Genomic DNA, 288358 nt, shown 5'->3' on the forward strand with positions numbered 1-288358 from the left:
CTGTAATCCCAACACTCTGGGAGGCCAAGGGGGAAGGAGCACTTGAAGCCAGGAGTTAGAGACCAGCTTGGGCAAAATGGTGAAACCTCGTCTTTACCAAAAATACAAAAAAATTAGCTGGGCGGGTGGCATTCCCCAGCTACTAGGGAGGCTGAGGTAGGAGAATTGCTTGAGCCCAGGAGGTCGAGGCTGCAGTGAGCCATGATCATGCCACTGCACTCCAGCCTGGGTGGCAAAGCAAGGCCCTGTCTCAAAATAATAGTAATAATAATAATAAGAAGAAGAACTTTATAACTGATCAGTTTCATTTTATATTTTTGCCTCTGACATCACAATAATCTCATGAGAGAGGCAAGATAATTAGTCCCATTTTAAAGATGTGGAAATGAAGACTTAAGAGGTTAAGCGACTCTGAGACTTAGAATGTCAAACTGGAAGGGCTCTCAGAATTATTTTGGGCACCTGGAGCTCTCTTCTGTGGGTGCTGTCTCTTTTTCCCCTTCTCACTTCTTAAACCTTTGTTCCCCTTCTTTTTGAGAAGTGAAAGTTTTAGGCACTTCTACATCTCTTGGAGCATGGTGTTTAATACAGACATTTTTGGTGTTTGTTGAATGCGTGTTAGGTGACTTTACACAGAATCCTACGTGGGACTGCAGGACCTAAGACAGACAGGAGCAGAGTTGCAGAGGCTGAGGGGGAAGAGAAGCCCAGTGCCCTGCTCCCTCAGCTGCTCTTGGCTCCCACCTTGTCCTGTTGACCAGTCCAAGCAATGCACAGGGTACACCCCTAATAGAGTTCAAGATCTCCTTTTACTAAGGCCTCCTTATTTGCTGAAAGCCAGTAAGTTTCTTTATGGCAGAGGTGGGTCTTAACACTAGGATCTTTATCTACCAGCCCAACACTTTGCTTCTAAGCAGGTCTGTACTTGTACATGAGAGTGGCTGACTGTGGCTTAGAGTTGGAAGAGAACTTAAGAGTTTTTTTAAATTGCCTCTGGACATTGGAATATCCTCTGTTCTATCTCTGAATGGGGTCAATGAACTTCTGCTTGAATTCTTGGATTATAGTCACAGGCTTATGTCCAAAGGACATTAAGGAAAAGTTCAACTGCTAAGAAAGATGTGCTTCCTGAGTGAGTGGATGTATGGGGAAAGATGCCCAGTGGATAGTGTCAACAGTCCTGTGACCTTTATTCTCCTGGGATTCTTTTCCTCTCATCATGGGATAGATTTTTATTATTTTACCTGTGCTTCGTATGTGTGTGTGTGTGTGTGCGCGCGTGCGTGTGTGTGAAGAAAAAAAATGGGTAGAAAGGAAGGAGTTTGTTTTCAGTTTGAGTGATGGCATAATAAACTGAAATTCAGTTGTCCTTAAAGAAAAAATGATTTTGAGTCAACTTAGGTTTTAGTCTTGGGTCTGAGAAACCTCAGATAGATAACTTAATGGTCCTAAGCAGTATTTCTTCATAGATAAAATGAGTATAGTAATATCTTTTTATGGGGTTTTGTGAAGATTGAACTAAATAATGTATATAAATTGCTTTAGCCAATGTCTAACACACAGCAAGTTTTCAGGCCAATAGAGGCTACTCCAATAATAACAACAATAATACAATTATAATCATATTGATAGTTACTCATATATGTGTAATTGTATATACTACCTACATATATTACACGTATGTTGCATATATAATATCTAGTATATATTTATATAGGTACAAACACACATATGTATGTATGCTTAATACTGAGGCCTTAGAAAACAGAAATCTAAGAACTGAAACCCTTTTACAAGCCTGGGTCTCTTTTATACACCGACATAAACCAGAATCTCCTTGAATTGCATTACTGCCCAATCAAGCAAATGTTCAAGTTCTTTGAGCCTTCAGATATGCTATACCTCACTGAACAATTAGGGATTACAGAAGTACACCGTGCTACTCCGAACCCATTTAGTCTTCCAAAAATATTATATCTGGGCCAACCATGGGATATACAGTGGTGCACAACAGACAGACTGTTCCTGCCCTGGTCATGGAGTTACAGATTCAATTAAGTGCTGCGAAGGCTAAGAAAAGTTCTATGAGTCAGAGGAAAACAAAGGCCCCCTAATTTTTTTTTTTTTTTTTTTCCAAGAGGCTTTTTATTGGTTCCATGAAAGTTAACCTCAATCCCGTAACTAACCCCTAATTTAAATTAAGGTTTCGGTGGGGAAAGAGAACAAAGCTTTAGGCCTGAAGTTAGCCAGATGAAAGAACAGCAACAACAAATGGGCTGAGTTAGGAAAGAACTGCTTATGTTGGGGGACTAGCTGGGCTAGCCAAGGCCTTGCACGGGGTCAGATCTTCCCGGCCTGGCAAGTCATGGTGAGGAGCTTGGAATTTATCATGGGAACAGTGGGTGAACGTTGAGAGTATCAAGCAAGGAAGTGATAAGTTTCAGTTTGCATTCTAAAGAGACTTCTTCAGGACCATCCTCCCAGCAGCATTGCTGCTTTCCTCTCTGCAATGGCCAAGTTTATTGCGTGAAACATGTCCACAGAAAAGGATCCAATTTTCTCACTCTTGAAAGGCAAAGTGGCCAATGAAGCTGCGTATGTGGTCTTGAGAGGACATTTATATTTTAACAGAGGTTCAAGTTTTAAGCTAAAGGAATGAATCTCTAAGTGTGGTTTTTCTTGCATCAGCAACCTCAGGAGTTGAAGGGGCTTCTTTTGGAGAGGGATGTGGCCTAATAATATGTGGAAACTCAGAGATAAGCAGACCAGGGATAAAGTTCAAGCCCTGCTTCCTACAAGTGTGACTTGTTTATACTCAATCTTCTTAACCCGCAGTTTCCTTATCTGCAAATTGGGAAGAGTCCCCACCTCATAGGGTTGTTGAACTGAGTAGAATAATGCATGGGAATAAATACACCATTGTGGCACTGTTTATATTAAACCCTACCATGCAGGGTGGGAAAAGGACCTTCCTTCCTTGAATTCTTCTTTTGAAAACATGATCACAAGATTCCAGGGTAATTTCAAATTGACTTTCTCATGATCTGTATCACATCATCTATGTTTAGACATTTTCACACTTTCATCCGAAAACATTTTGGGTGTTCTTCCTTTAAGAAACATATACTTTCTTCCACACATATTTTTGCATGTTACAAACTGTGTCAACGTGCAAATTATTTCCTTGAAATAATTGGCGATTTAGTATCGGTGATGGGCAGGGGTGAGTCAACTGGAAGCTCAGGAAAGAGATTTCAGAAAGACTGCAGGGAAGGAGCATTGGGGAGGGAGTAGTCTTCAGAATCACAGGGTTTAGAATCCTGTGAGACACTGGCAGGATGAAATGAATGTCCAGGATGCTCCAGTGCTCTGAATTCCAGGCCCGAGATGGGCTGGAGGTCCTCATTTTGCCTTCAGAAAGGGGCCTGGGTAGGAAGCAGGTGTCTAATGGTGCTAAGGAGGTTTTTTTAAATTCCTATGGCATATGCCCTCAGAAAGCTTGCTTATCTCCCCAACCCCCGCCCCCACCTTCGAAAGAAAGGGGTGGGGGAGCTGAAAAACACTTGGCACAGGTGCAAGAAAGCTGAAAACGTCTGGCAGAGCTCACAGACGTCGTTTTCCACTCGGCACCAAATGTTTTACAGTCTTCGTGAGCCCATATAGATTCTGGCTTCTGCCCAGTCGTTTGTTTGAAACTGTAGGCTCTGAGAAAAGGCTCCACGCTGCAGCTGGCCTTTAAACTGTGTTTTATGGGGGAGAGTGTTCAGGGTACAATTGGAATTAGGAGAGCTTGCCTTTGACGTTGGACGTAAAAGTAACAGATTGGAGCGGGGTGGAGCTCATGCTAAGGAATTGTTGGTCTGTTCATTTTCCCCCTCCGAAGACGAAGCTTTTGGAAATTTTACCTCAATCTCAATGATTTCACGGGCTAATTTATAGCGAGGCCCCCAAATGTGACTTTAGCCCAATTTGGCTCAATTTGACTCCAACATAAATCTAACAGTTCCAAGTAATGGAGATGGCAGAACCGTTCTTAGTGATGTAAATTTCTTGCTAATTTAGGGCAATTGTGGCTTAGTTCCCACCTGCATGCATGTTCATTATGAATGAACATTTAATAGTTAACTATTTGTCTTTCTCTTTCTTTGTAACCCTTTTTGGTTCCTTATCATGCTTATAGCTCATAATTTCAAAGGACTAATGACTAATTGGATTTTTTTTGTAACTATATTAATGATGCAAATGAAAAAGCTTCAACAAGAGAGTTAACGCTGAAATCTGAGCATTAAAAAGTCTTTCTTACTCTGACAATTTAGGGAAAAGTAGGCATTTGGGTCCTCCTCAGGTCTCTGGATTCAAATAATAACTATTCTTTGTTGAACACTCACTACATGCCAGCTACAAGCTTCCCATGAACTTTCTCATTTTTTCTTCACTGTAACTGTGAAGTATGAAGATGAAATCCACGTTTCAGCAGAGGAAACTGAGGCTTAGAAAATTTAAGTGACTTTCCCAAAGAGATGATTATGAATGTGCATTATGGATTTACTTATTTGATCCTTTTCAGTTTTCAGGAACCATGAAGAACAAAATAGTTCACAGTTCCCAGAGTAAATATTACACCCACTTCTCTGTTCTCAGTGGCTCGTGTGGAATGACTTATCCTGGAATTTAGAGTTGAAGATAATCCTGATGCTTCAAAGAGAAGAGTTGGAACACAGTCCTTTTTCTAAACAGAGGAATTGTTGAATATGCGACTGAACCTCCGACTTAACTAATTAGTTAATTTGGAGCAGAGTTTGAACACAGTCCTTTTTCTAAACAGAGGAATTGTTGAATATGCAACTGGTCCTCTGACTTAACTAATTATTTAATTTGGAAGTTATAGGTTTTTTATTACTTGAGGAGCAGCTTTCTCTGAACAAATACAGTGTCCCCTGGGGTGTCCAAATTGTGACAGAAAAGTAGAGCCAGCTTGAAACTAGCTAGTCATCACATAGTGGCATCATGTGAATGAAGACTCCCCCAAATCTGTGACCCTCTTCTATCCTTATGAACTAATTCAATAAATAAATGAGCACTTTCTCAGTTCCCAAACTGAGAGCATTTTAAAAAAATAATGAGAGCACAGATATCTATTTAGAGAGATGGCGAGATAGAGGAGAGAGCAAGTTGCACACCACGAAACAAAGGGAAAGATAAGAAGAGAGAGTGTGTCACTACTTCCCCGTGGCAGAATCACAATCTTCTTTTGGATGTCATGTTGAAAAGATTCCCAATTCGTAGTTCTGTGAGCTAAAGCAGATGGATGCTCCATGTTGGTACAAATTCCTATTTGAAGCAGTGTGGTTGCAAAGATGGGGTTTGGGTCATTTGATTTTCTCCGAAAAACAATCTTGTGTAACTGTTAAAAGAATTTATAATACCCAATGCAATGTATCATCCATGATGCTTCTTCAAAAATGTTAAATAAATGCTGAAACCAGTGTTTCAAATATATTTGCCCAGATTAATAAACAGGGTTACTTTGGTTAATATATGTTTGGGAAATGCTGAATTTGACATATATAGACAGGTTTGTTTTTCCCCTGCAGGACTTCTCAGAGCCTTTACTATTGCCCTGTGATTCTCTAAGAAGGGATAATACTATACCACTTGATCTTAGAGTGCTTTTTCCATAAAGTATCTGCTTCACACTACTGTGCTTCCAAACAACCTTAGGAAAATGCTGAAATATTATCACTTAGGTAAAGAAGGGTTTAACTTTTTCACCCGATTTTGGATCATTATGGCTAAGCCTCCACTTACATAGAAGTTTATTATGAAAATTTTTGATAGTTAACACATCTCTTTAGTCCTGTTTGGTTTCTTATATGTTTGTTAGCACATAATTCCTAAAGATTGATAACTGATTAGATTTTTAGACAATCAGAAATTAAAGACATACATGAAGAGATTAAAGCAGTAAGGTAAATCAGAACAGAAATTTGGAGTCTCAGTTCCCATTGAATAATTTAGTTGCAAGCCCTTGCTGGACTAACCACATGAGGTCATGTCACCTTTCTGGGGAATCTTTGGGAAGAATCCTGAAACAGAAGGCAAAATACCTCTCAGCACACCACATTTTACCTCTCAGGTTGTCAGGTGAAACTAACGGACTGTGTACTGTTCTTAGCATGCTGGACCAGGTTTGCAGTGACCTTTCCCTGTAAGACAGCGCTATCTCCACCAAGGAGAATGCCAGCATATGCAAAGTCTCTGCTGCAGTCCTTTTTGATTAGGTGTAAACTTAACGTATCCTATTGATGTCTGGGTCTCCATCAGTAGCTTGCAGAGAAACTTACTGTATTGTATCCCAAATAGAAACACTGAGCCCCTTTCAACATATCCATGTGTTTTTGGAAAATTGCAAAATTAAGGTATTTTTTGCAGTCTTGATCTTGGAGAGATTCTCTGAAGTTTTAAGCATCAAACTCCACAGAACACGGATCTACTCCCATCACCAAAGAAAGCCTTAACTGGATTTGCCACAAAAGGAGAAACCATATAAAAATTTCCTCCATGGCATATATCTTATCCCATGGAAATAAGAAAAAGGCTCAGAATAGCCCTTCCACTATGTAATGTGGTTGAAATGTCCACTAAAAGTTTCATACGGGTGCTCAGATGTAGCTGGGAGCTCCTTCTGTCTTTTCTTCCCTATAATTAAGGGGGCATGTCAGCTCTGGGGCCCAGAACTCTCCCATGATTGAAGTTTCCCACCCTCTTGCAGACAGAGGATTGAAAGCCTGGCATAGAATATCTAGCTATTGTATAAGTTTTATAGGACAACAGAGAGCGTGAATAACCCTTGGGTTGTCTTTGGCAGTTGCTTTCTAGAAATTCCCTTTTCACAATAAGTAAAAGAATCAAAATATCACCCCCAAGATTGGCAGATGCAGAAGTATCACCTAAAGTCAGCTTCTACCTTCTAAACTCTTCCATGGATCATTCAAAGAGGTTGTGCCAGCCAGGTGTAGTGGCACATGCCTGTAGTTCCAGCTACCAGAAGGCTAAGGTGGGAGGGTTGCTTGAGCTTGGAAGTTCAAGACCAGCTTGAGCAGCATAGCAAGACCCCGTCTCTACAAAAAAAAAAAAAAAAAATTAGCTGGGCATGATGGTGTGTACCTGTAGTCCCAACTACTTGGGAAGCTGAGGTGGGAGGATCACTTGAGTCTAGGAGATTGAGGCTGCAGTGAACCATGACTGTGCCTCTGCACTCCAGCCTGGGCAACAAAGTGAGACCTTGTCTCAAAAAAACCCAAAAAACAAAAATTTTATGCCATAGTCCTGACCCACTACTGCTATGAGCTTCCACTGTGACCTACAGAGATCTATTTATTCCATGTACACCTCAACATCCCCACTTCAAACACAGAAAGAGATCCTTTCCTCATCACAATGTATGTCACACGAAGCTTTGCGTACTCCAGAAACTGGAGGACTTATTAAGTTTTCTTTACTTCAAATGACCATATATTCATTCATTGTATAAAAAAAAAAAAATCTCAGTAATGTTCTTCTCATTTTCAATAATGGGATTTTTTTTTTTTGAGACAAATTGTGCTCTGTTACCTGGGCTCTAGTGCGGTGGCATGATCTTGGCTCACTGCAGCCTTGATGTCCTGGGCTTAAGGATCCTCCCAGCTCAGCCTGCCAAATAATTGGGACTACAGGTGCATGCCACCAGGCCTGGCTAATTTTTATTTTTTTATTTTTTGGTATTTTTTTTTATGAGATGAGGTCTCACTCTGTTGCCCAAGCTGATCTTAAAATATTGGGCTTAAGTGACCCTCCCGCCTCTGCCCCCTCAAAGTTCTGGGATTACAGGCGTGAGCCAGCACACTCAACCGTAGGAATTTTTATTTTGAAAGGTTACCTAATAGTTGAAAGGGATTTCATTGATGGCACCGAATTGAGGGGTGGTTAGGAAGAGAATGAGAAAAACCTTTCTTAGCTGAAAAAGGAGCCCCCAAGAAGCTTCCACTGTGTGATGGGAAACAAATATCACTAGCATGTTAAATAATCAGTGCTCATAAAGTGTCATTATAAAAGCAACTTTGCATTTGTCTCTTGCCATTCTTTTATATTTATTTGTCAGAGGGAGTCTTTTCCTAGCTCTTGGAAGTAAACTCAGGGAAGCCCCATGACATGTCTGTCAGACAGCCTTTAAGTCATAAACATAGTCTCAATTCATAACCTAGTTTGAGTACTAAGAACCATAGTTCTGAATTTGATTCAGTCAATGTCTTCTCCTGTTCTAGTTGGGGACTACTGTGTGGACTGGCTGCTGGAAGAAAGGTCTGTCATGGGCCTTTCCTCTTTCTCTAGCTACCATGTTTCCTTCTTCAGTGGCACTGTGGCTCCTGAACCCACCAAGGCCGAATGGGGAGTAGGAGGGTAGGAAGAGGATAAAGAGGATAGAAAGCTTCTAATTTGATTGACACTCTTATAACATTGTGGCATATTCTCTGCATCTTGCATATATTTAAGGTGCCAATTTCATTAAAGGGTGCCTTTTATGGTTTCATCAGAGTACCCATGGTGGAGAAGGGTCTCCCACGTGTGTTCCTTTGACCTGTGAATACAAACCCTATTTATCCAGGGCTTGGTGTTGCACACATAATTTCTTTTTGCTGAAGTCTCATAGACATTTTTGGTGGCCTTATGAGACAGAGCATGAGACAGCTCTGGGACCAACTCTTTCTCAGGCACCTCACCCATATGTAGTCCATCAGACCACACAATTCCCAGCCTGTGCTTGCTCTGCAGTGTGGTGCTTTTTTTTCTGGGCAAAGGCAACTCTACCTCACTCTGCTGCCATAGAAGCTCAACCCTCTGGTTTCCTGGGTGGGAGTCAATGCGGTTCACTTTGTCTCCCTATAAAAAGAGGCCATGTAGCAAGCTCTCTGAGTGTTCACTTGGACATACCTCTCACCACATTAAGGAGAAGGGCAGCCACCCCACCTTTCCCCTGGGGAGGCATCACAGAGAAGGATCTCTAAGGAAATCAACACCATAAACTCGTCTCTATCTGTCTGCCACTGTCCTACCTTTTTAAATCCTCAAAATGTTGGGTTGGCCAACCTGGCCTTCAACCATGGCCATCTTACAGCTCTCTTTATTGTCTTTATAGTAAAGTGAGGAAGACATGGGGTTTGAAGTCAGACAAACTCTAGAGTTCAAATATCTACTCTGCCATTGTGTTGTCTTGGTGTTAGAAAGCTATTTCAAGTCTCCAAGACTCACTTTTCCTCATCAATAAAATGGGGGTCATAATACCTTTCTCAGAGATCATTGAGGTAGTTCAGTGAGATAATGCATTAATGGCTGTTCATACAGCACTGACACATAAGTGCTTATTAAAATTACCTACTACAGGAGGTATTATGCTAATCTTGGGAGAAAAGTGTGTGGTATCTAAGAGAAGAAAAAATAAAGAGATATGGGAATTAGAAGTGCTCATTTCCTGGAGGAGTGAACAGGAATAATGAAAGGGATGGTATATGGAATAAGTCTCAAAAAGTTGATATGATGTGGGATAGTGCAGAAATAAAGAATAGACATCTCTCATGTGTTATGGAAACAAATGAACTAGGTAGTGATAAGAATAATTATAGCTGAAATTTAGTGAGTTTACCATATATACTAAGCCTACGCTAAAGACTTGGCTGAATCATCTCTTTTACTCCTCACAATGACCCAATAGGGTAGGTATTATTAACAACACTTTATCATCTAGCAACCTGAGGCTCAGAGAGGTTTAGTTACTAACTCAATGCATTTGCCTGGTAAATGGTGGTGACGACTAGAACCAATGTTTGTCTGTAGTCTGCAACCTTTTTTTCTGCTATTACAAAGCTAACATGAAAACTTTTCATGAACTATACCTGAATTATAACAGGGCATTCTGGAGCAGGAGTCTCCTAATGGTTCAAACACCCCAAAAATCAGAAGACAGGGTGCTTGAGACCATGAATCTTTAGAATGTTTCTCCAATTTTGAGTGCCTAAGTAATATACTGCCCCCAGCACAAAGAAGTATAATCCTTCTAAGATGGTTTTAAACTCAAGGATGACCTCTATTCTCTTACTTTCCTCACCCCCAGGAGGAATCTTGAATTACTAATAATTGCTGTGTTCACAAAGGATAAAGCCAGGAGAATTGACAGGAATTTTTTTTTGCATAGATGGTATTAGTTATAAAATTTATGCTAGTTCTAGAGTTTCATAGGGCATCCTGGTAACTCTCTCCCTCATGCAGAAAGCCCCAGTGAGGGCAGAGAGAAGTACATTTCAGGCATGACCAATAATATATACACTAAGTTCTAAGCCATGCAAATGTGCTGAAAGTTCATCAGTTAAGTGTTCACTGATTATTCCTACAGGACCAATCCAGCTATTGAGAAGTCAGTTTCCATTATTTTTCTCCATGAAGCAGAACTTGCCAGGGGCCTGGAATACAATATAGAGTATAGTCAGATGGGTTTTGCACTTCGCCCAACCTAGCAAAGTCACTCCTTGGCTATTATTTTTCACTCTATTGTAAATAGCAAGAGGCAGATGAAAAGGTAAAAAATATGTTGGTTGGAAGATACTTATTCTCGCCTACCTAGGGTAATCAAGAATAGACATCAGCTCCAGATTTGGTAAGTAATAACTCACATTTGACTTTAATACACCATGATAAACTTTTAGGAATATATCTTTTAAAACATAAAATGCTTTACCTCTGATTTAAAGTTTGGGGGATTGGTCCTGCACCGTAGGCAGGTTAGATTTAGCGTCTCTGGAAATTCCAGAGCAATTTTAAACTACTCTTTTTGATCACTTGCTGCAGCTCCAGCTTTCAAAGAGAATGAGATGTTTTGGGAATGAATTGTGATGGACTTATATGAAAATTTATATGGCCAAGAATTGGATTTGTTCCCCTGGAATATTATAGATTATATTTTATGTTGGAATTACGTCAGTGTGCAGAGCAGCAGAAGGCTGGCTTAATGTAGCTAAAAATATACCTTGACTTTCCACTTGGAATAGAACTCCCCCCTCCCCAACCCATTTCTTCCCTAATGAAAATAATGGCTTCATGACTCATATATGTGATAGACAGTAGGGAATATTTGAGTTTTAAAATAAGAAGAGTTTGAGAAAGGACTAATGGTCCTTTTCTAATTTCTTTCCCATCCATCTCTTCCCTCCTGTTTCCCTGTCACCATCCTATTTCAAGCCTTCATCACCCCATGCCTTATTGCAATTGCACCTTTCTCAGTCTCTACTCTCCTGGCTTTAATTTGTCCTGCATGCTGCTGCCTGGTCAATCTTCCTCCTCCACCACTTTAATCATGTAATCTCCTGCTATTCTTCAGTGATTTTTCATCTGCTCCTTAATAAATTGAAAGCTCACTTCACAATCACCATCTTAGTCCAGGTCACTACTGGGTCTTACCTGAAGTTGGGCAGTAGCCTCCTACCTGGCCACCTAATTGGTCTCACCATTGCTTTGATTTGACCTAATGTTTTCCAAAAATATTATTCAAGTACCTTTGGTTACATGCAGGAGGATTTTGGTGCCACACAGATACTTTTATTCACAGAATTACTTATAAAACATTGCTAATATAGTATTATAAATGCGTAACTAGGAATTTATGTATATTGTTGCTTGGAATGAAAGGCATCAAGAAAGTGAGCTAATAAATCACTTCATGGGGTGTATACAGTCCAGGCTTTTCTACATCCCTTGGAATACCATCTTCACCTCGCCTCCCGGGGGCAGTTTTACAAACTCACTTTATGTGCCAGGTGGTTTACTGCCATGCCCACATTGGCAATTATAGGATCACAGCAATGGCAGAGTAGTGACAGTGGGACCATCCTGGCCTCTTGCCTTCATCCCTGAATTCAGGGACTGGCCCCTTGTATTGCAAACTACACAGCAGTAATTGGACACGTTAATGCAGCTTTCTGAAGTCTCAACTTTAAATGATGAGTAGCTTAGCTACTGAGAGGATCTTCTTCTATATTCTTATTTTATTTTTTAAATTTTACAGGAACTTGATATTAAATGAGCAACCATAGGCAGAAAGTGCTGAAAGAGGAAACAAAGAGGATGTTGGGGAGTGCTGAACTTAATGAAAGCTCTGTATCCACAAAATAAGTTGTGGCTTTGTAAATTCACTCTAAGTACATTTGAGGAACAATAAACCATAAAAGAGGTTAGCATGACCTTGGATTCTGTATAGCTTTTGAGATAAAAGGTCTAAGCATCAGAATGCATTTTTTGAGCATAGTGTTGTTGACTGATTAAAAACAATTCATGCTCCTAGAACCCTCTGGTGGAATGCTGATGAGGGGCTGGCCTGGGTGCATTGTGCACGATTGACTCTCTTAAAGCAAAGATCAAAGTTGCTTTTCTAAAATGGAACACTAAAAGGTAAGTCTTTGTAACCATAGATAAATGAGGCAAAGCTACTGACATAAGGATTAAATTGCAATACATTGACTTTGCATTTATTACTTATTGGGTACGTATCTTAAAAGCATTTTGAAGATGTTCCAAATTCTAATCATTGTACAGGATAACAACTCTTAAAACATTTACTACCAGTGAATGTTTTTCTTTGATATAGCCATTGTATTTTTCTGAATGCTTTAAAAGTAACTACTTGAACTTTATCTTGGTTTCATAATTTTTCACATGTATAACTTTTTAGGCTTAGTGATTAAAAGCATGGGTTTTGGAATGAACAGATTTGGCCTCAAACCTTGTGATAATTGGTTATTTGCCGTGTAACCTGGGACAATTTACTTAATCTCTTTAAGACTCTTTCCCTAAAAAAAAAAAAAAGGAAATAATAATAAAATCTACTTTATACGGCTGTTAGAGAATGTGATAATATACCAAAATACTTAAATATTTTCTATATGATATTTTTTCTCATCTGTAAAATAAATTAATAAAAATAAAAATTATGTAGAGAACACATCAATCTCTCTGGTCCACCCCTAACTATATACTAAAGAGTGTAAGGTGAAATTCGGATTTTAGTAGATGGCATTGCAATCCATGACCAAAAAATGTCTCCATCTCGCCCTCCCACTTACCCCCTTTCCCCCAAAGTGCCCTAATAGCGATATATGGAAAGGAAAATTCCAGAGAGAAGAAAATACTCCTTTATAGCTGTGCAAGCACCTCTAATACAGGTCCTTCTGGCAAAGGATTGAATGAGAAAATGTGTTTTAGATCTCCAGGCCTAAGTAGTTCTGCTTCCCACCCTTTGAATCAAGATAACCCTTTGGCTGAGGGTCCTCCTCAGTTGCCAATCAAGATGTGAAGCAGAGAAGGAGACTTGGCCAGGGTAGTCCAGGGCCATGGGCCCTGTGTAAGCGGCAGACAGGAAGGAAAATGCCATGGAGGTGATCTTTAAGCCAGACTCCCCAAACCTGTCTTAAATTACACCATATTGTAAAATGTGGCCCAGTGAATGTCCTGGCCTCCCACCAAAAAGATAAACAACCCCTACTCTCTTGAAGGCTGGGAGAAAGCTGAAGGTTCATCACTTCTGTTGACTCCTTCTTAAAACGTGGAGTCTTTAGAACTAGCGTTGCCAGATTTAGCAATTAGAAATAAGGAGCACCCAGCTACATTTGCGTCTCAGATAAATGAAGAATCATATTAGTAGTATAAGTAGGTCACATGTAATATTTGGGACATGCTTGCTTGTTGTTTTTCTGAAATTCAAAGTTGACTCGGCATCCTGTGTTTTGTCTGGCAACTCTATTTTCGACAGTTTCTAAAGGTGAATTGGTGATGGATAATTGAGACTGACAGAATGCTTCAGAAAAATGCTGTTGACATTTAGATATTTGTTGGTGGGCGTGGGGGGTTGTGGCTGTCCTGTGCCTTACGGATGTTTAGCAACATTTCTGGCTTCTATCCACAAGATTCTAGTAGCAGTCTCCTGCCCTCCATTGTGACATCAATTGTCTCTCCAGGCTTTGCCAAATTGTGAGGGAGGGAATTGAGAACCACTGCTTTAGAGGCAGTGGCAAAAGCAGAGCTGTGAAGCATATCAAGATGGTAGACCAGAAGGAGGCATATTTATCCAAATAATGGCTCAGCTCTGGCCCCCGCCTGCATTTCTTGTCCTCTCCCCACATTCTGGGCTCCTTTCCTGTAATATTAGGAGCAATTCGGACCTCTGTTGGAGAAGCCCCAAAATATAATTTTAGTCCCGTATTAATTAATTAATTATTTTGAGGACAAGGTCTTGCTCTGTCACCCGGGCTGGAATGCAGTGGCGTAATCATGGCTCTCTGTATCCTCGAACTCCTGGGCTCATGCCATCCTTTCACCTCAGCCTCCTGAGTGGCTAAGTCTACAGGAATACACAACTATGCCAGCAAATTTTTAAATTTTTATTTTTTGTAGAGACAGGGGTCTCACTATGTTACCCAGGTTACCAAGTCCAGCCCCTATGTTGATTATCACTAGAAATTTGTTTGACTCTATTCACTTTGCCTTTCTACACAGCTCACCTGAAGATACATGTGGCAACTGTTTAGGTTTTACTCAGATCTTCTTCAAAAAACACCCAATAAACTCTTAAACCAAATATTTATATTTTATCAGAGTCTATAGTTTGTGTGGACTGAGGGAACTTAGTATTTGATGGGCAAAATTCTTACAGTCAAACAACCTTACTTAAGTTTACATATTAATATTTTTCTCCATTTTGTTGAGAGAAAGAAACTTAGAGGCATTGGGTAATTAATTCTGCCTATCAAATATCTCCATCTATACATTTATCCTTGAAAAAATGCTAATATGCCCTCCCATGATGTTTCCTATTTGTAAAGTTTCTCTGCCTGGATGTTTTCTTGCTCCTTTGGAAAAAAACTGAAGCGACTTTTGCTCTATTAACTTTGATTGTCCAGCATTGATAATTAATTTTGTAGGCCTATCAGCTTACGTAGTGGGAAAATTTCATTAGCAAGTCAAACGTAACTTCGTATCTTCATTGCTTTCCATATTTTGTCGGCTTTTACAGAAGCAATGGTTTTATAAAAAATCCATTGAGCAGAGCAAAGACAATGTAGATATGTGGTTATAATGCTGTAGGAAAAAAAATGTCTGTTCCTCATTCTATATAAAGATTGTATGTTCTTAAATCTCTTTTATAAGAGTGTGCTTCCTTAAATCAGAATACTCTGTTCCCTGAGAAGTCCCACCTTAAAGAACAACATTATCTTTATTTGTAATCACAGGCCTTCATCATTGCAGAAAATATCTGAGCCTTCTCAGATTCTGATATTTGTATTTAATCAATAACCACATCCCTTTTTGATCTGCCTTACTTCTGCAATTGTATTTTCCCAGCTGCGTATGTTTTATTGTGTAAGAATTCAATTGAAAAAGCCATTCATGTTTGCAAAAAGGATGATGTTTTATTATTGGTTATAAAGAAAAGAAATTTCACACTTTGTATAACCGACCCTTTCTGTTATAGCACAGTGAATTCTGAAAGTGAGGAACAAAGTTAACAAACCGTGGAAAGCAAGGCCACAGAAAGATCTTGTAGTGTTCTGACCACATTACCACATAAGACCTGGTGATTTTTATGTCTCTAATTGACAAGCATTCAATTCACATTTGAAATGCACAATCTTTGCATAATTTGAGGGTATGTAGAGTAGAAAGAATAAGGGAATGATAATTGAAATATTTAACACCAATATGGCATGGCCTCACCAATGATACCAGGTACCATATTATAGGAATAGGGTTCCAGAGACCCCCAGGTGTTCCTCCTTTAGTGACTAGACCACGGGTAGAGGGGTGGGTGCTCAGAGAGGAGCCAAGAGGGATGGGACATAAGGAAACACTAGGAGGTGCAAGGGAACAACTGTTGATGAGTCAGTCTGGTAGTGTTTTAGTATTTTAACAATTGTAACACCTGCACCTCTGTGTACCAGCTGGACTGAGAATTGGGTAGTGCAGGTAGTCAGAAAATTAGAACCCAAGTTAGAGTTCCTGACACTGCCAATAATTCACTGTGTGGTCTTGAATAAGTCAGTTCATGGGGCCTCTCTTTTCCCCTCTGAAATATAAGAAGGTTGCATAAGAACAGCCTTATGTTCCCTTCCTGTTCTAGGAATCTATTTTTTTTCTTCTAATGATCTACAAGTTCTATGCATTGAGTATAGAGCTGTTTCTTCGAGCTTCTGAAAAGCAGAAAGACTTTTTCATGGAAGGTGTGGGGCACTTTCATGCTCCGTGGTTTGTGAATAACATGGTCATCAAACAGGAATGAAATCAGCATTAACCATGGGTGCGCTGCACTGCCAGGAGCAAGTTGAGAGTGGTTAAATGCCTTTTTAGAGGCAGTTTACAAATATTTTTAACAGATGAATAGTTTTCAATGTTTGGGAGAGTTTATTTCAAATTGGAAAAATGTGCTAGTTTGCTACAGAAATAAAGCAAATGGTGATTTTGCCTGAAATTACCTAAGTCAGGAAAAAACAGATATTTTGGAGTTTTCTTTTGTTGTTGCTGTTTCCCTAAATTACACACAAAAAAATTCCCTCAATTCTCCATTTCACTTTTGGGTTCTTTGTTTGGTTACTCATGCATGATGCTTTTTTATATTCAGTGAAAATATTAAGATATATCCATGGAAATTAACACAAAGTAATGAGCAATGTATTTGCCCAAGGACTATAGAATTGTTTCTACAGAAAGTAAAGAACATTCCAAAGTAACTTTAACCTAGATGTGTTTTCACCACAAACTGTTTAAACTTATTTGAGTCGAAAATCACTTTCCAGTCTATATCACATCTTTTTCTTAAAAAAATAAGGAAAATAAGTACTTGACATAATTATTGATCACTTTAATTATCAGACAAAGAAAAACATGGTTTCTGAAGCACATGCTATATTAAGAAGCTTGGTGCTGAATAAGTACCCTCAACGCATATTTCTTTCTGGTGTCTATACAAATGATAGTTTTGTAAAATGAGCTGAATCTGTTTTAATATCCTGTTGCTTATTGTACCTGACAAATAAAAATGAAGAAAGTGAAGAATTGATTGAGATTTTTTTTTGAAACTTGCACATAATTCTCATTTATGCTTATTAGAATAACTAAGAGCCTTTCTGTAACGAATTAAGAATATGAATAACCTGTTATGACATAGTCATAGACATACAATAATATGGTCTAGAATTATAGTACTCTCTTGAAGTACACCGTATTCAAAATTCACTGGAGATGTTTTAGAGACATCTGTTGTAATTACAGGAACATGGTTTCTAATTCATTTAATTCCCTTTCCTACCTAAACTGTACATATAAGTGAATTTTAAGAGACTGTATAAATAAATTTTTAATTACAAAATGATGTTATACAATACATTATTAATAACAACCAACAATGCATAATGTTTATGCATGAGTCCATTAGAAAGGCGAGCTAATGTATGTCAATTCTAAAAGAATGCACTAATTTGTCCTGAATTTGTGAATGAGGTTGAATCCATGATGCAAGCTGATGAGTGCAATAACGCAGTGGCTTAACATGCTATTTTATAGTCAAGAAACATCTTGTACCTACAGCATTTAAGAGGTATTTAAGATTTGTTCATCACATGTGATCAAGAATCTTATTTTTCAGTGAGCCATGCGGTTGTGAAATTTGGAATAAGACCATTGAGTTGACAATACTAGCTTTCCTAGACAGGTGCAGAATAAAATGGCCTATAGCATCCAAGAAATGTGTACAGTCCTTACATTTCAGCACATGGAAATCAGTCTTGTTGTAATGGAATTTCCCACCGTGGCCAAAAGGACTGCTGGAATGTGGTTACTTCACTGTGCTAGCGGTAACAGATTTCTGAAATCTCCATGGCCAGTTCCAGACACTCGCTGGTCTCATGGCAAGATTCAAAAAGGCTGCAGTCCATGTCACAGTTGCAGCTGCAATCATTCCGAGAGTGGTTTTCATCCGAGGTGTGGTGATACCGGTGAGAGGGGCAGCACATTTTGGTACACACCGTTTCACAGGTGCCGGGGAGCATCAGGAGACAGTCCCAAAACTGGCAAAACAGACAGGCGAGGATAAGGGAGGCACACTCCTCTGTTTAAAGAAGAAGACCAATTAATAGTGGCACATCTGGGGGCGTCTATGAAGGACAGGCATGTGTGCTGGGATACTTGATAACTTGATAGCCAACTCTTAATTATTTATCCACATTAGAGGTAATGTACACCCTTCTTCTCTCAAGCTCCCCCACCCCCATGTCAGTACTCACTCTACTTAAGTAATTGCTTTATTAACTTCCTGAGCATTTCCTATTGATTCGACATAATCTGGTTATTTAAAGTGCTGTCACTTTTCTAAACTCCTTTATTTACTTTGCCTGCAAGGCTCTGGGAAGCCACACAATTAGCTACCTCTCTGGAAACCTTGCAACTGTCTGAAAAATTGCAGGGACTCCCCAAATACATGGGGCTTAAGAAGCAGTTAGGATTGGGGACAAGGAGAGACTGTACAAATGCCCTGTTTCTTGTCACCAGGCTTTGTTATTTTTCGACATGGATTCCCATAAATCTGCCACACCCATATTCCAGTGCAAGCGAAAAGCACATTTCAAAACTTAATATAAATGCTTTTTAAAATAATCACAGCTTTTGGGTTGTGTTTTATTTTTAATCTCTGTTTCCGTTTCCCTCCAGTTATGTAAAGCCTTGATTTTATATTCAAGTTGTTTAAGTGAAATACGTCATCATATGCCTAAAAGGTTTTAAATCTTATCAATCCTCTTTAAGAAAATTGGTTTAAAAATTTACTACACAGACTTGTAAAAATCTGGAAAGTATCTCTAAGGCATTGAAGGTAATTGGTAATTTCTAGCCAAACAGCTGTGATGGGTTATAGATTATTATGTTTTTTGTTTGCATAAAGGGAATTAGTTAGAAGATGTAGCAGTTCTCTTGTTAAAATTTTAACTTTTCTTTCTTTTAAGTTAAAAAAGTCTAAAAAATGTGTGAGTGCTTTGTAAAAGGGTAGGTAAGTGTTCATGTGATGTATTATCTAATTAATTAAAATCAGTAATCTGAAGATTATTGATGATTGAAAGTGACATTCTAGCATGAATTAGAGAAAAATTTCTCCTCTAGATGGGCTTATCAATTGATTTAAGTTTGACTTTCATAAGGATCTGTATTTTTCCCAATAAGAATGCTAATAACTTTGGTTTTCAGACTTTAGTCAATGGGGAGTATATAAGCATATAGAAGAGATTTTGCCTATAGTATAAGTGCTCTTATCGCCGTATTCATTTACTTTTATTTTCCAGAAAGCTCTTTTCTTTCATTATTCATATAATAGTCTGTAAGTGAAAGAAAAATATGGAAACATCCTATGAAAAGGAACAAATATTTTAAAGAAAGCCACTTTGGTTTCTTGTAAAAACACTATATAAAGTTATAAGGTGAGTGCTGAATATAAGTAAACAGAAATCTTTCTTCTTTCCTCTTTTTCTCTCCATCCTCTTTCTCTTACCTTCCCTTCCTTTCTTCCCAGAAAGATGGTGGTAAAGAACCACACCATGACTGTTATGACTACTTTAATTGTCATATATTGTTGCAAGTGCTGTGGCCACTACTCAGTATTTATAGTTCAGGCAGCATATTCCACAATACCTCTACTGTGTACATACTCATCTCTTTGCCAAATTTGCTATATTTTTCTTCACTTAGAGCCAGCTTTTAGCGTGTGACCAACTCTCCCATATCTCATAAGTCACCACAAACCTCCCACAAAAATGCAAGAGTAAGTTAGTAATAGTATATAGACTGTTTCAACTATGCTTTTCTGAAAAGGAAAAGATGGTCAAAGATGAGGGACATACAACCTCATCGAGTTTTACCAATATGAAGACCACTACTATAGCAGTGGCTGCACTGGCAAAGAAGAGGCTGTCAGCAGACAATCTCCAAGTGAATACTCTGTGATCCCTCAGGCTGAATGCTCAAGAGACTTACTCAAGCTTATGACCATATAAAAATGAGTCCACTGGATCCTGTCCTTTATACATGCAAGGTTAAAAGTTTGCTTTGGAGCTAAGTAGGGTGGGAATGCAGGTGACCTTAAGGATTGGAGCTGGTGTTTCCTATCAGAGTGCGAAGGACCTGTTCGTAAAGTGGTCTTATAATTTCCTGAGAGTGTACAACCTTTTGGTTCAATTGCTCTTGCCAATGTCTCCTCAAGTTGGCAGACTCTGGAGGTCTCCTCTTCTAATGTATACTGTAGATTTTATTTACAAAAGAAAAAAAAAAGTTTTGGCTTAATCCTTTGGCCAAATTGGCACTTGTTTCCTTCTACCTCCCTATTTTGCACTTGAGAATAGAGCCCATTTTTTTCTGTTTTTAAGTCAGTCCTTTTTATTTGGTTTTAAAAGGCAGAGTCTCTTGCCCAAAAACAACATGGTAACATTAATGAATTGAAAACAGATTTTTCCGAACTTTCAAGTGTGTTCCACACTTTTCCTAAAAGGCATGTTAAATAGTTCTACATGAGCAGGTAAAACTGTTTTGCATATGGCCAATTTTTGTTTGCACAAGCAGTTCAGGGGAAAATTTGCAACTGTTTGAAAAGAGCGTTGGATTTCCTCTTGTCCTGAATGAGTATATTTTTCTTTGCCTGCACTATTTCCTGGTGCTTTAATGTTTAATAAATGTGATATTCAAAGTCATATCCCAGGATTCGCACCCCTTCTCTGAGCCCATCCAAAAGTGTATACCATATATGCTATTGCCTGCTGCACGTCTCTTCTGCAACGTGTTCAAAACATCTCACTTACCAAGGCCAAACTGCATTTTGGATCTCTCTCTCCCCAGTCCTACAAACCTGTTCCTCCTCCTATTTTCTTTTATGGATGGCTTCTGAACACCCAGATGAATTCGGCAGAAACCTGGTAGTCATTCTTTGTCATTTTGCTTTTCCTCATCATACCTTCCCCATGCAATTCATTGCTGAGTCCTGCTGTTTCCACCTCAAATTCGTATTCGAAATCCACAAGCTGCTCACCACCTGCAGGGCCACCATTTTAGCTCTGGCCACCATCAGCCACCAGCAGGTCAACAGCAATAGCCTCCTGGCAAGGACACTCTGCTTCCACATGAGCCCACTTCAAATTCATCAGCTCCTTCAGTATTTTTAATTCTAAATTTAAACAACTCACTCTCCCCTTAGAGAAAAGTGCCAAATCCTTGCCTTAGCCTACAAGCCCTTGCATGATTGGATTCCTGCCTATTTCTCTGACTTCTGGACCTACTTTACTTACTTCACACTCACAGCACTCCAGCCACACTGACTAAATTGCAGTATTTGGAATGCACATGGCTCAGGGCCTTTGCACATGCTGTGTTTTTGCCTGCATTGCACACCCTCCTGCCCCTCAACTTCACCCAACTCCTATTCACACATTTAAGTTTTTAGCTTTAAACAGCTTCCCTTTAAATCACATCCTTGCTGAAACTCTCACAGCAATCTGTTTTATTTTTTCTTCATAGCACTGACCATAGGATGGCATGAAACTAATTAGTTTGTTACCTCCTCCTATTAGAATCTACGTTGCAAGAGGCAAGAAAGCCATATCTCTCTCTCTGGTTGACTGACTAAATCAATGAATGATTCTAACAAGTAAATATTGTAATCCTCATTTTTTAGATGCAAGGACTAAGGTTCAGGTATTGTTTCTGACTGTCCTAAATCCTCCCAACTGTAAGATCGTAGAGCAGAGATTCAAATCTAAGTCTTTCTGAATCCAAAGCCTGTGGTCTCTATCCCACTGGTATATGTGTCAACTATTTTGCCAAAAGCCAATCTACAGCCCTCTATACTTTTTTTGGGGGGGGTGGGTGTTCATTTCTCTTCTCCTTCTATATTTAGAACCTTTGTTTTGTAACTTTTTTTTTTACTTATTTAAATTCTTTTTTTAACATTTATTAAGTTCAGGGGTCATGTGCTGGTTTGCTACATAGGTAAACTTGTGTCATGGAGGTTTATTGGACAGGTTATTTCATCACCCAGGTATTAAGTCTAGTACTCATTATTTTTCCTGATCCTGTCCCTCCTCTCACCCTCCGCCCTCCAATAAGCCCCAGTGTGTGTCGTTCCCCTCTCTGTGTTTATGTGTTCTCATCATTTAGCTCCCGCTTATGGGTGAGAACATGTGGTATTTGGTTTTCTGTTTCTGTGCTAGTTTGCTAAGGATGATGGCATCCAGCTCCATCCAAGTTCCTGCAAAGGACATGATCTTATTCTTTTTTACAGCTGTGTAGTTCTCCATGGTATATATGTACCACATTTTCTTTAACTAGTCTATCATTGATGGATGTTTAGTTTGATTCCATGTCTTTGCTATTGCAAATTTTGTGCAGGCCTCCACATACAGCTTACACAGGCCTCCAAATAACCCTGAGTTGAGTACTATTATGATCCCTGTTTATGGATGAGGAAACTGAGGCAAAGAGTGTTTAAGAGGCATGCCCCAGGAAACATAGGCTATTGCAGCACTGTAATTTGAACCAGACTGACTCCTCCACAGTTTTTAACTAGGAATCCAACCTGCCTCCAATAATATGCTCCCAGTTTCCTTCTGACACACTTGAGCATGGCACAGGCCACTACCAGCTTCTTGATGGCCTGCTTCCCTCTCCATTCCCTCCTCTTGCCCTCCTCTGTGCTGGATTCCCAAGACTGGCAAAGATCATTTTCCAGTTGCTCTTAGTGGCTTCTGTCTAGATTCAGCCAGTAGAAGGCAGTAACTGGAACCTGCAAGATGGGAGGAAGAGAAAATTCAGGGTGCTTCTCCTCCTGCTCTTTGCTTTGGGTGGTGTCTTAGGCAGTGGTTTTATCTTCTCTTTGCTTTTATCTCTCTCTGAATGTATATCCCTCTGTGGCTGTGGCTAACCGCAGTGACTGTGGTCTAATAGTAGTTAGTGACTAGTGGTCTATCTGATAGTGGTTAGTGACTAGTGTTCTAATAGTGGTTAGTGACTAGTGGTCTATCTGATAGTGATTGGTGACTGACTAGTGGTCTATCTGGTAATGGTTAGTGACTAGCAGTCTATTTGATAACAGTTAGTGACTAGTGGTCTATCTGCTAATGGTTAGTGACTAGTGGCCTATTTGATAGTGGTCAGTGACTAGTGGTCTTTCTGATAATGGTTAGTTACTAGTGCTCTATCTGATAGTGGTTAGTGACTAGTAGTCTATCTGACAACAGTTAGTACTAGTGGTCTCCAAGTTCATACCAGTGCGCTAGTAGTCTGGAGGGACAAAAGGAAGAGGTGGGAGAGCCTTCTTGTTGTTGCTAATATCTGAGTAGCTTACTGTTCACTGTATTTGACTTTTCTGCTCTTCTAAAACCTTTGTCACAAGTTCTTTGTACATTAAATCTCCTCTATAGAACACCTGGCATCCTGGCACAGGCTCTAATCACTGCTATTGAAGTGCCCACCTGGCTTTCCCATTCCTTAAACCTGAATTAAAGAAGGTTTAAGATGGATCAGAGACCTGCAGGCTGCACAGTCAACAGTGGTGTTTTGCTGGGAGCAAAAAGCCATGACAAAAACCCCTTTGGGCTTCATTTCCTTTCTACACCCCAGGGTACCTTTAGGACATGGAGGCTGTGATGAGCAAAGTGATACCCTAATGACACTGAAGAATTAACACAGCTTCCAGAGGTGTTAAATGTACAACTGGGGACTGGCTAATTAGGAGGGAGAATCTCTCTCACTAGAAAGCATCATCTTTAATTAGAGTGGAAAAGGTGGCAATCCAAGGAGGTTCCACAAGTGTGTTTGAGGGGAGCCTCATGGCCGCAGTCTTGCACTCCCTGATTCTGCCCTCCCAACTTTGGGTCTTGTCACCTTGGTGCCCATGATTAGGAGGTGGGAGGGATAAGAGCACCCACAGAAGTTCCTGAAGCATTTCTGAGCTGCTGAAGCACACCTCCTGCTACCCCAGGACTCCTTATCCTAAGTGGCAAGAATCATTCTCCCAGAAGTGACCCCAGACAAATCACAATCCCTCCTCATCCTCCCCAAAGCAAAGAAAAAGAAAAGAGCCAGCATGATACCAGCCCAAAGCCAGTATTTTAATACATTAATATGTTATCACAGAGAATTCAGCATCATAATGAGATTCATGACACAATGAATCCACTGATTACTAAAAGTTTCCAAAAGTGTAAAAATCGGTTCCCACTCCCCCACACTGAGTTCTTTAAAAAATGTCTGTAATGTAGAATGGGAATAAATAAAGAGTGATTGAATGCCTTTCTCTAGCTGGGGTATCATCCCTGATGTTATCAATTTTAATAGCTACTTAAATATGTCAAGATCTATTTAAGTTCAGACAAGCACAACTAACACTCAAGTCAGTTCTTTAGAACTAGAATGACTAGATTTGGGTGATACTAAGTAAATTTGGGCTTATGTTTTTTTCCGAGCAAATGAACTGAAATAATTATAAAATTGAAACATTTTATAAGGTGACACTGGTGCATTTAATTGTATGAAATTTACAGTGTAGAAAATGTAATCATTTTATTCAGTAGTCCATGGTGTAATTAAGACTATTCTTTTGAGGTATCTTGTATTTATGATTTTCCTCTTCCACCTGGATGAGATGTCTCAAATTCAAAATTATACATCAATTAGGTATATTCTCAGGATTATTTTTAAGGGGACTGTTTTCTAATATCATGTATATTTCTGACTTTCTTATCCACAGAGAAGCTTTCACAATCAGAAGTTTGCAGAAACAGAAGTGGGGACATGGATAGTCCTCTGGACACTTTCCATTTTATTCAGGAAAGGGACCACACACGATGAACCACAATTTAGTAATAAAGTAATGTTTCAGCACACAGTGTGTGATGTGCAGTAAAGATCCTTTTAAATTCCCATCAGAGCACACACCATGAACTGTGCTAATGGATGTAACACATTTTACAAAATCTGCATGTGTGAGGCTTTTCCATCCTGTTTTAAGTGGGGCAATGTATATAAATAATAGATATTAGCAATTAAGCATCTATTACTATGCACTCATTTATACATTTGAAAATAAATTAGCCACAAACTACATGAAAGTGGATGCAATATTCTCTTTTCCCTTCTGTTTTCCCTGCTGTTCCTGAAAGATATTTCTGTATTTATCTCAGTACGAACAATGACCCCAGCTCTCAATTTCTGCATCCTTAAATTAATTACAATTACTATCGAAAATTCTCTAAAATGGAGTGAGTCTGACTTAACTCTTGTTTTCCTTGTTGTTTGCTGTTTAGGATAATGAGAGTTTCTTATCACTCTTTGTGGGTCTTAGGTTGGCTTCTTTTCCTTTCTCTTTTATCCAGGTACCAAAAGCTCTTACTTCACTGGGGAGATTTTTCACACGGGAGGAAAAGGACAAGTGGACTATCACCTATGTGGTCAGCTTACAACCTGAATTTCTTGGAAATGACCTAATTTAATTATCTTCATGGATCTCCTTTGCTCTTTGAATGAAGAGTAGTCAGCTTTTTTTTTTTTTTTTTTTTTTTTTTGAATGGGGCTCTTGAGTGTCAGTTGCCATTTTAATGAAGTAGTGATTTGGGCCCTTTCCTGATAATACAAGAATTCAGGTGTCATGCTAGTTGGCTTGGCCCCTCTTATTCCTCCAGTATCCCTGATAGGTCAGATCAGAGTGATTCTGGAGGGAAAGTATGTTTCACTGTGGATATGTACAATGGCAATTCCCAGTTCTGGGATTTAACTTAATTCAATTATTGACATGATGAGCAGCATCCACACACTCCTGGTAACATTTGATAAAATGCTGTAGCATCAGGATGCTTTTGTAAAGGCCTCTCTGCCATTACCTGTTTTCTTGACTGGCATTAATCTCTACCAAAGCTAGAGACTTGAGCATCATCCTGAATTCGGAGTCATAACCTGATAGCTACAGGTCAAAGTTGGCCCAACGATGTGTTGTTGGGAGTACCTTGAGCTTTGAAAAAATAAATAAAAGTAATTATCAACCCTGGAAAACTTAGAAATTTTACATAACACTCCTGGTCTCTGGATTTTCTTGGAAAACTTCAATATCTGTCAACTCTGGCCCTGTATTTCCTTCTGGCAACCATCAGCTGGTACTGTGTCGAGGTAGTGACCTTTAGATGAGCCATGTGCTCTCCAGCTTGCCATAGTCCTCACCAATCCCTGTTGTTTACTTCCAGCCTACTTAGTATTCATATTAACTGCAGGCAACTACAGGCAATTAAGCCTGTAGTTTCTGGCCTAAAGCATTCATGACAACATGTGCACAAGACACCACATATATAATATATGATAGAAATCTTCCTTACTTTCTAAAAATGTAATCACAATCATGGCTGAAATTGAGTACCTACTATGTACCAACTTTTGTACTAGGTGCTTTATACGTTATTTTTTTTGATCCCCAACATTCCCCATGGTGTTAACTAGCCTATCATGTAATCAGAGACTGAAATTCAGAGATGGTAAATTTAAAAAACGTGTCCAGTACTATACAGTTAATAGACTTCAGAGGCAGAAGTGAAACTGATGTGATTCCAAAGGTGCTGTTATTCAAAGTTTATTTAATCTTTTTTCTTATTTTCAAAAAGTAAATATGAATTTAAATGTAGACCAGAAACCATACCTTATTACATTTTCCTTTGAGAAACTCCAGGCTTTCTTTAAATGCTAATGTAGATACTGAACACTACAAAATCTTGAATGGTTTTTCTCCTGTAAAGGTCATTGCAAAGTTAACCTAAGTAAAATTCCATATCTTGGTGTGGAGTCCATAATTTTGAACTTTGTGTGGCTGATTGTTTATTTAGCACCAAACCAATTTGAAATTGGCTTTGCAAACGAAATGTACTCTTTATGTCATATACAGGGATGATTGGGTCTAGGTTTGCACTGATCAGAATGCCTATGGATAATACCCAGGGGAACCACTCCTTTCTCATAGATTGCTGATGTAAACATCTTAATTTTTTATGCTGTCTATATTTATATATTTCCGGCATTTTAATACTATTTCTCTCTGCCTTCTTTTCTCTGACTAGAGTTATAGACTGAATAGTTCCATGTCTGAGGAGAGAAAGAAGTTTGCCATTTTTCTTTATCTGCCTCATAGCCCCATAGCAAGAATGATTATGTTCCACCCCAGCTATTTAAAACATGTTGCCTCTGATTCCCAGCTTTGAGAGCAAACAATCTGCCAAGCGCCTCGTAACTGCAAAGTGACCTTGACATATGTCATTCACCAGAGTTTTCAAATCGAAGTCTTCGTGTTTAATATTCATAAGGACTTTTTTTTTTTCCTAACAGCATATGTGATGATTTTACAGGGGATGGGGGTTGGGAGCTTTATTTAGAGATGGGTTGAATTCTGAGAAACATACCATCAGTGTCTCTGTGATGAACTGAAGTATCAGTTTGGAGGTAAGAAAATGTTGTTTGGCATTCTTCAAGGGAGGACAGTGATGTGCTGGATTCTGACAGTTTTTTCTCATTGGGGTTTTCCTTGGCTGGTCCATCTGTGATATTGAAGTCAGATACTGAATTTATAACGATAGCATTAATGGGTTTCTCATCTGCATGCCTTTCATTCGTGAGTTGCGTATCTAGAGGAAAAAAGAAAAAACACATACAGAAACCCACTATGGTTTACGTGACCTAGTGACCTAAGAATGCAGAAATTTTCACATTTGACTTTCCTAAGATTAAAGTCTTAAGAAAACAAATGAAGTATTATTGAACAAGACAATTTTGAATAAAAATATGAGAAAGAAGAGTGCAATCATTATAAAATTTTATACACATTGCAAACTTTACCTATCATGGTAATTTGTAACACTTATTTCTACTATTTTTTTTTTTTGGTGATAAGTAAGGAGAATCAAGGAATTCATTCACTTGGATCAACAAAATCTCATAGTACATTGCCAGCCTCCTGTCACAGTGTATTATTAATCTGAGGAGCAGCATAAGGATCTTATGTGGTGGGCAATACTGCTGAGTTATTCATATGAGCTCAATCAAGTCACTTTATTACTTTGTTTTTACAAACCTCATTTTCCTCCTCTGTAAAAAGAAAAATGCATATAAATGAATAGTCTATAAGCTCATTCCTGCTTCTGTCCTCATAACCTCACAGTGGCTTTCTCTGCTTTGGTATTTAAGTTCCTATTCAGGTGATAGCCTGTATGGCTTTGAGGTTATGCTTCTTGGGAACATGCTTTATTTCCACATAACTGTCTGGCACAATAGCTGGAGATGTTCAGGGAATTTCTAGCAAAGTTCTTGACTGAAATTCTGGTTTGGAGAGCCATAGAGAAGTCTGAGAAGCCCCAAGCGTTGTATGTATTTTACATCTCCTATACAGTTGGCCCTCCGTATCTGTGGGTTTCACATCCCCAATACAACAAATCCTAGATACACAGATGGAAAATATTCAGAAAAAGCTCCCCAAATAACAATGTAACAATAAAAATGATACAAATGAAAAACAATACAGTATAACAACCACTTACATAGCATTTACATAGTATTAGGTATGATAAATAATCTGAAGGTCAAGTAAAGTATATGGGAGGATATGCATAGGTTATATGCAAATACCACATCATTTTATATTAGAGACCTGAGCATCTGAAAATTTCGATATCTGTGGAGTCCTGGAACCAGTTCCCCTCAGACACTGAGGGACAACTGTATGCATTCTCCTGCCATGTAATGATTGGGAGTCTGCTCTGCAACAAGCGCTGGGCTGTATATTGGGGATAGAGGGATGACTAAGACAGGCGTGGACCTTGACCTTCATCAGCATCAAACAAATCGTCAAAGAAATAACTGTAAGTTACAGGATTGAGAAGTGTATAAAAGAGAAGCATATCATAAAATCATGTTAGAGAGAGGACCAGACTGGGTCATGGTGCAGTTAGCTTATAACTTCCTTACAGGCTGATGATGCCCAGGAACAACTTAAAACCTGAACAAGCAACAGTCCTCGTGGTTTGGTGGCACAACTGGGACGTGGTCAAGAGGTGTCCTTGGGAATTGCATTCCCATTGTTAACGCAATGCCTGGTTGGTTCAATAATGCTCATTGAGTTACTGAAATTGATAATACAATTGGAAACCTGGTTTGATTTTACCATGCTTATGCAGCTCAGGGCAAGAAACATATTCTTGCCAAGTCCATCTTTATTTCCCTTCCAAGGTTGTTTCTTAGTTTAGGGCCAATGGAAATGTCTAGTGGGTTCTGCCTTCTAAGGCAATGGGTTCTAGACTTTTCTGCAGAGTAGAATCACCTGGGAAATCTTTTTAAAATTCAGAATTTTTAAAGCTCTGTTATTCCCCTCTTCAGGAGACCAATTAAATCACAATCCTTGGTGGGATGGGAGAATTTTTGAAGCTCCTCAGGTGATTCCAACATGTAGACAAGTTTGGGAACCACGATGCCAGGGATCTTCTGCATTTGAGACAAGAAAAAGAGAGAGAACAGCCCACTGACTTGTGCATCAGTGATTTTCAGAAACCAATCTTAAGATGGTTGCTTTCCGAAGACTCCTAACTGGCACCAGAACTATCAGTCTGGTATACACAACTATATTAGGTCATTTTTGTTTCTTTCTGATCCTCCAAACAGCCTTGGTTTTCAACAATGTTTAATTTCTATTCTCTTCCTTTTATGTGCTGGCTTTAAATTTCTTGGTTGTGGTTTCATCCACCATAAAAAGGATTGGCAGAAATAGGGATTCAAGAAAACATCTGTCGTTGAAAGCAATTAATGTAGTATTGAATATTGAAGTGGAATCAGCCCTACAGATGAGAGAACACTAGGCTTCCTCTAACCCAAGAGGGATTCACCAAATTAATGATATAATGATGATGATGGTGATGAAAATCATAATTAGTTTATTTTTCTTACTTGGGTATCAAGGCATCCAGTAATCAGCTAATATTGCAGATAGATGGACATTCAAATGATGTCTTAGAACACTAAGAGCAGCATCAATATTTTGGGCCAGATAATTTTTTGGCATGGAGAGACTGTAGGATGTTTAGTGGTAGCATAGTCTTTTATCCACTAGATGCTAGTAGCACCTGACCCTCTAGCTCATGACAATGAAAAATGTTTGTAGATATTGCTGTATTTCCCCTGTGGGACAAAATCACTGTGGTTGAAAAGCACTGCTTTACACACACACACACGAACACACACAGAGTGGCATGTATCTTATGTCAAGTTCTATGTTACCGCTTATATACCTTATTGAACTTAAGCATCACAAAGAGTCTAGGAGGTAGATATTGTTAGCCTCCTTGAACAGATGGGAAATGTATGAATGGGTATCCCCAGTTAGCAGATGAATGAAGGTAACCAAGGCTTACAGAGTTTATTTAGGTAAATTGTCCAAGGCCTCCTTATTCAGTAGTAGAACTGAGGTTCAAATCTAGGCCTGGTAGATTCCAAAAGCTTTGTGCTTGTCCTTTTCCCTTTTACATTATGCAATGTTTTCTCTGATTTATTCTTAGCTTTTATCTCTCCTTCCTAACTGCTGAGAATGCACATCAGCAAAACCTTCTCACCCTAAATACTGTGATGTGTCACCTGCCCAAAATCGAGCCTTGCAAATAGCTGGGTTTTACACACTCGCCTTTCCCTTAGCAGTCTTTGCAAAGCAAAACTACCTTCTTTGCACACTCAGGGAATCCTTCTTGTTCCATTACAGCTGCTTTATCCCATACATTAGAGAGCAGCTCAGAAAGAGCTGATAGATAACGAGACCTTGATGAGTATGGAGATTGCAGCAGCTATTTACTTAACAGAATTAATTAACAATCAGTTCAAATTATCACACGTAGTCAGGCTGCATGTAATTTAAATTGCTTTTGCACAAAGTAATTCAGTAACAAAAAAAAGTTGGATAGAGGTTACTCGAATGTAAGAACATGCGGAGAATACAGTATACAGCCAAGTGGTATATGATTCTCTTTTTAATTTTGTGACAATTTTAAGTATAGCATTTTGAATGTAAGTGGTGTGCTACATTAAGCAACCATTTGGAGCACACTAGGCTTGTACTGAGAGAATTTTATGGAGAAGTTAAACTGCCATTCATAAAGTTATTTTAATTCTATATCTCTGTTTATATTTTTATTTTTTCTCATTCCTCAGTGGGAACTATCTGTTGCTCATTAGAAAATCATCTGACATACACACATTTGAGAACCCAGTCTGTTCAACCCAGAATTCTGACATCTGAAGTGAGTCACAATTTTTGGGCGAATGTTACTGACATCTTCCATCTTTTATAGATGATGCTAACAATAATTTCATCAGATTCAGATTCTTTCCTTTATTGTATTATTCGACATTGCACCCAAAGTACTATAAAGTAGCATAAGCTCAAAGTAGAAACATATAAAAAGTAGTATCACATCTTCTGTAGAGAAAATTATTTTAGAGTTAAATAAGGAACTCGTGAAACTATATTTGGGATGTTATTCATAGTTCTTGACATTAACTTAGAGAAAACAATTTTTACCAATAGTTAAAAACAAACCAAAATTAGGACAAAAAATAGAAGCTCATCTATATTTCTTGGAAAAAAATTAAAGTGAATGTTAAACAGTTTGGGCTACAGGTAATTGCAAGAACAAATGGACATAAACTTAAGTCAGAGAAAAGATAGACAGCTAATTAAGTTTTTATTACTGTTGAGCAAATGTTATTAATTTAATTCACTTAACATTTATTGAGTACCCACATGCAACAGATGAATCAATGTGACAGGAGCTATTAATTTATTTACTCTAAGTTATTAAGAAAACGTTTTAATGATTTTCATTTTTGATCACTAAATGTGACTTTGTAATTTTTGCATCCATGTTTTCTCTCATTTGACTCTTTATAGATAAAAGCATTCAAATGATGAATAAGTACTAGGTCCTCTGATTCTATTCTTGTTTCTTCCTTTCTTTTCCCATTTTCCTTTCCGTTCTTTTTTCTTTTCCTTTTCCTTTCCCCCTTCCCTTCGCTTCCTTTCCTTTCCCTTTTTCCTCCTTCCTTTCTGCTTTTCTTTCTCCATTCCCTTCCCTTTGCCCTTCCCTTCCCTTCCCTTCGCCTTTCCCTTCCCTTTCCTTCTTTCCCTTCCTTTTGCCCTTCCCTTCCCTTCCTTTCCCTTCCCTTCCCTTTGCCCTTCCCTTCCCTTTGCCCTTCCCTTCCCTTCCTTTCCTTTCCCTTTTTCCTTTTTCTTCCTTTCTGCTTTTCTTTCTCCCTTTCCTTTCCTCTCCTTTCCTTTCTTTTCCTTTCCTTACCCTTCCCTTCCCTTCCCTTTTTCCTTTTCCTTCCTTTCTGCTTTTCTTTCTCCCTTCCCTTCCCTTCTTCCCTTCCCTTTGTCCTTTCCTTTCCTTTGTCCTTTCCTTCTCCCTCTCTGGTGTAATTCCTTGACTGACCTAGCCCGTCTCCATTATCAGCTTCTGCTATCCTCCAGCTCCTTCCATGTATTTTTTCCTTAAGACTTTGTCCTCTTAGTTTCTTTCTTCCTGCCCTGCCCTTGAAGGCTGTATTTGTCCACACTCACATCGTCATTGATTTCTTTGTGAAGTTGGCCACTAAATCTTCATCCAGCTAGCCAGAGATGCAGGCAATATTTGCCAAGCATAAACTACACTCCTGGCACTGCGCTAACCACTGCAGAATTCAGAGAAGAACAACAAATGGTTTCAGTCCTCAAGAAGCTCACAGTAATCACAAATTACAGCTTCACGCTTGTAACTGTCTATTGGACATTTTATGTGGGTAACTAGCAAAATCCTTTCAATTATGATGCCTCTTTCTACTAAGCCCCTCATTCTTCTCCCCAAACTGGAATAACTCTGGCTATCCCTGGAGAATTCACAATTCAATTTGTCTTTATTGTATTGTCATTTTTCCAGTTCCCTGGGCTTAAAACTATTATTTGACTGGCCCTGTCCCTCCATCCAATCATTTACAAGTTCTTATTTATTCTTCCTACTAAACATCTCTCAAGTTCGTGTCTGCTTTTTCATTTCCATTACTACCACTCAGATTTAATCCTTGCTGCCCTCACATCTGGACTCTTTTTCAGCAGTCATTGGCTCTGAATACAGTGACAACTCTCTTCAAGATATCTTATGCATTATAATCAAAATTATACTTTGGACAATAATCTTATCATATTAGTCATAAAGAAAGCAAAACACACACATCATGAACACACACACACAAGTATTAATGGCTCACTATTACCTGAATATTTTCCCATTTTCTCTCTCTTTTTTTGAGACAGGGTCTCACTCTGTCACCCAGGCTGGAGTGCAGTGGTGGTGGTGCAATCACAGTTCACTGCAGCTTCAACTTCCCAGACTCAGGTGATCCTCCCACCTCAGTCTCCTGAGTAGCAGGCACTATAGGCGTGCACCAACACAGCAAGCTTATTATAGTATTATTATTATTTGTATTTTGTGCAGAGACTCGGTTTCACCATGCTGCCTGGGCTGGTCTTGAACTCCTGGGCTCAAGGGATTCACCTGCCTTGGCCTCCCAAAGTGCTAGGATTACAGGCATGAGCCACCATGTCTGGCCTCCATTCTCTCTCCCTCCTCTGTCTCTCTTTATTTTGTTTTTCTTTTTACAGACAGGTTCTTGATATGTTCCCAGGCTGGACTAGAGCTCCTGGGCTCAAGTGATCCTTTCACCTCAGCCTCCTGAGTAGATCTTTTTATTCTCATTTAACCTACAAATTCTGTTGCCAAGTTGCCTGTGGAAACAGGTAGCTTGTTGCTAAGTTTTTCTTGTGAGCAGTAAACTCCAGAAGCGTATATGAAAATTATTAGATAAGACTTTAAGGTAGGGTGATTTTAATTTTAGTTCTAGGCCAAAACATTTAAAATGAGTGTATATTTCAAACGTATAGACCATTTTTTAAGCTATAATGGTGAATTATGTTTTCCCTTGGATTTAAACTATACTCCAGCTTAGAATTTAGTACTGTAATTATCCGTGGCTGAAATCAGACCAAGGCAGACAAGTGACATTTCAAGGTATAAGCTACCAAACCATTAACAAATTATTGTGGTTAGTAAAAGGAGTTAATTGAAGTGACACTGTATAGAGAAAAAAAGTTTTTTCCTTTGTATGAAAATTTTGTGAAGTTCATTCAAATGTTAGAGGTGATTTTTGTTGTTAAAATGTATGATTATACTCTCTGCAGCTTGGTAGGTAATAATACAATATATAAAATACAGGAAATCATTCAACATGATCAAACGTGGTGAAAATTATCAGCCAGGGTCAGAATCATCTTTCTTTACATGTGTAGATCACTATTATTTTTATATTGAGTAAAATTTGAAAACATACTATGGCTGAAGACAGAACAAAATTAGGAAGAGGAAGATTTCTTGACATTGAGAAAAGCATAATAAAAGGTGATTGATACCCAAAGAAGCTATGTTTTCAAGAAAAAACATATTTTCTTCTTTGAAAGCTGAGTAATAAAGCTGAGTGGATAATTTTCTCCAGTTGAGGGATGAAGGCTTCTAAAATTTCCTCACCTTTTTGAAATGAATGGAAATAAGTAACTATGGAGTATTCAATTGCTACATCCTGATAGATTGGATAAGACAAAACCTTGGGTTCATTAAATCTAATTTGGGAGGGAGGATAAATAAGATAAATATATTTGACATTTTTTCTTTAATTTTCAAATGGCAGCTCTGGTTGGAAGACGTCCTTTTAAGACTTTCAAGTTAAAGTCACAGTTGTATAAATCGTTGTTTTGATTTGTCTTCTGTAGCACTTCAACTAAAACCCTGCCTCAAGAAACGGTAGATGAAATGTTTATCAAGGGCTACGACAAGAGGACATTTTAAGCCTTTTCAATCAGGCTTGGTAAATCTTTTTTAAAAAGAGAGAAAAGGCTAAAGTATATTATTCCTCCAGAAATAATAGAAGTGAGTGTTCAAGGTGAAAAAGATTAAAGAGTACAAAAGAACTGAGGGAAGAAGGCTGAGCATGGCCCCCTCCCCAAGCTTCCCCGACACCTGCAAAGCAACTTCAATTTTTGGGGGCTGAAGTGGGCCTTTTTTTTTTTTTTTTTTGTCTAACTATTCTAGATAATTACTTCAGTTTTCTGCCCGCCACTATACTTTGCACCTGTAGACAGACATAGGCTAAGTGATGTACTTTTATAGCTAGATCATAAGCTGGTAACAAGGAACAATTGACTCCTAAGAGATAGTTGAATCTTCTTCAGACATGAAAGCAGTTTGCAATTATGAGTCTCCATTTCATTTTTATGCAGTTACCTTCAGTTTAATGTTTGTAAAAAGTGTCTCAAGAAATAAAGATTATGTTATCTGAGAAAAAAATGGTTAGCAGTTTTTATAGTTTGATGCACTTGGATTAATAATAGGTTTAGGGCTCTGAAAAAATAAATGAAGCCAATCAGGCTATAAACTCATGCATGATTGGTATTACATATACAGTCAATTTTTTTATGATCAGTGTTTAAATATAAATGTTAAAAATAAACCATAATTATTCAAAATATTCTCTATTATGTTAAAACCATCACAATTTATTCATCCGAACTATTTGAATGTCACTTAAAGTCTCTTATGTGCATTATCACATTTGAAGCTCACAACAGTTTTGCAAAGTATTATTATCATTATTACATGAATGAGGAAACTGATAGAGGGTCAGAGATTTTAGTGGTTTGCCCAAGATTACCCCGCTGGTAAGGGGCAGAGCTAGTACTTGAACTTATGTCTTCTAATTCCTATGGCAGTCAGACTTTGCATTTCGAAACTGCTTCAGAAACGAAGCACTCTGATATGAGCTTGAGATACTTTTCTGAAATAAAACTGCTTTGTCCCTTCTGACTTACCCCTCTCCAGGTTAATTGATCCTGCTGGTATTTGATTAGGAGGTACTTTTTATGTAGGTTCAAACCTAGAATTCCTATTTGATAACTAATAACTGCTTTTTCCAAACTTAGCCCTCAAAGCCCACTATAAGAAGCTTCCTACAACTGTCCCCTGCAACTCCAATCCCAATTGTTTCCTTTGGGAGCCCCCAGAAATCCAGGTTGATATCCTTACTAGAGCCCTTAGTTTAGTTTATAGTACTGTGATTAATTTTGGATGTATTTCTCCTCTCCTTTCTGTTTGTGAACTCCTTGAGGAAATACATAAGCCATTCAGCTCAATTTCTCAGAACCTAGCATGGTGTCTGGCAGAAAGCAAGTAATAAATACATTTTAGCCAACTGATGAACTGACAGACTAAAGGTGGGGTGTCTTGGTTTTCAGTTGACAATGGACTCATCCTTAGGGGAGGTTTTCTGAGTACATCCCAGTGGTCCTCTTTCCACATTCTCTGTAGACCAACTGATCCTAGTAAAAGTCTATAAATTTCTGTCTTTTGTGGTAAAACACATCTTGGTATTTTATTTTGATTTGAATGCGACATTTGCATTGATATCTGTAAAACTGTGAAAATACAAAAAGATACAAATAAATTAAAATCTATAATTCTACCATTTTTAACACATTGTTATATTTGTTTCACAAAAATGTAAATATCTGGTATATGTGGAATTTATGTTTATAGATGTATATGTATATATCTACATATTTATATTTATGCTTTATATTTGCATATTAGGATATGTATTCTAATTCTACTTTATATATAAATCCATATACAATTAGAATATATATCAACATAATTAGATTAATAACAAATATACTATTCTAATTAGATATCTGATTAATACTACATATTCTAATTATAATTTATATATATATAAACTTATAGTGCTTCCTAGATGTCATTCATTTTTCTAAGAGTTTTGCATATATTAACCCATTTAATACTCCCAGCAACCCTATGTGGTAGGTACTGCTAGTGTCATTCCCATTTTTCACATGAGGACACAGAAAACGCGGGGATATCAAATAACTTACCCAGAGTCACATAACCAGTAAGTGATGGAGCTAGAATTTTAACTAAGGCAGCCTGGCTCCAAGTCCATGTTCCTAACTAATAGGCTATACTGTCTAGATAGAGATTTTTTAAGTGGAATTTTATTGAATATAATGTATTGTAGATGTTACCGTTGTATCGTAACCATTTCCCTTCATCCTAAAGCTTATTGAAAAACATACTCAGGTCTCTGCTCAAATGTCACCTCCTGGGTGAGGCAGGCCTTCCCTTACATGACATCAAAAACAGTGCTTCCCAATCAGGGCAGATTTTGCCCCCCAAGGGAATGGATATTTGGCAATGTCTGGAGATAGTGTTTATTGTTATGACTGGGCTAGACGCACTAGCATTTTGTGGGTGGAGGCCAGGGATGCTGCTGAACAACCTATTATGCACAGGGACCCCTTCCCCTCACCACCAAAACCCATAAAAAATGTGGTTTCAAATGTCAATTGTGCCAAGATTCAGAAATCCTTTAATCTCATAGCCCTGATCACCAGCCATTGCTATCACATCACTCTGTTTCATTTTTCTGCACAGTGATTTTTAAAAATATTTTATTTGTTTACTTGCTTATGGTGTACATGTATTTCCCACCCTTGACCAAAATGCTGCCTAATGAAAGTTTGTCTGTGTCAATTGACTGCTATATCCTAAAAGAGGACCTGGGAGACAGTAGGTACTCAATATACAGGGAATTAAAGAATGCTTAGCATTTCTTACATGGTGAATCATAAGCTAACAGTTCCCCCATTCAGTACAAATGTAGATAGTTTCTATTTTTTGATACCATGAATACTCTTGAAATAAGCATTGTTGTCATGATTTTAAAATATTTATTGATTTGTGTAGGTTGAATTAATAGAAAAGGACCTATTGAATTAATGGTTGAATTTCTCAAGCTTTTAATATAATTTGCTAATTGCCTTCCAGAAAGATTGCGTCCATATAGACTTGTACCAAGAGGGATTGGGAGAAGTTTGTCTATGCTCTGATCTTTCTAGGTTTTACCACTAAAATATTTTATTTTTATCAATTTAAAAGGAACTTTGATTTAAGTGTCCAATTTTTCCTAGAGCTGAAAAAACAGTTTTTCACTATAAGAGGTAGAAGGTGTTTTCATATCCACCACCTTTCTGTGGAAGTTTTGTTTCACAACTAGATTCATTGGTAATCTGAAATCTCTTGCATGATATCGAATTGGGCAGTTAAGGACATCCATTCTGTATTTATAAATCAGTAAATTAGTGTTGAAAAATACTTACTGAATGATCATTGAACCTGGTTTATTTAGCTAGTTCTGTCTCTGAGTTATGAGGGCTTGGGGGTGACATACTGTTGGATGGACTTAAGAGGCTCCCTATCAGCATCTATCAGGTTAATATCCATTTGTGATGTACCTGTATAAATGTAGGATAGAAATAAGATGTATACAGAGGCCTTGGAGAGGCCAGAAATCAAGCCACATTTTTGGAAGGACAAGAAATCACAGGAGCGAGGGAACAGAGGAGCAAACCATATGCTTATTTTTAAACTCCTTTTGCCCACTCTGTGTGCCCAATGAACTATGGAATCTATCAAAAGGCCTCACTGGGGATTTAAGATCTATTTTCTTGATAGTCCACTTGGTGGAAATTTAGCCCAGTGGTCTCCAAAGTGGCATATGTATACCTGGAGGAGGTGCAAACCTATGCAATGGGGTTAAAACACTTATTTCTATTTTTAAATCCTAATATGATAACTATTTCTGCATGTTTTATAACGTATAGTACAGTGAATATGGTAGCATGTGCCTCCATTGTGTATGCATGTGCACGTGGATGTATATAGATGCGTATAGGCATGCATTAGGTGGGCTTGCTATTTTTCCCTTTTTTACTAGTAAAGGTTTATAAGCTTTACAGTAAAAAATCTGGAGACCACTGGTCTGAGTAATAGACTGAGGTCAGTACTCTACATCCCTCTTCTACTAAAAAAATTCAATTTTCTTTTGCTTCCTTTCGGTACCCAGGGTGTGGTTGCTGGAACGTTTACAGCCACAGCAGCTGCAGTAGTGGCCTGAGTAGACTTTTCCTCAGAGTTTCTATAGTGGTAACAGGATTAACAGACTCTATTCTGGAAGTACTTGGGTGGCATAACACCTCCCAGCAGAACTATTCCTGACAAGGATGTGCAGATGGAAATGCATATTTATGTCACTTAAAGCCTACAAGAGACACAAGGATTTGAGCTATAACAATAAATAGAAAAAAAAATTCTTCAGCATTTTTGGTAACCCATACTCAAGTGCATTGACTGTGCTTGGCGAAAGACCTACAGTTTGCTCTTTGTCCAAGCATAAAATATTCAGCATTCAAGCATGTTGAGGTGAACTATTCTGAATATATTTTAGAGTGTTAAAATAAGCTACCACAAAGTTAGTTTAAAATTTCAGGTCTTAAAAATAACAGGACAATTTTATGAAGTGTTTGGGCCATTTCAAGAAAAAAAAAGTCCCCTTTAAAAAAGAATGTTCATTTGTTCCAATCGTTAGTAAAGGCAGGTTTAAAAAAATTATTTCTAAACACCAAATAGTCATTATAGTCAAGGCTTTCAAGTTTAAGGTATTGTCTGCATCACAGTCCTTGAAACAGCCTCTCCTAGCTTTCTTCTAAAACACCTTTAAAAATATGGAAAAACAAGAATGCTCACATCTGCAAATTTGGGTTTGATAGTATTGGGAAAGATTTACACTAAATATCAACCCATTAGAATTGAACTGAATAATCCAGTCAGTCTAGCACTTACAGAGCTCTGCTGAAAGTAAAATGGAATTAGTGTTGTTTTCTGCATGCTCCCGATTCACAAACCATATTTTGTGTCAACAAGAAAATTAGGCTGTTAAGTTTTTTTAGAGGTGTTGATTTTTGATGTGACCAAGAGAGCTGTAGTTCTTTGTCACCTTAACTGATCCAGAAATAATTTGTTACCATAAACAGAAGAAATTTTTCAAAAATTGTGCAAGGTTTTCATTAGATTGCAAGAATAACTTTGTAAAGAAAAGAGAAATACTGAGAAATAATCTTAAGGATCAAACAAATTGGGATGAAAAACCAACAGAATGGATCCAAAGGGACATGTGTGAACCAAGAGAGATACTGAAGAATTCAAAATTGAAATGACAGAATTAAAATCTGCATCAGAAGCAGTAAAATACAGAATTGACACTGCAGAAAATATCATTAGTAACACAGAGATTAAGAGCAATTCTGAAACTCTCCCGCAGTTCAAAAGTGAAGGACAAAGAATTCAAGTTATGATGACAAAATGAGGCCAAACTCAAAGGTCAGAACATACAGATCTCACCTAAGAGATACAGTTTCCTGGAGAAGAAACCAAAACCATCTAAGCATAAGCGTTGTTCAAAGATGGTACTGCGATGTATTTCCTGAGCAGAAACAATTTTGGAGAGTGTGCTCCACTGCCTAAAATTTAGTAAAAAGAGACCCACAATTCTAAAAAATATTTTGAATTACAAAAATAAAGAAAAGATTTTTCAAGTACCCAGGCAAGGAAAACTAGATCAAATGAGAAATAACTGTTCCTGAAGCTGGCCTCAAATTTTTTTTGTACAAAACTAAGCATCAGAAAACAGTGGTGAGATGTATTAAAATTTTGAAAGAATAAGGTTATATTCCATGAATTTTATCCTCAGTTTGTCTTTTCTGTGTGAGAGTACAATAGTCTCATGTATTATCAGAAGAAAATATGCTACATTAAAAAAACTTTCTTGAGGCTAGGCTCAGTGTCTCATGCCTGTAATCCCAGTGCTTTGGGAGGCCGAGGTGAGAGGATAACTTGGCTCCAGGAGTTTGAAGCTGCAGTGCTGCAGTGAGCTATGATGGCACCACTCCACTCCACCTGGGAGACAGAGCAAGACCTTACCTCTTAAAAAAAAAAAAAATTACTTCAAGTTATATTTTTGCTGACTGACAGCAAAAATTAAGAACTGGTGCACAATTTCTAACTGGTACAAAATTGAATTTACTACCAAAGCACTGAAGTGAATTTCAACATACAAAACTAACCCTGGTTGGAAACATAGTCAGGACCCAGGAAGTATGTTAGTGTGTTGAGGTGTTTGGTCTCCCTTTAGAATGGCATCTGGGTATCATGTATGAGGAAACCTTCAACAATTAATTTTTATTCAACAAATATTTGCTGACTGCTACTGTATCAGGCAGTGAAAATATGGGGATGAATAAAATCCTTTGCCCACCCTTATGAAGATTTCAGTCTCTCTGAAGCGTTCCTAGACTTGCACAAAAGAAGGTCATTTCCTTTTTTGTGCTTCCATGACATTCAGTTGTAAGTGTGTCTTTCCCACCGTCAGGGAGGGGAACCATGCCTTGGCATTCCTGAGCTTAGCACAGGGCTTGGCGTAAAGGGTGAATGAATGTAGTAGCTATGCATCAGCTTACTAAGTGGTAGGTAATGACATGTTTTAAATCTGGTTCTAAGGCTGCTAGTCTATTTGCTTTTTCCCATATTATATTGCATCTAAACCAGGTACAACAATAACTAGCACTGGTGAAATATTTTCAGATGAGAAATTTTCAGACGTGAAGTTCTTTGGAAACTGAATAGAAGTATAAAATTTTAGATGTGGAATAAACCGTAGATGTCAGTTAGTTTCCTCTCCCACATACCCATTCATCCATTCATTTATTCATTAGTGCCTGCTATAATAATAAAAATAATGATAGCTAACATTCACTTCACACTATGAGAAGCTTTGCCTAAGTGCTTTAAATGAATTCTCATTTAATCTTCACAAAAACCCATTGCGGAAGTTATTATACATTCAATTTTCCTAGTGAGGAGAATACATCTTAGAGAAGAAGGGCGCTGTGCCTTATTCATTGCTTTTTTACTAAACTGGTAAAGATTAGGAGGAAGAATTTGAATTTGGGCATTTGGATTCTACAGCCTTTCCTCTTAACCACCGTGATATATGCAGGAGATACAAAGATGAATGAGGCCTGGTTGAGCCCTCAGGAGCTTTATGGCCTATTTAAAGGAGAAACACATGTCAACAGATAGCTTACCTACAGGCATTCCTTCTGTGCTGTCTCTAACCTGATTTTGGAAACCAGTATAATTCCCCTGAATGACAAGTGACTGGTCAATGATGCCAAGGTTCAAATGGAAGGGGAAAAAGGACAATGAGGTAGATCTTGGATGATAAGGAAATTTGGCTGTTGTACCAATCCTTGGGACCGTGATTATATCGAGCATCATTGTTAAGGTGGTCTTGCCATTTACAGGACATTGCTAAATTTTTTGGCTGGGGCAAAAGTAATTGAGGTTTTGTCGTTACTTTCAATTGGAAAAACCGCAATTTGTGCCAACCCAATAGATAATGAGTGTTAGTACTCATCCTATCAGTTGGGTAGATTAGTCACCTCATTCCCTTTTAAGCACCTTGATCAATTAGGTTGTCATAGAAAAATGTCAAGTGTTCCATAGGCGAGTGCTTTGGCTCTATCCCACTTAGTAAATAACAACAACAATATTAACCATTGCCACACCCACCCTTTATCCTTTACGTTTCTCCCAGTGCTTTTATGTTCCACAGCTTCTCCCTGTCTCCCCAGGCTTACACAGGCAAAGGTATTCTGCTGGTCTCTTTCTCTGAAAATCTAAGGCAGATGAACAGTCAGAGCCTTGGAGAATTGTGGGTTTGGGTAAAATTCATACTTGCTTTTGGCAACTGGAGGTGAAGACTCTTTGAAACTTCAGGTCCTCTACTTTGGAAGTTCTTCTATGTTACCATGAAGATAAAACTACTCATTTTAGCTCATTGCTAAGAGCTCATTGGCATTTTAATTTTTGTCAAATGAGTTATAGAAAACTATACATTTTAAATCTATTTTAATAATTGGTATTTATGGATTTGTTTGTGTCTATGTGCTTACAAGTTAGCACTTTGGATAGGTTGGTTTTCGGTAAAGCAATTCTTCACTACTGCTAGATCTGCTTTGGGCTAATCTCACTTAAATTGAATTCCAAATAAATTTGAAGAGACTCAAAAGGGTTGAAAACAGTAATAGAAATTCCAAAAGAATAATACTTAAGATGGAACCTTAGGGCCTCCTAGGTTACTCAGACATCCTTACCACTTAGCTAATGGACTATTCAAACCTGAAGTGAGCCAGCCATACTTTGTACAAAGTTGTCTCTTGGTGATAGAAACTGGTATAAATATACAAGTGCCTCCTATTCAATAATTGTGGTAGACTGGAAAGAGTATTTCCTCCCTAAGAGAGCTCCATAAGTCATTAGAAGATACTGCTGATGTTTTAAAGGAATGCTATTTGCTATTGTCAAGGTCAATCTGAGAGGAATGCCTTTTCAGGTGATCAGCTTGGTAAGCCCAAATGGTATACCTACATAATTTATATATCATGACCTGGAGTGCTTGTTGAAACCCATATTGCTATGTTATACTTTCAGAATGTCTGATTCTGTGAGTATGAGTTAGGGGCAGGCTTCAAATTTCAGGTACATTATATTAAACAAAGAGTGATGGAAAATGTGGCAAGTCTTATGGCCAACCCTCTGACACCTGCTTCTGATGATTGTCATTGTTCTATACTACTCTTTACGTCTATTTGTAACAGGGTGCTAACATGTGAAAGTGACACTTTTTGTCTAAGTTTTCCCTTATTGTGCTCTTATTCATGAGCCACAAAGCAATCGAAACTCAGAGAGATGAAGTTATTTAGCCAAGGTCACACAGTCAAGACTCAACTCACTTTTTTTTCTGACTCCCAAGCCCTATCTCTTACCACCACCTATCTCTGCACAGATTCCTTAAAAATCAACTGAGATGAGTGCAGAGCACTGATATAAACAGTCATATCCAGTATTTTGAGCCTACATATGTTTAAGAAAATGAGATAGAATTAAAAATGATTCCATTTTTTCCTTTCTGAGCAAAAGTTACTCTTGTAGATTTCAAGGAAACTAGCGCAGTGCCTCAATTCGGAAAGGCTGAGGTTGTCTCCCCCACCAAAAATGAGAACTCGATTGAAAAATTATTGTCCTTCGGGCAGGCACAATGAGTCTTACAGGCTATTTCCTGGTGCCCTGTCACAGGTTCATTCCCAAGACTTAAGTCTGAAAAATTTCTTTTCCCAACATATTTCCCAGTTTTAAGAGCATCCTAGAACAAGACCAGGTCAGCTCCAAGCTGGTTGCATGCAATCAATTTAATTCACATACAAATGAACGTTAGCTGCTTCGGATTTCTTTTAATGGTTTTTCTCAGAGGTGAATTTGCTTTTAGGCACCCTTTTAGACTTAATCTTTTTTCTCCCTTTATCGTGCTCTTTCTCTTACTCTGCTTCATCAATCTAACTTTTGTACTCTCCTCTCCCCCCACCCTTTTGGTTTTGTTTCTTTCTTGACTATAACCTGATATGCTATCTCTATTGGAAATATGCAAGACTGCAGTATCTACAGTCTTTATATATTTCCCCATATATCTTGATCTCTATTCTTTATCACAGTAGGTACTGTAACAAACACCAGGTTAGTGTAAAATCCAAATCCCTGTGTGTATCTTTATCACTAACAAGCAGAGGGAAAATAATTGAATGTGGATGAAACTGGATTCGTAGACTTTGGTAAATAGCCAAAATATATTTTCTTCTCAGTTTATAAGTAGGCTGATTCGAAGTCCCAGCCAAGGTTTCTACATGCACCTGACATGTTGCACTCTTTCTCAGTCCTCCAAGCACACTGCAATGGTGGATAAATCCAATACATTTGGAGAGACGACTCCATGCTGCAGCGGATGGTACAAACTTCCATGGCTGAGCTGCTTTATTTCATTATGTTCTCCTACCTATTCTAGAAGCCCTTTGGATGGGCTCCAGATGTTCTATAAAAGGTGGCCCTTTTTTAAAGAAAAGCGCTTCATTCTCTTGTTGGCAGCACTTAATGAGTGTGTTCTCTGAAGATAGGAAAGCACCCTGCAGAGGATACATTTAACACAACACTATAATTTCCGCAATGCTCACTAAGTGTCTGACTTTACAACTGCCCCTTTGGCTTCTCAAGTGCCAGAGGCAGTAATGGGGTCAGTTAGAGAGCTTCCTGCAATACTTGGGAATCCACTCTCGGAGACCCGTGGAGTTAAATATCAGGAGAAAATTCACCCTTGGTTTTTTTTTTAATTCATTTAACCATTGCGCTTGGCAAAATGCTATTTCCAATTTTGCGCTCTATTAAAACATTGCAGTTGATAATATCACTGTAATTTTTGCAGTTTCCCCCCCACACCTCACCCATCCAACAAAGAAAGGAGATGGCTGAAAATGTATGTTAAGTGAAAACATAATATTATATCCTCTTTTCCTTTTGCAAAGTGTGGTGAAACAGATTCATTAGTTTTGACTAAATACAAGGTTTTCATGAGGATTTTGGATAGGTGACATGACAATGTTGATACGTGTACTCAAGACAATGGAGGTTAAAACTGTTTGGAAAATATATTTCTCTAATATATCTTGGGTGTTGGAAAGTTACAGAATAAATATATGGTAGATCTTTCTCCATATAAGAAAGGAATTTTCAAAGCAAGTACATCCTTTCCTGAAACACCTTTTGTGCCATGATGAACTAGTCCACAAAAGAAATTTTATTTTTTGGTTTAATAAGAGAAATTTATAATACTGATATGTCAATATGTTTTTCAATAAACTTTTCCCCAGATTTTCTTGAATTCTCTTCAGTGTGAGAATTATAATTATATGTCTTCCTCCCACTTGGAAAGTGGCACAAGGTGCTCATTTGCAGAGTTCTGCCGTTCAAGTCGCTAGAATAGAAATGTCATGACTCAGTTAACAATGCTTTATTATTCACATTGATCTTTTTTTTATAGTGTTCTTTATCTCAAAAACATTGTAAATCAGATATCTACCTCCCACTCTTTTGTTCATTTGCAAAGTTTTATTATTCTAGTTTAAGAAAGCAACGGTGTGTCAAGAGTCAGTGTATACTGTTTATATTCTCCCTGCTTCAAAATCCTTTTCTCTGTAAAAGTGAAGATGCTAGAAGCATGCCTAATTCCAAGTTCTCTAAACACATTCACAAGAAACACTGTTTCCCTTCTAGATCCAAAGCAGTTTAGTGTTTCTTGAACACCCCCAAAATGAAACAATAAAGTAGAACGATAGTTTGGTGATAAGAACAAAAACACTTAAGATTTATGTCTTTTAAAAAAATGTCATTTGTCAGTTAAAGATACATGGTGGTGCCATTGTTGAAATAATGTTATAATGAGCTTTGTTTAGACAAACGTTGCTAGTGGAAAGAGTTCTGGCCTCTGAGGGCTTAAGAATTATGTTATCAAATCTTTGTTCCCTCACCATCTACCAAGTGGTCTTTTGATGATGCTTACGTCATTAACAATGTAGACAGGATGAGACATATTGCCTTAATTTTTCAATTCCTCTCTATATTGAAGAATATGGTAGGTATTTTCCAGGATGGATTAATCAACATTCACTTAAAAAAAATAAAAGACAACAGTGGATCACATCCCTCAGAAAACACATACAACATCCCCACCTAATAGATAAATTTGAAGGAGGACAGTAATCAGCATTTCCTTCACTCATTTGATAAACATTTATGAATGTTCATAAAGTGCCAGGCAATATACTAGCTGCTGGTAGATAATACAAAGATGAGTAAGACCTGGCCTCTGCTTTCGGAATTTGCTCTTCAATGTGTGAGAGGCACTCAAGTCATTTTAATAGCATGTGATGAGACGTATAACAGAGGCACACACACAGCTTTGTGGATGCAAAGCCCAGGAATTTCCTATTCTGTTGGGTATAATATGCAGAAGGGTGTCTCAGTGAAATTTTCACTGGATCTTTAAAAATTAGTGTTCAAGGCTGGGCGCAGTGGCTCACGCCTGTAATCCCAACACTTTGGGAGGCTGAGGCATGTGGATTACCTGAGGTCAGGAGTTCGAGACCAGCCTTGCCAACATGGTGAAATCCTGTCTCTATTAAAAATACAAAAATTAGCCAGGCATGGTGGCGGGTGCCTGTAATCCCAGCTTCTCGGGAGGCTGAGGCAGGAGAATTGCTTGAGCCTGGGAAGCGGAGGTTGCAGTGAGCCGATATCGTGCCATTCCACTCCAGCCTGGGCAACAGAGACTCTGTCTTAAAAAAAAAAAAATAGTGTGCAATTTCCAGGTGGCAATTAAAAGCAAGATATTCTGAAGAGAAGAAAAAGTTTGTAGAATATGGAAGTGTAAAAAAAAATAGTGCTTAGCAGAGCATGGTAAGAAGTGGGATGGAAAAGGAGAGAAGAGGGACTGGTGGGAATTCTGATGAAGCTTTTGATCTTTATCCATAGATTTTTTATTTTAGCCTATAGACAATGGAGAGGCACTGAAGCAGTGGCTCTTGATTGACAGGGGATGGACCTTGAAAAAATACATGCATCTTTTTCCTGGGAAAATACACCATATGCAGACATATGATATAGATTCCTTTGATCCCCAGCACACAAATTATATCCAAGTTCCCTTAACTCCTGTGTAAGATACCTGAAATACAGGTTAAAGCAGGACTACAACAAGATTATATTTTTGTCTTAGAAATGCCATGATGGAGGATGAATTAGAAAGGAAATAGACTGGATTATAGTTGTTCTTATCTCACTGTTCTTTTTTAAATTAATCTCTAAACCTATTATAGTCTCCTCCTTATACTATATTTTCCTGGAGAACTGTGATAACAGTCTCTCTAGTTTGTTTTTGTTTTTTCCATACCACTTCTTACTCAAGAGATGAGAATATGTCAAGAAAACAATGTGATTCAAAATATCAAGTTCTGCAAAGAAGGCAAGTATACTTTGGCAGGAAAAACAGACCACTGACTTTGGCAATATGGAGGTCATTGGAGACTTTTGCTAGAACAATTTCGATAGAGGGACAAGGCTAGAAGACAAAGTGAGTGGGCTGAATGAAGGAAACCAAAAACAAGAAAGTGAAAAGTTGAACATAGATTACTCTTTCAAAAGGTATTAGGTTTTTTGCCATTGAAACCTCAATTACTTTTGCACCAACCTAATAATACTACTTAACAATTTCTACAGGCTTTTGAGATGCCAGATAGTGTTCTGAGGCTTTCAATGAATAAGCTCTGATAATTCTCCCAATAACTCCGTGGGATAAGCACTACTACCCTCCATGTTTTACAAATGAGGAGGCTGAGGCACAGAAAGGTAATACAAACTGTGAATTATAAATGCAGATAGTAGTAAGTGGCAGAGCTGGGATTTGAATACAGGAAGTCTGGTTCCAGAAAAGAGCATGAGCTTTTAACTACCATGGTGCACTGCTTCTGCTAAAGCAAACTTAATAGGTGAATAGTATAACATTCATAGTAAGTATAATATAATAAATAATATTGATAATATAGTAGTATAATAGTAATATAATAAGCAATATAAATAATATCCAACAGAGAATCTTAATGATATCAGATTGAATAGGTCACTACTACTGTTAAAATAACATGTACTACATAGTTCAACATTTGAAAGTGAAGAAGGTGCTAAGAGTTGTCTTTACTGTCCTTAATTTTTAGAGGTTTTAGTATCAAGAAAGGCATTTTACAGCTAATATCCACTATGCTATCTACTAAAACATTGCAAACATGCCAAGATGCTGAAGAAAACATAACACTATATTATATATTTTATGTTGCACTAGAATGGAAAATATTAACCAAAAAATCTTTTCTTTAATCAAAGTTTCATTTGACAAGTAATTCATCTTCAGGATAGCTTTTCTTTCCTCTCAGAAGGAATTGTTGTCTTATGACTGACGTTAGGCTGCCAAAAAAAAAAAATAATGCTTCACTGATAGAGATTCAGAAATAGACTCTGTATTTTAATATAGTACAGTTTTGGGAGAAGGACCCCTGTTATAATTTTTCTAAGTTCTTTGTTTGTTGGTTTGTTTTCTAATGTCTAGATTAAGTAAATGAAAGGAAAATATTTCAGAGTCGACTTACTGGAACCTGGTGAAACATTTAAGTTTTCTTACTTTTTTTTTTTTTTTTTTTTTTTTTAGTGTGGGGCTAAATGTTAAAAATTGAAAACAAAATAACAGTTTTACATTTGATGAAGGAAATGTATATTCTTCTCATTAATTTTTTCATGAATCTTTTTTTTTTTTTTACTAACAACAGTCAAGTTTCACTTGCATTCTCCTTTTCTCTACCTATTAAGATGGATAGCTGGGTTATACCTCAAAATTCCTTAATTCCTTTAGCTAATGCTACCAAGTGTCTATTATGTGGCAGACTATGTAGTACGTGAGGAGAAACTCAGCTAAAAGGCGTGAGTTAGCTTTCAAATAGCTTCTAGTCCAAGAGCAGAGTCCAGTGAAGAAACACTGAGAATACCATGTAATAAATGCTACAACAGAGGCTAATGGGATACCAATGCAGGGCACCCCACTTAGCCTCCACAGCTAAAGAGGTCTTCCCAGAGAAGATGAACCAATAACTGAATTTTGAGGAAGAATAGAAAGGATGTACCCTGTCTTTTATCAAAAGCATAACACTTTTTGTAAACTTTACCACAATTTTTAGTTATCAGCATCTTACACATACAAGAAAAGAAAAGGTGTCAGAGGAGGAATGGTCAGGAAGCAAGAGAAAATTCCAGAGATAGCCAAGGAGGGTGAGTGTGTGAAAGAATTTAGTGGGAAACCATGTCAGTGCATATATTAGGAATATTCTGCATTCAGAATGATCCTTATTTGCATATGCTGGTATATCCGATCCTTCAAATATGGCTAAAGAAGATCATTTTAATTACCCTCTCTTTAGCTCATAAAGATTTATGTTGGTGACAGAGACTAGCTAGATGCTACATAGCAGAACTTGCTTCCTTTTTCTGGGCACACGGTTAAACTATATTTTTCTGGTTTTCTTGCATCTCAGCAGGACCTACAAATAGTTCTGGCTGAAGGGACATGGGCAGAAATGATGTACCTCCCTTGCATGTTAGGCCTCTAAAATATATCATATGATTCTTCACGTTTTATTCTCTACTTATTGGCCAGCTGAAAACAGAAAATACGGTAGACAACTCTGATGAGCCCCTAAAAATGACAGAGCCACAAAATAGAAAAAGCCTGGATCCCTGAGTCACCACATGGTGGAAAGCAACCTAGGGATATCTATCTGCATTGAGATTTTGGTGGCCAAGAATTCACTTTTATTAAATTTGGATACTAAAATTTGGGGGTCAATATTTGTAACAGCTACTGTCGATCAGCCTAGCTAATAACATGTTAATTTGGGATACAACTTATATGTGATTAATCAAGAATATTTTGGGGTATTTATTATGGAATTATAATGATACAAATATTTAATATTTATTGAATTCTAAGATTTGTACAAAGTATAATATATTATTATCTAATTTTATCATATTATAAGTGCTATGTCTTAGATGCTATTGCTGCCATCCCCATTAAAATGGTTAAGAAATTGAGCTCAGGGAGTTGGAAATATTTACTTAAGATTATAGAATTAAAAATGGTCAGGCCGAAATTGAAATCCATGCTATCAGACACAAGAGCCATCCATTTAACAGCACATTGTCTCTTACTGGTAGATACCATAATTTACATTGGACAGTGAATGCCCTTTTAAGAAAGTAAACATAGTTTAACACCACCCAATGCAGTTCCCTTCATTCTGTAGACAAACATAGGAGATTCATTTCACTGCAACGAAATTTCACTGCATAGCAATAGAAATTTTTTTCACCAGGATATCCTTTCATAAAAATCTGTGTATATTTGAGGGCTGGTGTCAAACGCTTATTTTTTGACCACTAGAACTTTTACTTGGATCTCAAAACCTCTATGAAATTATTGTTACATTAGACAAATTCGAGATGAATCATATATATATATATACAGTTTTGCAATCCTAGCCTAATAGATGTTTGAATAATGGAACTCTCTCTTGAAATTACTGGCAGAAGTTGTCTACTTATTGTTTATTATTTAAAAACTGGTTTAATTTAACAACAACAAAAAAAGTTGAGCTGCAATGACAGCAAACGGTAATTTGATAATCAATTCTAGGTTTCTTTGGTGGATTCGTCTGTAAGTGGTGGTTTGTCTGTGGAAGAATTCATCCCATGCCTTCACTCTCCTTGAGTTTTAAAGGCAATGCTTCATGGTGAGACCAAGGTCCAAATACGTCTTCCAATCTCAGGATGTTCATGCCCATGCCACACCTGCTGTGTTACTATCTTCCTCCCAAGTCAGAAAAGAGAATCTTAGCAAACCCAGCTCTGTTGAAAAGGCAAACTTCCACTTTTCGATTTGGATGAGAAGACCACAGCCTGATCCCATTTCGCAGTGATTCCCTGCTCCAGGATGCTGCACTGACCCTCCAGGGCCTAGCAGCCCTGGAACATCGTGTCTTACCATCGCTCTGCATTTGCAACAAATGCTTTTCTACCATTCCTGACATAACAGCTCTATTGTTATCAATTGTAAATGTATTAAAAACACACAAGGGCATTTTCGTACATGTACGTGAAAAATATTATTGCCTGACAGGCTCCAGTCAGCAAGTGCAAAGAGGTTTTATTGAAGGAAACAGCAGTGGCAAACAGCTAGCCATGCTCAAGGAAGGGAATAGTTCCTTTAACATTGGCGGCACACGTTCGCTTAAGACGACGCTCCTGCCCCTGCCTTTTCCACACCCAGAGGACCTGCTAGACAAGCAGCCCGCCATCTCTCTCTGGGATCAAGCTGTCAACGCAAACTTGCGTTTTTTCTTTTTCTGAGCTAAGCTCTACCCCCAGAGCTCCCGACGCCTTCCTGAGTGAAAGCTCTAAAAGAGCTCCCTTCTAAATTGCATCACACGTGCCGCGTACTCTTCAAACTGACAGAACAAAAGAGCCAAATTCCAAAATTCTGGTCTGAGTGACTTGTTAGTTGTGCTGGATGATTACCCCTTAATGGGCTTGGAGAACAGGCTGGGGTGTCCTTCCCTGGTTAGTTACCAATTAAGGCTGATTTGCTTAATCAGGGAAACACACGCTAAGGAGAGAGAGAGAAGGGAAGAAAGCAACACACGCAGAGAGACAGAGATACATGGAGAGAAGAAATGGGACAAGGAGAGAAGAAATGGGACAAAAGCCAGTCCCACTACTGCCCCCTTGCCCCTACTAATTAGGTGGCAATGAAATTACTTGGACCAGGAGTCACAAAAATAAATTCTCATCTGGAAGCTAGTAAACAGGCCTGCTGTGATGTGTGCATGTGTGTGTGTGCATGTGTGTCTGTTTTTCCCTTCCAGAGCTGATGCTACACCAAATAACAGTCGTGTATTCTTGACAGTTGTTTAGTGTTGGGAGCCCCCAAAGCGTTATTGTCTGCTCCTTCCACCCTTCTTCCCCTTAGCCATTAATAAGTATATTCAGCTGCTGAGGGTCACTTTGTTATTCTGACATAATGAACTGGGAGATGTGCTTTCCAAGTGCTGAGGCTGACACGGTGACACTGGCAGCGAGATGTTTTCACCTCGAGGTGCCCCAACCGTACACTCGACACACTTGGAAGAATAAATATTGATCTGCTCTGTGAGGGTGTGCACCATGTGAAATGTTAATGCTTTTCAACAGCTTTGGACACACCAAGTAGCTATTATTACTACTGTTATTATAAGGTAGAGAATCCCAGCAAGTGTCTCATCTTCAACCTTTATCCTCATGATCAGTGCACATGTGTCGAATGCCCACAATATTCACACCTCCACTCATGTGGCTGGACACAATGATGATGTTCCTATTTTTTTTTTTTTTCTTGCGATGGAGTCTCGCTCTGTCGCCAGGCTGGAGTGCAGTGGCAATCTTGGCTCACTGCAACCTCCGACTCCCGGGTTCAAGCGATTCTCCTGCCTCAGTCTCCTGAGCAGCTGGGATTACAGGCGCCCGCCACCACGCCTGGCTATTTTTTGTATTTTTGATAGAGACAGGGTTTCACTGTGTGGGCCAGGATGGTCTCAATCTCCTGAGCTCGTGATCCGCCCGCCTCAGCCTCCCAAAGTGCTTAGGATGAAGACATCATTCCTGAAACCCCTCAACAAGAGAGGTAATTAGTCACAATAATAATGTAAATATGTATTGTTTTTACCAATAATAAATATTTATTCCATCACAGGGACTGACTTCTTACTGGGTTGGAGATTTTCTGCTTGTCTTCCCAGGGTGATTCTCTCCTTTGTACAGAAAGAAGGAAAAAAATCTTGCCATTTCTAAAATCATAAGTGCCTATGAAAGTTTGAAGCCCTATGCTAGGCGTGGGGGTTCACACCGGTAATCCCAGCACTTTGGAAGGCCAAGGGAGGCAGATCGCTTGAGGCCAGAAGTTCAAGACCAGCCTGGTTAACATGGTGAAAAACAGTCTGTACTGAAAATACAAAAATTAGCCGGACATGGTGGCATGCGCCTGTGGTCTCAGCTAATTGGGAGGCTGAGGCACAAGAATCGCTTAAACCTGGGAGGCAGAGTTTGCAGTGAGCCAAGATCGCGCCACTGCATTCCAGCCTGGGCAACAGAGTCTCAGAGTTTGGGTACTAAAAGCGAGGTCTCCCAAAACCCTAGTGTAGGAAAGAGTCATAATTAAACTGCTCTGCAAAAGATAAAAGCTGAAATCTGTGGAGTGGGTGGCCCTGGTGATGTTTGAGGGAGATAGGAGTGCAGCAAGATGACAGGAGCAAGATTTCAGCGTGGAATAATGACCCGTGACAGTAAGCAAGTGACACAGTTCACAATACAGATATCTAATATCTCATTTTAAATCCCTTGCCAGCTGGCATTTTGATGATAAAGCTTCCCTTTTCGTTGTTTGCTGTTTAAAACCTTTTTATAGATTTAAGATATATTACATACAATAATTGACAAGGCTTTAAAGCATAACATTTGATGACTTTTGACATATGTGTGCACCAAGAAGCCATCCCCACAATCAAAACAACAAACATTTCCATCATACCCTCTGCCAGAGTTTCCCTATGTCCTTTTGTAATCCATCCATCCCTCTACTTCCTTCAGTAGGCAACCTCCGACCCATTCTTCTTACTACAGATTGACTCAGCTTCTAAAATTTCAAGTAAACTGAATTACTCAGTTTGTACCTTTTTTTGGTCAAGATTTCACACAGCATAATTATTTTGAAAGTTATTCAGATTGTTGCATATCTAAACAATTTTTTTTAGCTGAGTAATATTTAGTTGCATGAATATACCTTAATTCAGTTTATCTGTCCACCCAATTGAAGGATATTTGTATTGTTTTCAGTTGTTGGCTGTTGCAAATAAAGCTGCTATGAAAATTCCTGTGCAAGTTTTTGTGTGGATATTTCTCTTGGCTAAAACTCTAGGAGTAAAATGCTGAGTCATGTGATAGGTGTGTGCCTTGCCCATTGTTTTCTCATTTTTGACAAACTTTAATAAAATTCTGATACACACATTAAGAATAAAAAGACTGGAGTCATATCTAATGAGACCCAGAAATATCTGAGTGGGATGTGGACAACTACTTACAATGAATGACTTAGGATTGGGTATGAGACAATTCCACTTTTCAAGTATTCTAGACACTTAGAGGGCTGGGTTGACACCTAAAAAATACATTTGTTTATTTATTAAGCTATGTAGTCAACTCATGTTTATTGAACATCTACTATATGCTAGGCACTCTGATGAGGTTTGGGATAAAAAGCAAACAGTACTGATAAAATTCCAGTGCTAGGCTAGGCACAGTGGCTCATGCCTATAATCCTAGCACTTTGGGAAGCTGAGGTAGGTGGATTTCTTGAGCCCAGGAGTTTGAGACCAGCCTGGGCAACATAACAAAACCCCATCTCTACAAAAAATAGAAAAATCAGCCAGGCATGGTGGCATGCACCTGTAGTCCCAGCCACTTGGGAGGCTGAGGTGGGAGGATCACTTGAGCTTGGGAAGTCGAGGCTGCAGTGAGCCATGACTATGCCACTGTACTCCAGCCTGGGTGACCAAGTGAGACCCTGGCTCAAAAAAAAAAAAAAAAAAAAAAAGTTTCTGGTGCTTAATAGAGCTATGGTCACAAGTAATGGACACACATACATCTACTTTGCAGCAATTTGAAATCTTTGTGATGTACTCACAGACCAACTTTTCTATTTCGTCCCTCACTTCTTCCTTGCTTCGTTTTAAGCAAATTAATTTTTAATTGGTGCTGCTTAAGATGTCATCACATGGAATGCCTCCTCTTCTTCTCACTTATTCAAATCTTGCCTGTCACTTTTTAAACGCTGCCTTGGACATCTTCAGCCTGAAGAAACCTCACGGTTTCCTGATTTATTTGGTCTGGAGTGCAGTCTGGGCATCACGATTTTTAGCAACTGTGAAGATGATTCTAATGTGTAGCCAGGCTTGAGAACCTCTGCCCCAAAGAGATTTTATCAGTACAGTTTCCTGTGATTGCACTTTGCTGCAGAATGTCCTGGTTCCTTTATGTTTTTTTCCAACCTCTATTGGAGAAGAAGGGGCCCTCTGTCTTTTAAAGGTGAACCTTTGCATGAGGGGTTTACATCCCTATCTCTTTTACCATCCACAAAAGATGTGTCTTCATCAACCGTCCTTCTCTTTCCTTGCATCTTCAGTCTTACTCTACTGACTGCTTCCTCCCTCTGGATGCATTCTTAGGTGTACTAGAGACTATAAATCCTTTGTGCACTATTTTTTCCATCGTCAAATTCCTCTGGGTAGTCCTTAATACATACTATTTCATCACCCACTCATTCCTTAATCCCTCACAATTGGCTTCCGTCTCCTCGCAAATTAAACTGACCTTTCAAAGCTCATGTGATAATACATGCTAGGTGCTTAATAAATAATTGTTGAATGAATGTTAAACACATGAATACATGGCTCTAATCACCAAATCAATGATCTGTAATCAGTTTCCATCCTTGACACATGGTCAGTCAGGCTCACGGCTCTGTCCTTGTCTTCTTTAATGTAGAATCCTGGTTTTTCTCCTCTTTTAGACGTTTCTCTATGACCCCTTTGCTGACCACTCTTGAATATGTTAGTCTGCACAATGTGTAAGGGTTCTGGTGGCAGACAAAGTTGGCATTCAAATCAGGCCATTGATAATTTATTGCTGTATGACTTAGGACAAATTATCCCTTGTCACTAAGCCTCATTTCTTTATCCATAGAAAAGAAATAATTATAGCATTGTTTCAAAGGTTGATGTGCTACTTAAATGCCACAGCAAAGACAATACATGTTCATTAAATGTTCATATTAGTGGTTCCATGGACGTAAGCTTCCTATGGGCAGTCACCACGCCATTTTTCCCACCATGATGATTCTGTCTTCAAAACCTGCACAGGATTTGTCACAAGGTGCTTGAAAAATACTAGCAGCGAATGAATGAGCAAATGCATTATTCTACTTCTCTTAATGAATAATCTTTCCCACGACCTTGGCTTTAGCTCTCTTCACTCTTTCCCTTGCTAACCTAACTTATTCTCTAATGACCTGTTGACCTTATTCATTCTTCAACTCTCTCCTTCGCATAGATGACTGCTAAATCCAAACTAAAATCGACTTGGCCCCTTGTGATCTACAGATCCAGATGTGTTGTCTTTTAGACACTTCCCAAAATAACTTTTCCAGAGACATCACTTTGAGACTTTAAACTCCCTGCACTTAAAAAAGAATGATTATCTCCCCTTAATCCATATTATTCACTCATATATATTCACTTCTTGTATATTTTATGTATTTTATTATACATTTATATTTGGAATGGCCTCTACCTGCCTATTTGTTTATTAACCTTAAGATATTCCCACTTGCAACATGTTCTTCTTACTAATGTGTAAGCCTTAATGTATTAGCAACCTCCACATTGACAACCAAAAATAATTATAATATTAATTTTTTAAAGTCCATACTCCTTTTGGGGCCTGTAAATTGACCCTTATTTTACTAGAAAACTTTTTTTTTTCTGAGACAGGGTCTCACTCTGTCACCCAGGCTGGAGTGCAGCGGCACAATCATGGCTCGCTGCAGTCTCAACCTCCCAGGTCCAAGCAATCCTCCTGCCTCAGCCTCCTGAGTAGCTGGGACCACTGGTGCATGCCACCATGCCTGGCTAATTAAAACTTTTTTTGTAGGAATGGGGTCTTTGTATGTTGCCCAGGCTGGTCTCAAAGTCCTGGCCTCAAGTGATTCTCCCTGCCTCAGCCTTCCAAGGTGTTAGGATTTCAGGTAACAGCCACTGCGCCTAGCAGAAAACCTTTATTTATGTAAAAAATATTTCTTTATTAAGCAAGTCACATGTAGGTAAGTTTCTATTGTGAAAAATCATAGCTTAAGCAACACAGATGTGTCAATGTCAAGGCAACATCTCCACTTCATTACTGCAGCTTGCCCCATTCTCACTGCTCTTTGACAAATTTATTTGGTTCCTATTATCAGTTTGGGATAAAGCTTTTCCAGATCTTTTGCATTCATTCTCGAACATTTGCATATCTGGTTTTTACTTAATGTAAAGGGGGCCAAGCTGTATTTATTAATGGGAAGCTATATTTTTCCCTTTGTTAATATATCCTGGAGGTGTGCTCATTTAGATCTTCCTCATCCTAAAGAATTACTGCATCATATTCTCCAGTGCGGATACACCACAATATAGACAGACCTCTATTAATGAATGCTTAAACACTACTTTGCTATGTTTATTTCCCATCCCTCTCATATGTGTGATCTTTTAACCAAATAAAAAAGCCCATTTCAGACTTTTCTATCTTGACCTCTTTGTGCATGCCTTTCTTTTCCGATTCCTTTCAGTGAAACGTCTGCTTATCCTCCAAAACTCAGCTCAAATGTTAACTCCATGTTCTGTCCATCATGCTATGCTAAAATTGATGTCTTACACCTCTTACTCTTCTTCTTCAATCATTCAAGGACAGACTCTAATGTTTTTATACCCTCACAGAGCTAAACCTAGTGTCCTACATATAGTAAACTTGGAATCCATGTATTGCCTAAATAGGGAAAAGATTGTTAACCTTTTGTTATCTAACATGTATACACACACAGATTATAAGCAACTCCAAGGTGAAACATACCTCAATGAGCTTTGAATAATGTGCATGTGTTATGATTTGTATGCCGGTGCCATGGCAGCCATATTGTGGGCATGGACAAAGGCAGAGTATTTTTCCTTAAATATTGCACTGAAAGTGCCCCTTAATCACTATAGGAAGCTACCACAAAGAAAGGAGGATGAACTTACCAGGATCTCCAAGAGGATTTAGAATTGAGGTGGATAATCCTAAAAGAGAAGGGAAAAGAAACTAATTGAGTGGTATCTTTTTTTTTTTTGCCTGTCCAGGATCCCTTTTTCAGGAAAGAGAACTGTACTTTATAGTGACGAACCTATTCTTTATACCTTGAGTGGAAATGGCTTGCCCTCTCCTGCTCCTCACACAGACATATGATAGCCAGAGTCCTCTATCTCCTAGCCACAGCAGCTTGTTCTAGGATGGTTGTGAGACTCGCATAGCACTAATCCAGGCGTTCCCTGACACTTGAAATTAGCATACTGGGAGTAACAGTTCTCTCCTTCTATGTAAGGTGTAAACACTATTTGGGCTTTGGATAGACAGAGCCATTTTTCTGCCATGTGTAAAAAGTCTATCTGAGGCTGGGCATCGTGGCTCACACCTGTAACTCCAACATTTTGGGGAGGCTGAGGCAAGAGGATCATTTGAGCCCAGGAGTTCAAGACTAGCCTGGCAATATGTAGAAATCCCATCTCTACAAAATAAATAAATAAATAATTAGCCAGGTATGGTGATGCATGCCTGTGGCCTCAGCTACTTGGAAAGCAGATGTAGGAGATCTATTAAGCCTGGGTGGTGAAGGCTGCAATGAGCCATGATCACACCACTGTACTCCAGCCTGGATGAGAGTGAGCACTTGTCTCAAAAAAGAAAAAAAAAAAATCTCTCTGAGAATAAACCCCCAAAAGGGGGCCAAGAAAAGAAAGTAAAGGCAGGGCACTTTAGCCACAGGGACAAATTCCAAATGTATTGTTTGGGTCCCCATATTTAGTTGCTCCTGAAGCTTGTCTCCATCTGGACATCCTGGATATGTGAGTCTACAAATTCCCTCTTTATCTAAACTGGTTAGGTTTCTATGACCTGTAATGGAAAGAGACTCACAGAATTGCATAGGAGGTTTAATTAATTTTATATATTTCTTCTGACTCTATTTTCTTCCCATCTCTTTTTAGAGGATGCATGCTGATTAAATTCTCTAAATCTAATTGTTTAATCTCTGCTTTCTAACTCCTAAAATATTCACAGAGTGGAAATGTTTAATTTTGTGAAGGTATGCCAAAAATGATCTACAAAAATGGCTTAAAATTGGAGGCTGAATCTTATGCTAAAATGAATGGAAAGGAATAAAGAAACTGAGATGTGGTTTCTGCTGAACTGGTCTTTCATCAGTTCTATTCAATTTGCAATAGTGAAAAGTGGGGCTAGGAATTTACATATGCTATGTTGAGTACCCACTCAGTTCAACTATGTCATGAAATTTACCTGTATCTTGTAGATATTGTTATCTTGATTTCAAAGATTGTTTTAAAAAATCAAATGGTTTTCAGAGTTTCATTCTTGCCCAAGATCCAAGTCTTACCCTAGCTATTAGGTATAGAAATGGAAGATTAGACCCCAGCTGTCTGAGTTCTCAACGCTTCTCCACCATTCAGGATGTTATGCAATTAGGTTGGATATTGACTCTGTTCCCAAAGAGAACATTTCCAACTTTAGTCAACTGTCTTGAAGTTCATGGTTTGATCATTATTGTTTTGGAGGAAAACAAAGCCAATCACTTTCTAGGGAGTACATTACTATAAAGAGAGTATAAAATTTGAATTTAGAGACACATAAATTCCAGTTTCATTTTCACTAAAGAGCTCTGTGATTCTGAAGCTTAACATTTCTGGACCTCAGTTTCCTCTTTGGTCAAACAAAGGGAATGAGGGCCGATCATCTCTCAAGTCTATTTCATCATTTCTCTCCTGGTAAGTGCTTCCCCAGAGCCCTGTATTTTTCCTGTTGGAGATCATATCGCCCTATGTTATGATTATATGCTAAATACAGTGACGTCTCGTTCAACTCAGTGTTTCCCAATAGTGAGTCCAGCGTCTGGCAGATAGATCATCAATGAATATTCGTTGAATAAATAAATGAGACAATTAAGTCTATTTACTCTTGCGGACAAAGTATTACTTTTTGTGTGTGTGTGTTGTATTTCTTTCACTGACCAAAGTAGTAAGCTTTGAAATTGAAGAAAATACCTAATATTCTAATTTTGCTGATGAGAAGTAAAAATAGGTTAATGATAGTTTTGAGTGCTTCAATGCTCAATACATCAGTATGGATTTTACACAGGACATTTCTTTAACTAGAAGCCCAAGATAAGCAAGGACTTAATGTAAATTTTTAAAATAAGAGATGTATTTTAAAGTGTAAAATGGTCATTTTAGATAACCATTGTAATTCAAATTTTAAGGCTTGGTAACAGAGCCATCCTGGTGAACTTTCTATGTGAAAAAAGTTTCCTTAATCAGCTTTTCCTATATTATCTCATCTTGGGGAAAAAAAAACAGTAGCTAAGCCAGAAACAAGCAGAATAACCAAAAAAAAAAAAAAAAAAAGTCTGTGGCCAAAGCGACAGAATTACTTTTTTTTTTTAATCTCTCCACTTGTGTTTGTGAAGTAGAAGTGAGCTATGTGGTTTTTTGTCTTTGTTTAGACATTGGACAATAAAAATCATAAGAACATATATTTTTGACATACTATTTTTTGGTGTTCTTTGGAATTTGGACCCTAATTAAAAAATATGTGTTTCCTAGCCCTTCTTACTGTGAAAATCCTTGGCAATATAAACAGATGCACTGGTTGGCTTTTAATTCTGACACCAGACTGTCTGAAATAATAGCTCTAAGAAAGTGTGAATTCTTTCATTCCTTCAGCGTCAATTATAAGTACTTAATTTGTTTATCTTTCTATTGCTGACTATAGTACCAATCTGGTTTATTTTTCACCTGGCTAAACATGGTGCATTTCAGAAACCCCTAGTTTATTCTGCACGAGAAGACAGAAACAAGCCACAAGTCTGAGTTATTTTCATACACTGGGGCACATCACTGTAATTTAATAATTAAGATATTAAGTGGTGTTCTGAAAAATTCAGTAATATAGGCCCATAAGATGACAGAATTAGGGTACTTGATAAGCAGTATGAAAACACTGAATATTTCTTATAAAAGTTGATTCATCATTTGATAAATGAGCCAAGTTAATAGCTTACTAGCTCATCTTGGCCTTTCACAGTCAAGGATATTCATTTTTTTGTGTCCACCCATTTTTACACCTTGTAACCAATTTACTGTCACAGTGTTTTTAGCCTGTGATGTGACTGTGGTGACACTGACTTCTGTGACTTCTGTTCATGGATGGCGTACCATAAATGACATACGGGCCGATAAATTTATCAGTTCCTGGGAGTTAAGATATTTTGGAAGAATTGCTAGAACAGATCTTCATAAATATTGTCATATTTCTACTTTAAAACTCCACTCTTTAGAGGTGTGTCTTTATATACTGGAGGCAAACATAAAATCAAAAGGCAAATTATTGCTGGAACTCATGATAAACATGATGAAGAATGTGCTATGCTTCTCCAATTGTTTTCTTTCAAAGTCTGTCTTTGTATATGCATTCATATTTTGAGATGTTTTCACCAGTCATTTTGGTGACTAACACTAAAAAAGTTTATATCTCATTTGTAAATATGATGAAAAGAATTATTAGGGCTAAAATGTAATGGGAGGTATGATAGGAATTGTTAAGCCCTTTATTTTTATTATCACACTTGAATCCTCATAACATTGCTAAAGGTATTCTTGTTAGTATTTTTCTCATTTTAGAGGTAAGGAAGTTGAAATTTAATGATACTAAATACCTGACCCAAGTTCACAGAGTCAGAAAGTGGTGGAAGCAAATACTTTAACCAAATAGGGCCAGAGTGTTCAATCATGTTCTGCTGTTCCTAAACATTGCGGCTACTAAGGCGTCTAATGTCTCACACACATGAGTCCATTTAATCCTTCCTAAAAACCATTAATGTTGAAAATATTATACCTATTTTACAAATGGAGAAACTGAAACTCTGATGAAGTGATTTGCTCAAGCTCACACAGTGTGTAAGTAGTAGAGATGGGCTTAGAACGAAGGTTTGCCTGAGTCCAATAACCTGTGCTCAAAAGTTTCATTCTAAACTGTATAATAACATTTGTTTAGGCCCTTAGAGTTTATTATCTAATCCTAGTAGGTGGCACCAACACAGTTCTTCTGTGTGCAATGGCTGACTACACTATCTTTGATGCCAGAAAGACTAGAGACCATTTCCTCGTAAGGGTAAGGGCCAATGATGTGTACTGCTATTGTGACATATGTATAATAGGGATGAAAAGGAGTCTTGGAGGATATGTATTTCTACTGGTAAAAGCAGAGGCTGGGGATTGGGCTTCTGGAGTATCTTTCCAACCTTTTTTATATGACACATCATTTCATTCATATGCCTCCAATTAATCTCCCCTAAAATCAAGTTGGCTCTGATAACATCTCTTTGGAAATGGTGGGAAAAACACATAGTGACATCCTCTTGATCTTTTTGCAAAAACACAGCTATGATTTTGTCAGTTTTTAAACTTTGTTCCCATTTGTGGAAAATTTCTTTTTGTAGAATTAGATAATTGAGAATATGAAATCTCAGTGGCCCATAGGTCCCATGACCATCCTTTGGGGCAGTTACTTGGACCAGAATGATAGCTTCTAAGTTGTTTCCTGTTGTTCTTGGCCTCATTGCAATCCTTTCCAAAACTTCCCTCCTTCTCTGCTGCATTAGTAATGCAAAATGAAATTCATTGTGCCCATTATATCTGTTAAATGGTTTCCATTTTAACTTGAGAAAAATGTATTGACGTTCATGTGTTTGGCATGAAAAATGTGTATATCTATCGAAGATAGCAACTTGTCTGTTGGAATTACAGTGCATTATGTATAATGCTGCTTTTAGCTGTGCATGTACATTTCCTGGAATCTTATTGTGTCAGAGCTTGGAAAGTTTACACAAGCATTGGTAATCTAATTTTTGTCTGGTGGGTGGCTGTGGAAATATGGAGTATTTGAAAAAGCAAATGTCTTGGCCATCTGTGCCAGGGAGGGGTTTGGTGGCAGGGGTGTCTAGGCAGGTGGGTAAAAAACAACCATCAAAAAAAGACTTTAAAAAAATTGCCCCAGGCCTAACCTAAATACTAATTTCCCAAGAGCAGAACGATATAACCGTTTTGTGACATGGGTTTTTAGCACATTTCTGGTTATTCTTTTTAGGAGTTCTAATTGTAAGGTTGAGGAATCTGTTTTATCTTTCTCCTGCCTCTTAATGATGATCCTTCTCTAGACTATATTGTTTCCTGTGCCTTTTGTCTTCTGCAGACAAGAGTCTTTGGCTCATGAACATCTTGTTAAGGTCTGTTGAGGATTGGGGGCTGTGACACAATTTTCTTGCTGAGTCTTTTTATTGGGGATTTTTCAGCTGGTTTGTCTTGGAGGCCTTTGAAATGTCTTCTATCAAGCAATAATTTTCATTTTTCTTTGTTTTCCTTAAAATTGGGGTTGTATTTGGCTCAACTGTTCCTGGGGTCTAGGTAATGAATTGTATTATTTAATAGGCCAGTGTGAAATTCTGTGTGCAGCAGCTGCACTGCTCTCTTTCTTTCAGAGTTGCTGAAATCCTACTCACTGCACTGCTGCTGAATGTGATGTAGTTTTCGTTTTTTGGCTTTAAGTGTATTTCAGCCACACATCTAAAGCAAGATTTCTTAATTTCTGCACTATCGTCATTTTGGACTGGAGAATTCTTTGTCGTGGGGGTGCTGTGCTATGCATTCTGGGTTGGGTGGCAGCGTCCCTAGACTCTACCCACTCGATGCCAGCAGCACCTTCTCCAACGTCTCCAGGTATTCCTAATGTCCCCTGGGGAGTGAAATCACCCTCAGTTGGGCATCACTGATCTAAAGCAAGGTTGAAAGACAAGGCTGGCATGATGTAAAGGAATTTCCATAAAAAGCACTGAACTCAAGCAATGCAATGACAATTCTAAGAGAGAGCTTTGTGTCTAGGAGGATATGTGGAGGAATTGTATCACACATCCCTGGAGAAAATACTGTAATAATTGTCTATAGTTTCCTAGAGTAAGTAACAGAGGAGGTAAGGGTCACCTTTTAACTGCTTTGCTTCTGATCTGCTAATTATCTCCTCACCCTGTGATGCCTTTCATCTCCCCTCTACGCAACTTGACTCACATATGGAAGATTCTAATTCTTCACAGATTTTCCACCTTAACTACTTTCCTAGCCTAACCTCCCTGCTCTTCGGTTTCCCCCACTGGTTTTCTTTGGCTCAAATGGGAACAAGGTGCCCATTATTTCTTTAATCCACTTCACCACCTAATAATTGCTGAGGACCAATTTTAACAAGATGCTTCCTTACTCTGTAATGCACTCCAGTAAGGAACTAATGTTTACCATGATGAGTATTCTCTGTTCTAACTGAAAAGCTGAAATGCTGCCGACCACTGCAGTGTAGACTTTTTCATGTTTAACATTTTCTCAATGCCTCTTTGAGTGAGTTACATCTATTATATTTAATGGCAGTCTTATGGGCCTGTCAAAAGGGCATTCTATTTGCTACTGAAATATCAATTAAAATAACATGTAAATGAACGAAGTAATCAAATGCATCTGATGATAATATCAAGATTATTTTTAATTTTTTAATGCTGTGAAAGCTGTGAGTAGGCTAACAAATCTATTTGATCAATATATGGGATGTAAAAAGAAGAAGAGACAAGATTGACTGATGAATAAAATGAAACTGACACAAACAGGCTGACAGCCAGCTGTAAGTCTCTTTAGGGCAAATGCAATTAACTTAGAATAATAGACTCAAATTTGATAGTTAGAAATGCATTTTTATTAACAATCACAGGCTGAATCATTATGCTCTTATGAATAAAATGGTACTTATATTTTGTGCATGTGTGTGCATGCATATATAAATACATACACATATGTCTCTATGTATATATCCATGCCTCTCACATTCCTATGTGCTCTGCTTACAATTTGGGTGGAAAAGTTGATTTTTAGAATAATGTACTTTAAAAAGGAAATTCATTCATAAATTGTCTTCAGGACTATAAATTCTGAATATTCCCCCAAATTATATATATAAAAATCATACTACTTATCTGGTGCTATTAGACATAAAGCCAGTGAGCCCTGGTCCCAGAACTGCTGGTCCTTAGGGGATTTGGAATTGCAATCAGGGATTTACAGATTTCATTTTGAAGAGGAGAAGTCATTACTAGAAACCTAAGCTCATTTCCTCTCCTTTAATAGCTATTTTAAATCATTCATTTAGAAAATACATTAACTATTTAGGGTGCTTGCAATGCATTTCTCTTGGCATTAAGTCTGCATTTTTAAAAGAGTTTTTTTCTAAAATTATTTCAAAAGAAGATGAGAATTAGAAAAAAACCAAATGAAATTTTGGTGATATAAAATTACTTTTGGATAACATTTTCCTCTCTCATTGCCTAAGAGAAAACAACTTAAAACTTTAACACCATATTAGAATATTAACACACTCTTAATGTTTTAATGCTGTATAGATTTAAAAAGTACATGATTCTTGGAAAATCACAAACTTGACTTTGAATATGATTAAGAAATAGCATATGGTCGATGGCCTCTTTAAATGACTTTGTTAATAACTTAAATAGAAAGCAGTTTTAATTCTGTACGACTTACTTAATATTGATGCCAACCTTAACTAGTAACTGGGTAATAAAGGGAAACGAGATTATAGTCAAAAATAAGTAACTTTAATTTCTACAAAGAAATCAGAATATGGATTCTTGCATAACATTTTTGCAAACTGCTTTATATATATATATATATATATATATATATATATATATATATTCAAATGCAAAATAAAGCTCCCTGAGTTATGTAATTGCTATTCTTCAAAAGGACATCATGAAGGTTGACAATTTAAAATGTGCTCTTCCTGTCACCATCCAATTTTTTTGAATGTCTACTGATGGTGTTAAAAACAATCTCCGCAGAAGAGGGCTGCCATTGCCAATTTAGGACACTGGCTTTGTTATTAGCATAGGCATATTAGATCATCCTCTTGCTCTTCCTGCCTGCTTTGTTCTTTTGATATGGTAGGGAACTGAAATTGACAACAGCCTACATTTATATAACAATAACTTGCATTGTTAAATATATATATGTAGATAGACAGATAGAGAGTTCTTTTATTCCCAAAAGATATCAAAGTTCACTACACACCATAAAAAAAAAAACCCACAGATATATGCAGATGCTTCTGGGGTGAACCGTAGCAACTATTTAAAAGCATAAAGTATTGACAGCCGTAAGATTCTTGGAATAGTACATCACCATTTTTAATTTTTGATATTTTTATCTCCTTAGAAAATTTCTATTTTGTTCACCAGGAGGAAAGGATAAAGGTCACACTTTGTTACTTGAGCAACATGTCAGAAACAGTTTGAACGTAAGCTGGAAAGAAACTGTCTAAGTCTAAATGCTTGAACAACACTGCTGTTGTAAACGCCAGACCAAGTAGGCTGCTTGGTATCTCATCATTGTTCAATCCACTGGTCCACTGAAACAACATAGAGTGAACTCAAAGTGGGGAGTTTGATCATTGGATGGGCATCACTATAAATAGGGCTATCAGACTTATCAAACAAAAACACGAGATGCACAATTTAATTTGAATTTCAGTTAAATAATGAATCAGTTGTTAGTATAAGGATGTTCCATGAAATACGAGGAACATACTTGATAACTGAGACGTATTTAAGGGGTTGTTGACAACAACCTACATTTATATAGCAATACGTGGGACACAATACTAAAAAAAATTATGGGCACTCTATATTTAATCTGGCAATCCAAACTACGAAAGCAAGGCTTTGTGTATTCTTTATAAAGTAGACTATCATTGGTATAAAAAACATTTTTAGAGGGAAAAAAAACCCAATAGACCTTTATTTTTTGTCACCCTTAAAACAACCCTACCATCTTAAATATTTGTAAATATGTTTTCTTCTTCACAAAATAGAAATAATATTATATTTAGACATGACTCTTTTTTCAATAATTCGTAATTATAGGTTCTGGATGGAATATTCATGAACAATACAAGGCTCAGGGCATATCATAATAATCAGTGAGTGGTCGCCTATCTGTTTCCATGACTACCACGAAGGATAGTTATTTTTTTTTCTTTAGTTTATTTTCCTAAATGCCAATCATAGTACCAAGCGCATGGTAGAAGATCAATTCATGTTGCTTGAATGAATTTATTCTTGGCCATTGGACTGATTTTTCTCCTTTTTTCTAACTTTGGATGACTTCCCTGTGTTTTCAGACATAATGGTAGTTTTACCTCTATGGTTTTATTTCCATTTTGAGATATTCTTCAGCAGATGCAAGGTGAAATTTGACACCCTCCTATCAGTAAGTTATAGGCTGTGTTTCTCTGGCAGTATTTCTTACAAGGATGAAAACAGAGGAGTTCTGAATGGTTAATGAGTCTCCTGGAGACGGAGAGAGTTAGTGAATAATTTTTTTAAAGCCCACCAGGAAGGTTGTATAACAGAAAGTTAACTGTGCTCTTGAGCACTTCATATGTATTCTTTATCATATAATATATATTATCTATTATATGAATTAGTTGAAAATTTTCTAGAGGAGTTTAAACATATAGGATTTTTCTATATTATACCAATTTTTTAATCACATATCAATGCCACAACTCAATTCTATTAGAATTTTAATATATAACATTATATCTCTTTTAATCTTCAGAATTTATGACTCTAATAGCACAAGGTAACTATTTTTATCCCAATCATCATTATCATTGGTTTTGTTTCTACTGTATACATGCTATGAGCATTTGCCAATGCAATATAAAGCAAGCGGGACCAAGGTAAAAAAAGAGAGTGAGATAGAGCCTAAAGGAAGATTCAAGGTTTCAAACACACAAAATAGGGTTATGGTCATTAAAAAAATAGATATAAAAATATTCATGAAGCACTAAAATAATATCATAAGTTATTTTTTATAAGTTTCTGTTTTCTGTAGTAAAGAGATGTGTATACTTTTAGATGAGATCAATCATTACATTCACAAATAAAGTAGAATTTAACGCTACAATGATCAAAATAAAAGTCTAAACAGGTCAATTCAATCCATCTTTGTAGTATTTGAAGGGTAGGAAGGAGAATGGTAAAGGAGATAGGCTAACATTTATTGAGTATGTATTACATTCAGACACTGTGCTAGACAATGAGAGTAATGAACCATATTATTCTCTGTCCTGAAGTCTCTGACTCACAGTCTAATAGGACAGAAACATGAGTAAGTAAATAATTGCAAAGCATTGTAGTTATGTGCTATAAAAACATAGTATATTGTATAGATATGATCTTACGTAGAATATTATCAACTTTCTAAATAGATTGCAGGAATGTCTTCACTGGAGAAATAATGTTCCACCTCTGAAGGAGTTTATAAATGGAGAAAAAATTTTGAAAAGCATGTTATATTGAGAGCAAAATTGCCAAAAAGTGTTGGGTTATGAAGCAGAATTAGAAGCACACTGGTTTGAACTGGAGTGTAGGGTTCAGGGTAGAAAGAATGCCAGGAAATGGAACTTGAAAAGTAGGCATAGCTCAGAACTTGGAGGCTCATATATTAAACAAAGGAGAATTTAAAACACGGAAAATACATAGTCAAATTTAGAAAGAGAATGTTGGCAGCAGATTGGAAGGGATAAGATTGGATTAGAAGAGCAATATTTAGGCTTTTACAATCAACAGTAAAGACAGGAGTTAATTAAAGCTTAAACAAGATGTTAATTTGCCATTGGAAATGGACAGAATAACCAGATTAAAGAGTTAGTGAACAAAAGAACTCAACAGCTCAACATATTGGAAAATGGTGATTAACCTGGTTAATATAAAACAAGATAGTATTGAGTAGGCTACCACGTGTGATATGTTTGCCAATGGTGGCCTACATGACTCAATTGAAAGGAAATCAATTGAAAGGACTCACTGGATGGTAAATCTACTTACCAGGAAATGGGCTAAGAAGCTTTAAGACATTATTCCAATTGACAACTTCACTGTCATTTTATTTCCTAGGGAGTTCTATCCCATTCGGCTAAAGAATTGGAAGCTCAGAGATATTATCGTAAGTTCACAGTGCTAGGAAATGAGGAAGTGGAGGTCCCTACTCAAGTCCTTCTAACCACAAAGTCCCTGATCTTTTCTTTAAGGTGTGCTTCCTGAGGTTGACTTCAGATCGATGTGGATGTACACTTGGACCAAGTTCTACATTAGGAACACTTTAAGTGATTGATCTAGAGGTATGAAGTGAATCAAGAGCTTTGTGTCCTTAATATTTACTAACCGGTTTGAAGGGACAGAACTGGATTCATTCATTCATTCACAATTTATGTAGTGCCTTCTTTCTGATGGAAGTTATAATTTGAATTTGGAGCTACCTCAGGCTTCAGTGTCTAAGGGGGGGATCTATCATATTGTGCAAATATGAGCATTGATTGGAATGCAATTTAGGAGACAACTAACAGATACTACCATTGCTGTGACCTCTGCATCATAAGAAAAATAAATAAGCAGGATACAATTTCAATTTTTCCCTCACATCTTTCTCTTTCTGATTAATCATCCTTTCCCCTCTCTCTTTTATGCCTGCCCCTTTAGGTCTAAGTAAATTTTTTTTCTTAAAATATATCATTGCAGGTGCCCCTGCTGTGAAAATGGAAAGAAATGTAATGTTTTGGTCATGGGAGAGCTGCCAATTCCACAGTACCAGCACAGTGAGAGTCATCCTTCATTTATTTCCCGCCTTCCCCTTTTTCGGATGTTGATGAGACATTAGTATGGCGCGAAGCCTGTTTGCTCCTTGCTGCATTTATTTTGTTAAGATTAGAGTTGCTAAGATACGGTAGTTATTTCAAATTGTAACCACTGATGCCAGTGGTCATAAAATAAAGTGCTGAAATTCCTTTTTTTGCTAACGTTAATAAAAAAATTCTTGAGGGGGCAAGAGAATTTTCTGGCAAAAAAGGAACAGTACTCCAAGTGGCCTCTGTTATAGCACATAATTAGATCCACTAGCCTAGCTGGTGTTGAGCTATTTTGGTGTAAAATCTAGAGAGAAGTTCTGGCTTCGAGTTGTTTATTAAGTTATTCTTTTAAAATAAAGGGTGTGGTCAGGTTGTGCAAATTTTACATCCCTTCTTCTATTTAGTTGTTTAAGTCAGGGGATTTTTTAGCCTGTTGCTAGTTATTCTTCTCTGTTCAATAAATATTGTGAAGGATTTGGAGTTTTTAACACTTTCTCACAACTTCTTGAGTTGGGCCTCTTAATTCTTCTCATCTTGTGCTGCTGAAGCACCAAATCTCTCATGTTCTATTGATTAATTCTACTCTCTTAGGATATAATTTGTAACTTATAATTTTACTATTGCCAGTGACATTTTTTAGGTAATTGAGAAGTCATGCCCTATGTTTTTATTGTTATTGACAATATTCGGTATTTTTCTTTTAATGAATCTCACACACACACACACACACACACACACACACACACAAACACAAACCTCAGAATGATTTCCAACGAGATTTAAATCAACTCCAGGACATTTCTTTGAGCTTGTAGATAAATATTTTCAACTAATACTTAAAAGAAAAACCATTAAACTATTTGGGTGGAAAAATAGTCTCTGAGCAGCCAGTTTGGCAAAGGTTTGTTCAGCGAATGTGTGTAATTTCAAATTACACTATGTTTTTATTTCACAAAAATTTCCAGATTCCCTAGAACACTTCAAATACTAATATCCAGAGTTTCCACTGGCAATTCTTTTGTTTGTCCTGGAAGCATCTTGCAATTTGGGACTAAGAAAATATTGTGTTCTCTTTGGATTTACAGACATAAACATATGCATTTCTTCTTCAGCACACGGTTCTTTTCAGGGAAAGCCAGGTTGAATGGGCAGATTGTCAAATAGTAAGAAGGCTTCATCAAAAATATATAGTACATTTGGCTGAAAAAAATGGTCTCCAATAAAATTTAATCTATTTAGAGAAAGACAAACTATTAAATAATGACATCCCGATGTGATTTGATTAAAAGTAATATTTTGTGAAATCACCATTTAAACGCCTTTCCAGAGAGACTTAGAGAATATGCTGTACACCGTTGAATCGTATTCATTAAACCAAACTCGTAATACCCAGTGGAGCCTTATTGTACAACAGGCCTGTGGTTAATTGTAATTCCATTAGAGAAATTGCAAAAAGGTGGTTTCTGCCCACATCTTTGGAGACAGAGCTACTCCTCAGGTTCTGTGGTTATTACCGTCTCAGAATTTTGAGATGCCAATGCTTTGTAGAGTTTCATTTCTAATATCTGAGTTCTTAGAACTCAATGTCCAGAAAGTAAAGTGATTTACTGCAGTCTTCAGTCTTCATTTTCTATGTTCATTGTTCACCTATGCCATAATAGGGGGACTGTCTGATTTTTTTATCTGACTATGCATCCCAAGATTTAAGGTTACAGATATATCAGGTATCTGTCTACTGGCATAATAGTGGGTATATATTAGATCAATGTATTGGTCTACACTTTTTCATTCCCTTAAATAGTATTTTATAGGCATAGCCTTGCTCTGGCCTCATGATGGTGGAGTGTACATTCCTGCTCCTTTCTGGAAGGCTTAGTGGCTTGACTTGGCCAACATAAACAATATGATGACAGCAATATACCTGCAAATTTAGGTTCTGCTTTTGCATTGAGAATATTATAATATTGCCATTACTTTTAATGGCAAAACCCGCAATTACTTTTGCCCCAACCTAATACCATACCTAAGTAGTTGCTCGTCTAAGGAAGATGAGGAACCTGTAGAACGGACCTAGGCACACCTGCAGCTTTGAGTCAAACCCTACTGCACCTTATTCAGATTAGCCGAACTGCAGCTGACTCATAGATAAGCAAGAAAGAAATAAGTGCTTGTTGTTATTTGCCATTGAAATTTGGGATGTCTTGTTACACTGTAATTATGGCAATATTTAACCAATACAGTGTGCCAATTTTACTTCCTTAAGTGTCTTCAAAACACGTGTTAAGGAACTAAAATTGAAGGCAAAACAAGTGCCTTCAATTCTGCATATGTGAGGAGGCAAAAGGAGTTTCTCCTGTTATTATTAAGTCTTTCAATTCTAAGCTAGCTCTGAAGCTGCAGCTTGAATTCAGCTCATATAGATCTGAAAAGTTTTAATAAAGTTATGAGTCATGTGTAATTGACCAATGTCCTGAACCTGTTACTTGGCAAAATTGAACAAAATGGAGGAATTCTGCAAACCCATAGTTTCAGTGGAATTCTTATCCAATGTATGACTTAGGCTTAAAGTATATGTATCGTATGCTGTGATTTTCCATTGGTGTATGGTGTGGCGTGCAATTCTCCCATAAGCCTTTCATAGGTGTCACCCCATTTGCTTCAGTGTATGACTTTTTTAGACAGTTGGGTGTTGGGGAATGGGTCTTAACTGAGGACATAAACTATTGTGGTAATAACTGTCGATGGATTATGGAGTCAAGTGGTTCAATTAAGATGGGTCAGAGAGAATAATAAGTTACAAACGTGATTCAAGGTTACAATTGCAAAAGCTAAGTGAGGCTAGGCAAACAATATAAATCAATAAAGTGGGCCAGATAACAGGAATGAGATATCCATAGTAAACTGGAGAAGATGTGCCCCATTTATAGGAGATAACTATTTGGTTCCAACTAATTTCATCATTCAGGCACTGTATTGCCCTATATTTATTTATTTATTTTTTAAATTGAATGCCTGTACATGTCAGGAACTGGTTCTGTGGATACATCAGTGAACAAAACAAACTAAACCATTAAAAAGAAAATAAAAAAGAAGGCCAGGCATGGTGGCTCATGCCTGTAATCCCAGCACTTTGGGAGGCTGAGGCGGGCAGATCACCTGAGGTCAGGAGTTCGAGACCAGCGTGGCCAACATCGTGAAAACCCCTCTCTACTAAAAATACAAAAATTAGCCGGGTGTGGTGGCAGGCGCCTATAATTCCAGCTACTAGGGAGGCTGAGGCAAGAGAATCGCTTGAACCCAGTAGGCGGAGGTTGCAGTAAGCTGAGATCACACCATTGTACTCCAGCCTGGGGGACAAGAGTGAGACTTTGCTCAAAGAAAAAAAAATCAAAAAGAAACTAATACGTAAAATAAAAAAGTATTTTGGATTGTGATAAGTGCTAAAGAGAAAAATATACAGCAGGTGAGTGAGATACAACATTCTGGAAAATATGGTAGGGTCAGTCCTTACTGAGAAGGTGCCTTTTAGTAAAGTCCTGAAAGAAGTAATAGAGGGAGCCATGTGGATAGGGAAGACCATTTTATTTATGGGGAATGGGAAGTGCAAGGATACAGAGGCAGGGGTGGGCATGGAGTCCAAGGTGGGGGATAAATGTAGAAGGGGCTGAGTGGATAAAGGAGAGAGTGGATGAAGAGTTGTAGAATACCAGAGCCTTGGTTGCTTTAGGTGGGGCACCTTATTTCCACATTGAAAATGTTTCATCCAGCTGGGCACAGTGGCTCATGCCTGTCATCCCAGCACTTTGGGAGGCCAAGATAGGAAGCCTGAGCAACATAGCAAGACCTCACCTACAAAATACAAAATAATTAGCCAGGTGTGGTGATGCACCTCTGTAGTCCTAGCTAGTCAAGAGGCTAAGGCAGGAGGATGGCTTGAGCCCAGGAGTTCAATGCCGCAGTGAGCTATGATAACACCACTGTACTGCAGCCTGGGCTACAGTGCAAAACCCCAACTCTAAGAAAAGTAAAAATACAAATAAAAAAAGAAAATATTTTATCCAGATGTTGAAATCTGAACATAAATACTCAATAAGACTATACCATAACCCATTTAGAGAGATTTGAAACTCTTGTATTAAATAAGCTTAAGTGAAAAAAATTCTGTTCCTGGAGATAAAACTTTTTAAACATACTAAAAATGTGTAATCTCTTTTAAAAACAAAACAAAGTCCAGAAGCTTTCCTAGTATGCTCTGTGGCATAATATAGCTAGCTCAGAAGATTCAAAAAAAGGGTTAACAAATGCAGAGATAAGACTAATTATGAATCTCTACAGTTTGATTCAGATAACAGTTATTTAGTAGGCATATTTATATTTTTAATATTCTTTTCAGAGCATTAAAATTTTTTGGTAATTGTACATAACAAAACCCAGTTCCAATTACAAAAAAAAATTGTATGCTAACTAGTAATGATAAAACATTAGTGTCAATTGCATGATTTTAACAGCTGTGAAGTCTGCATTTGAATTCTGTTAAATTTAATGGATAAATTAAAGTCATATTTTAAGACTACTTAAGGGATTCTTTTTTCAAAAAATCTCAACCCCAAACATTCTAAAATTGCTTATTTTTATTCAATCCATGCAATTATTCTCAATTATTATTTTGTTTTGTACAAGTTGTACATTATTATAAACAGATGTGAGCATGAACTGAAATAACATAATCCATTTTAGACACAAAGGGCATAAAAGAAAAATAGACCTTCTTTTGGGCTTTCCTTCCACTAAACTTTGGGGAAAATTAGTTTTCACTTAGAGAGCTTTTGGAACAATAAATACAAATCTATTTTCCCTAATGGTGAGGTGGCAGAGGTTATCATACTTAGCAAACCAAAAGTGGAAAACAATTTTCCACTATGAAATCAGGGATTACCTAGAAGTTTACTATTTAAGTTTATCACAGTGGTAGATAATCTTTTTCTTAAGATTATAAAATGAAAAGCAGAAGTTCTGTCATGATGCACTCTACTCAATAGAGATATTCTATCACCTCTCCATAGTAACTAAACAGTTGGTAGCTTCTTGTGCATTCTTCTATACAAGATTTATGCATACATGTCTTTATTTATGCATCCCTTATTTCTGTTTAAAAAACTGAGAGCATATTATATAAAATTGTCATTGTATTTCCTTTTCCGACTGTAACATTCCTCTGTAATGGTTTCCTAATATTCTTATTATGAATATGCAATAATGTATTTGACCAGTAATAGACTGATGGACATTTAGATTGTTCCTTATAATTTTACAACAATACTTTTTGAAATGAGTGGAAAATCAGCTTGAGAAAGAGAGAAACGCAGGTAAAACCTGTGGAACAATTGAAAGTTCAACTAATGAAACAGTGAACTAGTGGAATTCTTAAACCATGCTGCTCCTTTGGTATCAAAGAAGTTAATTTGATTTATGTTATCTAAAAAAAGAAAAGTAAAAAATTAAAATATTAGCAAACTATAAGATGAATAGTAGCTTAGTGGACCAATGACACATAAATTTTTGTAAAACAAAACTTCTATGAAAAAACATACATACTGTGATTTTATAGTCAGTAAAAGTGCAGAAATAAAAGGACCAAAGAAGAGGCTTGGCTGTTCTTGACATTTGGTTCATAATAAGTAGACATGGAATAAGCATTTTGGTTCTGTGATTCAGTAATTTTTTTTCTTCTTTATTTTAGAGACAGAATCTTGCTCTGTTGCCCAGGCAGTGGTATGAGCACAGTTAACTGCAGCCTTGACCACCTGGGCTCAAGTGATCCTCCTGCCTCAGTCCTGCAGCCTCAGTCCTCCTGCCTCAGTCCTCCTGCCTCCTAGTCCTGCAGCTAGGACTGCAGGCATGCACCACCAAGCCTGGCTATTTTTTTTTCCTGTGGAGGTGGGGTCTCATTATGTTGCACAGGCTGGTCTTGAACTGCTGGGCTCAAGTATTCCCTCAACTTTGGCCTCTCAAGGGGAGGATTACAGGTATGATCCCCCGTACCCAGCCAGGGGGCTATTTTTCAACTACAGCTTATGTGCCCTCTGAACATTAGGAATTGGGAAATGATCAATGCACACCAATTGATGGAAGCCTCCATAACTTTAGAAAATGCTTTAACTTCTTGGTTAGGTGCAAACTGTGTGGATCCTGAGCATTTACAGGAAAAAAATTCTAATTACAGGGAGAATTGGTAAACTTTTTACAACACGTAATTGAAAATCAAGATCTACCCACTTTTCTTTCTCCACTGGCATTGAACCAGTTTATAGGTGTAATAATACCACCCCAAATTATTTTTTTGATACACATAGTAACAATATACTTAGAAATTCAGGGTTTTAGGTAATGGAGCAAGAACCAACAAGGTCAAATGATTTTATCTATTGGTTTCCCCATGGTTACGAATGACTCTTTAAGATGGATCCTTTTTATTCAGGGGGAAACATTAAAACTTTAGTTGTAAAGTTTTTGTTTCTAATAAAAATGAAGCCACTTTCTGGGAATCAAGATGACACCTTTGTTATGGATTTTCTAAGTCAGACAGAGAGAAATGTACTCGTTATGTGAAAGACATAGTTTGGCCTTTTTAGCAATCTTCCCTATGATGATCTATTATATAAACTAATCTCTAAGATTCCTTTAAAATGCCATGCTGACTGTAAACTGCAATTAATAAAAGCTTATGCTCTCAATTCTAATTTAAGGAGGTATATTAACTCTTTGAGGGTCTCAGGACCTCATTTAGTTCATTTAGTTCTTCTTAAGTGCTATGTATTGAAACCCTAGTGACTTTAAAGAAATTAATACAATATTGGAAAACCTATGCTATGCCACTTGCTGCTCCATCAGTAAATAATGGGAAAGTAAAGTAAATAATGGGAAAGGAAATCCTCAAGCCATGAGATGTGTCCCTCCTTTTCTAGCAGTATGGGGAAGCAATGGAAAGGGTCAGATGGCATTATTGGCCTTCTAGGTCATTCTAACTGTCAGGAAGTCCCCTATTAATCATTTACTTCCAAGTTAAGAGTTCTCTAAACATATGTAATATACTAATACTGGAATGCAAAGTAGATGGGCTGTTTCACCTATGTCTGCAACTAGAAGCTTAAATAAACTTCTGTAGATGGATGCTTGGGATTTCAGCACATGTTCTCACTTCCCTGAGAAATGGATTATAATTGGTCCACCCTGTGAAGCACAAGGAAAAGCCCGACTATGGGCTGAGCGAAGGAGAGGAGGGCAAGTCCAGTGGTGGAGAGAATATCATAATAATTCAGAGATCTGATGGCGAAAAGCAGGATTAGAGCATAGACTATGAAAAATGAGAGAGGATATTTATATACTGTTTAAAGCCAGCGCTACTTTTCTAGAAAATGATTTGATAATACATGTCATGATTATCGTAGGAAATTTTGTGAACTATACATTTGGTCTTCCCTATACTTGGGACAGGTTTCTTTGGCAAATCCTTCCCCATTCCTTAAAACCTGGCACATCTGGCCATTCAAAAAAGTTCAAGAATAGACTTCTTTGGTAATTTGGTAATGGAGATATTGGGGAAGAATCTTCCCTTTTTGGATCATGGGTTTTAAGGAATTAGGTTTAGGAATGTCAGTAGCCATCGTTTCTTTTGCAGAGAACCTGTTCATGGCAGGAGAGAATGTGGCCAAGAAGCAAAGAAGAATCACAAATGAGCAGAGCTGTAAGATGGACAAAGAGAGGAAGGAAGGAAGGGAAAGAAGGGAAGAAGGAAGGAAGGGAGGGAGAACTGGAAAATCAATTAGAGGAAGATACGCTTTGCAATGCCATCAAAACCCATGAAATACTGAGGAAGAGATTTAAGGAAGTATATGTGAGGCCTGAACACTAAAAGCTATGAAACATTGCTTAGAGAAGTTAAAGACTACCTAAATTAATGGAGATACATACTTTATTCATGCATCGGAAGACTCAATACTGTTAGCATGACAATCCTCTGCCAAATGACTTATGTATTCAGTGCAATCCCAATAAAAATCCCAGCAGCAGGCATGTGTAGAAATGCAATAGATCTAGGTAAGCCCTAACCATTTTGAAACAGAACACAACAGAAAGGCTTTTACTATTTGATTTCCAAAGTTACAATAAAGCTATAATAATCATGACAGCATGGTATTGGTGTAAGGATAGACATATACATCAATAAGACTCAATGAAGAGTTCGGAAATAAACCTATGTAACTATGGTCAATTGATTTTTGACAAAGATGTCAAGGTAATTAAATGGGGGAAATGGAGAGTCTTTTCAATAGATGGTGCTAGAAGAACATCTGGATATTCATAAGGAAAAGTTAAATGAATCCCAACTTTCATTTCACATCATAGACAAAAAAATTAATTTGAAATGGATCATCGATCTAAATGTAAGGCAAAAGCTATCATGTTCTAGAATAAAATATAGGAGAAAATATTTGCAACTTTGAGCAATAGGGTGGGCAACAGTTTCTTAGATCAGACACCAAAAGCATGAGCAATAAAACTTAATAAATTGGCTTTCATCAAAATTATAAATCTTTGCTCTTTGAAAAATACCATCAAGAAAATAAAAAGCGAGCATATATGAAGAGAATATTTACAGTTCATTTATTGGAAAAATAACTTCAATTGAGAATACAGAAATATGTATTTACAGAGAGAGAGAGAGAGATTTACTTACATTGTTACAACCTCTAGGTTCAACCGAAACTGAAGATAGATCCATTCCTAGACTATCCAGTCACATGAGCTGGTAGAGTCTCATTTTTTTAAGTTAGTATGATCTGAATTTCTATCCATTGCAAACAGGGAATACTGATTGGCACAATCTTTTAAAATATTCATATGCTCTGACTTAGCTCTCACACTACTGGAAATTTATAGAAAGTAAAAAGAAACTATGCAGTCAAAGCTTTATGTATAAGAATGTGAATTGAAGCATGTTTTTAATAGTGAAAACTTTAAAATTATAAAAATAACAAACAATAGGGAAATTGAACCTTGCAAAAAGTGTTATTTAGCCAATAAAATATAACCATAGAAGGAGGCACACAAAAACGCTGAGAGCAGGTGATGACCCTATGATTGAATTTTTCTTTAATTTTTTAAATTAAATTTAATTTTTCTTCAATTTCTTTAATTTTTTCACAGTGAATCTCTTATTTTTATCATTGAAATTTAAATATATATTTGAAAAACTGCTAAAAAGATAAAGAAGGGTGCAAGATATATAATAAAGGTACTCAAGTTAGTGCTAATTAGAGAAAGATACAGTTGATGTGCTTATCAGGTCAGTTTGCTAATTGAAATTATACGGTACCTCCTGCTAGCACTCAGTTTATATTCTGAATGTCTCAGGATGGCAGACAAGGCCCTTTTTCATATGTGGTCCTTTTTCCAGTTACAACCTCAGCTCTAGCCATTTCCCAGAATACATTCTATTCATAGTCTATGCTAAAAACCTACAAGAAAGAGGTAAGAGTTGGAATTTCACATTACTTTGGGAGAAAACTGACATTTATCCATTTAAAGAAAGTAAGCACCATCTTTTGACTCCAGCTCTTTAGAGGATCTAAAGTGACCTTGATAGACAGTGGAAGAAATCACAACATGGAATTCCTTGAATAAAAATTTATTGACTTTAAAAAAAAAAAAAAAGAAAGAAAGAAAGCACCAAACCTCACACCCAGGTCTGGGAGGTAGCACGCAAGCACTTGAAGGGCAGGGAGTCTGTCTGCTCTATTCATGGCTGTTTCAGAAATCACAGCCATGCAGGGCTTTCTGGATTACCCCTCTGTGAAATATTTTTAATTTACTCCTCCAAATTCACTTTCTGCTTTCTTTTAACCATCTCTACACCCTGAAAGTCTGATGTGTAAGGTCTTCATCAGTGGGCTCCCATATTAGTTTCCCATGGCTACTGTAACAAAGTGCCACAAACTGGGTGGCATAAAATAACAGAAATGTATTGTTGTATTAGTCTGTTTTCATACTGGTATAAAAACTGACCGAGACTGGGTCATTTATAAAGGAAAGAGGTTTAATTGACTCACAGTTCAGCACAGCTGGGGAGGTCTCAGGAAACTTACAATCATGGTGGAAGGTGGAGGGGAGGCAAGGCACCTTCTTCACAAGGAAGCAGGAAGGAGAAGTGCCAAGTGAAGGGGAAAGAGGCACTTATAAAACCATCAGATCTCATGAGAACCCACTCACTATCACGAGAACAGCGTGATCCAATTACCTCTATCTGATCTCTCCCTTGACACATGGGGATTATAGGTTATAATTCAAGATGAGATTTGGGTGGGAACACAAAACCCAACCATATCAATTGGCTTACAGTTCTAAAGGCTAGAATCTGAAATCAAGGTGTCGGCAGAGCCATGTTCCCTCTGAAACATCCTGCCCTCTTCCTAACTTCTAGTGGTTTGCCAGCAATCACAGGCATTCCTTAGTTTGCAGCTGCCTAACTCCAATCTCTGCCTTTGTCATCGTACGGCATTTCCCCTGTGTGTGTCTGTGTCTTCCCATCACCACTTGTTATAAGGATGCCAGTCATATTGGATTTAGGGGCCCACTCTACTCCGGTACGACTTTATCTTAAGTTAGCTAATTACATCTGCAACAACCCTATTTCCAAATAAAGTCTCATTATGAGGTAATGGGGGTTAGTACCTCAACATATTTTTTACATCCCCTCAGTTCAACTCGTAACAGCCCCATTCCCTATCATCTTCTGATTGTGTTAAGTCAAGGGCTAGGAGTCCCTATCATGAGACCAGAGGATGGGAGGAAGGGAAGTTCTGCATATTTTATTTATTTATTAATCTTTCCTTTCAGGTTCCCTAGTGGCTGCATCACTCCATGAAAGGTTACAACTTCTGTCAGACTGCCCTCTTTATACAGCTGTTCTCTCCAGATTCAGCACCTGGGATACCTATAACTTATCCCTCCCCTTTCACTTTCAGATTTAGGGATGGTAATGAACTCACTTCTCAATTATTGCTAGCTCCAAGGTACTATTGTCCCTCTTGGTGGGTTTCCAGACATCTGCCCACCCTTTTAAAAGCAGTCCCTTTATAAACTCGCCTCCAGTTAGAGAATGTACCATCCTTTCCTGCTGAGATCAGGACCAATATACTTCTAGCTGATGGAGAAACTGAGTCCAGGGAAGATAAGTGATTTTCTCAAGTTTATAATATTTGCAGAACTTGTGGGCCCCAGGTCTCTTGAAAAATTCCACTTGACATGAAACAGACCTTGCACAAATTATTCAAACAGTAAGAATATAAGCACTTCAAAGTTTATTTAAAGTTCAATTCCATTAATTTTAGAAAAAAGGCACAAAAATCAGATGTCCATTAGCAGATAATATTGTATTTCAGTTTGGTTCCCTTATGCATTGCTTGAAATTTACTCAAAGACATTTGGTGGTCAAAGCTTTGAATCATTCACAAGAGTCAATCTTGGGTTCTTAAAATCAAAGCCATGCTATCTCTTTTAAGAGAGTTAGTGCAGTGTGGCTTTCTCCTTATTGCTCTCTTGGCTTGTCCCTTCATCATAATCTAACAACTATGCTTCAAAAAAAGTTGATGTGAACATGCATATGTTTAATCTGAAATTTCAGCAGCTTCACTCTCACTATATCAGCTGCAGCCATCTAGCACTTCAGATGCAACTTCCCTCCATGGTTGTGTTTGTACTTTGCTTGATTCATTCTCTATATCCTGATTAATAATTACATTTCAATTTCCGTGGTAATGACTCACTTCCATATCATTGCTAGTTCCAAGGTACCATGCTCTCCCTTTTTGGTTTCCCTGACATCCCTGAATGGGCTTTCTTCACTTTCAACAATTTCTACCATAAGTGCAGGACCAGCCAAAACTGGCCTTATTTTGTTGAAAACAGAATGCCAAGTTATCTTGCAGATGTAGCAAAGCCAAAACTGCAAGTCATATAACCTGGGCATGTGCAGAGGAGGAAAGCCTTAACCTCAAATAGCATTTGAAACCAAGATTTCCTCCCCGTGGAACCAAGAAGACTAGGATGTGACTGGAACCTGAATGCCGGAACCCTTTTAGAAACAAGGGGTTTGTTATCCAAGAAGATCCGGGGCTGAAATCCACTGTTTCATACCTTACCATAAACGGCCAAGTTTAAAGCCCTTGAACTCTGCCCTGCCAGCACTTCTGCATACCAACCTGTCCTTCCTTGCCCATAAGAGTTTGATCTAACCCCAGATAGAGGAGACGGATTTGAGCCATTCCTCATGTGTCCTTGCTGGTCAATCTCACGATAAAGCCTTTTCTTTTCTCAAAAGCTGGTGCGACAGTATTGCCTTCTATGTGTGTTGAGCAGCAAGGCCACTGCTCGGTAACAATACTTTCAATAGAATTATCAAATCAAGATGAAAGAACAAAAATCATATGATGAAAGGATGAAAATGCATGAATAATTATACCAATAACGTGAGACTGAAAACAGGCAGTGAAGCTTCAAACAAAATTTAACTCTGAGTTTCCAAGGAGCCAACGCAAAATAGAAAATGATGCATTGCTGAGCCTCACCATCTGATAACATAAGTTTTGATGAGAAAAATATAACGGACAATAACTTCAATCAGTGTTCTTTAAAAGATGCAGATGCATTCTTAATAAGACTGTAGAAATGAAATAAGACCAGTTATAGTAAATGCAGAGCTCTTCAGTGTTTATTATGGGGATGGCTTGGGGGCTCTGGAATGCCGTTTCATGTGGGCCTTATTTACTGTCATAATAAAGGAATTTTGAAGTTATTTCCAAATGAAGTTGCATGTAATATTATATTACGGAAATATTCTGCTAGGTTCAAAGCAAGTAGTCATTGACTCTCAAATTTTACACTTGTGTCACATAACAGGGTTGGCGCATGCACCATGCTTGCCTTGCTTGGGGTTACTTGAGATTCCGGGATCTGTAGGTTTATAGTTTTCATCAAATTTGGAAGATCTTTAGTTGTTATTTCTTCAAATATTTTTCCATGTTCCATCTCTCTCCTCTCCTTCAAAACTATGTTAGATGACCTGATATTGTCCCACAGGTCAATAAGGTTGGGTTTTATTTCTCCCAATATTTTTGTCTCTGTGTTTTGCTTTGGATAGTTTCTGTTGCTACATTTTCATATTCACTGCTCTTCCTATCTGTATTGTCTAACCTGCTGTTAATACTATCCAGGGAAATTTTAATTTTAGGTATTGCATTTCTCTAAAAATTTTATTTCATTTATTTCTAGTTAATTCATCTCTCTCTTTATGTTTGTCTTTCCTCTATATCTTTGAGCATATAGGACAGATTTATAATAGTTGTTTTGATACCCTGACTATAAATTCTATATTTGTCATTAATGGTTCTGTTTTTAACCAACTGATTTTTCCTTCTGGTTATGGATCATATTTTCCTGCTTCTTCTTTCTTCAGTAATTTTTACTGTATGCTGGGTATTATAAATTTTATGTTATCTAGTGCTGGTTTTAAAAAAAATATTCTTTTAAGTGTATTTGACTTTGTTCTAGTGACAATTGTGATCAATATAGTTCTTTTTTATTTTATTTTAAAACTCTTTTAGGGTAGGTCTATAGGAATAATTACTCTAGAGCTAATTTAGCTTTTCTAAGGTGTGATCCTTCTGAAGTTGTGACCCTGAATGCTCCCATACTCACAGATGTTTCTCCTCTTGGGCTGTTGGGAATTCAAGTAATTTTCAGCCCTGAAAGATCTCTGGAAAATGTTTGGTTGACAGATCTCTAGTAGTTGTTCTTTCCCAGAAAGTTTGTCATGCCTAGCCTCATAGGGTTTCATTTCACACATGTAGATGGTATTCAGCAAAAGACTCAAGGGAGCCCTACGCAAATTTATAAAATATTTATCTACCGAGCTCCCTTCTCTTGGGTTCTCTGCCCTACAAATTTCTATCCTCTCTGCCTCCCCAAATTTCAATTTGTCTTTCCTTCATCTCAGTAACACTGTCTGGCTCCATCTGGGTTCCCATTGCTATATCACAGTCCAGAAATTACTCCTAGGCAGAAGGTCTGGGCGATGGTGGAACTCACTTTGTTTCCTTTCTCTCGGGGATCACAGTCCTGCAATTGCTGGTGTCCAATATCTAAAATGGTTGCTGAATACATTATTTCTAGTTCTTTAGGTGTCAACAGCAGAAGGATGATTCAGGCTCTCCTACTCTGTCATGACTGGAAGCAGTTAACTTTACTATGAATTATCATTATGTTATAAATTCTGTAATCATCTTGTGGCCAGCACAATCACTTTGCATTTAATATTTTTCCAGAAAGGATTACTTTTTAAATGATTACAAAATACATATGTTTAAAATGTAGCATATGTTTTGCATTTATTTATTTTAAAATATATACAGATGGTGTAAATAAAAATGGCAATGACAATGACTTGAACATCTCTTGACCTCTCTTTACCTTAAAAAGGCCTTCGTGTTATCTGCTGTCTCTCTAGTTAAGTATACTTTTGCAATTTGCCACAATGCAGGCCTTTATCACCTTTACATATTTAGAAATCTGCTCTTGTTTAGTCTTCTAAGAGTGGATTTATTTTTAGAGGGCAAACACAGCAACAGGGCTCATCCAATGACTGTCTAAGAACTGAATATCGGCTTGCTAATTTACAGATCACAAGGATCAATGTGCCTGAGTCCACATGGCCAGCATATTCTCTCCCTGTTAGAGAATAACCATGAGAATTTATTGGTGAGCATGGACTTTGAACAAAGTGAGTTGGGTGAGTCAAACAGTTGCTGGCATCAGGCCATATACTAAGTCACTCATCTCATCAACAAATGTTTACTGAGCACTTAAAGTATGCCATTTACTTTGCTAAAGACTCACTTTGCTAAACACAGTGAACATGGCAGATGCAGTCCCGTAATAACAGAATTGTTGGACAAATATTAAACAGGGAATAATAGCAGTGTGATGAATCTCATGATAGGGAAAATACAGGGAGCTATGGAAACTCTTGGGTGTGTGTGTAGGGACATCGGGGATGTATTAGTCTGTTCTCACACTGCTAATAAAGACATACCATAGACTGGGTAATTTATACAGGAAAGAGGATTAATTGACTCATAGTTCCACATGGCTGGGGATGCCTCACAATCATGGTGGAAGGTGAATGAGGAGCAAAGTCACATCTTACATGGTGGCAGCAAGAGAGCATGTGCAGGGGAACTCCCCTTTATAAAACCATCAGATATCGTGAGACTTATTCACTATCACAAGAACAGCACAGGAAAGACCTGCCCCCATGATTCAATTACCTCTCACTGGGTCCCTCCCATGACATGTGGGAATTATGGGAGCTACAATTCAAGATGGGATTGGGTGGGGACACAGCCAAACCATATCAGGGGGAGAATGTAAAGTAGGCTAGTGTTCATGTAAGTCTCTCTGGATAAATCATATTTAAGTTGAGATATAGGGGATTGAAAGGAAGTATTCAGGTGAAGAAGGGAGAAAAAACTAACCTAGTGAGATATTCTCCCAAGTGTGATATTCTTTTCACTAATGGAATGCAAGAGCAGGAAAGGCATCAATTTTGGAGCAAAGGTAAAGGAAGATGGAGATTGCAGAGAAGGCAGGAAATCTCTTGATTTTAGGATTTGATGACCACCACCCCAACCCACCCCACCCTGCTCCATGCTACCTCCATACTCCCTGCACACACACACTAACACACAAGTTCATGAGCGAACCTTCCCAGCCATCTCAGGACTTTTAGGGTGGGGTTGCATTATCAAGGTGCTTCATTAATATTTTTTCAAACTGACTGGCAAAGGTAAGCAGATAAGGGACATTTTCTCCATGTGCTTTGCACCTTACCAAATGTATTAGTCCATTCTCACACTGCTGTAAAGAACTGCCCGAGACTGGGTAATTTACAAAGATAAAAGGTTTAATTGACTCACAGTTCAGCATGGCTGGGGAAGCCTCAGGAAACTTATAATCATGATGGGAGGCACCTCTTCACAGGGTGGCAGGAGAGAGAATGAGTGCCAGCAGGGGAAATGCCAGACACTTATAAAACCATCAGATCTCATGAGACTCACTCACTGTCACGAGAACAGCATGGGGGAAGCCACATCCATGATCCAATTACCTCCACCTGGTCTCCCCCTTGACACGTGTAAATTATGGAGCTTACAATTCAACATGAGATTTAGGTTGGGACACAAAGCCTAATCATATCACCAAAAAAGTTTGCTTATTCAGAAAAGAGAATGTGAAATCTCTTTGTCTTTTGAGCCAAGTTTATTGAACCAGTCTCTCACACTATTTTGGCTATTATATCTTTTTCTTCAGTTTAGTAGCCTTAAGCAGAATGTTGCTTTATTAAAAATATTTACAAACATTTATTTTTTTTTATTGAAGGAGGAACTTATTTTCAGCTTTGTATTTTTGTGAGTTGATGTGACCTATTATGACTTATATTTAATTATGTACTTCTAATGTCAAATTTTTAATTCATATAGCTCAACACTGTTTTGATTAAGCTGTAATCGTTATTAAATATAAACATTTTGGGGCAACTGTAACTGCTTCACTTCTCTACTTATCATAGAGATATGTATTTTTAAATTATATTATTATTTATTTATTTAGAGACAGGGTCTCATTTCTGTCACCCAGGCTAGAGAGTAGTGGCACAATCATGGCTCACTGCAGCCTGCATCTCCTAGGCTCAAGTGATCCAGAGTCCTGCCTCAGCCTCCCAAGTAGCTGGGACTACAGGCACACACCACCACACAAGGGTGAATTTTTTTAGTTTTAATTTTTTTATTTTTATTTCAGTGAAGACAGGATCTCCCTATGTTGCCCATGCTGGTCTCAAACTCCTAGGCTCAAGAGATTCTTCTGCCTCAGCCTCCCAAAGTGTGGGGATTAGAGATGTGAGCCACTGTACCTGGCTTATACTTTTCTTTTAAAATATATTTCTATAGTATTTGAAACATGAATCAGCTTCAAAGCAAATTAGTAGATATCAGTCCAGAAGGTACACAGATATAGTGAACACCATTAAGGGAGAAGTTTGGAATCATTCGTCTGACACATCCACTGCCTGCCACAATAGGCATGGCCTGGCAATGGGATTAGATTATTGGAAATTTGTTGTCTGAGGAGCCTTCACATATGAACATGCTTGGATGGAGACTGCCAACATTTTCTGGTCATAGTTTTCTTAGCTAAACTCTCATGAAATAGCTTCCTTCTGAGCAATGTCGTGCCAATGAATGAAGTTGGGTCACTCCCCAAAATTGCTAGCTGGGGAGGGGGTGGGAAGGAGAATAGGAAGTACCAAGCTTCTATTTTTATAATTTTCTCTGATTGATTATGTAGGGATTTTATACTTAATTCCCCCTTATGTTTTAGACAGTAAAAGAAGTCTCATTTTTACGAAGGGCAGAATGCAAAACAAGAATTGATGGGTAAATCTTAATATTGTGAAGGTATTTCTACCATATTCTAAAAAATATCATCTAAGTATCAAGTTTTCCATGAGACCTACCTTTACAGGATTATAGACTCTACTCTCTTGTACAGATTCTTTTTTAATAGCTTTTTTTTTTTTTTTTTTTTTTTTGAGCGGGAGTCTCGCTCTGTCACCCAGGCTGGTGTGCAGTGGCGCGATCTCCACTCACTGCAAGCTCCGCCTCCTGGGCTCACGCCCTTCTCCTGCTTCAGCTTCCCGAGTAGCTGGGACTACAGGCGCCCGCCACCATGCCCGGCTAATTTTTTGTATTTTTTTTTTTTTTTTTTTAGTAAAGACGGGGTTTCACCCTGTTAGCCAGAATGGTCTTGACCTTCTGACCTCGAGATCCGCCTGCCTCGGCCTCCCAGAGTGCTGGGATTACAGGCGAGAGCCACCCCGCCCAGCCTAAAATAGCATTTTTTAATGGCAGCTTCACAGTAAAAGATTTCAGATAAAGGGTCTTCCCTGGATGAGAGTTAAGTTGTTTTTAGGAAACAAGTTTTGTTAGGTAAAAAATGGAAATTTAATATGATTACTAATATATCCAGATAACTTGTTTACCTTTTGAAAAGTAGACTTGAAAATTTGAACCAAGGTCCCAATTTCCTTTCCTTTTCTTCCCTTCCCCTTCCCTTCCTTTCCCCTTCTCCTTTCCTTTCGCCTCCCCTTTCGCCTCCCCTTTCTCCTCCCCTCCTTCTCTTCCTCTTTCTCCTCCTCCTCCTCCTCCTCCTTCTTCTCCAATATTTAAGGACTTCATTGTTTTTAGAGTAGTTTTAGGTTCACAGCAAAATTGGGCAGAAGGTGCAGAGATATCGCATATACTCCTGCCCCCACACATGCACAGCCACCTTATTATCAACATTCTCCGGCTGGGCGCGGTAGCTCACGCCTGTAATCCCAGCACTTTGGGGGGCCAAGGAAGGCAGATTGCCTGAGCGCAGAAGTTCACGACCAGCCTGGACAGCACGGAGAAACACCCACCGTCTGTACTAAAATACAAAAAGTTAGCCGGGCGTGGTTGTGTGCACCTGTAGTCGTAGCTACTTGGGAGGCTGAAGCAGGAGAATCACTTGAACCCGGGAGGCGGAGGTGGCAGTGAGCAGAGATCGCGTCACTGCACTCCAGCCTGGGCAACAGAGCGAGACTCCGTCTCAAAAAAAAAAAAAAAAAAAAAAATCCCCACCAGAATGGTGCATTTGTTACAATTGATAAACCTACACTGACACATCAACACTCCAAGGCCATAGTTCACATTCGGGTTCACTCTGGTGATGTACCTTCTATGGGTTTGGACAAATGTATATTGACATGTAGCTTTCTTTGTCAAACCATTAAATTTTCAGTATTCTCTCTTCTTTTGTTTTTGCAGCTGATTTTTAAAAGCTTCTTTTTAAAATCTATTGATTTTGGCATCTGCTTTAGAGAAATACTTCAATGAAGTATCTACTTTATATCTGATTATTTGCATCATAAATATTTTTCCTTCATCTACAAAACAAACTATTCTTACTAAATATTTTGTATCAATAAATTTATAAAATCTCAGTTTATGAGGATTATTTTTTCTGGAGCACATATTATGTATGGCCACTATTAATAACTGACAATGGAAGCAATTAAAATTTAGTGCTCTCCTTTGAACCAGGAAAAATCTTAACCTTCTTGTATATTACAAAGGTTAAATAAAAAAAGAAATAGAAAAGAATTCTATTGTGATAGGATATATTATTGTCCCTTTATCAACCTGTCAAAAGTTAAAAAATATATACATATATAAAGAGTAAAGAGTGGAATAATAATATTTACAATGCTGACATATCAGATAAATAGGTATTTTTAAACATCTGTGGAATATATTTATTTGGAATATTCACATACAATACTCATAAAAATTAATAATTAATTATCAATTATAGGCTAGGTCATAAAAAAACCAATAAATTCCAAAAAGCAGTGTTAAATTAAGTTTAGCCTAAAGCTGGCTCATTATATATTTCACATTCGAGCTAAAGGTTTCTATGAATATACTGAACTGTAACCTGTCTGGATACATAAACACCCTGTAACCTACTTAGGTCTCAATCCCTGAGTTTTGGCCAATCAAAGGCAGTCAACTGTTCTAACCATGTTCAAGTAAGGCAAATGCTGAACTCTAACCAATCTGGCTGTAACTCACTTCCATTTTCTGTATATCATTTTCTTTTTTCTGTCCATAAATATTTTTTGACCATGTAGCAGGGTTGGAGTCTCTCTGAACCAATTTTGGTTCAGGGGCTGCCCAGTTCTTGACTTTTTCTTTGTTCAATTAAATTATGCTAATTTAATTTGTCTAAGGTTTTTGTTTTAACAGCAGAAAATGTACTAGCTATATTTAATATAGTGGCAAAAAAATAGGAATTAATGACAAAACTGTTTTAAAAAATGCCTAGTCTATTGAATGTTTAAATATTATTCTCCAAATTGCTAAAAGGACAAAGAAGAAATTTAAACGAAATCACATCTCATTTCGAAAACAAAGGCCATGATAACACTAAATATCCAAACTTAAGGAAGAAGTCAAATATAAACTTAGAAAAATTACTATTCTTAAGTGACAATAACTGAAATAAATATTCATCTCAAGAAATGTGAAAAAGAAAATGATCCTCAAAGAGAAGGAAGGGAAAACAGATCGAAACAAACAACTGGACAAGAGTACAGTGATAAATAAATCCATGAGTTTATTTTTCCTTCAGGTAATGAAGAACAGCAAAAATACAATGTTCTAAGAAATCTAATGATGCCATCCACAGCATTATGCACATAAATTTGAAATGTTTGATTATTTTGAAATTTGGAATACGTAGACAAGTAGAATAGACTAACAACTTTGAAAAAAAGTGGTGGAAGTCTCAATGACCAGTTGGTTTTACAAATGAGTTCTTTCAAGTTTCTAAGGTACAGCAAATCCTAGCACATTACAAAATATTTCAAAGCATGGGAAATAAATAAAAACAGCTTCCAAAAATAGATGTACAAAGAATATATAACCCTGATCCCTAAACTAGTATTAAATTTTTTAAAAAGAAAAGAAAAACACAGACCAAACACATATAAATACAAGATCTGTTTAAGCACTAAGTTTTGTGTTTCATTCACTTGTTGACAGTGGCTACCTCTCATTATTGTCAGTACTGGGGTACTTTAATTACTAAAACTTTCTCAAGTATGTATATACATGGCTGCTTTCTTAGTCTGAGTTCAGTGTTTGCAGAAAGTTGGCTGGAATTTCACAGCTGGCCAGTGTTTTCTCTATGTATATACAGGAGTGAGTGACTTCCTGGGATGGATCTTTAATATATTAAAATTGTATTTTTAAAATACGCCATGGAATACTATGCAGCCATAAAAAGGACAAGTTCATGTCCTTTGCCAGGACACAGATGAAGCTGGAAACCATCATTCTCAGCAAACTAACACAGGATCCAAAAACCAAAAACACATGTTATCACTCATAAGTGGGAGTTGAACAATTAGAACACATGGACACAGGGAGGGGAACATCACACACCAGGGCCTATCAGTCACTCATAAGTGGGAGTTGAACAATTAGAACACATGGACACAGGGAGGGGAACATCACACACCAGGGCCTATCAGGGGATGGGGGTCTAGGCAAGGGATAGCATTTGGAGAAATACCTAATGTAGATGATGGGCTGATGGGTGCAGCAAATCGCCATGGCACATATATACCTATATAACAAACCTGCACATTCTGCACATGTATCCCAGAACTTCAAGTATAATAATAAAAAATAAATATTGAAAATAAAAAAACAGTAAATTAAATCATAGGCCATTTATCGAAGCTGGGAAGTTGTATATACTAAATTGGTGCAAAAGTCATTGTGGTTTTTGCCATTTAAAAGTATGCCAAAAACAGTAATGACTTTTGCACCAACCTAATTATCCTGAGGATCTGTTATTTATCATTGATCTACCTTAGGGTTTGCAAACTCAAAATGACCAGGACTAGGCAGGTATGTAAATCATGAAAAGGACCTGGTAGGAAGCAGAGTAAACTGGAGAGCATTATGCACAAATAAACTGTGTTGTGGCTACTCACCTCCAGCTCACTGGAACCATTTGGGATGCAGATTCAGTATCATCAAATCTGTTTTTCAGAGAAGCCAGAAGTCTGGAATTTTTATGATAAATTTCTGAATTTTAAATGTTATTTTGCTTAACTATTTAACAAACATCACCCTGGCCTTGCAAATGTTGACAAAATTTGACTCACAGGCCACCAGTTGGCAAATTCTGGTTGGTCCATTACTTTCATCTTATAGCCAAAACAATAGACCCAGCTAAGTAACTGACTCATCTAAGAAGGTCTCTGGAGTTAGGGGCACAGCAGAGCCTTGAATCTGAGCATCTGAAAGAATGAAAGTGTAGCCCTAAATCACAGTGGCCAAAATTGCTATGGCTCACGCTTATTTTTTATTTATTTATTTATTTCAGATGGAGTCTTGCTCTGTCACCTAAGCTGGAGTGGAATGGCGTGATCTCGGCTCACTGCAACCTCCACCTCCCGGGTTGAAGCGATTCTCTCGCCTCAGCCTCCTGAGTAGCTAGGCTTACAGGCACCTGCCATCATGCCCAGCTAATTTTTGTATTTTTGTAGAGACAAGGTTTCATCATGTTGACCAGGCTGATCTTTAATTCTGAACTTCAGGTGATCCGCCTGCCTTGGCCTCCCAAAGTGCTGGGATTACAGGTGTGAGCCACTGTGTCTGGCTATGGCTAACACTTTTTTAAGGAAATAACAACAATCCCCAAATATCACATGCCGAGAGTTGCTCAGCACATTTATTTTGTCCGAAGTATATGTAATGTACATACAATAAAATGTACCCATTCCAAATGCATAGTGGGGGTTTGACAAAAGTGCACACCATCACAATTAAAATGAAAAATATTTCTATCTCCCCAAGATGCTCCTTTACGCTCCTTTGCAATCATCACACCCTTACCAGCCAGCCCCAGGCAATCACTTTCTGCTACTATAGATTAAATTTGCCTTTCCTAAGATTTCATACACTATGTACTCTTTTGTGTCTGGCTTCTTTCGCTCAATATAATGCTTTTGAGATTCATCCGTGTTGTTGAGTTCATTCATTTGCAATGCTGGGGCATAATCCATTGTATGAATAAACCACAATTTGTTTATCTGTTCTCCTCTGACAGATGTTTGGACGTTTCCTGTTTTTAGGTAATATGAATAAGGCTGCTATAAACATTCCCGTACAGGTCTTTACGTGGACATATGTTTTTATTTCTCTTGGGTAAATACCTAGGAGTAGAATTGCCCAGTCGAATGGCAGGTGTATGTTTAACTTTATAAAAAACTGCTCAGCACAATTTGAATTTTGATTTTAGATAGAGTACATTGCATTGCTGGAATGTACAAACATTATTATCCTTCCTCTAAATTCCCCTTGCTTTCTTTCCTCCATTGGAAAGCATAAATGAATATTGCTTGTTTCACGAAGTTAGAATTTTCTTTCGGCAAGACTTTGGGAAGGAAGGGAAATAAAAAAGAGATCAGAGGAAATCACTGAAACAAAATTCTAAGGAGACAGCTAGCAACTAACATTCTGCAAAAACCCTGAGGAGTCATTTACAGCCCTGTGCATTGTAATTGGCATCTTTTCGACTTCAGTCCAGGTCAAATCACTTCCTCCCTTATCACTCCACCTCCAAATATCCTTCTCACTCTCCTGCCTACCTGTTGTCAAGGGAAGTTCAGCCAGCGACCCAAGTTTTGTCTGGGAAAGGCTGCCGTTACAAGGAAGATGAATACAATCCTAAAAGGACTGACAAATCTAAGATTCATCCCGGTGATCACTGAGACTTGAAAGGTATGCATGAGGTTTCATGCAGATGTGAATGTTTGTCCCCAGAGATGGAATAGCAAGTGTGCTAAGCCCAGTGAGTTCATTAAATCTTAGTCGACTCAACAATTTCTCTGAAGACTACTCTAAGGAAAATATGTGTTTGTATAGTACTTATCACCTCTTTTTTCTTCGTAAAAATGAGATGCTAAGACCTTTAATCCAAAGGGAAGTCTTAAAAGCTTCAGGATGAGATCACAGAATTGTTTCTCTCCAGGAGTATTTTGGGATCATTGCCATCACTCAGGAGATCGTCCAGAAAAATCTTCCCTAAAACAGTAAACTCCAGATAATACAGTTATATCACCTAATTGGGAAAAGGTCAAGCCTAGTGAAACACTTGAGCTATGAGGACATTAAAAAAAAGAAATGCAGGTCTTGTGTTTGGTTTATAAGAGCATTTTGACAGTATCAAAGGAGGAAAAGGCAAGGTACAGATGGACTTGGCACACATATGCTGCCATTACTCAGGCCTGTGCCAATGGCAGGCATTACTAATCAATCCCAGTTTTTAAAGAGTAGCTTTTTCAGATTTGTTTAGCAGTCAAATGTAGAAAGAGGTCCAGAATTTCCTTTATTTTTCTCTTTTGTTTTGTTTTTCCAAGGCAGAATCTCACTTTATTGCCTAGGCTGGAGTGCAGTGGCACAATCATGGCTCACTGAAGACTTGAGCTCCTGGGCTCAAGTCATTCTCCCTCCTTGGCCCCCAGAGCAGCCACAGGCACACAGCACTGCACCCGGCCCAGAATTTTCTTTTTGACACTAAAATTTATTGGCTTCTCTCAAAACTAAGATGCCATTATTAATATTATAAATAAAAGTAAGAAATTAAACCTCCGTGTGTGTGTGTGTGTGTGTGTGTGTGTGTGCACGCGCGTGTGTGTGTGTGAGACTGGGCTAAAGAAATACCTTTAGAAAATAATGTGAAATTATACTCTCATACATATGTGTAGGGGGTGGTGGATGTGAGTGTTTGTGTGTTTGTAGAGAAAGACAATTGATATGTTTTAGTACTCTCAGTTAGTTCAACCAGGCAACTCAAATTTTAATATTTTAGAGCTTTTGATTGCAGATAAATTATCACTTATGGAAATGAAACAAGGTTGAGAATCATCATATTCAACAAAATAAACTTAATTCTCTTGAAATATGGAATGAGTATGTGATAGAAATGAGCACTGATATATAATTTTTAATGACATTGTTCATCAACTCAGTGTTACAAGATATATTTGAAAAGTATTTTTCTCCAAATAATTAATGTTAAGTTGACTGAAGAACTTAGTAAGAAACTTCCAAATTGAACAGAAAACCAAACACTGCATGCTCTCACTTATAAGTGGGAGCTGAACAATGAGGACACATGGACACATGGTGGGAAACAACACACACTGGGTCCTGTTGGGGATGGAGTGGTGGGGAGGGAGAGCTTAATACCTAGGTGATGGATCGTTAGGTGCAGCCAACCACCATGGCACACATTTACCTATGTAACAAACCTGCACATCCTGCACATGTACCTTGGAACTTAAAACAAATATAAAAATATTTTAAAAAGGAAACTTCCAAATTGAATATGTATTAAGGAATATTATAAAAACTACTAGATATTGCTAGTGATGTAACTAAAACCCAAATGTCCTACTATTCTTTCTGTGAACTCTGGGATTTGCTCTGTTAAAGATCTTTACCAGTTTGGCAAAATGAGTTATATAAAAGTGGGAAATAAAATCTATTACTGTTTGAAACTATTTATCTGTGAGAATGAAGATTCTCAGAACCTTGTCTCTCAAAGGAAACTACAGAAACTCAAAGGAAACTACCTCTTCAGGTGATATAAGCCTGCAGCTGTTATTTATAACCTCCAAACAGAAGTTCTTGTGGTCATCATTCTCACTGACTTTATAGTTATTTAAATATTAGAATTTTAACTTACAAAAAAGTTAATAAACTATTGCCTGTTTTATATATTGTGCTTCTGAATAGTATTCATGATGATTAAGAATACAGGACTTGGGCCAGGTACAGTGGCTTACACCTGTAATCTCAGCACTTTGGCAGGCCGAGGCAGGAGGATCACTTGAGCCCAGCCCAGGCAACATAGCAAGACCTCGTCTCTACAAAAAATAAAAAGAAAAAAATTAGTTGGGTGTGGTGGCATGTGCCTGTAGTCCCAGCTACTAGGGAGGCTGAGGTGGGAGGATTGCTTGAGCCCAGGAGGTCAAGGCTGCACTGAGCTGTGATCATGCCACTGCATTCCAGAGCCTAGGTGGCAAAGCAAGACCCTGTCTCAAAAAACAAAACAAAACAAATCAAAAAAACAAAGGAATTCAGTCCTTGGGACTGCACTGCCTAGGTTTAAATCCTGGCCTTGCCACTCATTAGCTCTGTGACCTGGGCAAGTCATTAACTCAACCTCCCACACCTCAGCTTCCTCATCTGTTCATCAGCGATAACAATACTTACCTCAAAGCGTCGTTGAAAGGATTAAATAAATTGTGAAGTACAATTAAATAAGTTGTGAAGTACTTTCAGAAGTTTATAGCATATAATAAATGCTATATGAGGACCTGGTAAATAAATTCCATTTAAAATAAGAACTTTTCTACTAAAATATGCTAAAACCCATGTTGTACCGTGTGTTTAATTAGGCAATAATTACTTAAAATCAGATTGCTCATTGTCGATGCAAATCATGGTAACTAATCAGCTTTGATTAATATTCTTAATCAAAATAAATGGAATTACCCATGATTTTATTCCCCCACAATAAACTTTAAAAAATATTTTGATGAAGAGCATTTCAAACTTTAAAAAAAAGTATATATACTCTTTTTTAACAAAATACAATTATAATTAAGATAATATGATAATATAACTTATGTGGACAGGAGTTTTGCCAGTTTTTTTCCTGCTGAATTCCAATGTCTAGAATAATATTAGGTATATAGCAGGTGTTCAATAAATATTTGTTCAGTGAAAAATAATTTCTTGCAATACAATTTTTTACTAAGTGTATTTAAAGCTATTTTAAAAGCATAAATATTATTCTTCCAATTTTATATGCTGTCATTTTAAATAACTGTATATTATTCCATCTTATGAACACACTTTCTTCACCCAATTTCTTACTTCTGGAAATGTATGTTAATTCTATTGTCTTGTGATTATAAGTAAACATTGTAACAAATACCCATAACAAATCTTTACATATGCCTCTCATTATTTTTTTAGGATAATACTTAGAAGTGGCTGTCCAGTGAATTATACGAAATTTTAAGAATTGTGATTCATTCCATGTTTATTTAGTAAATATTTATCACATATGCAATCTGTGCTTTGTGTTAGACACCTACCTGAGGATACCATGGTGTATTTACCTTTGTTTACCTTCTAATAATCTAATGTAGAGGTCAATAAACTGTGACCCATGGTCTACATATGGCCTACTGCATTTTTTTGTAAGTCAAGTTTTGTTGGAACACAGCCATGCTCATTAATTTATGTATTATCTGAGTTTTCACACTATAATGGCAGAATTGAATAGTTGTGACAAAGACTACATGGCCCACTAAGCCAGAAATATTTACTATCTGCCCCAACACAGAAAAAAATGGACAAATCCTTCAAATTGGATTGTAGTTTTGTCAAATTACACTCCAGAAAGTTTATGTTCTCAACTGTAATCAGTGAGAAATCCTCACATTAATAAAGTGAACATGTCTTGGTTTTTCACTGGATTTTTTTTTATTATTTCTTAAGGAACTCCTCACACACACGTAATTTTTAGCATGGCATTCATGGATAATTACCAAATTTGAAATGAGTGAAATCAGAATTATTGAGATTTATTTTTAATGAGGCGTGAGAAACATTGGCTAAGTCTGTGTGATTAGGTGAGACCTCAGCAGTTCTATCAAACTTTCCTGATAGGCTCCTAAGGACTGAGAAGGCTGGAACAATGAACATAGCCCGTATCTCCAGCTCCCTGGAAATACAATACGAAAAAGGCTGGAATTGTTGAAAGTGATAGTATATCATTTTACATATGAAATTCATTTTGTTTATTCTGAAACTAACCAACAATACCTTAAAAACTTATGTAAACGGAAATATCTGTTATTTGACTTTTTTCCCCCAGCACTGGCCTCACATAGGCACTCTAATGATTATTTGTCAAAGTCACACTGTTTGCTTACAAGGTATGAAGGCTTTTTAGGCACTATAATGACGGCTCTTGATTCACTTGATAATATTTAGAATAAGCCATAAAAGCTGATCTCTGAACGAACAGACCGCTTTTATTGGCTTTTAGTGCTATTACTGCTGTCATAAGTGGAAAATTGGCCTAATGCAAGCAATAATGCTGTGTCATACTGCAAAACTGCTACTTGGTTTTATGGTTTATTTCTTCTAATGAAAGTATGGTCGAGTATGGGGAGGATCTCACCACCTCCTGAGCTTCAGGGCATGATGCCACCTCAGTCTAAGATTCACTTAAGAAACAGGGAGGGATGTGCTTGAGGATGGGTGGGAACTTGCTTAATGTCACAGGTGTGTGCCCATTTTTTATACAAATGGTTGTTGAGATCTATGTGCCAGGTACAGGAGATGAAAGGGCAAGGCAGATCTGATTAAGATGGAACTCAGTCTTAATCAGAGGAAGATGATTGAGACCCTACTGGCCAGATTTCATTAGCCCTCTCAATGTTTTAAATTTTTGTTGAGCTACAACTTACATAAGATAAAGCGCGCAAATCTTAAGTATATACATTGATCCGTTTTTACAAACGTGTACACCTATCTAACCACCACCCCATCAAGATAAAAAACATTTCAGCACCATAGACAGCTCTCATCATTTCCCCCGCCTCCCAGTCAGCAGCACCTTTGCCCCCAACTTCTTCTATTACAATTATTTTGCCTGTTCTTATATAAATGGGCTCATAGTGTATATTCTTTTATTTATATCTAACTTTATTTGTCCAACGTTTTGTCTGAAAGATTCATTTACATTCTTGTGTGTACCGGTAGTTCAAAAATTGCTTTGTAGTACTCCATGACAGGACTACATATGTGTATGTACCCAACCTATTCTTGAGGAACATTTAGGCTGTTCCCAGTAGTTGGATATTATGACTGAAGCTGATTTGAACATTTTTTGGTTGACATAAACACTGGGGAGGAAGCCCAGAAGTAGAAATAATTGTAGAATGGGAAGACTTTTAGCTTTAGGTGGATACTGCCTAGCAGTTTTCCAGAATGGTCCCAATTTATACATCCGTCAAGACTGTATGAGAGTTCCAGTCACTCTGTGCTGTTGTCAGCATTTAGTGTTTTCAGGTGCAATATTGTTTTAATAGATTTGAATGCCTTTATTGACTACTTGCACAGAAAATATACTTGGCTCTAGAATATGTCTTTTATGTACAACTGAGCCTGTATGATGGATATGCTAGGGCATATCCAACCTGGTTGGAACCCAGGTTTTGAAATCAGAGACATCTAAGTTGGTGCTCTATTTCTACCAAGTAATAACTAGGAGGCCTTAACAAAGTCACTTATGTTTCCTATGCCTCAGATTCTTCTTCTATAAAGGATAGCAAGCCACCTCAAATCAAAGGGTTGTTGTAAAAACAAATGAAATAACAATTGTAACGTAGAGAGCTAGTGTTTGACATGTATCTGGAGCTCAATGAATAGTTTCTTTCTCCTCTTCGTAGTGGTCTGGGTGGTCAAGGAAAACAGTGAAGTGGCTCTGAGAAAATCCATCTATATGTAGATGCCTATCAGTATCTAATTTTCTCCCTTGTCAAGCTTTCTCCCTTTCCTAACATCTTCTCATTTGCCCAAGCCTGACTTCCAAATGACATACTAGATAGATTATTTCCTCTGTTTCACTCACTACATGCAATCATGACAACAATAAGTGCCATTTCATATTTTTATTTAGCAAGTGCACTGTGATAAATGCTTTGCATATAGTGTTTCACAAGAACCCTGCAAAGTACATATTATTATTTTCATTTTACAGATGGGAAGAAACCAAGACTCTGAGAGATCAAACGAATCATCCTTGATCACATATGGAGTGGGTGATACAGCTAAGATTTGAAACCAAATCCATTCGATTCCAATGGTCATTTGATTAACTACAATTCTGTATATCACACTCGTCAGAAAGACCTCTGGACTTTTATCTCCTTCACATCTCTGAGTACATTGTCATTTTCTCTTCATCCCCTGTACCACACACAAATCTTGTGCACCTTCTCAGTTTTCCTCGACCACTTTCTTCTTGCCAAATGCGTCACCCCATCATCACCTTTCCTGGCACTCTTGATGAGCTCCCAGTCCAGACGGAATCTGGGTTGAAGGCTCAGATTTGCGTGGCTCTCTTGCGCTACATGCTGAGTCCTATTTGCATTAAGCAGCTCCTCCATTTCTGCATTTACAGATGCAAACACACACCCTGGGGTGTGGAATCAGGCTTCCTGAGTAGTTGCCAAGGAGCTGGATGGCATAAATGCCATCCCTCTTTTCCTTCCATGGGCTGTTCTGGGGCATGGCTTCTCCTTGCATATCTTTTGGAGAAGTCTCCTGGGCTGCACAACTACACCTGCCAAACCACCTGCTGTGTCATATCCTGGTTCTTTGTCAAATGGTGGCCAGAATAGAAAGACATCATATTGCTTGAGATCCTGTCTTTGCTCCATTACTGTAGTTGTTTTTTAGGGTTGCTGTAACAAAGTACAACCTTGGTGGTTTAAAACTCTCCCAGTTCTTGAGGCCAGAAGTGTGAAGTCAGTTTCACTGGAGCAAAATTAAGGTGTCAGCAAGGCTTCACTCCCTCTGGAGCCTCTGGCAGATAATCTATTTTTTGCCTCTTCCAGCTTCTGGGGGCTGCCTGCATTTCCTGACCTGTGACTGCTGCACTCCAATCTCTGTCCCCATGGTTGTATCATCATCTCCTCTTCTGTGTGTGTCAAATCTCCCTCCTCCTCTCCCTTAAAAAGATGTTTGTGATTAAATTTAGGTGCCACTCACGTGATCCATGTAATCTCTCCATGTCAGGATCCTTAACTCAGTCACATCTACGAAGACCCTTTTTCCTTACGAGGTAATATGTACAGGTTCCAGGAATCAGGACCTGACATTTTGGGTGGCCATTATTCAACCTACTACATTTACCTTGTTTCTTACCCTTACCACCCTAGGCATGTAACTCTCAAATAAGGCATCAATACTTTCACCCTTGCCTCAAGCCCTGCTTTCTAGGGGAGCTGAGCTGAAGCATTATCTCTACTTTTGCCTGTATTGAATGTTGGGACTCAGAAAATGATATCCTAAAATGAAGGTCTCAGAAGCAGCCTCAGAAGCAAAGGTTCTTCTCTGTCCTCCTGTCTCTCAGTCTCATTCTCCTCTGAGGCTGGCCATAGAAACTAGAATACCTCTTCCCCAAGGCAGGTCTCCAAAGCCAGCCATAAAACCTAAAAACATTACTCTTAGTTTCCCCCGCCTTTCTGTGTAAAACCCGGCCATAGAGACATGATCTGACCTAACTTGTTTGACTGTAGGTCATGAAACCCCCATCCCAGAGACGGTACTGCCCCACACCCAGAAGGAAGGGACGCTGCACAGAAAGTCCAAGAAGAATCTAAACAGATAGGACTTGCTGGGTTTCCCTACTCAGTCTACTAGCATTAGATCATATCATACCCTTTTTGTGTGATCGTATTTCTACACAGCTGTACATACTTTGTTAAACTTACGTATAAAAAAATGACAATTTCCCTTGTATCTTTGGGTCTTCATGCTGAAGGATCTCATGTACGTGTTAATAAATTTTGTATGCCTTTTCTCCTGTTAATCAGCCTTTTGTGAATTGATTTTTCAAGGATGTTTCAGAGGGTAAAGAGGAAATTTTCTCTTGGCCCCTACAATTTTAGTGTAGTTGTCAGGATGCCAGAAGGATCATATTAAAGTTCACATCTGATCATGTTCCTCTTTTGCATAAATTTCTTCAAGGTAACCTCCCCAGATTCGTGTCAATGCCCTAACTTCTTGGCTTACAGGAAGGCATTCAAGAACCTCCTGATCTTATCCATTCTCTCTCAACTTCGTTATTTGACTCTCCTCTGTCTAATGGGTAAGATCATAAGCTTCAGAATTAAACCCCGTTTTCTAGAATTCTGTCTTTACCATTTTCTAGGCAAGTAATCGTGAACAGGCCACTTAGTTTCTTGGGTTCTCTGACATGCATTTTCCTTAAAGTCTCTTTAATAGTAGTGGAGGTGATAAAATGAGATCATATAAGTGTCTAGCACAGGGTAAAAGCTCAAAACAAACAAACAAATTGCTCTAGTTATGTCAAATCATACACAGGAATCTAAACGTCTGATATTTTATGTCTCTCTGTATTTATGCACGATGGTTCTTCTCCCTGAGGAATCCTCGCCATCATTGCTTTTTGCCCCACCTCAAGTGAACTCCTTCTCGTCTTTGGAATTCAGATAGAGAATCCCATCCTCTGCAAAGCTTTCCCTGATTCCAGCAGTTCAAAATTCTTGCACATATGAATCATAAGTGCACCTTGTTTACAATGCAAATTCTTTAGCTTCAGCCACAGAAATTCTAGTTCATCATACCTTGGGTGAGGCCCATGAAATCTTCAGTTTTAAAAAGCATCTTGGGTAATTTTTGATTGTACAGTAACACCCTGTGTACTGCACAAGGCCAGTCCTGGCTGAGGATGGAAGTCCACCTGGACAGACACATTACCAGAACACCAGGGGTGCAGTCTAGGTCCCTTTGCTTGTTGCATATAAAGCCAATCACTGAGACAAGTACTGCCAGGGAAGAAGGCTTTTTTATTCAGGTGTTTCAGCTGGGGAAATGGGTCAGGGAACCAAAATCTGTTACTGAACAGATTGCTCCCATCTCCTGGGATGCAGTAATCAAAAAAGCCTTCTTTCCTGGCAGTATTTGCTGTCTCAGGGATTGGCTTTCTGTGCAGTGAGCAATGGGACCTAGAAGGAACCCCTGGTGTTTCAGTAACAGACACACCACTTAAGAAGATGTATCCACCACATGGAATCTGATGTGCTCCCCTATCAAATTCCCAAATGCTAATGTGTCTTAAACCTACCACTTAAACTTTGTAAATCAGATCATGTTAGTTACAAAAGCTAATGATTTTCCCTATCTCTCAAATGGAAATTTAAAGTCATATCATGGCCTGCAAGGCCTGCTATGATTGGGCCCTGAGCCTCTGGTTTTAGCTCTTATCACTCAGCCTGGTTCATTCTATTTTGTTGGCTTTGAACATGCCAAGCAGTCTCCTGAATCAGGAACTTTGCACTTGCTATTTTCTATGCTGGAATTCCTTTCTTTCTAGATCTAAACATGGTTCTTGCCCTCATTTCATTCTGCTTCTGCCAGGATGCTGCCAAATAAGAGAGGCCTTCCTTGACTAACCTATCTATGCCCTTCTTGCTTATTTGTCACCAGACTTACTACAGACTTGTTACTTTACTTATTGCCTCCTATTCCTGACTAAAATACAAATATCTATGACTGTTTGGTTTATTCCTTATGAAGGATGACCATAGCAGTGCCTGGAAAAGAGAGGTGTAAATATTTGTAGAATTCATGAATCTGCCAACATTCTCTCCCCAGGATGAAATAGTAAAAGGGGTAATAAAAGATGACTCTTATAACCATTGAGTGTCCAGGCAGGCCTGTCACTCAGAATAAGAAAAAAATGGAGCAGGAGACTGAAAAAACAGTTCATTACATCTCAATCACAAGACGTTGAGGCTAGTGACTCAGGAACCTCAGTATGATTCTCTCCACCAATAGGTCTTGGGTATATTAAAAATAAAGTCAAGAAAATGCATTTATCTTGACATCAACAGTAGCACTAGGTGGTTGTGAGCATAAGCAGTCCTGTGGCAGGAGATGCCAGTGAATCCCAGCTTCATCAGGAATGAAGACACTGAAATAGATTTGCGGGAACCTTGTAAACTCATGCAGTCCTCTGATTGATTGCTTTTTGGTTGGTCTGTGTTTTCAATGCACTGTGCCTGGCAGATAGTAAATGCTCAATAGTGGCTGAATGAATAGGGCCTGGACTTTGGAGAACCTGAAACTGGATGGTTATTGTTCAGGCTGATGAATACTGAAATTCTTCCTGGATACTGTAGAATTGTTCAAAGAGCAAGGGCCTTGAAGAGAGGATTTGAATCCCACATACAGCATCAAATTACTTTGAGGTCAGTCTCAGAACTAGACAGAACTGGGTTGAAATCACAAATGTCAGCCTTCCCTAGCCTCTGTTACCTCATCTATACAATGAGCTTGGTTGTGTCCACCACCTACCTGGTTCTTGGGCAGATTAAAGGGATTCATACTGGGGTCAGGCTTTTGGAGCTATTTTCACAATAACATTTGGGTTTGGATGACTGTATTTCAAAGGGTTTCAAGTTAGAATCTTGATTTCATACAGAGTAACAGAGAATAAAGAGTATGTAATGCTTATTTTTTGTTAAAAAAAAAAAGAGAGAAGAAAAAGAAAAAGGCAAATATGGCCAAATGTTAACATCTGTTAAATCTGGATGGTGAGTACATAATGTATTTTTAAGAGAATGTGTAAAATGTCAATAATCAAGTATTTAATACATGTGCTATTAATAATCTTAAGATTATTAACTCTGCTTTACTTCTGATCCCTGATCTCTAGTTTTCCCACCACCCTACTGTCATACAGAAGGGGTTTCCATGCCTTTGGGTGGCAGAGGTATTGGCTATTGGTTTTTTAAAATCCTGGAATGAACTTGGTTTTAAACCTCAGTTGGACTGGTTTTCATGAGTGCAACTCTTAAAACTGTTACAACGTTCTAGTCAAAATTGCATGAAAGCAAGAGTCATGGTGTATTTCATTTATAGGTTTTATCTAATTAGAGAGACTTAATGAATATTAACTACCAAGAAATGTGTTAAAAGTGATTAGGACAAGGCCAAGATAAGTGTACTTGCTAATCCCTACGATTTATTTCTGTAAACTGCTCTACAATTTTATAGAGTGAAGTTAGCCTTGTTCCAAGTTGTAAACTAATAAAGTTTGCATTTGAGTTTTCATATGTTTCCAGCAAGACTCTATTAAACTTTCTAAAAACAAAAGCAAAAACAAAAAGAGAACCTCTCACTTTGAAGAATGACAAGAGATTGGAACCCATTTACTCACACAGCAAAGACATGGCATCAACCTAAATGCCCATCAATGATAGACTGGATCAAGAAAATGTGGTACATATACACCACGGAATACTATGCAGCCATAAAAAAGAATAAGATCATGTCCTTTGCAAGGACTGAATGGGGCCAGAGGACATCTTCCTTAGAAATTAACACAGGAACAGAAAACTAAACACTGCATGTTCTCACTTATAAGTGGGAGCTAAACAATGAGAACACATGGCCACAGGGAGGGAAACAACACACACTGGGGCCTATTGGAGGGTGAAGGGTAGGAGGAGACAGAGGATCAGGGAAAATAACTAATGGGTACTAGTCTTAAAACCTGGGTCATGAAATAGTCTGTATAACAAACCCCCATGACACAAGTTTACCTATGTAACAAACCTGCACATGTACCCCTGAACTGAAAATAAAAGTTAAACAAAAAAGAGTAAATGGCATTGGTGTAACTGATTCATGCGCTTTTGAAGTTTCATTAACAATGTTACATGGGTTAAACTTAAATCACTGCAGTTCCAAATTACTTATTTTTTTATTTTTATTTTTTTTACTTATTTTTTTTAAGTTTTTTTTTCTTTTATTATTATACTTTAAGTTTTAGGGTACATGTGCACATTGTGCAGGTTAGTTACATATGTATACATGTGCCATGTTGGTGCACTGCACCCACTAACTTGTCATCTAGCATTAGGTATATCTCCCAATGCTATCCCTCCCCCCTCCCCCCACCCCACAACAGTCCCCAGAGTGTGATGTTCCCCTTCCTGTGTCCATGTGATCTCATTGTTCAATTCCCACCTATGAGTGAGAATATGCGGTGTTTGGTTTTTTGTTCTTGCAATAGTTTACTGAGAATGATGACTTCCAATTTCATCCATGTCCCTACAAAGGACATGAACTCATCATTTTTTATGGCTGCATAGTATTCTATGGTGTATATGTGCCACATTTTCTTAATCCAGTCTATCATTGTTGGGCATTTGGGTTGGTTCCAAGTCTTTGCTATTGTGAATAGTGCCACAATAAAAATACGTGTGCATGTGTCTTTATAGCAGCATGATTTATAGTCCTTTGGGTATATACCCAGTAATGGGATGGCTGGGTCAAATGGTATTTCTAGTTCTAGATCCCTGAGGAATCGCCACACTGACTTCCACAATGGTTGAACTAGTTTACAGTCCCACCAACAGTGTAAAAGTGTTCCTATTTCTCCACATCCTCTCCAGCACCTGTTGTTTCCTGACTTTTTAATGATTGCCATTCTAACTGGTGTGAGATGGTATCTCATTGTGGTTTTGATTTGCATTTCTCTGATGGCCAGTGATGGTGAGCATTTTTTCATGTGTTTTTTGGCTGCATAAATGTCTTCTTTTGAGAAGTGTCTGTTCATGTCCTTCGCCCACTTTTTGATGGGGTTTGTTTTTTTCTTGTAAATTTGTTTGAGTTCATTGTAGATTCTGGATATTAGCCCTTTGTCAGATGAGTAGGTTGTGAAAATTTTCTCCAATTTTGTAGGTTGCCTGTTCACTCTGATGGTAGTTTCTTTTGCTGTGTAGAAGCTCTTTAGTTTAATTAGATCCCATTTGTCAATTTTGTGTTTTGTTGCCATTGCTTTTGGTGTTATAGACATGAAGTCCTTGCCCATGCCTATGTCCTGAATGGTAATGCCTAGGTTTTCTTCTAGGGTTTTTATGGTTTTAGGTCTAACATGTAAGTCTTTAATCCATCTTGAATTAATTTTTGTATAAGGTGTAAGGAAGGGATCCAGTTTCAGCTTTCTACATATGGCCAGCCAGTTTTCCCAGCACCATTTATTAAATAGGGAATCCTTTCCCCATTGCTTGTTTTTCTCAGGTTTGTCAAAGATCAGATAGTTGTAGATATGCGGCATTATTTCTGAGGGCTCTGTTCTGTTCCATTGATCTATATCTCTGTTTTGGTACCAGTACCATGCTGTTTTGGTTACTGTAGCCTTGTAGTATAGTTTGAAGTCAGGTAGTGTGATGCCTCCAGCTTTGTTCTTTTGGCTTAGGATTGACTTGGTGATGCGGGCTCTTTTTTGGTTTCATATGAACTTTAAAGTAGTTTTTTCCAATTCTGTGAAGAAAGTCATCGGTAGCTTGATGGGGATGGCATTGAATCTGTAAATTACCTTGGGCAGTGTGGCCATTTTCACGATATTGATTCTTCCTACCCATGAGCATGGAACGTTCTTCCATTTCTTTGTATCCTCTTTTATTTCCTTGAGCAGTGGTTTGTAGTTCTCCTTGAAGAGGTCCTTCACATCCCTTATAAGTTGGATTCCTAGGTATTTTATTCTCTTTGAAGCAATTGTGAATGGGAGTTCTCATGATTTGGCTCTTTGTTTGTCTGTTGTTGGTGTATAAGAATGCTTGTGATTTTTGTACATTGATTTTATATCCTGAGACTTTGCTGAAGTTGCTTATCAGCTTAAGGAGATTTTGGGCTGAGACAATGGCGTTTTCTAGATATAAAATCATGTCATCTGCAAACAGGGACAATTTGACTTCCTCTTTTCCTAATTGAATATCCTTTATTTCCTTCTCCTGCCTAATTGCCCTGGCCAGAACTTCCAACACTATGTTGAATAGGAGTGGTGAGACAGGGCATCCCTGTCTTGTGCCAGTTTTCAAAGGGAATGCTTCCAGTTTTTGCCCATTCAGTATGATATTGGCTGTGGGTTTGTCATAGATAGCTCTTATTATTTTGAAATACGTCCCATCAATACTTAATTTATTGAGAGTTTTTAGCATGAAGCGTTGTTGAATTTTGTCAAAGGCCTTTTCTGCATCTATTGAGATAATCATGTGGTTTTTGTCTTTGGCTCTGTTTATATGCTGGATTACATTTATTGATTTGCGTATATTGAACCAGCCTTGCATCCCAGGGATGAAGCCCACTTGATCATGGTGGATAAACTTTTTGATGTGCTGCTGGATTCGTTTTGGCAGTATTTTATTGAGGATTTTTGCATCAATGTTCATCAAGGATATTGGTGTAAAATTCTCTTTTTTGGTTGTGTCTCTGCCCGGCTTTGGTATCAGAATGATGCTGGCCTCATAAAATGAGTGAGGGAGGATTCCCTCTTTTTCTATTGATTGGAATAGTCTCAGAAGGAATGGTACCAGTTCCTCCTTGTACCTCTGGTAGAATTCGGCTGTGAATCCATCTGGTCCTGGACTCTTTTTGGTTGGTAAGCTATTGATTATTGCCACAATTTCAGCTCCTGTTATTGGTCTATTCAGAGATTCAACTTCTTCCTGGTTTAGTCTTGGGAGAGTGTATGTGTCGAGGAATTTATCCATTTCTTCTAGATTTTCTAGTTTATTGGCGTAGAGGTGTTTGTAGTATTCTCTGATGGTAGTTTGTATTTCTGTGCGATCGGTGGTGATATCCCCTTTATCATTTTTTATTGCGTCTATTTGATTCTTCTCTCTTTTTTTCTTTATTAGTCTTGCTAGCGGTCTATCTCTTTTGTTTATCCTTTCAAAAAACCAGCTCCTGGATTCATTAATTTTTTGAAGGGTTTTTTGTGTCTCTATTTCCTTCAGTTCTGCTCTGATTTTAGTTAGTTCTTGCCTTCTGCTAGCTTTTGAATGTGTTTGCTCTTGCTTTTCTAGTTCTTTTAATTGTGATGTTAGGGTGTCAATTTTGGATCTTTCCTGCTTTCTCTTGTGGGCATTTAGTGCTATGAATTTCCCTCTACACACTGCTTTGAATGCATCCCAGAGATTCTGGTATGTTGTGTCTTTGTTCTCGTTGGTTTCAAAGAACATCTTTATTTCTGCCTTCATTTCGTTATGTACCCAGTAGTCATTCAGGAGCAGGTTGTTCAGTTTCCATGTAGTTGAGCGGTTTTGAGTGAGATTCTTAATCCTGAGTTCTAGTTTGATTGCACTGTGGTCTGAGAGATAGTTTGTTATAATTTCTGTTCTTTTACATTTGCTGAGGAGAGCTTTACTTCCAAGTATGTGGTCAATTTTGGAATAGGTGTGGTGTGGTGCTGAAAAAAATGTATATTCTATTGATTTGGGGTGGAGAGTTCTGTAGATGTCTATTAGGTCCGCTTGGTGCAGAGCTGAGTTCAATTCCTGGGTATCCTTGTTGACTTTCTGTCTCATTGATCTGTCTAATGTTCACAGTGGGGTGTTAAAATCTCCCATTATTAATGTGTGGGAGTCTAAGTCTCTTTGTAGGTCACTCAGGACTTGCTTTATGAATCTGGGTGCTCCTGTGTTGGGTGCATATATATTTAGGATAGTTAGCTCTTCTTGTTGAATTGATCCCTTTACCATTATATAATGGCCTTCTTTGTCTCTTTTGATCTTTGTTGGTTTAAAGTCTGTTTTATCAGAGACTAGGATTGCAACCCCTGCCTTTTTTTGTTTTCCATTTGCTTGGTAGATCTTCCTCCATCCTTTTATTTTGAGCCTATGTGTGTCTCTGCACGTGAGATGGGTTTCCTGAATTCAGCACACTGATGGGTCTTAAATCTTTATCCAATTTGCCAGTCTGTGTCTTTTAATTGGAGCATTTAGCCCATTTACATTTAAAGTTAATAGTGTTATGTGTGTATTTGATCCTGTCATTATGATGTTAGCTGGTGATTTTGCTCGTTAGTTGATGCAGTTTTTTCCTAGTCTCGATGGTCTTTACATTTTGGCATGATTTTGCAGCGGCTGGTACCGGTTGTTCCTTTCCATGTTTAGCGCTTCCTTCAGGAGCTCTTTTAGGGCAGGCCTGGTGGTGACAAAATCTCTCAGCATTTGCTTGTCTGTAAAGTATTTTATTTCTCCTTCACTTATGAAGCTTAGTTTGGCTGGATATGAAATTCTGGGTTGAAAATTCTTTTCTTTAAGAATGTTGAATATTGGCCCCCACTCTCTTCTGGCTTGTAGGGTTTTCTGCCGAGAGATCCACTGTTAGTCTGATGGGCTTCCCTTTGAGGGTAACCCGAGCTTTCTCTCTGGCTGCCCTTAACATTTTTTCCTTCATTTCAACTTTGGTGAATCTGACAATTATGTGTCTTGGAGTTGCTCTTCTCAAGGAGTATCTTTGTGGCATTCTCTGTATTTCCTGAATCTGAAGGTTGGCCTGCCTTGCTAGATTGGGGAAATTCTCCTGGATAATATCCTGCAGAGTGTTTTCCAACTTGGTTCCATTCTCCCCATCACTGTCAGGTACACCAATCAGACCTAGATTTGGTCTTTTCACATAGTCCCATATTTCTTGGAGGGTTTGCTCGTTTCTTTTTATTCTTTTTTCTCTAAACTTTCCTTCTCACTTCATTTCATTCATTTCATCTTCCATTGCTGATACCCTTTCTTCCAGTTGATCGCATCGGCTCCTGAGGCTTCTGCATTCATCACATAGTTCTCGAGCCTTGGTTTTCAGCTCCATCAGCTCCTTTAAGCACTTCTCTGTATTGGTTATTCTAGTTATACATTCTTCTAAATTTTTTTCAAAGTTTTCAACTTCTTTGCCTTTGGTTTGAATGTCCTCCCGTAGCTCAGAGTAATTTGATCGTCTGAAGCCTTCTTCTCTCAGCTCGTCAAAGTCATTCTCCGTCCAGCTTTGTTCCATTGCTGGTGAGGAGCTGCGTTCCTTTGGAGGAGGAGAGGCGCTCTGCTTTTTAGAGTTTCCAGTTTTTCTGTTCTGTTTTTTCCCCATCTTTGTGGTTTTATCTACTTTTGGTCTTTGATGATGGTGATGTACAGATGGGTTTTTGGTGTGGATGTCCTTTCTGTTTGTTAGTTTTCCTTCTAACAGACAGGACCCTCAACTGCAGGTCTGTTGGAGTACCCTGCCGTGTGAGGTGTCAGTGTGCCCCTGTTGGGGGGTGCCTCCCAGTTAGGCTGCTCGGGGGTCAGGGGTCAGGCACCCACTTGAGGAGGCAGTCTGCCCCTTCTCAGATCTCCAGCTGCATACTGGGAGAACCACTGCTCTCTTCAAAGCTGTCAGACAGGGACACTTAAGTCTGCAGAGGTTACTGCTGTCTTTTTGTTTGTTTGTGCCCTGCCCCCAGAGGTGGAGCCTACAGAGGCAGGCAGGCCTCCTTGAGCTGTGGTGGGCTCCACCCAGTTCGAGCTTCCCAGCTGCTTTGATTACCTCAGCAAGCCTGGGCAATGGCGGGCGCCCCTCCCCCAGCCTCGCTGCCGCCTTGCAGTTTGATCTCAGACTGCTGTGCTAGCAATCAGCGAGACTCCGTGGGCGTAGGACCCTCCGAGCCAGGTGCAGGGTATAATCTCGTGGTGCGCCGTTTTTTAAGCCCGTCGGAAAAGCGCAGTATTCAGGTGGGAGTGACCCGATTTTCCAGGTGCGGTCCTCACCCCTTTCTTTGACTAGGAAAGGGAACTCGCTGACCCCTTGCGCTTCCCGAGTGAGGCAATGCCTCGCCCTGCTTCGGCTGGCACACGGTGCGCGCACCCACTGGCCTGCGCCCACTGTCTGGCACTCCCTAGTGAGATGAACCCGGTACCTCAGATTGAAATGCAGAAATCACCCGTCTTCTGCGTTGCTCACGCTGGGAGCTGTAGACTGGAGCTATTCCTATTCGGCCATCTTGGCTCCTCCAGAGCCACTTATTTTTTTATGAAGGAAAAGAATATCATTGAAAGCAGTGTTACCATAAAAAGTATTTTTCACATATTTGCATGTTTAACATCCAGGGCCCTGGAGCCAGACTGTCTGGGGTTTGAAATCAGCTCCTCCACCTACCAGCTATTGACCTCAGGTAAGTTACATTATCTAGGACTCTATTTTCTCCTCTGTGAAATGGGAATAATAATAGCAGCCAACTCATTTTTTTTAGACAATTCAGTGAATTCATACACATAACTCTTTAGAACAGTGTTATATGAATACTGTTATCATTACGATATAACAAATATATCGTATTACTAATTTATCAAAGTAGAGCTATTAACTACCTTCTCCAGATGGACCTAGAATCTTGTCTATAGCTCTGTTCTTCTACTTCTCACATTGTATTGTACTGTACTTTTTCTGTTTATTTGGTCTTATCTCTCATCACATTCTGAGATTCTCAGAAGGGACAATATGTTAATACTTAGCACAGTGCTGGGAACATCGGATCCACAAATGAAAAACCCCTGGCTGTCACTTTCCCCTGTGGCTTCACTCATGACAGATTTGCTAGCTTTTTCCCACTCAGAATCCTCTTCAACACAAAACTCCTGTGAGTCACTGGCAACAGATTAGAAAGTGACAGTTCAAGATGATATGTCTTTTCCCCTCATGTAATAGATGCTCACTAAATTTTGAATAATACATTGTCTTTTTAATGTTCTTTCAAGATGTGCTGTCTGGTGATCTTATCTTTGGCTTCCTGAAAGAATGTAGGAGTCTAATATTTTCTGCTCTCTCATCTTTCGCCTCTTACTTAAATTGTAACCAACGTTTTGCAGTGGTCCTGCTTTATTTCTCAGATTCATCCATTCATTAAGCATTACTATCATATACAAGACACGATGGTTTCAAAGCTGAATAAATAGCTCTTCCTTCAAGAAGGTAAACATGATTATTGTATAAAGCTATTCCTTTATGAATACTTTATGTATTTCAGTCTCTCCTGTTGTACTGGTAGCTCTGCATCTCCCTTATGGTAGTGTGGCACTGGACAAACTACTCCATGTCTCTGAATTCAAGTTTCCCTTTATGAATTGGAGATAATAATACCACATAGAGTTGTTGTACAGATTGAGTGATACATCTTGTGATTTTTACTCATTGATAACAATTATATTTATTTGATTATTTATAATATATAGTATCTATCTATTAGAATGGAGTCTCTGAGAGCCATTACTATACATATCTTGTTGGCCTTGATATCTTCAGCTAAATCCACTATGCCTGACACATAGTAAACTTAATTATTGTCACTTACTATTATTAAGCATGATATCACTAGTAATACTAGCAGAGGTGAATCAGGAAACAATCGTAAAGATGAAGCTTGAATTCAAGCCATGTGGATCTGACTCCTTTGGTTTGAGAGGCATTAAAAAAGGATAGTTTATAAACTTGTAAGTATTTTTTATGCCAAACTATTTTTTATCTATCTTGCTTTTGGATGAGTTTTTCTCTATGAAAAATAACTATTTAAACTCCCTAATGATTGATGAAAACAATTTATTTCCAAATGTTTTCTCTTTTGTGATGTACACATACTTAAAACTAGATCTTTGATCACACACACACACACACATGCACACACACTGTTTGCAGATAAAGAAAAGAATTATTTTCTTTTCGTGGTTACACAATGAAATTGCAATAAAAATTGCAGTTTTGTTCAAAAATTTTTCTTTGAAGGTAGAATTACCTTGATAGAAATACTATATAATGAACTTTCAATAATAGCTTTAGAATATTTGTGATTTGAAATTATCTAACAAGAAAAACATACATACAATTAATTACTAACAATTTAAATGTTTCATCTTTTCCAAAGAAATAAAGGCTATTTGCAGGTAGTACAGTGCAGGACTTTGATTTCTGTGGTTTGAAGCAAAAAAAAAAAAAAAAAAAAAAAAAAGTAGCATATTACATGATGAGAAGAAAGAAAATTCAGTATTCACCAACTGCTGCTCTCCTTCCAGCTTTTTACATTTCTGGAAGTATTCAGCTCCCATCAGTCCAATTCCTTAATACTTTCTGTCATGTAAATCTGGTGAAGCCTACAGACTCCTTTCAGAATAATGTTCTTAAATGCATAAAATAAAGTACATAGTATTACAAAGAAAAACAATTACATACAATTATCAAAATATGTAAAAATCTGTGATATAGTTGTATATGTGTGTCCTTATTAATACATTAAATAAGACTTAGAAGTGGAATAACTAATTTGGGGATGAGAGCCAAGGATACTTTGTAATATCAGCAACAACAGAAATTAAATAGATATGAAAATATCTTTGATTTCTATTAGTGACAAAATCACAGGCGATGCTGATCCTACTATTGTGATGTTGCCTATATTTCTGATTGAAGGAAATCTTAAGTTTTAGTTAGAGGTTGTGAAAATAAAACATCTGTGCCTTACTTGGGTGCCACAGTGATATAAGATGGTGTTAGCTTGGTTTTTGCCACCAAATAAGACATTTTTTTGTAGGCCTGTTCCTTTCCTTCCATTTTCTCTTTCCAGAAAAACATTCTATTTCACTAGAAGTAACAGGATTTTTAAAAATTAGATTAATATTTCTCTAGATAGTCTTAGGAAAAATATAACAATGAGTATCTGAACCTTACTGAAAGGAAAGAAAAAAGACCTTAGGAGCCTGGTCATATTTATTAATTGGTAGAATCAACTTATCACTTTCAGTTTCATCACCTTATTTATTTTTGTGTTACATGTTGAAGCCTAAAGAGACCCTTGGAGCCAGAAAAAAAGAGCAAAGTTATCTGATGACAGAGGGAGCATACAAGCAGAAGCTCAAGCTATCACTCAAGAGTTTGAGTGTACTTTGGGCAACAGCTGGGTGCCTTTTAATATTTATCAATTTTTATTAAGGATACAGCTTGACTTTATAAAGACATGGCCATGTTTTAAGTTGACTCATCTAAATTTCCTATTCTCAGTGTTTTAGAAGTGTCAGTTGTTCAAAATAATACTACCCTAGCATTTAAAAACTAGTGTATAGAAATTTACAGTTTTCTGTAGAATGAAAAACTTATTCTTTAGAATAAAAATTACATTAAATTGATTTTTTGAATAGTGTTCTTTATAAAACATTTTCTTTTTTGCTAATGAAACCTGTTCACCCTAGGTCATGAATAGACCTTGTAGTACAAGAAGTAATGATACTTAGATTCAATTCTATTTCAATTTAACACATATTTATAAGCATTCACTGCTGACAGACACTACTGTAGGTACGTAGGAGAATATAGAAAGGAATAAGAAACCATATATTCCCTGATAGTTTCAAAAAAGTCAGAAAAAAGGAGAAAGAGATCCCAAAAATGACTATGAGGAAAAAAGTAAAATAATAATAGTAGTAATTATTGGGTGTGAAGTGCTCTTCATTCGTTATTGCTCATTCTGCAAGGTAGCCGGGTCACTTAGCATGCTTTCAGCTGCAAATAACAGAAAATTTCAACTCAAACGGGCTCAAAAAATAAAGTAATTTATGACTCATATATCCATTTTAAAGGTAGAATGGCTCGAGGATTGATTAAATCAATGGCACAACACCACTTTTAAGAATCCAGATTTTTTTCCATGTCATTTTAGGTTAGAAGTGTGGCTTTTTGCTCAGTCTGGCTTCTCTTATAAGATGGTTTCCCAAGTTTCAAGCATCACGTAGCAATTTGATGGTATCCAAAATAGGAGACTATCTTTTTTTTGTGAACCATCTTAAAGGAGCCAATGATCCAAAAACAAAGCAAAGTAAAACAACCAACTCACCTCTCCTGAAGCAAACAAAAACCCCAAAAACCTTTACTAGAAGCCCCTAGCAGATGGGTTCTCATGTCTCATTGTCCAAAATTATTTGTTTCCTAAAATAATCAATGATCTGTTGCCTAAAATGATCATTGGCAAGGGCAGTGGGACCATTATTGGGTTAAACCAGTCAGAATTCTTCCAACTTCTGAGATGGGTGACGGAGTCACCCTGGAAATGCATGACTGCCCTGAGATGTGTGGATTCTTGAACAAAATTGAGATTGCTTAAGAAGAATGGAAGAATGGAGGATGGGGAAGCAACCAAAGTAGCCATTATGGTTTTTTATTTATAGCTCTGGAAACTGAGTTTCAGTAATGTTAAGCAATTGACCAAGATTAACATCTAATGAGTCCAGATTTCAAATATAGGTATGTGTGATTCCAAAAACTCAACCCTTTGACTGAATTATTCCCAAAGGCTTACATACCATAATGAAAGCCCAGACATGGTGGCTTTTTACTGTAATCCTAGCACTTTGGGAGGCCGAGTGAGATAATCACTTGAGGCCAGGAGTTCGAGACTGGCCTCGGAAACATAGTGAGATCCCGTCTCTACAAAAAAGTTAAAAATGAGCCAGGCTTGGTGGTGTGCACCTGTAGTCCTATTCCTAAGTACTTGGGAGACTTGAGCCCAAGAGGTTGAGCCTGCAGTGAGCTGTGATTGTGTCATTGCCCTCCAGCTTGAGTGACAGTGTGAGACCCTATCTCAAAAATAAATAAACAAATAAATATACAAATACTACAATGCAAATATTTTAAAGTGCTGTATCTTTTGATCTGTGATATCTTTTGATTCATGTTGAATGTGTTAGGCAAAGATGTTGCATTTTGGTGTAATTATAATACCTTATTTTTTATGAAGCTGAATGCGGTTTAATAGAAATGTGCCTCCCACTTGATCTTTGCCTTGTTTCCCATACTTGCTCATTATATTCCTTCATGAAAACAATAAAGCTAAATTATGTGTAGAAATAGAACCATTCCTGACTTGCAAACCTTACTGCTTTTTGTACATGTATTTAAAACTGTGGCTAACATGCATTAACTTGTGAAAGACATCACCAGGATTCTGAATCTGTTTTATGTCTTACAATTCATTCAATGCAGCAGCAGTTTTAGTGGTAGGGAAAGGGTGAAAGCCTTTTTTATCAGTACATTTTCTTTACTTTGTAATAAGACAAACATAAAACGAATGAGTCTTTTACCCATATCACTAACCATAGACATCCTTTTTCCATGAGCCCCCAAATAAGTTGTAGTTTGAGACATGAGATGCAGTGACATTTAATTTAAATCCTATGTTTTGTTTCCCTTTCCAAATCAGTTTATTGTCTTACTAAGTAAGAGACTGAAACAGACTCTTAACATGATACTTTCTTACTATTAACTATGGGTTCCAGAGCCTACCAGAAAATGGACCTAATTTTAGATAACCAAAATTCAAGAAACACTGAGCCCCGGTTTATAGAACCCACCACCTCTCACACCGTGACATTGGTTAACATAATTTTCCAAATAAGATAATTTAAAAAAAATCATTTGGTTACTTAATTCACATCAGTTGGAATCTACCCTACATTTCTCCCTGTGTTTCCAATGGAATAAAAGGCATGATCATTTACCCAGTTGCTTGGACCTTGTCCTGGATGTTTTCTTTTCTTGCATTCCCACAGCCAATTACCAGCAAGTCTTGACAATTCTAACTTTCAACAAGTTCTTAAAACTTCTTTTCTTCATTCACAGTGTCATTCCTTTAACTCCTGCTTGGGCTACTGTAAGCCCGCCTATCAGCTTTCTTCCAATCTGCTTTTTCTACTCTTCAGCCCACACTGTAGCCGGAGTGGTCTTTTTAAAAGGCATATCTAATAATGGCCTCTCTGTGCTTAGTGCCATTTAATGTTTTCCCATTGCCCTTAGAGTAAACTTTCATATGGCTAATAAATCCAGTGTGATCTGCCTCTCTGGTCTAGTTTATTGTCAATATCTGATCTAATATCCCCATGCTCCCCAACCGCCTCCCCCACCACACATACGCACATACTATGGCTTAACCAAGGTGTGCTGATTGATGAATTAAGGAATATATTATTCCTTATCAAAATGTTCTTTTGAAATGATAGACACCTATTTCTCTCTGAACCTTGCTTACTTAAAAAAATATTTTTATGCACAGTACGCTGCTTGTCAAATTTACTATTGGATGATTTAAATAAGTGTATGAATTATTTTGCCTAGCTCTTGGTAATTAGTTATTGTAAAATGAGTCCTTACAAAAATAAAGCAAAAGAATCAAAGAGCCTATCTGTTTACTTAAATAAGCTGGGAAAAGTTCAGATAGATAGAGATTGTGAGATGCTTGCTCTAGACCACAAAAAGAACTGGATATCTTGGTGGAGATTAAGAGTTTAGATATTTGAGCCACTCAAAGGTTGTAATTAGACTATACTTCTGCTTAACCCTCACGTTGTTTATTTAGTTTCTCTGGTTACTAATGACAAATTTATATAATCTCTGTAGTTTCAATTGGTTAGACAGAAATATGAAGGCTTATTATTGCATATGTCTGGGTACCCTGTGGAGCCATATGTATATTTGTGTTATCGGAATTCTTTGAAATGAAATGCATTGAATTCTCTGAAATGAAATGCATTAAATTCTTCCTTCAAGGATGGAAAAATATTTGACTTAGTTTCCTCCCTTATGTAAAACGAGGAGTTAAAATATTTTCTTCCTTAAGCATTTGTTTATTATTGTTTTTTTCCTTTTGTGGGGTATGTGTTAAGAAGTCAGGTAATTTGTAAAGTGTCATTTGATTACCTAAAGAAAAAGCTTAAACTAAAAAGTGTTATTATCATAAACTCACAGGCTTCTGACCACCAAAGTACAATTGAATTTAATTCATGATTGAAAAGTACAGTTGATGCATAATGGCTATCTGAAAAATGTTATGTTTGTTTATGGTTTAAAGCTTTTAGAGAGTGGTCTCTTACTCTTTGCTAATTCCTGCTACTTAAATAATCAGGGGAGAAATTTTTAAAAATTCTAAATATAACAAGGAAAATCAGGGTCACATCTAAGATTGACAATCAGGTGCTATTTGCTGAATATGAAAAAACAGGGCTGTGTATAATATAATTTTATTGTTGGAGAGATGGTTTGACCAGATAAGGATATTTGAAAATTAAAGTTAGATTTGGCATCTAAATATCCTTAGGTTTGCAGGTTTTTGATCTGTTTATTAGCCATGCAAAAATATATTGCTGTTTCTTAATCTGATCATAGTTGATTCTGCCACTGGAGTTATTTTTTCCCCACACTTTGATGTGATATGTTTTATTTTCAAGTGCTTGTTTCACAAAGATAAGCAAACAAAATAAGATTTCCACTTCTCTCCTCCACCAGCCATGTTTTTGTTTAGTTAGCCAACATCAACGGGAAGATATTAAAATGATTAATCCTTATAATTTGTTTGTGTCTTAAATTACTGGATATTATGGGAGCTGAACTCCAACTTTTATCTCGTAAATATGAATGAAGCAATATTACTAAGTTGTAATTCATTTTGAACTATTTAATCACTGTGATCTACAGATAAGTTGGCTTCTGAATCTTCATCTAATTTCATAACTAAGTCCTCTTTCTCGTTAAAATCACCATGACTGTGCTGAAGCTCGTGTTTAGGGAATCCAACTGAATGAGTAATAGGTTTAAAAATACCCCAGCTATATTGACTTGCCCAAACTTTTCCAGTCTTCTTTAATTTTATTTGTTGTAATGAGTGCAGATGAGGGGCTCTTGGTTAGCCATCTTCAAGTAGATTTCAAAGCAGAGTCTATGATAGAAGATGTACTGGATTTAGGATCAGAATACCTGGCTCGGGACCTGGTCCTGTTGTTTACTACCTGGGTGACTTTGGACCAAATTATTTAAACTTTTCTGACCTTTATTTTCCTCATTTGTAAAAAAGCATGGTAATACTTCTGCACATATATTTTATGCAACTAAGCTGAGGCATTGATGTGCAATAGATTGTAAAGTGCCATCCAAAGGCGAAAAGTAAGGTGTGAGGATCTCACGTGGTGCTTTGGGTTAGCCAGATTATAAGGAGATACCAAAACATATCATAATGAATTCCTTTGAGATTTAAAAGCAGAAAATGTGAAACAGCCTGAATATCCAAACATAGGTAATTGGTTACATATATTTTGTTACTTCATAGAATACTATATGTAGAGCCATTGAAATTATGCAGTAAATCTATGTTTATTGCCCTAGAAAGGTGTTCACATTTATTCATGAATCATCAAAACATGCTATTAAAATATTGCATAATCATATTTTATTAAAATTATAAATTTGTGCGTATTTGTATACACACACAAATATAAAGTATATAAGATGTACAGTGGCTATGTATGCATGTGGGGATTGAGAATAATTTTTTTCCATTTTCATTTTCTAATTTTTCTAAAAAATAGATAACTTATGTAAAGCCACACACAAGCACATACCCATAGAGACATATTAAAAATTCCCATTGAATCCAGAAATCTCTGTAATCTCTGACAACTCCTGTCTCTCTGATCCCTTAATATCCAGTCCATGGCCAAGGCTCGTTGGAGTCAGCGTTCTCTTGGGTGCCAGCCCTTTGTTTTCATTGCCCTGGAAACCAATATCTCAAATTCAGAATTCATGCCTTCTCATTTGTGGATGCAACAAGCTTCTAACTAGTCACTCTGGTTTCAGTCTCTACCCTTCTAGTCCATCTTCATAATATCCTCAAATCACAAATCTTTTCTAAAGCACAGAGCTGATTCTGTTATCTTTAGGTCCTCTCTACCTTCCTGAACCCAACCTCACATATATTTTATGGCTTCCCTTTGTCTAATAACATTCAGTTTACACTCTTCAACCTAACGTTAAAAGTCCTTCATAATATAGCTAAGATTTATTTCACACTTCCACACACGCCCTTTCTCCAGTCAAACGTAGCTATTGTTCTCTGAAAAGAACATACCCCAGACTTTTCTGCCTCCATACCTTGGGCCATCATATTCCATCAGTTTGTATTGTTACTGCCTATTGAAACACTACCCATGATTTATAGCCCATCCAAATTCCCCATTTTTCGGAATTCTAGATGTGCTGCTTCCTACCTCTGAATCGCATATCTTCTTTGAAATTTATCCTTCCATTTATTCACGTCATTTTTGAGCATCTGCTTTACTTCAGGGGCTATTGTACCTCAAATATAGAGGTAAACAAGCCAGAAACGCCCTTGCCCTTGAGTAAACAACAATCTAATACTTAACATTTCTCCTTTATTTAAATCTATTGACTTATAGATAAACTTTCCTTACCTACCACCTTCTCTTACAACATTATACAGACGTTTATTATAGGCACATCGAGTATTATTTGTGTTTGATTCTCTCATTTAAACTACCACGTTATCTTACAAATTGAAGATATCCAATAAAAATATAGTTAGAAGGGCATAGAGACAGATAGAGTTAGATATGTGTATTTTTCCAGCAATGTAGTTATATACATACATATATATTATATATATATTAGCCTTTAACCATGTTACTTTTCCCTGTTGAGTGTTTTCAAAAATTATATTTGATTCCTAATTAGTATTATTATTTCATCTCTAAAATAAAAAGAACTAGTTATTTCTCCCAGTTGTATCTAGGGGAATCCAAGATGAGACTGATATTTGTTAAGTAAAACTGAAGCAAAAAGTACATTCTTCTGTCATAGAACAAGTAATGTTACAAAACCCATACTTGGCTATTTGACCTAGAGTTCAGTGGCCAGTGAGTTGCTTTTTAATTAACGGATGTCAGCCTACAGAATGTAGAGGTTTAAAGCTATACCAAATTTGGACACTCCAAGGTATTCATGTCCTATAAACACAGTACGTCTCCAAGTTATGTTGCTGTTTTTAAAAAAAAGTCAAGAAAGCCCTAAGTGCAATTTTCTCCTCTTCTTTTGTTCCTAAATAAATGATTCATTTAGTAATTTCCCTTGGAAAAGTGAACTCCTTATTATCCATTAAGTACCTCCGCTCTTTATGTTATAGTTTTTCCTCATTTAAAAAAGACGATATTAGCTATTTTCTTTTAAGAAAAGAGGCTGGGTGATAAAGATTATTTACACAAAAGTTCTTTTCTTCTGAGACACAGCTGTAAAAAATTTAAGTTAATATTTTAAAATTAATTCTGTTGTTTCAAGTGACTCTTTAGCATAGTTGTTTTAGCCCAAACCTACTGAGTCCATTAAAAACAAAACAAAAACACTTTTTAAATTTTAAGGTAAATCTGCATGTAAGGAATTGGGTATGTTCATATGGTTTCGTGTATGAGAGATTTCATACTGCAAAATTCCACCCACATTGTTTTTGCATGTTCTATTATATTTCAAATACAGCTGAAGAGCTTGTGCTTATCTGAATCCTATGGTAAACAGGATGTGTTGCTGATATTTTATTTTCCCAACTGAATTATAAGTTTCTTTATTGGGCATGGGAATCTCTGTGTATTCCTTGTGTAAGTATGTGTCTTGCAGGAAATGAAAACATTTGTTGATTTCATTTACTTAATTATATATTATTTTGTAAAATGAATGCTTCTTTTACAGTAGGAATGGTTTGTTTTATCAATCTGCGTTTGCACATATTGGTCTAACAAATTAGTTTTAAGACAAACGTGAAGTGTGGAATCTTAATTTGTGGCCTGAATATAGATTTTTGATACATTCTTAATTCTCAAGATTTATTTATGTAAACTTTTCATATTTTATGGAATTTATATTCAAGCTATTGAACATAAATATTAGCAGATATATTTTGGTAACTCTACAGGAAGTTTAATTTTCTATCTATAATGCTGAATTTTCTAAATACAAAAAATGAAATATATTTGATACATGAAAGAGGAGTTAAAATGCAGATTTTCTTCTGTTGTCTGTTGTTTGAGATTAGAAATCATGAAGCACTTTTCTTTACTTTCTGCAGGGTAGCTATTTCATTTCAGATCCATATTGGTGTGGAAATTTAGCTCAAGAAGAAGAATTGCCTGATGTCTTATTTAATACTATACTTCTATGAGTTGTCCTCTCTACTTTTTCTTGAAGTTATACACTGGCAAAACTACTGTCATTGCCCTTGCTTTTCATCTTTGCTGCACATTTACTTCTCGACAGGCTTAAATAATGGCTAAAATGGTTGAAATGATTTATGCCTGTAGAGTGATGTCTTCATTTGCTCTGTTCACATTCCTTTTTTTATCTTTTTTTTTTTTTTACTAATGGTCTGGTGAACACCTAGTGTAGGTGCATTTTATTAGCGAGTATATGCCTCTAAATGCGGTTCCTAAGCTGAAAGAAATGGGCCATAATCTTATAAAAGTAAAGTATCTCTTTGTAGAATTTACTAGAAATGGAATGTCCTTATTCCTGAGGCATAGAACATAAGAGACTTTTTTTTCCTCTCACTATAAGACTGCTCTTTATACTAATGTTGATTAAGTGTATCACATCAACAGCTGTTGTGACTTGTAGGAAAATGAATGATTCTACTGAAAATCTCTTTTAAAAGGTGTAACTTTCTTGAAATTTCTAATTATCTACAATTGTCTTCTTCCTATTGGGACTGGAGGATTGGTTCCTGGTCTCTACAGATTGCTTCACTCCTACCTCATAAAACTGCAATTAATAATGGTGAGCTAAGATCATTCTTGATTTGATGTACTGCCTTATCATCATTGAACGAGAGTCTCTAAATCTGCTATTTAACAACTTATCGGGACTTTGCACTGATTAATTCATCTGGTCATAGTCTGAAGGCTGACATGGCATCTTGTAGGCCTTTCATTCCGTTGGGATCAATCTCATCATTTTATATGAAATGAACTTAGTACTTCATAGGCTTAGTTGGAAAGAAATTTTAACCATCAGCAGTAGGATGTGACACTGGAATTTAATTTGTTGGCCTATGAGAACACAGAAGATCTCATCTTTTGCTGAACTTTCTAAATATAAATTAAAGTTATCAGAGAATCGAAATGATTTTGACATTTGAACTTCAGTAGAAGGCCAATACATTTAAAGTAAGTATTCTCCTTCCTGAAACATTCAGTGCTTCATCAACAGCACATATCACGTAAGAAAATATTATTCCTTGTGGAGAAGAGCATGGGTCATTGCTACTGGCTCTTAGAGTAGACATTATGTTGGGGCCACACAGCGTCTGTTCTCCCTTTATTCTGATCCTCGAACCGTGAATTCCCTCTGAAGAAGCATCTACCTCTCACTGTGTGTAGCATTATGGTGCTGGCAGTCAAGTTTTCTTGGCTTGCTAACCCAGGAGTTAGACTCATGGCCAAAGTTATTGAGCTTTCTTCCTTGGGACTTGGACTCTTAAGGAGGAGAATAGGAAGAAAAAAAATTATGCGGAGCTAACTAATTCCAGAAGTGGCGATCTGAATGTATTATATCTTGCTCTTAGGCTCACCAGAACTAGATTAGTTCCTGATTCTCCTGAACCTAGATTTCCCTTCTAGATTGTGAGCTACTCTTGCATTTTCCAATAAATTACCTTTTTCATTAATGTAGCCAGAATCAGTATATGTTATTTTCCTCTCAAAAACCGATAAAGCTCCCTTTTAATATTGCTGAATTTTGAAAGTAATGTGCCACTCTTTGATAGTTCTTTATTTTATTTTATTTTATTTTTCTGAGGTGGAGTCTTACTCTGTTGCCCAGGCTGAAGTGCAGTGGCGTGATCCTGGCTCACTGCAACCTCCACCTCCTGGGTTCCAGAGATTCTCTTGCCTCAGCTTCCTGAGTAGCTGGAATTACAGGCATGTGCCACCATGCCTGTGTAATTTTTTGTATTTTTAGTAGAGATGGAGTTTGTCCATGTTGGCCAGGTTGGTCTAAAACTCCTGACCTCAAGTGATCCATCCTCCTCAGCTTCTCAAGGTGCTGGAATTACAGGCATGAGCCATCATGCCCAGCCTGATAGTTCTTTAGAGAATAAAATGTAGTAGGATAGAGTTTACTACAATATAAACTATATCTTTAGTAGGCATTCCCAGGGTTAGGAGTTTATTGCAATCCCAAATGTCAACCAGGGTCTATGAAAGGCTCTAGGGCCTGCTTCCAGCCAAGCTCTCTACACTCACGGAATCCCAGCCTTCTCTTGGGTGAAGATGTCCCAGTCACTCCTGTTTTCTTTCACTTCTTGGAGCATGACACGTTCTTTCCTGCCCCAGTGCCTGTATACTTGCCATTCCTTCTACCAGAAATTTTATTTAATTTCCATTTCTCTCCCCATCAACAGATGCCATCTCATCCTTCAGATCTAAGCAAAATCTCAAGACTTCTCTTGTCCACATTTCTCAAAATAGAAAAACTCATCTCATATATTCTATTGCCCAATTGACAGTTTCCATGGGGATACCTCAGAGGCATTTCACAAGTAACCTGCTCTACCCAGATCTTTGGCTCCTCCCTTTTCTAGCCAATTTCTCTCTCTCACTTCACCATTCATCATTACCATTTCACAATTTCTAAAGCCAGGGGTCAGCCTTTGACTCCTTTCTTTGTATCACCCCACACTAAGGCACAAGCCAGTCCTGTTGGTTCTAACTTCGCATAGACCTAAAATTCAATTATTTCTATTTCATCTTCAAAGTTGTATCCTATCCCAGTTACCATCTTTTGCATGGCCAACAGCAATACTCTCCTACTTTATTTCTGTTTCTTCTCTTTACCTCATGCAATATAAACGACTGCATATGTTACCCTGTTTAGAATCTCCCGTGGCTTCTAATTCCAAATAGGCGAAAAAAATATCCAGATTCCCAACTGACCAACAAGGTTCTGCATTATTTCCAATTTAAGCACCTTCTTTTCCTTCTTTCCCCTTTTTCATCATTACCTTTTCCTTTCCCTTCCTTCCTTTCTATCCAGCTATTCTGAGCTGTACTATCTTTGCACAGGCTGTTCTCTCCAATGGAATGCTTTTCCCAGATTTTTGCAGCACTGGCTCGTTCTTCTTATTTAAGTCTCAGCTCAAATAACTTTCCCACAGAGAGAACTTCCTTGACCACTGATTCTAAAGGATAGTCCTCATGCCAATCTCTATCACAACATCTTGTTTCAAAGCTTTGAAACAATTACCCTTGTGAAATTATCTACTTCATGGTCTTGTTTTACTCATTTATATGACTTACAAGGGCATATTTTCACATCTATTTTTTTCTGTCAGCTATGCTTAAAAACAAAACTACATTCAGTTTGGCTGTTACCTTTTCTTCACCCCTATTTTTGTTATTAGGTAACGCACTTTCATGAGTTAATGAAAACTACAGAAACAAGAGCTAATAATTCCATTACCTGTGTTTACATAGTAAAAAGAGTCTCAAGATATGCTATTTGGGAAATTAACAATTTAAAATAAGCATTAGTGTGGCTTAATATTTAAATGAGATACAAAAAATATCCCGTTTAGAAATGAGAATTATCTGAGTGAGAGAATTAGATTGGATTAATATTTAGTTATTATAATAAAGCACTTAAGTACATGAGTTCCTTGAGGGCAGGACATTTTCATTTTTTGGCATCTTTGTTTCTTTGTCTCACATGTTTTCTCTGAGTTCAAGAGGAGCCACATCAAATGGTTGCTGAGTTGAATAAAATGCGTATTTCAGAATTCTATTAATGTTCATGATCCAAAATTATTTTTTGAGGAAATGAAGTAAGTTGTCTTCACTTAGAATTAAAGAAGGAAAGTCCAGTGAATTTATGAATGTCAATAAATGTGGGAAAGATTCTCAGTTTCTTCATCTTATTTGAAAACAAACATGAAAGTTTAGGAATGAGATGAGATTTTTCTATTATGCATTTGAGATTTTGCATTATATTGAAAAGGGAATTTTTGGAACCTGGATTTTTTTGGACCTCTAGGCTCTTTTCTAGTATTTTGGATTATTAGTCTCTAATATGTGTTAATTCTGATAACCATGATAACCAGTGTATTCAAGGTGCCAAAACGCTGATGATGTAACTTTTCTATGTCAACACTAAATAAGTTTAGAGGCATTTCCTCCAAAATGCACCTAAATAATGGAGTTGATTTATTTATTTATTGAGATGGAGTCTCACTCTCTTACTCAGGCTGGAGTGCAATGGCACGGTCTCAGCTCACTGCAACCTCCGCCTCCTAGTTTCAAGTGATTCTCCTGCCTCAGACTCCCGAGTAGCTGGGATTACAGGCACTCGCCACCACACATGGCTAGCCCGGCTAATTTCTGTATTTTTAGTAAAGACAGGGTTTCACCATGTTGGCCAGGCTGGTCTCAAACTCCTGACCTCATGATCTACCCGCCTTGGCCTCCCAAAGTGCTGGGATTATAGGCATGAGCTACCTCACCCGGCCAATAATGGTTTTTATATCACCAAAGATTGAAGTCATCATGTGACTGCTTACAGAAAAGAAGCTATACTTAATTCAGAATAACTACAGAACTCTCATCTTTCACACTCTTTCCTTCCTGGCATGGATGGAAGGAGAGAATAAAGCTTGTTTATTGCCCATTCCCCACCCCCTATTTTTTTATCATTTTTTTCTCTCTCATGAATTTTCCCATTTGGGTACAACACAATTTAACAGTCATTGGACAGCGCCAACATCTAGTTAGAAGATTGCAAAACTACTGCTTTGGTGCATTAAAGGTGCACTTGGAACTTGGAATGATTTGTTTTTCCCCTATTGGTGACAATTGTGAATTAAATGCCCCACTAAAACAATTACAGGTAGCTAGTTTTCTGAAGGACAAAAAACTTATTTCAATATTCTTAGCTTCACATTTTTTAGGTCATATGATTGGTGTCTTGACTTTGCTCATATGTATAAATATGTATGTATATGCATATATATGTACATATATACACATTGACTTTGACTTTGCTCATACAAATAAATACGTATATGTATGTGTGTATATATTTATATATAGAGAGAGAGAGACAAAGAGAGAGATAGAGAGAAAATCTGTGCCAATGCAGCAATGTTTATGGAAAACCAGTTTTCAGAAAATTATATTAGGTTTCATTTAGAGATACACCCTCCCAGAACAGAAGCTGCAAACTGGCAGTCTGTGGGCTGAAATAGACCCCAGAGCCTGGTTTCATTTGTCCTTGGTATTTTGTTGTTGTTGTTGTGGTGGTGGTGTTGTTATTGTTGTTGTTGTTACTTAACCTTTAACAATCAGGAGATCTCACAAAGAAATCCAGATTTCCAGTTTTTCCTGAAAAATCAGGAGACACTATAAGAAATCGTGTGCAGTTCAAACGCTGGCAATGCTGTGATTTTAAACTGCAAATGGCAACAATTTAAGGGCTTCCATCCCTTCATCTTGATGTTTCTCTTCCGTATCAAATGGTGTAAGCTACAGGCACTGAAATGCTTACCCAGAATGCTCCTTGGCTTAATGGGGTCTTACCTGACATCCTATTCCACCTGTGATTTCCCCCCCCCCAATTTCTATGTTATAACAATTTTTCCTCCATAAAGTTTTCAGATTTGGGCCTATTTTCTCCTTCTCTTTGATATGACTTTCATTCAGGTCATATTTTTCTCACTTCAAGGCTGCTAAATGTAGCTGTCTGTATTAGCCATCACCACCCCCTTCCCTTAACATTTCATCTGCTGGCTCCACCCCATTTTGCACACCAGTTACATATTTACATGCTCATATCACACAAGTCTTGCCTCTGTTTCTTAGTTCTTGTCCTCAGGCCTCCAGTGACAACACAGAACCAATGTCCACTACTTAACCTACAGTCAGCACTCAATCGGTTTTCTCACTTCATTTTGCATTATTCCGTATATGAATAATCAGCCAATACGCCCATTTCCCTAGCACTGAAATAGGCATCTTCCAGCCTCTGATGCCTTTGCTCCCTGCATCACCTCCTTCTCTCCACCTGTGCAAAGAGACTGACTGCCTTCAAGACTGAACTTCCTAGACCACCTTGGCCTACAGTTTGCATAATGCAGCTCATCCTGCCTGGTGCATATATTTTATTTTATTTTGAATCAGAGTCTTGCTCTGTTGCCCAGGCTTTAGTACAGTGGTGTGATCATAGCTCACTGCAGCCTCAACCTCCCAGGCTCAAGCAATCTCTGGCCTCAGTCTGTCTAGTAGTTGGGACTATAAGGGTATGCCATTACACCCAGCTAATTTTATTTTTTTGTTTTTATTTTATTTTTTTTTGTAGAGATGGTATCTCACCACTGGTCTCAAACTCCTGGGTTCAAGGGATCTTCCCATCTTCTCCAAAAGTGCTGAGATTATAGGCATGAGTCAGTATGCCGAGCAATGCTGCATATTTTTAAATCATGCCTTGTTTATCCGATTATCTTAAAAGAGGGTTTCTCCAAGCATGGTTTTAAAATGAGTGATATTTTGGGTCTGTCAATGGTGTTTCTCAAATAAAATTTAGTCTAATTTTTTGTATTAGCTCTGGCTATGGCTTTCCTAGATCTCTTTGACACCACCACTGATGTGAACAGGCCCATGACCCATTTGGGGAAAGTCAAGGGCAATTAGGAGCCTCTTTGCCTTCCTGGCAAAAGCAAGATGATTGAATGAGATGAATGAATAATAAGGTCCTTGAGTGCAGGAGAGTATTTCTTTTTTGTATTGTTCTCTGCCACACTTATACCTTGTCTCTAGTCTCTCCAATTAATAACACTGAGTTGAATTGGATAAATGATATGAATGTTTGAAGTCGAGAAGTTAGAAATAATAGCAGTACTCAGAATGGTGATGATGGTAGTAACTCCTGTTGCTTGCATGTTCACTCTGAAATCAAGCAGTGCACTCAGTGCTTTGTGTCAGTGACTCCAGTGAAGTGCTTGCTCCAAGCCGAATAAGGCATTGCTGTGATTACCCACATTTTAACAGTGAGCAGTGTTCAGCTGGAGTTCCAGAGGGAGGCAGCAGAGTCACTGTCATGTGAGATGTAACCACTTTGTTATTAATGAGAAAAACACTTTTTTGAACAACTGAAAGTATCTGTATTATTTTTTTAAGGGGGAGCGAGGGAGGTTGGAGGTCGACACATTTAAAATTCTGATTGATAACTGTTGTGGAAGTCACTATAATAAAGTGGTTTAACGAAATGAATAGAATTTGGACCTCAAAGACCGAGGTTGGAGATTCAATTTGCCACTTAAGAGCCCCGCAAATTTGAGCAAGATGTAAAGTCTTTCCAAGCCTACATCCCTTAATTTGTAAAATGGGGACAGTACCACTGCATACCACTTTGTTGTAGGTATTAAAAGGAGGAATTTATATAAAATACTATAAAAAGCGTTGTTGCTATTACCAATGGTTCAAAGTGTGAACTAAGCTCTCAAAAAACATAACTGTATTATTCTGAGTAATGCTTTTAAAGAGGGAAAAAAACAGAGAAGTAATGAAATCACATTCCCATAATCTCATAAAGCAAGCATTCTAGTCCCCAGCTAGGAAATTGAGGCTCAGGGAGATAAAGTAACATGGCACAATCACCCAGCTAGTAGATGGCTGAGCTGAGATTTAGAAACCATGCCTGCCTGATTCCAAATGCCATGCTCTTTTTACTGCACCACTTTGACTTTTTAAAAAATAAGCCAACCCATATACTTTTTCTTAACATTAAAAAAAAAGACATTTATGTTTGAAAACTAACTCATCCTGATAATTCCCAATTAAGATGTTGTCATCTAGCATCTGGCTCAATTTCCTTTTATGAAATATAGTAAACATAATTTGAGTGTAGCTTAAATGAAGTGTCCAAATGAGATAAAACAGGTCACCTGGGAAATTAGATTTTATAGATTACAAGAATTCAATGCCTACGCTGTACTTAATGGACACAATTCTTTTTTTAAAGAAAATTCTTTAGGAAACAATTGATTGGCCTATCAATTTCATTATTATTTCTGTATGAGACATCTGTAGCACGAAGTAATTAAAGTAAAAATAAATAATATGAACTTCACCATAAGTGGTGGTGAAGAACATCTCTATCTTCATGGATTTGAGATTCATAAGAAAAACACAGGGGCTCTTTGATGCATGTTCTACTTTTTTTCCTTCCACATTGTTTTTAAAGGATTCTATTTAAAAGACCTTTTCAAAAAAAGAAGTTAGAGAATTTTCAAGCTTTTAACAGAAATGATTCTGGAAATACTTTTTGTGATATAAAAAATTCATTAAGAACCCAAATTTATAACATTGAGTTTTATATTTAGAAACTACTGCCATATTATGGGAAAATTTTATTTCTACAGTTTTTCAGTTCACTGTCCAATGTGCATCAACTTTAGTCCTGAATTAGAGTCTCTTAAAGAGATAATGTCCTACTATTAAAATTGCTTGGTGGGGAATTGGGCAGAAATAATCATCTTTTTTCTTTTTTAAATAAGTATATTTTTATTATTTTTAATTTTATGTATTATTATTATTTTTTTGAGACAGAGTTTTGCTCAGTCACCCAGGCTGGAGTGCAGTGGTGTGATCTCGGCTCACTGCAACCTCTGCCTCCCCAGTTCAAGCGATTATCCTGCCTCAGCCTCCTGAGTAGCTGGGACTACAGGGGTGTGCCACCACATCCGACTGATTTTTGTGTTTTTAGTAGATACAGGGTTTCATCATGTTGGCCAGGCTGGTCTTGATCTCCTGACCGCAAGTGATCCACCCGCCTTGGCCTCCCAAAATGCTGGGATTATAGATGTGAGCCACTGCACCCGGCCATAGGTGTATTTTTAAATTAGGGTTGGGGGTAGGGTGAGATTAAGGACAAGAGTGGATGTGAGGGTATGATGAAGTTGGAGGTGTTGATTTCAACACTGTAGGAAAACATTTTTGAGCACAGATCATGTTCTGACAAGTAACTTAAACATTTTTTTTCTTTGGAACATGATGAGGTGGTGGTTAAATTCACATGCTGTAGAATCACACAAACTGGCATTGAATCTCAGCTTTGGCACTTTCCAATTTTGTAATTTTAGGCAAGTTACTAGAACTCTTTAAGGCTCAATTTTCTTATTGGTAAATTAAGGATAATAACTGCTTCACAGGGTTGTCATGATGACTCAGCAAAATCATCAATAAATGTCAATAAACGTTGTCAATGTTGATATTATTATTATCATTATTTTGGTGTTGTCTAATTAACATGACATATTTATTAGAGTTTCCTACGACCTTATAAAGCAATTTTTAAGAATGTCAACTACTTAAGTAAGAGCCGTCCTTTTACAATATAATAGATTCATTAAATGCTGAAAAAGACGCAGCATACCTATTTAGATAAAATATCAAATGTTACCTTTATGACATATTAAAAGTGATCATAAAATCAAAAAATTATAAAACCATGCCTTCTAGTAAATAATCACAGGTTTAGCTGTATTTTCAAAAGTGCGCAAATCTGTACTCATTAGGAGAACATATTGATTTGTGTGTGTATTTCAAGCAACCATTTTACGCATGCGGAGCCCATGGCCGACAGCATTCTCCCCTGGGAAGGTGGCTTCTCTAATTGCAGTGAATGGTGATTCTATTTGTAGACATATTTTCCTATAGCAAGCATTCCTTTCTGTGATTATTATTTAAAAATACTTGTCCTTAAATTATTTAGTCTTCTTGGCTATAAAGGAGAAAAATCTACAGCACTGCAAAGACCTCACAGATAATATACGTCTGAGTAGAAAATGCATATTAAGTCTTACCAACGAAGTAATCTATGTTTCCTGCAATACAGGGACCACAAGAAGCATTTTAATAATAAAGATCCTCAAACAACCACTTAGGCCACATGAGAATTTGAAAAAAAAAGAAGAGTGAAAATCAGAAGTCCTACTATTTGAACGGTCAGGACAGTTTCCTCCTTCTCCCACACTATTCCTTGCTTATAAACAAAAGCAAAATTTTCACACCAATAGAAAATCAAGAGCAAGAAGACTTACCTTCTTTCAACCAAGAAATGTTATTTTTATCATTTTCTAAATGCTCAGCTGTTCTTACTTTTATCTTTTCCAGCTCAGTTTCTGACATCTAAGTGGAAACAGAATTTGTGATATAAAAAATTCATTAAGAACCCAAATTTATAACATTGAGTTTTATATTTAGAAACTACTGCCATATTATGGGAAAATTTTATTTCTACAGTTTTTCAGTTCACTGTCCAATGTTAAGTCTTAACATTTTATTCATTTGTGTTATTTTAAAACATTGACATTGAAAACTAAACTTTATATGATATTTCTTTGCCCAGCAACAAAGATTGTTACAAGACCTTACAATTTCTCAATGTGAAAGAATAACAGATTAACAACTAGCCATGGATTTGTAACAAACAAACAAACAAACATTCAGTAGCTGTTTTAGTATTTTCTATAGCCTATAGAAAAGCATGCTGCAAAGTGGTATGCAAAGAGACAAATAACAATAAAACACAAAAGCATCTTTTCAGGAATTTATTGGGTGGGAATAAGAACCTTATGACCTAAACCAGGCCAAGTTGAGCTCCGTGAAGGTGTTGACGAGACCTATTATGAACCTTCGGTGCAGTGCACTTGACTTACATGGCTTGCTCGCAATGAGCTCTGCTTGAATCAGCACTGCAAGGTACTCACCTGTGTGTTCCAAAGGGAGGCCCAAGGTGTGGGACTGGGGAGCAGTGAGCTGCAGCCTCCCTTGTCTCTGGTTGTCCAGCATTCCTCTATCCTGACAAAAATGAGCGAAGAAGCAAATACACTCCCTCCCCGGGTGGTGCTAGATTTGTATTGCTGCCAGAAGCATCTAACTTGCGGCCGAGATTTTTTTTTTTTTTTAAGGTAATATAAAGCCTGTGGTTGAAAACAATAAAAACCTTCTCCAGGCTAGCACTTATTTAAAATGACATTCTGCAAAATAGGAAAAAAATAATGAACTTTTCAACTGGACCAAGTTTCTTCCATCCCTGCCATTCATTACTTCAAGTTAATATTAAAAGATGTAGAAAAAAATGTATTGAAAAATATACACAGGCTATTTTGGTTAAAGGAAAAGAAAGGGAAACCTTTAAAGCTACACTCTGGAAATTCATCCTGTAGTTGATTGTTTGAAAAGTGAGTGTTTTTTCCACCTAATATTTTATAAACAACAAGAAAACATTTCAAGTTTTTTTTGATCATCTGTAGATATTCCAAAGGGAGTTTGGAATAACATTCCAAAGATGATATGTCATTAAATTCTTAGGTAAGGAATACAGATTTTTGCCAGACATGGTGGCTCACACCTGTAATCCCAGCACTTTGAGGAGGCTGAAGTAGGAAATGGATTGCTTGAGGCGAGGAGTTCCAGACCAGCCTGGGCAACATAGTGAGACTCCATTTCTACAAAAATTAAAAAAAAATTTTTTTAAAAATTAGCTGGGTGTGGATATATGTCTATAATCCTAGCTATGTGAGAGGTTAAGGTGGGAGAATCCCTTGAGCCTAGGAGGTCGGGGCAGCAGTGAGCCCTGATTGTGCCATTGCACTTCAGCCTGGGCAACAGAGCAAGACCGTGTCTGAAAGGAAAAAAAAAAAGGAAAAGAAAAAAGGATAATACTGTTTTCAATGGAAGATTAAAAACAGAAAGCATAACACTTGGGTACACATCAGGATGAATAGCCCACCATTTCTAAAAGTTGTCATTTTTCTCATCAAGGAAAATAATATTTATTTTTCGTCTCAAGGTGACTTGCCTCCTCCAGTGTCTTTACCTGGACAATTGTCCATTATCAGATTCCTTTATCCATTTCACCTCGTTTCCTAACTTCATTTCTTTATGTACATTGCTCCCACTATATAATCCTTAAAAATTACCTTCATCAGCCAATTTTCTTACTAAAATAGCTTTGTTTCTCCCATTATTAATAAGATAAATTTCAGATTCCTTAGATGGGTAAGGAAGACCTTGACTGGTCAGATTCTATACCACAGTTTTCAAACTGGGGCCCACAAAGTTTTAAGATTTCTTGAAGGTTCCTAACATTTTACTCCAACCTAATTGCATTGTGGCTGTTCCTTGGAGGGACTTGCTTCTGTTATCAATACTCCTAGAAATGTTTCCATCTCCACCCCTACATTGAAGGCTTCTTCATCTCTCTCACCTGGAGATGTTCTTACCCTTCTCTGATCTTACTTGGGACTTTTGATATGATCAGTCTCCATTCTAATCTTCTGTAAACCTTTCTTATCTTCCTGACAAAACTATAACCTCCTCCTCCCCCCAGTGCAACCAAGGGCCTAGCCTCTATCTCAGTATTTTATGCATCTGTCTCAGTGTTTAACATTATTGCCCACAAATTAATAATCATTAGATAAACTAAAACAGCATATCAAAAACTGACAACAGTATTTTCCTTTGTTCCAAAGTTGTAGAATACATATAATTACCAAATTCCCTTAATTTGTCTCTTTTCTATGCATAGTTACAGTGTTTTATGTCACTTCCTCAGGCATTTGGAAACCTAATCTAATTTCCTTAATAATTTAATCACTGTCTTTTGGAAAAGCAAATTATCTAAACTTTACATATTAGTGGGGCCAGAAAGACATTTGAACAACAATAATCACAGTGATCTTTAAGCAATGAGCAGAGACAACACAAGAGATAAAGGAAATTTAAGGCAAAAATATCTAGATGAGAAAAGACAATTAAGAACCTGGAGAGAATGAGCCAGGGACACGGCTGAAGCTACTAGTCCTCCCAGTTTATTTTCACTTTTATTTTAATATTTGACCATATGATTATCAATATTGTTCCTCAACAGAAATATATATATTTTAAAATTCCAAGATGGATTTGGATCTTTGTAAGGTTACAAGTCATGTAATCTCTTCATGTGCTTTCTAAGGCAGAGAATCCATTCCTACCCACAAACCTGAGATGCTTCCAGGTTCATTTTGAAGGCTTTCTAAGGTTCTGTGTTCATTTTTATATACTTGTATCCTTATGTCCAACTAAACAGTTTTTTAAATTTTCTGTCCCAAGAGCAATCCACTGCTTAAATCCTTGTCTGAATTTCTCACTTTGGAGAGTATGGATTATTCTTTGATTACAGTTTATCCTTTGATAATTCTTGACTTATAAATGCTTTCCACTTGCCTGACTTTTCCAATTACTATGATATAATTATTTAAGTCTAAGCGTTAGAATAGAATCTCTGTACAAGAGTTTGTTCTGAGGAGGAAAGATTTATGAAGATAGTGTGGTGACTAATTTGGACATAATATTCAATTTGGCTGATGTATTTTCAATATGTGGTCAGTCCTAACTCTTGGAATTTTTCTATTGTTTTTCTTTATCATTTTTCTCTGCTTGGCCTCTAACTGCCATTTGATTTTGCCTTTGCCCTTTGAACAGGCTTTTTTCTTAAGAGAGTATAGCATTCCTCAAATTTTCTATATAGAATTTTCTTGCATTCTGAACAGCAACATTTTTCAAAGTTAGACAAACATACTTTGAATTTTATTGCTGCAATCATTCCTTATAAGAGCTGTAGGTATTAATTAGCATAATATTCCATTTTTGTCATCCACTTCATTAGAAGGATGGTAAGAACAGACACCAAGTACTTTTTCCTGGATCAACTTTATATCACTTGTCCTTGTTGGACATTAAGGGTATTCCATAATGATGCCAACATTTAACCCATTTATTGATCCACCTAGTGATATCCTTGGGCCCCCCAAAATTCTCATCTGGGTAATGGAGTCTGGTTTGGACTAAGATTTAGTCTCTTGAGCTGGGCTGGGCCTTGGAATGAACAAAGTGAACCCACAGTTGATGGCTGGGAGTAAAGAGAAACCAGTCTGATGAACTCCGGGCAAGACAGACTGGGAAACCACAGAGACCCAACCAAAAGCTCAAAAGTGACAAGCCAGCCTAGGACATCAGGCAAATCTGATTAGAATCCAAGAAGAGTAAATACATCTTTAAATGATTCCCTGTACAAAGAGTGTTCATTGAGCCCATTTAAAATAATGAACTAAATAATTAATAACCAGGGATGTGGTCTCAAGGCTCAAGGTTTCTTCTTAAAGTCTGCTTTCTTTTTAAAATGGGAATACTGCAAATGTACACTTCTTTTTATAATTCTGTTCCTTTTATTTTGACTCAAGCCTCAGTATCCCTAATTCTGAATCAAAATCTGATCCAGAAATATAATCTTTAAGGGCAAACTATCCAGCAGAAGATAATCTTTGCTAACAGAGTAATCTGCAAGATTAGCACACATTTTATGTTCCTAGAATTAAATGCATGAAGCTAGAGCTTTTTGAACAAACAAATAATCAGTTGCTATCACATGAGTCTTTTTGCCTTTAAAATATCACATTATCACTTTTCAGTGTTTTTAAAACAATAAAATTATATATATAATGTAAGAACATGAAATTAATCAATGCATAGGTATGTCACCAACTCAGATTACTGAATTTGAGGACTATCATTTATAGAGCTCTCTGAAAGATTTCTGGATTAGATCCTATACAAATGATATAAGAACGTGTACTACTGCTTTGAAAGTATGTTTTCTGCTACAGAATGGAATCTCTGTTGTTCAGTATACTCAGTTAAAAAATTTAAATAGCCATTCTAATGACCAATATATACCATCAAATATTGCACATTAAAAAAATCCTTTTTGGAACTTTTCGGCCTTGATATGAAAATACACATGGTATAAATCAACACTAGTCTAAGGTATCAAAGGTAAAGGTAAATAAACCAAGAAGAAAATTCCATATTTGTAACATAGGTTCTCCCAGGAGAAGGTTACAGCTAACACCACAAGGCATGCGAATTCAAGGATTTATGAGATCTTAGATCTCACCAAAATTTAGGTATGAAAAATAACACTCAGTGTTACAAAATGCATTAAATTTTATCTTTGTTTCATGCCAGGTCATTAAAAAGGGTGCTTATCTTGACCAAATTATTTTTATACCTGCTTTTTCTAACTGAGACCTTGGCTGGCATTGAGAAATCGTGTAAGGATAAACATGTGAATAACAGTTGCTAGTAGGTGTGTTACGAATATTCTTGGTTCCTCTGGGGGTTACAATATGCATACTTAATATAGTTCACATAGCAAAAATGTTGCTCCACTTCATGTTATGAGTAATAGCTTTATAACTATATAATTTCATTTACATGCTCTCTCCTTTGTACTATTATTTTCATATATTTCACATCTACACATGTTATAATCCCACAAGCATTGTAAGTGTGTGTATATATACACAGGCTTACAGGCATATCTTATATTATTGCATTTTGCTGTATTGTGCTTTGCAGATATTGCATTTGTTTCCTACAAATTGAAGGTTTGTGTCAACCTTGCATTAGTCAAGTCTATTGGCATCATTTTTTTCCAACAGTATGTGTTCACTTCAGGTGTCAGTAATTTTTACCAATAAAGTATTTTTAATTAAGATAAGTACAATTTTTTTAGACATAATGCTATTGTACACTTAATGACTACAATATAGAGTAAACATAACTTTTATACAAACTTTTTTTTGTTTAACCAAAAAATTGGTGTGACTTACTTTATTGTGATATTCACTCTATTGCAGCAGTCTGGAACTAAACCTGCAATATCTTCAAAATATGTGTATCTGTATGTATATATATATGTATGTATATATATATGGATATACACGCATGTATAGAAACACACTGTTCACTTAGCTGTCTTAAAAAATAAATTAGGAGGAAAAAATTCGTTTAATGTTTACTTTCTAAGTTACAATTTCTGGTTTTCTTCATTACATCTAGTAGACCTGAATTTTCATCTGATATCATTCCTCTTTAGCCTAAAGAATTTTCAGCACTTCTTGAAATGTGGATATCCTGGTGACAAACCCTCTTAAGCTTTCATTTGTCGAAAAATGTCTTTAGTTCACTATCATCTGTGAAGGATATTTATGCTGAATATAGAATTCTTGATTGACAGGTTTTTTTTGTTCTCTCTCTTTCTCTTTTTAAAAAACATTATTCTTATCATTGTTCCTCTGTATCTAATGTGTCTTTTTCTCCTCTCTGGCCTCTTTCACTGTTTTTTCTTTTTCTTTCTTTCAGGAATTTGACTAGATATACTTAGATGTAATTTTCTCTGTATTTTTAGTCTACTTGGGTTTTGCTGAGATTCTGGGTTTGGTAAGTTGATGTTTGTCACCAAATTTAGAACATTTGGCCCATCATTTCTTCAGATATTGTTTTTCTGTCCCATTCTCTGTATTTCTCCCTCTAGGATTCCAATTACACATATATTAGACCACTTGATATTTTTACACAATTCATAGAGGCTCTGCTCATTTTTTTCCCCAGTCCCTTTTCTCTGTTCTTCAGTTTGAATAATTCCTATAGATTTGTCTTCAAGGTCACTAACCCTTTCTTTTGCAGTTGCCAATCTACCATTAAGGCAACCTGGCATAGTTTTCATTTTAAATACACTTTGAGTGTGAGAATTAACATTTTGTGTGTGTGTGTGTGTGTGTGTGTGTGTGTGTAGTTCTTACTTCTTAGAAGATACTACCTATCTCCCATACATGATCACTATCTTTTCCTTTAATTCCTTGGTCTTATTTATTATACCTAGTTTAAAGTCACTTTCTGGCAACTCCAACATCTGGGTCTTCTATTGACTGCTTGTTTTCTTGTTAGTGGGTTACATTTTCTTGATTCTTCAAACATCTAATATTTTTAGTTGTATGCTAGACATTGTGAATGATACATGGTAGAGAGTCTGGACAATGCTGTGTTCTTTTTAGAGGGTGTTGAATTTTGTCATAGCAAGTAGTTAAATTGCTGGTATAACCTTTTGATTCTTCCAGGTTTTATTTTATTTTTTCTGATAACGGGTCATTTTCAGTCTTTTTGCTTAGTCTTAGGATGTAGTTCATGCTTTAGGACCTGGTAATTGTGTCCAAGGCATGTTATTTTTTAGGTGTCAAATAAATGCCCAAAGTGCATAAGGAAATATCTCCTCTTTGGTTGAGCCAGAGTGTCTCCTAGTACTGTATTAACTGTGATACCTATGTTCAGTGCTCAGTCTCACGAAAGCTACTTTTTGCCAGATTTATTCAAGTCTCATCCTTTGTATGCACAGCTGAGCCCTTAGCCAAGACTATCTGTGGTGAACCCTGTCTCTTCTCTACATTATAGGGTCCCCTCTTCTCCATAACCCTACACTGCAAATTCCAGCCACTTCAACAACCCAAACTCCTGTCTTTGCTGCCTTAGCTCAGCAAATCTGCCACTAAATTTGGGTTTCACCTTCCTGCACTATATTAGGAAAAGGACAGTGAAGTTGAGAGCTGGAGCAAACATGTAGCTCATCTTTTGTGTTTCCCTACTCTTAAGAATCAGTCTTGTTCTGCCTGTAGTCTTAGGCTTGAAAATAGCTTCTTCATATATTTTGTCTGGTTTTATAACTATGTATGAATAATGCAAGTCCAGTGTATTCTATCATGACCAAAAGCAGAAGAAATTTTTGAAATTCTTTTACCCCTATCTTTCCAATCAATCACAGAGTAGAGATAGTCTTCTCTCTCTGTCCTCCTGTGAAGGGCAGACACAGCCTAGAACAAAGAGTGGCTAAGCTTTGAGATTCAAATTTCACTTTATTTTAAGTTTTAGAAGGATCAGTAGTTTTTAATGTAAGTCTTTTTTATGATAAGTACCAAAGACTTGAGATTCCATTTAAGCCATAAATCATATGATAGGTAAGAATACAAATTTGCTTAAAAGTATTCTTTGAGCTAACCATCCCATTAAATTAAATTTTTACAAGTCAGTGGGAAGGAAATTTGAAAGGGATGTGTGACTGTAGTTTAGATACTGGATGTTTATTTAAAAAAAGATTTGGTATATTATTGCCTCAGTTAATCCTGGAAAAAATTGGGACACTAAAATCCCCAGATAATCTGGGAAAATACTAGAACAGAATAGACTGTTGTCGAGTTTCCTAGAAATACATTAGTAAATTTCAAGACTTACAGAAAATTTCTGCATCCAACATGGTGTCAGAGTACCAGTGGTAGATGGAGGCATCTAGATGGAAAGATTTGAGATCCATATATTGTAAGGACACATGTAGAGAATCCCAAACTTCCTTCAAGCTTGAGAGAAGTGCTGAGGACCAGCAAACAGGAATAGGGGTCCTGATGATTATTAGAGATGCCATTAGTGGATACTACAGACATGATATAAGCTGTAGGCAATGCAAGGTTTTAGACATTGGGAGAAGAAGCAGTGGGAAAAGGGATCATTGCAAAGGCTAGCAGAAAGTGCTCTACTTAATTGAAGACCACCAACAATGACAGTGGGTTACCACATAGTAGGTGTGCTACCCAGGAGCAAAGCAAGGGGGGAATTATTTTGCCCCAAAACCCTCTTTTTTAAGCTAGAAAAGACTGAGAGATTGGATTTGCAAGTTTGTTTTCTACCATCAGCAGAAATGTGGGGTCAAATGCTAAATTAAAATCAGTTATGGAAAAATAATGGCATCGTATATTTTGTTGATCTGAACACATAGCCTTACTCTATACTTTCATTTCAAGTCCCCTCTTTTCTCCAAAGACCTGCATTATGAGCTTGCCAATTTAGTCAGCACCTAAACAATCTTATTTAGAATTGATTTCTTCTTAGAAGATGACCATCATTACTGACAGAGGTTGTTCAGCACCACCAGGCCACCATGTTCCTTCCCCACTACAGACTGTGTCAGAAATGGGTCATTCAAGCTGGCCAATCCAATCCTCTCCCAAAATTTGGAATTGGGATGCAATCCATTAGCATTTACCTACTTAGGTTAACTGTAGAGTCTAAGTCAGCTAGGGTGGCCTGTTTGGAATGCGAGAAAATAGACAAATTTTGCATGTGAGGGAAAGCAAAGTAGGCAACTTCATTGTGTCAGTTTCCTTATCTGTAAAGTGGACATAATAATGGCATCTACTTCAGAGTTGTTGGGGAGGGAGGCAGTGTTAAACAAGTTAATGAAAGTAAAGAGCTTGGAAAAAAACCTGGGCAAGTCAGAAACACCCAGTAAAGACTTAGCAATTATGTTTATTTTGAGTGATTTTTGATTTTGCAACTTTATTGAGGTGTAATTGAAGTAGAAATGACACAGGATCCAGGCCAATAAATGACACAAGGCATATGCTTTGATCAGTTTTGACATATCTATACATTCACAAAATGATCACTATAATCAAGATAAACATCTGCATCACCCCAACATTTCCTCAACAATTGTAATCCAACCCTCCCTCCATCCCCATTCCCAGGCAAACACTAATCTTTTTGTCTTTTCCTATGAATTAAATTGCATTTTCTAGATTGAATATAAATGGAATTATACAGCATGTATTCTTTTTGCCTAAATTATTTTATTCAGCACAATGATCTGGAGATTCATCCACACTGTTGTGTGAATCAATAGTTCACTTATTTTTATTGTATTCCATTGTGCTAATATACTACAATTTTGTCATCCATTCCCGTTAATGGATATTTGAGTGGTTTCCAATTGCGACCATTACAAATGAAGCTTTATGAACATTTGTGTATAAGTTTGTAATTTTATGTTTTTATGGTTTTCGTGTTTTCAAATTAAAAATTTTGAAGAGAAAAATTCCCAAAATAAATAAAACTGTCATTAGAAAATGCAATTGAAAAAATAGTCTTCATTACCCTATAAAATTAATTTTATCCTAGAGGATCAACTTTACCTTTAAAAAACTAGCTGACATCCAGATAGAGTTTTTTTAGTATTTGATTACTATAAGGCCTTCGCTTAACTGAAATATGCTAGAAAACTCTCTAAAGGGAAAAAAATATGACATAAAATTAGAGACAGTAGACCAGATACTATTTCTTACCCTCCCAAAATTGTAGTGTAGAGATGAAAGAATATATCATCTTCTTGTAAATGTGAAGTATTACTTTGTTAAAGATATTGAGCTTTTAGTACATTTGCAAGCTCAATTTATTTTATTTTACAAACAAATTACAGAAATAACAGCATAGTTTTCTCACTAAAAACCTAGGAGTTTTGGAATATTTGGATGATAGTGACTGCAGCAATATAAAATATTGCTTATCCTTCAAAAATTTGCTTTACTAAGTTTATATTAGAAATTACTTTAAAATTATTTACTAGTAAGAAAATATTGATTTATTGGATCCTCACAGTAAAGTACCTTTTGCTAAATTCTTAACAATTTTGTGAAATAATTATGTAAACTAATAGATATTATTGACCGAGGTATGATTATGCTTAAGGCAAAGTCCTCTTTAACCAATACAATATGTCAGTTAAATTTATCCTAAATCTTAGCATCTGTAAATGTCTTTCTCTTGAGGGAAGGGGCATCGTTTGTCTACATGTAGTCATTTTCCTCTTCGTCTCCTAATTGTCAAGTTCTTTGTCATCTTGACTGTGTCTTTGCTTTTGTAGTTCTAAGATCTCCTCCCCCAAATAGGACAGACAACCATGATTTCTTTCGTACAGTACTTGATCTTCTACCAACATCCGTGAAAAGTACATTTTTCCATGGTGTATATGTGCCACATTTTCTTAATCCAGTCTATCATTGTTGGACATTTGGGTTGGTTCCAAGTCTTTGCTATTGTGAATAATGCTGCAATAAACATACGTGTGCATGTGTCTTTATAGCAGCATGATTTATAGTCATTTGGGTATATACCCAGTAATGGGATGGCTGGGTCAAATGGTATTTCTAGCTCTAGATCCCTGAGGAATCGCCACACTGACTTCCACAATGGTTGAACTGTGTATAATAAAAAAAAAAGTACATTTTTTTTTAACCCAGGAGGGAAAGAAAAAAATATGTTATCTTGATCAGTCTTTTCTCTAGACCACCTCTCACGGGTCAGTCTTAAAGCAGGATATTTAAATAAATTGAACTTCAAATATATTCTCAGTATAACAGGACTTTTGGATCCAAACAGAAATTCTAACATTTGATCAGCTATTCACAAATGATGTCTTTGTATCCTTTAAAGAACTATAAAGCAAATAAAAAATTGTAAGCAGTTTTATTTGATGTTATCTGAGATAAAATAATTCTTTGAAGAGCCATAGAGACTAATTAGAAAAGAATATCAGTGTGTCCCTAAATTATAAAATTAGTAAAGTTAAAACCACACAGGACCTACACAGGTAATGCTATAGTAATCTAAGAATACACAGTTGTTAATGTTATACAAATTCTAAGGGGAAAAATGAGATTTCTGGAGAAGTCATGAGAAAATTTTAGGGAGCAAAGATTAAGAAAAAGAAGACAGTGGTTGAATTTGGGGGAAGGATAAGTGGAGATGATAAAAGAAATTTCTCATTCCACAAATTAGATTGAAAATGGCATCTCTTTACTTCTCAGATAAATAAAAAGTACAAAGCTCTTTCTCTTGAATTGTGAATCTCCTCTAAAATGCATAGGACGTAAGAAGAAGAAAAAGAAAAGCTGTCCTTTCTCTCATTAATCTTGTTTGAAGTTAAGGAAAATATAAAATTAATCCAAGATTTTTTGTCATTATGAAAGGTAAAATGAATGTGTTCATTTCATACTAAGTGGCAGGACTTAGTGATCCCAAGTTCATACCATTCAAAGGAAAATTTTCTACATTGCCAACTCATTTCTCCGAATTGTCAACTTCTCTGAGTTAGTATGGTGACACCAGGATGTTCTGTTACATCACTGTATGCTTCCTCTTTGCAAACCTTACCTAAGTGGGAGAGTTGCAGTGGTTGCCTGATCCATGTTGTAAGCTGGTACATGCAGCCATGCAGGCTGCGCACTGCAGAACTCCAGGGTGTGTGAGATGGCTTTGAAACATGGCAACTTGGCAAGGCTGCACTGTTTCCTAGAATTTCTTTCCTTGTATATTTCCAGCTAGGGAGGGCCACAAAATATATTTTTGTGGGAGATTTGAAAGACAAATGTGACAGCTGCTTTATTGTTTTATTACATTGGCAAGAAGATTGGGGCAGCCCTTTCTGTAGCTCCTTCACCTTGTTCCTTTTCTGCTGGCATACCTTATTGTTGTGAGGCCACAGTTCATCTGCAACTGCCCATTTTCCTCCTGGAGTCTGCTTCAGCTTCTCCATCTCTTGAGCTCACCTGGAGATAAGCTATCTTCAGGATGAAGGGCACCAGCTTCTCCTGCAGGATGCCTACTTCATAAGGGCTGGAGGCAGGGAGAACTGACACAGCTCCAGTCCAAACTCATGGGTTCTACCTCAGGCTCATGGATTCCAGCCTGTCCATGCCATCCTCCACTTTACATTCATTCTTCCCTTCCTGACCCCCTTCTTTGGCAGCTTGAAGCCCCAGAATCAGAAAGAAAGATGACAGCCCTACAGGGACTGTTTAACCAGCTCCCCAAATTGTGTAAGTTCAAATCCCTGTAACAGACCCCTTTACATCTCTCTCTCTCTCTCTCTCTCTCTCTCTCTATCTATCTATCCACACACACAGAAAGAGAGAGAGAGAGAGAGATCTCCCAGTGGTTGTATGACTGATAGAGTGCCCATTCACATTGCAGTTCATACAAGTGGCACCACCCACTTCAAAGTTATGCACTGCCTGGGAATCAGATCAGCGGCCCTGAAGGTCTGTATTACCATAGCTTAACTAGCCTGAAGACCAGAATCTTTAATTTCTTGTTTGTCATTCTAGTCATAGGTGAGAAATTTAACTCCGTGGTCAAATATATTTGAGAAACACTGAAATCATCCCCTCCCCCTGCACTGCAATCCTAATACATATTCACATAGTAAAGGCTTCTGTAAAGCTATACACTAAAGTAATCTGTTCAGTCATGCTTTCATCAAACTTATTTGACTATTTCTAGGTGCTGTCGAAGTACAGAGTTAATGTAACTTAAAATTCCCATTTAGTCAGTCAAAAATTGAATGCAACCCTTTTATTGTGATGTGATAATAAGCATGTGATGAAAAACAATTCTTGCTGATGTGCAGTGTAATTCATTCCAGTACTTTTCAGAAGATCGAACAAGAGAAAGGCCAGTGGCAGAAACTGCGTCCTGACATAACAAAAGCACAGTGTAATGCATCATGATATATAAACAGGTGATAGAGGAAATATTTCTCCTCTCCTCTCTCCATTCCTTTTCTTTCTTCTCCATCATGAGTTGGAAGGTGAATATGTAAATGGCCAAAAAAAAAAAAAAAAAGAAGTGATACGATTAGGAAAAAAAGGCATTGGATATTGAAAGCTGGAACCAGGTTAGCCTTGAGTGAAATGCAGGAAAACTGGGCTTAGAGTGGTTCTTAACTCCAGTGTTTACATGCAAATGAGATAGTTCCATATGTTAGTTGTGGAAGGGACGATTCTGGCAAAATTGTAAAATAAGGTGATTTTTGATGCTCTTGGTTTCTCTTGGTGATGCAAGCAGTGATTCTCAGAAAGAGAACTTTATGTTGCATAGTAACTGGGAAACATTACTGGTATATTTGGTAAAGGAACCTGGGGCATTAACCATTCTGTTATGCAAGAAACATCCTGCACAATAAAGAACTGACCTGCCCCAAGTGAGTTGCTTCTCTGTTGAGATACACTGTTAAGTATGTACGTGTATTTCATTTTCTGTTCCAGTCACCTCACCCATACGGGCTGTGAGTGTCTCAACTAAGTGTGGATCTGATTAGCTGACAAAAGTTACTGCAGAAAGATTGGATAAGGCTCAACTTTCAAGTGTTCATTTACATTTCAAAAGAGGAAATAATCAACTCAAAAGCATCTCTAATTGTGCTGTGAGAGAGGAAAATATATTAAAACATTTTATTAGAACAGTAATGTAGTCCCTTATATGGTGAGAAATTTTGAGACATTTACTTCCTTTGCCATTTGCTCATTTCAAATTCTACTATTACTCTATCTGTCCCTCCACCTACAACACCCTCTTTCAAAGGAATAAAATATGTGTGGCTAACACTGCACCTGCATAACATCAACCTTTACCCTTTATAAACAGATGTTTATAAAAACAAAGGGCCAGTCCTTGAAGAAAACTGGTATGTATATCAGATTGTAAACCACATCTCTGTTAGAATAAAGGAAGTCTTGTCTGAACTACCAGGCTACCATTGCCACCCAGCATAGCCTGGATAGCCCTAACATAACTGATAAACCCCTTCTAGATATAGACACCTTTTCTCGGTTGAACTGTGTTTCTTCACGTATTTACAATCCAGTTGATTGTTACAACTTTATTTTATCTCATCTTTCACTCTTTGTTTCCTAGAACCGCTCTCAGAACTCTAGTAAAATTGATTTTATTTCAGTCAAAGCCTGATCTTGAGATCGGCATAACTGCTGAGTATTTCTGACTTTGGGGAATTTCTATTCTCATTTTTAATGTGCTCTCTTTCCTCCCTCCTTCCCTCCCTTTCTCCTTTCCTTCCTCTTTCCCTTCCTTCTGCCATTCTTTCTGTCTTCCTTATTTACTCTCAGAGTGTAACAATTGCAAATTGGTGCAGATTCTTAATATAGCCTGCAAATGATGGGTTTGACATTCCAGCTATGCCACTTATTAATTGTCTGATTTTGGGGGCAAGTTATTCAACCATTCTGTGCTGTACTTTTCCAATCTATTAAATGGGAATTAATAATAATATCCATCTCATAGTATTATTGTAGGAGTAAATGAATACTAAATGTTAAGTGGTTAAAACAATTGCTAGGACAAAGTAAATATTTAAGTGTGGGCAGTTATTATTGTTGTTGTGCAGCCTTCTTTCCCAGTCTGTGGCAGTGAACTTTCATTTTGACTTAACAGCTCTGAGGTCCATAGCCCTCGGCATGAATTTCAGTCCAGTGGCCATCTCCTATATTCTGAGCAGACACTTGGAATAACTAAAGAATATTACGAGAGTTTTTATCCTTCCATGTAGGCTTCCTCCCTTTTTTCCCAAATTTTGAATATATTTTTCTCTCTTATATGATTACCTTTCCTTTATTTTTGTTATTCAATTACCCCATAAATAGATATTCTATGGACATGAGAATTACATGATGATAGCAAGACAGTCTTGGATAAGGTTTTATGCCTTTCAGGCATCATTGTACATATTTGATGATGATGGTGATGATAATGATAATATATATATATTTTTTGAGACAGAGTCACGCTTTGTCACTCATGCTGGAGTGCAGTGGTGCAATCTTGTTTCACTGCAGTCTCTGCCTTCTGGGTTTAAGAGATTCTGCTGCCTAAGCCTCCTGAGTAGCTAGGCTGACAGGCATGTGCCACCACACCTGGCTAATCTTTGATTTTCAGTAGAGATGGGGTTTCGCCATGTTGACCAGGCTGGTCTCGAACTCTTCACCTCAAGTGATCCAACCACTTTGGCCTCCCAGAGTGCTGGGATTACAGGAGTGAGCCACTGTGTCCAGCTGGATGATGATAATAATTAATACTAATATTCACATCTATCAAATATGTTATGAGGAACTTCTGCTTCTAGACACAATGGAGTAAGAAGAACCGATTTGCTTTTCCACCGTAAACAACTTAAAACAAACAAGCATACAAACAAATATATAATCCACAGTAATTAGACATTAGACAACAAGCTGTGCAGGACAGTGACCCCTGAGGAAGGAAAACAAGAGGAACTCTATGATTGCCCAGCTTGCTGCCCAGAGAGATTTTACAGGGTTGGGGAACCTAGACAGAGTCTGGTAGTAGGCCAGAGTGGAGGAGACAGAATTCAGAATTTGGGGACGCTAAGGCAGGTAGAATTCACATGTCTGTGTCCTGAAGAGAAGGCTGCAAGGAGAGCAAACAATCAAGTCTTCAGCAAAATATGGCTCAATCCATCCAAGTGAGGAAACTTCAGAGTCCAGGGAAGACTACCAGAAAGGAAAAGGGAGAACCACAGCCAGAGCTCGCACAGGGTCCAGAAGAACTTGTGTTTCCACCAGGCAGAATAAAAAGACTTCACCACTGGGCATCCAGTAAGTCCTCAGATATCATCCTAGTAGTGAGGGAAAATTCACCTTTGAATCAGCCTAATCGAGCTTGGAAGGAAGCCATGAAAGGAGCAAAAATTTTCCAAATAACACTGTCCCAGAAAAAAAGGTAAAACATGTTGAAAGGAATAAACAAATCCTCCAGAACAAGACAATGTAAAGTGACAATGTCTGTGTATTAGTCCGTTTTCACACTGCTGATAAATACACACTGAGACTGGGCAATTTACAAAAGAAAGAGGTTTAATAGACTCACAGTTCCACATGGCTGGGGAGACCTCACAATTGTGGTGGAAGGTGAAAGGCACATCCCACATGGTGGCAGACAAGAGAAGAGAGCTTGTGCAGGGAAACTCCCCTTTATAAAACTATCAAATCTTGTGAGACTTATTCACTATCACAAGAATAGCATGGGAAAGGTCTGCCCCCATGATTTATATCTCTCACTGTGTCCCTTCCACAACACGTGGGAATTATGGGAGCTACAATTCAAGATGAGATTTGGGTGGGGACACAGCCCAACCATATCAGTCTGACATCCAATCAAAAATTACCAGGTACCCAAAGAAGCTAACAACACAATCTGTAGTAATTAGGGAGAAAATCAATCATTAGAAATATACACTGAAATGACATAGGTGATAGAATTGGTAGACAGGAACCTAAAGACAGCAAATAGAACTATGTATGTCCCAAAAGGCAGAGGAAAGCCTGGGCATGAGGAGAAACATGGAAGATCTAGAAAAACACCAATTTGAACTTGTAGAGATGACAATACAATTTCTAAGATGCAAAACAAAAATGAGTTGGATAAGAAAGAACAGATTAAGGACTGCAGAAGAAAATATGAGTGACCCTGGAAACCTTGCAATAATTATCCAAAATAAAAACACAAATTTTAAAAATGACTGAAAAATAAGGAATTGGGCATCAGTGAGTGGTGAACAACTTTAAACAGTCTAATATATGAGTAATTGACACCCAGAGAGCGATGCAGTGAGGAGACAGGGAAAAAAATACATTTGAAGAAATAATGGCTGAATCGTTTTCCAAATTTGATGAAAATTAGAAACCCACAAATTGAAGAAGCTCAATGAAATGCAAGCACAAGAAGCAGAAAGAGAACTACACCAAAAATTATCAAATTACTTAAAGCTCGTACTAAACAGAAAAATCTTAAAAGTAACTTGAGAGAAAATGACACATTACACAGAATAAAAAAGATAAACGACAACAGACAGTAGCCATCTCATCAGAAATCATGCAAACTAGAAGACAGTTGTGCAACTTTTTTAAATATTGAAAGAAAAGAAATCAACCAGCTAGCAATACAGTACCAAATTTTAGTCATTCAATTACTTCATATAGTTAATCATGGTCATTCATCATATGAAAATAAGAGTAGCAGTAAATTTTCTGAAACATTTAGAATTAAGGTAAAAAAAGTATAGAACTCAAGTGTGACAGGAGAAACTTTCTGAATAAAAGTGAAGGATTAACCATATATCTTTAATAAGTTCTTAGTTTTTAAAAGCTCTATTAACATTTGCCTTTATGGTTTTTTAAATTCCAAAAACTCTAAAATACTATCTGTGAGACAATTATTGGCAAAGCTCTTTTGCTGCTGTTACATTTCATTTTTCAAAACACTTTTGAATTGGTGAGAATGTGAGAGAGGTGTAGAGCTCAGTTTATGTCTGGTTGCATTAATCAATTAGTAGCAACTCAATCATGTATATCAAAACTAAGTAAGAATTCGTGCATGATTATTATAAAAATATTGTATTATAGAAAAAATTCAGGGGCTTAAATTATTGAAAATGTAACTTCCACACAGAAATTTTTCTGTTTTAATAGAAAATGTTCAAGTGATTACAATATCCTGGAGAAACTAGAAAACACTACCAGAGAAAAATGAGAATATGAATTCTGGCATATTTCATGAAATTCATTTGTAGACATATTATCTGGGACTAAAGAAAAATCACACAATAGAATCTTAAAGATTTTCCTTTAAAAAAATTTTTAAAGGCTTAAAAAATCATTTTATCTCTGGTTTGCTTAATTGATGTTTCTCAAAACTTTATTGAAATAAAAGGTTTCTAATTGAATAAGCAGAAATATTTTGGTTAAAGATTTTCATCTTTTTGTTTTGTAAATTATCAGAAAAACACCTGTATGTACTTCATACACCCACCAAGTATTGGTATGGTAGAATTTGAAATAATTTACAAGAAAAAGTTACTAGATGTTTAAAGGTTAAAAATTCAGGAAGAAACATAATCTAAGTATAAAAAGACGGCCAGAAAACTTGATTCCAATGTAAAAGACTATTAACTCTGTTTCAAAAAAGAATGAATAATTTTAAATAAGTGTATAAATTATCTAGTTAAAATTAACTGATCACACACCTAATTCGGAAAAAATATATAAACTTTAAGAGAAACTGCAAAAGTGACCAAAGAAATAATCAGTAATATTAATATCTACAAATGTTTTTCTCATTTTTAAAGTCATATTTTAAAATCTTAATCATGAACTTATAGTTGATCTAAACCCTTCAAAACCCACATACCTTTTTCTATAATTAGTTATAAAACTTTGAGAACATATCAGTAATCTGATGTACATGAAAAGTGAAATGAGCTACTAATATTAAATGGCATATTCAGACAAGCTATCTTTATCTTTATTGTATATCTATATTTGTCTTTATATAATACCACTTAATACAGTTTTAGGTTTCCTGAGGTCTTTTATAGGTAAGAGACATTACCAGAAAATAATGGAAGGAGAGGAAAAACTCAATATTTGCATATCTATTAATTCAAACATTCCTTCATTTATATTTCCAACATAAAAATTGTTGTTTATATACCCTGCTTGATAATTACGTCCTATAATATTATGCTATTTGAGTCAGTGCTGTTGGTTTAAAAGTAACCAAGTGAAGTATACGGGAGAAGATGTTTTTGGTTTTTAATTAAATACAAAAATAATAGTAAATTATAGTGAGTGGTTATTTCAATGTGAAATTGCCTCACATCTCAGTAAAACATTCAAAATGAATCCGAACAAATCATTTAAATTTGTACACAAAATAATATAAATAGACATTTGTTATATAGAATATGAATGATTGAAGTGAATGAAAATAAATTATAGACAACTCATTAAATATAATTTTATACACTTATAAGTGAAAGGAGAAGGCAATTACTTTTAAAGTAGGACAAGTGAACATTTTACATCTTTTCAATAATTTCACTTTATTTATGTTGATAACAATATGCATAAAAACCCTGTGGTGATATTAAGCCTGAGAAGATTAAGATCCCCAAATTGAAGCTTTTCTCTTCTTAGACAAAACATGAATCCTTCAGCGTATGAGCTCTGAAGATTATTTAAGTGTGCCCACAAATCTCATCCTATTTTTCAGAAATCTCTTCTGTAACATTATGTTTATTTCCATCATTCTTCTATATATTTTCTTCTCTCCAATGCATGATTTCCTGCCGATGTCAACCCACCTACCTGGCCCAGTCAAAACTTCGTCCCGTGAAGTAATTGGCACTAGTGGATGAGCTACTGGTGTATCGCTAGGGCTTATGTACAGCTTATCACATTCTGGGACTCCAAAGAGAGAAATGTGTGTTTTCTGTTTCTCTCTTATCAGAACAAGACTTGGGGCCACCTGATAATCAGACCCTGGATTTTACCACCCCCACAAATCCAATTTATTCAATCTATTCTAGGCTTAAGCATTCCACATAGCTCTTGACACCTCACTGTACTTTATGATAGATAAGGAAGAAAATTCAAGGAACTATTGATGAAAATAAAACAACAAAGTCTGCACACACAAATCTTGTCAGAGATGTGCACTTTCACCATGTTAAAATATATAATTCACCTATTTAAGCTTTTCTAAGCAGCATGTTTACATAAATGATAGAATAAAGAACAGCTGTTTTTGTTTCTAAAAATTGTCAGATAATTTGCACCCCTGCCCTTTATCTAGACTATTAATGAGGTAGTAAAGAAATCAAGTTCCATTTGATTCTATTCACAGAAGACTGTCATATTCAGATAATGGCACAATTCAGAATTTATCAAGTGCCAGGAGATTATAAAAGTTAATGGAACAAAATGGCATTAGTGTAAGATTTTGGGGAAACCTCATGAGATTTGGTACAGTAACTTCACAATTAAATTACTATGTCACTACTGTATGTGCAGACAAAGGGAAGTGTGGCATTAGTGAATTCAGTATTGATAGATCTGATGAATGATCTAAAAGTGGAAACCGCCATTGTTTAGATAAACTTGAATTTTTTTGAGTGTGGCTTTCTCTTTCATTGCACAAATATTCAAAGCAAAGGACATGGCAATGTAAGACAACTAAGCAGATACATTAGAATGAATTTCTTCTTTAACTCAAACACACAGCATTCAAAAGAGAAAAAAATATGTTTGGGGACATGAGGACTATTACCAGAAGCTCACTTCAGGTTTGTGTTTTGTTTTGTCTTCGTTAGAACTCTCACATAAACAGGCTGACTGTTGCAGGATTAGTTCACGATGTTGAAAGGACTTCCCCGCTCCTGGTGTTCCAGGCTAGTAAGCCATTCCTAGGTTAAGTCCCTTATGAATGACTCCAAGATACCTCCCTCCATCCTCATTCTGGTTGCAAGCTGCAGTTCCTGTCCACTCTTCTTGTGGATGTCCAAGTGTCATCTCAGAACCAGTGCCTCAAACTGAGCTCACCTCTTGGAAGAAGTTACTTAAAATAGATCAGTAGTAGCATTAGAGTGAGAATTAAATGAGGTAATGGGGCATTTAGCACAGTGTCTGGCACCAGGAAAATTTGTGTTTTTTTTTGAGATGGAGTCTCGCTCTGACCCCGAGGCTGGAGTGCAGTGTGGCACGATCTCGGCTCACTACAAGCTCCACCTCCCGGGTTCTCGCCATTCTCCTACCTCAGCCTCCTGAGTAGCTGGGACTACAGGCCCCCGCCACCACGCCCGGTGGTTTTGTGTTTTTAGTAGAGACGGGGTTTCACCGTTTTAGCCAGGATGGTCTCGATCTCCTGACCTCATGATCTGCCTGCCTCGGCCTCCCAAAGTGCTGGGATTACAGGCGTGAGCTACCGCGCCCAGCTGGCACCAGGTAAGTTCTTAACAAATGTTAGTTGATGTTACTATGAGTAATAGGGTCTCCTATGTCCTCTACTTTACCAATATTGTTATCTTTCCTTGACCATTCAGCCTGAAAAACTTAAAGCCATTTTTATTCTTCTTTCAGTCTCACTCAGACTGTCTTACTTGGTCACAAATTCCTTTATGTTCTGTCTTTTTAGAATTTTTTTTTCTCTTGTTGCTGCAGCTACCATTCTTTAACCTCTTGTTTCCAATATTGCCGGACTGCTAGCCATTCCCCACTCGTTCTTCCTTGTGGACCGAGCCTGTTTCACACTTTGGAGGCTGAAATGCCACATACTCATTTCCCATCCTCCTTTGCACCTAGAACAGAAACATGTGACCTGATCCTGCCAATGAGATGTGAGGGGAATGTCTAGGGAGGGTATACTTCCCTTTAAACGTTAAATTAAAAAATATTAAATAATAAGTAAATTAAAATAATAAAAAATATTTAAATATTCAAATGGTTATATACACACACACATGTATAAAACATATACTTTTTAAAAGACATAAATGGGAACTTTCATTGTTTTCTTCACTGGATACTGTCTTGTCTACATGTTCTGCCTGGAACTACCACACTCATACTGATTCTGTGCAAGAAAACATAACCTTTTACAGAATACTAGGTTGAAAGATGAAAACCATCCGGGCCTTGATTTTATTTTTTTTCTTTTCACACTTTTACATAGAGCCCAGCATCTAAGTACCCAAAGTGGTCTTCTAATTAGTCTGCAAATTTCTTCTCTATTTCTCCAAATTACCTTACGTATTGCTGCTGTATAGCATTCCTCCAACTTGCCTTTATCATGTCTTAGTCCTGCTTAAACCCCTTTAACAGTTTTCGGTTTCCATGGTAATGGTCTCCAAATGGAGTGGAGTGACAGGATAACCCAATGAAGCATGTGAAGAAACTGCTAGAAACTGTTAAGTACGTGAGAGAAATTAAACTTGCCCAATTTCTTACATATTGGTTGACAATGACTTTCTCACTTGGTTTAGTTATCTGATGGTCACCTATTACACAGGTGGGGAATCTTCACTGAAAATCAGTTGGCAAAGCTTCCTCACTTGTTCAGTGGCTTTCAGAATATTTTGACATATGGAAGTTTGCCTGTGCCTAGTTAAGCAGATTGACAGATTATACAGTTTAATTATTTTCTAAACTAACTTTCAAAAGTGGCTTTAAGAGATTTTTGTTAAGGAATCATAGTTGAAGATAACATAGTTATGCAAGCAGCTTTCTGCTATTTAGGGAATGAGCTCTTTGTCAGCTTCATGATAAGACCTAAAAAACAATAACCTAATCATATTTGACATGAATCAGCCAAAAATATCAGAATTATTAAGGAGAAAATTTAGAATATGGATTTATTTCCACTATTACTAACTGTGACACTATCCCTTGGGAATAGAATGCCTTGAGATAAAAGTATATGTGATATATACATGTAATATATATGTACATAATATACAAATGTATGTAATATATAAATATATGTATATTAGGGGCACAAGCTCAAAATTATGTTTCACTAGTAGGGATTTTAATGAGAAAATTAGACACTTATGACCTATAGGACAATGTTTTCCTTCTTGCTACCTAGTGAAATTCTGCCCCTTCTTTAATATGTAATTATTATAAATAAGTGCTTCCCTTTATTGAATGCTTAATTGTATGTCTGGCACTGTGCTAGGCTCTATGCATGATAACATTTATTTTGTTCTATACTCACAACAACCCTGTAAGCTAAATATGACTCCCTCATTTTTACAGTTGAAGAAGCTGAAAATTGAAAAACTTGCCCAGAGCTATGTTGCTAATGAATTAAAGAGCTGGGGTTCAGGTGATGTTTAAACCTTAACTACTATACTGAACTATCTCTTTAGCTCATCTCAATTCCCATGTTCCTCTAGGATTGACAATCAATGGACAAACAAAAGAAATACATATGTCTACTATTTATTTGGCACTTAATTTTATCCTTCCTTGTGACTTTTTTATTTCTGGATACCTGAATTTATTCATCAAAGCCAGTGTAATGTTATGGGAAAAAAGTTGATTTGCTTCCAGGTTGTCCTGGAATTTCATTGCAACCCTTACCCGTAAACCTACTGCTTTGGGGGAAAAAAAAAAAAAAACAACTCTATAGTTCCCTTATATGTAGAATGGGTATAAAAGACATTCTTTAGATAAGTAAACACGTAGCACAGTGCTTGACACATGAGCAGTGGATTAATGCTATTTTCTCACCTGGTGGGTATATTTCATCTCCAACCACATTGCAAATTCCTTGAGAGCAAAGTGTGGATGTTTTACTATTTCGTTTCCTGCACAATATTATGTACATAGTACATGCACTGTATGGCTAGCCCTTAGATTCCTGAAATATCTGTCAGTTTGTTTTGTTGAAGGATTTGTTATGTTAAGCAGAACAAAATATATTTGCTTAGGTTTTGTTTCTTTATAATATACCAGCACACAATCATAGTTTTCAAGATTTTTCATAAAAATTTTATCTAAGTATTTTTTTATAATACCATAGACAATATTTCTAAGACAGAAAGCACACAATTATAATTGAACACTCTGAAGTTGAGTAACTAAAGTAGCTGCTTTGAAATAAAGACAGCCTATTTACTTTGCCACTGTGGGATTGTCCTGCTATAATTGTGAGTGGCATTGATATACTGTAGGTGTCTTGAACTTGTGCCCACTCCTGTCTGGGTAATTTTTAGTCAATATCCTGGGTTCATATCATGCTTGCGAAGTATTGAAGTTAAATTCAATTTACCACCACCAACAACAAAACAGTTTTATTATGGCATTGACAAAGGGTAAAGCTGCTTATTCTGATATTTAAAAATAGTGATCTCAGTCTTCAAACTCTTCAAAGGATAGATTTGAAATATCATATTAATCTCAAATTAATCTTTCCCACTATGCTGTTATAGCTGTATCGAACCAGGAGACCCCATCTTGGAAAAAAAAAAGAGAATTCAATGGCTGTAGGGAATCACAGTCCAGGCCCTCTGCTAATATAACAATTTCAGGCTGAAGTTAGGAATTGGTATCAGCAGCAAGACTGAAAGTTGATCCTAAAAAAGAACCTCATATTCTAAATGAATAGACTTCCATTCAAGGTCAAATTTATATTTTAAAGAATCACTGTACAAAATAGCACTCAGCACCCAGAAAAATCTATGAGCTTAGACATCTCCTAATCTTGCAGTTTGATTCAGTAATATATATCATGGCTTTAGCTTGAAAATTGTGAGCAGTTTCTTTGACTCTCTAAGAACTACATGTTAAGTTCTATGAAAGAGAACAAGTAAGCAGACCCCAGGTGTTTTGAGGCAAGGACTGATTTGAGGGCATTATATAATTTTAATATAGTTTCTTTGGAAATTGTATGCTTCACAAATACTCTTTTATACTGGTGATTGTAGGACAAGAGTAATCAATGTCGCAGTGGGTATCTCTAAAGTTATACAAGGATTTACTTCCTTTCCTGAGATTTCCGTGTTACACAGAGTTCCCCTTTCCCACTCAAAGACATATCTGTCAATCTTGGAGGTTTGTGGGAGAAATTTGTGGGAGTCAGAAAAAGTCAAGCGTCAGGAAACTAACATTTTCTGTTCTTTGGATTGGTAAGGACATCTCCTACTTATGAACAGCTTTTGCTCTTCATTAGTTTTGTAAAACATAAGTAAACCACAGCAGTTTGATGTCTGAGATGGACCTTGGTAGAATAATTCAGTAGTTGAACTTACTAGCAACATTTTATCTTCATCAATGTCCATACTTAATGTATCCTCTCTTTAGAGAGAATCATCATCTTTCCTTTTTGTTAGAAGAGTTAAACATAATAGAAAGTTTGTGTGTGTGTGTGTGTGCGTGTGTGTGTGTGTGTGTGTGTGTGTGTGTGTGTGTAGAGAGAGAGAGGGAGAAAAAATTCCACTGAAGAATAGAGTTTCTACCAGGGGTTCATCTATTAGTAGCTATTCCGGGACCACCACCAAAGAATCAAATATTCTCCCTCATGTTGCAGAAAATCAGAATGATTTAATAATAATATCTAACAATAATATCTAACTTAATATTATTATTAATAATATCTAACTTAATATAATATTAATAATAATATCTAACTTAATAATATATAATCTAACTTAATAATATCTAACTTAATATCTAACTTAAAACTCCCTTAATAGGGAGTTTTATGTCTCCTGCTCTTAGGTAGTTAATTTTAAAATAATTGCTCTGGTGGTCCCAGATTTAGAACCATAAACAGAGTACCAGCTCCTCTTCTAGTCAAAGCTTCCTGAGAGTGGGCTGGCAAAGTTGGAATATAGCTACCCTGTTAAGTGCTTGTTTTCCCTATTGTATATTCTGCTCGATGGCTACATTTCAGCTGTTAGTTTTCTCTAGGGAAAAGCAGCAAGCAAAGAATATGAATAAATAAATGCTCAACATCTTGCATGCCCAGGATTCATTATAATTTCTTGCAATGAGAATGATAGATATTTTGCAATCTTTATTTAGGGAGATCTTGCATCACTTGGCATAATCATATGCCAAAACTGATAGTTGAAGTTGTGTCTATTCCTCCTCCTAGGGTATGGACTTATACGCTAACTTAAATAATAATAGAGCATTTCATAAATTGATCATAAAAATATGATTCTCTAAATGAAATCCACTACTCATGTACTCCAAGAAAATTTACATAAAATTAAATACAATAATGTTTATCGCTTTATCTTTTATCTAATAATTACTTTTGGTTTTATATTTTCTCTACTGATCACATTATATGCCATAGCTTTAATCTTAAACATTTTATATTAAATATTTAAAATTTAATTTCCTTTCCCTAGTTTATTTGAAATATTTTAATTTACAGATCCCCAAATTCTCATTAAAGAATTAAACCCTTTTGATTGCAGATTTCCCAATGTGTAAAGATTATAGTCATCTGTTTTTATTATTTATTGACCAAAATTTATAATACATTTCAAATATATTTATTGTATAATAGATTTTAAAAAGCAATGTGCTTTAAAAGAGGGAAATTTGACTTCAGCATTTGAACAAGCCTGTGCTAGAATCCTAGTTCTCTCTCTCAAAATGTTTACTTGTGATTTGGGGCAACATATGTAAACTCTCTGATGCCCTATTTTCTCATAATCATAATTAGATACAGATATCTTTATTCTTTCCTTTCTTTTTAATATTATAAATTCCCTTTACTATATTCAAAAGCAAACAGGGGGATAATGAAATATAGAATCAGAAGACCCAGATTCAAGTCCAAGTTTTGGTATGCTCTAGATAGATGATTGTGCAGAAGAGTTAACAGCAGGCAGGCAGGAGAAAGAAATAAAGGGTATTCAATTAGGAAAAGAGGAAGTCAAATTATCCCGGTTTGCAGATGACATGATTGTATATTTAGAAAACCCCATCATCTCAGCCAAAATCTCCTTAAGCTCATAAGCAACTCCAGCAAAGTCTCAGAATACAAAATCAATGTGCAAAAATCACAAGCATTCCTATACACCAATAACAGACAGAGAGCCAAATCATGAGTGAACTCCCATTCACAATTGCTTCAAAGGGAATAAAATACCTAGGAAACCAACTTACAAGGGATATGAAGGACCTCTTCAAGGAGAACTACAAACCACTGCTCAAGGAAATAAGAGAGGACACAAACAAATGGAAAAACATTCCATGCTCATGGATAGGAAGAATCAATATCATGAAAATGGCCATACTGCCCAAGGTAGTTTATAGATTCAATGACATCCCCATCAAGCTACCAATGACTTTCTTTGCAGAATTGGAAAAAACTACTTTAAAGTTCATATGGAACCAAAAAAGAGCCTGCATGGCCAAGACAATCCTAAGCCAAAAGAACAGAGCTGGAGGCATCACACTACCTGACTTCAAACCATACTACAAGGCTACAGTACCCAAAACAGCATGGTACTGGTACCAAAACAGAGATATAGACCAATGGAACAGAACAGAGCCCTCAGAAATAATACCACAAGTCTATAACCATCTGATCTTTGAGAATCCTGACAAAAACAAGCAATGGGGAAAGGATTTCCTATTTAATAAATGGTGCTGGGAAAACTGGCTAGCCATATGTAGAAAGCTGGAACTGGATCCCTTCCTTACACCTTATACAAAAATTAATTCAAGATGGATTAAAGACTTAAATGTTACACCTAAAATCATAAAAAACCCTAGAAGAAAACCTAGACAGTACCATTCAGGACATAGGCATGGGCAAGGGCTTCATGACTAAAACACCAAAAGCAATGGCAACAAAAGCCAAAATTGACAAATGGGATCTAATTAAACTAAAGAGCTTCTGCACAGCAAAGGAACTACCATCAGAGTCAACATGCAACCTACAGAATGGGAGAATATTTTTACAATCTACCCATCTGACAAAGGGCTAATATCCAGAATCTACAAAGAACTTAAACAAATTTACAAGAAAAAATCAGACAAACCCATCAACAAGTGGGCGAAGGATATGAACAGATACTTCTGAAAAGAAGACATTTATGCAGCCAACAGACACATGAAAAAATGTTCATCGTCATTGGCCATCAGAGAAATGCAAATCAAAACCACAATGAGATACTATCTCACACCAGTTAGAATGGCAATCATTAAAAAGTCAGGAAACAACAGGTGCTGGAGAGGATGTGGAGAAATAGGAACACATTGACACTGTTGGTGGGACCGCAAACTAGTTCAACCATTGTAGAAGACAGTGTGGCAATTCCTCAAGGATCTAGAACTGGAAATACCATTTGACCCAGCAATCCCATTACTGGGTATATACCCAAAGGATTATAAATCATGCTGCTATAAAGACACATGCACACATATGTTTATTGTGGCACTATTCACAATAGCAAAGACTTGGAACCAACCCAAATGTCCATCAATGATAGACTGGATTAAGAAAATGTGGCACATATACACCATGGAATACTATGCAGCCATAAAAAATGATGAGTTCATGTCCTTTGTAGGGACATGGATCAAGCTGGAAACCATCATTTTGGGCAAACAGAAAACCAAACACTGCATGTTCTCACTCATAGGTGGGGATTCAACAATGAGAACACTTGGACACAGGGTGCGGAACATCACACACTGAGGCCTGTCGTGGGTTGGGGGGAGGGGGGAGGGATAGCATTAGGAGATATACCTAATGTAAATGATGAGTTAATGGGTGCAGCACACCAACATGGCACATGTATACATATGTAACAAACCTGCATGTTGTCCACGTGTATCATAGAACTAAAGTATATTAAAAAAAAAAAAAAAAGTAGGCTATCCTTAGAAAGCCCTGCTTGAAATGTTGGCCTTTGGCTGGAATATGGGAACTTGGATTTTTGGAAGGTTCCTACTACCTTAACTGATAAGAGTAGTTCACTGTACCTAAATTGTTTGGACAAACAATATGATTTATGCTGTATGCCTGCCTTCCTTCAGGGAACATGGGATTTTATTGTGTGCTAGGTATATGGTGCTTATGTAAATGGCTCCCAGTAAAACCTGTGGACATTGAATATCTAATGAGCTCCCTGGAAGACAACATTCCATACCTGTTGTTACGATTCATTATTGGGGGACTTAAATGCATACTGCATTATTCCACTGGGAGAGGACTCTTGGAAGCTTGCACCTGGTCTCCTCCTGATTTTGCCCCTTTCACCTTTTACTTAGCTGATTTTGCTTGTATTGTTTCACTGTAAGAAATCATAGTGCAACTATATCAGCATATAGTTGAATCCTGTGAGTCCTCTTGGTGAATAATCAAAGCTAGGGTCATTTGGTGGACCCCAACATAGTGATCTTGAATGAGTTAATAAGCCTTTCTGAGTCTGTTCCCTCTCCTGTAAAATATGCATAATGCTGAAAACACCTGTCTGTCAGGGTGGCTGTGTAATTAAAATGTGATTTTGTATATCAGGCTAAGTGCCATACATATGTGAGTCATTGTCATCATGTTTATTGTTGTTACTATTTTCACCATCATCACCATATCCCTCTTTCTGGTGCTTTGGGATATAGTTTCTTGATGGAATAAGTGGGGATGGGAGAGGCATCCAAGTCACTCCCCTTCTTCAGCTTGGCCCTGCTATGATTCCATAATTAGCCCACAAGAGACCATGGAAGAGCCAGAAGGATTTGCACATGCAGTGACCAATTCTGTCCCATTAGCATCTAGGACTGTGAGGCAGACCCTGTTTTTTTTGGCCTGCTTTAAAGGCAACCAAGAATATTGTTTTTTCCACCAATCAAAACCCTGATTTTTTCATGGCGAAAGATTGCATAGTCTCAGTAAGCACAGGTTTCTATCCCAGGCCAGAGGATGAATCCTAGTTGGTCAAAACAAATCAGGATAAAATAATCTTCTTCCCCTTGACCACTGATGGTTTAAGATTGGGCAAGTGACAATGTTCTGGTTTATGAGATGGGAGACTAAGACTGATAGGGAGTATTTTCCTTCTTATATAAGAAGACAAAACCTCAAGAGGCAAAGACTTTTTCCACTTGACTATTCCCTCCCTCTTGTCAAGAATATAAATGTGATGCCTGGAGGTGCAGTGGTCATTTTTTGTCCATGAGGATATAAGCCAACAGGATATTAGAGCAGAAGGGCAGAAAGAACTTTGTCCTTAATGGCATTATGCAGCAGCAAAGTATTTCCTTGTTAAGACACAGTGTCTAGCACATGATAGGCACTCCAATAAAAAAAAAACTTTAAAAATATTGTTTATTGATATTGGATATACAAAAGAATATTTACAATAGATCGGTAATATGTAAAGCCTGTTGATAGATATCCCTGGGAATCAAAGAAAGTATTAAATCCAAAGTAAATATTTGCATACATGGTTATTGGAGCCTTGATGTAAAACTGTCCTTATACTCTCAATCCTCAAATCCTCTTGTTGGATTACTACAAGGAAAATGAGCACTTTCACAGCAAGAGTAACAAAGCGTTGTCTGAATATAGCTTTTAATAGAAATGCCTTATTCTGTTTATACCATTTCTGGTTGTAAAACACTATTACCATTGAGTGTTTGGGGTCATTTTGTTTGAGGCAGAAATTAAATAGTGATGACAGAATGCACTGTTTTTTTCTTTGCAAAAACTGAGGAGAGATCACATGGTGTCTATTATAAGAAACTTTAGGTGACTCACTTCAAACTTGTATCTTCAGTAGCTGCAGTAAACACCTGCTGTCATATTTGACACTGCTTGTTAATAAGTGGAAAATTTTGAAAGTTTCTGTATCTTAGCATAACTGCTTAGCTGGCTTAGAATTCATGAATAATTGATGACAACTTTGAGTTGAGATATATTGATGGTGTACACCAGTGTAGTTGGCTTTACACTATATTCATTCCAAAGTATTTGTCTTAGTGTCTGATTACCTTCTGAAGAACTCAATTGCCACTTTTTTTTCACTAAATTGATTGATTAATGGCTAACTGCAAGCTACATTTTCCAATGGAATCCCAAGTGTCTTTTAGGAATTCTACTGAAGCATATAACAGGGAGTTTATGAGATATACACCCTTTATTTCCAGAAACATCATCTTTTGACAGAAACATTAAACCAATGGCCAAGGGACATTCAGTATTGCCTAAAGTCATTATTGGTGACTCCGGCATTTCCAATGTAAATGTGATTATGTTTCTTTTTGTCTAGGTCTCTTTCATCTTTGAATTTCTCTCCCTTGCCCTTTTTCTTTGGCCAGTGTTTGCATATTGTGGCAGTTAAGAGTAAAGAGGTGGCTTGTTCCTATATTATAGTTGAAGTCATTCAGCATTGGCAAACATGAGTAGTAGGTACTAAAAGTTAGTTGTGGGTGTAAAATGCTCTGAAGAGTTACAAGTGCCAAGGAAGATAGAATTGGAGATGTTACTCTTTTAAAGAAGACAGTTTTGTACTTGAAGCCAATTCCTCATTACATTTTTAAAATAAGCTTTTTATTTTAGAATTGCTTTAGATTTACAGAAAAATTGGGAAGACAGTACAGAGTTCCCAAATATCTCACACTCGATTTTCCCTACTATTAAAATCTTACATTAATATGGTATATTTATCACTATATAATAATAGTATTTATTATATTTATCACTATATATTTATTTATATAGTGATAAATATTTATTATATTTATCACTATATAATAACAGTAGGGATATATGGTATATATATCCCTACTATTAAAATCTTACATTAATATGGTATATTTATCACAATTAATGAACCAATAATGGTATATTTTTATTAAATAAAATTCATACTTTATTCATGTTTCACATTTTATTCATTTTTTTAGTTTTAATATTAACTAAAGGTTCTTTTTCGGTTCCAGGATGTCATATAGGATACCTCATTACCTATAGTATTAATAGTTATGCCTCCTTTGGCTCCTCCTTACTGTGAGTGTTTTCAAATTTTTCTTGCTAAAATACCTAACCAAAATTTCAAGGACTTCTAGTTAGGTATTTTGTAGAATGTCCATCAATGGGGATTTGGCTGAAGTTTTTCTCAAGAGTAGATTGGAGTTATGAGTTTTGGGAGGAAGACCACAGATTGTGATTCTTCTCACATTATATCAAGGGTATATACTTGTAGTATGGCTTTTCACTGCTGACATTAGCCTTGATCACCTTGACAAAGGGAGGTTTGTCTAGTTTCCATTATAAAATTATTATTTTTTCCTTCTTTCCTTACTGTACTCCGCAGAAGCAAGTCACTATGCCCAGCCTACTGTTGAGGAATGGTCAGTTGTGCTCTACCTCCTTGAAGGTAGATTATCTAAATAAATTATTTGGAATTGTTCTGTACATAGGATTTGTTCTTTCTCCTCCATATATTTATGTATTCATTTATTTATTCATATAAAACCATGGATTTTTGTTTCATATTTTACATTATAATGTATATATATACATTATATAATATAATTTTATATTATTTTATTTTGTTGCTCAAATTGTTCTATCTTTGGTCATTGAGAGCTTTTTCAGTTGGTTCCCATGTTCCTTTGACAGATCTCCATTACTGGGGGTGTTTTGAGCACTGCTTCTAATTTGTAGCACTAATGATATGGACAGGAGACAGGGAAATACTGGGTAGAAGAGAGCAATTAACCACCAAAGACCCCACCCTCAAGCCTGGAAACTTGTGGCCCTAAATAAGAACAGGCATTCCTGTTTTCACACTGAAAAGTTGCCTTTTGACTTGTCACACCTCCCTATCCCATACCTGTATAAACCCCAAACCCCCAGTTCCATCAGGAGACGAACAGAATAGCAGAAGAATGGCAGAATGGCGGGCCAGAGAAAGAGAGAAGAGAAGGAGTGTCTGAACACCAAGAGGAGTTTGGCTTGGGATGGTTGGAGAGGAGATTGGCCACTGGATGGTCAAACTCCAGGGCAAGATCATCTTCCCACTCCATCCCCCTTCCAGTTCCCCATCCATCCCACTGACAGCCACCTCCACCACTCAGTGAAACCCCTGCATTCACCATCCTTCAAGTCTGCATGCAACCTGATTCTTCCTGGACACCAGACAAGGACCTGGGTATGAAGAGGGCACTGAGCTAGTTAACACTTAAGCTATCTGCAGACAACAAGGCTAAAAGAATGCACTCTAACACGTGCCCATGTGGGCTTCAGGAGTCACAGACACCCACCTCTGGATGCTGCCATGGGGCCAGAGCCAAGGGCACACTCTCTGGTTCCTGCACCTGCCCATCTGATTGCTCCCCCTCCTGTAATGGGTTTGAGTGTGCACGGCTGAACAGATGAGCCACACCCCTGTCGCAAGTCCTGCAAGGGGAGTCAGAGAACTCTGCCGTTTCATTACAAGATGCTCCAGGCTATTCTTCTAAATTTGCTGCCCCAGCCCTAGAATAAGCATTCCTCCAAGGATGTATTCTGCTTCCTTTTATTAGTGAATGATATAAAAAACAAATATCTGGATGTTAATTGTATTAATTATTACTTGGATGTCATCGGTTCTAGACCTTAGTTGGCAGAGCAAAGAAATATATGTGTGTGTACTAACTCATATAAATATAAATGTATGTGCATTCTACATGTAACAATCTATATCTATATGAAATTAAATATGAGTTTATACCGATGTCTCCATCTCTAATCCATTACCACAGAGACCATACTAATTTTCTCCCCTTGCTTATCTCTAACCTCCTGCTCCAACAGAGTAATCTAGTTCTCAGTATTTCTCACCAGTTTTCATTTTTCCATTCCTGTGTACATGTCAAGTGGTTTCAGAAGTGCTAGCCCATATTCCCATAGGAACTAACTTTATCAAGTGGAGTCTGTTCTTACATACAGTTCCTTTTGCCCTTAGTCTTACAGATTCCAGGTATTTTCAGTGTTACTTAGATCAGAACCTTTCTCTCCCAACACTTTCAAGTGAGACTGCTTCATACATTTGTAATTCAGTCAGATAGTTTTGTCCCATTTTGCATTTTATCATTTGATTCTCTAACCTCCTAAATCATTTTTTAAATTTCATACATTGAAGCTCACTCTTTGTGCTGTAAATTTCTGTGGCTTTTAACTAACACGTAGTGTCATCTATCCACCAGTACAGTATCATAAAGAATAGCTGCACTAAAAAATCCTTTGTGTTTTAGTTATTGAACCCTCCCCTCATCCCCTCCAAAACCCCGGCAACCATTAATCGGTTTACCATTTCCATTGTTTTGCCTATTCCAGAATATCGTGCAATTGGAATCATATAGTATGTAGCCTTTTCAGACTGTTTTTTTTAACTTAGCGATAGCATTTAATAGTGATCCATATCTTCACATGGCTTGATAGCTCATTCCTTTTTATCACTGAATAATATTCCATTATATGCTTGTACCACAGTTTGATTATACATTCATCTATTCAAGAACATATGAGTTTTGTTGATTATGAATAAGGTTGCAATAAATATTTGTGTGCAAGTTTCTACATGGACATATGTTTTCAAATCAGTTTGATAAATACCAAGGAGCACAATTGCTGGATCATAGGACAAGGCTTTGTTTAGCTTTGTAGTAAACTGCCAAACTGTGGTTGAAAGTGGTTGAACCACTCTGCGTTCCCACTAGGACTGAAGAAAAATTCCTTTTGCTCTTCACGCTCACCAATAATTGATATCATTAATTTTTTTGGATTTTAGCCATTATGATAGGTATGGCATTTCTTATTGTTGTTTTAATTTGCCTTTCCCTAATGATAACTGATGTGCATCTTTTCATATGTTTATTTGACATCTGTATATCATCTATACTGAAATATGTATTCAGATCTTTTGCTCATTGTTTTTTTTTTTTCACTTTTGATGTTGTATATAAAAACTCATCACCCAACCCAGGGTCACACAGATTTTCTCCTATAGCCTTTCCAAGAAGTTTTATAATTTTGCATTTTACATTTAGGTGTATGATACATTTTGATCAATTGTGGTTAAGGTCTGGGTTTAGGTTTACTTATTTGCATATAAATATCCAATTGTTTCAGCACAACTCCTTTTAAACTTTCCTCCATACTATGTGCTTTGAAAGAAGAGGAAAGAGTTATCCTAAATGTTTACTTAAAGGGAAAAATCTTCTCAAACAGAAATACCTAAAGAGAAAATGAAAGCTTAGGGAAGATGTTCTAACTCTTTCTGAGTTGGTCTAGGTTCTTCCAAATCCTCATCTTTGATGGACTAAGTAACATTTATATTTTATAATGTAATTTCTAATTCTAAAATTCTTACAAAAGATGTATTACAGTTTTTGTTTTCAAGAACAAAATTGGGCATTACAAATGTAATGTTAGTATTTTACATATAATTGTAATCCAGTCTTAGAAAATTCCTTATTCAAGGATGCAGCACCATCTCTGAGGTGTTATGCTTTAGCTTCGAGCTGTTGACTCTTTTCTGAAATGCACAAGCTGATCTGGCAGTGAAACTGATTCTAAACCATTATGCAAAGACATGCGCTGATTACCCACTGATGATATATTGATTACAGATCTTAGCAGAAGAGAAATAGAGATCACCACCCAACACATGAATTGGGTCATTAGGTGGATTGCAACATGCTAAAATAAGATCCACAAACACTGACCTGCAAGGTACAGAAATCAATTTAATAGCAAACCAGACTAAGATAACACAGGCAAGTAAATACATCATCAGGGTGATTTCCTGACTATAAGCAGTGGCAAGTACAAAAATTCCTTAGTGTGGAGCAAATATCTTAGTAGGTTAGATTTTATTTAAGCAAAGCTGCATTCATTCACTTAACTTAAATATATGCATTGTGTGCAAGGCATCGCAACAAATCAAGGGAGGGCAATTAAAAGATAGAAATAAACAAACTTGGCTCTTGGCTTTTGCCTTCTTAAATGTATTAGAGTCTTTGTTCAAGCCATAGTAATTTTTCGGAACTGGCCTAAGTACAGAAGGGAGTTTATATTACAAACGCAGCAGAGATGGAGAAGGGCCCGAGGAAGTATATGCTATGCTTTATGCTTCTCTGTAGCTTCAGACCTAATTTTTCTGCTCCTGTCATCACACACTAGAATGTGGCTGCATATTTACTTATTCAACAAATATTTATGAATGCTCGTGATACCAAATATTGTTCTAGGTACTTGGATACAGACAGCAGTGAAGACAAGTCAAAAAGACCTGGCCCTACCAAGTTTATACCCTAGTGTGTGGAAACAGACAGCAAGCAATACACATCAGAAATAAAACATATGGAAAACGTTAGGGTCGGGAGCAGTGGCTCACTCCTGTAATCCCAGCACTTTGGGAGGCCAAAATGGGTGGATCACTTGAGGCCAGGAAATTGAGACCAGCTTGGCCAACATGGCAAAGCCCCATCTCTACCCAAAATACAAAAATTAGCCAGGCGTGGTGGTATATGCCTATAATCGCAGCTACTTGGGAGACTGAGGCATGAGAATTGCTTGAACCCAGGAGGCGGAGGTTACAGTGAGACGAGATCGCACCACTACACTCCAGCCTGGGTGACAGAGCAAGACTCTGTCTTGAAAGGGAAAAAGAAAAGAACAATGTTAAAAAGTGGTAAGTGCTAAAGGTATAAATGATTGGAACATACTGAAGGGGACTGAGTATGCTATAAATAGGGTAGGGGAGAGAAGGGAGGTTGTGATTTTAAACAGAATGTCAGACTAGGCCTCATTGATAGGATAACACTTGCAGAAAGGCTTGAATAAGAAATGTGAGATTTGATCATGCCAGTGCATCGGTGAAGATGGTCATGGACAGAGGGAATAACCAGGGCAAAGGTTCTGTATTAGCCCATTCAGGCTGCTATAGCAAACTACACAGACTTAGCTTAAACAAGTTTTCACAGTTGCAGAGGCTGGATGCCTAAGGTCTCGGTGCCAGCATGTTTGGGTTCTTGGTAAGGGCCTGCTCTCAGGTTTGCAGATGGCTGTCTTCACACCGCATCCTTACATGGCAGAGAGAGAGAGAGAGAGCTCTAGACCCTTCATCCCCTTATAAGAGCCCTAATCCAATCCTAGGGGCTCCACCCGAAACCTAATCACCTCCCAAAGGCTCACTCTCCAAATACTATCACATTGGAGACTAGGTTTCAACATATGAATTTTAGGGGGACACAAACATTTAGTCTATAGTAGGTCTCAGGTTCCAATTCCAGGGGTATTGGAACAGCATAGAAGCCAGCATGCCTAGAGCAGAGAGTGTGATAACTAAGAGGTGAGAAGTGAGAAGTAATGGGGCCACAGGTCACAGAGGACTTTGCAGGCTGTTAAAAGAACTGTGTTTTTTTCCTCAAGGAACATGGGAGCTCTGAGAGGGTTTTGATCAGATGAATGATGTGATTCACTTTCAACACTAGATCTTACGGTCTGAGCTATATGAAGAGAGACAATCAATCTCTCTCCCTTATTTTTTCAGGCCCTGTTACCCAGGGAGCAGGTCAAGCATCCACCCATCACCAAACATTTTTTCCCAAGATGCTGCGGCTTGGTGTCTGATCCTGGTTGCTGGAGCACATTTGCTTCTTCACAGGTCATGCACACAAGAAATGGGGGAGTGGAATGGAAGAACAGGCTGGCCACAGTGGTTCATGCCTGTAATCCCAGCACTTTGGGAGGCCGAGGTGGGAGGATCACCCAAGGTCGGGATTTGAGACCAGCCTGGCCAACATGGTGAAACCCCATCTCTACTAAAAATACAAAAATTAGCCGGGCACGGTGGCAGGTGCCTGTAATTCCAGCTACTCGGGAGGCTGGGGCAGGAAAATTGCTTGAACGCAGGAGGCAGAGGTTGCAGTGAGCCAAGATCATGCCACTGCACTCCAGCCTGGGCAACAGAGTGAAACTCGGTCTTAAAAAAAAATAAAATAATGGGAGGTCAGCTTTCAGAAAGTGGGGAGCATTTGGCAGAGCATGTAAGGCGGCCAGCAACCCATTATTTGTTCACCTCATTACAGTTAGAATCTAATAGGATAAAATGTGTTCATATATATTTTCTCACCTGTATTATACTTAACTATAATGAGGGGTATTGATAAAGTCTCAGGGGTTGTTGAGAGGAGGAAAAATAACTTTCTATGTGGTCATTAAATGCACTTGAGCTTGAAAGACAGTTTGGATTTGGCTATAGAGAGATGAAGGTCGGGTTGGGAAAAGAGGTCATTTAATGTACAAGGAAACAGTATGAGCAAGAAGTCCCAAATATTTCTTCCCCCCAGCAGGGGTAGGTACAGTACTGTAGACAGTATATTATGCACAAACAGATTATGCATGAGTTTACTCGGGGGACTGCTAGACCACTCAACAATAATGGGTAATTGCCTTAGCAAACACATCCTTCTATCACTTATGCACCCCAACAAACACTAAAAGAAAAAGGTATTAAGAGCAAATGTCAATGTGAAGCACGTTATTTTTTTGAACATGATTGTTGCACTGAGCTCTTGCACAGCACTCTTCTATTAGAAAGTCTATAGATACATTGATTAAAGAAGAAGGAAAATTTCCACTTAAACTTCTTCCTTTTGGATACTTAACTTGAACATGAGTGCTGGTGACACACTATGATCCAAATTCTAAAAAAGACACCAGAGGCACTTAAACAAAATTATCTATTTTAAGTTAAAAACAAATTCTGTGGGTGACTAAAATCTCCAGAATGCAAAAAGTGTTCCTCAAAGTTATTAATTCAAAATAATATGTTTACTTGCTCTAACATTTTTTGATCTCCCAAATATTCTATACCAAAGCTACGTTTTCTGGCTAAAGAATAACGTTTTTTTGCATGTAGGTACATTGAAATTCCAAATAACAATTATCTTCTATTTTGAATAAAATAGGTAAAATGATTTACCTTAGAATTTATTGCTAAAATTATACAGAAATTCCTCCTTTTTAAAGTATAGTATTGGTATCTAAAATCTGAGTTTGTTTCTTGATATGTATTTAATAAATTATACTGGAAACATCATGAACCCTTTATGATACAATTAGATAAGGATTTTCAATGAAAGATAATTCCATATATAATATTTTTCATTACTTCTTCACCCATATTTAAAATTTCAAAACTAATTGTAAATATAAAACTATTTTATGTATGTGTCTTACTAGCTATTTCATTCATTCATTCAAATTCTAAGTTCCTTCCTTATTAAACTTATGTTCTATAGGAAGAAGATGAAATGAACATAAAGCATGCAAATAAATTAGTAAGGTAATTTCAAATATTAAGACATGCTATGAAGAAAATAATTTAGGATAATGGAATCAGAAATACCATACTGTGGACGGCCTAATTTAGACTGGGAAGTCAGTAACAACATTTCTAAGGAGGTGACATTGAGTTGAGACTTAAATGATGAGCAAAAGCCAATCTTGCAAAAATTCAGGTAAAAAGCACTTCAGACAAGGGGAATAGTCAAGATAATTCCTAAATATGAAATGAGCTTAATGTGTTATATGGTAGGAAAGAAGCCTTGAGCAGTGGTTCCGCAGTACTCATAATAAGTACCTGAAATATATCCTATTTCAGATATTATGAGTAGTTTGTGATACCCCTTTTTATTAGGCCACCTTATAAAATCATATCATTGAGACAGATTCGAATTTCACAGATAAAGAAATATTCCCTACATAAAAGAGAAAAGCATAGGAAGATTGGCCAGGTGTAGTTCATGTTAACCATTCCCCGATTCAAAAACAAAAGGAAGGATTCTAAGAAAAAGTAAGTTGATACTTAAGGGATAAGGAAAACCTCCAAATTTTATGAATAAATACCTGGATAGAGCCTGCTTTCTTTAATAAGTATTGGTGGGGAGAAGTATGGGATTTTTGCAAGGTTCTATAGTAAAAAAGATAAAGAACCTGGTATTTGGGGCAGAGAAGAAAAATATTTTTCAAAAATATGTATTAAAATTAATAGAATAGTTCTATTTCCAGGAAGATGGAGATGTAATTTTCCCTATTCCTCTTGCTAAGTACAGCTAAACCCTCTAAATATTATATATTTAAAATGCCCAAAAATAGGGAAAGAAGAGGACAGACAGGCTAGAAATTATGGGAGTTGAGAAACAACATAGTAGTGAATTCCCTGGGATTTGTTTTTACCTCATATATCCCATACTAGCAGCTGAAGAAATTGGCCACTCAGAAATGCTAATGAGCACAGATAAAACAAACAAACAACAACAAAATCCCAAAAGCCTCCTCTCTCTAACCAAATAACCAAGAACAAGGCACCCTAGCAAGACAAAAACTTTTAGGCAATAATCACTCTTCTCTAGTCAAACAGCATGGACAACTGTGACTCTACTCCACCATAACAGCAAAGGCCCGTTGGGGATTCTAGACCTCCTCACTGATTAGGTTCGTAGTTAGTCACCCCAACTGAATTGTAGGACTATATAAATGATTTCATCTGAACAACAGAAAAAAAGAGACTTTTAAAAAATAACAAGCCCTGAGGATTTTGGGTATAATGAAAAGGATATAATATTCATGTCTTTGGAGTCCTGATAGGAGAGAAGAAAGATAGCAGGGCTGAAAAAGTAGTCAAAGAAATAATGAACCAACTTCTCAATCTGGCAAAAAAAAAAAAAAAAAAAAAATGATGAACCTATACGTTCAAGAAGCTAAGCAAATCTTCAAAAAGTTAAACACAAATGACTTCATCCCAAGAGACCTCATAGCCAAGTTTTAGTGTTTGGAAAACTTAGGAGAAAGAAAAAAATCTTGAAAGGAGTGAAAGAGAAATGACACCTTACTTTAGGGGCAGGTAATAATTAAAATGAGAGCAGATTTCTCATCAGAGAGACCATGGAAGCTAGCAGGAAATGACACAGCATTTTTCAATACTGAAAGAAAAGAACTAGCAACCCGGAATCCTATATCCAGCAATGTATCCTATAGGAATGAAGGAAAAATCATGACATCATCAGATGAAGGAAAATAAGAGAATTTGTCACAAGAACACTAATCCTAAAATGCTTAAAATAAGTTCTCTAAACAGAAAGAAAACAATGAAAATTCCAACCTTGGAATGTTAGGAAGAAATGAAAAGCATGCTAAGCAACAGTATGGGTAAATCCAATAGATTTTCTTTCTCTTCTTAAGTTTTAAAAATTATCCTTGAGAGTTGAGCAAAAATCTCAACACTGTCTGATGTGATCTTAAATGTATATAGAATAAATATTTCAGAAATGTATAAACACAATTTTGTAGAAATAGACAAGAATATTTTAATTATTTTCCAAAGGAAAAAAAGGAGGATAACTAAGACAATTTTGAAAAGAATGAGTTTACCCAATTTCAAGACCTATTTTATAGCTATAGAAATCAAAACTGTGTGGTATTGGTTGAGGAATACATAGATTAATGAAACAGAATAGAAACCAAAAATAGATCCACAAAAATATACATAACTGACTTTTGACAAAGATATATAAACAATTCAATGGAACAAAAAGATAAGTTTTTTCAGCAAATGATACTAGAGCAATTGGACATCCATAAGTTAAGAAACAAACAAAAGAACTACTAAGTTTCACTTTATATTTAAAATTTATCTTATAACCTATCAATGGACTTAAATGTAGAATACCCATTTAAAACTGGGCAAAAAATCCTTAGACTTACCATCAAAATCATGATTTATAAAAGGAAAAATTGATACATTGCATCTCATCTGTGTAAAACAACAAACTGTTCTCTGTAAAAGAATAAAACTTTTCTCTGTAAAAGAAAAAAACTTTTCTCGTAAAAAGAATAAAAATTCAAGCTACTTACTGAGAGAGAATGTTTGCAAATCACTTATCTGAGAAAGGACTAGCAACTAGAATATATAAAGAACTCAGAAAACTGCATTAAATAAACAAACAATTCAGTAGAAAATGGGTAAAAGAAATAAAGAAGATGTTTCACTGGGAAGGATGTACAGATGGCAAATTATCACAAGAAAAGAGATTCATTATTCATTAGTGAAATACCAGTTAAAATCACAATGAAATATTACTACACTACATGTCAGAATGGCTAAAACAAAAAAAATAGTGACAACACTAAATGCTGTAGAAGTTCTGGAAAACCAGATCAGCCATATGTTGCTGATGAGAATGTAAAATAGTAGAGCCACTCTGAAAAACAGTTTGGTAGTTTCCTTAAAAACAAAATATGCAATTATCATACAACTCTGGAATTCTTGGGCATTTATCCCAGAGAAATAAAAACTTATGTTCGCACAAAAACCTGTGCATAAATGTTTATAGCAGCTTCATTCATAATAACCCCAAAACTGAAGACAACTCAGATGTCCTTCAATGGGTGAATGGTTAAACAAACTGTGGTACATCTATTCCCTGGAATACAACTCAACAATAAAAAGTAACAATCTTAATCAATTTCCAGGGATATATGCTAAGGGATAAAAGCCAATTTGAAAGGTTATCTACTATGTGACTCCATGGATATGATATTCTGAAAATGACAAAATTATAGAAATGGAGAACAGATTATGGTTGCCAGGGATTAGGGAGAGAGGGAGTCAGGGGTAAGGAAGTGCAGCTGTAAAAAGACCAAGTGGTGGCTTGCTATGATGATTAAAATGTTCTGCATCATTAATGTATCAATGTAAATATCCTGGTTGTGATACTGTGTTACAGTTTTGCAAGATGTTATCACCAGAGGAAGCTGCATTAAGAGTACCCTTCTCTATGGTATGTCTTACAACTGCAGATGAATCTACAGTTCCCTCAAAACAAAAAGGTTAGTTAAAAAATTAACAGAAGTATAATTTAGCAAGTATTTGTTCTATACTCAAATTTTAGGAAAACCAGCTATTTTAGAAAAAAAGATGAAAGATGAGATCAAATGAAGAGTAAAATGAACACTGACTGAAGCAATTCACGAAGACTGGAAATAGTTTAAAGATAATAAAATGTGACTATAGAATTAGAATCATCAGAAGAAGCAATAAGTAACAGAATCAACACTTCATTCAGTAAAACCAGGAATGAGGAGGAGCATGACGAAAATGGTGGTGGTGCTGAGGCTACACCTTTCAGACTTCTGGCTGCAGGGAGTGTAACTGTGTCACTGACCCAAGGCTTCAGCTGCTGAGCTGGGAACCCAGTTCTGCATCATGTGAGGCTATGCTTCCCACATGCTGCCTCTAGCTGGACAGTGCCTGAGCATGGCAGGAAGGCCCAGACTCCTAAATTTGGCTTGAGGACGCCACAACAGCCTTGTCAAACTTCTTTAGACTGCATACATTCTGGGATGCTTTCACCCAGCGTTCCTTCCCTCTGTCCTTCACTGGGCGTCAGACATGCATTGTGGTCTGATTGCCTTTCCAGCCTTATCTAGGTCCTTCTCTATTTTCTCTCACGTGGGTATTTTTCTTAATAAAATCCTTGGACTTTTAATCGCATCCTGGTTTCTGCTTCTTGGAAGACTAAACTAACTCAAAGATTTACCACGACTGAGCAATAGTACACTAAAGATAGAGATTAAAAACAAGGGATAAATTGAAATTTAATAGTTGGAAATAAGCTACCTACCCCTGGCCAGTGCAAAGAACACCAGTAACCAGGTGCCTAACTCTCAGGTAGGAGACTTCAGGTCTCTTCTGAATTCATGGAACAGCTGCTAAGAGAAGATCCCCACATACTGACGCTGGAGATCTGGTTGAGAATACAGCATCCCATGCAACAAATCAGCAAACTCTACTAAGTTTCCGATCAATTTTCTCATCACACATTCTTACATACAAATAAATCAAGGACCACCAGCTGTTCAGGAAATCTTCCAACAAGGAAGAGTGATATTGAAATGAATACATGCAAAGAGCCAACTGAAACATGCACAGATAAAGTAGGCATAAGAAAAAAAAAAAACCAATTAGAATCCTCATTCATACCTGACATTACTTCCATGAAACAAAAACAGGGTGTTATTTTTAAAAATAAATAACCAGAGATCAAAAGAGAGCTCTGGAGAATTTTTTAAAATGCTTGCAAAGAAATCAGTTTTAAAATTGGAAGATGAAGTCATAGATACTTTCCAGAAAGTGGAACCAAAAATGGAAAGAAAGTGAAAAAAGGAGAGGGGAAAAAAATCTTTGGAGTGAGCTAAAAGTATCTTTAAAAAAGAGAAGAAAGAAAATAGATGGCAAGAAATTATTAAATAAGTAATGCAAGCGTAACTTTTCAGAACCTATAGACATACTCTACAGATTAAAAGTATCCACTGAACACTCAGCATAAGGAGTAGGAGAAGTGGAGAGGTAAACGGCACACTCAGGCACGTTGCTGTGAAATTCCAAACGAAGGAACTATTTCACTTGTTCCTTCAACAATTCTTTGAGCATGTAATCCAGGTTTTCTTATCACATTTTATTTATGATTCTTCACATATTCTAAAAAAAAGCTCATCAGAAAACAACCTAGCAAACTAGGAGAGACAAAAAGACATACATTTGTCATAATAATTAAAATGAAGTTTAAATCAATATACATCAATAGGATTAGTTCTGAAATGATTTGTTCCTTAAGTTTATATGAATCTGAATTCCTAACGCTTGATTACAGATCTAACGGTAATGACTCAGTGACATTCATAAAAGCAGGTATTAATTTTTATTCAGTTTCTGAAAAAGTGAAATTGTTCCCCTTCATTAACTTTTTTACAAAATCATTGGCTTTTTATAGATTATAAAATAGTATACATTCATTTCAGAAAACTTAGAAAGTATCACACAAAATAACATAAAAGTTACCTATTACCCCAAATCCAGCAATGGCAACCATTAAGATTTTGGCATATATTTTTCTAGTTTTCTTTCTGTGCCTACAAAACAAAACCATCAAATTATATAATTTAACCAACTTTAATCAACTTAGGTATACTAACAAAAATATTTCCAAAATGTGCTATACCCTAACCTGCCTAAATAAATAAATAATCGAATATATTTTAAAATTTTCTTGATAACCCTGAGTTCTGGTTACAAGTCCTACCAGTCATTTAATGACATTCTCAAGATCCACTGAGAGATGTCAGCTCCTTTCTCTGGTCTTCCATGGTTCCTCACTATTCTTACTTTTAAAATACTTGTCCTTTTGTTTTTTAAACGAAATATTTATATTAAAAACTCTTAAACTTTTAAAATACCTATCCTTTTTGTTTTTTTGTAGGTTGTGTTTTCATGAATGAGCAGAAGTTAAATTGATGTTTCTTTCTGCCTTAAGAATACCAATCCCAGACTGTCTCTCTTTCTAATTTGCTGTGGGCTGGGAAACCACATAGCTACCTTTATTAATAATCATGACACCACCCAGAGCAGTACTTACAGCTGGCACTTTTTTTGAGCACTGACTTTATCCCAGGCAATTACTGTGATAAGTACTTTTAATCTTCATAATAACTGAGAAGGCAACTCAGGATTAGCAAATATTAAGTAATTTGCCAAAATGCATACAGTAAGTCACTTACTTTTGAAGTAGAATTAGTAGAGCCTGTAATCTAGAGAAGAAAAATTATATTCTGGGGGTTGTAACCAACTGGTGGGATGGTGGTGCTATTACAAACTTGGAACGTGCACCCCCAGTGGTAGGTGAGATGATTTTAGGATGCATTCTAATGGATTTTATGTACAAGGACATGGACATGAAAATAAACAACATTGAACTGCATAGTGAGAATCTCTGTTTAATTCAGCTTCCGTTTTCCTGATTATGTAAAGGAAAAAGTCTCAATGAGTGCTAATGTGTTTTTAATATTTTATTAAACTCAGGAAAGCATCTTTTTGGCAAAAAGAGAGCAGGCCTCAGATACAAAGCTTTTGGTAAGCAGTGGTTTCTAGACAGAATTTACTAACATAGTGCTTTTATCATTTATATTTAGGGTTAATGCCTATTTGTGAAATATGTTAACGATTTTCCCTTTATGAATGTGGTGTTTTTAAATAAAATTTTTTATTTTAAAAGTTGAGTGGATTTTCAAAAAGTGAAATAATTACATGTTAAAATGAGAGCACATGGACACAGAGTGGGGAACAACACACACCAGGGCCTGTTGGGGGCTGGGAGGCTAGGGGAGGAAACTTAGAAGATGGGTCAATGGGTGTAGCAAACCACCATGGCACATGTATACTTATGGAACAAAACTGCACATTCTGCACATGTATCCCAGAGCTTAAAATAAAATTAAAAAAAAGAAACATTTAAGAATGAAAATAATAATAATAACGTGTTCACAGGGCAAAAAAAGCATGAAAGTGACACATAAATGATTAATATGACAAATGTGTCAAAATTATATCCCTTTTATTTTAAAAGTAAAGAGTATTTTCTATTAATGGGATATGATTTTTCCTGCCTAGAAAACTGAGTATAAAGGATGATGAAGTGCTTTAAACAAAATGGACAACTTCTCCATCTTGACTCTTGTTGTGTTTTGTTGTACTACTTCTCTTAAGATTAAGTACCAGAAGGTCTGGTGTATCTGTGGTGTACTTGAGTCAGTTCGTACAGTTCCCAAGAAATGACTGTTAAATTTGCAGTGGTTTTGTGAGCCAATTGTTAAACATAGCCATTATCAAAAAATAAAGTATATCGACTTATAATACATAAATTACCTTAAAAAACAAAAGTAATATGTATTTGAAACTTACTATTTCCTAATTATTTTACTACATTTTTGCCATTATCTTTACTTTTGTGACTATGTCCACTCTATCTGTAGGTTGGAAACATGACCTAATGGTGTGCTACCATGCAGCTCTTTCCAGCTCCATGTTCAGTGACTTCATATTGGTAAGTTGAAATCTACTATGGCATGAGTATTTACACTACAGAAATTGGCAAAAGCTATGATTTAGTGCTTTTTCCTCCTGAAAAGCTGGCCATTTAATATTTACCAGCATATGACACGGTATAAGAGTTAAAGGAATGGAACTTCCATATCTCTGGCCAGGTGATCCCTAGTGCAATGCTTCTGGTTGTTGGCTCATGGAAGGCCTCTTTGAAAAGAAACAGATGGCAAGTAATTGAGAGCTCATTGGCCAGAAGTGGCATATAGGAGTTGTTAATCATGTTAGAAATGAGCATTCTGTGGATTGGAAACTCCACCTGTCATCTCCTAAATAGGGATAGAAAATATATCTTCTGTTTTTTTTTCTTGTGAAAACTGAAGCCAACTTACTTTTGTTTATTGCATTGCTTTGTAGTTAAAATGTATTTATTTCAATAATTTCCTGGCAAGAAGTATTATTCTTCAAAAGTTTGATTACTTTCTTCAATGATGTGAACTTATTCTTAAAATCCATATAATGTAAAAGAAGCCAAAGTAGAGAGTGATGAAAATGTCAGTTGTCGTAACAGAATTTATGGCTTTGGTTTTAATACTAGGAGTGTTTTGCAAATATCTTGTCTCTTATCTTGTGCACACAGTGGCTCTTATTCAGCTGAGAGAGAGGTTAAGTGAGAAATGAGTTGGCTCGCCAAGGATAGATTTGTTCCACCCACCCCCAGCCCCCAACACACATATACACTCACACACACATACTCTGATGTTAATTTGATTTGAAAAAATATCAGAAAACATCATCATCAATTTCTCCTCTTGCAAAAATGATTATTCTTGCTTGACTGCCCTCTGCTGGAATTCCTGAAATACACACTTTGCCTCTACTTACAGGGACAAGTTGTAGGTGGTATGTAACTTAATGTGAGCAATCTTTTCAAGACGTAGTATGTGAAGAAGCCCAAGTACTCAAGAATAGAAATAAAACTGAGTTAAGCATTAAATGCTGTGGTCAAGTGTTGATTTAATTAACCATGAAAAATAGCCAGGTTTTGAATGGATCAAAGAAAACAATTATACATAATGGGTGAACTGAAAACAATTGACTATTACTGAAAAAGAAGAATGCTTTAATTAAACTAAAAGTTATATCTAATGTTAAATGAGGTGGTTAGAAAAGCTCCACAAAAAAAGCTGCTTAACTGCTGAGTATAATATGAGAGATCAGAAAGAGCGTTTAAATGTTTGTAATAAAAAATGCCACCTTATTAAAATTGTATCACTATTATTTTAAACTATCGCGAGCCTTTTCTCTGTTCTGTAGCTAAGCCATCACACTTAAGACTATTCATTTACTTGTTTAAAATATTTAGATTTTTCATTTATTGCTGATAACAATTTATTGCTTATTGCTGATACAGAGATACTGCTTTTTTCTACTTAATTAGATTATTTTTTGTTTTATTTAGAGAGAATTATTTTAGAGATAATAATGATTGCAATATCTCAGACCTTTATAATGTACTAGGTTAGCATATACTTTTCTCCATACTTGTAAGGCTCTCTGGAGTTAGAAGAATGCAGAACAGTTGTCAAGCAGGTTGAGTTGGTGGCGAATTGGTGCTGTGAGACTCACACTTGAAGAGTATCACGGTGGAATATTTTTTACTATAAGGATCAAATCCTTCATCTGAGGAATTTGAGCTAGTAAATGGAACAGACTTTCGTCGGCGCATTTGCTGATCAAAGTCTAAACCTTTATTTTATTCACCATCTCCTTTTTATGTCATTGTCTATGTAAGAAATGAACAAGGGGATTAGAGAGGAAGGGAGGGAGGGGGAAGATAAAGAAAAGCCAAAGATTTAATAGAAAGGAGAAGAGCAAAAGATCTCCCACCACCATTTTGTTTCATTCTTATGCCTCATATGGATTAAAACCTGTAAAATTAAACTAGTAAAGTGCCAAGTTTTCCTAATTCAAGACGCGGATTCTGCATCATTGAACATTACAACTTAAGTATACAATAAGGACGGGACCTTCTTAGAAATAATGTTAAGTGGTTATGGACATTAATTCTTTTGCAGTAAAAGCTGATAACTATACAAGTAAGTCACTTTTCCTATTGTAAAAATGACTGTTATATATTTTAAACTGAGGCGCCAGGGGAAAGTAACGAGATTATAGAAACTTCCTTACTTCACCAGACTAAATGTACTCTATTCCAGCACCATCTCCCAGACCAGCAAACCTACAGCTATCATGTTTCTTTCCCATACTGATTTGAAAGGAAAATCTGAAGGCAGACTAGGATGGTAGACATAGAATTTGATTTAACATTGTGAGTGTCATAAGTTGAATGCTTAATCATTGAATTTTTGAATGAGCTATAACAATTGAACACTTCTCAGAGTAAGTTATGATAAAACATCATAATATAAATGGAAAAAAAATTCATATTTTGGAAAAGTTTGTATGTGCTAAGCTTCTTGGAATTATGCATTTATATTTCAGAGTGAGAATATTAAAATATTATTTAGTCTAATATAATTCTAAATGAAGAAGCCCTATTTTATTAAAGGAGAAATATTAGCAGAGCATAAATGTAATGAATAGCTATCATGTTTTGCATTATGAACTATCCCGTCACTGTGCTAATTATTTTACCAGCATTCTACCATTTAATTTTTTAAAACTCTATATGAGGTAGGTACTTAATCATCCCTGTATTACAGATAAGAAAACTCAGCCTCAGAGGCCCAAGGTCAGAGAGACACGAAGTGCTAAGATGGAAACTGTAATCCTGGGTTTTCTGACTTTAAGGGCAAAACCCTTAAAGACGTATTGCATCAGTGATATCATCATTTTCTCTTTGAAAACCCGTGTAGTCTCCTTGTGAGTCATGATCCTGGTTGTAGAGAAGGCATAAGCAGAACTCTGATCTCTTTAAGTACTTGGTAAATGGGAGTTATACTTTGGCTAACTGAATGCAGTCACATCCGACATTTCTAGATTACCAATTTTCAAAGAATTATAAGAAATTAGACATACTACTGAACCACTATGGAAAGGAATTTTTATCCTCTTTGGATAAATTTCTGTTGTCTCTGGGCTGTCATCTTTGTTCATGTTTCCAGAAACCTATTCTGGGGAAATGATCTGACAGACAGCCTGCTCCCAGAGCAACAAGCCCCTTCCCCACTCTCATCTCGCTGCAGCATCTGCATTGGGCATGAGCCTGGATCCATATTTACGAGACATATGTAGACACTTTTCCCTTTCTTGGCAAATGCATAAATAGAATCCTAATGTCTACATGTAGGTACTATATAAATACAAAGTTGTGCATACTCTGTGGATGTCATGCATCATTTATCCATGTATTTTTAGTGTCACCAACACATTTACATATGCTGTCACGTTTCAAACTGCACCTCAATATAGTGCCTTTTTCAACATGAACTCGGCTGCAGGCAACATCATTCTTTTAACATTTTCACCGCAAGTGAAGATCAAAGAGCAAGAACATAAATCCAAAAATAGGAGACAAATTTAAAATAGGTAACACTTTTCTGAGATGCTCTGAGGATACTACAGGATTACCTAGAGCAGAGGACTGAATCTTTTGCTCTATAAATAGATCCATGTAATTATTTTAATGTACCTATTATGCTTGGATTTCCCGAGATGAATGTTTACACCTTGGCTGTTGTCTACAGGGGATAAAGATATGCAAACCATCATTTACAATTCTGTGTTAAATGCCTGTAAAGTGTGGTAGAAAAAAGGGAAGGATTCTTTAAATATACTTGAAGAAGTCAAAGTCTTCACTTGGGGAAATAACATTTGGATTGACTCTCAGATGATAAGTGGTGGTTTAGATTTTCTTTTGTATCAAACATTTAAAAAGTTAGAAATAAGTTGACCTAACAGATCAAGTCCAAAATTAAACATTAGAAATTAATTGATCTAACAGGTAAAGTCAAAGATGTTTGAATTTCTCAACAGGGATAAGTCTTTGGGAAAACTAGAAGTAGTAGATAATTTGCCTTTCTTTCCCTTGTGGAGCCCAGAACACGTATGTCTTTGACCTTATGTTTCTGGTGTTCTGCATGTATACAAAGTCAGTTTAGTAGGTTTATGGTAGAACCATACCAATAGTTTTTAAAGCCTTTTCTCTTGAGAAGCAGAACAATTTATTAAATGAAACATTTCATGGAATACTAAGTATGAAACAGATAAAGGCAGAGACTGAGTCTGGTAGAAGTGAGGAATAGAAAAAAAAAAAGACCTACAGAGTACTTTTTGACAATCCCTGGACTTGGTAAAAAGTGTGTATGTGTGTATGTATGTATGTATACACATGTGTATCTTTTTTTTACATCCCTGAATTGCTTCTTACCTACATATTCTGTATAAATAACTGTTACTAATACAAGAAGCTTACTCTGATCTGTGAAATTTTGGTGACCCAGGAAAGATCTGCTTTTTTTTTTTTTTTTTCTCCAGTGGCTGCTTCAGTAACAAGTGTTATGTATGGGATTCAACAGTGACTCTCAGAGTATAGAAAACATGTTAGATGGAGTTTATCAGGCTCATGTCCAGTAATATTGACAGCATGGGGTCTGCGATAGAGCCCAAGTATCTATCTCTATGGTTGACATTGCACTCCAAGTAATTCTGATGCAAGGGTCTATAAGAGGCATGGACTAACAGATAGACCATAGTGAAGACAAAGGGGAATGAAAAAATAAAATAATAGATTGAAAGGTAAAGAAGAATAGAAAACAGGGAAATGAAAGCATATGGTAATTGCAGAAAGCCAATAAAACTTGCCTAGTGGCAGAGAAGGAATATACCTCAAAATAATAAAGGCCATATACAACAAACCCACAGCTAACATCATACTGAATGGGCAAAAATTGAAAGCCTTTCCTTTAAGAACTGGAAGAAGACAAGGATGCCCACTTTCACCACTCTTATTCAACATAGTACTGGAAATCCTAGCCAGAGAATGAGGAAAGAGAAAGAAAGAAGAGGCATCCAAATGGAAGAAGAGAAAGTAAATTGGTCCCCTTCGCTGACAACATAATCTTATACCTAGAAAAACCTAAAGACTCACACACACACAAAAACCCTCTTAAAACTGGTAAATGCATTCAGTAATGTTTCAGGGTACAATATCTACAGTCAAGAATCAGTAGCATTTCTATACACCAAAAAGAAATAGAGGAGGTAATCCCATTTACAATAACTATTAAAATAGAAGAGGACTATGTATGTGCATGAACATTTTTTGGGTGAACATGTTAAGGTTTTAGTACAAGTTAACTTAGATATTTGATGCAGTACTTTTCAAGAGTCATTTTAATTTGCAATGTCACTAGCACTGTTTGAGAATGTCCGTTTCCATGACCCTCATCAGCATGTGTGATTTATCTTTTTCTAAAGCTGTTTTTTACCGTTGTGTTATTGCATTGTCTGTGTGTGTGTGTGTGTGTGTGTATGACAGAGAGAAAGAGAGTGTGAATTATCTGTTTATGACGTTTTCCACATATGTATTGATATTTTCTTTTTATTTTGCATGAGCATTTAATATAGTATGAGCTGCAGATATATTTCTAGCTTTTTTGTCTGTTTAGTTGGGTTATGGACTCTTAAAAAATGTATACATGTTTTTAATTTTCTTGAGATCTTATCTGTTGACATTCTCATTCCTCCCTGCCCCCTTCCCTCCTAATACTTACTATTTCTATCATTCCTACAATGTACAGCATGTATAGTTTATGTTTTGTTCTTTGCACATAATTCCTGCATTTATTTCAGTTTTATTTCTACAATTAAACCTTTCCAGTGCCCACTAGTTGTCCTTTTGCCATAGTTTCCCCAATTATCTGTTAGGAGAAGTTAATCCTCTGGCAGTTTCATCGATAAAGGTTCATGGGAAAAATAAACCTGAGTTATTGATTGTTCAAAACTGTGTGTGTATTTGTGCATTTTAACAGCCTTATCCTTGAAGGGCAGTTTGGCTGGATATAAAAATCTTTGGATTACACTTTACTTCCTTGAGTATTTTGTAGATGCTGCTCAACAAACCTCTTTTGTTTTGTTTTGTGGTTAAAAGTGTCAATGTGAAGAAATTCAAGGCCAACTTTATTTCTTCCCTTTTTAACAAGCGGCTTGAACTTTTTCTCTTACTACCCCAAAGATTCCTTTTTAAAAATTCTATCTTTAAAATGCAAGACATTCACTAAGATTTGTGTTGGTGTAAGCTGGTTCTGGCTAGTGTTCTGTGGTATACGGCATGTTCTTCTTTTAAGGAAGTTCAAGTCTTATTTTATCCAGGACATTTTTCTTGCATTAAATCTTTACCTTAATTTCCTATTGTTGTAATCTTCTTTTGCAGGACTCTGATAATGCAGATGGTACATCTCCTTTTCCTACATTCTACACCTTTTAGGTTTGTAGTCTGAGCTTTATTTCCCCTTACTGTAGTTTGTTTTCTCTCTATCTTCCATATCTCTCACTATTTTTTCCACAGTGCCTGTTTTCGCTTATATTCCTTCTAATTTCATGTTCGCTTCTACTATAAATCCCCCATCTCTTTCAATGAGATCGTGTTATCCATTTGTAACGCACTCAGATTGTTTTGTCACATTCTTTATTTTTTTTTCTGGGATATCTTGACCTCACAAATATATTTTTTAAAATGTACATTTATTAAGGTTCATTCTTTATGCTATAAAGTTCTATGGGTTTTCAAAAATACAGTGTGTCATATATCCACCACTGCAGTATCATACAGAATATTTTTGCCATCCTAAAAGCACTTTCTTACTTTCTGGCGTCATAAAATGCTCCATGCTTTTCTTAATACATTTCCTGCCTGAGTCCTGTTTCTCCAGGGAGTCCTGGTTGCTTTTATTGGCAAATGGTATTAAAAACCAATATCTGGGTACTAGTATTTCTCATTGCCATATGTGTGTGTGTATGTGTGTATATATGTATCTGTATGTGTATATATGTACACAAACATCCCAAATGTTCACATATCCATAAATATTTCTATGTGTCACAATCTGTACCTATATTAGACTCAATATGAATTATGAATTTATTCTAATGTACCAAACTCTAATGACCACATGTATTATCAGAGCCTCCCCATTTCTCATCTGTAAACTCCTATTCCAGTAGTAAGAAACCTGACTACTCCTATTTGGAATCCATTTACTTGTTAAGTCCAGTGAACATTTATGTTTCGGAATTGTTAACCTGTACCCTTGCAGGAAACAACTTTTATCAACTCGAGTTCAGCACTTAGGTGTAGTTTCTTTTGCCTCTTGTCTTACAGAACCCACTCAGTTCTAAAGTTACTCTGAGCAGTATCTTTCCTCCCATCCTCTTCAGTGAGGTAGTTTTATACATTTGTAATGCACTGATTTTTTTGTCACTTTCTTCAATTTTTTGGGAGATTTCTTGACCTCCTATTTTTTAAAATTTACATATATTAAAATTCCTCCCTTGTGCTGTAAAGTTCTATGGGTACTTATATATTGATTATTACAGCATCATACAGAATATGTTTGCCTGCTTAGAAATTGTTTGTGCTTTACCTTTTCAATCCTCCTTGTCTCTCTTCAAAGACCTGGAAAACTCTGATCTTATATTTTGCTTTTTTCCAAAGTGTGATGTAATTGGAATTATGTAGTATATAGCCTTTTTGCATTGGCTTCATTAAACTTATTAACATATATTGATGATTCTTCCATGTCTGTTTTTTTGTTTTGTTTCGTTTGTGTTTTTATTTTATTTTATTTTATTTATTTATTTATTTATTTTTTTTGCCTAATAGCTTATTTCTTTTTATCACTGAATAATATTCCACAGTATGGATACACCACTGATTGTTTATTAATTCTCCAATGAAGGACATCTTGGTGGTTACCATTTTTTAGCAATTGTAAATAATCTGTCATAAAAATTTATGTGCAAGCTTTTGGGTGGACCTAACTTTTCAAATCAATTGGGTAACACAATTGCTGAATCATATGGTAAGACTGTTTTTAGCTTTGTAGGAAGCTGCTGAACTGTTTTTAAAAGTGATTGTACCATTTTTCATTCCCATGAGTAATATAGTGGAGCTCTGTTGCTCCATTTCCTTTTCAGTAATTGTGGTCCTATTATATTTTGAATTATAGCCATTCTAATATATGTGTAGTGTTTCTTTTCATTGTTTTAATTTGCGTTTTCTTAGTGACAAATGAGGTTGAGCATATTTTTATATTCTTATTGGTCATCTGTATATTTTCTTTACTGAGGTTTCTGTTCATACTTTTGCTCATTTATCCTTTGAGTTCCAAAAAAATTGTATGGATATATAATTGTACATATTTATGGAGTATCTGTGGTGTTTTGGCAAATTCATACAATAAGCAATGATTAAATCTGGGTAATTGAGATATCTTTCCGTCACCTCAAACATTTATCATTTATTTGTGTTAAGAACACAAATCTTTTCTTCCAACTACTTTGAAATATACAATAAATTACGGACAACTGTAATCACCTATTGTGGTATCAAACACTAGAACTTATTCTTTCTATTTAATTAAATGTTTTATACCCATTAATCAATCTTTTTTTACCCATCCTTTCCCCCATCTTTCCTAGCCTCTGGTAACTATCATTCTACTCTCTACCTTCATGAGATGAATTTTTAAATTTTTAAAAAATTTTTTAATTGAAAACATCAACTTAAAACAAAGAGATTAACTTTTTTAGCTTCCACATATGAGTGAGAACATGTGAAATTTGTCTTTCTGTGCCTGGCTTTTTTCATTTAACCTAATGTCCTCCAGGCTTATCCATGTTGCTGCAAATGACAGGATTTCATCATTTTTTATGGCTGAATTATATTCCATTTTGCATGTATGCTACATTTTCTTTATTCATTCATCTGTTGATGAACATTTAGGTGGATTCCATAGCTTGACTATTGTGAACAGTGATGTATTAATCATCGGAAAGCATATATTTCTTTGACTTACTGATTTCCTTTCTTTTGGATATATACCTTGTAGTCAGATTGCTGGCTTACAAGATAGTCCTATTTTTAGACTTTTGAGGAAATTTCATAGTGTTTTTCATAATGGCTGTACTAACTTAATTCCCACTAACAGTGTACTAGAGTTCCCCTTTCTCCGTATCCTTGCCAGTGTCTGTCTTTTGTTTGTTTGTTTTTGTTTTTGCTTTTCTTCTTTTGTCTATTTGGTAATATTTTTGCCCATTTTAAAATTGGGTTTTTTTTTTTATTGTTGAGTTTGAAGAGTTTTTTTATATTTTGGATACAAGTCTTCTATCAGATATGTTTTCTGCAAATATTTCTTCCAGTGTAGAATTTATCTTTTCATTTCTTAAGTGTCTTTTGCAGAGCAGAAATTTTTAATTTTAATAATAATAAGTTCTATTTTAAAAATGTTTTCTTCAGGCAGTGCTTTTGTTATTATATCTGAAAACTCATCCTCAAATTCAAAGCACATAGATTTCATCCAATGTTTTCTTATTTACTTCAACAGAATCCAATAAGAATACTATACAGTTATTAGAATGATATTTGTGAAGATTTTTAATGACATTAAAAACATTTAATGTTAAACCAATTAATAGTAAATAAATAAAACTATATGAGCAGCATGATGCCAATTAAGTTAAAATGCACAGAGAAAGACTGTTAGGAAATATTCTAAAACATTAACAATGTGACTTACCTGAGTGAAAAAAAATTTGTAGATGGTCTTTATTTACCATCTATAATTTTCTATAGCTTTCAAATTTTTAATAACGAACTCAGAGCATTTAGATGTATGGTAAATTTAGAGTTGACATTTGTGTAAAGTTAAAATCTGTATCTAACTTTTTTTTGCATATGGGCATCCATTTTCTAATGCCATTGACTGGAACATTATCCTCTCTCTGTTGAATTGCCTCTGTGCCTTTGTCAAATATTGCTTGCCTGTATTTGTGTGGGTCTAATTCTGGGCTCTCTGTTATGTTCTGTTGATTTATGTGTTTATTCCTTCACCAACACCACACTGTCTTGATCACTGTAGTTTTATAGTAAGTTTGAAATTTGGGTAGTTTGAGTCCTCCAACTTTAGTCTTCAATATTATATTGGCTACCCTAGGTCATTTGCATTTCTGTATAAACTTTAGAATTATTGTCAATATCTACAAAATATCTTGCTGTAATTTTGATTGAATTGTGTTGAAACTGTAGATTGATTCTTCTGGTAATAATTAACATTGAGTCTTCCAATCCATGAACACAGCACATCTTCCCATTTATGTAGATTTTCTTTGATTTTTTTAAATTAAAGTTTTCTATACACAGACTTGTATGTATTTTGTTAGATTTATACCTCAGTATTTTATTTTTTGGTGCTATTATAAATGTCTATTTTAAATATAAATTATATTGTTTATAATCTTTCTAACTCCAATTATTTGAAAGCCATTGCTTTTATATAGGAAAGCAATTGGTTTTTGTATATTAACGCTGTATCCTACAGCTTCTCTATATTCACTTAGTTCCAGAACTGTTTTGGTGGAATCCTTGGGATTTTCTAGATAGACAGTCATGTCATCTGTGAGTAAAGACAGTTTTATTTCTTCCCTTCATGACTTTTAATATCAGAAAATCAAAAAATTCTGGAGCATGACAGGAAAAAATTTTTTTTAATTCTCTCAAAATGCTTATTGTTATTAATGATAATTCTTTGAAATTTTCTGTAAGACAATTATGTCATCTGCCAGCCAAAGCAGTTTAATTTTTTTTCCCTACCTGTATTACTTTTTTTTTTTTTTTTTTTTTTTGCCATATTGCACTACCTAGGACTTCATCTATGATGTTGAATAAGAGGAATGAAAGAGAAGATGTTGCACTGTTCCTGATCTTAGGGGAAAAGAGCCCAGTTTCTTGTAATTAAGTATTGTGTTAGCTATAAGTATTTGTAGATTTAAAAAAATTGATACATAATATTTGTACATACTTATGGGGTACATGTGATATTTTGTTACATTCCTAGAGTGTATAACAAACCAGTCAGGGTGTTTAGGGTATCCATCACCTCAAGTATTTATCATTTCTGTGTGTTGGGGACATTTCAAGTCCTCTCCTCTAGCTATTTTAAAATATATAGTACGTTGTTATGAACTATATTTATAATACTCTGCTGTTGAACATTAGAATTATTCCTTCAATCTAACTGTAGTTTGTACCCATTAACCAACCTCTCTTTATCCTTCCGCTTTCATTCCCACAACTTTCCAGTCTCGAGAATCTATCATTCTTTTCTTTATCTCCGTAAGCTAAACTTTTCTAGCGCCTACGTATGAGTGAGAACTCATATCTCTCTGTGCCTGACATATTTTACTTAACATAATGGCTTCCAGTTCCATCCATGTTGCTGCGAATGACATGATGTCATTCTTTCTTATGGTCAAATAGTATTCCACCATATATATACACCGCACTTTCTTTATCCATTCATCCATGGGTGGACATTTAGGTTGATTCCATATCTTTGCTGTTGTGAATAGTGCTGCAATAAACATGTGGGTGTAGGTATCCCTTTGATATACAGATTTCCTTTCCTTTGGATGAATACCCAGTGGTGGGATTGCTGGATCATATGGTAGTTCTATTTTTAATTTTTTGAGAAATCTCCATACGGTTTTCCGTGGCGGGTTCTAATTTTCAGTCCCATCAACAGTGTATAAGACTACTCTTTTCTCTACATCCTTGTCAGCATCTGTTATTTTTGGTCTTTTAGTAATAGCCATTCTAATTAGGATAAGATGATATCTCATTGTGATTTTGATTTGCATTTCCCTGATGATTAGTGATGGTGAGCATTTTTTCATATATCTGTTGGCCATTTGTATATCTTCTTTTGAGAAATGTCTATTCATGCCCTTTGCCCACTTTTTAATAGAGTTATTTGTTTTGTTTTTCTTTTTCTTATTGGGTTGTTTGAGTTCCTTGTATATCCTGCATATTAGTCCTTTGTCAGATAGATAGTTTGCAACTACTTTCTTTCATTCAACAGGTTGTGTCTTCACTCTTAATAATTTCCTTTGCTGTGCAGGAACTTTTTAGTTTAATATAGTCCTATTTGTCTATTTTTGTTTCTCTTGCCTATGATTTAGAGGTCTTAGTCATAAACTTTTTGCCTAGACCAATGCTCAGGGGAGTTTTCCCTAGGTTTTCTTCTAGTATCCATATAGTTTCGGGTCTTAAGTTTAAATCTTTAATCCATTTTGAGTTGATTTTTGTAAACAGTGAGAGAAATGATTCCAGTTTTATTTTTCTGCATGTTGCTATGCAATTTTCCTAGACATTTATTGAAGAGGATGTCCTTTCCCCAATGTAAGTCCTTGTCAGCTTTTTTGAAGATCAGTTAGCTGTAAATATATGGGTTTATTTCTGGGTTTTCTATTCTGTTCCATTGGTCTTTGTGTCTGTTTTTATACCAATACCATGCTGTTTGGACTGCTACAGACTTGTAATATATTTTGAACTCAGGTAATGCAATGCTTATAACTTTGTTCTTTTTGCTCAGGATTGCTTTGACTATTCAGGCTCTTTTTTGGTTCCATATGAATTTTAGGATTTTTTTTCTTTTTCCATGAAAAATTACATTGGTATTTTGACTGGGATTGCCTTGAATCTGTAGATTGCTTTGGGTTGTATGATCATTATTGATAGTAAGTCTTCCAATCCATGAGCACAAAATGTTTTTCCATTTGTTTGTATCCTCTTCAATTTATTTTATCAGTGTTTTGTAGTTTTTGTTATTTTTCTTTTTTTGTTGTTTTTGTTTTGTAGAGGTCTGCCACTTCCTTGGTTAAATTTATTCCTAGGCATCTTGTTTTTTAATAGCTATTGTAAATGGATTGCCTTCTTGATTTCTTTTTCAGCTAATTATTGTTGTGTAGAAATGCTATTGATTTTTTTCATAGTTATTTGTATCCAGCAACCTTAATAAATTCATTTATCAAATCTAAGAGTTTCTTCGTGGAGTCTTTTGGTTTTTCTACATATAAGTTCATGTCATCTGCAAAGAGGGACATTTTGGCTTCTTCTTTTCCAGATTGGTTGCCTTTTATTTCTCTCTCTTGCCTGACTTCTCTGGCTAGGACTTCCAGTACTAGGTTAAATAAGAGTGGTGAAAGTGGGCATTCTTGTTTTGTTCCAGTTCTTTGAAGAAACGCTTTCATCTTTTCCCCATTTTATGTGATGTTACCTGTGAGTTTGTCATTTATGGCCTTTATTAGGTTGTATGTTACTTCTACGCCTAGCCTGTTGAGAGTTTTTGTCATAAAACAGTGTTGCATTTCATAAAATGCTTTTTATGTGTCTATTGAGATAATCAGAACTTTTTTTCTTCATTATATTGATTTCTTAAATCAAGTTTTGAGAATCTCGTTTCCTAGTTTGCTGAGAGTTTTTAAATCATGAATGGGTTGAATTTTATCAAATGCTTTTTCTGCATCAATTGATATGATTCCATAATTTTTATTCCTTAATTTGTTGATGAGTGGACTAAGATGGTTTTGTTTTATTTTATTTTATGTATTTTATTTTTATTTATGTATTTATTTATTTTTGATACAGAGTCTTATTCTGTTGCCCAGGCTGAAGTACAATGGCATGATCTTGGCTCATTGCAACGTCCATCTCACAGGTTCAAGTGGTTCTGCTGCCTCAGCCTCCTGAGTAGCAGGGATTACAGGCGCCTGGCTCATTTTTGTATTATTAGTAGAGACGGGGTTTCACCATGCTGGCCAGGCTGGTCTCAAACTCCTGACCGCAGATGATCCACCGGCCTCGGCCTCCCAAGGTGCTGGGATTACAGGTATGAGCCACCACGCCCACACTATTTTTTAATGTTGAGTTTTGACAGCTCTTTACATATTCTAGATGCTGGTACTTTTTGCATACATGTTCCAGAAATATTTTCTCTCATCCTATATCTTTTCTTTCTAGTTCCTCATCTGGGTCTTGTAGAAATCAAAAGTTTTAAATTTTCATGAATTTAAATTTATCTACTTCAACTTATCTGTAGTATGTTTAAGTATGATTCTTTGTATAACTCTTCTAGCAGTTGCTCTAGTTGTGTATTTTATGTACATAACTTTTCACAGTCTACTGGTGTCATTTCTCCTATTCAAGTGAAATTTAGGTACCTTACCTCTTTTAAGTTCTATTATTTTTATCCGTTTATAATTGTCTTAAAACCTTCCTATTCCTACATTTAAAACTTCATTAAACAATGTTGTAATTTTTATTTCAACTGTCAAACATAATTCAGAAATGCAAGAGTAGAAAATGTATTATCTTTACCCACATTTTACTTTATTTGTTCTTTCTTCCTTCTTGACATTCCAGTATTTCTTCTCTTATCATTTTCTTTCTGTTTATAAACCTCCCATTAGTCATTTTTTAAAAGCTGTCTTCTGATTAAATATTCTGTTTTCCTTTACCTAGGAATGTCATTATTTTCCTTTCATTTCCAAAAGATATTTTCACTAGATTTAGAATTCAGGACCCAGAGTTCTCTTCTTCCAGTTGTAGAAAATATTCCACTTCTTTCTGTCCTTCATCATTTTTGATGATAAATCTGCTATCATTTGTTTTTCTCCTATAGGAAAGAGTTTTTTCTTGCTGTTTTCAAGTTTTCCTTTGTTTTTAGTTTCTAGAAGTTTGACTATAATATGTCTTGGTGTATATTTATTTAGGTTTTCTTGTTGGTGTTTACTATAATAAGCTTCTTCAATCTGTATGTTTATGTCTCGTGCTACATTGAGAAGTTGAATCATTATTTCTTTGGATACTTTTTTCCAGCCCCACTCTCTTTCTCTTCTGGAACTCTGATAACACAGAAGTTAGATTTCTCATTATGGTCCAGTACGTTCTTGAAGCTCTGTACATTTTGTTTTCAATTTCTTTTCAGAATGGCCAGTTTCTGTTGTTTTACCTTCAAGTTCAATTATTATTTTCTCTGACTCCTCCATTTTGCTATAGAGCCTATTTACTGAGTTTTTAAATTTTAGTTATTCTGTTTTTCAGTTTAAAATTTTTCATTTGGTTCTTCTTTATATCTTATCTTTCTTTATATCTTATCTTATATCTTATCTAGAAATATATCTTTCATTTTTTAAAATTGTTTTATGTACATAACTGCTTGTTGAAGTATTTTTATGATGATGGCTTTATTATTATTATTATTATTGAGATGGAGCTTTGCTCTTGTTGCCTAGGCAGGAGTGCAATGGCGCCATCTCAGCTCACTGCAACCTCTGCCTCCCAGGTTCAAGCGATTCTCCTGTATCAGCCTCCAGAGTAGCTGCGATTAGAGGCATGTGCCACCACACCCAGCTAATTTTTTATTTTTATTTTATTTTATTTTATTTTATTTTTTTATTATTATACTTTAAGTTTTAGGGTATATGTGCACATTGTGCAGGTTAGTTACATACGTATACATGTGCCATGCTGGTGTGCTGCACCCACTAACTCGTCATCTAGCATGCTCATGGGTAGGAAGAATCAATATCGTGAAAATGGCCATACTGCCCAAGGTAATTTACAGATTCAATGCCATCCCCATCAAGCTACCGATGACTTTCTTCACAGAATTGGAAAAAACTACTTTAAAGTTCATATGGAACCAAAAAAAAGCCCGCATCGCCAAGTCAATCCTAAGCCAAAAGAACAAAGCTGGAGGCATCACACTACCTGACTTCAAACTATACTACAAGGCTACAGTAACCAAAACAGCATGGCACTGGTACCAAAACAGAGATATAGATCAATGGAACAGAACAGAGCCCTCAGAAATAATGCCACATATCTACAACTATCTGATCTTTGACAAACCTGAGAAAAACAAGCAATGGGGAGAGGATTCCCTATTTAATAAATGGTGCTGGGAAAACTGGCTAGCCATATGTAGAAAGCTGAAACTGGATCCCTTCCTTACACCTTATACAAAAATCAATTCAAGATGGATTAAAGACTTACATGTTAGACCTAAAACCATAAAAACCCTAGAAGAAAACCTAGGCATTACCATTCAGGACATAGGCATGGGCAAGGACTTCATGTCTAAAACACCAAAAGCAATGGCAACAAAAGCCAAAATTTACAAATGGGATCTAATTAAACTAAAGAGCTTCTGCACAGCGAAAGAAACTACCATCAGAGTGAACAGGCAACCTACAAAATGGGAGAAAATTTTCACAACCTACTCATCTGACAAAGGGCTAATATCCAGAATCTACAATGAACTCCAACAAATTTACAAGAAATAAACAAACAACCCCATCAAAAGGTGGGCGAAGGACATGAACAGACACTTCTCAAAAGAAGACATTTATGCAGCCAAAACACACATGAAAAAATGCTCACCATCACTGGCCATCAGAGAAATCACAATGAGATACCATCTCACACCAGTTAGAATGGCAATCATTAAAAAGTCAGGAAACAACAGGTGCTGGAGAGGATGTGGAGAAATAGGAACACTTTGACACTGTTGGTGGGACTGTAAACTAGTTCAACCATTGTGGAAGTCAGTGTGGCGATTCCTCAGGGATCTAGAACTAGAAATACCATTTGACCCAGCCATCCCATTACTGGGTATATACCCAAAGGACAAGAAATCATGCTGCTATAAAGACACATGCACACGTATGTTTATTGCGGCATTAATCACAATAGCAAAGACTTGGAACCAACCCATATATCCAACAATGATAGACTGGATTAAGAAAATGTGGCACATATACACCATGGAATACTATGCAGCCATAAAAAATGATGAGTTCATGTCCTTTGTAGGGACATGGATGAAATTGGAAACCATCATTCTCAGTAAACTATCGCAAGAACAAAAAACCAAACACCGCATATTCTCACTCATAGGTGGGAATTGAACAGTGAGATCACATGGACACAGGAAGGGGAACATCACACTCTGGGGACTGTTGTGGGGTGGGGGTGGGGGGAGGGATAGCACTGGGAGATATACCTAATAATTTTGTATTTTTAATAGAGACAGGGTTTCTCCATGTTGGTCAGGCTGGTCTCAAACTCCCGACCTCAGGTGACTTGCCCACCTCAGCCTCCCAAAGTGCTGAGATTACAGGTGTGAGCCAACGTGCCTGGCCAATGATGTTTTTAAAGTATTTGTCAGATAATTATAACATTGTTGTTGTCTCACTGTTTGTGTCTATTGATTGTCCTTTTTTCATTCAAGACGAGATTTTCCTTGTTCTTGGTATGATGAGTGATTTTTTATTGAAACACAAATATTTGAAATACTATAAACGATGAGTCGTCTTTAAACCTTCTTTTTAAGCTATTTTCTCATGACAACCTTCCAGCAGCAGAAAAGAGGATGGCTCATTATTGCTAGGTAGGGATAGAAGTCCAAGTTTCTTGCTTTGTATTCTATTGACATTTGAGGTGGTGGAGTTTATTATTGCTACTGGGTGGGAGTGGCATTTTTGGTTCTCCATGAAATCACTGATAATACTGCCTTGGTTGGGAAGGTGTCTTGTTACTGCTCTCCATGTGGCCTCCACTGACACCATGAGGAAGAGAAGAGCCTCACTGTTGACTATGGGGATGAAAGTCCTGGCTCCCTTCTCTAATACCACTACAGTGGGGACATTGCGATGCTTTGTCACAGCCTGGGAATGGTGGAAGTCTAGGCTTCACAGTTGGCATTTGCTGTCATGACTGGAGCTAAGGCCACACTTTTTTCCTGTGGTATTTGGCTGGAGTGCAGCAGCTATTATCTAAAAGTTTCTGTCTTGCTAAATTGCCCCAATCTCCTGGTACTTTTGCTAGAGAGAGTGGGCTTTTGCTGGGGCTTATTCATCTGAACGCTTCAACATTTCTAGGTTGTTATTTTCTCCAATATTGAGTCTGATACATATGAGGCTAAAAGGGAAACCCATGGAACTCACAGGGCCCGTATGTTATATATCTATATGTGTGCGTGCGTGTAAAGTCCAGAGTTTTTAGCTGTAGTGCATGAGAAGAATAGTGAAAAGTACATCTATGCCATATTGCTAAAAGTGGAAGGCCCCTCAATTTTTTGTTTTTATATTCTACTTCTATTCTTGATTCAATTCATTCACATCACATTTTATCTCCTTATTTCTCTGTGTCTCCCCTAAATTATTGCATTTATGCTTTGTATAATGTTCTTGCATTTCCCGTGTGGTCTTAGAGTTGATAGCTTCATCACGTTTTTCAAACGCTCAATAGTGTTTATGGTTGTAATTTTTTTCTGCTTCATGGCAACATTTTATGATGTGTGTTTTTCATCTGTTGAACAGTTTTTTGTTATTTTTTTTTTGCCACAAGTGTTCGTGTCATATCTTTATATCGATGCTGTTCTAGACCCTCTTTTATTACTTATCATGAGTGAGTTGGCTATTTGCAGATTTGTGATGGTGTGGGAGTTGGGAGGGGATAAGGGCCAGGGCAGTTCTCCAGGTTCATGACCTGAAAGCTCTCTCCTCTGCTACCACAGGGACAGATATGCAAATATGTCATTCCTACAAATATGGCATATCAACAGGATTATTTGCATATGCCAACTTCATCTGCTTCTTTGAGACACACCAGGTTTAAGAGTGTTTCTATTCCAGTCCTGTCTACTTTATTTTCTGCCCCTTATTGCTCATAGATGATATAATTTTTTCATCGCAGAGTGAGGCTCTCACCTTCAGGAACTGTATTTTTGCTGACTCTCTCCGATATTCACTGTTTTGGGCCCTCTCAACAATTTCATGTTTTTATTCTTTTCATATCTTCCCAATCTAAACTGCTTTGGGTAGTTCATATACATGTCTCTGGGTTACATTTATATCTTACCTTCATTGTAAATGGAGTTTGCAGACATTTTTAAAAATGTCTGTCTTCTTGTTGCTGTCATATGATTTCTAAGAGAAGGTGAAAAATGCTAACATAGGGAGACGTTTTCATATGGGGGTTTTAACCTGCATTTATTGAATACCTAGTGTTCCAATCTTTCATTTTCATACTTCAGAAGAATCAAAAGAAGGTACATATTGTAAGATGAGACAACAAAGAACACGTTGATAGGGTTTATTCAGGAGTAACAATTTTCAATTGGCTATTTAGCCTTCATCAAAATACGTTCTAGAGAATTCACGGAAAATTTCCTTTGGGTTAACTGAGCGTTGTCTCCAGTTCGTCCTTCAACTAGTTGGTGATTTTGGGTAAAGTGTTTTCAAAATTTCCACTTGAGACATTTATGATACGCTGGAATGAAGTTATAAATGCCATATACACTAATTGCTATTACTTCCCATGAACTCTAACATAATGCTTATGTTGTAAGGCAGAACTGGTATGCTTATTTTAGAGTTTGTTTTATAAGGAAAGAATCACTGTACACATACATTGGTGCTATGTAATTTGATTGAATCCATCAGACACCTTTTCATAGAATGTTTTTTTTTATAGGTCCTTCTGTGACAAAATGGGACTTTGGCACACAGCAAGAGGTGTCACTTATTTTTCACTATTGATTCTAGGATTTCAACTTCACGACCTCTTTCAGTAGGCAAAATAGGAGCATTTACATACTTTTCTCATCCAGAGCCAGGATCTGAGTTCAGCCCACTATTAAAGATTTGAAAGGTATAGAGAATTATAGATGGCAAAGAAAGACCACCTACAAATTTAGCACCCAGAAATGTCATATTGTTAATTTTTAAAAATATTTCCTTTTGGTCTTTTGCTGTACATTTTAACTTAACTGGCATCATGCTGCCCATATCATTTTATTTATTTGCTTTGGTTTGGTTTAATATTAAATATTTTTGAATGTCATTAAAAATCCTCACAAATATCATTCTAATAACTGCAGAAATATTCTTATTCAAACCCATTGAAGTATATAAACCTAGATTACAATAAAGCAAAGGCATACCATTCTTGAATAGTAATTTAAGATATCTTATAAAAATGCCCATCACTGAAAACAATAGAAATAAACTGTAATCTCAATTAGAAGTATAAAAGTTCTTTAAAAGTTGTTTGGAAAGAGTGAAATTTAAAAGGCGAAATAATCTGAATGTCCATGTGGAAGAATAAGTGTCCAAAATATCTAAAAACTGTATGAAACAGAGAAATCATGGGAGATAGTTAATTTCTAGAAATTAAGATCTGCTATAATTTAGCCTGATGCTGGAAATAATAAGGTATTAACATAGAAAGAGACACATATTTGTGTGGAAAGAAATGTAACTGTGTATACTTAGAAAATTAAGATGTAATGAAGATGGTACTTTAATTCAGTAGAGGAAGAGTGATTTATTCATGAAATGTGCTTTCACAACTGGCTGTCCATCTGGATAAACAGCAATTTTGGACACCCCACTCCACAAGATAAATAGAAATAAATTCCAGATGGGTAAAAGATTAAATTTTTTTAATCTAAATAAAACCTGATAAGAGAATTTAGAAGAATGTTTTTATAACTTCCATGTAAAGGAGAGTAATTTAAGCAATTCAGAAACTCAGAGCCATAAAAGAAAAGAGAAATCTAAATTAATAAAGATATTATTTTTGTGGTGAAGTATACCAAAAACGAAGTCACATGACAAATGATAGGCTGCAAGAAAAAGTTACAACACATATGGCAGAAAAAGAATACTAGCCATAATATTTAAAAATACCTACAATTAGGTGAGCAAAAGGCAAGTGTGCCAATAGAAAAATGTTCAAAGAATATGAATAGGCAATTGACAGGAGAGGAAATTCAAAAGGCTAATAAACACATGAAGGAATTCTTTATTTCATTAATATCAATGTGATACTCCTTTTTACCCATCAGACTGACAAACATTTAATAAGTGCTGGTGAGTACATGAAGGAGAATACGCTCATACATTGATGGTGGGATTGTTTATTGGTATACACCTTAAAAAGGTAATATGGAAATATGTATTTCAAATGAAAAAGTACATCCCTTCTTTCCCAGCAATTCCACTTCAGAGAATCTTTTCTATCAAAGTAAAAGCACTAGTATTTAGTTATATATAATTTATATATAATTTAGTTATATATATAAATGTTTATTTTAGCATAGAATAGCACAAAACTGCAATCACTCTGAATGCTAATAAATAGGAATACAGTTAAATAATGTCTCACCCATATTAGGAAATATCACACCACTAATAAAAAAGAGTGATTTCGGGTTTTATGAGGTGACCCATAACAATGTCTATGATGTGTAACGTTGAGTGGGAAAAGCTAGCTGTAGAGAAATGTCTATAGAATGATTGTACTTATATAAAAATAAGCAATGATAAAAAATGTCCTCTGCATGTGAATTTACACTTATCAATTATAGGAAGAAGGATGAGGAAGGGTAAAAACCTGTGGGTAAATAGGCTTATTTTAGTGAGATGAACATGAGGTAATAAATACCAGAAAGGTAGCAAAATGGAAATATTTTGATGGTATAATGTTTTGTAATATATAAACTATAGAATTCTATTTTATTATAACAGTACAGTTGTATATACTTGCAGAACCATTGAAGGGTTCTTGATATAAATGAAAACATAAATGGGCAATATCTATCAAAATTACTTATGCATTTACCTTTAATCTGGCCATCTCTTTTGTAAGAATCTACCCCAAAACACATTGGTACAAGTATGAAATGACATACACGTAAGATTATTTATTGTGACATTATATGCAATGACAAAAATAGTAAATAACCCACTTATAGATTCTTATAATGAACAGCGAAGAGAAATGAAGGAATGATATATAGATAAACGCAGAGTGATCTGTAGGATATTCCATTAAGTGAATGTTGTGTTCTTTAGGATAAGTATAAGTATGTTCCAAACATTGCAGGGGTATACTTACACTTTTTTTAATTTTTTTTTTTTTTTAAGACGGAGTCTCACTCTGTCGCCCAGGCTGGAGTGCAGTGGCACGATCTTAGCTCACTGCAACCTCCACCTCCCAGATTCAAGCCATTCTTCTGCCTCAGCCTCCTGAGTAGCTGGGATTACAGGCACGCACCACCACATCTGGCTAATTTTTGTATTTTTAGTAGAGACGGTGTTTCACCAGGTTGGCCAGGCTGGTCTCAAGCGCCTGACCTCGTGATCCGTCTGCCTCGGCCTCCCGAAGTGTACTTACACTTTTAAAAAAATAATTGTTTAACTGAAATCCAAATTAGTAGGTATCCTGCATTTGTATTTGCTGAATCTAACAGCCTTGTTTGGGGAGAAGACTCTGAAATGGAGTTTAGTGTGCAGAATGTTGAAAAGCAGCACTCCTGGGATCAACACCTGTGAAGGCAGGAAAAGGAAGCAGGATTGGGCAGAGGGAGAATTGCACTGCGATGAAAGCCTGAGCAACAACTTTACGTGACCCATGAGGACTTCTGGAGCTACATTTGCTTATCAGAGGGTCCTCTACTGGGCTGAAATGACTGGGCTTTGATAGCTTCCCTCTTCACTGCTCAATCAGTCATTGGATATGGTCAAGACAACTCTCTGTGGCTGAAATGCCCTTGAAGGGGCTGACAGCTGAAGACCATCTGCTTATAGCTTTCCCAGCAGCTTAGCAAAAAATTCCTTTACTGAAGAGGAGTCTGGGCGACTAATTTCCTTGTCCTTTATAGAGAAAAAAGCAAAGTGCAAAAAAAAAAAAAAAAAAAAAAGAAAGCGTGTAATGCATGCTACCTTTGATTTTCAAGGTGTATAATATAGTGTATGGTATTTGTTGCCTGTGTTTATAAAAATAAATACTAAGAATATATTAAAGTTAATACAAATGATTAATAATGTTAAAAAAGGGAATAAGGCAATGGAAGTAAAACATCTCTCAGTGTACTTTGTTAAATACTTTTGATTTGGGGTGTAATTTTTTCATATTAATAAAAGAAAAAGTTAAAGCCAAAATGAAAAATGAAGCCCTAAAAAGTTAAATGAAAATAAATACATTTATATAAAGTGCTGGTGGCAAAACAATTCAAAGAAAAAAATTACATCAAGTCATTCTAGAGCAGTGTTTTCACTGCATAACCTTAAGCTGGATTTATCCTCAGGTCAAAAATTTAAGAACCACAAAATATTTTAAGTTTTGTTCTTACTGATATTATTGTTTTCAGATTAAAGTATGTTTATGTAGGATAAAAAATATTTTTCTAATATTGTTAAACACCTGAATTTTCAGCAGAAGAAAAAAGAGATACGAGTACAAAATCAAAGAATCTGAGTAAAAATCCTGTAACATACTATTTGAATTGGAAATATCAAAATGACTCATTTTTTAAAAATAAAAAGTCATTATTTTCTAGTTTTGTGCACTAAAAAGCCCCAGAAACAATGACAAAATAGTTGTCATATGTGCTAAGTGTTCAGAATGTGGTCTCTAAATACCATTATTTTATTTTTTTTCTTTTTTTATTTTTTAATTATACTTTAATTTTTAGGGTACATGTGCACAACGTGCAGGTTAGTTACATATGTATACGTGTGCCATGTTGGTGTGCTGCACCTATTAACTCGTCATTTAACATTAGGTATATCTCCTAATGCTATCCCTCCCCTCTCCCCACCACCCCACAACAGGCCCCAGTGTGTGATGTTCCCCTTCCTGTGTCCAAGTGTTCTCATTGTTCAATTCCCACCTATGAGTGAGAGTATGCGGTGTTTGGTTTTTTGTCCTTGCGATAGTTTGCTGAGAATGATGGTTTCCAGCTTCATCCATGTCCATACAAAGGACATGAACTCATCCTTTTTTATGGCTGCATAGTATTCCATGGTGTATATGTGCCACATTTTCTTAATCCAGTCTATCATTGTTGGACATTTGGGTTGGTTCCAAGTCTTTGCTATTGTGAATGGTGCTGCAATAAACATACGTGTCCATGTGTCTTTATACCAGCATGATTTATACTCCTTTGGGTATATACCCAGTAATGAGACTGCTGTGTCAAATGAATACCATTATTTTCTAACAGCATCTTGGAGAATTTGTTGTATGGTAGAGCAGTGCAGTTCTCATAGCCCAATGTAGTTGTGTTAAAAAGATGTAGAAACCAATTCCTCACTCTGAATGTTGGGAAGTAAAGCATATTTCCTGCCTTCCCCCTGTGAGCTGTATTTCAGGGTAACTAAATAAAGCCTGGTTGATGAGGGAAAGTTCTTAAAGAAGAATTCCAGCTAAGAAATGTGGAATGAGTGACAGAAAAATTGCCATTTTGCAATCTTAATGAACTGATTCCAGGCAATGTTTATCAACAGATTCCAAAACGATGGGGTGAAAGACAAATGGACAACTGCATATTTGCAGGTTGCCAAAGAACTGTAGATAGATTTAAGGGGCAATTTGTAACTTTACAAGAGAGATATTAGATTGTTGCTTCATGAACCTTCATGTGCCCACTGATAAACTGTCATATTAATAAATGAGACAACCAGATTTTATGTGCTTCCTGATGTGAGACACTACAGAGTACATGTTGCACGTGAACCAAGGTAAACCTGAGTCAAACCAAGTAGCTGGGTGTAATGAACAGATTGCAGGAAGTAAGGGGAGAAAAAAAACAAGTTAAATGGCACTACCAGGAAGAAACCAGACAAATCCAGAATGAGGACATTCTAAGAGAAATTGGAGGGAACAGACCCAGTTTCTTCAAGCCAATAGCTTTTGGGGAGAAAAGAACAGACAGGAAAAAAAGGAGATTTAAAAGACATCAACAGCTAAATCAATTTGTTTATATTGTTTGGGTCTTAAATCACATGAATCCACTATAAAAGGACTTTTCATGGTCATTTGGGGAAATATGATCATGGACCATATTAAATGATGTCTAGGAACTATTGCTAATCTTGGTAGGTGTAATACTGATATTGTGATTATGTGGGAAAATGTCTTCACTTTTTAGGAATACATAGTGAATATTTAGAAATAAAATAGCATGGTGTTTAAGATTTGTCTTTTTAAAAGTGGTACATGAAATACATATGGAAGATGTAGATAATCTTCATTCTCAATAATAGGTATATAAAGGTTCAGTTTCTTATTTAAGCACTTTAGTATGTGTCTGCAAAACTTATATAATAAAAAAGAAAATTTATCTGAGATTTGATTTGAATACATATATTTCTTCTCTCTTTCTCTTTGGCGTGTCGTCTCCTAATTCTTAACAGTATCTTTTGAGATGCTCTTTAATAATTCCACCCAAACATATATCCCCTTCGTAACTCAAGAAACTGATCTCTTAAGCACTCAGGTTACATCAGTGGTTCTCAAATGGGAGCAATTTTGCCTCTTAGGGGATATTTTGCAATATCTGGAGATATTTCTGGTTGCCACAACTGGCAGCTGCTATTGGCATTTAGTAAATGTTGAATTAATAAATAAATGTATGAATGAATGAAAACCAGAATAATTTGGTCCAGTGAACAAGGAAAACTTTAATGGATCATGGCTCTCCCTGGATGGCTCTTTCAAAATGTTTGTATTTTTTTCAAGCAGATAGCAGTTCTGTACACTAGTAAGCTGATATTTGTTTAGTAATTTAGTTTAAAATGAGAGATTGAGAGTGTTGTAAAAATTATAATACAAGTCAAAAGCTGTTTGAAATGCTGGGATTCTTAGCTATAAAGTTTTATTTAGTTTGTATTCTTAATTTGTAGTTGGACCAATCTTAACATTTTTCATAACAGGTATTCAAACAGTTCATACACATAGCTCTTGAACTCTATTATATGAATGTTGAAACCTTTTCCTTTGCAGACTTTGAGAAGGGTTAGTTTAAGGGAAAATTTGAGACAAAGAGTATTCTCAGGTTTGGAAGATAAAGGTTGTTTTGCATATTGGTTTGTTTTTACTTCTGAGTAAATGAAAATGGTTTCTTCCTGTCTTTTCTTATTCTATTCATCTTCTCTTCCTCTCCCACACTCATGCTCTCATAGGTAACTTCCCTTCATAACTCCTTCCACTAGGAGATTGGACATGGGGAATCCCAAAGTATAAATCTCTTTATGATTTAAAATAGTTTTTCATCTACTTTTTATGCATTTAATGATTATACTTTGAGAGTCATTAACTTTGTAAAATAATTAATTATATATAAAAAGACATATCACTCCTTCAGTCCCTAGCAGGGCTAGTATACATTTGTTATATTTGTTGACCTTTCTACTTGGTTAAAAGTGTAGGTATATTTTTACAATTGTTTTCCCTTAAAAAAAAAAAGGAAAAAAAAAAACCAACCTTATGGTCCTCCTTTTACCTAACAGGTAAAAGCAAAAAGTCATATTAGAAAATAGCTTTCATTTTCGTAAATGCTATAATTAGTCATTTGAAGACTAAAACTATGGCTATGACCGCTCATGTTCTTTGAGGTTTCCACGCCCACTTTCCGTATGAATTGGGGTTTTAAGTCCCGGTGTCAGTGCCAATCTTAACTTAGAAATTACATTCTTACCACTCAGAAATTCCTCTTGGAGTTTCAACAGGAGAAATTATTCTTCATTTTCCCTCCCAAAAACTGTTGTGTAATATTGCTGGCAGAGAGAGGATGATTGGTGCCACTGCAAAGCTAGCTAGATTTCAGTGGAGGTTGAAGCAGTATCTAAATATAGCATGTAAAAAGCCTTAGGCTAACTGTAGATGAAAAGCATTCTAGATATATAAGGTATTATTGCTACTAACGCATTATTATTTTAACTTTGCTACAAGTTACAACGAGCCTATAACATCTGCCCTACAGTATTGCAGTGAGGCATGCTTTCTGCTGTGAATTTTTCACCTCTAACAATTTGTTTTTCTTGTATCAGCACTACCTGTCAATTTTTATTAAGCAAAGTAACTTGAGGCATTTTGAATTTTTTTACCCTAGACGTCCTTGGTGGGGAGTGAAATGACCAACAAAACCATTGGTTAAGGATGCAATCTTTGAGAGCCACTAAACACAGGAGCAGAAAGCAAGGGCTAAAAAAAATTACCCAGGGCAGAAAACAAATTTGGAAAAAATAATCTACACCAGTCACACTGAGTCTCAAACATGATTCAGTTGCTACCTGCTGATTTAATCAATCCTTTTCAGTTAAAAAATAGAAATTGGAGTGTAATATGCATGATGAAAAATTTTAATAAAACATATAGGGATTTTTTTAATGGGAAATAAAAATGATCTGAAGGTGACCACTGCACATTTTAAAACCTCCTGAAAAAGAAAATAAAATGATATGAAGGCATCAAAGCCTATATGCAGTCCTGCACATTTATTATAATATAGAACACTTTAGTTCTTACTTCCTTGGAATCAGAGAGGTAAATACAGTCAATCCGATGACTTGAGGCCAGTCTTTAGTTGAGGTATTTTGATTTTGATCTTCAAGAAGATCAAATAGTTTTGCTCTCCTCCGGACATAAAACTTCTGTGGACATAAGGGGCAAAGAAAAGGGCTTGAGGCACAAATTATTGTAAATCTATTTCCACTGTCATTGGCAAGTAGAAGCACTTGTACCCCTGAATAGCAGAGGCCCCACAACATCTATAAACAAAAGACACAATATGTTCGTCAATAGGTCAGATGCAAAGTTCACCTTTCTCTGTCAGAATAAATAACAAGCTTACTAGAAATTACCTTCTCACTGCCATCTAAAAGTGGTAGACTTCAGATTTTCTGGTAAGAATTCTATAAAATAAGGATTTTTTTCTTCTATCCAAGTGTTATCCAATAGAGCTTTCTAGGATGATGGAAATGTTCTATATTTGTGCTGTCCAGTAAGGTAGTCACTAGCCAGCTGTGGCTATTACCACTTGAGATGTGGTTAATGTGACTGGGAAGCTTTCTAATTTTATTTTATTTCAATTAATTTTAATAGCCACATGTGCCAGTGCTAACATATGGAATAGAATAATCTAGGCAACAGGGGAATTAATTAAACAAAATGGCAGCCAGCTGAAAGCCAGAATGTGTCCATCTTTCTAAGGAATGTCTAGGCCCATGAACTTTGATAGACAAGGTGGTGTAGAAGAAAAAGCACGGTGTTGTAGTTTCAGCATCTGGGTTCCAATCCTCCTTATCTCTCCTTCTGTAAAATAATGGTAATAATACTTACCTTGTTAATTTTTTTGTGAAGATTAACAGAGAAAAATGTTCTTATGATAATTAACAGAAGGTCCACCATGTAAGAGGTACTCATCAGATATTAATACTTGCTCATAATCACTATAAATATGTTAAAGATTGAAGACCAAGGCCAAAATTGGGCACAGCTATTAGCCTCAGAACATTTCATTGTTGTAGGTGTGGGTGGATTCCTGGGAAACCAGCCAAAATGTGGAAACTTATTCAAAGGTTGGATTTATTCCATTTATTCATTCAATATAAATTGAAATGTCAGGTTACATACAGCACTCTGCTAGGCTGTGTGGGGGTGACAATGGGGGGCACCAAGAATATTACCCATCCTTGAGTTGTCATGGTGTATAGCCCAGGACAGTCTGTGATTGGGTGAGTTGGGAGGTTGCAGCAATAGTCTGTCAATACTGAAGATTTTGACTAATGGCATGACCTACTTGATGATGGATGTCAGACTCAGAGTCCCTTCATAATTATCTGATTAGTGGCAATAACTCACTATATCACCTTTTTCTACATTCTTGTCCATTATTTATTTTAAGCTCCTAAAGTACAGATATGTCATCTTAACTTTACTTAAACAGTGGTAGAGTTGTTATGTTTTTTGAAAAATTCCTGTGGATGCTGGTAAAGATTAACAAGTGTCAGATAATGCTTGAAGAGCACTATTAATATCTCTTTCCAACAGTGTTTTTCCATCCTGAGTTTTGGACTAGCAATGTACTGCCCAGGACAAATAAGGTAGGCTTTTGAACAAACATCCCAACTCAGGGTCACAAATCTGCAAGAGCTAGGAGAGTTCTTCGCTGTGGGGAATCACACTGGCTGCTTGCCTCCATGCTTTGGGAGCAGTATAGCATAATACTGTTGGCAAGAGCGTTTTGAAGCCTTCTGGAAAACATGAGTGAAAATCGCAGCCTTATGCTAACAGGTCAACAAATTTAATCCAAGCCAGACATAAAATGACAGAAGCTCCGCTGATTATCAAGGTCCCTGGGACACCCTAGTGTCCATCTCAAAGTCAACAGCTCTACCTAGCTCTCTGATTTCAAGAGGGGAGTTGGGTTAGAAACCACTATTATTCCCCATCTGGTTTACTAGAGACAGAAATGACATGACTAGAGACAGAAAATGTGCTGTCCAGGTTATATCTCATTTATGAAGAGATTTAACCTAGTTTTTAAGTATGTAAAATGAAAAAAAATAAATTCATTTGAACTTTAATGCATAGAATATTTGATAAGTGAGGAAGAAACCAATGAATTAGAGATTGCATATTGCCCTCTGATATCAACAGTTCTAACTAGAGTTACTGCAGGGATTAGACTACGCTACAGCTCATGTTAAGTTTTTGGCAGATGGAGGATTTGGAGGTGTCAGTAAAGCCCAATGTAATTAGAAAATAATTTCTGAAATTTGAAGCAGCAATGGTTATTAATTGAGTCAAATGCTAATTTCTCATTTAAAGTTCCAGGGGAGGTACATGAGGGCAGTTTTATTTGCTAGACCTTTTTATTTACCTTCTAACAGATAATATAGGGTAAAGGAAGGTGGCTTGGAAGAAAATGTCGAAACGAGTTTTACATTTAATGAAAAAAAAATGACACACAAGAAAATCCAGGCATGAGGCAGTTGATTTCTCTGTTGGGATGTATTTCAGGAAAAGATGGCAGTGTGCCTTCCCCATCAGGACTTGGTAATCATTCCACTATTCATGAACAGATGCCTTGGTCAGATCCCCAAGTGTAAGTGAATTCATTAAAAGATCTAGGGAATTGAGGTATTAATTCTAAATTATTACATATTATAGATTTTCTGGAAACAAGTAGGGGGACATGGCAAGGAGAGGAAATAGTAGAGATTATATCTAACTCTTGGCCAGAAGTTGGTCTCATGAGATCACCAAAAGAGCACTTTTTAGCATGATAAGTTTTAAACTCTTTTTAAAAAGGATTTAAGCAGTTATTGTCACAGTGTAGAAGGTTGATATAAGGCAAAGTAGAATCATGAATGTTGCATACCATATATGGAAACCCTAGAAATAATCTATTGGATGGAAGAGAGTGCACAAATCATTTTCTTCTTTGTATACTTTATAAAAGAACTCTTCTGATATCATTTTTTATGAAGGAGGCTCTGTCCTGTAGAATGCCTGCAATGATGGTGTTTGTAATAGTAAGTAGTTCTCTAAATATATTGTGGCATATTTTTGAAATTTAGGCTTAGTTGCTCTCTTTCCAGATTTTTATTTTTTCACTCAGACAATTTGGCACTGGTTGATGTGTGGGTGGATATATTTTCTCACCTGCACAATTAACTTGAAGTTATTTTTGGAATCGTTTTCATTTTCAGCTATTATGATTATACCATACTTGGGGAAAATGCTGTTGAATTTGAGTTAAGATATTCTGAATACCTAAGGGCAAAATGTAACAATCAGGTCACACAGAGAACTTCAAAATAGCAATTGAAATTGTTTTATCAAGGATTAAGTTTTTGATTACACAATTCTTATGGATATATTCTTATGGATAGTTCCATCATAACACTCCTACAGGGGCTGTATTAAATGTTCTACCTACCTCTCAAATGATTTAATGTCATCACAAATAGGAGTTACTTGAATTGCCTACATGAAATTTTACTGTAGAACATGATTGAAATGGATTATAAAATATACTTTATTTCTATAATAAAATCCTGGCTTAACCATTGCTACTTTTGAACCTATTTTTGTTTGGTTTGCTTTGGTTTTGTTTGTTTGTTAATCTCTCACCCCCTGCACTGCTGAAACAATGATGTGATGAACGCTTTTTTGACACATTGGTCAACAAACAGGAAATATCGTTCTTAGTGGTTGTGCAAACCATTTGAGGAGAAGTTTAAGACTCTGAGAAGATGCATAATATAGGCATCTGCCTGTTCACATTTTTGTGGTAAAGCAGGATTGAGCAAACTGTAACCTGTAGGCCAAATCCAGCCCATCATTTGTTTTTGTAAATAACTTTTAATTAGAACATAGGCTCCTTGGTCTATGTATTATCTATGTCTGCTTTTACACAAAAATAATAAAGTCGAGTGATTTTCACATAGATCATTTGGGCTTTGAAGCCTAAAATATTTTCTATTTGGTTCTTTATAAAAAAGTTTTCCAACCCTTCTCTAAAAAAAACAGTTGTTTGTATATTTCTTTTTATTTTGTTCCTGAATTTTCTTTTTTAAGAAAAACTGTGATAAATGCTATAGATTCACTATAATCCAAAAGATAATCCAACCCTCTTGTCCATTGCTATTTCTACAATATAGTCTGGAAAAATCTACATGCTCACTTCTCAATTTCCTTTTTAGTTAAGGACAGCCATATGACTCAGTTCCAGCCTTTGCTATATGAACGAAAGATGGCTGTGGAATTATGGGAAACAGCCAGGCTAACATCATCCCGTGCTTATTTTCTTGCCTTGAATGTGAACATGATGCCTTTAGTTGGGGGACAGCTACCTTGAATCATGTAGGAATGCCTGAGGAAATAGCAGAGATATCAGTGCTAATATCTTTGATTTTTGTTAATTGCAGTCATAAGTTTCTATGGTTTGGATGTGGTTTGTCCCCACCAAAACCCATGTTGAAATTTGATCCCTAATGTGGCAGTGTTGGGAGGTGGGGTCTAGTGGGAGGTGTTTGGATCATGGGGGCAAATCTCTCATCAATAAGTTAATGCCATCCCTTGGGGTGAGGGAGTTCTCACTCTCAAGGGAGTGAATTAGTTCCTGAGAGAGCAGGTTGTTGAAAAGAATCTGGCTTCCTCAGTTTCTGTCTTGCTTCCTCTCTTGCCATGGGACCTCTTTGCACATACCCATTCCCTTTCTGTTTCTTCCATGAGTTGAAGCAGCACGAGGTCCTCACCAGATGCAGCTGCCCAACCTTGAACTTTCCAGCCACCAGAATTGTTAGCAAAATGAACCTCTTTCCTTTATAAACTACCCAGTCTCAGGTATTCTGTTATAGCAAAAGTAAACGGACTAAAACATACGCCTGTGTAGTATAAAATGGTAACTTGAAATCTTATAAATCTCAAATTTTTCTTGGCAAGGAAGAAGATGGGGAGGGAGAGTTGCCAAAAACTCAGTTTAAAATAAAAATAGATGGTCTGAATATTCTATATAAACATGTTGTGCTAAATTATGACTCTTCTCTCTAAATGGGACATAGTTCTCTTGATCTTCTCCTAACCTCTTTATCTTCATTAATCTGTTTAATATCTATTTATTTTTGAGGTCTATGCTCTAGTCTGTAAAGATGGCTGACAACAATTTCTTCCCTCCCTGTTTACTCACAGGGTGTTGTCTATTTGCCCTCCACTTGTATACAGGCTGGCCTTTGTGACTTGCTTTGTACAGCTGATGTGACATCTTGAGACATCTGAGGTCAAGACCTTAAGAAGACTGGTAGTTTTTTCTGGATGCTAAGAGAAGAAAGTGATTCAAGGAGGAGGGTGTAATCAACTTCATCAAGTGCTGCTGACAAGTCAAGTAGGATGAGGACCAGGAAGTGGTCATTGGAAATACCAGTGTGGATGTCATTTGCGATTTGGTAGATAGTAATCCGAGTGGAGCATTTGGAGCAAAATCCTGGTTTAAGTAGATTTAAGAAGACATTGGAAGAAAGAAATTGGAGACAATGAGTACAAATAACTCTTTCTTCTCTTGCTAGAAACCCAAGAGCAACAGAGCAATGACTGAAGGAAGGTGCTGATAAATCACAAGAGCATTTTTTTTCAAGGTGGTAGAAATAACATCAGCTTATCTAAATGCTGTAATACACTTCTGAACCTTAACCTATAATTTAAAGACAGTACAGACTTGTTGCAAAAACAAGATTTCTAAAAGCAAGGTTAATCCTTACCACATAATATCTTGGCAAAAATTATCTTCCTTGTGTTTCAATTTCATCATTTGTAATATGAATTAAAATAACCACTTTACAGAGGAGTTGGCCTGGTAAAATTTTTTTATTTAAGGTTTTAAGTTTGATAGTTCTCATTGTTCCATATTCTTTCATTTGCAACTTGGTAGAAAATATCAAAATTGATTCCAAGCAATAATGATTTTGATAAATGTATTAGGCCATTCTTGCATTGCTGTAAAGAAAATACCTGAGACTGGATAATTTATGAAAAGAGAGGTTTAATTGGCTCATGGTTCTGCAGGCTGTCCAGGAAGCATAGCAGCATCTGCTTTTGGGGAGGCCTCAAGAAGCTTCCAATCATGGCAGAAGGCAAAGGAGGAGCAGGCACATCACATGGCAAAAGCAGGAGCAAGAGAGAAAGAGGATGGGGGAGGATTACCACACATTTAAATGACCAGATCTTGTGAGAACTCATTCAGTATCACAAAGGCAGCACTAAGCCATGAGGGATCCATCCCCATGACCCACATACCTCCCCACCAGTCCCCACCTCCATCACCTCCACCATCAGGGCTTAGGATTCAACATGAGATTTTGGCAGGGACATATATCCAAACTATGTCAATAAATACAATTTTTTTCACAGAAAATAGTAAGGTATAAAATTTAAAAATAAATCTTTAGTTTTGTAATTTTCCAAAACATTGGAGGGATGTATAAGTTAAAAAGTGAAAGAGGGTGTATGTGTAGGAGATTAAAACATTATAAACAAAAATTTTTAAGTGTTTGTTGCCTATTATATTCCAGCCAGATATTTTGTTGACAAATTCATGTTAAGTTGACCCTATTGTGTCATTAGAATTTATGAAAAATATGTTACCACATTTCATCATGGCCAGACCATATGTTGGGAAGAGTGACTAGTGGTGATTTACAGAGAAAAGACAAAGAACTGTGGCATCAGAATCCCTTCACCTTTGCAGCTGAGACTATATGCCCTAGGAATTACATATGTTTATGCTGTTGCTATTTTGCTTAAGATCATCTCTGAAAACTAGTTTAGAAAAGCAAATCTCTATTGCTCTTATGACAAAAATGTAGATGTGAAGTGTAATGCAGGAATGGATAAGTGAGTAGAATATTTTGGACTTAAAAGGCTCAAATGATTGGAGTAAATATTTATAATCATTTTGATGCAGTCTTTACAATCATGCCCTTTATGGCATAATATTTGGTTGTATTTTGTATACAATTTCAGGTTCATTTCATGTTGGCACCTATTTTCTGGGTTCTCAAGGGTACAACATGTGTTTTAGCCAGGTGCCAGTAATATTTTTATATGGTCTCTTTCTCGGTACTTGTAGGAAAATTATTCTTGTAATTGGAAGGCAGAAATTGTCTGTAGTCCAATTATATGTGCATAATTGTTTGTGTTCACTGTAACCAATGTTTGATTGTCAGTAGTATAGAGGGCAATGTCTTGGTTTCTTCCTATTTTAATAATTAATTACATTTCCTTCTATGAAAGGGAGGTGGGAATAAAGCTTCATGTTTTTGTCAGACTCATTTGTTTCAATCTCCTGGTGTTAAACAAAATGCATCTGTTGAAAAAGAATGGGAATTTAGTTATACAGTTAAACTTGCTCTTTATTTTCATTATATGAAGGCAAACTTACTGACGCATCATGGCAATATCTATAGTAGGAATTTGATGAATTTTGTATAAAATAAAGATGTCTTCTCACTTCTGAATAGATTCATGCAACAATATTTACAAGATTTGTTGCTTGACCCTTATTAAATGCCAAATACTCACATGTTATGTCACGAGAACTCTACTATCTGTTTTTATGGTGAGACAAGCCCATCTGCTCACAAATGGCCGCCTTCCTGTGTCCAACAATAGAAGGGGATGGGTACCCCGCCTAGCCCTAGACTAATTGGAAATTGATATAATTTTGTTCTTTGACCTTCTTTTTTCTTTTCAAAAACTTAAACAGGTCTAAAAACCATTTAAGTAACATAGTCCATAACTGTTCATAGTAATCATAATAATGATTCTGATTTTTAGACATTTACTCTGTGACAAACACTGCACAAAGTTTTTACATGATTTATTTCATTCACATCTCACCACCCATCCCCCAGGAAGTAAGCACTATTTTATCTCAATGAATTTGAGGCTCACAGAGGTTATGTAACTTGACCAGGATCACATAGGAAGTTGCAGAAGGCACAAGCCTGGCTTTACCTGACTCCAAAGCCCCTGCAAGTAAACAATGTGCAGGTGGCCCCCTCTCAAGGAAAGATTCAGTAATGACAGACCTCAGGACTTTGCAGCCTCGTAGTTGATTGCTCTGCTTATTTATAAGGCTCACCCTAGGCAAGGCCTGCTTTAGAAGACAGTGGTTCTGTCTCCACCACTAGCCCCACAGAGTCACTCTAAAGAATGTTTGCAGTAAGACTGAAGAGTTAAAATGGGGGCTCTAGCATCAGTCAGGCCTCTGTGCGAATTCAGCCTCTACCATCGACTTTGCGACCCCAACTAAAAGACTTAATTCTGGCATCCCCATCTATAAAGTAGAAATAATGACAATATTGACCTGCCAGGGTTGTTGAAGGATGAAATGGGATAAAACTTGTGATAATTTTCACTTAGTACTTGGTACTACCTTTGACTCAGGCCAGGTAATGATGTTGCCATACCAGGCAGATTAAGATTGAACAAGGAGAGTTCAACCAGCAGAAGGCATGGGCAGTAAGGGGTGGCAGAGAAAAAGAAGTTTTGGAGCCAGGCAGATTTTAATTCGCATTGCAAAGCTATTTTTGCACATTTTGGGATCTCCAATGAATATTTTGTTCAGAAAAAGCAATTCCTATCTCTTTCTGAAGAAATATGATCAGAGCAGAAATGGAATACGGACTAATTAGAATGTTTTTGATTAAAAGCTTAAATGTCTGAATATGATCATGATGCTTTCTTCAGTAGTATGCCATTTTATGGCCTTTACTATAATATTTTGTGTAACTGTTTATGTTCACTTATTATTGGCACATGTTTTCTGCATTCTCAAAAGCTGGTACACCAGTGTTTAATTCACATCACAAAACTCAACTTGCAATGTTTTTGCCTTTGGGCAAGTCCATAAAACTCTATGAGCCTCCATTTTCTCACATAAAATTGGGCTATTAATATGAGACAGTATATATAAAGTGCTTTGTACGATGCTTAACACCTCAGTTGATTTCAACAAATGGTGGTTATTTTACTACTTTTCATAAAATCTCTATCACTTGTTTATGAATTCATTCAACAAGTGGTTTGGGTGCTCTTACATGCCATGAGCAATGCTACAGGTTGGGGAGATAATCCCTGCACTGGTAGCACTTGCTTTCTGGAGGAGGAGACAAATGAATAAACCAATAGAATAAAAGAACTACAGAAGGTTTGTGATAAAAGCTTCTAGAAAAACAAACTGTGAAAGAGAATTCAGTGCTCATCTCTGAAGAAATGAGACTAAGGCTGAAGTTTGAAGGATGGCAAGGAGTTGGCCAGGCAAAAAGTGTAGGAAACATCAGGTGCAAAGGTCTGGAGGTGGAAATAAACTTCGCTGTTCTGTCTCCAAGCAGAGCAAACTCATAAGGCAGAGGTAGGGGCGGAGCTCAGACAGGTGGTCTGGGGCTGGCCAGAGCAGGGTTTGCTGAAGAGTTGGACTTCTTACTCTACATACATGGAAGGATCATTTATGCATTTTACGTTGGGAAGTGGCATGATTCGATTTTTAAAAAGACGACTTTGGCAGCTATGTAGAGAATGGATGAGAGGGAGGCATGCGCACAAGTGTCAGACAAGAGGCTTTTTCCAGTGAGCCCAGGTGAAGGGTAGTAGTGCCTTGAGTTCCAGCAGTAGCAGTACAATGGACAGGAACTGTTGAGAGCTCTTTCAAGGTTAAACTAACAGGACTCCCTGCCAGATTGGCTCTGGGAGTGGTGAAGGAGCAGCAGCCACTGAATCAACACAAAGACTCATTTCTGATCACAGGTTTTGCTACCGATAGAAGAGATGGCTATTGATTACCGTGTGAGAGAAATGCCCGACTGAAAGTCAAGTGTGTTGGGTCAACTTGGATGTGTGAAGAGTGGGGGTGGTTTGGTGATCTTATTTGGGTGGATCCTGGCATTTTTCTAGTATTGTCTAGGTAATAGCTCACAATTTCCCTTTGCGTGGCCTTGACATGCCATATTGGAGCCAAAAGGAAAAACGTTTGTCCCTATATGCACTTACTGACACCTCCTCCCACAGTTTGGGCCAAGTGGACAAAGTTAAGAGAAGCTCTACAATAAAAAATCATGATGACACGGCAGTTACCAGGGACCGAAGAGAGGGAATAATGGAGAGTTACTCTTGAATATACACTGAGCTGCAGTTTGGGAATATGAAAAATTTCTAGACATGGATGTGTAATGGTTGTGCAGCAGTGTGCCTGTACTTATTGCCACTGAACTGTACGTTTAACAATGATTAAAATGGTAAATTGTATGTTACATATATTTCACCACAATAAATAATGCAAGAAAAAACTATACGTAAAATCACGTCCAAACTTTTCAGACATCGACATCAATCCTTATAAACCCACCCATCATGGGACACAAAAGCTGCTGGGGTCCAGGAACCAAGAGCTGATTGAAAAATAATGATTCTCGTTGCACAAAATGCAGCATTGTAAAACAAACAGCCAGCAACAGCCAGTCTGTACTTAATATTTTGATATTTTGTTCATAATTAGTTTTTGTCCGTTACTTTCTATTTTTTGAAATAATGCATTAAAATATTATTTATCTTGAAAGCTGAGTTTGGTGCTCTCTTAAATTTTGTGCCAAAGGCACAAAATGTATTTCCAAGTATCACCTTTTTGTTTCTGGTTTGAGAACCATCCCCCAACTGCTTAGCAGCTTTGCTGTGGACCAAGCATCTCTCAGAAACATACCTTTTTTCAGGCCCACCCTGGGGAATGAGACGCCCTGGTCCCTGTTGCTCTTGAGCCTCTCTAATCCTGCCAAAGGTCTCTATTGTCCACTCCATTCCACTCTTCTCCCCTCCTGCAGAATGCAAGTCAAGGTAGGGAGGAATAAGAACCCACTCACTGCATCTGAGTTCTCCTCTCCTCTCCTTCTCTCTGTCTCTCTCTCTCTTTTTTTTTTTTGTGTGTGTGTTGTTGTTGTTGCTATTGTGCACTCCTGTGCCTCTAAACTGCCCATAAGAGATGTTTACTTCTACTCTGTGTGGCAAGAAACTGGCATTAGCCCAGTTTATGCTTTGGATTCTGTGCAGTAAAACTCCTTTATTTTTCCCATAAAGTGCCTAGTTTTTGCCTAAATTCAAAACTATTTTGTTGAAAGCAGTTGGGCTTTCTGGTTATTACTCCTGCCACAGTTTTACAAAATCTACTCAGAAATCGACTTGAGGGCTTGTTGTAAACTTTTTGTGACCACCCCAACCCTGGCAAAGCAGCTACTGGTTGGGGAAGAATAATGGGTTTAAGGAATGTGGAGTGGCAGGGACAGTCACGTAATATATCTAATATCATCATCCAACCAGGTAAGATTAAATAAGCTCATGATGAAGTATAAAGTACCCTGGGTTAGGAGTCAATGGTCTAAGTTCTAGCTGTGATTACCCCCAAGAAGGGCCAAGTGCTTCATGAAGAGATTGCATTGTGTGGTACTTAAAGGCACGAGCTTGGAAACCAGACAACCTGGGTCTGAACTTCAGCTCATCCAACCCTTCCTATGAGAAATTTGGTGTGAATTCATGCCTCTAAGCCAGTTTTCTCTTTTTAAAACTTCAATAATAATTATAATCCCCAGCTTACAAGGCATCTAGCTCATGAGAACACTAAGTTCATCCAAGCCCTTTTCTTCACCTTTAAAATTTGATCTCTAGCACCAAGGATTAAACATGAGGATGAAGGTCTGGGCACAGTGACTGGCATATAATAAGTGTTCAATAAATGATGACTCTTATTTTCTCCATATATGAAAGAAAAAAGAATATCTTCCATGGCTGAATTATAGCTTGTTAGAAGACTGATGCAATGTTATAAATATGAAATATTACAATATGAAATACTATTAATATACACAATAAAGGGCTAGGTCAATGTAAGGGATTCTTCTACAATGATTTTCAAATATCATTCAGTGACTAGTAATCAATTGTAAAGCACTCAAGAAATCAAATCCTTTAATGTTCTTCAGTCATGCCTAATGTCCTGTGATTATTGCAGGGGTCCACAAGCCCTTTTGGTAATAATTCATGTGTTTACCCATTCAGCAAATATTTGAGGACCACACACTATGTAACATACATGATCCTGACATTGTTCTAGGGATACAGCAGTAAGTTAAAAAGCCAAAATATTTTAACTTTAGATAAAGTAACTGTGAAATATCTATAACCAACCAAATTAAGGTTTCATGTGGGCAGCTGAATACATGATTCTAGAGTGTAGAAAGAGGGAAATCTGTCTTAGAAATATAAATTCAGGGGAAATCAGAGTGTATATGTTACATAAGGCAAGCTATAAGCCATCTTAAAATTTAATCCTAATCTTTTCCAGTTCCAAAACGCTGATTTATTTTTTTCTTACAAGGAGCAGGAATGCAAAGACATCATCTCCAGTTATCGTGTTGGGAAGACAGTGTTGGGGAAGTGTTGGGGAAGACAGAGTTTGAGAAGGAAAGCAAAAGTCACTTAGGATATCTCAGAAAGATAATCAAAGGAAAATTTTACTACTTGTTTATCTTTCTAAAATGTCAGTTAGTTTTCAAGTGAAAAGTACATTTTATAAACTTGGCAAATGCTTAGTGGGTCCTTTATTTGGACTGTGGATCCTTATATCAATTCAGAAAACAACAAAAAACAGTTTCAGATTGTTATATGTACTCTTTAATAGCTAATGTAATAAAGAAGGAAACAGCAATCACCCCAAGTTCTATCACTAAAAGATCATGACTATTATAAAATTGAGATATTTTCTCAGCTTCCTTTTCATATGTGATAGCTATCATTTTAATCAATATTTGAATATTACTATATATTAAGTTTTGAGCTCCATTCTGGGATCACTAGTATGTCAAAGATTCTTCATAGGTTCCGCAATCTTCTTCTTTTTGTTTTTTTGGGACGGGGTCTCACTTCATCACCCAGGCTGAAGTGCAGTGGCGCCATCTTGGCTCACTTCAACCTCTGGCTCCCAGGCCCAGGTGATCCTTCCACTCAGTCTCCCAAGTAGCTGGGACCATAGGCACACGTCACTATGCCTGGTTAATTTTGTAATATTCTGTAGACAAAGGATTTTTAACATTTGGTGAATGTTTGACTAAGGGGACATACAATGTTCTGTTGAAGACTGAAGTTGTGTCCACTTTCGGATTAACAATATGTGTGTGTGATTTCGGATTAACAATATGTGTGTATATAAGTGTGTGTGTGTGTATGTGTGTATGATTTCATTTTTATTTCATCTAATTTCCTTAGAAAAAAGTCCTAAAAGTAAAATTACTAGATCAAAAGGTATAAATATCTTAATATGTATGATCTAATTACCTTCAGAAACATGCTGCCAATTTACACTCTCAACATCAGGAAAAGAGAAGTCATCTCAGTATCCACACTAGAACATTGGTTATTACTTGCTGATATATTAGACAAACTATAACACTATCCTTTATTTGTACATTTTATTATGAAAAATGTTAAATGTGCTTATTAATTCTGACTGTCTTAGCTTTTCTAACATCCTAGCAAATATTAATAATGTTATCTTTTCATTTATAGTAGTTATGTATTCTATTTTTTCTCACTGAATCATCTTGAATTTCCAAAACAATTTTGAATAATAATGGTCACAGTGGCCAGTGTCTAGAAGCAAAATTTCTGGAAGCAAATCTATAGTATGCAGCAATTCCATCAGAGCAACTTGGGAGAAAATTACATGAGTTATAAAGCAGATATTGAAAGAAAAATATAAAATTATACATGTCTATGGGTGGTTTAAATATGTTTGCCACTTGAAAAGAAACAGCAATATTTACTCATATTGGCTTTATTCTAGACTTATTTTTGCTGATCTCCTTTGAGAATGAATAAGGTTTCCTGTATATTTTTGGACTAAAGTAAATTAAAGACTTTTCATCCAAAATGGCTTCAAAATAATTTTGTGGATCATATCTTAACATGTATTTCTAGCTGTCTCCACAATTTAGAAAAACTGGTTTCTTAAACAAATCAGCATAAAAATTTCTAAAGCACTGTATTCTTTTTTAACAACCCAAATAAACATAGCACATTCTTATTACTAATTTTGTTCTGAACAGCACACATCTTTGTGTTCTTTAACTAAACTATGTGTTTGACCAGTTTAAGTAGATAGAAGATATTCTGAAGCTCTTTTTCATATTAAAATAGTTCATTATAAAATAGCTTTTATATGACCTGAAGTTGCTCTTCATAATTTTTGGAATCCTAAAGATGTCCTGTAAATTTTGTACTTCATCCCTCCAAATTTGACTTTCACTTCATCAACCAGATAGGGAGTGTGTGGTAGAAAATGTAAATGCTCGATGTTCTTCTGAGACACACATAAATATAGATTTGTTGGAATTACTACAGCTATCTGTCAGCCTCATGGCTTTTGGAGCCAAAATTCCCTAATTCCAAAATTATGAGCATGTGACAAAATGTGGTTTTATATTGCTAGAACTTTCATATATGCAAGTTAATAGACTGAAAAAATGGACTTGGGCTAATGAGAAGGATATCTTAATTCATCCTTTAGCAATCATTTGAAAATGTAACTCTTAGATTCATTCTGTTTTAGAGCTAGAAGCATCTGAAAGCAAATACATGAATCTTGCGTTTTTAGTCAGAGAAATTTACAATGGAAATGGAGACAGAAATGTTTTTACTGGGAGTAAGCAGCCACCCCATATTTCCTCCCCTCCTCTTTTCTCCTTTTGCTGGTTGGCAAGCCCACCTACTCATATTCCACAACATCCTCGTTGTTTATTTTCGTTTTAGAGGCAGACTTTGTAATAGGACACACTAGTAGGCAAATTCCAGTTGTATACTCCTAAGCAAATTGTTTAAATGATCTGAATCCAAATTTCCTCATCTGTTAAATGGGGTAGAAATTGGGAAGAGGTGGGTCACAAAAGTATGAAATTCATTGGGTTATCATGTCAATAAACTGTATTTAAGAGCCTGATACAATGCCAGTGGACATGACCGTATTTTATAGAGAGAGTTGATTATGCTTTACAGTGTGATTTTCCCCAGGATGCAATGTAGACCAACTAGAGGTTTTGAAATTAAATGAAAACCCCAACAAATATATCTGTTGATATCATTTTCATAAAATGATTACATAAAAAACACTTTCATGGGCCAGACATGGTGGCTCATGCCTGTAAGCCCAGCACTTTGGGAGGCCAAGGCAGTTGGATCACCTGAGGTCAGGAGTTTGAGACCAGCCTGGCCAACATGGTGAAACCCCATCTCTACTGAAAATACAAAGAAAAATCAGCTGGATGTGGTGGTGTGTGCCTGTAGTTCCAGCTACTCTACTCGGGAGGCAGCGGCAGGAGAATCACTTGAACCCAGGAGGCAGAGGTTGCAGTGAGCTGAAATCTCGTGACAGAGCGAGACTCTGACTCAAAAAAAAAACCAAAAAAAAAAACAAAAAAACCCCACCAAACCAAAACAACACCAACAACAAAAATACTTTTGTGTATATCAGTTTTTCTCATTAATGTACTGCATGCAGCTCTAATATGGGGTAGTTTTTTTTAAGTAAGGTAAGAAGTGTATGTGATTATATTGTGTGAAAATAGTGGCATATTATTTTTGCTTTAATAATACTATTTTTATTTTAATATATATTCAAAATATAATTGGAACATGAAACTCTGGACTTTGTGATGATAGTGAATTTTCTGTTAAAATACATGTAATCAAGAAAAAGGGGACCAATCAAAAACAACTAGTAAATAATAGTAGACATTGCACACAAATATGGTGCCATGGTTTGGTTTGTCCCCAACAAAATTGATGTTGAATTTTGACCCTGAAGATATTAGAAGATGGGGCCTAGTGGGAGGTGTTTGGGTCATGCAGGTGGATCCCTCATGAACGGATCAATGCCCTCCCTCAAGGGTGAGTGAGTTCTTGCTCATGCTAGAGCAGGTTGTTAAAAAGATCTGGTTTCGTTGGGTCCTCTTTCTTGCTTCCTCTCTCACCATGTGATCTCTGCACACATCTGCTCCCCTTCCACTTTCTGCCATGAGTTGAGGCAGTGTAAGGCTCTCACCAGACGCAGCTGCCCAATTGTGAACCATCCAGAATCATGAGCCAAATAAACATCTTTTCTTTATTAATTTCCCAGCCTCAGGTATTTTGTTATAGCAACACTAAATGGACTCAGACATGTGGCAAGAATTAGAGGTGGTTGTTGGCTAGGCAAGGTGGCTCATGCCTGTAATCCCAGCACTTTGGAGCATGAGGTGGGTGGATCACTTGAGGCCAAGAGTTTGAGACCAGCCTGGCCAACATGGTGAAATACTGTCTCTACTAAAAATCACAAAAATTAGCCAGGTGTGGTGGTGTGCACCTGTAATTCCAGCTACTCAGGAGGCTGAGGCAAAAGAATCTCTTGAACCTGGGAGGTAGAGGTTGTAGTGAGCCGAGATCACACCATTGCACTCCAGCCTGGGTGACAGAGCAAGACCCTGTCTCAAAAAATAATAATAAATAAAAGAAAGAAAGAATACAAAAGTAGAGGTGGTTGTCATTCAGAATCTCAAAAGGAATTTATAATCATTTTATAGTACAGTTTAAGACTAATGTCAATGTTATCCACTAATATAATATTACATACTGCTCTATTAGTCTTTATTCCTTTTGTTTTCCTTTTTCATTTCCTTCATTCTTGTTTGCACTAGTAATTTATATAATATTTTGTTTTTTCTCATGGACAAAGGTTTATCTCTCATTACAAATTAGACTCCACATTAACAGAGGTTTTCTGGATAATGTTTCATATCATTACATAATAAAGATAGAAGAGTTAAAGTGAAGAGCTACAACTCCTTTTGTAGATTAGCCAATAACTTGGGCAAATACTGAATTTAACAAGGATGAAGAAATTCTACATGATCCAAGAATGCAAGTTTCAATTTAGGCCTCTACCTTACTCTTACATAAGGCAATTACTAGCATTTAAGGTTAAAGTCACATGAATGTTCTTTGGATAAAATACAATCCCTGGTAATTTGAATGAAATAATTCAGTGATTATTTTCTCGAAATAATATGAAAATGAAGTATAAGCACAAATCAATTTATTTTTTAAGAAAAAATTATTCATTGCCAATTTCCAATACTACTTTTTCCATAATATTGTTTTATTTTTTTCTGGATATTTTTTCTATTTATTTTCACTTTTTGCAATTCAAAAACATTATTGAAAGTGTGGTTAAGATTTAGTTTAAGGATCTATTCCTTGCTAAAAGAAATATACCTTTTTAGCTTAGGTTTCCTTTTTGAAAAAGCTCAAAGCAATTTTATTAGCAAAAATTTTCCTTTTGCCTAAGGCAAAAACTAGTGAAATTATGCCATATGAAAGAGATTATTAAATATTTTATTTTGCTTTTTGAAAAAGTCATGAGCAAACATTTACAAGGTTCTTCTTTATACTGAAGTTTATTTTTATAAACCTTTACTAAAGAAGTGCTTGTCCTCTTCCTAATCACATTTCTTTAGTATGTCTTCAGGACTTACTAAAATTCAACAGATAATTAAGCAGCCCTGTTTTTCCAGGTTACTTAACAGTGTGACCCTGTATGCTCTGTGGAAATCCTGCTTTATTATGTCCTTGTCTTTCAGTATTGTCCATAGTCTCAAATCTGTTCTGTAGAGTTAAAATGTATATTTACATAGAAAGCCTTCTAGGGGAATTAGCAGAGTCTTGGTTCTTTTAGAATTTCAGTTGTTATTTAATCTGGAGCAATAGAACTAGGTTTGTGGAATAATAAAACATATATTTCTTACTGAAACACCATCTGAAAATACACATCCTTCCATAAACTGAATGGTTCAGTTGGTATTTTTTCCTGTTTGATACGTGAGAATAAGGGAATTAACATCTGAATGCCTACAATATGCATGCACAGTTTTAGGGGCCTTATAAATGTTTTCTTAATTAAATTTTCACAACATCTTAATGTGGATGCTACATTGTTTCATGAAGTTCATCATTCATGGATTAAGTTGGTATATTTTTTTAAAGGTTTTAAAAATATATTTTAACAAAATTAGTAAAATATAGTACATAGTCTCTTAGGAAAATGTATTTCAAAATTATAAATCATGGGCTAGGTGTAGTGGCTTACACCTATAATCCCAACACTTTAGGAGGCTGAGGTGGGCGGACCACCTGAGGTCAGGAGTTCAAGACCAGCCTGGCCAACATGGTAAAACCTCACCTCTACTAAAAATACAAAAATTAGCTGAGTGTGATGGCATTCACTTGTAATCCCAGCTACTCAAGAGGCTAAGGCAGGAGTATCACTCAAACCCAGGAGGCGGAGGTTGCAATGAGCCGAGATTGTACCACTGCACTCCAGCATGAGTGAGAGAGCAAGACTCCATCTCAAAAAATTACAATATATATATATGTATATATATATCTCTCTCTACCATTTATATACCACATATGTGTGTATATATATTATATATATATCATGTGTATGATAGATATATTTTCTTAATCAATATCGTAGTAGCTGAGACTTCCATATAGTCTATATGGTCTGTATGCTTTATAGTCACAGATGCCCAGTTAATAAATAATTTCTTTTGCTACTTCAGTGTGTTAGTTTAGGGAGGTGCAGAAAAAGAGACTGTGTGGATAACATTATTATTTTGCATAATGAGCAATGAAATCAAATGATGGTCTTAAAGAGTTTGTGTGCCCACCCATTCCTACCCTGCCCTGTGCAGACAAAAATATATTTGACTTGTCCTGCCTCAGTTTACAGCAGGGAAGCCAAAGAGGAGAGGCCCAGTCAAAATTTTCTGTGAGGAGACAAAACAAACACCCAAAGCCAGGGGATAGGGGCCAAAACAAATTTGGAAACAGGCACAAAAATGGATTAACGTGAAAAGAGTGGATGACAGGTGTACAAGAGATGGATGTTCATGTTTGAGAGTCTTAGTGTTTCAAAACTGACCCTAGATAATGCACCTATCTTCAGGTAGTTCTAGGACTTTGGGTTATCTTATACTGTAGATCGCAGATTGGCAAACTATGACTCGCAGACTCAATCTGCGTTGCAATCTTTTGTGTAAATAAAGTTTGATTGGAACACATGCTCATTCATTTACTTATTTTCTGTGGCCCCTTTCACACTAGAGTGACAGAGTTGAGTGATTGTGAGAGACTCTCTAGGCCACAAAGTCTAAAATATTCACAGTAGAGTTCTTCATATAAATTGTTTTCTACTCCTCCTGTATAGAAATCTTATAATAGGATACAAAATGTCCTCATTTGTATCTTCTGATCACAGATATAGATATAAAGTTAGATGTACACAAATATGTGTATACATAATGTATACAGATAAGTATGTATATGTGTGATACTTATGATCCTTATGTTTGATAAAAAATCCTTCTTGATCCAGAATAGATATTATTATCTCTATCAAATTTTACTTTAAGGATCTAAATACTACTTACAAGTCTTGACAAATAGGTTATAATTTTCAAAATACAAAGTCCATGTTTCAGTGTAGTCTCAAATATTTTTTCATCAATTTTCAAAATACTGATTATATGGAATCTTTAAAATGTGTTGTGAATGGGTTTTTGATTCTGTTTAAAATATCTAGTGATTAAAAATTTTACTGTTATTAAATTTAAGCTAATTTAGCATGACATTGTCATGGATATTATGTAGTTTCTTATGATCATTATAATGGTGCTAATATGCATATCATTAGCATCATTATTACAATGTTTGCTCATATTCTTTTTGGGGGATTAGTTGATATTTAAGGTCACACAATTATGAAAAAACTCATTATCCATGATTTGGAGACCAAGGAATGTTGTGTATCAAATTTAGCCTATATAAAACATTAATGGACATTATATTGACCTGGATTCATGTAGATATCTTTCCATATGGCAGTTTTGATCTTGTCAAGATTCAGAGATACCCGGTAGACACAGAAGACCAGATGGGAAGGAGCTACACTGACTTGATATAATTAATCTTCTTGGGATTCAAGCATAAGAATAAAAATTATGGTAAGGATTATATATAATGTGAATGAGTTTAGAGTCCTCATATTAAGTAGGTATGACTCTCTTCTGCTTCTGAGCATGATGGAGTAGTGATAACAGATTTGCATCCCTGTCATAAACAACCAGCATTTAAAAAATATCATAAGAAATAACATCAGATAAAATGCAGCACAAGACTATAATCCCTGAAAGAAGGCAAACAAAGAAGCAAGCCCTACGACTGCCCTGGATTTCTGTCCGAGGCACTTTCTGGACAGCACTGTATTTCTACACTGCAAAGCACAACAATCTCCCTGAGTTGAGGAGTCAGAGCCCAGAGTTTGGTAAGCTGGAAGCCACTAGAGTATGATAGAATAATGGAGAGAATGGAACTTAAGAGAAAGAATCTCCAAAAATCTGCAAAGTGTCATATTGAGTCTTTAGCACACTACTGTTTATGTGTAGGATGAGAATCCATGAGGCCAGCAAAACCAAAACAAAGCAAAACAAATAACAACAACAAAAAACATCAGTGAAAGAAGAACTACCTGATGGCTAAAAGTGGAACAATTCCCAGAGCTCTCATAGGCTGGGAGATACTCAAGTTTGAACCAACTAGAGTGACATGACTCTAAACAATGGGGCATTTGGTAGATACCAAATAAGGGTCACCACATAATAGTAGGTGTGCTAAACAAAGCCCTACATGAAAGGTTATCCTAGACCTTCCCTACCAAAATTTTAAAATTAGGCTGAAAGCCTAAAGCTTCACTGATGGCCAAAAAATAAAATAAAATAAATTATCAACACTTTTTAAAGGAAGAAAAATCCTGGCATTTAACAATATCTAAAAATTGAAATATCTAATCACAATTTACTACACACCCATAGTATAGTAGAAGAAGCAGGAAAATGTGACCCATGACCAGAAGGAAAAGTTTTTATGACTATGTTAAATGACTTAAAGGAAACTATGAGCATAATAGACAAAAAATAAGTCATAAATAAAAAACCAAATGGAACTTCTAGAGATGAAAATCTAAAAACTAAAATAACGGATTCACAGAATGGGCTTAATAGGAGATTAGACACTGCAGAGAAGTAATTGATAAGCTTGAAGACATAGTAATAGAATAGAAATTATCCAATTTTAAGCACAAAAAGCTTGAAGATAATAAACAGAGACTCAGTGACTTGTGGGACAACAGCAGGCAGTCGAATCTGCATGTAGCTGGACTCCGGAAGGAGAGGGTAGAGTAGAAGACAGAAAAAGTATTTAAAGAAATAATGGCCAAAATTTGTTCACGTTTTATGAGACTATAAGCCCACAAAGCAGGGAAGTTCAATGAATAATGTGTAGGATAAAAATAAAACTATATCAAGGTACATTACAATCAAGATTTTGAAAATTAATGATAAGAAGAAAAAATCTTAACCAATGCCTGAGAAAAAGACATATTCAATACAGGGAGTCTATTGTAATACATGGTGACTATATTTAGTAACAATGTATTGCATTCTTGAAAATTGCTGAAAGAATAAATGTTAAGTGTTCTCATCACACAAAAAAATGTAAACTAATGCTTATGTTAATTAGTTTTATTCAGCCATTCCCCAGTGTACACATATTTCAAAACATCATGTTGCACATGATAAATACATCCAATTTTTATTTGTCATTTAAAATAAACAAATACAAGGAAACAAAAGTAAGAACTACTACTAACTTTTCATCAGAAATAATTCTAACCAGAAGACAATGGAAAAACCTCATTTAAGTGCTGAAAGAAAAATAAGTACAATTAACTTAGAATTCCATATCCAATGAAAATATTCTTTACAAAATGAAAGTACTATAGGTTTTAGACAAAATCTGAGAGAATTTGTGCTAACAGACCTATACTTCAAGAAATGTTAAAGGAGCCCAGACATGGTAATATATGGAAAAATTTAAAAGAATTTGATTTCTTGGTTTTAAACATTTTTTAAAAAGATAGTTGACTGCATAAAGTAAAAATAGCAACCATATATTAGGAAGCTTATAGCATATATAGAAATAAAATTTATGGCAACAAGAGCACAAAGGATGATAGAAGAGAAATGGAAAGTTTTATATTATACATGATGCAATATTTCAGTGTAGGCAATGATCAGTTGAAGATGCATGTGGTAATCCTAGAACAATCATTAAAATATAAAGCAAATAAATGTAACTTAAAAAGCTAATGGGCTGATGGAGGAGATTAATTGGAATTCTAAGAAGGAACAACCACCTAAAAAAGGCAGTAAAAGAGGTAAAAGAGAGACAATAGTTGAGACAGGTAGAAAACAATGAGTGAGATGATAGGCTATGTAACACTGAAACATTAAACGTAAATAATCATATGTATTCGTCTGTTTTCATGCTGCTGATAAAGACATACTCAAGACTGGGAAGAAAAAGAGGTTTAATTGGACTTACGGTTCCACATGGCCAGGGAGGCCTCAGAATCATGGTGGGAGGCGAAAGGCACTTCTTACATGTTGTTGGCAAGAGAAAATGAGGAAGATGCAAAAGGGAAAACCCTGATAAAACCATCAGATCTTGTGAGACTTATTCACTGCCATGAGAACAGTATGGGGGAACCACCTCCATGACTCAAATTATCCCCCACCAGGTCCCTCCCACAACACATGGGAATTATGGGAGTACAATTCAAGATGAGATTTGAGTGAGAACACAGCCAAGCCATAATTTTCTACCCCTTGTCCCTCCAAATCTCATGTCCTCACATTTCAAAACCAATCATACTTTCCCAACAGTCCCCCAAAGTCTTAACTCATTTCAGCATTAACCCAAAAGTCCACAGTCCAAAGTCTCATCTGAGACAAGGAAAGACCCTTCCGCCTATGAGACTGTGAAATTAAAAGCAAGCTGGTTACTTCCTAGATACAATGGGGATGCAGGTATTGGTAAATACAGCCATTCCAAATGAGAGAAATTGGCCAAAACAAAGGAGTATAGGGCCCATGCAAGTCCAAAATTTCCTGTGGGGCAGTCAAATTTTAAAGCTTCAAAATGATCTCCTTTGATTCCATGTCCCACATCCAGGTTATGCTGATGGAAGAGGTGGGTTCCCATGGTCTTGGGCAGCTCTGCCCCTGTGGCTTTCCAGGGTACAGCTTCGCTCCCAGCTGCCTTGAGTGCTTTGGGCTGGCATTGAGTGTTTGCAGCTTTTCCAGGTGAATGGTGCAAGCTGTAGGTGGATCTACCATTCTGCGGTCTGGAGGATGGTGGCCGTCTTCTCACAGCTCCACTAGGTGGTGCCCCAGCAGGGGGCAGAGCCCCAGTGGGAGCTCTGACCCCACATTTCCCTTCTGCACTGCCCTAGCAGAGTTTCTCCATGAGTGCCCTGCCCCTGCAGCAAACTTCTGCCTGGGCATCTAAGCATGTCCATACATCTTCTGAAGTCTAGGCAGAGGTTCCCAAACCCCAGTTCTTGACTTCTGTGAACTCGCAGGCTCAACACCACATGGAAGCTGCCAACGCTTGAGGCTTGCACCCTCTGAAGCCACAGCCCAAGCTCTAGGTTGGTCTCTTTCAACCACGGCTGAAGCAGCTGGGACACATGGCACCAAGTCCCTAGGCTGCACACAGCACAGGGACCCTGGGCCCTGCCCATGAAACCATTTTCTCCTAGGCCTGTGGGCCAGCGATGGGAGGCGCTGCCATGAAGACCTCTAACATGCCCTGGAGACATTTTCCCAATGTCTTGGGGATTAACATTCATCTCCTCGTTGCTTATGCAAATATCTGCAACCAGCTTGAATTTTTCCTCAGAAAATTGATTTTTCTTTTCTATCACATTGTCAGGCTGCACATTTTCTGAACTTTTATGCTCTGCTTTCCTTATAAAACCGAATACCTTTAACAGCACCCAAGCCACCTCTTTAATGTTTTTCTCCTTAGAAATTTCTTCTGCCAGATACCCTAAATCATCTCTCTCAAGTTCGGAGTTCCACAAATCTCTAGGGCAGGGGCAAAATGCTGCCAGTCTCTGCTAAAACATAACAAGAGTCACCTTTTCTCCAGTTCCCAACAAGTTCCTCATCTCCATCTGAGGTCACCTCAGCCTGGACCTTATTGTCCATATCACTATCAGGGTTTTGGTCAAAGCCATTCAACGAGTCTCTAGTAAGTTCCAAATTTTCCCACATTTTCCTGTCTTCTCCTGAGCCCTCCAAACTGTTCCAAACTCTGCCTGTTACCCAGTTCCAAAGTCGCTTCCACATTTTCAGGTATCTTTTCAGCAATGCCCCTCTCTACTGGTACCAATTTACTATATTTATCTGTTTTCACGCTGCTGAAAAAGACATACCTGAGACTAGGAAGAAAAGGTGGTTTAATTGGGCTTACAATTCCACCTGTCTGGGGAAGCCTCAGAATCATAGCAGGAGGCAGAAGCACTTCTTACATGGTGGTGGCAAGAGAAAATGAGGAAGGTGCAAAAGCGGAAACCCCTGACAAAACCATCAGATCTACTGAGACTTATTCACTACCATGAGAACAGCATGAGGGAAACCACCCCCATGATTCAAATTATCTCCCACCTGGTGTCTCCCATAACACATGGGAATTATAGGAGTACAACTCAAGATGAGATTTGGGTGGGGACATAGCCAAACTATACATACCATCATACAATTGAGAAATTTGCCATGGGACTGTATTCTGATGACTCAACATAATCATTGATACCAACCATTATTTTCTTTTGTGACATTTCCCCAAAAATATATTTCATTTAATAAATTGATAACATTCCATCAGGGTATGAGAATTTGGAAATGACATTTTAATTTTCTTTGAGATTAATTTCATAAAATATGACTAAATAGAAAAACTTATCACACAACGTTTTTTGCATACAGATCAAAAGTCACTTAAGAGAGAGAAGAAAAGCCTCAGAAGACAAAGGCTTTGCTTAAAAAAAAAAAAGAATTAGAGAAAAACTTTAAATGTTTAAAGTGTTGATCATGGAATGTGTAGACATGTATTTTGGTTGCAACACTGGCTCCAAGTAATTATAAGGCCTTATCCATGTCATTTAACCTCTCCCATGCTTGGTTTCCTCTTCTGTAAAATGAGAGGTGGTCTGTGTCATCAAGGCTCTTTGGAACCAAAGATCAAATTAAGGCACAATTGATATAGTAATAATGGCCAATATTGTAAAAATGTACTCCTGCTTTTATTATCCTTGTTGGTGATGGAAATTAGAAAAAGAAAGTCTCAGAGTGCAAGATAGATAGATTTGTTCTTTTATTCATTTTCATGTATTTTTTAAAAAATAATTTCAACTTTTAGATTGAAGGGGTACATGTCCCGCTTTGTTACATGGGTATATTGTATGATACTGAGGTTTGGGGTATGACTGATCCCATCATCCAGGTAGTGAGCATAATACCCAACAGTTTTTCAACCCCCTAGGCCCACCCACCCTGCCACCTTTCCACTTTAGTAGTCCCCAGTCTACTGTTGCCATGAGATAGAGTTATTTAAACCTGTTGTTATTATGTCCTTTAGAACCTTGACTTTTGATCCACAAGCCTCAGGCTTCTGAACTGAAGAATCTTTTCCCCCTAAACTATTCTCCATCTGGACTTTGAATGTCTAGTTACCTCTCCATTTGCCTCATGCTGTCAGCATCCATGTTGCCTTCCTTCCTAGACCCTGCTTGTGAATCCGTTCTACAATCTGTCTTCCACTAAGCTACATGCCCTATTTTAGAAAACCAGGTATAGTGTTCATTCTGTAGCTGCAGAAGTGAAGATGACACCTTGATTCTGGTGCCTTGACTGTCAGTCACCTCTACTCTCTAATCATTGCTCTTGGGCTTTTCATCCCCTAAGACATTGTTTAAAAGACAAATATAATAAGACATTGATAGTCTACACTAAGGATATCAAGTACGTGGTCTATTTTTAATGTGCATTTAGAACATGACTTCCAGGAGGCCTAAATATAAGTTTACTTGAGAAGGGAAAAAAGGGTTTCAGAAACAAACAAGTTAGAGAAACACTGGATTAATGAAGGCTAAATATATTTCTTTACTGCAAGATTTTTTTAAAACCTTCATTATGGCAATGAGAATTGTAAAGTGGCAATAAAATTCAATCTCCACAATTTTATAATTTGTTACTATCGCTTAAATTTGATTGGGCTATAGCTTAAAACAAAGCAGCATAATGAATTTAAGGAATTATAATTTAACCCTCTGCCTACTGCCGTAAATAGAAATGAAAAGTATTTATCACGAAATTGATTATGGAAGTTATTACTAGGGCTTGCTTTTAGAAGGACAATGCACATCAATGACCTTCCAATAATATTGTCTCTTTTCACTGAAACCCATAAGAAATTGGCACCTTTTACTTTATGCTTTCAATCTATTTGTGCTATTACCACCTATTGGGCTGTATATTTTCTGAGGGCCGGAGCACTGTCTCATTCATTATTATATCCAAGAAGCCAAGTGCATTGACATTGTTTAGCACAACCGACCATCCTTTTATTTACCCCTGCCCCGCGCAATTAGACTTCAATTCTTTTGAAGACCATCATTGATCTACGTAAAATAGCACAGGTACAGCCTGTAAAGGAGATCTAAAAGTAGCACTTTAAAGCCAACAGAGACAAGAATTTTGCCAAGTTATCTTGACTAAAAGGGAGGTAGATTTAGGATTCATTTTCAAATGAAGTTTTTATATTCTCTTTGTCAGATACAGTTAGCTTTAGATAGCTTAGATTTCAGTCTTTCTGGAAGTAAGGATTTTAAATAAGTGAAGTAGTTCTTGATTTATGGACAGAAATTTCATTTTACAGGAGAGTCTTGAACATTTCAGTACAGAACTTTCATCCACCTACAGCAACATAGTTAGGTGAGAAACATTCAGCATATCCACTTATAATAGCAGAATCAACAACTATTTTTTCATTGTTTATTTCTAGACATTTAAATTTTTTGGTTCTTGTGATGTTAACTGGGTATCACAATGATATGTTTTGGCTGTGTCCCCACCCAAATCTCATCTTGAATTGTAGCTCCCATGATCCCTATGTGTTGTGGGAGGAACCCAGTGGGAGGTAATTGAATCATGGGGGCAGGTTTTCTTGTGGTGTTCTCGTGATAGTGAGTAAGTCTCACAAGAACTGATGGTTTTATAAATGGCAGTTCCCCTGCATGCACTGTCTTGCCAGCCGCCATTTAAGAAGTGCCTTTGCACCTCCTTTGCCTTCTGCTATGATTGTGAGGTCTCCCCAGCCATGTGAAACTGTGAGTCCATTAAACCTCTCTTTCTTTATAAATTACTCAGTCTTGGGTATTTCTTCATAGCAGTATGAAAATGGGCTCATACACACAGCATATATATAATGATGAGAATGATTTTTTCTTATGCTTTAATAATGGTGAAAAATGTATATACACATGAAACATGTAACAAAAACTACTTTGACTGTTTAGAACCAAGAAGGACATTTCCTCCTGGTTTTGACTAATTTTTCATGATCTCACAACCCATTCTATTCACTTTTCAATTTCCTTTCATGTTAATGAGGGGAAGCTTTTAAAGGACTAATTCAATGCTGATGAAAGTAAAAGCAGTTAAACTTCATGAATTGAATATGTAAAAACATATTAACCATTATGGACTTGTCTTACCAAAGTGATCAGACAGACTTCCTTAAATGTGATGTAGTGTAGGGGTCAAACCCCCACATTATGTCATATGTACATCCTAGTATAAGCACATGAGGCCAACAACCTTCTTGAAATTATATGCTTAATATTTTCTTAATACATAGTACATTTAACAAAATATTTAATTATTAAAATAGTTTTCAAAACAAATAAAAGACTAAAATGCCTAGATGCTTACAGTTTCTTTAAACTTTGGAAAAAGTGTAAGTATGCAAAGTGATCAAGTCAAAAGAACAAAGAGTTGTCAGTTTACTAAGTGGTTGCTTTGTTCACAGGATATCGAATGGTGCAGAAGTGTTTGCTAAAAGTTGAAGTATAAGTAAGTCATGCTTTCTGGGTTATGATGAGGACATCAGTAGCACAGATCAACAGCACATTCATGGTATTTTAACACGATATTTCCTTTTCCTGCTTTGATGTCAAAGCAATGCACTGCTGTCGCTTAGCAGGGATAAGATGGAAATAGTTGGTAGATTTGAGTCTACTTAGAAGCCCAAGGGGCTTCATTTCTATAACTAGAATTGGTGACATCTTGAATAAAATCGGGTACTCAACTTAGTAGGCTAAAGTTGTTCTTAAGATATTGCCAACATTCTTGTGCCTCAAGTCTGTCAGTGATTACAATAATAATTATTCTAATTCTCAGCTTGACCAACTACAAGTTAAGGTATTTCAAGTCAAAAATGATGCCTAGCAAGCAGACTTTAAGAATGGCGGCAACTTCAACTAAACAGTTATTTTGTTGTTGTTGTTTTTTGTTTTTGTTTTTGTTTCTTTTTAGCACAGAACCGGCAATTCTTAAGAAAATAACCTTAAAAGAAGTCTTAAAACCTGTATTTCCTTACTTAAGGAAACTAGAAATAAAGAAATCACAATACCAAACAAGTGAAGGAAATGTCAAATATCTTGTGTGCTCTGAAGCTTCTAACCTGAAAAGCCTTTTAGGTACTATAATTTGAGATATCTACAAACAGAAATTCTTTAGCCTTCTTTAGTAATCTGCTCCAGTGTTCAATCTTTATTCTTCCTATATGTCAAGCTGAACTCTCTATTGCCTCAGTGGCCATTTAGGCTATGTTTCAGTCTAGACAAACATTTCTGTGTTTAGTTCTACATAAAAAATTTTCTGAAATTGCTCTTTGTGTAATAGCTCAAGTGGATTCATGCAAAGTCACCCTGAAAAGGACCAGGAGAAGGAAATCAGCACCCAGCTGAAGTGCTGTATTGTAAGCCTGTCCTACAGAAGCCAAATTAATTGTAGAAGCAGAAAATGTACGCAGAGTAATCAAAATACAACATCAAATATATTAAAATTACATAAAAAGAAACTGAAGGCTGGAATTCCCCCAAGAGGGCACAACTACATATTTGTCCTCAAGACATTGCTGAGACAAAAGAGACCCAAATACTTCTTACAAAACATTTTGTGGAGATTTTGCTTGCTATGCATATTCTATATATTTTCAGAAATTGTGTGTATAAATAGCATGTCAAAAAAGGGCACTATTTAGGGAAAATAATAGGCATTCATTAAAATATGGACAATAGAAAATGAAGTTTCTTCATGTTTCTAAAATTAGAGGAAGACGATTCAATAATAAATAGCTCTGCCATTATTAGTTTGCAGTCCCTTTTGTTAATTGCACCTTTTGTTACCTTTACAGTCTGTCTAAACAGTGTGCTTGAAGGCTCAATATTGTTTTCTAGCTAGTCCTTTTAAAAACTGTTCTGAAGCATATCAGGCAAATAAAAAGTAGGAGAAGGGAGTATGTAGTCTTTTGTAGAAAAGAGCTTAATAAATAGAATATGAGAATAATTATTGATATCCTACATTTGTCTTAGATAACTTGGTTCTATGGAGAGGCCTCTGAAAATCTCTAGTTTCTGATCATTAAGCAGTTTGTAAAGTCTTGTGTGAGGCACAAATTTTGACAAGTATAAAACTGATTTGCTCTGGTTCACAACATGTAAAAACCCATTATCATGGGTCATTTCAGCTCATCCCATGACATGGTATTGAGAAACAACCTCTGGCCCATTTCTTACTATATTCATAAAGCTTAAAAATATAATGAGATGCTAGACTTTATCAAAATGATTAGTTTATTAATTTTAGAGTAAGAGGAAAATAACTAAAAAGTAACAAATATAAAAATGAAGTGTATGTTTTCATAAATAACCAACCTATTACAGTATCGCAATAAAAGGCATCCCCTGCAAAGGTGGCTATACCTGCACTTAGTAAGACTGTCACTTACTGTGTGATCTTCAGTAAGTTAATACTCTTCCTGATCTAAACAGTGAAGGTAACTAATACCTGGTTTTCCCATGAAGTTATGAGAGAATCAAAATCAGAGTCCAAAATACAACTAGAAATAGTTGGCTAAACTATTTTAGAGACCATATGAACATTAGGTATTTAATATGACCTTAGTTAAATCACGTAATCTTTCTGGATCTGTTTTCTCATTTGTAAAATGAACCTCATATAGTTCATTTATAAAATGGACCTCATCTAATTCATTTATAAAGTGAACCTCATCTACCTCATCTGACAACTTTTAGTATTAAAAGATGAAATCATTTAAATTGAAGTCTATGAAAATACTTACTTTTTCAAAGAAATTTCTAAAGTAAATATAATTTTTGGTTAAGAGCATTTTCAAATCAGTTAAAAATTCATGGTCCAAATGGCTGAAACTAAACAACCGCAACTTTATAGCAGAGGAGAAGAGGAGAGGAAAAAAGATCCATGCATATAGAGAAAAGCTGAAAAGAATTGGAAAGAGGGAGAGAAACTATAGCAATTACTGTCAACTATAAAATGAGGGGGGGTTCCAAGGGGGAAAATACAGGAAATAACACCCCTGTTGACTTCTGCCAACAAGACCCCCTTCCATTGTGTAAAACAAAGGTGAGTGAAGTGTGGCTGGTAATATTTAAGATATTATGAATTCATTTTGTAGACAAAATTTAGACTGGGATGAGGACTCATCTGTCATCTTCGCATCTTCTGTCAAGCGCATGTTGCCCTTGGCAATGGGTCTGCTGTTACTAATTTTGTTTTTGTTTAGAAGCTTGCTTTTCCTCTTTGGTTCTCTGAGTTGCTGTGAATAAAAAAAAAAATTTAATCACAAAGGAAAAATGTCTTTGATTGATTTCTGATGGTGGCTCTGACACCGTTGTACTTAATGTCAGTGCCAACCTGATTGTTTGATGTTTATTACATAGGTGAGTGGGAGGAGCTCCCCCTCCTTTTTTTGTTGCTGCTATTGTTATAAGACTGGATCTGGTTTTTAATCAGAGCTGGAGGGAAAAAGCAGTAGTTATTAGCCTGTGACAATTGGGAAGACGGTTTTGTTTTTAGGCTTTCAATATGGTAATATGTTCTAACAATTGTCAGGTGAGGTCAATCTCCTAATCAAATTTCAAATTTTCTTTAGCCTTGAAAAATTTTTAGATGCTCCTTTTGAGATATGGGATGCAATCTTTTGAAGAGTAACATTAGAATACTCCAATCCTGCCTGGAATTCTCCTAGCTAATTACCAAATGTTCTGAGCAAGAGTCATGTTGTTAAATGTTGGACACCGAGCTACCCTTTAATTATGTAATCTTACAAATGACCTTTTAAAACAATCTTTTAGTTTACATTTCACATTTTTTTGCTGTTGAGTTTGGATTCTGTGTACAGCAAAATGTCTATCTCGTTCTCCTATCACTATTTTGCTGTAAAGACAGAGGAAGATCTATTTTAAATTATTCATAAGCTTTAGATAGAAACCTAAGCAAATTAAAATGTAGGCCAATATAGAGGAAAATGATAATGGGCATATAAGTATTTGTAGCTACTGTAGCTTCCATTGGGACAATCATAAAATTAATTTCATACCTTGCACAGTAATTTCAATGGGAACAATTTCTCAGTTCGTGGTCAAACTTGTTTCCAACATTGATGGAGATGAGCACTAGAGAAAGTATTGAATTTTCTTTCTAATTAGCTTTTTCTTATGAAATAGCTTCTTAATAATTTCCCTTCATGTCCAGTACATAAAGGTATCTGTTCCTTTTAAACTGTATGTGAATTTAATTTATATGCCAATGATGTTTAATGCATTGTCTTGTCTGCATCTCATTACTGTCATTAATAAGCGCTGGAGTACATCTAGTTACAAGGTTAATTGGGACAAATCCGGACTCTTTTTTACTGTAAATATGCTATATCTTAGCAGTGTATTACTCACGGATGGGTGGTAAAAATTATGGTATTTTACACTGCATTGCTCCTTCTGTTGTCAACCAAATCAATCTAAATACAATCTGGAGTGATTTTCTGCATACATTGTCTAAACTTTGGACAGAAATTTTGCTGTTGTTTTTTAAACCAGCCACATAATTTCATGGCTGATTTAAATATAATTGCAACTCATCTCTGTGGGATGTAGTCTCTCCTCTTCACCCCACCCTCATCTTAAACTGTTTAAAGGGATCTATATCACCAGCATGAACCCCTTTAAATTTAGTGAAATTTATAAGAATTTTCCATAAAAAAGAATAAGTATTTTAGTTGTAATGTTAGATATTACCCATGTACATTTCCACTGATTGTAGACGCTAACAGGAGCTAATAGATTTTTTTCACTGTCCCTGGAGTAAGCCATTGCTCAGGGTCTCTGCATTTGAGAATGATACTCTATACCCAGGGCAGGAATAGAGAAAAACATCTGGCATAGACTCTACCCTTTTCCTCTCCAACTTCCATGACAGACATCACTAATCAGCTAAGACCGCTTTTCTGTTGAGCCCGGACCTCAGAATCATCTTCTACACAATGTTCCAGGTGGAACATTGTGTAGAAGCCAACTGGAACAAAGCCTTCAGATAGCTTGGCACAGGAGTAAAACCCAACACGCTTTCCTGAATAGAGAAATTTTACCCCTCAGAGTATTTTACCCCTTTACCAATGTCAATCATCATTAGGTTTGGTCAGCCTACTGCCTAGAACCGTCATCAGTCAGGTAAAATTGACTTAGGTGTCATTTTAAATTGATATCATTCATTAACTTAAAGAGCCATAGACAGAACAAGATGTTAAACCATCCTTGTATGGAAGTGTTCCTTAAATTATCTTTCCCTAGGACAATGATCATGTGAGGCTATCTTATCCAACTTTCTCTGTACAATGGTACTTGGAATTTTTCTTTAATTTAGAGCTTTGATTTAGATTCTTCAGGACTTTTTGGTTCCAAGTGACAGATTTGAATTGGCTCAATTAAAAATGGAAATGTATTTCACCAGGCAATTAAAAAATCCAAGAATGATCAGAACTTCAGACATAGGTGGATCCAGGAGCTCAGCTATGAGTATCATCTTTACTCCTCTCTGTGTCTTTCTCCACTACTTTCTCTGAGTTAGCTTCCTTTTAAAGAAGCTTATTTTTTTTGTGGTCCCAAAGACCCAGTAACTCAAGGTCTTCATGATTATAGACACTTTGATCATGGAAAGAGAGAGATTCTGTCTCTCTCCTACAAAAGGATTCTGATTGGCTCTTCTTGATCACAGACCCACTCCCAGGTTACAGGTCACCTGGGTTAAAGCCAGCCTGGGTCTTATGCCCCTTCTTTATATTGCAAGTCCTGAAAGGCATGTGGTGAACAGCTCCCTCATCCTGATGGGGTAGGGTCAAAACTCAGAAGAAATAGACGCTTTGCTAGCCACAAGAAGAGGGAAGAGACACTGTGGGAGCTTTGCCTCATTTTGTGAATCCAGGTTAGGTCATCCCTGAAGTTTCTGTCCCAGGACCTCAGCACCAGAGTGGCCACATTATTGGATCAATAATCTGACCACTAATCTCAAGTAGTTCTGTCTTTGATCATGCTGACTAGTGTTGACTTCTGAAGGAGCCTCTACTTTTCCCTTTCAGAAGGAGCAAGGAACAAATTTCAGAGGAGCAGTGTACAATGAAGACAGTTTCCTCCCATAAGTAACGTAATGTCTGTTCAAGCCCAATCCACCTAATATTGAAAAACTTAATCTAGAAAACTCCAGGTAAACAAAGTCACCTTTGTGTATTCACCACTTCAGGTTACTCTCTGTTCATTTTAAATTTCTCCTCTTCTTCCTCCTTTTTCCTAGGGTGGTCAGGTACTTATGTATTATCTCGGAATGGGGTGGATGTCAGGGCATCTGTCTTCTGGCTCAGCTTGCTTACTCTTGCCTTTGCTGAAATCCAGCCCATCCTGAGTTTCCAGTATAAATACCCTGCCATCCTGGCATTGGCTGCGGCATCTGCACATCCCAATGGCATTGATGGACAGTCTGCCACTTTGTCTTCTCCCATTAGACACTAGAATTCCAACAGTCATCTCTCAGCCAATGTCTCTGTCACCCTCAGGAGATGGGGAAATTCAGCTCCTCTTCCAGCCACCTGCCCACTCCTCCTTTTAGGGTTTTAACCTAGAAAAAGGGCAGAATACAAGCCATTCTCTGAAACCCAGCAGTGTATAATTCTCTTCCTTCCTTTTCAATTGTTCCTCTCTATTCCAGACAAGCCTTATCTGGGAAAGAGGTAGTGAGCTATCATTCTTCTCTTAATTGCAAGTCAAAAATATTATCTTTTTTGAATATCAGAAGGCTCTAATGGAACTCAAAATCCAAGGGTTTGATGTTTGCTTTCTTTCCTTTCCTTTCCTTTCCTTTCCTTTCCTTTCCTTCCTTCCTTCTTTCTCTCTCTCTCTCTCTCTTTCTTTCTTTCCTTCTTTCTTTCACAGGGATCTCACTCTTTCACCCAGGCTGGAGTGCAGTGGCATGATCTCTGCTCACTGCAATCTCTGCCTCCTAGTGTTAAATGACCTTCCCGCCTCAGCCTCCTGAGTAACTGGGACTACAGGTGTTTGCCACCACGCATGGCTAATTATTGCTTTTTTTTTTCTTTTGAAGAGATAGGGTTTTGCCATGTGGCCCAGGCTGGTCTCGAACTCCTGGGCTCAGGCGATCCACCCGCCTCAGCCTGCCAAAGTGCTAAGATTACAGACATGAGCCACTGCACCTGGCCAGATTAGATGTTTTCTTTGGACTATTTAATTTCTCCATTAAGTCAATGATGTTATGCATGGGGGGAAGAGGTCTCACTTAAGACCTCCAAATTTTATCCTCCTGCATAGTTATTGTTCCCAAATGGTTCCCTTTATGTTTGATCAGTCTTTGAGCTAAGTTCTGTGATTAGATATTTCTATATCTGCTAATACAGCACTGATTGGAATGAGGGCTTGAGAAAGTCAATTCCAGGGCATAGGTTATCTAAGAAATAAAAACAGACTCCCAAACATGTGGAAACCCCACTACAATTATGCTATCTGAAAATGGTTTGTTTGTTTGTTTTTGAGACTGAGTCCTGCTCTGTCACCCAGGCTGAAGTGCAGTGGTGCAATCTCGGCTCACTGCAAGCTCCGCCTCCCGGGTTCACGCCATTCTCCTGCCTCAGCCTCCCGAGTAGCTGAGACTACGGGTGCCCACCACCACACCCGGCTAATTTTTTATATTTTCAGTAGAGATGGGGTTTCACCGTGTTAGCCAGGATGGTCTCGATCTCCTGACCTCGTGATCCTCCTGCCTTGGCCTCCCAAAGTGCTGGGATTACAGGCATGAGCCACCACGCCCAGCAAAATAGTTTTATACATAGAGTTTTTTGTCTTGGTTAATTGACGTATTCTTCACTGAAGAAAAGGATTAACAATTTCCCAAAAACTCTTTGAGAGATAAGCAGGTAAGGCTGAAGAGAGGCATGGACTGTGTGAAGAGCCTTCCTGGTGAAAGGTCCCTGAATTTTCTGGCTCAGTGTCCATGTCCTTGGATAGTAGAGGCGAATTTACTTATAATAAACTGGTAATAGAACTATTAGCTGTCTCACAGGTCCTCTTAGGTACCTGGTGGGTTTTCTGGTATTTATAATTTCACGGCTCTTTCCACTGAGTGTCATGGAACTCATTAAGCCCAAACCAGGAAAACCATACATGTAGTTGCTTCCAAACTCACCACAAAGTCAAAGGAGCTCACATTTTCAAGAGAAAGAAAAATTTGTTTTCAGAAATGTGCTGGTACCTCATGGTACCATAATATGATTCTGCTCTGAATAAAATGGGGAAAGTGACTGTCTCATAGTGTCTATTTTCCAAGAATTAATGTACGAGAACCACTATCATCATAAAATACCATTAATAGTAAATACTGTACAGTTGAGTATAATATGCACTTATTTCAATTTACATGCAATCTTAATGATTAGAAAAAACAGACTTTTCCTAAAGGGTATTTGAACATCTCTGACCTAGTAATATTGTAGTTAACTTGCTTGGACTTTTTATTTTGATGGGATTATTATTCCTGCTTGCATTTAGGATACAGTTTGAATGCTCTAGATTCAGAGATAAAATCCAGGAGGGGATTGTGGGAAGTTGGACAGAGATTGTTGGTTTATTTTCCTCATTGAGCAAAGATGCTAACATTTCCCCCAATGTATTTGAGCTGAAAGTAGACAAGATTAAGTGTAGGTGTATGCCAGTGATGGAGAACCTAGAACAAGGATCATAAATTTGAAAGTGTAGAGTGGCTCTACAGATAACCTAAAAGCATCAACAGAGCCAGATGTAAGATAACAGTTTTGCTTTATTTTTTTTTATTCTGTGCGTGCCAATTTATTGCTGTCTAAATTATGAAAAGTGTTAAAATATTTAGAGAAATAATAACTACAACTTTCATTTATGTCTAAAGGCCCCAGGATTATATACATATAATTCCATCTCATTTAATTTTTTCAGTCTTTCCTCCCCTAAACAAGAAAAGATCTTCCAAAGAAATGGGCAAAGTTACTTGCTCAGTTACAGTTAGTAAAGGTATTTCTTAGTATAATATAAGTGTCTTTTTTATGCTAGCTATACTAGCTGACTCTCGGCATAAGGAAAAACAATAAAAAACAAAATGCTGCATATGCTGAAATTTAAAAAATTGTATTCATCTGACAAACAGCTTTAGATCTGGAAATACATCTTCATGAGTAACTTATAGATAGGCTATGATTATTTGATAATTAATGCTCTCAAATTAATCCCTTTCCTAAAGAACCTCTAGTGGTTCTTATGCTCCAATTGATATAGAAAAGCTAGATCTTAGGAGGATTTCTTTCTAAATTCAGAGAATGTTCATCCATGCAGGCTTCCAAGAGCCTACAAATAAAATCTAATCAGGTCTGAAAGCAATCAGGTCCAGCCAATCAGAAATCGAGCTGTGGGGCAGAAAATCAGAATTTAAATAAAAGTTGCAATTAGAACCCACAGAACTGGCATGACACTCGTTTAAGTTCTTAGTGCTCAGAGACAGTATGAAAATTATCTCCACAGTAGGAATAAGAAGGGCTGGTGAAGATTTTTGACTCCTGATAGAATATTGAAAATTATCTTCATCAGTGGGTTAATTGGCTTAATTTTCCTTCAGATGGTAACTTTCAAATGCTTGGTCTTAATTAGCATGGGTAAATGAGAAATGTAGGTGATTCACACTTTTCAGTTTTCTTGTGCTCTAGAGATTTCCATTCCTTTCCCTTAAGATATTTGAAATGGCTGAGGGCTACGTTGATTAAAATAAATTAGGCTGGTATTTTATACCAGTGAAAATGTAGATGGAATTGACTAATGTCTGGTCCATTAAAAAATGCAACCCACAAGTAACATGAAGGTGAAAGATAGTGTGAACTACTTACGAGGAACCTTGTATTTACTGTGCTAAAAATTTTAAGACCATAATTTTTCAATATTTTGTTAGATGAGGTATGATGTTCAACTAAGAATGGTAAAAAAAAAATCAGAGGCACTTTACATATTTAATAGGATGTGTATATGGGAAAATGAATATTAAAAGAGAGGACAGAGGCATAAAATGAAAAAAATTGTTATTCTTAGGTGATTTTCTTCAAGTCTGTTTTACTCCATAACTCCCCCACCAACTTCACCTTCACCTCTAACAAAGAGTTGAAATCAGCATCAAATATTTTGTTTTTAGAATCTAAGAAGAGTTTTATGTTTATTAACTAACGTACATTAGGTAATTTCTTTGCTTTTACCATATTAATATTTTATTATAAACAACGTATTACTTGTCTCTGATTTAAAAAAATCTTTCAGATAATGAAATTTGAACTAGAATACTACTATAGTACATTGTGAGTTACTTGGCACTAATTTATTGTGTAATACTGCCTGAATTCAAAAAAATCAAATTGTATCCACATTGTACTGTGCACCTTGTATAGTTTTGTAAACATCTAAAAAAATTAAGACTTTCTCATTTTTTTCTGTTAGATTCACCTATGAAAACCCTAGTAAGGGTCATCATAAAGCCAAGAATTTAAGAAAGTTTAAAACTGTAACAATTTTTGAAATTTAGTTAATACAGTGCAGAATGTAGTGTTTTTCTTCTGGTGGCACCCATATAAATTAGAAAAAAACACCAAAATGATACTCATTTTCTAAAATTACATGTAAAAGCAAGCAACTGCAATGATATCTTTGAAAATAATATGCACCTGGAGTCAAAATATAGTAAAATCATCTAATATGATTATCTCATTGATACTCAGATTTTAACACATCCTTGAGTAAACCATATTATAATAAAAATTTTAATAAAATGTATGTTTTGTATATGTATAATAAAATTCAGAGTCACTTATAATGAAGTTGTAAAAAACATTAGGGGCAGGGAAAGGATATATCATTACATGAAAAAAACAAGTTACCAAAATTATATACATAATGTTTACTAAAAATTGCTTGTTTAATAAATAGATATGTGTACATGAAAAAGGGGAGAAGCACAGACTGAGAAAGATGAGACAAATTGTAAGAAAGAGCCAGAAAGGGAATAAACTGATACTTACATGTTAACAATGTTACCAGTGGGGCTGGGGATTACAAGTATATTTTGTATTCTTTGTGCTTTTCTGTAATTTACAAATTTTCTAGAACAAATGTGTTTCCTTTTAAATCAGGTAAAATGTTGTAAGAATGGTCCCTTTCTTTGCCTTTTCTTGGAGGAATAGAATCAAGGTGGTTTTATTACCTGTAAGAATTTTGATTCTAGAAATATTGCTGCATTCTTCCAGGTAGGCATGCCAAGCACTTAGGCATGGAGATCACATTTTACCTTCTACCTAATAGCATCTGCGTTTCCAGATTGCTCCCCAAATAAAAACAAGCATTGAACTTCCAATCAGTGATGATAATTTAATTTCTCTCTCAGCTGTAAGTACCAGAAAACAGTCAGGCAATCAGTGAGAAAAAACGTGTTCTCCTGGTTTATTTTTACATTAAGTAATTAACATTTTCCTCTTTAACTAACATGAGGTCTAAAAAGTATAGGCTCAGCTGACCTAACTGTGTAGGACTTCTTGGAACTCTGTATGTTTGGGGGTTAGGAAGAACAGAATGGAGGAGTGAGGTCTTTAAATAAAACCTGGAAATGTTTATAAGTGTTCTTCATAATACAGAAACTTTAAGACTGATTTGTGTCATAAAATAATGTCAACAATTTGGAAATGGGCAAAAGAGATTACTAGGTATCTTCAGTGGAGTGTGGGTCATCGTTTAGCAGATCCTTCTGGTCTGGAATTATCAGATTCTACAGGGATGTGCACCTTTGTTGGTCTATTGTCTAGGTGATTTTATAACTCTATAGTGATAGAAGTTAAGTAGCAATCATTTTTTATCATAATGAAGCAAATTAATTTTGTCCAGTAGAGATACAATTGATTTCCATTCTGTAGAAAAGATTACCTTAAATGATGTCAGTATTCAAAACTCTATGTACATGTTTGTGTGGCTTTTTCAAACTGAAAATCTCCTTTGAATAAGTTTTAATATTCCACTGGTTATCTCATTAATTAATTAAATACTTCTTGATTCATATTAATTTCTCACTCACATAAAAGTCATGTGCTTAATTTTTTGAAAAATTATCTTAATAACTGAAATATATTATATTGGGGTTATAACATGCAGATCAGAGCCAAAGTGGTCCACAGAACTCTGGTGTTCTATAGAGGTAATTTAGGAATCTTTAAAATATTTAATTTGGATTTCACTTTTAAACACATTTTTACATATTTTTTCAAATGATAATGAAAAACAACAAATGTACTAAAATATGTTAAATACCAAGTTTTTTTTTAATTTCACACTGGATGACACTGACACATTAACTGTGGTTTCCATTGAATGACTTTATAACATGTAAAAATTATGGATTTGAGACCATAAAATAAATCAATTCAAATAAAATACTGCTTTTATTTGCATAATGGAGTGATACATAAAAGGTCATTAAGAATATAAAAAATTCTACTTAAAAAAGGACTGTTCTAGATTAGGTTCACCTTTAATCACTGCAGATTCAATGTAGGTAAAGCAGGCTTTGTCTATTGACATTTTGATCTATAATTCTTTGTTGTAGGGAGCTGTCTTGTGCGTTGTAGGATGTTCAGCAGAATCCCTGGCTTCTACCCACTACATGCCAGTAGCACCCCCTCTCCAGTTGTGACAACTGCAAAATGTCTCCAGACATTGTACCTCGAGGGATAGAATTGCCCCCAGTTGAGAACAATGAAACTAAAAGGATGAAGAAGAAAGAGGAGGAGGAGGAGAAAAAGAAGGAGGGAGAGGAAGGGAAAAGCGGAAGAGAAAGAGAAGGAGAAGGAAGAGGAGGAAGAAGGGAGGAAGAAGGAAAGGGGAAGAAGTGGAAAGAGAAGAAGGAACATTTATAGGAGGCAATTTGACTTAACAGGGCACTATACTATGTGTCAAGCGATCAGTGTTCTGACCACCGTTTCCCAGTTTCTCCAATAAGCAATGATAATGTGTCACATCATTTAATTTCCTTGGTTCTCAGCTTTTTCATTTGTCGAATAAGAATATTAGACTTAATGATCTCAAATGTACTTTTTAGCATTGCTATTCTCTATTAGGAGGAGCACAAAAGAAATTGAACGAAGAAACTCCCTGATCTGCCTTCAAATTTTGCAAATATCCTCTCTTAACCAGCAGACTGACAACCTATTTCAAGTTGTCTATTTTTTTATTATTTATTATTTATTTATTTATTTATTTATTTATTTTTTGAGTCGGAGTCTCACTCTGTCGCCCAGGCTGGAGTGCAGTGGCGTGATCTTGGCTCACTGCAAGATCCGCCTCCCAGGTTCACGCCATTCTCCTGCCTCAGCCTCCCTAGTAGCTGGGACTACAGGTGCCCGCCACCACGCCCAGCTATGTTTTTTTCTTTTTTTTAGTAGAGACGGGGTTTCACCATGTTAGCCAGGATGGTCTCGATCTCCTGACCTCATGATCCGCCCGCCTCCCAAAGTGCTGGGATTACAGGCATGAGCCACCGCGCCCAAGTTGTCTATTTTCTACACAATGGATGGAAATGCCTAGGAATAATAATTTATTAATTATGGTAAAAGACTAAAAATTAGTTCCTTTTCTTTGAGACCCCTGTAAGGACTCAGGAAGAGTATCACTAAAATTTTGTTGCACATTATTTGAAAGGAAACATTTCTAGTAATTCTCTTGGGGCCACACCCAACAGAGATAAACATTTTTGAAGTTATCTTTTTACCATCTGCAGCCAAGGCTCTTAAAACTCAGTGATAGTGTCAGAAACCTATGTCATTCTAAATGTATAGCTCCTGTTGAAAACTTAACAGAAGCAATATTGGTTGGAAGGAAAGACCCAGAAAAGGTAGCACATGTGATATTTTCCTACTTAGTAACTGCTTCCTTAAACCTTCATAAATCACTCAGTAATCCAGTAATATTGAGTTCTTTTATTAAACATAAAATGACATGACAAATAATTAGAAACTTGGCAAGCCTATTGTTCTATGTCATCCAATAGGCTGTTTCTCAGGGCATCCTTTGATCCTGACCATTTGTCTGACAGTGAAGAAACCAAATGTGACAGCTTGAATGAAGTTCCTGTCCCCAGATTCCTTAAACTCAACAGAGCATATATTTCATTAGAAACAATAGTATATTGCAAACAACCACTATGACTGAAGCAGAGATTGGAAGAGGAACTATAAACACTAAATCATTTTGAGGAGACAACCTATCCTGATCAAGAGTTTCTCCCATTGAAATGGTACTTCAAAGTATGCAAGGATTCCCGGGTTGAGGATTCTGCAGCACTTAAACTTTTACACTAAACATGAAAAAGTAGGGGATTTGGTTCTGGATTTTCTCCTGCTTCTTCCTCCTCCTCTTCTTCCTTCTCTTCTTCATTCTTCTTCCCCTAAACAAGAGTAGCAAGGTAGCCTGAATTCCTCTTCCTGTAATAGCCTTTCCAATATCAGAGTTATTTCCATGCCAGTAGACACAAGTTTTAGCCATTCCCAAACCAACACTGTCACAAGATAGTGGAGTTTTTTGTATGCTCTGAACAACATAGATCCCTTGTCTAGGATTATTGACATCTTTGAAGATTCAACTATAGAAAGGATGAAAGTTAAACTTTGAAAGAGAAAGTTGAACCTGCCTAGCATCTGGATCATACAGAAGCGTGCTCAGGATGAGTTGAAAAACTGAGCTCATTTCTGGATCACTTTCACATTTAACATTTCTTAAATAAGCTCTACTTAGGTTGTCCAAGGTAATTAGAGAATAAAATGTTACTTTTGTTTAAAAGGCATATACAATAAAGATATTGATAGTTTGTGAATAGTTTAAATTCTTCAGAAAGTCACTCCATCATTCACTCAATCTGCCCTCAGTTTAAGACAAGAATGAATATTGTGACTCATGTAGTTAATTTTAAAATGTGATCAGATTTAAGAGATGGGTTGGGAAAGCCTGCTAACATTCACATTTCTATTAAGGTGACACAGCATACAACATCTGCAACGGTAGACAGGATTTTCTACATTCAGAGTTGATCTTCTAGGCATTCATTGTTGTAGTCATCTGCTCATTCAATTGTTCAATTGTGTTTTGTTAGTAGTTTCTACTAACTGATACTTGTATAGAATTTTAAGGTTTATAAGGTGTATTTCTTCCATGTTATCTCACTTAGGCAAAAGCACTGACCTAAATGTTCTGGTAATACCATGAGGATTACCTAAAAGGTGATCCTCTTAAAAATGTCCAAAAGATCTCTCTAATTAGTGCAAATTGTAATGGCCTGCCATTGGAAATAGTTGCGGAGTCTCTTGCTTTCAGTGTTAACTTCAAGGAAATCTTTATCAACTGACATGGAATCTTAGATTTTTGGAAGATTGAAGGATATAATATTAATATTTAGAACCAGTTGTATTTCTATATACTAACAATGGACAGTCAGGAAATGAAATTCTAAATAAATAATTTTATGTTAGTTACAATAGTACAAAATATATTAAAATACTGTAGTGTAAAGTTGGCAAAATATGTGAGAAGCCATCACATTGAAAACTATAAAATACTGTGGAAAGAAATTAAAGAAAATTTAAAGGAATGAAGATATATATTTTGGCTCACGAGTCAGAAAACTCAATATTGTTAAGAAATCAATTCTCTCCAAATTGATCTAAAGATTGGATGCAATCCATTTATAATGTTAACAGACTTTTTGTAGAAATTGAAAAATTAATTCTAAAATTCACATGGAAATGCAAACGGCCTAGAATAGCCAAAAAAATTTTTTTGAAGAAGAAAGAGTTAGAAGGCTAACACTACCCGATTTCAAGAATCAATAATCAAAATGTTATAGAATTGCCTTCAAGATAGACATATAAAACAATAGAAAATAATAAAGTCCACAAATACATGCACGTTTAGATAGATTACTGATTTCTGATAACGGAGCAAAGACAATGCAGTGGGAAAAGTGCTTTGGCAAATGATACAGAAACAATGGGATATCTATATATAAAAAAGAACTTGGAATCCAATGACTAATGCTAATGCGAGTGTTGTATTCTAAAAATGTGATTTCTTTCTTCTGACTTTGGTATCTTATATAGGACACTAGCATAGAATTTTGTGAAGGATTTGAAATGTCCAAAATATCTCTCTAATTAGTGCAAATTATAAAGTCCTGGCATTGGAAATAGTTGTGGAGTGTATCTCTAAACAGTGATCTATCTAAAAGTGGGTTTATTTGTGTACTTTATTATTTTTTATTGATTTATATGTCTATCTTGAAGCCAATTCTGTAACTATTTTGTTATCTTTCTTCGAATGATGATTCATTCACTCAACAAATACTTACTCAGTAATTATACAATGTCAAAGACTGGAGCTACAGTGATGACTAGGTTAAAAAGATCATTGCCCTTATGGAACTTTAGATAGAATAAGTGATAGAAACATATTAATTAAGTCAATTTTGGCTTTAATTGCCATTGCTTTTGGTGTATTAGTCATGAAGTCTTTGCCCGTGCCTATGGCCTGAATGGTATTGCCTAGGTTTTCTTCTAAGGTTTTTTTTTATGGTTTTAGGTCTTACATTTAAGTCTTTAATCCATCTTGAGTTAATTTTTGTATAAGGTGTAAGAAAGGGGTCCAGTTTCAGTTTTCTGCATATGGCTAGCCAGTTTTCCCAACACCATTTATTAAATAGGGAATTCTTTCTCCATTGCTTGTTTGTATCAGGATTCTCAAAGATCAGATGGTTGTAGATGTGTGGTGTTATTTCTGAGGCCTCTATTCTATTCCATTGGTCTATATATCTGCTTTGGTACCAGTACAATGTGGTTTTGGTTACCATAGCTTTGTAGTATATTTTGAAGTCAGGTAGCATGATGCCTCCAGCTTTGTTCTTTTTGCTTAGGATTGTCTTGGCTATACAGGCTCTTTTTTGGTTCCATATGAAATTTAAAGTAGTTTTTTTCTAATTCTATGAAGAAAGTCAGTGGTAGCTTGATGGGGATAGCATTGAATCTATAAATTACTTTGGGCAATATGGCCATGTTCATGATATTGATTCTTCCTATCCATGAGCATGGAATGTTTTACCATTTGTTTGTGTCCTCTCTTATTTCCTTGAGCAGTGGTTTGTAGTTCTCTTTGAAGAGGTCCTTCACATCCCTTGGAAGTTGGATTCCTAGGTATTTTATTCTCTTTGTAGCAATTGTGAATGGGAGTTCACTCTTGATTTGGCTGTCTACTACTGGTGTATAGGAATGCTTGTGATTTTTGGCACATTGATTTTTGTGTCCTGAGACTTTGCTGAAGTTGCTTATAAGCTTAAGGAGATTTTGGGCTGAGACCATGGGGTTTTCTAAATATAAAATCATGTCATCTGCAAACAGAGACAACTTGAATTCCTTTCTTCCTATTTGAATACACTTTATTTGTTTATCTTGCCTGATTGCCCTGGCCAGAACTTCCAATACTATGTTGAATAGGAGTGGTGAGAGAGGGCATCCTTGTCTTGTGCCAGTTTTGAAGGGGAATGCTTCCAGCTTTTGCCCATTCAGTATGATATTGGATGTGGGTTTATCATAAATATCTCTTGTTATTTTGAGATACGTTCCATCAGTACCGAGTTTATTGAGAGTTTTTAGCATGAAGGGGTGTTGAATTTGATCGAAGGCCTTTTCTGCATCTATTGAGATAATCATGTGGTTTTTGTCACTGGTTCTGTTTATGTGATGGATTATGTTTATTGATTTGCATATGTTGAACCAGCCTTGCATACCAGGGATGAAGCTGGCTTGATCGTGGTGAATAAGCTTTTTGATGTGCTGCTGGATTCGGTATGCCACTATCATCACAATGATAGTTATGTAATGAAAATTATAATACGTTCAACGGAAAATTACAAGTTGTTATGAGAGCATGTGACTTGAGATCAATCTAGTAGAAGGAGTAGCATGGAGCAGTCCAGAAAGGTTTCTTTGAAAAAGAGACATTGAGCTTGAGGCCTGAATGGGAGTAGCCAGGAAAAGAGTATGCAGAAGACCATATCTGGAATCCTTGAGTTGGTGAAGCCAAAGAAGAAGCACAAACCTTAAATTATAGGCATCTAACTTTGAAATCACTCGAAGAAGCAATATTTTACCATTATTTTTACTATTGTTATCAGCACCAATCGAGTCTCTACCCACTGGGCATAAATTGAGACAAGATCAAGATATTTAAAAATATTTTTCAACCCATCAGATTCATCAAGAATTTGGTTGATGTATACTATAGGATATAGTTTAGCATTTGTGCCTCAATTGCAATATAGTTATAATTTATTCTCAGCCTTAGTTTTTATACATTTTCATTCTGAGAATATTCCACCAGGATTTGGAAGATACCTTATTTAATTCAATACTTGGGCTCTCATTCAGTTACTTTTTTTCACCTGAGAAATTAATATGTTTCAACTATTCAGTGGTTGGATATGGAGAGATGATCACTGAATTTTCCTTCAAGCTCCTGGTTTCTTAGAGAATTATTTGGACACTCTGTTAAGTTATTATTTGATGGAAGGAGTAGAAATTCACTCAAAAAAGCTTACATGAGACCATAAAAACTTACGAGAGTATATGGAGGCCTCAGAAAAGCTCAAAATGCTTTCAACTTTGAAGAAATATCACTTTTCAGTGAAAATGGAGCCCTCACTAAGTTGTTTATTCTTTTTCTGTTTCAAATTTTACATTTTTAAGGTAATAATAGTGGTAAAAATATAGCTTCTCTATAGAAGTTCATCAATTTCTCTAGTTTTGGGTGAAAAAGAAATCTGTGAGATCCTTTGTCAGGTATAACCTGTGTTTATGTCTGACACTTTAGAACACTGCATGGTTCTCTTCTGGGATATTTAGTTTTGTGTATTTTAATATAGAATGAAACTCTCAGGATAGGAATCTCTAAAAGTAATAGAAATATAATAAAATATTTTAATCTGTCTCTAAAAAAATTAGTTTGGAAACAAAGGATTACCCTCATTGTATAGTAGAGTACATTTGAATTTATGTAAATATATTTTATTGTGCTGGCCTCTGGGCATTTTTATTCAGCTATAATTAACACACAATTCACAGATCTTAAGTCTTCCGTTTAATGATTTTTGACAATTGTATAAGCTCATATAATGATCACTCTAAACAAGATATAGAATATTTCCCAGAAAGTGTCCTCATGACCTTTTCCATCCAATTTCCCTTGTGAAATTATTATCTAATTTCTATCACAATGGATTAGTTATATATATTTGGATTTCATATAAATGGATCACACAGCATGTATTTTTCAGGTTCTGGTTTCTTTCGCTTAACAAAATATTTTTGAGACTTTTGCATGACAAGCAGTTCATTCAACTTTTATTGCTGAGAAGTATTACATTTCAAACATATACCACAATGTATTTATTAACAAATTGAGCATATTTTGTTTCTGCTTTTTAACTATTAATAATAATGCTGCTATAAAGATGTACATGTAGGTCTTTGTATGAACATATGTTTTTATTCCAAACCACTGAGTAGGATTGCTTGGTCATCAGCTGAGAATGTTTATAAGAAACAGCCAAACCGAGGAATTTGTATCATTTTACATTTCCACCAGCAATGTATGAGAGTTCCAGTTTCTCTATATTCTCAACAATTTTTTTTTAATATTAGCCTTTCTTGTGGGTGTGAAGTGTTAACTCATTGTGGATTTTTTTCATGTACCTATTGACTGTTAATATCTCTTCTTTTGTGAGGTATATGTTAGTCCTTTCCTCAATGTTTATTAGGCCATCCATCTTTTATGAATTTTTAGGAGTTCTTTATATATCTAGATGCAATTCGTTTGTCAAATATATATATATATACTATCAAATGTGTGTATTGTGTTTTCAATCTGTTGCCTGTTTACTCATTTTCTTAAGCTATCTCTTAATTAATAAACTATATTTTCATAGCAGTTTTAAGCTTAAAGAAAAATTGAGCAGAAAGTACAGAATGTTCCCATATAGATGCCCCCCACCTGCCACATCCTCACACAGTTTCTCCTATTTCTAACACCTTGTGTTAGTATGGTCCATTTGTTAAAACTGATGAGCCAATATTGATGCATTATTGTTAAATAAAGTTCATGGTTTACATTAGGGTTCATTCTTTGCACTGTACATTTGTAAGTTTTGACAAATGTACAATGACATGTGCCCACCATTACAGTATTATATAGAATGGTTTCACTGCCCTAAAAATACCCCATGCTCCACCTATTCATCCCTCCCTCTTTCCCCCAGAATCCCTTATAACCACTTATCTTTTTACTGTCTCTGTAGCTTTTGCCTTTTTCAGTATGTCATAAAGTTGGGATCATACAGTTTGTAGTTTTTTCAGATTGACTTTTTTCATTCAGCAATATGCATTTAAGATTCCCCTATGTCTTTTAATGACTTGATAGCTTATTTCCTTTTATTACTGAATAATATACCATTATAGCTATATATTATACTACAGTTTGTCCATTCATCTGTTGAAGGATATCTTAGCTACTTTCAATTATGAATAAAGCTGCTATAAACATCTGTGTGCACATTTCTATGTGGATATAAGTTTTCAACTCCTTTGGGCAAATACCAAGGAGCATATTTGCTGGATTATATAATAAGGGTATGTTTAGTTTGGTAAGAAGTTGCCAAGCTGTCTTCCAAAGTGGCTGTTTCATTTTGCATTCCTACAAGAAATGAGTAAGAGTTCCTGTTGCCTCACATCCTTGCTAGCATTTGATGTTAACAGTGTTTTGGATTTCAGTCATTCTAATAGGTGTGCACTGGTATTTTGTTTTGATTTGCAATTCCCTGATAGTATTCAATGGTGAGTAATATTTCATATGCTTTTTTGCTATCTGTATCTGCATTGTTGGTGAGGTGACTGTTTAGATCTTTTGCCCATTTTTTAATCAGATTGTTTACTTTCTTGTTGTTGAGTTTTAAAAGTTCTTTTTATATTTTGGATACTTGTCCTTTATCAGATACATATTTGGAAAGATTTTTCCAAGTCTGTGCTTTGTCCTTTCATTCTAATAGCTGTCTTTGGCAGAGAAGTTTTAAAATTTTAATGAAGTATAATGTATCAGTTTTTTCTTTCATGGATTATGCTTTTCATATTGTATCTAAAAAAAATCAACAAACCCAAGGTCACCTAGATTTCCTCCCATGTTATGTAATAGTTTTATAGTTTTGCCTGTAAGTCTTGAGTTAATTTTGAGTTACTTTTTATGAAAGATGTAAGATCTGTGTCTAGATTCTTGGGATTTTTTTGGATGTAGATAGTTGATAGTTCCAGCACCATTTGTTGAAGCTCTGTCCTTTCTTCATTTAATACTTTGTTCCTTTGTCAAAGATCAGTTGACTATATTTATGCAGGTAAGCTACTAAGCTCCCTATTCTGTTCCATTCATCTGTTCATCTATTCTTTCACTAATACCACACTTTCTTGATTGACGTAGCTTTATAAGCAATTCTTGAAGCTGGGTTATAACCGTCCTCTGAATTTGTTGTCCTTCAATATTTGGGTCTATTGGCCTTTCCATGTAAACTTTAGAATCATTTGTTGATAGACACAAAATAATTTCCTTACATTTTGTTTGGGATTACATTGAATCTGTAGATCAGATTGGGAAAGACTGACATTTTGGCAATATTGAGACTTCTTATCCATATATATGGAGTATTTTTTCTTATATTTAGCTCTTTTTTATTTCCTTCATCAAAGTTTTATAGTTTTCCTCATAGAGATCTTAAATATACCTCTTAGATTTATATCTAAGTATTTAATTTTGTGTTAATATAAATGTTATGCTTTAAACTTCAAATTCTATGTGTTCATTGTTGGCATATAAGAAAGCAATTGATTTTTGTACATTAATCTTATTCCCTGCAAACTTGCTATAATCACTTATTAGTTCCAGGAAGTTTTTTGTTGATTGGGATTTTCTATATGTAGACAACTGTGTCATCTGTGAATAAAGACAATTTTTTTTTCCTTCCCAAACTATGTATGTTTTATTTCCTTTCCTATCTTATTGGATCAGCCAGGACTTCCAGTACTATGTTAAATAAAATTGGTGAGAATTTCACTCGCGTCCATGTGAAGAGACCACCAAACAAGTTTTGTGTGAGCAATAAAGCTGTTTGTTCCACCTGGGTGCAGGTGCGCTGAGTCCAAAAAGAGAGTCAGCGAAGGGAGATAGGGGTGGGGCCGTTTTATAAGATTTGGGTAGGTAAAGGAAAATTACAGTCAAAGGGGGGTTGTTCTCTGGCGGGCAGGAGTGGGGGTCACAAGGTGCTCAGTAGGGGAGCTCTTGAGCCAGGATGAGCCAGGAGAAGGAATTTCACAAGACAATGTCATCAGTTAAGGCAGGAACAGGCCATTTTCACTTCTTTTGTGGTGGAATGTCATCAGTTAAGGCAGGAACCGGCCATCTGGATGTGTATGTGCAGGTCACAGGGGATATGATGGCTTAGCTTGGGCTCAGTGGGCTGATATTCTTGTCTTCTTATATTAATAAGAAAAATAAAACAAAATAGTGGTAAAGTGTTGGGATGGTGAAAATTTTGGGGGATGGTATGGAGAGATAATGGACGATGTTTCTCAGGGCTGCTTTGGGCAGGATTAGGGGCAGCGTGGGAACCTAGAGGGGGAGAGATTAAGCTGAAGGAAGATTTTGTGGTAAGGGGTGATTATTGTGGGGTGGTTAGAGAAACATTTGTCATGTAGAATTATTTGTGATGGCCTGGATACGGTTTTGTATGGATTGAAAAACTAAATGGAATAAGAGAAGGAGAAATACAGGTATTAAAGGACTAAGAATTGGGAGGACCCAGGACATCTAATTAGAGAGTGCCTAAGGAGATTCAGCATAGTCCTGCCAGCAAAGATTATTTATTTACTTTAAGAGTTAACAGTGGCAGTTTGGGGATAGCACCAGGAGATATCAGCTGTGATGGCTTGGAGAAACAGTGTAAATCGGCAGTGTAAACAAGAGCAGGGCATGTATGAGTAGTTGAGAACGGTGAACAGGAGTATGACTAGACAGAAGATAGTAGGGATGACAAGTTTTTTTGGGCACAGTCCAAGTTGGTCTGGTGTCTGGAATGAGACTGGGGCTTAATAAATAGGAGCATCCATACAGGAGCTCAAATGGGCTGTACCTTGTAGAATTCCAAGGACAGGCCTGAATTCTGAGAAGGGAAACTGGTAAAAGTATTGTCCAGTCCTTTTTAAGTTGGTGGCTGAGCTTGGTGAGGTGTGTTTTTGAAAGACCATTAGTCCGTTCTACTTTTCCTGAAGACTGAGGACTGTAAGGGATAAAAAGGTTTCACTGAATACCAAAAGCCTGAAAAACTGCTTGGCTGATTTGACTAATAAAGGCCGGTCTACTATCGGACTGCATAGAGGTGGGAAGGCCAAACCGAGTAATTGTGTCTGACAGAAGGGAAGAAATGACTGTGGTGGCCTTCTTAGACCCTGTGGGAAAGGCCTCTACCTATCCAATGAAAGTGTCTACCTAGACCAAGAGGTATTTTAGTTTCCTGACTCAGGGCATGTTGAGTAAAGCTAATTTGCCAGTCCAGGGTGGGGGCAAATCCCTGAGCTTGATGTGTAGGGAAGGGAAGGGGCCTGAATAACCCTTGAGAAGTAGTAGAATAGCAGATGGAACACTGAAAAGTTATTTCCTTGAGGATAGATTTCCACAACGGAAAGGAAATGAGAGGTTCTAAGAGGTGGGCTAGTGGCTTGTACTATAGCATAGCCTGCCTTTGCTGGTGTGTGGCCATTAAGCCTGGTGGAACTGCCATCAATAAACCAAGCGTGATCAGGGTGAGGAACAGGAAAGAAGGAAATATGGGGAAATGGGGTGAATGTCAGGTGGATCAGAGAGATACAGTCATAGGGGTCAGGTGTGGTATCAGGAATAATGCGGGAGGCCAGATTGAAGTCCGGGCCAGGAACAATGGTAATTGTGGGAGACTTAACAAAGAGTGAGTACAGCTGAAGGAGCCGGGGAGCAGAAAGTATATGTGTCAGGTGTGAGGAAGAAAATAGATTTTGGAAATTATGAGAGCTGTAGAGAGTGAGTTGAGCATAGTTTGTGATTTTAAGGGCCTCTAAAAGTATTAAGGCAGCAGCAGCCACTGCACGGAGACATGAAGGCCAGCCTAAAACAGTAAGGTCAAGTTGTTTGGACAAAAAGGCTACAGGACGCGATCCCAGTCCTTGTGTAAGAATTCCGACTGCACAGCCCTGCACTTCAGCTGTGTGTAATGAAAAGTGTTGGGATGAGTCAGGGAGAGCTAAGGTGGGGGCAGTCTCTAAAGCTGTCTTCAAGGAATGGAAAGAGGAGTGGGGAAAGGATTTAGGATCTATGGGGTCAGCTAGGTTTCCTTTTGTGAGTTTATATAATGGTTTTATTAGGATGGCAAAACCAGGTATCCAAAGGCAAAAGTATCCAACCATGCTCAGGAAGAAAAGGAGTTGTTGTTTTGTAGAAGGGATTGGGGTTTGGGAGATTAGCCAGACACGATCAGCAGGGAGAGCACGTGTTTTTATGAGAATTATGCTGAGATAGGTAACAGATGAGGAAGTAATTTGGGCTTGACTGAAATAATGGGGGCTGTCTGTGAAGCTTTGCGGCAGTACAGCCTAGGTAATTAGCTGAGCTTGATGGGTGTCAGGGTCAGTCCAGGTGAAAGCAAAGAGAGGCTGGGATGGAGGGTGCAAAGGAATAGTAAAGAAAGCATGTTTGAGATCCAGAGCAGAATAATGGATTGTGGAGGGAGATATTGAGGATAGGAGAGTACATGGGTTTGGCACCATGGGGTGGATAGGCAAAACAATTTGGTTGATTAGGCATAGATCCTGAACTAACTTGTAAGGCTTGTCTGGTTTTAGGACAGATAAAATGGGGGAATTGTAAGGAGAGTTTATAGGCTTTAAAAGGCCATGCTGTAGCAGGTGAGTGATAACAGGCTTTAATCCTTTCAAAGCATGCTGGGGGATGGGATATTGCCATTGAGTGGGGTAAGGGTGATTAGGTTTTAATGAGATGGTAAGGGGTGCATGATCGGTCACTAAGGAGGGAGTAGAGGTATCTTATACTTGTGGGTTAAGGTGGGGGGATACAAGAGGAGGATGCAAAGGAGGCTTTGGATTGGGAAGAAGGGCGGCAATGAGATGTAGCTGTAGTCCAGGAATAGTCAGGGAAGCAGATAATTTAGTTAAAGTGTCTCAGCCTAATAAGGGAACTGGGCAGGTGGGGATAATTAAAAAGGACTGCTTAAAAGAGTATTGTCTAAGTTGGCACCAGAGTTGGGGAGTTTTAAGAGGTTTAGAAGCCTGGCTTTCAGTACTCACAACAGTTATGGAGGCAAGGGAAACAGGCCCTTGAAAAGAAGGTAATGTGGAGTGGGTAGCCTCTGTATTGATTAAGAAGGGGACGGACTTACCTTCTACTGTGAGAGTTACCTAAAGCTCAGTGTCTGAGATGGTCTACGGGGCTTCTGAGGCGATCGGGCAGCGTCAGTCTTCAGCCGCTAAGCCAAGAAGATCTGGGAAGGAGTCAGTCAGCCTTGGGCCAGAGTTCCAGGGGCTCTGGGAGTGGCTGCCAGGTGAGTTGAACAGACCAATTTCCAGTGGGGTCCTGCACAGATGGGACACAGCTTAGGAGGAATCCTGGGCTGTGGGCATTCCTTGGTCTAGTGGCCAGATTTCTGGCACTTGTAGCAAGCTCCTGGGGGAGGCAGTTCTGGGGGAATGCCTGGCTGCTGCGGTTCAGGTGTTTGGAAGTTCTTGTGTGCTGGGGATGTGGCTGGGGTTTGTCTCACAGTGGAGGCAAGGAATTGCAACTCAGATATATGTTGCTACTTGGCTGCCTCTACTTTATTATTGTATACCTTGAAGGTGAGGTTAATTAAGTCCTGTTGTGGGGTTTGAGGGCCAGAATTTAATTTTTGGAGTTTTATTTAATGTCCGGAGCAGATTGGGTAATAAAATATATATTGAGAATAAGATGGCCTTTTGACCTTTTAGGGTCTAGGGCTGTAAAGTGTCTCAGGGTTGCTGTCAAACGAGCCATGAACTGGACTGGATTTTTATATTTGATGAAAAAGAGCCTAAATGCTATCTGATTTGGGATAAAGAAAAAGGAGCATTAACCTTGACTATGCCTTTAGCTCCAGCCACCGTTTTAAGAGTAAATTGCTGGGCATGTGGGGGAGGGCTAGTCACGGAACAAAGCTGTAAGCCGGACAGGGTGTGAGGAGGGTGGGGTGATAAAAGGATTATAGGGTGGAGGAGCAGAGGTTGAAGAAGAATTAGGACCTAGCTCAGCCTGGCGAGGAGGGGAGCGGTCAGATGGGTCTGTAGAAAAGAAAGATTAGAAAGACTCAGGGACGCTTGGGGTTGGGACTGAGGGGACAGGTGGGAGGGAAAGAACGAAGATTTGGGACGAGTTGCATTGGGAACAGAGACTAGGGAGGGTCAATGTGTAAAAGAATGCCTGGACGTCAGGCTCCTCAGACCATTTGCCTATTTTATGACAAGAATTATTTAGATCTTGTAGGATGGAAAAATTGAAAGTGCCGTTTTCCAGCTATTTGGAACTACTGTCGAGTTTGTATTGGGGTCAAGCGGCGTTGCAGAAGAAAATAAGATGCTTAGATTTTAGGTCAGGTGAGATTTGAAGAGGTTTTAAGATCTTAAGAACACCAGCTAAGGGAGAAGAAGGAGGAATGGAAGGTAGAATCTTGCCCATAGTGAAGGAGGCAAGCCCAGAGAAAAGAGAGTAGAGACATGGAGAAGGGGTGGGGGGTTCTTGCCTTCCAGAAAAGCAGAGAAGGGATCAGGGCATGGAAATAAGGGGTTGGGGTGCAGAGATAAGAGGTTGGGGCACAGAAATAACAGATCAGGGTGCAGAGATAAGAGGTCAGGGTTCCTGCCCCTCCCCCAGAAAAGTGGGACTTGCCGCTAAGGGTGAAGGAGAAGGGGTTGAAGCATTCTTGCCCCTCCCCCAGAAAAGCGGGACTTGCCGCTATGGGTGAAGGACCAAGGCAGGTGTCCCTGCATGGTCTGACACCTCTGAACCTGTGTGAATAATCAGAGGGGCATTCCTGCAATGATTAAACACCAAGGGAAGGCCACCTTCCCTAGTCCGTGACTGGCACTGGAGTTTTTGGGTCCACAGATAAAACGTGTCTTGTTTGTCTCTACCAGAAAATAAAAGGAATTGAAATTAAGAGAAGGGAGAGACTGAAGTGTGGCACCAAGATTGAGAGGAGAAAGAGGTTGAGGGATAGTGAGAGAGGTTGGAGAAGGGAGTAAAAAGAGGCCGCTTACCGGATTTAAAATTGGTGAGATGTTCCTTGGGCTGGTTGGTCTGAGGACCAGAGGTTGTAGGTGGATCTTTCTCATGGAGCAAAGAGCAGGAGGACAGGGGATTGATCTCCCAAGGGAGGTCCCCCAGTCTGAGTCACGGCACCAAATTTTACTCACGTCCATGTGAAGAGACCACCAAACAGGCTTTGTGTTAGCAATAAAGCTGTTTATTTCACCTGGGTGCAGGTGTGCTGAGTCCAAAAAGAGAGTCAGCGAAGGGAGATAGGGGTGGGGCCATTTTATAAGATTTGGGTAGGTAAAGGAAAATTACAGTCAAAGGGGCGGGGTTGTTCTCTGGCGGGCAGGAGTGGGGGTCACAAGGTGCTCAGTAGGGGAGCTCTTGAGCCAGGATGAGCCAGGAGAAGGAATTTCACAGGACAATGTCATCAGTTAAGGCAGGAACAGGCCATTTTCACTTCTTTTGTGGTGGAATGTCATCAGTTAAGGCAGGAACCGGCCATCTGGATGAGTATGTGCAGGTCACAGGGGATATGATGGCTTAGCTTGGGCTCAGAGGCCTGACAGAGAAGGGACATCCTTGCCTTATTCCTGATTTTAGCAGAAAAGCATTTAGTTTCTCACCACTAAGTATGATGTCAGATATAGGAGTTTTTACAGATGCTCATCAGTTGAGGAAGCTCCTCTCTACTTCTAGTTTGCTGAGATTATTATTATTTTTTTTACCCTTTTCAGCACCAGAGGCTAGAAAATCAGGGTTTTTTTTTTTTTAATATTCTATCCTCTTAGGTTGGTGCAAAAGTAACTGTGGTTTTTGCCATTAAAGATATTAAATTTTTGTCATAAAATTATTTTTAATGGCAAAAACTGTAATTACTTTTGCACCAACCTAACAATAGGTTGCACTTCATATTTATTTGAAGTGGTGTTGAACTTTGTAAAAAGATTTTCTACATGTATTGATACTATATAATTTTTTTTCTTAGCCTATTGATTTGGTGGATTGTACACATCAATTTTCAAATAAGCTATCTTTTGATGAGCAGAAATTTTATTTTTGATGAAGTTTCATTGTTTCTTTTTTCTTTCCTCTTATGGTTTTTGTGTTCCATCTAGCCTTCTTTTTAATGGGATTCTATTTCATCACAAGATGATGAAATACTAACTAGGTTAGGATTTTTAACAATAGTATCTTGGAGTGATAAAATTATTCAGGGAATAGGGGGAGCAAGGTGGCTGAATAGAACCCTCTAGTGATCACCTTCCCTCACCCCATAGGAACACAATTTGCACAAATATCCACGCAAGAAAGCACCTTCATAAGAAAAAAATAATGTGAGCAATCACAGTACCTGGTTTTGACATCATAGCAAGGAAGGAGGTACTGAAGAGGGTAGAAAAGACAAGAGAAGACATTCTTGAATTACTGACGCTACTCTTCCCCCAACCCCAGCAGCAGCCACATGATATGGAGAGAGAATCTGTACATGTAGGGGAGAGAGAGCACAGTAATTGTAGGACTTTGCAGTAGAACACGGTGCTCCTTGTCACAACGGAAAGCAACACAGGGCACAATTCAACCAGCACCCACAGAAGAAGCATTTAGACCAGCCCTAGCCCAAGGGGAATCATCCATCCTAGCAGTCAGAAACTGAGTTCCAGCTAGTCCCACCATTATAGGCTAAAGTGTCCTGGGTTATAAATAAACATGAAAGACAGTCTAGGTCACAAAGACTGCAATTCCTGGGCAAAGCCTGGTGCTTGGCTTAGCTCAGAGCAAGTGGACTTTGGGTACTCATGACCTAATGAGACACCAGCTGGGACTGCAAAGGGAGTCCTTGCATCACCTCTCCCTCCATCCCAGGCAGCACAGCTCACAGGTCCAGGAGAAACTCCTTCCTTCTGCTTGAGAAGAGGAGGGGGAGAGTAAACAGGACTTTGTCTTCCAACTTGGAAACCCACTCAGCCAGTAAAATAGGGCACCAGGAAGATTCCTGAGACCCCTATTCCAGGTCCTAGCTTCCAGATGGCATTTCTAGGCACACCATGGACCAGAAGGATACCTGCTGCCTTGAAGGGAAGGACCTAGTCCTGGCAGGATTCGTGACCTGCTGATTAAAGGTCCCTTGGGCCCTAAATAATCAGCAGTGGGTACCAGGGCCTTGGGTGAGACTCAAAGCCATGCTAACTTCAGGTATGACCCAGCACCTTCCCAGCTATGGTGCTATGAGGAGAGACCCGTTCTGATTGAGAAAAGGAGAGAGAAGAGTAAAAGGTTCATGGTCTTGCAGCTTCAACACCAGCTCAGCCACAGTGGGGTAGAATACTAAGTGGGCTTCTAGGGTTTCCAATTTCAGACCTTAGCTCCTGGATGGCATTTCCGGACTTTCCCTGAGTTAGAGGGGAGCCTACTTCCCTGAAGGGAAAGACCCAGGCTTGGCAGCATTAACCACAAGATGACTGAAGAAACCTTGGGCCTTGAATGATCATTATTGGTAGCCAGGCAGTACTCATTGCAGGATTAGGGTGGTGGTGGCCATGGGGAGAGACTCCTGCTTGAGGAAAGAAGAGAGAAACGTGGAAGGAACATTTCTTGTGGCTTTGGTGCCAGCTCAAGTGCAGTAGAAAAAAGCACCAAGTAGGTTCCTAAGGTTCCTGACTCCAGGCCCTGGCTCCTGGATGGCATTTCTGGACCCACTCTGAGCTAGGAGTAGCTCGCTGCCCTGAAGGGAAGGATACACTCCTCGCTGGACTCATCATCTACTGACTAAAAAGCACTTGGGCCTTGAGTAAACATTGGCGGTAGCAAGGCAGTTGTCGCCACAGGCCTTGGGTAAGACCCAGTGCTGTAATGGCTTCAGGTCTGACCCAGTGCTGTCCCAGTGGTAGTGGCCACAGGGTTGCTTGTGTCACCCTTCCTCTAGCTCCAATCAGCTCAGCAGTAAGAGAGAGACTCCATTTATTTGGGGAAATGTAAGAGAAGAGAACAAGAGTCTCTGCCCGATAATCTAGGCAATTCTCTCAGATCTTACTCAAAACCACCAAGGCAATACCTCTACAAGACTGCAAGATTTAGACAATTACTGGGCTTGGGGTGCCTCCTAATGCAGAGACAGCTACAGTGACCAAAGACTTAGGTCACAACACTCAATTCCCTTTGAATAATTGGGAAGCCTTCCTGAGTTGTGTGGGTACAAGCAAGCCCAGACAGCTAAGACTACAATAAATACCCAACTCTTTAATGCTCAGACATTGACAAACATCTACAAGCATCAAGACCATTCAGGAAAACATGACCTCATCAAATGAATTAAATAAGGCACTAAAGACCAATCTCAGAATGACAAGGATATGTAACATTTCAGAGAGGGTAATCGAAATAGTTTTGAGGAAGCTCAACAAAATTCAAGATAACATAGAGAAGGAATTCAGAATCCTATCAGATAAATCTAACAAAGAGATTGAAATAAATTTTTAAATCAAGCAAAAATTTTGGAGATAAATAATTCAACAGACAAACTGAAGAACACATCAGCGTCAACAGCAGAATGGATCAAGCGAAGAATTAGTGAGCTTGAAGACAGAGTTGAAAACACAGTCAAAGGATACAAAAGAGAAAGAATAAAAAAGAATGAAACGTGCCTACAAGATCTGGAAGATAGTCTCAAAAGGGCAAATCTAAGAGTTATTGGACCTGAAGAGAAGGTTGAAAAAAAAATCCGAATAGAAAGTTTATCCAAAGGGATAACAGAGAACTTTCTAAATCTAGGGAAAGATATTCATATTAGAATACAAGAAGGTTATAGAACACCAAGCAGATTTAACCTACATAAGGCTACCTCAAGACATTTAGTAATCGAACTCCCAAAAGTCAAGGATTAAGAAAGGATCCTAAAAGCACCAGAAGAAAATAAACAACATACAAACACATTCCAATACATCTGGCAGCAGACTTCTCTGTGGAAAATTACAGGCCAGGAGAGAGTGGCATGACATATTTAAAGTGTTGAAGAAAAAAAAACCAAAACTTTATTCAAGAATAGTATATCCCAGAAAAAAATATTCTTCAAACATGAAGGAAAAATAAAGACTTTCCCAGACAAACAAAAGCTGAGGGATTTCATCAGTACTAAAGCTGTCATCCAAGAAATGCTAAACCGAGTTCTTCAATCTGAAAGAAAAGGACATCAACAAGCAATAAGAAATCATCTGAAGGGACAAAACTCACTGGTAATAGTAAGTACACAAACACAGAAAATTATGACACTGTAATTTTGTGTAAACTACTCATATCTTGAGCAGAAAGACTAAAAGATGAATCTAACAAAAATAACAACTTTTCAAGATATAAATAGTATCAGATATAAATAAAAACAACAAAAATTTAGAAAGCAGAGGCATAAAGTTAGAGTTTTTTTCAGTTTTCTCTTTCCTTGTTTGTTTGTTTTTACAATCAGTGTTAAGTTGTCATCAGTTTAAAATAATGAGTTACTAGTTGTTTGCAAGCCTCGTGGTAACCTCACATCAAAAAACCTACAACAGATACATAAAGAAAATTAAAAACGAGAAATTAAAACATACCACCAGAGAAAATCACCTTCACAAGAAGGAAGACAGGAAGGAAGGGAGGTTGGATGGAAGAGAAGACCACAAAACAACCAGAAAACAAATAACAAAATGGCAATAATAAATCCTTACTTATCAATAATAACATTGAATGTAAACGGACTAAAGTCTGCAATCAAAAAAACAAAGTGGCTGAATGGATTTTAAAAATGTGTGCAATGATCTGTTGGTTACAAGAAACACTCTTAAAATATAAAGACGCACATAGACTAAAAAAAAAGATGGAAAAAATATGATATTCCATGTCAATGGAAACCAAAAAAGAGCAAGAATAGCCATACTTATATCAGACAAAATATATTTCAAGACAAAAGCTATAAAAAGAGACAAATTCATTATGTAATGATAAAGGGGTCGATCAGCAAAAGAATAAAACAATAGTAAATATATACATACACAACACTGGAGGACACAGATATATAAAGCAAATATCATTAGAGCTAAAGAGAGAAATGGATCCCAAAACAATAATAGCTGGAGATTTATTTATTTATTTATTTATTTATTATTATTATCCTTTAAGTTTTAGGGTACATGTGCACATTGTGCAGGACAGTTACATACGTATACATGTGCCATGCTGGTGTGCCATGCTGGTGTGCTGCACCCACTAACTCATCATCTAGCATTAGGTATATCTCCCAATGCTATCCCTCCCCCCTCCCCCCACCCCACAACAGTCCCCAGAGTGTGATGTTCCCCTTCCTGTGTCCATGTAATCTCATTGTTCAATTCCCATCTATGAGTGAGAATATGCAGTGTTTGGTTTTTTGTTCTTGCAATAGTTTACTGAGAATGATGGTTTCCAATTTCATCCATGTCCCTACAAAGGATATGAAATCATCATTTTTATGGCTGCATAGTATTCCATGGTGTATATGTGCCACATTTTCTTAATCCAGTCTATCATTGTTGGACATTTGGGTTGGTTCCAAGTCTTTGCTATTGTGAAATAATGCCGCAATAAACATACATGTGCATCTGTCTTTATAGCAGCATGATTTATAGTCCTTTGGGTATATACCCAGTAATGGGATGGCTGTGTCAAATGGTATTTCTAGTTCTAGATCCCTGAGGAATCGCCACACTGACTTCCACAATGGTTGAACTAGTTTACAGTCCCACCAACAGTGTAAAAGTGTTCCTATTTCTCCACATCCTCTCCAGCACCTGTTGTTTCCTGACTTTTTAATGATTGCCATTCTAACTGGTGTGAGATGGTATCTCATTGTGGTTTTGATTTGCATTTCTCTGATGGCCAGTGATGGTGAGCATTTTTTCATGTGTTTTTTGGCTGCATAAATGTCCTCTTTTGACAAGTGTCTGTTCATGTCCTTTGCCCACTTTTTGATGGGGTTGTTTGTTTTTTTCTTGTAAATGTGTTTGAGTGCATTGTAGATTCTGGATATTAGCCCTTTGTCAGATGAGTAGATTGCAAAAATTTTCTCCCATTCTGTAGGTTGCCTGTTCACTCTGATGGTAGTTTCTTTTGCTGTGCAGAAGCTCTTTAGTTTAATTAGATCCCATTTGTCAATTTTGTCTTTTGTTGCCATTGCTTTTGGTGTTTTAGACATGAAATCCTTGCCCATGCCTATGTCCTGAATGGTAATGCCTAGGTTTTCTTCTAGGGTTTTTATGGTTTTAGGTCTAACATTTAAGTCTTTAATCCATCTTGAATTGATTTTTGTATAAGGTGAAAGGAAGGGATCCAGTTTCAGCTTTCTACATATGACTAGCCAGTTTTCCCAGCACCATTTATTAAATAGGGAATCCTTTCCCCATTGCTTGCTTTTCTCAGGTTTGTCAAAGATCAGATAGTTGTAGATATGCAGCGTTATTTCTGAGGGCTCTGTTCTGTTCCATTGATCTATATCTCTGTTTTGGTACCAGTACCATGCTGTTTTGGTTACTGTAGCCTTGTAGTATAGTTTGAAGTCAGGTAGCGTGATGCCTCCAGCTTTGTTCTTTTGGCTTAGGATTGACTTGGTGATGCGGGCTCTTTTTTGGTTCCATATGAACTTTAAAGTAGTTTTTTCCAATTCTGTGAAGAAAGGCATTGGTAGCTTGATGGGGATGGCATTGAATCTGTAAATTACCTTGGGCATTATGGCCATTTTCACGATATTGATTCTTCCTACCTATGAGCATGGAATTTTCTTCCATTTGTTTGTATCCTCTTTTATTTCCTTGAGCAGTGGTTTGTAGTTCTCCTTGAAGAGGTCCTTCACATCCCTTGTAAGTTGGATTCCTAGGTATTTTATTCTCTTTGAAGCAATTGTGAATGGCAGTTCACTCATGATTTGGCTCTCTGTTTGTCTGTTGTTGGTGTATAGGAATGCTTGTGATTTTTGCACATTGATTTTGTATCCTGAGACTTTGCTGAAGTTGCTTATGAGCTTAAGGAGATTTTGGGCTGAGACAATGGGGTTTTCTAGATATACAATCATGTCATCTGCAAACAGGGACAATTTGACTTCCTCTTTTCCTATTTGAATACCCTTTATTTCCTTCTCCTGCCTAATTGCCTGGCCAGAACTTCCAACATTATGTTGAATAGGAGTGGTGAGAGAGGGCATCCCTGTCTTGTGCCAGTTTTCAAAGGGAATGCTTCCAGTTTTTGCCCATTCCGTATGATATTGGCTGTGGGTTTGTCATAGATAGCTCTTATTATTTTGAAATATGTCCCATCAATACCTAATTTATTGAGAGTTTTTAGCATGAAAGGTTGTTGAATTTTGTCCAAGGCCTTTTCTGCATCTATTGAGATAATCATGTGGTTTTTGTCTTTGGCTCTGTTTATATGCTGGATTACATTTATTGATTTGTGTATATTGAACCAGCCTTGCATCCCAGGGATGAAGCCCACTTGATCATGGTGGATAAGCTTTTTGATGTGCTGCTGGATTCGGTTTGCCAGTATTTTATTGAGGATTTTTGCATCAATGTTCATCAAGGATATTGGTCTAAAATTCTCTTTTTTGGTTGTGTCTCTGCCTGGCATTGGTATCAGAATCATGCTGGCCTCATAAAATGAGTTAGTGAGGATTCCCTCTTTTTCTATTGATTGGAATAGTTTCAGAAGGAATGGTACCAGTTCCTCCTTGTACCTCTGGTAGAATTCGGCTTTTAATTCATCTGGTCCTGGACTCTTTTTGGTTGGTAAGCTATAGATTATTGCCACAATTTCAGATCCTGTTATTGGTCTATTCAGAGATTCAACTTCTTCCTGGTTTAGTCTTGGGAGAGTGTATGTGTGAAGGAATTTATCAATTTCTTCTAGATTTTCTAGTTTATTTGCGTAGAGGTGTTTGTAGTATTCTCTGATGGTAGTTTGTATTTCTGTGGGATCAGTGGTGACATCCCCTTTATCATTTTTTATTGCATCTATTTGATTCTTCTCTCTTTTTTTCTTTATTAGTCTTGCTAGTGGTCGATCAATTTTGTTGATCCTTTCAAAAAACCAGCTCCTGGATTCATTAATTTTTTGAAGGGTTTTTTCTGTGTCTATTTCCTTCAGTTCTGCTCTGATTTTAGTTAGTTCTTGCCTTCTGCTAGCTTTTGAATGTGTTTGCTCTTGCTTTTCTAGCTCTTTTAATTGTGATGTTAGGGTGTCAATTTTGGATCTTTGCTGCTTTCTCTTGTGGGCATTTAGTGCTATAAATTTCCCTCTACACACTGCTTTGAATGCGTCCCAGAGATTCTGGTATGTTGTGTCTTTGTTCTCGTTGGTTTCAAAGAACATCTTTATTTCTGCCTTCATTTCGTTATGTACCCAGTAGTCATTCAGGAGCAGGTTGTTCAGTTTCCATGTAGTTGAGTGGTTTTGAGTGAGATTCTTAATCCTGAGTTCTAGTTTGATTGCACTGTGGTCTGAGAGATAGTTTGTTATAATTTCTGTTCTTTTACATTTGCTGAGGAGGGCTTTACTTCCAAGTATGTGGTCAATTTTGGAATAGGTGTGGTGTGGTGCTGAAAAAAATGTATATTCTATTGATTTGGGGTGGAGAGTTCTGTAGATGTCTATTAGGTCCACTTGGTGCAGAGCTGAGTTCAATTCCTGGATATCCTTGTTGACTTTCTGTCTCGTTGATCTGTCCATTGTTGACAGTGGGGTGTTAAAGTCTCCCATTATTAATGTGTGGGAGTCTAAGTCTCTTTGTAGGTCACTCAGGACTTGCTTTATGAATCTGGGTGCTCCTGTATTGGGTGCATATATATTTAGGATAGTTAGCTCTTCTTGATGAATTGATCCCTTTACCATTATGTAATGGCCTTCTTTGTCTGTTTTGATCTTTGTTGGGTTAAAGTCTGTTTTATCAGAGACTAGGATTGCAACCCCTGCCTTTTTTTGTTTTCCATTTGCTTGGTAGATCTTCCTCCATCCTTTTATTTTGAGCCTATGTGTGTCTCTGCACGTGAGATGGGTTTCCTGAATACAGCACACTAATGGGTCTTGACTCTTTATCCAATTTGCCAGTCTGTGTCTTTTAATTGGAGCATTTAGTCCATTTACACTTAAAGTTAATCGTGTTATGTGTGAATTCGATCCTGTCATTATGATGTTAGCTGGTGATTTTGCTGATTAGTTGATGCAGTTTCTTCGTAATCTCGATGGTCTTTACATTTTGGCATGATTTTGCAGCGGCTGGTACCGGTTGTTCCTTTCCATGCTTAGTGCTTACTTCAGGAGCTCTTTTAGGGCAGGCCTGGTGGTGACAAAATATCTCAGCATTTGCTTGTCTGAAAAGTATTTTATTTCTCCTTCACTTATGAAGCTTAGTTTGGCTGGATACGAAATTCTGGGTTGAAAATTCTTTTCTTTAAGAATGTTGCTTTGGGAGGCCGAGGCGGGCGGATCACGAGGTCAGGAGATCGAGACCATCCTGGCTAACACGGTGAGACCCCGTCTCTACTAACAATACAAAAAATTAGCCGGGCGTGGTAGCGGGCGCCTGTAGTCCCAGCTACTCGGGAGGCTGAGGCAGGAGAATGGCGTGAACCCGGGAGGCGGAGCTTGCAGTGAGCCGAGATCGCGCCACTGCACTCCAGCCTGGGCGACAGAGCGAGACTCCGTCTCAAAAAAAAAAAAAAAAAAAAGAATGTTGAATCTTGGCCCCCACTCTCTTCTGGCTTGTAGGGTTTCTGCCGAGAGATCCGCCGTTAGTCTGATGGGCTTCCCTTTGAGGGTAACCTGACCTTTCTGTCTGGCTGCCCTTAACATTTTTTCCTTCATTTCAACTTTGGTGAATCTGACAATTATGTGTGTTGGAGTTGCTCTTCTCGAGGAGTATCTTTGTGGCGTTCTCTGTATTTCCTGAATCTAAACGTTGGACTGCCTTGCTAGATTGGGGAAGTTCTCCTGGATAATATCCTGCAGAGTGTTTTCCAACTTGGTTTCATTCTCCCCATCACTTTCAGGTACATCAATCAGACGTAGATTTGGTCTTTTCACATAGTCCCATATTTCTTGGAGGGTTTGCTCGTTTCTTTTTATTCTTTTTTCTCTAAACTTTCCTTCTCGCTTCATTTCATTCATTTCATCTTCCATGGCTGATACCCTTTCTTCCAGTTGATCGCATCAGCTCCTGAGGCTTCTGCATTTGTCACGTAGTTCTCAAGCCTTGGTTTTCAGCTCCATCAGCTCCTTTAAGCACTTCTCTGTATTGGTTATTCTAGTTATACATTCTTCTAAATTTTTTTCAAAGTTTTCAACTTCTTTGCCTTTGGTTTGAATGTCCTCCCATAACTCAGAGTAATTTGATCGTCTGAAGACTTCTTCTCTCAGCTCGGCAAAGTCATTCTCCGTCCAGCTTTGTTCCGTTGCTGGTGAGGAGCTGCGTTCCTTTGGAGAAGGAGAGGCACTCTGCTTTTTAGAGTTTCCAGTTTTTCTGTTCTGTTTTTTCCCCATCTTTGTGGTTTTATCTACTTTTGGTCTTTGATCATGGTGATGTACAGTTGGGTTTTTGGTGTGGATGTCCTTTCTGTTTGTTAGTTTTCCTTCTAACAGACAGGACCCTTAGCTGCATGTCTGTTGGAGTACCCTGCAGTGTGAGGTGTCAGTGTGCCCCTGCTGGAGGGTGCCTCCCAGTTAGGCTGCTCGGCGGTCAGGGGTCAGGGACCCACTTGAGGAGGCAGTCTGCCCGTTCTCAGATCTCCAATAGCTGGAGATTTAAGCACCCCACTTTTAGTACTGGACAGATCATACAGACAGAAAATCAGCACAGAAACATTGGACTTAATCTGCACTATAGAACAAATGGACCTATTAGATATTTAGTGAACATTTCATCCAATGGCTACAGAATACACATTCTTCTCCTCAGCACATAAATCATTTTCAAAAATAGATCATATGTTAGGCCACAAAACAAGTCTTCAGAAAAATTTTTAAAAAGAAGAAATAATATTAAGCATCTTCTCTGACTACAATGGAATTTACCTAGAAATCAATAACAGGAGGAAAACTGAAAACTATAAAATCACATGGAAATGAAATAATATGCTCTTGAATGACCAGTAGGTAATGAAGAAATTAAGAAGGGAGTTGAAACATTTTTTGATACAAATGAAAGTAGAAATACAACATTCCAAAACCTGTGGGATACAGCAAAAGCAGCCCCAAGAGGAAAGTTTATAGCAATAAATACATCGAAATAATATATCAAAAAGGTAAAAAAATCCAATAAACATCTTAATGACGCAACTAAAAGCACAAGAACATGCTAAATCCAAAATTAATAGAAAAAAACTAATAATGAAGATCAGAGCACAAATGAATAAAATTGAAATAAAAAAACAAGAGAAAAGATCAACGAAATTAGAAGTTGGCTTTAGAAAAGATTAAAAAAAAATTGACAAAGCTTTAGCCAGACTGAAAAAAAACCCAAAATAAATAAATAAGAGATTTTCTTTTATTTGTATAGATACTTGATTTTATTTCTCTTGGATAGACACTTCAGAGTGGATTTATTGGTTTCTGTGGTGAGTTTATGTTTAATTTTTTCAGGAGCTATCAAACTATTTTCCAAAGTAGGTGTACCATTCTCCATTCCCATCAGCAAATTTCCAATTGCTTCATATTGTCTCCAACACTCTTTATTGTCCATCTTTTCTATTTTAGCCATCCTAGTGTATCGAGTAGTAACTCATTGTGGTTTTACTTTGCATTTCTCTAGTGAGCAACGACATCCAACATCTGTTCATATGCTTGTTAAACATTCTTATATCTTCTTGGTGAAATATTTATTTGTTTAGTCCATTTTTAAATTGCATTGTTTGTTTTCTTATATATTGAGTTATAAGTGTTCTTTATATGTCCTAAATTCAGGTCCTTTGTTAGATACATGATTTGCAAGTACTTTCTTTATATATATATATATATATTTTCTTTCTTTTTTTAAAATTATACTTTAAGCTCTAGGGTACATGTGCAAAACGTGCAGGTTTGTTACATATGTATACATGTGCCATGTTGGTGTGCTGCACCCATTAACTAGTCATTTATGTTAGGTATATCTCCTAATGGTATCCTGCCCCCTCCCCCGACCCCACAACAGGCCCCGGTGTGTGATGTTCCCCTTCCTGTGTCCAAGTGTTCTCATTGTTCAATTCCCACCTATGAGTGAGAACATGCAGTTTTGGTTTTTTGTCCTTGCGATAGTTTGCTGAGAATGATGGTTTCCAGCTTCATCCATGTCCATACAAATGACATGAACTCATCATTGTTTATCGCTGCATAGTATTCCATGATGTATATGTGCCACATTTTCTTAATCCAGTCTATCATTGATGGACTTTTGGATCAGTTCCAAGTCTTTGCTATTGTGAATAGTGCCACAATAAACATATGTGTGCCTGTGTCATTATAGTAGCATGATTTATAATCCTTTGGGTATACACCCAGTAATGGGATGGCTGGGTCAAATGGTATTTCTAGTTCTAGATCCTTGAGGAATCGCCACACTTTCTTCCACGATGGTTGAACTAGTTTACAGTCCCACCAACAGTGTAAAAATGTTCCTATTTCTCCACATCCTCTCCAGCACCTGTTGTTTCCTGACTTTTTAATGATCGCCATTCTAAATGGTGTGAGATGGTATCTCACTGTGGTTTTGATTTGCATTTCTCTGATGGACAGTGGTGATGGATATTTTTTCATGTGTCTGTTGGCTGCATAAATGCCTTCTTTTGAGAAGTGTCTGTTCATGTCCTTCGCCCACTTTGTGATGGGGTTGTTTGTTTTTTTTTGTAAATTTGTTTGAGTTCTTTGTAGATTCTGGATATTAGCCCTTTGTCAGATGAGTAGATTGCAAAAATTTTCTCCTATTCTGTAGGTTGCCTGTTCACTCTGATGGTAGTTTCTTTTGCTGTGCAGAAGCTCTTTAGTTTAATTAGATCCCATTTGTAAATTTTGGCTTTTGTTGCCATTGCTTTTGGTGTTTTAGTCATGAAGTCCTTGCCCATTCCTATGTCCTGAATGGTATTGCCTAGGTTTTCTTCTAGGGTTTTTATGGTTTTAGGTCTAACATTTAAGTCCTTAATCCATCTTGAATTGATTTTTGTATAAGGCATAAGGAAGGGATCCAGTTTCAGCTTTCTACATATGACTAGCCAGTTTTCCCAGCACCATTTATTAAATAGGGAATCCTTTCCCCATTGCTTGTTTTTATCAGGTTTGTGAAGGGTCAGATGGTTGTAGATGTGTGGTATTATTTCTGAGGGCTCTGTTCTGTTCCATTGGTCTATATCCCTATTTTGGTGCCAGTACAATGCTGTTTTGGTTACTATAGCCTTGTAGTATAGTTTGAAGTTAGGTAGCATGATGCCTCCAGCTTTGTTCTTTTTGCTTAGGATTGTCTTGGAAATGCGGGGCCTTTTTTGGTTCCATATGAACTTGAAAGTAGTTTTTTCCAATTCTGTGACGAGTCCTTTGTAGCTTGATGGGGATGGCACTGAATCTATCAATTACCTTGTGCAGTATGGCCATTTTCATGATATTGATTCTTCCTATCCATGAGCATGGAATGTTCTTCCATTTGTTTGTGTCCTCTTTTATTTTGTTGAGCAGTGGTTTGTAGTTCTCCTTGAAGAGGTCCTTCACATCCCTTGTAAGTTGGATTCCTAGGTATTTTATTCTCTTTGAAGCAATTGTGAATGGGAATTCACTCATGATTTGGCTCTCTGTTTGTCTGTTATTGGTGTATAAGAATGCTTGCAATTTTTGCGCGTTGATTTTGTATCCTGAGACTTTGCAGAAGTTGCTTATGAGCTTAAGGAGATTTTGGGCTGAGACTATGGGGTTTTCTAAATATACAATCACATAATCTGCAAACAGGGAAAATTTGACTTCCTCTTTTCCTAATTGAATATGCTTTATTTCTTTCTCCTGCCTGATTGCCCTGGCCAGAACCTCCAACACTATGTTGAATAGGAGTGGTGAGAGAGGTCATCCCTGTCTTGTGCCAGTTTTCAAAGGGAATGCTTCCAGTTTTTGCCCATTCCGTATGATATTGGCTGTGGGTTTGTCATAGATAGCTCTTATTATTTTGAGAAACGTCCCATCAATACCTAATTTATTGAGAGTTTTTAGCATGAAGGGCTGTTGACTTTTGTCAAAGGCCTTTTTTTCAATCTATTGAGATAATCATGTAGTTTTTGTTTTTGGTTCTGTTTATATGCTGGATTATGTTTATTGATATGCATATGTTGAACCAGCCTTGCATCCCAGTGATGAAGCCCACTTGATCATGGTGGATAAGCTTTTTGATGTGCTGCTGGATTCAGTTTGCCAGTATTTTATTGAGGATTTTTGCATCGCTGTTCATCAGGGATATTGGTCTAAAATTCTCTTTTTTTGTTGTGTCTCTGTCAGGCTTTGGTATCAGGATGGTGCTGGCCTCATAAAATGAGTTAGGGAGGATTCCCTCTTTTTCTATTGATTGGAATATTTTCAGAATGAATGGTACCATCTCCTCCTTGTACCTCTGGTAGAATTCGGCTGTGAATCCATCTGGTCCTGGACTTTTTTTGGTTGGCAGGCTATTAATTATTGCCTCAATTTCAGAGCCTGTTATTGGTCTATTCAGAGATTCAATTTCTTCCTGGTTTAGTCTTGGGAGGGTTATGTATCCAGGAATTTATCCATTTCTCCTAGATTTTCTAGTTTATTTGCATAGAGGTGTTTACAGTATTCTCTGATGGTAGTTTGTATTTCTGTGGGATTGGTGGTGATATCCCCTTTATCATTTTTTATTGCATCTATTTGATTCATCTCTCTTTTCTTCTTTATTAGTCTTGCTAGCAGTCTATCAGTTTTGTTGATCTTTTCAAAAATCCAGCTCCTGGATTCATTGATTTTTTGAAGGGTTTTTTGTGCCTCTGTTTCCTTCAGTTCTGCTCTGATCTTAGTTATTCCTTGCCTTCTGCTAGCTTTTGAATGTGTTTGCTCCTGCTTCTCTAGTTCTTTTAATTGTGATGTTAGGGTGTCAATTTTACATCTTTGCTGCTTTCTCTTGTGGGCATTTAATGTTATAAATTTCCCTCTACACATTGCTTTAAATGTGTCCCACAGATTCTGGTATGTTGTGTCTTTGTTCTCGTTGGTTTCAAAGAACATCTTTATTTCTGCCTTCATTTCGTTATGTACCCAGTAGTCATTCAGGAGCAGGTTGTTCAGCTTCCATGTAGTTGAGCGGTTTTGAGTGAGTTTCTTAATCCTGAGTTTTAGTTTGATTGCACTGTGGTCTGAGAGATAGTTTGTTATAATTTCTGTTCTTTTACATTTGCTGAGGAGGGCTTTACTTCCAAGTATGTGGTCAATTTTGGAAGGTGTGATGTGATGCTGAGAAGAATGTATATTCTATTGATTTGGGGTGGAGAGTTCTGTAGATATCTATTAGGTCCACTTGGTGCAGAGCTGAGTTCAATTCCTGGATATCCTTGTTAACTTTCTGTCTCGTGGATCTGTCTAACATTGACAGTGGGGTGTTAAAATCTCCCATTATTATTGTGTGGGAGTCTAAGTCTCTTTGTAGGTCTCTAAGGACTTGCTTTATGAATCTGGGTGCCCTTGTATTGGGTGCATGTATGTTTAAGATAGTTAGCTCTTCTTGTTGAATTGATCCCTTTACCATTCTGTAATGGCCTTCTTTGTCTCTTCTGATCTTTTTTGTTTTAAAGTCTGTTTTATCAAAAACTAGGATTGCAACCCCTGCCTTTTTTTGTTTTCCATTTGCTTGGTAGATCTTCCTCCATCCCTTTATTTTGAGCCTATGTGTGTCTCAATCAGAGATTTTTTTTAAAAAAGGAGACGTTATAACTGATACTGTAGAAATTCCAAGGATTATTAGAGGCAACAATGAGCAAGTATATGACAATAAACTGGAAAACCTAAAAGAAATGGATAATTTCCTAGAGGCATACAATTTTCCAAGATTGAAAAATGAAGTAATTAAAAACCTGAATAGACCAATAACAACTAATATGATTGAAGCCATAATAAAAGGTCTCCCAGCAAAGAAAAGCCCAGGGCCCGATGGCTTCACTGTTGAATTTTACCAAGCATTTTAAAGAAGAACTACTACCAACCCTACTCAAATTGGTCTGAAAAATAGAGGAGGAAGGATTACTTCCAAATTCATTCTACACAGCAACTATTACCCTGGTACTAAAACCAGACACCTCAAAAAAAAAAGAAAACTACAGGCCAATATCCCTGAGGAATGTTGCTGCAAACATCCTCCACAAAACACTAGCGAATCAAATTCAACAACACATTAGAAAGATTATTCATCATGACCAAGTGGGATTTATCTCAGGGATGCAAATATGTTTTAATATATGCAATTCAATCAATGTGCTATTTCATATCAACATCATGAAGAACAAAAACCATGTAATCATTTCAATTGATGCTGAAAAAACATTTGATAAAATTCAACATCCTTTCATGACTGAAATAAAAACCTTCAAAAAACTGGGTATAAAAATAACATACCTCAACCCAGTAATAAGTATAATAAGTATACACAACCTACCCACAGCTGGTATGCTGAATGAGGAAAACCTGAAAGCCTTTCCTCTAAGATATGGAACAAGACAAGGATGCTCATCTTCACCATTGTTACTCAACAAAGTACTGAAAGTCCTAGCTACAGCAATCAGACAAAAGAAAGAAATAAAAGGCATCCAAATTGGAAAGGAAGACCTAAGTATCCTTGTTGTATTAGTTCGTTTCCATGCTGCTGATAAAGACATAGCCAAGACTGGGTAACTTATAAATAAAAAGAGGTTTAATGGACTCACAGTTTCACATGGCTGGGATGCCTCACAATCATGGCAGAAGGTGAAAGGTACATCTCACACAGCAGCAGAAAAGAGAGAAAATGAGAACCAAACAAAAGGGGTTTCCCCTTATAAAACTATCAGATGTAATAAGACTTATTCACTACCATGAGAACAGTATGGGGAAAACTGCCTCATGATTCAATTATCTCCCATCAGGTCCCTCCCACAGCACCTGGGAATTATGAGAGCTACAATTCAAGATGAGATTTGGGTGAGGACACAGACAAACCATATGACTTGTTTACAGATGATACAATCTTACATTTGGAAAAATCCAAAGACTCTATCAAAAAACTGAGAATTAATCAACAGTAAAGTTGCAGGATACAAAATCAACAAACAAAAATCAGTAGCATTTCTAAATGCTAACAGCAAACAATCTGAAAAAGAAATCAAGACAGTGATCACATTTATAACACTTACAAGTAAAATAAAATACCTGGGAATAAAAAACCAAAGAGGTGACAGATCTCTACAATGAAACCTATAAAATATTGATGCAAGAAATTGTAGAGAACACACAAAAAATGGAAATATATTCCATGTTTATGGACTGGAAGAATCAATATTGTTAAAATGTCCATATTCCCCAAAGCAATCTATAGATTCAATGCAATCCTTATGAAAATAATGATGTCATTCTTCAAAGAAAGAAAAAAAAATCCTAAAATTTATATGGAATCACAAAAGGCCCAGAATAGCTAAAGCTATACTACGCAAAAAAAAAAAAAAAAGAAAGAAAGAAAAGAAAAGAAAAGAAAAAAAAACTGGCGGAGTAACATTACCTGACTTCAAATTATACTACAGAACTATTGTAAGCAAAACAGCATGGCACTGGCATAAAAACAGACACATAGACCAATGGAGCAGAATGGATAACCCAGAAGTAAATCCATACACCTACAGTGAACTCATTTTCAACAAAGGTGCCAGGAAAACACATTAGGGAAAAGAGAGTCTCTTCAATGAATAGTGCTGGGAAAACTGGACATTCGGTTGCAGAATAGTGAAACTAGACTCTATCTCTGGCCATCAAATCAAAATCAAATCCAAATGGATTAAAGACTTAAATCTAAGACATGAAACTATGAAACTATTGAAAGAAAACATTGAGGAAACTCTTCATAAAACTGGTCTGGACAAAAATTTCTTGAGTAATACTCCAAAAGCACAGGCAACCAAAGCAAAAATGGACAAATGGATTACATCTATTTAAAAAGCTTCTGCACAGCAAGGAACACAATCAATAAAGAGACAACCCATAGAATGGAAGAAAATATCTACAAATTACCCATCTGACAAAGGATTAATAACAAAACAATGTAAGAGGAACTCAACTCAATAGGGAAAATAATCTAATAATCTAATTTTGAAACTGGTAAAAGATCTGAATAGACATTTCTCAAAAGAAGATAAACAGATGACAAAAAAAGCAGGCATATGAAAGAGTGCTCAACATCACTGGTCATCAGAGAAATGCAAATCAAATCTTCAATGAGCTATCATCTCACCCCAGTTAAAAGGGCTTTTATCGAAAAGACAGGCAATAACAAATGCTGGTGAGAACATGGAGAAAAAGGAACCCTCATACGCTGTTAGTGGGAAGTAAATTAGTACAGCCACCATGGAAAAGAGTATAGAGTTTCCTCAAAAGTTTAAAAATTTTATTACCATATGATCCTGCAATCCCACTGCTAGGTATATACCCCAAATAAATAAAATCAGTATATCAAAGAGATATATGCATCCCTATGTTTACTGAAGCACTGTTAACAACAGCTAAGATTTGTAAGCAACCTAACTGTCCATCAACAGATGAATGGATATAGAAAATGCAATATATATACACAGTGGTATACTATTCACCCATTAAAAAAGAATGATATCCTGCCATTTGCAACACCATGAATGGAACTGGAGGACATTCATGGTTAAGTGGAAAAAGCCACAGAAAGACAAACTTCAGATGTTCTCACTTATCTGTGGAAGCTTAATACTAAAAAAATTGAACTCATGGAGACAGAGAATAGAATAATGGTTACCAGATGCTGGAAAATGTAGTAGGGTGGGAAGGAGGGTTAGTGGAGATAGTTGGTGGGTACAAAATATAGTTAGACACAACGAATAAGATCTAGTGTTTGATAGCACAACAGGGTAATTACAGTCCACAATAGTTTATTGTACATTTTAAAATAACTGACAGAGTATAATTGGAATGTTTGTAACACAAAGAAATGGTAAATACTTGAGGTGATGGATACACCGTTTACTCTGATGTGATTATGCATTGTATCCCTGTATCAAAATATTTCATATACCCCATAAATATATATACACACTATGTACCCATAAATATAAAAAATAATTTTAAAAATTATGCAGAATGAATTTTTATGTAAACCACTACAACAAACAACTATAACTGAAAAGAAACAGAACACTGACATTAAACTATAGAAAGTCCACCAAAGTAATAAGTGAATTTTTAGCTTATTGATCCTTCACAGTTCACTTTAGTTTATCACGTCAGCCTGTCTGAGAAGATGAGTAGACCTGAAACCCAGCCTGCCCTCCACACAGCAGGCAGCAGCCCTAGAGGTGGGGAAACTATTTTCTAACCAACTAAAGATGTTATCCGTCATGTAAACTTTCTGGTGAGATTGCATTAGCCATTAAGGAGTTTATCCAAGTCTTTTAAAAGCCTGTTGCATGGGTATGTCTTCTGTAAATCTCACATTCAAAACTAATGCAGATCACAGTACTTACGGTGTACTTGTTTTGAAAATGTGAATTGTTTCAACATGAATCACATACTAAAGAACAATCTGGGTGAAACACAAATTTTACATTTGCTTATGTGTGATTTTGTCTGCAAGAAACACTAGGTGAATTCAGCCACCGAAGTGAACTCAGTTGCCTAGAGAGACACAAAAGGCACGCACAAGCACACCTCAAACATCTAATTCAGTTCACCATGTGTGTTATGCACTACAGCCACCCAGAGCCAGTGTTAGAACTTTCCATTCAATTTCACATAACCCTTTTACTACCACTTCACAATAACTCACAAGCTATATGATGAAAGAAAGAACAATGGTTATGAATGCAATTGGTTGCCTATAGATCTACCTAATCTCACTTCCCAAAAGAACCTGGATGTTCAGGAGTAATAAAAGAATATTCGATAAATAATACCATATATTACAGTGGTATTTTTTGCAAATAATGAAACAAGAATAATATGATAATAATTATTTTGGCTGGGAGCAAAAAAAAGGAACCTATAAGACTTTTGTGTAAATTATGCTTTTTAAGAGAATCATTTGTCTGGAATTTGATCTTACTCTGAAAATAGGAGAGTTACACTAAATGGTTTCTGATTTCCACTTAGCTTTACATAAGAATAGCATTTAGATATGTGTAAATAATTAGGAATTCTATCAAATTAGAACCAGGTTATGTTTCTGTCACACTGCTGCTGCTTACATGCTGCTTAGACTCTTCCTCTCTCTACTGGATTCCTGCCATCATCTCCTGTTTCCATGCATATCTTCTGACAGCCTATACTCAAGACAACACGTTCTTAAAATGATTCTCTGAAAGTACAAGTTCGATGAGTTCATGCTCCTTCTCAGCACCCTGCAATAGCCCTCCATCTCACAGTAGAAAGCCAACAGCCTTACATTGCTTCGCGTCCTTCTTACCTCTCTGATGGCAACTCCATATCCCTTACCCTTCCTTCCCCACTTCATTCCAGCACTTACTGACCCTCCTACAGACAAACCTGATTCCACATTTTCTGTGCGCTGGCTATTTCCTCTGCTTGGAACATCATCTCTTCAGATACTGATATGGTTTGGTTCTGTGTCCCCATCCAAATCTCATCTTGAATTGTACTTCCATAATTCCCACATGTTGTGGGAGGGACCTGGTAGGAGATAATTTGAATTATGGGGGTGATTTCTCCAATACTGTTCTCCTGGTAGTGAATAAGTCTCATGAGATCTCATGGTTTCATCAGGGGTTTCCACTTTTGCACCTTCCTTATTTTCTCTTGCTGCTGCCATGTAAGAAGTGCCTTTCACCTCCCACCATGATTCTGAGAACCTCCCCAGCCAAGTGGAAGTGTAAGTCCAATTAAGCTTCTTTTTCTTCCCAGTCTTGGGTATGTCTTTATCAGCAGTGTGAAAACAGACTAATACAGTAAATTGGTACCAGTAGAGTGGAGCATTGCTGAACAGATACCCGAAAATGTGGAAGCACTTTGGAACTGGGTAATAGGCAGAGGTTGGAACAGTTTGGAAGGCGCAGAAGTAGACAGGAAAATATGGGGAAATTTGGAACTTGCTAGAGACTTGTTGAATGGCTTTCACAAGAATATTGATAATGATATGGACAATGAAATCCAGGTTGAGGTGGTCGCAGATGGAGATGAGGAACTTGTTGGGAGCTGGAGCAGAGGTGACTCTTGTTATGTTTTAGCAAAGAGACTGGCAGCATTTTGCCCCCACCCTAGAGATTTGTGGACTTTGAACTTGAGAGAGAAGATTTAGGGTATCTGGCAGAAGAAATTTTTAGACAGCAAAACATTCAAAAGGTGACTTGGGTGCTGTTAAAGGCATTCAGTTTTAACAGGGAAGCAGAGCATAAAAGTTTGGAAAATTTGCAGCCTGAGAATGTGATAGAAAAGAAAATCCCATTTTTTTAGGAGAAATTCAAGCTGGCTGCAGATATTTGGAGAAGTGCAGATATTTGGGTAAGTAGAGATACTTGGATAACGAGGAGCTGAATGTTAATCCCCAAGACAATGTCTCCAGGGCATGTTAGAGACCTTTGCAGTAGCCTCTCCCATCACAGACCCGGAGGTCTAGAAGGAAAAAATGGTTTCGTGGGCAGGGCCCAGTTTCTCCATGCTGTGTGCAGTCTAGGGACTTGGTGCCGTGCATCCCAGCTGCTCCAGCCATGGCTGAAAGGGGCCAATGCAGAGCTCATGTCATGGCTTCAGAGGGTGCAAGCCCCAAGCCTTGGCAGATTCTGCATGCTGTTGAGCCTGTGGGTGTACAGAAGTCAAGAACTGGGGTTTGGCAACCTCTGCCTAGATTTCAGAAGACGCATGGAAATGCCTGGATGCCCAGGCAGAAGTTTGCTGCAGGGGCGGGGCTCTCATGGACAACCTCTGCTAGGGCAGTGCAGAAGGTAAATGTGGGTTGGAGCCCCCACACAGAGTCCCTGCTGGGGTACTGCCTAGTAGAGATGTGAGAAGAGGGCCACCATCCTCCAGACCCCAGAATGGTAGATCCACCTACAGCTTGCACTGTGCACCTGGAAAAGCTGCAGACACTCAATGCCAGCCAGTGAAAGCAGCTGGGAGGGAGGCTGTACCCTGCAAAACCACAAGGGTGAAGCTGCCCAAGACCATGAGAATCCACCTCTTGCACCAGTGTGACCTGGATGTGAGACATGGAGTCAAATAAGATCATTTGGAGCTTTGAAAGTTGACCAACCTGCTGGATTTCGGACTTGCATGAGCCCTGTACTCCTTTGTTTTTGCCAATTTCTCCCATTTGGAACAGCTGTATTTACACAATACCTGTACACCCATTGTCTCTAGAAGTAACTAGCTTGCTTTTAATTTTACAGGCTCATAGTCAGAAGAGACTTGCCTTGTCTCAGATGAGACTTTGGACTGTGGAGTTTTGGGTTAATGCTGAAATGAATTAAGACTTTGGGGGACTGTTGGGAAGGCATGATTGGTTTTGAAATGTGAGGAGATGAGATTTGGAGAGGCTAAGGGGGAAATAATAGAGTTTGGCTCTGTGTTCCCACCCAAATCTCATCTTGAATTGTACTCCCATAATTCCCATGTGTTGTGGGAGGGACTTGGTAGGAGATAATTTGAATCATGTGGGTGGTTCCCCTGTACTGTTCTTGTGGTAGTGAATATGTCTCACAAGATCTGGTTTTATCACAGGTTTCCACTTTTGCATCTTGCTCATCTTCTCTTGCCACCACCATGTAAGAAGTGCCTTTTGCCTCCTGCCATGTTTCTGAGGCCTCACCAGCCATGTGGAACTGTAAGTCCAATTAAACCTCTTTTTCTTCCCTATCTCAGGTATGTCTTTATCAGCAGCATGAAAATGGACTAATACAGATACCAAATGGTTCCCTCCCTCATCTTGTTGGGATCTTCCTTCAGGTGACATATTCTTAATAAATCCTACACACTACACTACTTAAAATTTCAATCCCCACTTCTCTAACTATTCTCCATTCTGGTCCTCTGTCTCTTTTATTTTCTTTTCCAATAGTACTTTTATTTTCTGACCTGCCATGTAGTTAACTTATTTACTATAGGTTAATTGCTCATCTCTCCCCAGCTAGAATATAAATTCTACAAGGGCAGTAATCTTTATGAGTTTTGTTCAGTGATGTGTTGCAAGGGCTTAGAATAGTGCCAGGAATATAGCGGATGCTCAACAAATATTGTCGAATGAAGGAATGAATAAGTGAGACCATTAACACTTCACAAATACTTCTACTATTTCAGGGGTATAAATGTATTTCTAATGTTTTCTAGGCTCATTAACACAGCAGGCTTAAAACTAGAAAGATAATGATGAAAAAATCCAGAGTTTCAAGTAGACCTAGACCTAATACTAGAACTCTGAATTTGGTGATGAAAATGCTCAAATAGGGACCGTTTAAAAAACTGAGCAAAAATCTAAAATGTATGAGTGTTATTAGGATGGCATAGGACAAGAACACATACAGATTGTCTTTTTTCACTTGAATTACTATGAAATGCTCATTTTTGTCGGTGATGTTCTTCCCTTATCATTGTATTAAAGATAAAGATATATTGATTTTAACAGTATTGATTCAGTTGTTTCAAAGAGGGAAGAAAAACTCAGCCTGTGCTTTTCCATTGGGATTGTGCTATTTAAAACAGTATGGCAGAAAAGCAAGTGAGCATGACTGTTTAATTACAGTAGAACATGCTACCAATTCAACTATTGATTTTACTTCATTCCCCATCTTATAATATATTATATACTTTTTCATACATTCTACCTAGTGTTCAATATAGAATTTTATATTTATAAATTCTTTTAAATATTTAATACCTTCCCATTTAAGTTCTTAAATCAAATGTTTTGTAATAGACTGAAATAATCGGCATCACGCTGAAAATTTAGGAAAAATATATAGAGATAGATCAAACCTTATAATACGTAAAGAGTTTTAGAAAACACAAAGCCATGTATCTGAATAGTAAATGTGTCAAATTATACATATTAATTAGAATTTATGGATTAATATAATAGAAATTGTGTAATGATATGAATATGGTACAGCAGTATATAATGACATTCATATATGCAGGTAATATGGAAAGTGAAATGTAAATTTATGTGATTTAATAAGCTTGTTATAGAACAACATATAAAAATTGAACAAGAAAAAGCTTGGCTTCATTAGCATGTGATATAAATTATTTTTAAAATTCTGTTTGAAACATAAATTATACTGCTATATGGAAGGCTTCTAATTTTCTTGGATAATAGAGCCACAATATTTTAGAAAAGTATAAAGATCATTGACAATAAGTTGAAGATCAGTGTAAATATTACATGCATACATACACATGTGTGTGCCTGTATGTGTGTGTATGTGTTTTAGGGTATGTATCAAGTTTACAACCACCGATGTTGTGTAAAAATAAGTATGAAATGAACAAAACTAAACTCCCATATGTAGCCAAGCATGTTAGTCATGACATTTAGTTATTTGTTAAAACTTACAAACTAGAAAAAAAATCTGCAATATATTTTGCTGTGTTATTCCACCCACACCACTCTGGTCCTTTCTGTAGGTTGTTTTCTTGATCTATGAAGGCATTAGGGATTGACCACTAATTAGAGTTATAAGACCAAACCATGGTAAAATTGGGTGCCGCCCAGGCTATCTAAGTTGCTAATGTGCAATCTCATTTCAGAAGAGCTGTCACTATAAAACCAGGTCAGCATGGCGGCAGAAATCTATAAATATAGTGCCTATGTCATATCCTATCATCTCTGGAAGGAGCACGCACCCTGTCTTTTTAAAAGAGGTTTCCATATGCTATAGAAGACATGTGTGATAAATTAAGCACTTCTTTCTAGACACTGAAAACATAATAGTGATATAATTAATTACAGTCATATTCTTGTTAAAATTGTGCAGAAAAATTACACCTTTTTCGATTAGCATGAAATATAAGTGTCAAATCCGTAATAAAACCCTGATCAATAAAACAATAATAATTGTGTTGTTAAAAGGGGACATCGAAAGGTGTTCATGGCAACATATTTTAAAGGTTAGAAACCCTTTTAAAATAAACGGATTTCATCTTTACACTATGTCATCTAAATCATTACTGTGTTTGTGTATACAATTATAATCAGACGATAAATTGCAGCTATTGAATGGATTAAGTCTGCACTTCTTGACCTCATAAATCCGAGATTGTCATAGCTTTAGAAAATGCTTGTGTAACAATCAGTTGATTACATGGCATGAGCAGCTGTGTGCATGTTAACTGGAAAATATGAAAGGGGAAGGGTAATTCAAAGTTCAATGGTGGAACTTTATAACATATTTGACGCATTCTTTTAACACTTTCAAACCCTTCCTTTGGAATATGCTATAGATGTTAGTAAGTTTACAAATTTAATAGAAGGATGTCGAGAAAGTTTAACAAAATGGGGTCCAACTGAAATGTCAGTGATTATGAAGATTCCCTGAAAAGATTTGTTCATGTTAAATCACTGTGTTTTTGAATGCTTTAATAGAGCATAAGGAGGAAGAGTATAGGGTGAGAAATACTTCACAGTATTTCTCTCTAGTTAGTGATTTGGGGGAAAGAGTCCTCACGAATCCATTTCTCACAAATGACACTCTGTTTTTAAGTGTACCATTTCCACCAGCTGCGCAATGCCACTGTGACACGACTTCAGTTTACATTTTAAAAAATGCATCAAAGATTGTCTAATGTTTTACATTATCAAAAATTTTGAAACTGTGAAAATGGTTATCTTACCCTAATGAAAATAAAATGCTTAAGGTAGCAATATACTAATAGTTTCTGAAGGCAGGCTATACCTGAATCTGCTATTTTATGTTTAATTCAAGAGGTATTATGTTCATTTTAGATCTTCTTAAGGAGAATTGGTTTTAACTAAAATTTATCTATTTGTGTATAGCTTCCACCTTCAAAAATTTGTATAGAATATGACCCAATTTTGAAAATCTCATATATTAAAATAGTATTAATCAAAGATTCAAAGAGAATTAGATTATTAATAATGAAATATTTTCATTTACTTTAATTTTCTCAGATGAAAGGAACTAAAGCATGCTTTAAG

General features: G+C 36.9%; 1 protein-coding gene across 2 annotated transcripts; it reads right to left on the reverse strand.

Moving 5' to 3' along the window:
• Positions 1-15466: 15466 nt before the first annotated feature.
• On the reverse strand, positions 15467-133666 carry MDFIC2 (MyoD family inhibitor domain containing 2). Of its 2 annotated transcripts, XM_063602819.1 has the most exons (5): positions 133368-133666; positions 132699-132786; positions 58559-58597; positions 27534-27755; positions 15473-18178 (listed from the first exon to the last, which is right to left on the reverse strand). In XM_063602819.1, the coding sequence occupies exons 2-5, from the start codon at positions 132784-132786 to the stop codon at positions 17919-17921; spliced, it is 609 nt and encodes a 202-aa protein (XP_063458889.1). In that variant the 5' UTR covers positions 133368-133666; the 3' UTR covers positions 15473-17918. The 2 variants fall into 2 exon arrangements, with proteins under 2 accessions (XP_024784132.2, XP_063458889.1); XM_024928364.4 differs by lacking the exon at positions 58559-58597 and having other exon boundaries at positions 15467-18178.
• Positions 133667-288358: the final 154692 nt, after the last annotated feature.

The sequence above is a fragment of the Pan paniscus genome, chromosome 2 (assembly GCF_029289425.2).
Source record: "Pan paniscus chromosome 2, NHGRI_mPanPan1-v2.0_pri, whole genome shotgun sequence".
NCBI lineage: Eukaryota > Metazoa > Chordata > Mammalia > Primates > Hominidae > Pan > Pan paniscus.

What these genes read in the sequence shown, in the direction of transcription:
- MDFIC2 (XM_063602819.1), bottom strand. Translation starts at nt 132,786, where the DNA reads ATGTCAGAAACTGAGCTGGAAAAGATAAAAGTAAGAACAGCTGAGCAT. An exon ending in CATTTCTTGGTTGAAAGAAG is followed by an intron (nt 58,598 to 132,698) that starts GTAAGTCTTCTT and finishes CTTCTCTTTTAG; the next exon opens with GATTATCCACCTCAATTCTA. An exon ending in AAATCCTCTTGGAGATCCTG is followed by an intron (nt 27,756 to 58,558) that starts GTAAGTTCATCC and finishes TTTTTCCTCTAG; the next exon opens with ATACGCAACTCACGAATGAA.